The 247,968-nt window shown below is 43.0% G+C and overlaps 5 protein-coding genes, 1 long non-coding RNA gene and 1 other non-coding gene across 10 annotated transcripts; 5 read left to right on the top strand and 2 right to left on the bottom strand.

Moving 5' to 3' along the window:
* Positions 1 to 12,127: 12,127 nt before the first annotated feature.
* LOC138803289 (uncharacterized) lies at positions 12,128 to 25,851 on the bottom strand. Its single transcript, XR_011364926.1, has 3 exons — positions 25,642 to 25,851; positions 12,450 to 12,573; positions 12,128 to 12,353 (listed from the first exon to the last, which is right to left on the bottom strand). It is a non-coding gene; the product is annotated as an uncharacterized lncRNA (long non-coding RNA).
* Positions 25,852 to 26,027: 176 nt separating this feature from the next.
* On the top strand, positions 26,028 to 93,070 carry LOC138803476 (zinc finger protein Rlf-like). 2 transcript variants are annotated; one of them, XM_069987556.1, is made up of 8 exons: positions 26,028 to 26,288; positions 45,396 to 45,550; positions 48,108 to 48,189; positions 55,127 to 55,259; positions 62,412 to 62,614; positions 75,091 to 75,227; positions 85,376 to 85,517; positions 87,997 to 93,070. In XM_069987556.1, exons 1-8 carry the CDS (start codon positions 26,028 to 26,030, stop codon positions 92,605 to 92,607), a joined length of 5,724 nt encoding a protein of 1,907 aa, XP_069843657.1. In that variant the 3' UTR covers positions 92,608 to 93,070. The 2 variants fall into 2 exon arrangements, with proteins under 2 accessions (XP_069843657.1, XP_069843658.1); XM_069987557.1 differs by lacking the exons at positions 26,028 to 26,288; positions 45,396 to 45,550; positions 48,108 to 48,189; positions 55,127 to 55,259 and adding an exon at positions 61,453 to 61,564.
* Positions 93,071 to 99,448: 6,378 nt separating this feature from the next.
* Positions 99,449 to 105,936, top strand: LOC138803288 (transmembrane and coiled-coil domain-containing protein 2-like). Its single transcript, XM_069987109.1, has 2 exons — positions 99,449 to 99,746; positions 105,616 to 105,936. The coding sequence occupies exons 1-2, from the start codon at positions 99,501 to 99,503 to the stop codon at positions 105,931 to 105,933; spliced, it is 564 nt and encodes a 187-aa protein (XP_069843210.1). The 5' UTR covers positions 99,449 to 99,500; the 3' UTR covers positions 105,934 to 105,936.
* Positions 105,937 to 117,748: 11,812 nt separating this feature from the next.
* On the top strand, positions 117,749 to 144,022 carry LOC138803475 (CAAX prenyl protease 1 homolog). Its single transcript, XM_069987554.1, has 10 exons — positions 117,749 to 117,950; positions 120,462 to 120,608; positions 125,717 to 125,803; positions 126,577 to 126,693; positions 128,339 to 128,491; positions 129,630 to 129,771; positions 135,039 to 135,223; positions 137,072 to 137,182; positions 140,540 to 140,683; positions 142,247 to 144,022. The coding sequence occupies exons 1-10, from the start codon at positions 117,828 to 117,830 to the stop codon at positions 142,469 to 142,471; spliced, it is 1,434 nt and encodes a 477-aa protein (XP_069843655.1). The 5' UTR covers positions 117,749 to 117,827; the 3' UTR covers positions 142,472 to 144,022.
* Positions 132,076 to 132,207, top strand: LOC138803550 (small nucleolar RNA SNORA18). Its single transcript, XR_011364963.1, has one exon. It is a non-coding gene; the product is annotated as a small nucleolar RNA SNORA18 (small nucleolar RNA).
* Positions 144,023 to 146,894: 2,872 nt separating the features above from the next.
* LOC138803474 (collagen alpha-2(IX) chain) lies at positions 146,895 to 163,716 on the bottom strand. 3 transcript variants are annotated; one of them, XM_069987551.1, is made up of 32 exons: positions 163,560 to 163,716; positions 162,386 to 162,460; positions 160,615 to 160,650; positions 160,468 to 160,530; positions 159,481 to 159,534; positions 159,320 to 159,355; positions 159,214 to 159,237; positions 158,901 to 158,954; positions 158,504 to 158,557; positions 158,345 to 158,392; positions 158,095 to 158,151; positions 157,954 to 158,007; positions 157,114 to 157,167; positions 156,679 to 156,732; positions 156,528 to 156,581; positions 156,367 to 156,420; positions 154,478 to 154,531; positions 154,026 to 154,079; positions 153,762 to 153,815; positions 152,516 to 152,560; positions 152,115 to 152,168; positions 151,762 to 151,815; positions 151,478 to 151,531; positions 151,321 to 151,392; positions 151,088 to 151,123; positions 150,934 to 150,978; positions 150,820 to 150,852; positions 150,514 to 150,660; positions 150,076 to 150,130; positions 149,644 to 149,832; positions 148,136 to 148,213; positions 146,895 to 147,717 (listed from the first exon to the last, which is right to left on the bottom strand). In XM_069987551.1, exons 1-32 carry the CDS (start codon positions 163,629 to 163,631, stop codon positions 147,518 to 147,520), a joined length of 2,067 nt encoding a protein of 688 aa, XP_069843652.1. In that variant the 5' UTR covers positions 163,632 to 163,716; the 3' UTR covers positions 146,895 to 147,517. The 3 variants fall into 3 exon arrangements, with proteins under 3 accessions (XP_069843652.1, XP_069843653.1, XP_069843654.1); XM_069987553.1 differs by lacking the exons at positions 146,895 to 147,717; positions 148,136 to 148,213 and adding an exon at positions 149,085 to 149,154; XM_069987552.1 differs by lacking the exons at positions 160,468 to 160,530; positions 160,615 to 160,650; positions 162,386 to 162,460; positions 163,560 to 163,716 and adding an exon at positions 159,642 to 159,836.
* Positions 163,717 to 186,514: 22,798 nt separating this feature from the next.
* On the top strand, positions 186,515 to 242,742 carry LOC138803473 (stromal membrane-associated protein 2). Its single transcript, XM_069987550.1, has 10 exons — positions 186,515 to 187,028; positions 224,944 to 225,077; positions 227,688 to 227,773; positions 229,750 to 229,828; positions 234,629 to 234,715; positions 237,220 to 237,301; positions 238,702 to 238,808; positions 239,572 to 239,737; positions 240,155 to 240,471; positions 241,420 to 242,742. Exons 1-10 carry the CDS (start codon positions 186,926 to 186,928, stop codon positions 241,543 to 241,545), a joined length of 1,287 nt encoding a protein of 428 aa, XP_069843651.1. The 5' UTR covers positions 186,515 to 186,925; the 3' UTR covers positions 241,546 to 242,742.
* The last annotated feature ends 5,226 nt before the right edge of the window (positions 242,743 to 247,968 follow it).

The following is a 247,968-nucleotide window of genomic DNA, read 5'->3' as shown; positions in this document are numbered from 1 at the left end:
ACCCTGGCGTTGACCCTTAGCTCCCCACCCCCCACCCCCAGGTCTGAGCCTCAGCAGCACTAACAGCTTTTTCTGTGAGTTTACTGAAGAATCTTACAGAATGCAAACCAAAACAACTCTGAGATTCCATCTCACCCCAGTTAGTGTGACCAATTGTGAACTGGAACAACAACACATGTTGGTGATGTGGGGAAGAAGGAACCCTACTGCAATGTAAGTGGGAATGTAAACTAGTATGACCACTCTGGACAGCAATCTGGAGGTTCCTCAAAAAACTAAACATAAACCTTCCTTATGATCCAGCTACACCACTCTTGGGTATCTACCCTGAACCTTATGAGCCAGGATATGATAAGGACACCTGTACATCCATAGCTATTGCTGCACTATTCACAATAGCCAAGATAGGGAAACAGAGCAGATGCCCCACAATAGATGAGTGGATCCTAAAAATGTGGTACCTATACACAATGGAATTTTACACAGCCATTAGAAAGAATAAAATAATGTCATTTGCAGGGAAATGGATGAAACTAGAACAAATCATGTTAAGTGAAGTAAGTTAGCTCAGAGAGACAAACAGCACATATTCTCTCTGATATGTGGAAATTAGATCTAAAACACACTGGGAAATGATAAATTATACAGGATTCTAGAGACTCACACACAGTGAGACCAAAAAAAAGTGCTGGTAAGAGAGAAACTCAAAGGCACAATGCTTAAGTACTCATATAAAATAATATACATACTGAAATGAACTCCAAGATATAGAAACAAGAGACCTCTGTTCTCTCTCTTTTTTTTTTTAGCTTTCAGTTTTCAATGATTCAGTCTTCTTTGCCCTATATATGGTGTACCTAGTGTACAACTTTAGAAGGGTTGTGGGAGGGTACAGAACTCAAGGGAGAAAAGGTGAAAAGTGCATCAGTGGAGCTCACTAGACATTGATGAAAGTGAACTATCCAACTCGTGGGTGGAGAGGGGAGGGAGGGACTGGAAAAGAGTGAGGAACAGAGAACACACTGTATGAAAGGAAATGTACTCATTACCTGACTCATGAAATTATAATCCCTCTGTACATCACCTCTATAACAACAATAATGTAAACTAATAATAAAAATAATCTCATGGAGTTTCCTGCCCAGGCTGACTTCAAACTACTCAATCTCGGCCTCCCCAGTAGCTAGGAATACAGCTGTGAGTCTCTGGCACTCAGCTAGAAAAGAAAAATACTGTTTTTGGTCAGTCGTGGGGCTTTAACTCTGGGCCTGGGTTGCTGTCCCTCAGCTCTTCAGCTCAAGACACTCTACCACTTGAACCACAGCACCACTTAAGTTTTCTGGTGGTTAATTGGAGATGAGTCTCATGGACTTTCCTACCCCTGGTATGTTTTGAACTGCAATCCTCAGATCTCAGCCTCCTGAGTAGATAGGATTACAGGTGTGAGACACCAGCTCCCAGCAAGAAAAATTTTTGAAAAGCACTTTGGAAGGAAGAGAGGAAGAAGACTCAAACCTGTGTTAGAAAAAGAAGGGAGGGGCTGGGAAGGTGGCTCAGTGGTAGAGTGCTTGCCTTGCATGCCTGAGGCCCTGGGTTCAATTCCTCAGCACCACATAAGCAAAAAGAAAAAAGCTGGAAGTGGCACTGTGGCTCAAGTGGTAGAGCGCTAGCCTTGAGCTGAAGAGCTGAGGGACAGTGCCCAGGCCCAGAGTTCAAGCCCCACGCCGGGACCCAAAAAAAAACAAACAAGGGAATGTCAGCCAGTACTAATCATGGCAAGGACTAATACTCCTTGTCTTGAAGCAAACAGGATTTCTAAAAGCAAAGACAAGTTCACACCTCTGAATGGTCAGTGATAATAATAAAAAATAAAACTGAAAAATAGCCTGGTGCTGATAGTTCATTCCTGTAGTCTAATCCTAGCTCAGGAGGCTTAAGATCTGTGGATCATGGTTTGAAGCTAGCCCTCGCAGAAAAGTATACCCTAAGCCAGGCACCAGTGGCTCATGCCTGTAATTCTAGCTACTCAGGAGGCTGAGATCTGAGGATCACAATTCAAAGCCAGCCTGGGCAGGTAAGGCCATGAGACTCTTATCTCCAATTAACCATCAGAAAACCAGAAGTGGTACTGTGGCTCAAGTAGTAGACACCTAGCATTGAGCTGAACTGCTGAGGGACAGCGCTCAGGCCCAGAGTTCAAGCTCCACGACCAAAAAAAAAAAAAAAAAAAAAGAATACACCCTAGAATCATTTCCAATTAACCAGAAAAAGCAGAGTTGGCACAACAGATAGAGCACTCATTGAGCAAGCAAGCCCAGCAAAAATATATAGGAAGTCCTGGGGGGGTGGGCAGGTAAGGATGGAAAATGAGTGTTGGCCAGGACATGTGGAAATAGGAGTATGTCTGTCTTCTCCAGTGACCCTTGGATATAGAGACCTTTGTACACTACTGGTGGAAATATAATCATGTGCCCAATTCTGAAAAACATCCTAAAAAATAACGTAGTTCCTCAAAAAGAATTATACAATTGCCCCAAGTCCCAGAAATTGAAATCCTAAATATATAGCCAAGAGAAATAAAAACATACATCCCCAAAGAAACTTGTATAATGTTTATACTAGCATTCTTGATAATAGCCAGAACGTGGGTAGATACCGTGGTATATTTATATCCTAAGATTTTTGTTGTTGTTGTTGGTCATGAGCCTTGAACTCTGGGCCAGAGTGCTGTCCCTCAGCTCTTCAGCTCAAGGCGAGTGCTCTACCACTTGAGCTACAGCACCACTTCCAGTTTTCTGGTGGTTTATTGGAGATAAGAGTTTCACGGACTTTCCTGCCCGGGCTGGCTTTGAACCATGATCCTCAGAGTAGCTAGGATTACAGGCATGAGCCACTAGCACTCGGCTATCTTGGAATATTATTGAGCCATAAAAAGGAATGGAATATTAATCCACACTGCAACTTGGATGAACCTCAAAAACATGCTGAGTGAAAAAGCCAGGCACCTATGGCTCATACTTGTAATGCTAGCTACTCAGTAGGCTGAGATCTGAGGATTGTGGTTCAAAGCCATCCCAGAAAAAGCCAGAAGTGGTGCTGTGGCTCAGAGTGGTAGAGCACTAGCCTTGAGCACAAAGAAGCTGAGGTACAGTACCCAGACCCTGAGTTCAAGCCCCAGGACCAGAAAAAAAAAAAGTTGAGTGAAATAAGCCCAACACAAAAGATCATACATTTAAAAAAGATTACCCTTGGGCTGGGAAGGTGGCTCAGTGGTAGAGCACTTGCCTTGCATGCATGAGGCCCTGGGTTTGATTCCTCAGCACCACATAAGAAAAAAGAAAAAAGCCAGAAATGGTGCTGTGGCTCAAGTGGTAGAGCACTAGCCTTGAGCTGAAGAGCTGAGGGACAGTGCCCAGACCCAGAGTTCAGGCCCCACGACCGGACCCAAAATATAAATACATAAATAAATAAGATTACCCTTTTAATATATATCCAGAATAAGTAACTCCCTAAAGTCAAAATATAGACTAAAGGTTATTAGGGGTGGTAGGAAAGAACAAATGATTACTTAAGGAGTATGGGTATTTTTTCAGGGTGCTGTAAAGTTTTGAAACTAGAGAGGAATGGTGGTTACACATCATTCTAGATGGTTATAGTGTTTCTATTCACAGATTTCTCACATCTAGTTTCACAATTTTTTTAGGAATTTGCCTTTAATAAGCCTTTGAAAAGCCTTCAATTTAGTTTTCATTGGCTTGTTTTTTGTTTTTGGTCTTTTGTAGCTTTTTTTCCCCCCCCAGGGCTGAGGATCAAACCCAGGGCCTTGTGTGCGCCGGGCGGGCGCCCTTCCGCTGGGCTAAACCCCCAGCCTCTCAATTTAGTTTTCATAGAAAAATATCTATAATTTTTTTTGTCAGTCGTGGGGCCTGAACTCTGGGCGTGGGCACTGTCCCTCAGCTCTTCAGCTCAAGGCGAGCACTCTACCACTTGAGCCACAGCGCCACTTCCAGCTTTTTCTGGTTATGTGGTGCTGAGCAATTGAACCCAGGGCCTCATGCATGCAAGGCAAGCACTCTACCACTGAGCCACCTTCCCAGCACCTATAATCTTTTTACTCATGTATATTTTCAAATTTTGATTAAGTTGCAAAAGAAAATGTTGCTTATAAAATAGTGAAGTAAGGCTGGAAATGTGGCTTGGTGGTAGAGTGCTTGCCTCGCATGCATGAAGCCCTGGATTCGATTCCTCAGCACCACACAAGCAGAAAAAGCTGGAAGTGGTGCTGTGACTCAAGTGGTACAGTGCTAGAATTTGAGGACACATTGAAGTATATAGATCAAAAAAGTTTACTCATGAAGCAAAGGAAAGATCGTGTGTGAAAAAGCAATCTTTTCTGTCAAACTAAAATGCTTCCATCCTGTAACCAGTCACCATTCTGCACTGATATTTCCTGGTACTGCTATTACCTGGAGTTATTTACTCTTGACTTCAGTTGTAACTCTCATCTGTGTTGTTTGTAACCAGCCAGCGGTGTCAAGGGTATGAGTCCTTACCAGTAGAGTTAAAAGAACAAACCCCTGCTTGAATGGGAACTTTCTTCTGACTTTGCCAACTTTTTCCAACTGTAACCATCCCCAGCCCTATTCCTGGTCTTGTTCCCACAGATCCATTATGAGAAGAAAGCACATCTTTGCCTCCAAATGGACAGCCTTACCACAGTAGGGACCTTTCACTGACAGAGTACTTTGTAACTTCTTCCTTGGATTATCCCATCACCCTGGTAGCCAATTATGGGGAAAAAAACTGAGCCTAATTCCTTAGCAACAAGGAGAAGGGACATCACCACCCCTTAGGTTAGGATAGAAATAGAGCAGACCACTCCACCCGGTGTGCCACCCTAGCTCTGGGGAGAGTGGCAGACCACCCTTATATACAGAAGTAAAATGCATTAAATATCTCTTGTGTGTCTATTCATTTCTGACACCAGAGCATTGTACATTTCCAACAATAGAAAGACAGTACACCACCCAGATGTGGGTGTGCACATCTGAGAATAAGTTGCAATGAGTGTTTTATCAAGAATATTTATGTTGAAAACTCAAATTCACCTTAAAATAAATGCGTTCCTTTAATGCCAACAGAATTTCATTGTTCTTGTTGTTATACTCTTATCAACTGGTTTATCAAGGTTAGCTTGCTAAACTGGGTTCCTTGATAAAGTTGTGATTATCTCCAAGCTTGAGTCACTGATGTCTAGACTGTTCTCCAAAGGATGGAAGCTGTCACACACTGCTTTCAAGAGAACAGACCATCCTTGATATGATTGTTTTTCTCTAACCCCTATATTGTGCCCAAGGGAGACATGTTTCCATACTAAGTGGTATCTTTTTACTTTGAGCACACACTTTCTTTTTTCTTTTTCTTTTTCTTTTTTTTTTTTTGCCGGTCATGGGGTCTGAACTCTGGGCCTGGGTGCTGTCCCTGAGCTCTTCAGCTCAAGGCTAGCACTCTGCCGCTTAAGCCACAGTACCACTTACAGATTTTTTTCTGCTTATGTGGTGCTGAGGAATCGAACACAGGACCTCAGGCATGCAAGGCATGCACTTACCACTGAGCCACCTTCCCAGCCCCTGAACACACTCTTTCTTAGAGCATACTACTCAGCTGGGCATTGAGGCAAGGTTAGTTGAGAGAGAGCTGTTCTATTTTTTTTCCTTTAAATGTTGCAGATTGTCAGAAAATGTAAGGCTTAAAAATGTAAAGGATTCTGTGCTTTAAATCAAGCCATTAATTACACAGTGTTTATCTCTGAATTACTGTTTGCTGTTTCCAATGCCTTATTTTCCCTGATCTATCCTGTTTCAGTCCTACCTACTTTGTAGGCAGAAATTGGGGATCAGCCCAGGCATAAAACTTTTGACTCTGTCTCAACCAATACCAGGGCAGTATATTCTATCCTGGTTTTCCCTAGTGACAAAGCAAAGCACAATAGCAGGATCACAGCTCAGGCTGGTCCAGGCATAAAGTGAGAACCTAACTAAAAAAAAGTAACTAACATAGAAAAGGGCTGGAGATGTGGTTCAAATGGTAGAGTGCCTGCTTAGCAAGAGAAAGCCTTGAGTTCAACCCGCAGTATGATATATATACATATTACAGGGGGAGGGGAAAGAAGGGGGGAAGGGAGGGCCAGGCGCTGGTGGCTCATGCCTGTAATCCTAGCTACTCAAGAGGCTGAGATCTGAGTATCTTGGTTCCAGCCCGGGCAGGAAAGTCTCTGAGACTTTTTATCTCCAGTAAACCACCAGAAGACCAAAGTGGTGCTGTGGCTCAAGTGGTAGAGACCTAGCCTTGAGCTGAAGAGCTAAGGGACAGTGCCCAGGCCCAGAGTTCAAGCCCCAGGACCACCAACACACACACACACACACACATACACACACACACACACACACACACACACACACACACACACACAAAACCAACAACAACAAAAAGGAGTCTGGACAGAGTTTATCCTCTGAATTTAATTTTAAAGGAACATTTTGTGGTACTCAAGCAGATTTCTCTCAATTGAATGAGGAGATTCTGAAGCTTCAGGAAATGGAACTTGCAAAGCCTGGTTTCAATATAACTTCAGAGAGTACTGAAACTTCATAAGGCCAATATCTGTTCCTTCAATAAAGTATAATGCAAGGAGCAAGGGCAATCTAGAACAGTAACTTGAGTGCTTCCAGTTTCACATTTCTTTTTGTACATGTAAGAAATGAAATCAGATGGGCACTGGTGGCCTGTAATCCTAGCTACTCAGGAGGTTGAGATCTGAGGAACACAGTTCAAAGCCAGCCAGGGCAGGAAAGTCCATGAGACTCTTCAATTAACCACCAGAAAACCAGAAGTAGTAGAGCACTAGCCTTGAGCTGAAATGCTGAGGGACAGTGCCCAGGCCCAGAGTTCAAGCCCCATGGCAGACAAAAAAAAAAAAAAAAGTCTAACAAAACTCAAGAGATATTCAAAGCCAGACAAATTGAATGAAATTCCTAGACAAATTCTAATTAACTGCAAAAAAAATCCAAATGAAAATTAAATTCTAGGGCTGGGAAGGTGGCTCAGTGGTAGAGCGCTTGCCTTGCATGCCTGAGGCCCTGGGTTCGATTCCTCAGCACCACATAAGCAAAAAGAAAAAAGCTGGAAGTGGCGCTGTGGCTCAAGTGGTAGAGAGCTAGCCTTGAGCTGAAGAGCTAAGGGACAGCACCCAGGCCCAGAGTTCAGGCCCCACGACCGGACCCAAAAATAAAAGAAAAAAAGTAAATTAAATTCTAGAGAAAATGTGGTCATGAGGCAGGACAGACTAGGGAAAATAATGAGAATAGCAACCAGAAATTTAGAAACTCTATTTAGAGGGCTGGGGAGGTGGCTCAGTGGTAGAGTGCTTGCCTTGCAATGCATGAGGCCCTGGGTTCGATTCCTCAGCACCACATAAGCAAAAAAAAAAAAAAAAGAAAAAAAACCAGAAGTAGCACTGTGGCTCAAGTGGTAGAGCACTAGCCTTGAGCTGAAGAGCTGAGGGACAGTGCCCAGGCCCAGAGTTCAGACCCCACAACCGGACCCCCCCCCAAAAAAAAGTTCCCACTCAACGAGTATTCTATTCTTTAACTCCATTGATAAGGACTCATGCAGGATTGGCTGGTTACAAAAAAAAAAAAAAATTGAAGCCGGGCACCAGTTGCTCATGCCTGTAATCCTAGCTACTCAGGAGGCTGAGATCTGAGGATCATGATTCAAAGCCAACCTGGGGAGGAAAGTCCGTGAGATTGTCATCTCCAATAAACCACCAGTCTACCAGAAAAATGGAAGTGGCACTGTGGCTTAAGTGGTAGAGTATTAGTCTCTAGTGAATATCACTTCTACACTTGTTTACCTTTTATCCCTCCATTTCTGTGCCTCCCCATACCATCTAAAAGACATATAAATGAGCAAATAAAACAAAAAGGACGGATGCCAGTGGCTCACATCTGTAATCCTAGCTACTCAGGAGGCTGCAGTCTGAAGATCATGGTTCAAAGCCATCTGGGGCAGGAAAGTCCATGAGACTCTTATCTCCAATTCACCACCAGAAAACCATAAGTGTCGCTGTGGCTCAAGTGGTAGAGCACTCACCTTGAGGTGAAGAGCTGAGAGACAATGCCCAGGCCCCAAGTTCAAGCCTCATGACTGACAAAAAAAAATATTTTGTATGATAAGAGGTACATAAACATTATGTCTTTGTGTTCTGCTCCTAAGAATATCCTGCTTTGGTTTCACTCTGTGTGAATGCCTAGAGTCCTAGGTAGTTTATCATGACCCAGTGTATTTTAGATCTAGTTTCCACATATGAGAGAAAATGTGTCATCTGTCTCTGAGCTCAGCTTACATAACTTAAAATGGTTATATAAATCCATTCATTTGCCTGAAAATGACATAATACTATTCTTCCTAATAGCCGTGTAAAATTTTATTGTGTATGGGTACATTGTTTGGCATCTGGTCTGTTTCCACAACTTGGCTATTGTGAATAGTGCAGCAATGAACATAGATGTGCAAGTGTCTATATGGTATCCTGGCTTGTAATGTTCTGGGTAGATGTCCAAGAACGGTATGGATGGGTCATAGGGAAGATCTATCTTTACCGTTTTTGGAACTTCCAGACTGCTGTCCAGCAGCAATAGGGTTCCTTTCACCCCATATCCCCACCAACAAAGATGGAGACATTTTAATTTGACAGAAAAGAGTGTTTTTCCCCCACAGTGGAGCTGTGGCTCAAGTGGTAGCGTGCTAACCTTGAGCAAAAAAGCTCGACATTGACCAGCCCCAGAGTCCAAGCCCCAGGACCAGCACACACACACACACACACACACACACACATACACACACACACACACACACACACACACACACACACACACACACACACACAATTTTTAAAAAATAAGAACAATACAAAGGAGTCAAAACTAAGGACAATGGTCTTCTTAATGTTTTTATTAGCTTAGGTTAGTTCTGCAGGAGTGGTTTCATTGTTAATCTCCACACGCTTATATTTCAAACAATCTCACTCCTCTATCACTCTCCCTTTCTTCCCTTCCTCCTTTCCTAAACAATTTCAATATGTTTAATGCTTGAAGGCATGACTGTGTATTTGCCCAGCTCAGAAATTATAAAAGCTACAGACATGGGGAGCAGGAAATATTTTTCCTTTTTTTTTTTCTGGTTGTGGGGCCTTAACACTGGGCCTGAGCACTGTCCCTCAGCTCTTCAGCTCAAGACTAGCGCTCTACCACTTGAGCCACAGCACCACTTCCAGCTTTTTCTGTTAATATGGTATTGAGGAATCGAACCCAGGGCTTCCAGCATGCAAGACAAACACTCTACCACTGAGCCATCTTCCCAGCCCCTGTTTTTCTTTTTTTATTTCCTCTAATTTTAACCTTTTTATACTAAAGTTAAACTTTTTTTGGGGGGAGGGTTCCAGTCGTGGGGCCTGAACTCTGGGCCTGGGCCCTGTCCCTCAGCTCTTCAGCTTAAGGCTAGCGCTCTACCACTTGAGCCACAGCACCACTTCCAGCTTTTTTCTTTTTGCTTATGTGGTGCTGAGGAATCGAACCCAGGGCCTCATGCATGCAAGGCAAGCGCTCTACCACTGAGCCACCTTCCCAGCCCCAGTAAAATTAAACTTTTGCTGAAACTTTTTTTAAAATAGGGTCATGTCAGGCATCAGTGGCTCATCCCTGTAATCTTAGATACTCAGGAGGCTGAGATCTGAAGATCACAATTCAAAGCCAGCCCAGGCAGGGAAATTCATGAGTTTGAGATTCTTATCTCCAATTAACTACCAAAATAAAGAAAAGAGAAAAAAAGAAGGAAGGAAGGAAGGAAGGAAAGAAGGAAGGAAAGAAAGAAGACCAGAAGTGGAGCTATGATAAAGTAGTAGAGTGCTTAAGCAAAAAAAAACCAAAAAAACAAAAAAACAGGGACAGCACACAGGTCCTGAGTTCAAACCACAGAATGGCACCTCACCACACATGCATGCGTGTGCAGGTGCACGTGCACACACACAAATAAAGTTAGTTATGACATGATTTCCTCATAGGATTGTTTTGCAAATTGAAATAAATTGCATGTAAAGTACCTGGGCCTGAAAGGAGGAGGCTACAATGCTTGATAAGAAATATACTCATTATCTTGCCCATGTAATTGTAACCCCTCTGTACAGTATTTTCACAATAAAAAAAAAAGTACCTGGGCCTGATTGATTTAAGGGATAACTACTGTTAGTTCAATTATCATCCTTTCCCATAGCTTAGCATGCTCTTCTCTCAGGCAACACTAGGCCCATTTGGTACAGGTAGTAAATGATCAGCCTCCTCCCCACTTTACCTTGAGATGGCACTCGCTTGGGGGAGGCAATAAGATCCTCTTAAAGTTACCTTCAAGTCTGGGCAACTGCAAGACCCCTTATATCTGTCGCTTAGGCAGCAGCCATAAATCCTTACCTGCCATGATGAAGTCCCTGGCTCCTGAGTCCACACCTAGGTCCCTTATAGCCCCTCCTAGCTTGTTTTGTTTTTTTAAACTAATTTATTTTTTATTTTATTTTTTCTGTCGGTCATGGGCTTGAACTCTGGGCCTGGACACTGTCCCTCAGCTCTTCAGCTCAAGGCTAGAGCTCTACCACTTGAGCCTCAGCGCCAATTCTGGCCTTTTCTGTGTATTTGGTGTTGAGGAATCAAACCCAGGGCCTCATGCATACAAGGCAAGCAATCTACCACTGAGCCACCTTCCCAGGCCCCCTCCTAGCCTTGTAGGTTATGTAAGTCACCTCAGACAATAGCCGGCACTTCTTCTCTTATGAAAAGGGGTCTTGCCAGTCCCTTTGCTGGCAATAAACCTTTCTTTGTTCTTTGTGCTTGGATGTCTGCATAGTTTCCTGGCAGGGCCTGACAACTACTAATATTTATTATGACCTAACAATAACCTCAAGAATGTAATGTTTAAGGTTGTTTCTAGATTGTGATGATGATTGTATAGCTCTGTAAAATACACTAAACATTATTGTGTTGTACAGCAAATAAAATACTAGTGCTAATTATGGCTATTTTAGTTTCAAAACTGTATTTCTTTTTTATTCCTATTCTTGCCCCATAATCTCATCAGAAATTAGATTATTTTAAATATAGTTTGAGTCAGTTGAGAAGGATCAAATAGAATGCTAAATGTACAGGCTGGGAAGGTGGCTCAGTGGTAGAGTGCTTGCCTTGCATGGATGAGGCCCTGGGTTCGATTCCTCAGCACCACATAAGCAGAAAAAAAAAGCCAGAAGTGGTGCTGTGGCTCAAGTGGTAGAGCACTTGCCTTGAGCTGAAGAGCTGAGGGACAGGGCCCAGGTCCAGAGTTCAGGCCCCACGACTGGACCTCCCCCCCCCAAAAAAAAAAAAAAAAAGCTGAATGTACTTTCTTTTGCACTTCCCAAAGTCCTTGTTATTAGCAAGGAGGATGTATTTGTTACTATTTATTTCCTTTTGTTTTTGTTTTTTTTTTTTTGGTTGGTCGTGGGGCTTGAACTCTGGACCTGGGCCCTGTCCCTCAGCTCTTCAGCTCAAGGCAAGTGCTCTACCACTTGAGCTACAGTGCCACTTCCGGCTTTCTGGTGATTTATTGGAGATAGGAGTCTCACAGTCTTTCCTGCCCGGGGTGGCTTTGAACCGTGTTCCTCAGATCTCAGCCTCCTGAGTAGCTAGGATTACAGGCGTGAGCCACCAGCGCCTGGCTCCTTTTGTTTTTTCAACCCGTTTGTCCATTTAACTACTGGGACTGAAACTTATCTTGAACAGATTATCCCTTCATCTCTTTAGTTCAGTCCTATGGTAAGTTGGTTCTGATAAGGATAGATTAAAAAATGTTAACTGTTTGCTCCATAACGGTCTCCCCATTTTCCTCATTATCCAGTGTCTTCTCATTATTTAGAGCTTTTCTCAATATTGTCTTTCTATTCTAATGTATCCGCAGCATTTTGTTTGGTGCCTTTACTTTAAAGACAGACTAAGAAAAAGCTATTTGAACACTGAAAAAAGAGTCATCACTACCTTTTCTTAGGAGGATAATATCTATTGAAATACACAGAACACTAACTCTTGAAGTTTTATGTAGATGAGCTGGGAGTGATATACAAATTAAACCCTCAGGGACTTCCAAATCCAGGGCTTAAGCTGGTTGTATGTCCAAGTAGATCAGGCTCAGAAAGTAGACTCACAAAAACCAAATTCCCAGGATTCTAACATTGATAAAGGATGCCTGGAAGTTCTGCTTGTGATTGCCAGGCCCTGAGAGACGAAAGGAATCAAGATGTTAGTCTGTGTATATTGGAAAAATTGGGAACCCCCCCTCCGCAAAACTGTTGATGATGAGTCTGTGCTCACCTGAGAACACAGATGACTACTGGCTTTTCCTTCTGAATACACAACTGAAGATGTCAGAAACAGTCTGTGGTTATGATGGGGCCACTGACAGCAATTCCAGTCATCTTTATTGGAAGGGAAAAGACTATTGGGAAAAGAATGGGCAATTGGGAAGAATGCAACATTGGTACCATTGCTTACTCTTTTGTCTATTGGTACTTAACAAACAAGCACCATTCCCCCTCTTATTAATAGTTCATGTTTGAAGGGCTTCAGTTATCTTTTGTGGATGGATTAGGAAGAATTAGAATTTCTTCTATCTTTAATTCTCCTATCTCATTTGGGAACCATTCAGAAGAAAACATTCCAATCCATGAATAAATACTCTGATGAGAAACCTCTTATCTACTGACAAGCAAAAATCAAATATTAGCAGTCTAGTCCTGGAAAGCACTTCGAATCTTGAAGTTCAGCTTTATTGGATGTCAGCCAGAAACATTAAACCATTAGAGTAAAGAGAATTCTATTCAAGTGGACACAGTCAGTTATTTACTTAGAACAAATAAAATTCTTCTAAATAAAATAGAAAATGAGCACAAGATTATTTCATCACATGAGCAGCTATCAAAATGTGAAAACTTCACAAGTAAATTGAATTATATGGAGTTGGGCAATCCCTGATTGCTTGCTGGTTGCCTCCAGAGAGTTTTTATGCCAGCTAACAGAATTTCATTACTCAACTGTTAGTAATAGTTGAATGACACTTTATAATAAACAGACAAACTGAACTACAAGCATCAATAGCATTTATTAAATAGTACTAATAGCCATTGGAAAATATCTACAAGAAGGAATTGGGTAAATACATTTCTAATAACTTTACATAGAAATACCATGATAAGATACTTTTTGGAGAAAATATGTCTTCCACCCAGGATCTATTAGTTCTAAGGTCATATCTGCCAGCAAAAGGTCAATGTATCAGAGAATACAAACTCCAGTTCTCTGCTGCCAATATTTATTAAAAGTCTAGTGTAAGAAGTGCAACATTGGCTCAAGTAATAGAACATCAACCTTGAGTGAAAGTCCATTTTAAGCTTGTCTTACACCTGTAACCCTAGCTACTCAGGAAGCTACTATTTGAGAATCGCTGGCAAAAGCCAGTCCAGGCAAAAAAGGTCATGAGACTCTTAGCTACAATCAACTAGTAAAAGCCAGAAGTGGAGGTATGACTCAAGTGGTAGAGTGCTAGCCTTGAGTGAAAAAAGCCAATCAAGAATCTAAAGCCTGCCAGGCACTGGTGGCTTACACCTATAATCCTAGCTACTCAGGAGGCTGAGATCTGAGGATCAAGGTTCAAAGCCAGCCCAAGCAGGAAAGTCCATGAGACTCTTATCTCCAATAAATCACCAGAAAACCAGAAGTGGTGCTGTGGCTCAAGTAGTAGAGTGCTAGCCTTGAGCTGAAGAGCTGAGGGACAATGCCCAGGCCCAGAGTTCAAGCCCCATGACACAAAAAAAATCTAAAGCCCTGAGTTCAAGCCCCAGTACCAACACCCACACCCCCCACCCATACACCTATTATAGCTGGGTGCTGGTGACTTATGCCTATAATCCTAGCTACTGAGGAGGCTAAGATCTGATAATCGAGGTTCCAAATCAGCTTGGCAGGAAAATTATCAACTCATATCTCCAATTAACCACCAAAGAGCTTGGAATGTGGCTTAGTGGAAGATTCCTCAGTACCACCTAAACAGGAAAAGGTGGAAGTGGCACTGTGACTCAAGTGGTAGAGTGCTAGCCTTGAGTAAAAGAAGCTCAGGGACAGTGCTCAGGCCCTGAGTTCAAGCCCCAAGACTGGCAAAAAAGAAAAAAGAAAAAAAAGAAAAAAATCTGCTTCTTTTTTTGGTCGGTTCTGGGGCTTGAAATCTGGGCCTGGGCGTTGTCCCTCAGCTCTTCAGCTCAAGGTGAGCACTCTACCACTTGAGCCACAGCACCACTTCCTGCTTTCTGGTGGTTAATTGGAGATAAGAGTCTCATGACTTTCCCTGCGTGGGCTGGCTTTGAACTATGATCCTCAGATCTCAGCTTCCTGAGTAGCTAGGATTACAGGCCTGAACCATCAGTGCCTGGCTTAAGAATCTGCTCATTATATGGGCTGGGAAGGTGGCTCAGTGGTAGAATGCTTGCCTTGCATGCATGAGGCCCAGGGTTCAATTCCTCAGCACCACATAAACAGAAAAAGCCAGAAGTGGTACTGTGGCTGAAGTGGTAGAGCTCTATGCTTGAGCTGAAGAGTGGAAGGACAGCACCCAGGCTCAGTTCAGGTTCCAAGACGGACAAAAGAATCTGCTCATTATATTGATACTTTTAATACCTATCACAGGTCAGATCAGGACCACGTAAAAAGCTACATATTTGTTAGTCCTTGTCTCCAGTGAGAATAAAATCAATTATTATAATGAATATTTATTGAGCACTTACCAGGAATCATGAACTCAGAGGTTTATGGAAATTCCTTAAACTCATTATAACCCCATGAAGTGACTTCAGTCATCCTCATACCAAGGTGAGTCATCTTGTAAGAAACAATTTTTTTTCAGTGCTAAGAATTGAATGAGGGCCTTGAGCATGCTAGACAAGTGTTGTACAACTGAGCTATCCTCTCAGACCCAGAAACAAAATGTAAGTGAGTCCATCTTCTTTGCTAGCTAGAGTGGGGCAGAGCCAACTGAAGAGTGAAAAATGGTGATAGCTTGGTTCAAAGGACTAGGGTCTAATGTCTATTCCTTTTGAGGAACTGATTGGACTCTGTCACAAATGATTAACTTAAAGTGGACCCCTTTAACCTGGAAGATATGAAATAAAGTTAAGGTCTATACTTTATAGGGGCAATGGTGGGCCAACACTAAGAATAATTTGAGTGAGCATTTGGCGACATTTAGTCTTTCCAGTATGGGTTACAAAAGCTTGGACATATTCTGAAAAGGTGTCAATGGAGACCAAAAGGTATTTCTATCTTTGACAAGGAAAGAGGGACATGAATAAATTCTAGCTGCCCATTTTCTTCTGGAAGGGTTCTTTTCTGTGGACAAGCTACAGCAGAAGGTGGGTGGTTACTTGGTTGGCTTTGTTTGTTGATTTGACACAGGGGACAGGTGCAGGTCACCTGTTTAATTGTGTCCTGTGTGCCTCATCAGAAAAGTCTTTTAGTTAGGGGAGAGGGTGCCTCTCAGCCTATCCTTAAAGAAGGCTGGGTTTTCATTTGGCCCCTCCCTTTTACCTTGTCAAAATTAACCTGTTGATATATCTCCCCATTTCTCCCTGGAGGCATTAGGTCATAGCTAGAGCATCCGGATTCTGGTTTATTATCATCTCAGTTGTCCTGATTTGACTGATAGTGCAAGGGTAGTTCAGAATTAGATGCTGCAACTGCCCCTAAGAAAAGATACCATTTACTGATTGCTGTTCATCAGCATCCTAAATGCTGTTCAAAGATTATCCCAAATGTGGTTCTTTTTTTCTTTCTGTCCTGGGATTAAACTCAGGATTTGGGCACTGTCCCCGAGCTCTTTTGCTCAAGGCTAGTGTTCTACCACTTTGAGCCATAGCTCCACTTCTGTTTTTTTTTTTTTTTGAATATTTAATCGGAGATAAGAATCTAATGGGGACTTTGCTGCCCAGGTTGGTTTTGAACTGTCATCCTCTAATCTCAGCCTCCTGAGTAGCTAGGATTATAGGCGTGAGCCACCAGTGCCTGGTCCAAACATGGTTCATCAGAAGAGCAATAGTGAGAGAAGCACAGGTAAGTTCTACCAGGTGCAATCTAATTAAACAACCATGTTTTTGGCAGTACTAGAGTTTAAACTCAGGGCCTTGTGCTTGCTAGGCAGGTACTCTATCACTTCAGTCACATCTCCAGCTCCAAAGGCAACAATTATGTCTCTGAATTTCCTGTACAAAGTAACCTAAATCCTCAGACTTGTCTAGTTTCTTCTGACATTGTCTATCATACCCTCACTGCTCACCCCCCAATCTCTCCCAGTGAAAGGAACACCAACTGCCACTTCCTGGAGAGGGGGCATCAAGGAGGAGACATGATATCCTCAGGCAGAATTGGAGAATAAGAGCATATGATGGGAGTACAATTGGGATACTCTTTGAACAGCATTTGGGATGCTAGTGAACAACAATCAGTAAATGGTAACTTTTCTTAGGGGCAGATGCAGCATCTAATTCTGAGCTACCCTGCACTATCAGTCAAATCAGGACAACTGAGATGATAATAAACCAGAATCTGGATGCTCTAGCAATGGCCTAATGCCTCCAGGGAGAAATGAGGAGATATATCAATTTTCTTTCACATTTGACCTTTGAACTAACCAATAAAGTAATTTTTATTTTTCCATTGTTCATGATCTGAGAATAAGGAGTTTGAAAGCCTTATTGAGTAAGTAGAGTCAGAATTTATATGTATTTCAAAAAATGCACTATTTTATTTTGTCTTAAGGTTAAATGATTTTTTCAAATGTATTACGTGAGCAAATGAATAAAAAATAATTCCATAATGCTAAGTGATACTTGGCCATAAAAGGTGTTGTGACTGTGTAATACTCATTAATTTTTTTCTCCATTAATAGAGCACTCAGCTCTCCTGGTGCCGGTGTCTCATTCCTACAATCCTAGCTACTTAGGAGGCAGAGATCAGGAGAATCATGGTTTGAGTCTAGCCTGAGCAAAAAGTTCAAAAGACACCAATTCAACATAAAAAGCTGGGTATGATGGTACTTGACTGTTGTCTCAGCTACATGAAGAAGTGTAAATAGGAAGATCTCAAAAAGTAAGATCCTGGGGCTGGGAAGGTGGTTCAGTGGTAGAGCGCTTGCCTTGCATGCATGGGGCCCTGGGTTTGGTTCCTCAGCACCATATAAGCAAAAAAAAAAAAAAAAAGGAAGATCCTTTTACAAAAATAACCTGAATAGGCCAGGCTCTGGTGGCTCACACTTGTAATCCTAGCTACTCAGGAGGCTGAGATCTGAGGATCATGGTTAAAAGCCAGTCCAGGCAAGGAAAGTCCATTAGACTCTTATCTCCAATTAACCACCAGAAAACTGGAAGTGGCGCTGTGGTTCAAGTGGTAGAGTGCTCCCCTTGAGCTGAAGAGCTCAAGAACAGCGCCCAGGCCCAGAGTTGAATCCCCACCACCACCACCACCACCAACACCAACAAACAGAGTAGCCGGGCACTGGTGGCTCACTCTTGTAATACTAGCTACTCAGGAGGCTGAGTTCAAAACCAACCTGGGCAGGAAAGTTAGTAAGACTTTTATCTCCAATAAACCACTAGAAAACCAGAAGTGATCCTGTGGCTTATGTGGTAGAGTGCTCGCCTTGAGCTGAAGAGCTCAAGCCCAGAGTTCAAGCCCCACGACCAAAAAAAATAAAAAATAAAAAAAATAAAAAAAAAAAAGGGCTAGGCTTAAGTGATAAAGCATCTGCCTAGCAAGCATGACACCCTGACACAGACACAGACACAGAGACAGGAGGAGGAAGAGGAGGAAAGGGAAAGGGAAAGAGGAAGAGGAAGAAAAGAGGGAAGGTAGGAAAGGAAGGAAGGTAGGGAAGGAAGGAAGGAAAGGAAGGAAGGTAGGAAGGAAGGAAGGAAGGGGAAAAGAAAGAAAGAAAGAAGAAAGAAAGAAAGAAAGAAAGAAAGAAAGAAAGAAAGAAAGAAAGAAAGAAAGAAAGAAAGAAAAGATTGTACTCTTCATGACTCCAAAAAGGTCTAGTAATGAACAAAGGTGAGCTAAGTGCTCTTCTGATGTAATGGCTTTGGGGGAGATGGACCAGAGGACTGTTGAGTGTGCTCCACTCAATGTACAAAAGCAGGGAAAATTTCATAAAATGTTGAGAAACACAAAAGGGCTGTCTAGTGAATAGTTTGACCATATTCTTCATATTCTTGTTTAACTCATATTTCTATTATTACAGAATAAATGTAACATATGACATAAGAAAGTGAGGCTGTCTTCTTTTCTTTTCTTTCTTTCTTTCCTTCTTTTTTTTTTGGGTCCGGTCGTGGGGCCTGAACTCTGGGCCTGGGCACTGTCCCTCAGCTCTTCAGCTCAAGGCTAGCACTCTACCACTTGAGCCACAGCGCCACTTCCGGCTTTTTTCTTTTTGCTTATGTGGTGCCGAGGAATCGAACCCAGGGCCTCAGGCATGCAAGGCAAGTGCTCTACCACTGAACCACCTTCCCAGCCCCTTCTTTTTTTTTCTTTTTTTGGTCAGTCATGAGGCCTGAACTCTGGGCCTGAACACTATCCCTCAGCTCTTCAGCTCAAGGCTGGCGCTCTACCACTTGAGCCACAGCACCACTTCCGGCTTTTTCTGCTTACTTGGTGCTGAAGAATTGAACCCAGGGCCTCATGCAGGCAAGGCAAGCACTCTACCACTGAGCTACCTTTCTAGCCCCTTATTTTCAATAGCAGCAATTGCATTAGGCATGGTAGCACACATTTATAAACACAGCACTTGGAAGATAGTGTGTTCAAGGCCAGCCTGGATTACAAAACAAGACTGTCACAAAACAGGAATGGCAGTTGCCACTTACTGTGCAATTATTTTGCAATATCACATTAGTACTTTATGTGAGTCTATTTTCTCCCTTGTTCCTTATAACCCTGAAAGGTAAGTATTATGTCCATTTTACATGTGGCTCAGAAATATACCCGACCTTACAAATATACACATTTAGCAACATCCTAAAACTTCAAACTCTGAAGAAGCCCCTACATATTTAAGTGGCAGTAGAGCAAATTTTCAATCACATGACTTCTCCAACTCACAGAAATAACTGTGACTCCCAAGGTCACCCTGCTGCTTGGTGATTGTTGATTCGGTTGAGTCTCTGCTGCCCTCTCCTGGACACTGAACCTTTTCTTGGTAGCCCACTGCTACACTGGGAGCTCACCTACAGGGAGCTTCTGTTTCCAGTATGTTTGGGTAGCTCACTAAGATAATCAAACATTCCTGGAGTTCAGCATCTATTTTGTCAGAAATAATGCTCCTCTAGGGGGCAGTGTGGACAAACTATCTTGACCAAACTGTCAAGGTACTTGTCCTCAAGTTAAGATTCTCTTGCCTGTGCAATGAGACCAAGGCTCAGAGAACTTAAAACAACAATAACAACAACAAACTTAATTTAACCAGGTATAGTGGCCTGTCTCACATCTGCAATCCAAGCACTTGGGAGGTTGAGGCAGGAGGATTGTAAATTCAAGGCTGGCTTGGGTTACATACCTTGTTGCTAAAAACAAAATGAAACAAAAACTTGGTCAAGATAATAAACTAGTCAATGATGGGGCTAGGATTCAGTCTCTGACTTCAAAACAAATTCTCTTCATTCTGTGGGGCTATCTTCCCAACCATATATTTGACTGAATAGGATACAGTAAATAGTAATTAAATAAACATATGTAATCATCTACTCTGCCTAATCTATGAAATGGAGAAAAGAGACAAGATACCATTTGGAAGAAACTATTGCTCCAAGCAGGCTGGAGATTTTGATTCTATTTCAAGCAAGGAAGGCTGGATAATTTTAATTCTATTTATTTTTGGATAGCTTATGTAAGTTATGCAAAGAAGGATTTCATTGTTATATTTCCATAAATTTACAATATACTCTAGTCAACCTCACCTTTTCCCTCACTCTCATGTTAAATAATGGAGTTAAATTTAGAAAGATGAATGTCAGGAAGTAAGGGGATGAACTAGAAGCCGGTGATACTTGCTGGGAAGCCTGTGAACTAGGCCTAACAAAAGTTGTTAGGTTTGTCTAAGGGTGGTGGCACAATGAAAGAATCATCCATTAAGTCCACCGAATATAAAATCCCCCAAAGAGCAGAGGAATTTTAGAAGTATTCTTGGGAAAGAGGCGATCTTTGGTAGGAAGAAAAAGGTTGAAAGAGTATGAGGTGTTGGTGTTTCCATCTCCTTTGGGGTTTCTCTGACTCTAAGCTGTTGGACCTTCATTAAAACAAAGCAACAAGCTGGGTGCTGGTGGCTTACGCCTGTAATCCTAGCTATTCAGGAGGCTGAGATCTGAGGATCGCGGTTCAAAGCCAGCCAGGGCAAGAAAGACTGAGAGACTCCTATCTCCAATAAAACCACTAGAAAAACCGGAAGTGGTGCTGTAGCTCAAGTGGTAGAGTGCTCGCCTTGAGCTGAAGAGCTGAGGGATAGTGCACAGGTCCAGAGTTCAAGCCCCACAACCGACCAAAAAAAAAAAAAAAAGCAACATTCCCCTCCCCTAGAAAGGAATTGTAACCTTAGGGAAGAAACAGAATCCTAGAGTTCTAGTTAGGTGATAATAGCAATTCTGAGGGAAAGAGCCTTGGAAGTATGGGTAATGTCACCAGGGAAATGTATAATAGGGTGGTGAGGAGTTATCTCTGATAGGAGAGGTCTATCCCCAATAGAAAAGGGGTAATCCCAACTCAACTTCCCAATTATCCTCCCCATCAAAGCTCTTCCATTCCCTGATGAAAAGAATTTCAAAACGATTATTGACAAGATTCACAAGTAAAGGACCAGCAAAGATTTATTAATAAAGCAGAGTAAAGCATGGAGAAGGGGAAATCACATCCTGATGTCCAGAGAGTAGGAGCCAAAAGGCTCATATGAGCAGTCTTCATTCCAGTAGTTTATGCCATCTAAGCTAGATAAGTGGTCATCTTGAAAAGTTCAATCATTTTCTTAAGTTCCTATTTTCATGTACCAACCAATATCAAGTTGTGGCTTTACAATGAAAAAACCTTGTAATGTGACTGACTGCTTCTTGGAACATTCCTTTTTTTGGTTGGAAATAGTAACTCACTTAACATCTAAAATAAAAAGGCAAACAGGAGGTGGAGGCAGGAGAAAAAAGATCTCATTTCAAAAACAAGCTGAGTATGGTGGTTCATATCTGTGGTCTCAGCTATTTAGGAAGTAGGATGATTTTGTTTCAAGACAAACTGGAAATAAAGTTAGCACAAAACTCTACCTGAAAAATAATCTAAAAGCACAAGAACTGGGAAGATGGCTCAAGTGGTAAAGCACTTTCTAGGCAAGGCTGAGTTCAGTTACCAGTACAGCAAACAAACACATAAATAAATTAAGAGATGTAGTGGAATGTATAAATTAAGAGCTGTAGTGGAATGTATGAATGTACTTTCTGCAAAGATGTTTTCTGACTCTGTTACCTAATTCTACTTATTTTGCCTCAATGACGGTCATGGATAACTTACAATAAAGTTCTGGAGCCTATACATTAGTCCCTCATCTAGTAGCTATTCTTGCCCTTCAAATTCTCTTCAGACTTTTAGAGGACATTATGCTGTATTATTGTCTTTTGTGTGTGTGTATATGCTGGTTGTAGGGCGAGAACTCAGAGCCTGGGCACTGACTCTTAGATTTTTCACTCAAGGCTATAGCTTGAGCTATAGCTCCACTTTCAGCTTTTTGGTAGTTAATTGGAGATGACTGTCTTCAGCATTTTCCTGCTAGGGATGACTTTGAACCAATAATCCTCAGATCTTAACCTCCTGAATAGCTGGGATAACAGGTGTGAGTCACTGGCACCGAGGTCTGTAATATTTTTATGTTTTCATTCTTCATGTACAAGTGGGTAAAGGAAAAGATGGAAGAAAATTTCTTGAGGACAAATTGATAGGCCTGGAACTCCAACTTCATTAGATTTTGAGGAAGAGAAAAAGAATAGGAAATAAATGAGACAGAAGCTTGAGTATGGTGATGATGATTTGAGTCCTTGTTCCCTCTATACCGATTCTATACTCCCTAAGGAAACTTCTTGTGCTAATTTTGTTTCCCAAGCTCACTTTTCTTCAGGGATGGCATTATATTTCTTAGGATAAATTAGTAAATTGTACTCTGGTGATTTAATTACTACCTAGGTGAAATAATAAAATCAAATTCCTCAATTTGCAAATCAGAAATTTTAATCAGCTCTTTTAACAATCCCCAATATGGATCTGTTCCATGATCATTCTGTTACAGAGCAATCCTGAAAATAGATGTTTTCTACAAATCAATATTCTGTATGGAAGTCCAGTTAGGGAAAATAAGATTTTCCTCAGAAAGATTATCCTCAGATTATCCTTGTAGAAGTAACAGTAATAACATATATAAATTGCTTACTAAGGCAGGCTCTGTTCTAGGCACTTTAAGAGTGCTAACTTGAGACAATCATTGTTGTGGAATATTTGCCATAGTGAGAACCCCCCACCCCTAACACACCAAAGGGGGAAAAAGGAAAGGAGGAAGAAAAAGAACAATCAAAAGAGAAAAAGCAAGCAAGCTGGGCGTGGTCATGTATACAAGTAATCCTAGCATTTAAGAGGCAGAGGCATGAGAATCACACATTCATAGACTAGCCTGGACTACACAGTAGTGAGATTCTGTTTCAAAACACAAACAAGCTTGGTGTGATGGTGCCTACCTGTGATCCCAGGTACTAGGGAAGCAGAGGCAGGAGACAAACCCATGAAAAAATAAAAAAATAAAAATAGACTGTTCCTAAACCAAATAACAAGAGAGCTAGTGGCTCAATGGTAGAGCACTTGCCTATATGCCTAAGACCCTAGGTTCAGACCTCAGAGTGCACAAAGTAGAGGGACTAAGGGAAAAGAAGGAGGGTAGGACAAGAAAAAAAGAACTTGAAGCTTAAAGAGATTGAAAGGAACATATATAAAGCTGAAGCTGGGAAATAAACCCTAAAAATTTGGCCCCAGAATCTTTTGGTATATTTCTGTATGGAAAAAAACTTCCATACCTAATACAGTTGTGGGGCTTGAACTCAGGGCCTGGGCACTGTTGCTGAGCTTTGGTACTCAAGGCGCATCCAATACTTTGAGCCACTGAGATACATCTGGTTTTCTGGCTGGCTTTGAACTGCAGTCCTCAGATCCCAGCCTCCTGAATAGCTAGGATTACAGGTGTGAGTCACTGGCACCTGACTTCAGGACTTATTCCCCGCCCCCTATATTTTCAGCCTTAGGACAGGACCTGAAACATATTGTGCTATCACTAATGTCTTTTAACACTTCTCTACTTACCTAATGGATAGTCTAGTGTGTGTGTGTGTGTGTGTGTGTGTGTGTGTGTGTGTGTGTGTGTGTGTGTGTGTGTGTATAAAATCTAATATGTATTCTTTTTTTTGGGGGGGGGGTCTGGTCCTGGGGCCTGAACTCTGGGCCAGGGTGCTATCCCTCAGCTCTTCAGCTCAAGGCTAGCGCTCTACCACTTGAGCCACAGCACCACTTCCGGCTTTTTTCTTTTTGCTTATGTGGTGCTGAGGCATCTAACCTAGGGCCTCATGCATGCAAGGCAAGCGCTCTACCACTGAGCCACCTTCCCAGCCCTCTCTAGTATATATTCTTTCCTATCTCATTTTGAAAGAACTGTAACAAAATTTTTTTTTGTTCTCTTTCTTCACCAAAAAACCCCACCATTGAGCTGGGCACCAGTGGCTCACGCCTGTAATCTTAGCTACTCAGGAGGCTGAGATCTGAGGATCACGGTTCAAAGACAAGCTGGGCAGGAAAGTCCGTGAAACTCTTATCTCCAATAAACCACTCACAAAACTGGAAGTGGTGCTGTGGCTCAAGTGGTAGAGCGCTAGCCTTGAGCTGAAGAGCTGAGGGACAGCACTCAGGCCCAGAGTTCAAGTCCCACAACCAACCAAAAAACCCCCACTAAAAACCAAAACCAAAAAATCAAAAACCAAAACCAAAAACCCACCATTGACATTTCCCCCAATTCAGCTGATGACTTTATCTTATCCTAACCTCCACCACCTAAGGAGTCACTCCACTTTCTTAGGCCCTGATATAAAGCATGGTCTTTCCCTGAAATCTGGTGACTCAGGTCATTCCCCAAAATTAGTTGACTCAGGCCTTATCAGGCGACACAGGCAGCTGCAACCATAAACCATAGCCCTACCACAACAAAATACCTTGCTCTCATGCACCTCACAAACTCCACATCTCACACAAACCAGACTGCAGAGTACTCCCAGCCCCTAGTGAAATTCTGTCCACCCCCATCCCCTAGCCATATAAACCACCTTGCTCAAGGACTAGTACTAATCCCTGCCCAGAAGGGTCAGCCTGTGAACTTGCTGACAATAAACTTTGCTGTATGTGACTTGATGTCAGTGTGGTCTTCTGGGCTGAGGTTTTCAACTACCAGATCTATCCATCTACTTACACCTGGACCATTCGCCGCAGGTCTCTCCATTTGAAATAAAAATGTCAACTGGGCACTGGTGGCTCACACCTGTAATCCTAGTTACTCAGGGAGATCTGATGATTACTGTTTGAAGTCAACCCAGCCAACCCAAGAGTCTGTGAGACTCTTCTAATTAACCATCAAAAAGCTGGAAATGGGGCTGTGGCTTGAGTGGGAGTGTGCCAGCCTTAGGCAAAAGGAGGTCAGTGACAGCACCCATCCACTGCCCCAAGATTGACCCCCTTCCCTAAAAAAAGTGTACTTAATTTATACCCCAGGCCCACTTTTTTTTTTTTTTTGGTGAGTGTTCTCTCAAGTCCAGTTTTCCCGTATCAAATCCAATTATGCTCTTAAGCCAATTTTGAGTCTGTTCCTCATTCCATTCACTGATAAGTCTTGCCATTCTTAAATCAATCCCATGACTTTTGCCTTTTACATTTACTATTGTGACTTCCTGTGTGGGAGAAACTTTTTTTTTTCTTTTTGTTGGTTTAAGACAGCCTCTAGAGGACCTCCTGCCTTTTAACCTGAGTACAAGGGATTAGGGGTGTGAATCACCACGCCCAGCGCTTTTTTTGCTGTGTTTAAATCATATGAGCTTTAATTATGGATATGGTTTGAGGTAGAAATGGATCTTAATTTACTTTCTCTCAAAAAACTTTACTTTCTCTCTCGGCGCCGCTTCATTTCCCCACTGACTTGTAACACCATCCCTATCATAAACTCAGTTTGCTTGGAACTAATTTTCATTTGGATCTAACAACCATAGCTGCTTCTTTTCCTCCTCCCACTAGGGATGCTTTGTTTTGGTGGAGGTGGAGTTTGAACTCAGGCTTCCCGCTTCCCCTCCCACTTGAGCCACGCCTCCAACCTGCTGTTTTTTTCAGGAGGGGACTGGCTTCAGATTAGAATCTTCCTACTTACACCCCGCCCCTAGAGCTGGGAACACAGGCCACTGCTCTAGGCTCTTAGGACCACTTTCCACCTTCCTCTCATCTTCAATTTGCAGCTCAGTCATCGCCATCATATCTAGAATGTCTACAGAAGTTCCAGCCAGACGACCCATAACTCCAAACGGCCTAAAGAGACGAGGTGGACTAGAACTCCTGACAAGCTGTTGCTAGGCGGCTGTTAGAGCGTTTGTTGCGCAGGCCTCAGAGAGAGCATCCAAACCCTCGGCGCCCTAGTGACGGAATCAGGCGAGCGCCGGCGTCGCCAGGGAGTGCGTCAGTGCGCGCGGGCGACAGGGGGGCGGGCCCAGCGGCGGGTCACGTGGCTTGGTTGCCTACGCGCTGCTGGGCCGTGGGAAGATGGCGGACGGAAAGGGAGACGCCGCCACCGCCGTCGCCGCCGCAGCCGCCGTCGCCACCGAGGCTGAGGCTAAGGCACCGGCGGGAGCGGGAACCGGAGATGGTGCCGAGACTGAGTCCATGGCTCGGGGTCATCGCCCTACATCGCCGGCACCCGGAGCCCCCGGTCTGAGACCGTGTCTGTGGCAGCTGGAGACAGAGCTGAGGGAACAGGAGGTGTCGGAGGTCTCATCTTTGAACTACTGCCGGAGCTTCTGCCAGGTAAGGGGTTGACTGGCTGACTGTGGGCAGCGGGGCGGGGGCCGAGGGGAAGAGGCCCCGGATCCGTTGCAGCCTCCGAGCTGCTCTGAGAGCAACACCATCCCCGGGTCCCGCCGCGCCCCCAGGCCGGTAAGGCCCAGCCAGAAGCTCAGTGCTGGCCCTGCTTCGCCACAGTCGACTTTAGCCACTGCCCTGGTGGGTTGGGCTGGGCTCATTGAGCCCGGAGACCGCCACCGGCTCCAGGGAGAGGCCGTGCCCTGTCTCCTGTGTCTTGGCTGGGTGGTTGGAGCGTCACTGCCTCCTGAGGGATTAATTGCCCGTGCCTGCAAGAAGATGCCTTTTTTGTTGTTTTTGTTTTTAAAGTGGAGTGCTGATTTCCTAACTGGAAAGCCAATGTTTTGAGTTTTTTTGTTTTTTGTCTGTGGAGTCTTCTGGCCTCTAAAAGATAATGACAGTTGGTTTTGAAAAGCTTAGTTTAAGGGCTGTTATGGGTTGTGGGACTGGTTGATTGGTTTTTGCTTCTCACCCTTTTTGAGGGTTTCACCTTTTCTTGTATTCATTTGAGGATTCTGCTAACCAGGAGCAAGGCCGATGAGCCTTGTGGTGGCGAATAGTCTCGAGTAAAAGAAGAGACAGAGACAGTATGGCCTCTTTTGGTAGTTATGTGATGGATCATTTTGTGCTATAGGAGTCCCAACCTATAACTACGTGTTTATGCATGTGTTTGGTTTGTTCTAGATTGTGCCGAGGTTTTTCTTCAAATGTTTTCAAAATGTAAACATTTGCCATTGTTATTTCTACTTCTGATATTTGTACTATCAGGTTTCAGTCATCCCTTTTGCTTCTTGCCCGGTGTACCTTAGAGAATTCAAAATAATCCTAATGTATTGGTACTTGAACTCCTAGTGAGCAATGGAGTGTGCCGAATGAATTGTGGCATTGGAATGGGAAGAGGGGGAACAATTTGTTTTGTTATTCTAGAGCACAATCAAGAGTTGATTTGCATGAGTGCCCCCCTCCCCCTTTCTGCTGATTCCAGAGCACCTTCTCTTTGAGTGGAATTTTGTCCTTGTTAATTTCTCCCATACACTGTATCCAGTTTTTGTGTATACAGCCTGTAATTATTTTCTGCTTACTAGTAACAATCACTCTTATTTAGAATACTGGTTTATGCTACAAGATTTTTACTGACTCTTTAGACTGATGCCAGGCCCAAGTGCTGAGGGAGGAAACATGAGTAAGTAACCAGTACTTACCCTTGATGAGCATACTGTTGGTAGGATATTGTAGAAATGACATTATTTTCAGAGTAGTTTTGTTAATAATGGAAAAGAAGATGTTGTAGAGACAGTGGTGAGGAGAGAGCCCTCATGGGACATCCTAGAGTGAAGACAGTAAAAATAAATTTAGAAAGGTTAATTATAGATTGTAATATATGCTTAGTAGTGGGAGAAGCCACTTTGATAGGATAAAGCCCTATCCTAAAAGGATGAAAGTGAATCATGTAAAGGTGTGGTGATGGGGAGGAGACAGAATTCCAGTGTCAGTGGTAGAGTTGAGAAGGAACTCAGTATGCTACCAGAGAAGAGGAGGCTACCTGCAAGGGGAAGTATGGGAGCAGGAAAACAATTGTGGGTTATGAAGTAGGACTTCTCAGCTTAATTTGTCTTCCTGCAATGATAACAAAAATATAGATTAATTCTTAATGTAGATATTTCCAGTCAGATTGAAGCTTGTTAAAAGATACATATATATATACATATATATATATATTTTGATTTGTATAGTGCTTACAGCTCCAACTTTATTATTTATTTATTGTCAGTCGTGGGACTTGAACTCTGGGCCTGGGTGTTGACCCTCAGCTCTTCAGCTCAAGGCAAGCACTCTACCAGTTGAGCCACAGCACCACTTGCGGTTTTCTGGTAGTTAATTGAAGATGAGTCTCATGGACTTTCCTGCCCAGGCTGGCTTTTAACTGCGATCATCAGATCTCAGCTTCCTGAGTAGCTAGGATTACAGGCATGAGCCACCACTGGTGCCTGGCTCTAACTTTATTTTGTCCTTTCTAATGGCTGCGTAATATTCCACTGTATATAGGTAGCACAATTTTTGGATCCATTCATCTTTAGTGGGTGTTATGGTATTTTTGTTACATTTCTTTTTCCTGTAGCCAAGATAAAGTCAACAGAAGCAGGAAAAACTTTTTTTTTTTTTTTTTGGTCCGGTCGTGGGACCTGAACTCTGGACCTGGGCACTGTCCCTCAGCTCTTCAGCTCAAGGCTAGCACTCTACCACTTGAGCCACAGCGCCACTTCTGGCTTTTTTCTTTTTGCTTATGTGGTGCTGAGGAATCGAACCCAGGGCCTCAGGCATGCAAGGCAAGCACTCTACCACTGAGCCACCTTCCCAGCCCCAGGAAAAACTTTTAACTGAGTTAGTTGAATAGCTCTTACTTTTCCATTTGAAAAGCAGAATAAAGAAACATGATTGTATGAGTATTGAAGAGAAGTTAGGATATAGAGATAGGTGTAATAGTATTGTGTTATAAAGACTTTACCTGTGCTCGTAGGATGTTTTCTCATCAAAGGTTTACTCAGAAATTCTGTCCTAGCCGGGCGCTGGTGGCTCACGCCTATAATCCTAGCTACTCAGGAGGCTGAGATCTGAGGATCGCGGTTCAAAGCCAGCCCGGGCAGGAGAGACAGTGAGACTCCTATCTCCAATAAACCACCAGAAAACCGGAAGTGGCGCTGTAGCTCAAGTGGTAGAGCGCTAGCCTTGAGCTGAAGAGCTGAGGGACAGCGCCCAGGCTCAGAGTTCAAGCCCCACGACCGACAAAAAAAAAACAAACAAACAAATTCTGTCCTGAAGATTTAAATTGGACCAAATTTAGTACCCTTGTGCAACATGTTGGCATTATATTCTCTTCATCTGTTGGAACCCTTAATAAAAATGGACCAATCTTTGAAATTGCACTAACTCAAATAAAATGACAGATGAATGAAATTGAGAAGCTTGTCTCCTTGTAGGTATATTTTCAATTTTTTCAAATTTGTGAAGACAAATAATACTCCAGAAGTAATAGTTATTAGGAAAATGATACTCAGATAAAGTATGTTCAACTAATGTATGTATTCAGTGGCTGGGATATAATGCTTTTTATTTTTCATTTTTCCGAAAAGATTTTCCCTTTCTGATTGTTTTAACATCAGAAAACAGTCTTTCTTTGTTTTGCTAAAAAAATTGATGTCTTTAGCAGGGTACCGGTGGCTCAGCCCTGTAATCCTAGCTACTCAGGAGGTTGAGATCTGAGGATCTCTGTTTGAAGCCAGCCTTGGCATGAAGGTTCCGGAGACTCATCTCTAATTAGCCACTGGAAAACTAGAAGTGGCACAGGGCTCAAAGTGGTAGAGCAATAGCTTTGAGTACAAAAGCTTATAGGGACAGAGCCCAGGCCCCGAGTTCAAGCCCCATGACCAAAAAATAAATAAGTTGATGTCTTCTTAAATTTTTGCCATACTTTTGGAATCAAGACTTTGAAAAGTTTATAACTTGTGGCTTTATTTGTAACATAAAATTTGAAGACTTTTACTGGGCACAGGTGGCTCACACCTTTAATCTTAGCTCTTCAGGAGGCTGAGATTTGAGGATTGCTATTGGAAATCAGCCCAGGCAGAAAAGTTTCCACAAGACTCATATCTCGGGCTGGGAAGGTGGCTCACTGGTAGAGCACTTGCCTTGCATGCCTGAGACCCTGGGTTCGATTCCTCAGCACCACATAAGCAAAAAGAAAAAAGCCGGAAGTGGCACTGTGGCTCAAGTGGTAGAGCGCTAGCCTTGAGCTGAAGAGCTGAGGGACAGCGCCCAGGCCCAGAGTTCAGGCCTCATGACCAGACCCCCCCCCCCAAAAAAAAAAAAAAAAAGACTCATATCTCTCATTAACCACTCAAAACCTGGAGTGGCAGACAGTGCCCAGGCCCTGAGTTCACGACAAAATTAAAAAAAAAAAAGTTTTTCAAGACTTTTGTTGTTGTTTGTCTGTCATGGAGCCACAGCCCTACCTGGCTTTTTCTGAGTAGTCTGTTGGAGATAAGTGCCTCACAGACTCTTCTGCCTAGGCTGGCTTGGAGCCACAGTCCTTAGCTCTCAGCCTCCCAAGAAGCTAGGATTACAGGTGTGAGCCATTGGTGCCTTGCTTAATTTAATTTTTTTATTATTATTGTTATTGTTATTGTTGTCAGTTGTGGGGCTTGAACTCTCAGGCCGCTGTTTCTGAGCTCTTTTTGCTCAAGGCTAGAGTTCTACCACTTTGAGCCACAGCCACCATTTCTGATTTTCTGGTGGTTAACTGGAGATAAGAGTCTCACAGAGGGCTGGGAAGGTGGCTCAGTGGTAGAGCGCTTGCCTTGCATGCATGAGTCCCTGGGTTCGATTCCTCAGCACCACATAAGCAAAAAGAAAAAAGCCGGAAGTGGCGCTGTGGCTCAGGTGGTAGAGCGCTAGCCTTGAGCTGAAGAGCTGAGGGACAGCGCCCAGGCCCAGAGTTCAGGCCCCACAACTGGACCCCCCAAAAAAAAAAAAGAGTCTCACAGATTTTCCTGCTTGGGCTGGCTATGAAGCATGTTCCTCAGATTTCAGTCTCCTGAGTAGTTAGGATTACAGTGTGTGAGCCACCAGCACCTGGTATTTTTTTTTTTTGGGGGGGGGGTCTAGTCGTGGGGCCTGAACTCTGGCCTGGGCACTGTCCCTCAGCTCTTCAGCTCAAGGATAGCACTCTACCACTTGTGAGCCACAGTGTCCCTTCCGGCTTTTTTTCCCCCCCTGCTTATGTGGTGCTGAGGAATCGAACTCAGGGCCTCATGCATGCAAGGCAAGCGCTCTACCACTGAGCCACCTTCCCAGCCCACACCTGGCATTTTTATTTATTTATTTTGTCTGTCTTGGAGCTTGAACTCAGGACTTAGGCATTGTCCCTGAGCTTTTGTGCTCAAGGCTAGTACTCTACTATGGGGCACAGCTCCACTTTTGGTTTTCAGGTGGTTAGTTGGAGATATGAGTCTCACTGACTTTCTTGGCCAGGCTGGCTTGGAACTTCCATCCTCAGATCTCAGCCTCCTGAATAGCTAGAAATACAGGGGTGGGCCACCAGTGCCCTACTTGGGATAGTTTTAGGTTCTAAAAGTGACTTTGTAGGTTTTTGTTTTCTGTTTTGGAGTCAGGGTCTCACTATGTAACCCGGGCTGGACTTGAACTTGTAATATTTTTTTTGGGGGGGGGGTCAGTCGTGGGGCCTGAACTCTGGGCATGGATGCTGTCCCTCAGCTCTTCGGCACAAGGCTAACACTCTACCACTTGAGCCACAGCACCACTTCCAACTTTTTCTGCTTATGTGGTACTGAGGAATTGAACCCAGGGCTTCATACATGCAAGGCAAGCACTCTACCACTGAGCCACCTTTCCAGTCCTGAATTCGTAATCTTTTTGCCTCAGTCTCCTGAATACTGGGATTATCTTTGTTACACCATGCCTGGATTGTAGATTTTTAATGATCATGGGGCATGCATGAAGCCCTGGGTTTGATCACTCAGCACCACATAAGCAGGAAGAGCCGGAAGTGGTGCTGTGGCTCCAATGATAGAGTGCTAGCCTTGAGCTGAAGAGCTGAGGGACAGCGTCCCGGCCCAGAGTTCAGGCCCCACGACTGACAAAAAATAAAATAAAATAAAATAAGAAATAAGATTAAATTAAAACATCATTTCCTAGATTAGTGATTTGGGTACAAGGGCTCTGAGTATGATAATATCATACAGTAGTATCCCTTCAGAATCTCTCAGGATACATTACAAGACACTCATGCCCATCCCATGCCTAAAACTGCTAGTAACACCAAATGTTAGTCCTTCCCTACCCCATACATACCTATACTAGGTTAATTTATAAAATTAGGCATAGTAAGAGATTAATAATAACTAGAAAATAGAAGTTATAACTATTACTATTTTTTATTTTTTTGTGGATTGAGGGCTGAGCTCTGTCCCTCAGCTCTTCAGTTTAAGACTAGCACTCTAGGGCTGGGAAGGTGGCTCAGTGGTAGAGTGCTTGCCTTGCATGCCTGAGGCCCTGGGTTCGATTCCTCAGCACCATATAAGCAAAAAGGAAAAAGCCGGAAGTGGCACTGTGGCTCAAGTGGTAGAGTGCTAGCCTTGAGCTGAAGAGCTGAGGGACAGCGCCCAGGCCCAGAGTTCAGGCCCCACGACCGGACCCCCCCCCCAAAAAAAAAAAAAAAAAGACTAGGGCTCTACCACTTGTGCCACAGTGTCATTTCTGGCTTTTTCTGCTTATGTGGTGCTGAGGAATCCGAACCCAGGGCCTCATGCATGGCAGGCAAGCATTCTACCACTGAGCCACCTTCTCAGCCCATATATAACTATTACAGTATACTTCAATAAGGAATTGAATGAATTACATTTCTTTATCAAAATAGCTTATTGTGGACCCTTCCTTAGATGAAGGGAACTGGAAAATGTAGGCATTGTGACTTACTTATCCATTGGATACTATGTAAGAATTACTTGAATACCTCATTAGCTGGCTAACAATATGGAAGTAGTATATACATCTTGGATAAGATGGACAGAGGAATGGTTTATTTCTGGTTTGGGACTAAAGTGGATGGCACAAGGTTTCATCAGAATTCTTAGAACAGTTTGCAATTAAAAACTTAATGTATTATTTATTTCTGGAATTTTTCATTTATTATTTTCAGACTAAAATTAACTGGTGGTCATTGAAACCCACTGGTAAAGGGGTGGGGCCTACTATTCAGTCTTCACCTTTAAACTAGCTCTATGAACCTCAGCATGCTATTTTCTATAAGTCTTAATTTAATCTTTTGTCAAATGAAATGATAATACTATTTATTGTTCTCTGTTACTATGTTGTTGTGAAGACAGAACTAAAGAAAACAGTGTTGGGGCTGGGAAGGTGGCTCAGTGGTAGAGCGCTTGCCTTGCATGCCTGAGGCCCTGGGTTCGATTCCTCAGCACCACATAAGCAAAAAGAAAAAAAAAGCCGGAAGTGGCGCTGTGGCTCAAGTGGTAGAGCGCTAGCCTTGAGCTGAAGAGCTGAGGGACAGCGCCCAGGCCTAGAGTTCAGGCCCCACGACCGGACCCAAAAAAAAAAAAAAAAAAAGAAAACAGTGTCTTTGTAGTTATTTGGATAATCCATATTTCATATTTCTTAGTTTTGGAATAAAATGAAATGTCTTCGAAACTTTAGTTCAGCTTGCTTTTCTATTCTCATCTAGTCTTTTGTACTTTTTTAAAATTTTTTTTGAGAGAGGGTCTTTTTTTTTTTTTTTTTTTTTAAATACCAGTCGTAGGGCTTGAACCCTGAGCCTGGGCCCTGTCCCTCAGCTCTTCAGCTCAAAGCTAGTCCTCTACCACTTGAGCCACACCTCTATTTCCATCTTTTTGCTCATGAATTGGATATGCATGTCTCAGATTTGCCCGCTAGGGAAGGCATCAAACTGGGAGCTTCAGATCTCAGCCTCCTGAGTAGTTAGAATTTATAGGTGGGATCCACTAACTCCTCCCTGTCCCTGCCCTTCCCCCCTATTCTCGCTATGTAGCCTATGTAGCTGTCCTATTCTCCTCGTCCTTCTGTCTCCCAAGTGCTGGGGTTACAGATGAGCACCACCACCACTGCCCTATTTTACCAGAACAGCATTTTCTGATCACTTTCCACCCCCATATCCCTTCTTTACTTGTCTTCTAATCACTGTTAACTGATCTGTTTCTTCCACTGGAGTAGAAGTGTCGTGAAGGTATTAACTGTTGAGTAGTTCCTTGTACTTTATTGGAACCCATGATCTTAATTTCTTCCTTTCTCTAATCCATCAGACTTTTTGAGGATAACAAACAAATCTTAACCTTTTTTTTGGTCGGTCATGTGGCTTGAACTCTGGGATTGAACGCCGTCCCTCAGCTCTTCAGCTTAAGGCTAGCGCTCTACCACTTGAGCCACTGTGCCACTTCCAGTTTTCTATTGGAGACGAGAGTCTCACAGACATTTCTGCCCGGGCTGGCTTTGAACCCCAATTCTCAGATCTCAGCCTCCCGAGTAGCTAGGATTACAGGTGTGAGCCACCGGTGCCCATCCAGATACAATATATATCATACACACACACACACACGCATGCACGCACACGCGCGCATGTGTACATGTATGTGTGTGTACACGCTGATACTGGGGCTTGAACCCTGGGTATGTCCCTGAGCCTTTTTCCCCTCAACACTAGTACTCTACCACTTGAACAAGTGGTAGAATAAATTGTAGATAAGAGTGTCACAGACTTTCCTGCCCAGGCTGGCCTTGAATCATGATACTTAGAATTCAGCCTCCTGAACCTCTAGGATTATAGGCATAAGCCATTGGCACCCAAATAAAATAAACTTAATAACATTTATAAAATTTTCATTGCTGCCAGGTGCCGGTGGCTCACACCTGTAATCTAGCTACTCAGGAGGCTGAGATAGGAGGATTGAGGTTCAAAGCCAGCCAAGGCAGGAAAGTCCCTGAGACTCTTATCTCTAGTAGACTACCAGAAAACTGGAAGTGGTGCTGTGGCTCAAGTGGTAGAGCACTAGCCTTGAGTTGAAGAGCTGAGGAATAGTGCCCAAGCTGAGTTCAAGCCCCATGACCGACAAAAATCCCCAAAACAACAACAAACTTTCATTGCTGACCAAAAGCCAACATGTAAACCACTACATGAAAAGTTGTAATTCAGGGGTAAGAGAACTTGTATAGCAAGCACAAAGCCTTGGATTTAGTTCCCAGCACTGCTTTGAGTGGTGGCACATTGTTAAATGCCTGTAATCCTAGCATTTCGGAGTCCGAGGTAGGAGAGGATATTGAGTTCTAAGCCAGCCTGGAGTACAGAGCCAGTTTAGGAACCAGCCTGGCCTATATTGGAGGGAAAAAAAAAAAATCTCTCCTGTGCTAAACACTCATGTGAGAGTATTTTCATTTTACAGATAGAAAACAAATATAGGGAATCATGTATTTCACAAGTAGTGGTGAGGTATATAGATATCAGAGCCCATGCCCTTTTTTCCATTTTTCAGCATTTCCTAAACTTTTTGTGCCTGAAGATTATGAATTGGCCAGATAATGGTGACTCATATTTGTCATTCCAGTTACTCAGAAGTGGGGTGTAGGGGGAAGTGGGCCTACTCCCTCTCAACAAATAGGATGGACATGGTGGAGAGTTCTATAATTATAGGTACATGTGGGAGGATATCCATCCAAAGATTGTTCCCAGGCAAGAAAGGCAAAAAAAATTATGACCCTATTTGAAAAATAACCTAAAAGAAAAAATGATTCAGGTGTAGCTCAAGTGGTAGTAGCAAGCTCCAGGCTTTGAGTTCAGTCTAAAAAAATAAAGGTTTATACATTAGGACTAGGCATAGTTGTTATGTGCCTATAATCTCAGCTACAATGTGGAAGTAGAAGGGCTATGGCATGAAGCTTTTCCAGGGCAGAGAACACAAGATCCTGTCTTAAAAATAAGCTGAAAGCAAAAAGAGTTGGAGACATTGCTCAGTTGGTGGAACAAATAAGTAACAAGGCCCTGGATTCAAGCCCCAGTACTGTACAGCTCCCTCCCCATAAATTAGTAACCCTTATTTTTCAGTTAGGTTTCTGTATTAATATGTTGGATAATTCTGGGATTAATTTTTTTTTTCTGGTCCTGTGGCTTGAATTCAGGGCATGGGCACTATCCCTGAGCCTCTTTGTGCTCAAAGCTAGCACTTTACCACTTCCAGCCTTTTCTGAGTAGTTTACTAGAAATAAGAGTCTCATAGACTTTCTACTCAGGTGGGCTTTGAACTGTACTCTTCAGATCTTAGCCTCCTGAGTAGCTAGGATTACAAGTGTGAGCTGTAATTACAGACACCCAGCTTGGATGAATGTTTCTTAATATGTCCTTAATGTCAAGATGCAATGTAAATTTTCTATAGAGACATTAGGTATCCTGAAGTATTTAAAACATTATCTAAAAACAAGATCTAAAACATATTGCCATGTTTAAAGCCTACTTCATCCCAAAAGTCACATGTCTTTTTCCCCCCACTATAATAAAGCAAGACAAAGAGTATTAGTTGTTTTGTCTCTCTACATACCACACTGAAGTTTGGTTCTCTCATTTCTAAACTATGACCATGAGCTTTTCACAAAAAAACAAAATACTTCTCTCTATTTTTTCCATATGAATTATATTTCAGTGTATTATAATTCAGGTACTTGGAGAACCTCATGCTTACAAGGCCAGAACTCTACTACTTCTGTGTGTGTGTGTGTGTGTGTGTGTGTGTGTGTGTGTGTGTGTGTGTGTGTGTGTGTGTGTGTGTGTGTGTGTGTGTGTGTGTGTGTGTGTGTGTGTGTGTGTGTGTGTCAGACAGACAGATATAACTGGAGCTTGAATTTAAGTCATTGTACTGTCAGCTTTTTTCACACACAGTTGGTGCTCTGCTACTTGAGAGATACCTCCAGTTCAGACTTTTTGATTGTTCTTGTTGTTGCTGTTATTATTATTATTGTCAGTCCTTGGATTTGAGCTCAAGAGTCGGGCACTGTCCCTGAGTTGCTTCTTTTGCTCAAGGCTAGTACTCTGCCACTTGGACCACAGCTCCACTTCTGGCTTTTTGGTGGTTAATTGAGGTATGAGTCTAATGGACTTTACTGTAATCCTCAGAACTCAGACTCCTGAATAGCTGAGCCACAGTGCTCAACAAGGGTTGGTTATTCTCAATATGGGGTTTCACTTTAGGCCCAGGCTAGCCTGAATTTTGATCCTCCTATTTGTCCTTCCCTTTGTTGTTGGGATGACTGGCACACACCACTGTGCCCAGCCAGTAGTTGAAATGGAGTCTTGCAAACTTGTTGGTCTAACTTTCAACCATTGATCCCTTGATCTCTGCCACTCAAGAAGTTAGGATTACAGGCTTGAGCCACCTTGCTGTCTGCTTTAGGCTTGTTTTCCTCTCAGAATATAGTCTTATATCCCTCCAGTCTCCCCCACAAGCCTGAACAGCAGTCTTCCTTTATGCCTCTTGAATATCTGGTGTGATAGGCACACACCGCTGCTCCCTGGCTTGTTTGATGAGAATGAGGTCTCACTAACTGGGCTGGCATGAACTACGGTCTTCCTGATCTCCATCTCCCAAGTACCTGGGATTACAGGTATGAGCTATCATGTCTGGCTTGCATTCTTTTTTTAATGTAATATGTTGAAGACATTTTTCTGTACATTAGAGCATGTACCATAATCAATCACTTGTATCCTTTTTTGGTTATTACCACAAATAATGTTTTGGAACACATCTTAAATATCAAGCTGGGACTGGGAAGGGGCTCTGTGGTAGAGTGCTTGCCTTGCATGCATGAGGCTCTGGGTTTGATTCCTCAGCACCATATAAACAGAAAAAGCCGGAAATGGAGCTGTGGCTCAAGTGGTAAAGTCCTAGCAAAAGACAGTGCCCAGGCCCTGAATCCAAGCCCTAGGACTGGCCAAAAAAGAAAAAGAAAGAAAGAAAAAAAAAAAAAGAGCTGGGGGCTGGGAAGGTGGCTCAGTGGTAGAGCGCTTGCCTTGCATGCATGAGGCCCTGGGTTCGATTCCTCAGCACCACATAAGCAAAAAGGAAAAAGCCGGAAGTGGCGCTGTGGCTCAAGTGGTAGAGTGCTAGCCTTGAGCTGAAGAGCTGAGGGACAGTGCCCAGGCCCAGAGTTCAGGCCCCACAACCGGACCCAAAAAAAAAAAAAAAAAAAAGAGCTGGGAAGGTGGCTCAGTGGTAGAGTGTTTGCCTTGCATTCATGAGGCCCTAGGTTCAATTTCTCAGTACCACATAAGTGCAAAAAGCCTGCAGTGGCACTATGGCTCAAGTGGTAGAGTGTTAGCCTTGAGCTGAAGAGCTGATCGGGCCCAGAATCAGGCCTCACTACCGACCCTCCCCCCCAAATATGTGTATAAATATAAATATATATTTATTAAGCATTGTATTGAATTATAAATATTAAGCCTTTGTAGCATAAATTCCTGGAATAGAAATTACTCTGCTAGGGCTGGGAAGGTGGCTCAGTGGTAGAGTGCTTGCCTTGCATGCATGGGGCCCGGGTTCGATTCCTCAGTACCACATAAGCAGAAAAAGCCAGAAGTGGCGCTGTGGCTCAAGTGGTAAAGCACTAGCCTTCAGGTGAAAAGAAATTACTCTGCTAGACATTGAAGGCATGCTTAGGTGGAAGAGTACCTGCCAATGAGCATCAAGTATCTGTTACTGAGTGTAAGTCCTGGTCTTGGGCAGAAAAAAAAATTATGTTAAAAGACTGTTTACTTTGGTGGGTGACGGTGGCTTACACCTGTAATCATAACTAATCAGGAGGCTGAGATCTGAAGATCGAAGTTCAAAGCCAGCCCGGACAGAAAATCCGTAGGACTCTTATCTCCAATAAACCCCCAGAAAACTGGAAGTGGTGCTGTGGCTCAAGTGGTAGAGTACTAGCCTTGATTTGAAGAGCTCAGGGACAGTACCGTGGCCCAGAGTTCAAGCCCCACTACTGACAAAAAAAAAGAAAAAGAATGAATGTTTACTTTAAATTATGATGGATACTGGTGTACAATAAAATTGAATTTATACTTATAACAACAATGTTTGGAATTTCTGTTTCACTATATTCTTTCCAATTTGGTGGTGTTAAGCTTTTTTTGTATGTGTATATATATTGGGCTTGAACTGTCATGCTTTTGACAGGCTGTCGACGCTCTTGAATGTTTTTTTCAGTCATGGTTGATACTCTACCTTTTATACCATGTCTCCAGTTCAAAGTTATTAAAATTTAATATTTACCTGTCTGATAGGCAACAAAAATGCTATCACATTTGTGTTGAAATAGCATTTGAATATTTTTCAAGCATTTGAATGTTTTTCATGTGTATTATAGATTAATTTTGTGAGGTTTTTGTATAACTTTTTTTTTTAGTTGGTCCTGGGGCCTGAACTCTGGGCCTGGGTGCTGTCTCTCAGCTCTTCAGCTCAAGGCTAGCACTCTACTACTTGAGCCACAGTGCCACTTCAAGCTTTGTCTATTTATGTGGTGCTGAGGAATCAAACCCAGGGCCTCATGAATGCAAGGCAAGCACTCTACCAGTGAGCTACCTTCCTAGCCCCCCATATAACTTCATTGTATTAATAGTTAAGCCACTAATACTAGATTTTGTCTGATCATTCAGTCTTGACTATGTGATCTGGAAATTCTATGTTCCTTTGTGGTTCTCAAGAATTCTAAAGAATTCTACAGTCATAAGCAAATTTGAAGCTATTTGAGTATGTGGTATAATGTAGTGATTGTGGCTTGAGAGACTTACCAGTGTAGTCACTTATGATTTATAAATTAATCTTTTTGTTGTTGTTGTTGGTTGTGGGGCCTGAACTCTGGGCCTGGGAGCTGTCCCTGAGCTCTTCAGCTCAAGGTTAGTGCTCTACCACCTGAGCCACAGAGCCCATTTCTGGCCTTTTCTGATTACATAGTGCTGAGGAATCAAACCTAGGGCCTCATGCATGCGAGGCAAGCATTCTACCACTGATTCACCTTCCCAGCCCCTCAAATTTCTTATTAAGTTACATGACCATTGAAATTGGCTTTTGCTCTAAAATTACACAGCCCTAGCCTGGTGCTTATGGCTCATGCCTATAATCTTAGTTACTCAGGAGACTGAGATCTGAGGATTATGGTTTGAAGGCAGCCCAGGCAGGAACATCTGTGACTTTTATCTGTAATAAACTACCAAAAAGCCAGAAGTGGAACCCCAGTGGTTCAAGTGGTAGAGCACTAGCCTTGAGCAAAAACAAAAACAAAAACCCTCTAAGTCAGCAATTAGGCCCTGAGTTCAAGCTCCAAGACCAGCAGAAAAAAAAAAAAACAACCCAATAAACATAGAAAGCTTGTCCCAATAGAAGCTACACTAATTCCAACTAAAATTTGTTTACATTAGTTTGCTGAGTTCACAGTATTTGTTCTTTTCCTTTGTAGTGATCATTTAGTTTCATCTTTAAAGGACTTGATAAGTGAAAATGTTAAACCTAGAACAAATTATTCTATGAAGTTCTAACAGTAAATGTGGATAAAATACCACAATTTGATCAGTCTTATATTTTGTCATATGAAATAGAAAGCATATGTGCACCTTTGAAATCAGATTTAACTTTAAAACCTCATTCCAATACTCTGTTACTTTAAGTCTTCCTATAGATTTGTATTCTTATCTATTGAATTGAGAGTAATAGAATCCGTAAGTGAATAGGTGGATCTAATGGGATTGCTTTTGATGGAAGATTGATCTTTTCTTATAGAATCATTTCTAAGCTTTATATTGTTCCAAAGAAGTTTTCTGTTTTTGTTTTGTTTTAAACAAGGTCTTGCTGTAGGTCAGACTAGTTTTGAAACTTGCTATTCTCTTTCCTCTACTTCAAAGTGCTGGAATTAGATGCTCGACCCAAAGACCTTTATTTTTTTTTGGTTGGTCACGGAGCTTAAGCTTGGGGCCTGGGCGCTGTACCTCAATTCTTCAGCCCCAGGTTTGTTTGTTTTTTGGGGGCGGGGGACAGTCATGGGGCTTGAACTCTGGGTTTGGGCACTGTCCCTCAGCTCTTCAGCTCAAGGCTAGCACTCTACCACTTGAGCCACAGCGCCACTTCCAGCTTTTTCTGTTTATGTGGTGCTGAGGAATCGAACCCAGGGCCCCATACATGTGAGGCAAGCACTCTACCACTAGCCATCTTCCCAACCTCAGGACCTCATTCTTACTTGGCAAATGCTCTATAATTTGAGCTGTGTTCCTAATCAGGCAGCTTCATCATTGTATGAACATCTTAAGAATATACTTATGTACATCTAAGCTATATGATATAGCCTATTGCCCCTGTAAAATCTGTACACCAAGTTTCTATACTAAGTTCTATAGGTATTTGTAGTGAACACATAAATATTTGTGAATCTAAATATTTCTTTTTTTGGTGGGGGAGAGGGGTCCGGTCGTGGGGCCTGAACTCTGGGCCTGGGCGCTGTCCTTCAGCTTTTCATCTCAAGGCTAGTGCTCTACCACTTGAGCCACAGCACCACTTCCGGCTTTTTTTTTCTGCTTATGTAGTGCTGAGGGGTCAAACTCAGGGCCTCATGCATGCAAGGCAAGCGCTCTACCACTGAGCCACCTTCCCAGCCCATGAATCTAAATATTTCTAAACACATAAAGTCAGTAAAAATAAGCAATAGGAATTTTTTAGTTCCATCATAATCTTTTTTTTTTTTTTTTTGGTGGGTCATGAGGCTTGAACTCTGGGCTTGGGCGCTGTCCCTGCACTCTTCAGCTCAAGGCGAGCTCTCTACCGCTTGAGCCACAGCACCACTTCCGGTTTTCTAGTGGTTTATTGGAGAGAAGAGTCTCACGGACTTTCCTGCCCTGGCTTTTGAAGGGAGATCCACAGATCTCAGCCTCCTGAGTAGCTAGGATTACAGGAGTGAGCCACCCGAGCCTGACAGTTCCATCATAATCTTATGGGACCATTATCCTCCTTAACATTTTGTTATGCCATTCATCTGTAGTAGCATGAAAGCTCTTAGGAAAGTACCTGACCCCATACTATATGCTTAATAAATATAATTATTCTGTTGAAATATTTCATAATATGTAAGTTTTTTGTTTGTTTGTTTGTTTTTGCCAGTCGTGGGGCTTGAACTCTGGGTCTGGGTGCTTTCCCTCAGCTCTTCAGCTCAAGGCTAGCACTCTACCACTTGAGCCACAGTGCTACTTCTGACTTTTTTCTGCTTATGTGGTGCTGAGAAATAGAACCCAGGGCCTCATGCATGCAAGGCAAGCACTCTACCACTGAGCCACCTTCCCAGCCCCACTTTGTAAGTTTTAATTGGCATTTATCCATTGCAAAAACATGATTGTTTTCTACTTGATTGTGGAAAAGTTTAGAGGGAAGGCAGATAATTTTTCTTTTGTAAATGTAATGATGTATACAATAAAGAAAAATTGGAGCCAGGCGCCGGTGGCTCAAGCCTGTAATCCCAGCTCTGCAGGAGGCTGAGATCTGAGGATCTTTGGTCAAAGCTGGCCTGGGCAGGAAAGTCTGAGACTCTGATCTCCAATAAACCACTCACAAAACCAGAAGTGGTGCTGTGGCTCAAGTGTTAGAGTGCTTGCCTTGAGCTGAAGAGCTGAGAGACAGTGCCCAGGCCCAGAGTTCAAGCCCCATGACCAATTAAAAAAAGAAAAGAAAAGAAAAATTGGAGCTGCCTGTTATTTTCCTGCCCAGTCTGGCTTCAAACCAGGATTTTCAGATCTCAGCCTCCTAAATAGCTAGGATTACAAACATGTGCCACTGGCATCTGTTCCCCTCCCCCCTTTTTTGTGATACTGGGCTTAAATTCAGGTTCTTGAGCCATACCTCAAACTCTTTTTGCTTTAGTTATTATTATTATTTGGGTCCAGTCGTGGGGCCTGAACTCTGGCCTGGGCGCTGTCCCTCAGCTCTTCAGCTCAAGGCTAGCGCTCTACCACTTGAGCCACAGCGCCACTTCCGGCCTTTTTCTTTTTGCTTATGTGGTGCTGAGGAATCGAACCCAGGGCCTCATGCATGCAAGGCAAGCGCTCTACCACTGAGCCAACTTCCCAGCCCTGCTTTAGTTATTTGAATAGAGTATCATGCTCGCCTTTCCTCTCTGCTGTCTCTCTCCTATTTATTTTTCCCCCATAGCCGGTATATCAGGTATGTACCACTGCTCCCAGCCTTTTTGGTTACATTTTTGCCTAGGCTGGCCTTGAACCAAGATACTTTCATCTCTGCCTCTTAGGTGTTTGAATAACAGATTTGTTCATTAGTGTGCCTGGTCTTTGTAGACATCTTAATAAAATTTTTGCGCCAGAAGATAATAGCTTTGGTGGCAGGGACATTCTCACTAGATTTGGATATTTGGGGCGGGGGCGGGAGGATTTGACTACCTGTATATGTTCTGTACTTCTCTTGTATACTTTTGTTAGTAGTTGATTAGTTTTTATGTGTGGTTTCAACTGTCACATTATCTTTTTCCCTAGTACTTTATTATAATAATAGGCTATCAATAAACACTTGTCAAATGAATACATTGTTGAGTATTAGATTCAGCAAACATCAGACTGGAGGCTGTCTAATAGGAGTGGGTGAGGGATTGTAGGTCTATAAAGTTTAATAAGACAAAGTATCTGACTTCAAGTTGGGAATGTGGCTAGGTAGTAGAGTTCCTGCCTAACATGCATGAAGCCCTGGGTTCAATTCTTCAGTACCACATAAACAGAAAAGGCTAGAAGTGGCACTGTGGCTCAAGTAGTAGAGTGCTAGCCTGAGCAAAAGAAGCTCAAAAGTGCCCAGGCCCTGAGTTTAAGCCTCAGGAGGAGAAGACAGTGACCTGAAGGATCAAGTACTCATATTTTCCTAATTGTTGGATTAGCTGTTACAAACAATAAGTAATTTGCTGATCTAAACCAGAATTTCTTTTTTTTTTTTTTGTCTGTCATGGGGCTTGAACTCTGGGTGTTGGCGTTGTCCATGAGCTGTTCAGCTCAAGGCTAGAATTCTACCGCTTGAGCTGCAGCGTGCCACTTCTGCTTTTCTGTCCGTTTATTGGAGAGTCTCATGGGCTTTCCTGCCAGGACTGGCTTTGAACTGTGATCCTCAGATCTCAGCCTCCTGAGTAGTTACGATTATAGGTGTGAGTCACTGGTGCCTGGCTAAACCAGAATTTGTAAGATTGATTCATTGATTTTAATAAATTACTTAAAGGCAATTAGAAGTCTGGTTACATAACAGGTATGCATGTATTCTACACTCCTTCTCTCTACTCATTTTAGCTGAAACAGGATTGTTTTGTGATCCTTCTGACCCATTTTTTTTAAATTAAGATTTGGGATTTGATTAAATGATGACATGATGCTTTTCTGAAAGTAATGAAGGCTACTTATATAAAGTGATTTTAAGTAGCAAGATGCTTATATATGGGTATAATAACCTAATGGACAGATTTTCAAATACCATAATATGAGGTTCAAGTTCGAAGCCAGCCCAGGCAAGAAAGTCCATGAGAATCTTACCTGCAATTAATCACTAAAAAGCAGCTTTTGGCTATAGTGTAGCCTTGAGCACAACAGCTTAGTGACAGGCAGGCCCCGAGTTCTAGGCCCAGGGCCAGCACAAAACCAAATAAATCAATGAATAAAATTAAGCTGGTTATATAAATTCTTAGAAGCTTAATCAGTTGTTTTATATGCAGAAAAAAAGTAGCTGGTTTTTGTTGTTGTTGGTGGTGGTGTGTGTTGTAGCCAAGAGCTAATAGCTATTCTCAGAGAATATACCTTTCCTACTTCTTTCTCTCTTTCTCTCCTACTTTCCCTCCAGGAGGTTTACTTCCTCCTTTATATTCCTCCTTCTATCTTAATTGCATGTTGTATTAATGAAGCTTGTTGAATTTCAGACTTCGTTACTCCAGATCTATAAGGAGTTTTTTAGTTTGCTCTTAAGATTTATTCTGATGTCAGAAGAACAGCTCTTTAGCTCAAAAGAGATAACTTATTAAGTGATGAAAATAGAGTCTTGTAAATGGACCTAAAAAGAAGCTGGGAGCCAGTGGCTTACACCTGTAATCCTAGCTACTCAGGAGGTTGAGATCTAAGGATCTTGGTTTGAAGCCAGCCCCATCAGGAAAAGTCTGAGAGACCAAAAAGCCAGAAATGGAGTTATGGCTCAAGTGGCATAGTGCTAGCCTTGAGCACAAAAGCTCAGGGATATCATCCAGGCCCTTAATTCAAGCCCTGGGACCAGCACAAAAAGCCCAAACAAATGGAGATGAATAAAAAGTGTATCTGTTAGGAGAAAAGGGAAATAGTGGTACATTTTTTAACAGAATAGTTGTTTATTTTTTTTTTTTCAGAAAAAAACCCCCATGTTTCCATTTCCTGGACTGTTTTATTTTCACTTGTAAAATAATCAAATGTTTCATTTTATTTTTTAGACCTTATTGCAATATGCAAGCAACAAGAATGCATCAGAACATATTGTGTATCTTCTGGAGGTATACCGACTTGCCATCCAAAGCTTTGCCAGTGCACGTCCATTTTTAACTACTGAATGTGAAGATGTTCTCTTAGTGCTTGGCAGATTAGTACTGTAAGTTTAAGAATTTAAATCAATCTAAAAACTTTAATGGCTCTGATTTCTTAACCATATCCTTCTTGACCGAACTTTAAACATGCTTTTTCTAGCCCACTTACATGTTTTTAATCTTTTTACTCTGCTTTTTAGTCCCAACTTTCATTTTACTTCTAGCTGGCAATAATCATGCCACAGCCTGAGGGCTGGCTGCCTTGAAATTTCCTCTGTGTCTGTTACAGTTAAATTCAGCCTCTCACTGTCTTAGGGCATGAACAAAATGTAAGCAAATTATTTGCCATAATGTAACTGTCATAACATCTGGTCATTTCTGAATAGAGTCCTTGTTCCTATCTGAAACTTCATGAGCACAGTTTTTAATTGTCTGTGTTCCCATTGGCCTTTCTGATTGAGTTCTAGAGCTTCTCTAGCCTTAAACTCCACATACTCCCAAATTCCTTCAGTAAATCAGTTCCACATTTGAAGAGCCACATAGTAGGTTTAGTCATAGCAATAACCCACTCTTGGGTACCAATCTTCTGTGTTAATTTAATCATTGCCACGACCAAATATCTGAGAAAACTAAGTAAAAGGGAAGAAAGATTGTTCTTGGCTCACAGTTTTAGACCACCATGGTGGGGAGGACTTAGAGCAGAGCAGAACAGCTATTATCATGAAAGACATGAGGCTGTGAAAAAGCCTGTACTCATTACTTTTTTCCTTTCCCCTCATTTGGGTTGTGGTCTGTAGAAGGAAGAATGCTGCCAAACTTTGAGAGCAGATCTTCCCTCCTTAGTTGCCTGGAAACACACTCAGGTGTGCTTCACTCGTCCTCTGGGTATCTCCTAATCTAACCAAGCCAACAGAATCAACTACCACACAGTGCTAACCTGGGGCAAAAAATAGCTCAAGGACAGCATCCAGGCCCTGAGTTCAAGCCTCATGACCTACCAGAAAAAAAGAATAACCATCACAGATTGATTCAGATGACTGAGTATCTAGAAATTATGGTTGCCTCTGAAGAACACTATGGTAGGGAAAGTTCTGCAGTTTGAGTATATTATTTGAACTAAGAATAATGTTACCAGAAGAAAACTATAAAAGTACATTATAAGTGTCTTTGGTCGGGCTGGGAAGGTGGTTCAATGGTAGAGCACTTGCCTTGCATGCCTGAGGCCCTGGGTTCGATTCCTCAGCACCACATAAGCAAAAAAAAAAAAAAAAGCCGGAAGTGGCACTGTGGCTTAAGTGGTAGAGCGCTAGCCTTGAGCTGAAGAGCTGAGGGACAGCACCCAGTCCAGAGTTCAGGCCCCATGACCGGACCCCTCCCCTCCCCCCAAAATGAGTTTTTGATCATTTAGCTGTTGCTTTCATACAGACAGAATTACACCTTTAGTGAACTATACACCCGCAGATTGAAAAACAACAGTGACTTTGAGGTTTAGGATTGCATTAAATTGTTTAGTGGGTGATTTCTAGTCTCTGTGGTTCATTCCCCCCCCCCCCCCCCCCCCGGCCTAACCTGTTTTCCATCCTATTCTCTAAAGCCAAGTCCTATAATATACCTATATGGAATGTAAGCATTCTTGGTTTTGTAATCCCATTGTTTCTCCCACCAAACCTCATTTTCTCTGTTACCTATCCTAATCTCTAAGGGGTAAAGTAGGATTTTAGAGAAGTATTGCTTGATTGGTACTTTGAGTTCTTTATTCAAGTAGTTATGTTTTCTTTTTAAAAATCCTTCCTGCCACTTCTTCCTTATGCATAGGTAATGTTTACAGTAGAAAGGAGGAAAAAAAAATTGTGTGTGCCAGTCCTGGGACTTGAACTCATGTCCTGAGATTTTGTGCTCAAGTCTAGTGCTCTATCACTTTGAGCCAAGTGCCATTTATGGTTTTGTAGTGGCTAATTGGAGGTAAGAGTCTCATGGACTTTCCTGCCTGGGTTATCTCTGTACTGTGATCCTTAGAGTTCAGCCTCTTGAGTAGCTAGGATTATGGGTATGAACCTTGCGATGCCCAGCAAAGAAACTATTTTTGTCTTGCATGGTTTATTAGAAATAAAAAAGTAACTTTCCCAACTATTCTTCTTCTACAAGGGACAGAAACCTACATTGGCAACAGTTACATATATTTATCACTCTTGTCACCTAAAGTCATACTAACATGTGCTCCTATTTTTCACTTGTAGAGTCAGAATTGTTCCTATGGGTGCCTTGCCCTCCTCTACCCAAGCAAGCTAAATAAACCAACTTAGAATATAAGGGTATATGTTCTAACTAAATGTATTAAAGCAACAATGTGAATGTAAAAAGTTGTGTTTTTTTTCACTTTAAAAGTATTTTCTTTTTTAAAAATTATCTTTAAGCACTTGTACAAGGGAGGTATCATTTAACAAAGCAGTATATGAATACAATGCATCTTGATCTGTGTCACCCCCCTCCAACAATTTCAAAGAAAAATTGAAAAAGTAAAACAGTTCAGAATAATCTAAACAAATGTGAAATGCGTGTTCAGTGTTGCTTTGTATTATAATTACTGCTATAACCACCTTTATATACTTATCTGTATTGTAGGAGTTGTTTTGAATTACTACTTTCAGTGTCTGAAAGTGAACTGCCATGCGAAGTCTGGGTACCATTCCTTCAATCTCTACAGGTGAGTCAAAATTTTGGGCTGGGGATATTACCAGGGCTTGAACTCAGGATCTTAAATTCTCACTTAGATTTCTTGCTCATGATGAGTGCTACTATTTGAGCCACATCTCTAGTCTGGCATTTTGCTGGTTATTTGGAAATGGAGTCTTGCAGACTTTTTTGCCCAGACTGGCATTGAACCACTTTCCTACAGGTCTCAGACTCTCCATAGTTAGGACTACAGGTGTGAGCTACTGGTACCCAGCTCCACGTTAGTCAATTTTTATTTTATTTTATTTTTTAAAAGGTCTCTGTTAGGAATTCAGGATACTTAGTTACTCCCAGCAAACTAAAATAGGTAACCTAGAACAAAAGTTAATTCCTTATATATTGGCATTAAGTTCATGAGGTGAGAAAAATTATTTCTACCAGCCAAAACAGTATGTTGAAACTTAAAAAAAATACTAGCTTTTCTTTCATATATATATATATATATATATATATAGTTAGTATTTAAAATTTTTTTGTTTATATGATACCAAGAAAGTTGAACCCAGTGCTTCATGCATGCTAAGCAAACACTCCACCACTAAGCCACATTCCCAGTTTTTTGTTTTTAGTGTGGGCTTACTGATATATCTGTAATCTCAGCACTTAGAAGGCTGACACTAGTGGTTCATGAGTTCAGACAGTTTAGGAAACTGTCTCCGTAAAACAGGAAATAATGTTGTTTCATTTAATTTTGTCTTTACATACTTTAGAAATCAAGCAAAAGTTTAAAAATAGAATAGGGGGGCTGGGAAGGTGGCTCAGTGGTAGAGCACTTGCCTTGCATGCCTGAGGCCCTGGGTTCGATTCCTCAGCACCACATAAGCAAAAAGAAGAAAGCCGGAAGTGGCGCTGTGGCTCAAGTGGTAGAGCGCTAGCCTTGAGCTGAAGAGCTAAGGGACAGTGCCCAGGCCCAGAGTTCAGGCCCCACATCTGGACCCCAAAAAAAAAAAAAAAATAGAATAGGGGCTGGGAAGGTGGCTCAGTGGTAGAGCACTTGCCTTGCATGCATGAGACCCTGGGTTCAATTCCTCAGCACCACATAAGCAAAAAAGAAAAAAGCTGGAAGTGGCGCTGTGGCTCAAGTGGTAGAGCGCTAGCCTTAAGCTGAAGAGCTGAGGGACAGAGCCCAGGCCCAGAGTTCAGGCCCCACAACCAGACCCCTCCCACCCCCCCAAAAATAAAAATGGAATAAAATAGAATAGAAATAAATGTGAATAACATACAACAGGGGGATCCATCAGCTGCACTGGACATTGATCAAAATGAACTAAGCAACTCAATGTCAGCGATGGGAGGGAGGGAACGAGTGGGAAAGAGAGAACAGCTAACGCTATGGAAAATGAAAGAAATGTATATATCATCTGACGTGGAAAAAATAACTGTATTGTCAAAGCTCATAGAACTCATAAAAGTCATAGACCACGATAGACAGTTTGCCCCCTGAAAGTTAGAATGTGTTTGTGACTTTAACTAAGCATCACTATTCCACAATACTGTGAAATTTGGGAAATTATGTAACCACTTAATCACAATAAAGAATTTGAAAAAAAAAGAAATGTGACTATATATAAACATACAATATCTATAAATACAATATATAAATTTATAAACATATATACATTTAAAATAGAATAAATATAAAATAAGTAGAAAAATAGAATTTATGGTTGTAAGGTAGCATATTTGTACTTTCATAGTAACTTTCAGTATATAGAATGCCATATTTATCACATTTGAGGTTTATTTTTCCCCCCAATACTTTGAAGATTTTCCCAAGCTTTGTAAGTTTCACAAGGAACCACAATTGCCATTCTGTTCATGCATTTTACTTACAGAAGAACTATTGGGGTTTTCATATTGACTTGATTATCACCTTTCTGTGTAGATGAGAAAGTGGCAAGTTAGAGAGAATGGAATGGGGAAAAATATCAAGATATTACAACAACAGGAGACAAATATGCCTGTCAGTGATGGGGACAGAAGAAAGTATTTAAAAAATAGACATAATAAGTAATAGCAATTATTTGTTTATTGATCACTAATTTTATTCACTGCTCTGGTACTACATATACTTTATATTCTTTCATCAAACTTTATAATACAATAGTTATCCGGCTCTTTGTGTATATATGGGGAGACAGAGAGGTTAACTAACTTGTCCACAATAACACCCCCATTGAAAACCCATAGATTACTTTGTAAAGTATTTACTCCAGGACACAAACTCCATAGTAGCTTTCCAGTATGCACAAGTAAAGACAAACATTCTTCATTATATATTAGAAACATATTCTTTTAATGTTTTTCTTTGGGGAGAAGAGGATTCTTTGTTCTGTTCTTGGTCTATGTTTAAATATTCATTCCTAATTTCTCACATGTTTGTATAGCTGCTAAAATTGTCTTTCATGCATAACATGTTGATTTTGTTGTTGTTGTGGGCCTGAACACTGAGCCTGGGCACTGTCTTCAGCTCAAGGCTAGCGCTCTCCCACTTAAGCCACAGCACCACTTTGGCTTTTTCTGCTTATATGGTGCTGAGGAATTGCACCCAGGGCCTCATGCACGCAAGGCAAGCACTCTACCACTGAGCCACCTTCCCAGCCCTGATTTTTTTTTTTTTTTTGCTTGTTTTTGGAGATAGGATCTTGCTGTGTAGCATAGCTGGACTGGAATTGGTAATCCTCTTGGCCTCAGAAACCTGAGTGCTGGGATTATAGATGTGTCCCACCATACCTGATGAGCACATTTTTTAAAAATAGATCAGGCCTATAAGGCCTATAGGTAATTTGTTTTGTTGTATGGTATTCTAGAAGGGCAGATATATTTATTTTATTAGTACTCTTAGTCTTTTTTGTTAATATTTTCTTTAGAGATAGTACTTTCATATTTATTGTCTTCTTAAATTGTTTGCCTGAGCAAAATCAATGCCTTTCAGTAATTATCAGACATGTAATATATATATTTTGAATGTGTATTAGTAAAATTTATGATGTGGGAGTACAGACAAATGTGAGACATGGTCCCTGTTGAAATCTAGAAATGAAAACTCTACTCTTTTTTTATGTGATAAATGGAGAAGACAGCAATTGGTGTTGAGCATACTTTTAGGAAGAGTAGTTTTTATCAAATCAAGCTGCAAATAGAATAGTTTTGCTTAGTGTTTATGGTGATTTCCATACCTTTTTCCTATATAGAAATAAGGTACACACTCTGGAATGAATATTTATTTATTTATTTATTTGTTTATGCATGCATGCATGCATGCATGCTAAGGGTATAGAACCCAGGACTTTGTGTCTAGTACAAGTACACTACTGAGCTATTTCTCTAATCTGATGTTAGAAAAGCAATCCTTTCTGTCAAACTAAAATGTCTCCATCTCGTAACCAGTCATACCATTCTGTACTGATATTTCCTGGTACTGATAATTTCCTGGAAGCATTTGATTACAAACAACACAGATGATAGTTATGTAGACCCCACCCCCACCCCCTTGAGTGGGAACTTCCCAATGACTTTATCAACCTCCTCCAGCTGTAATCGGCAGTCCCATCCATAGCCCTGTCCCCAGCCCCATTTCCAGCCAGTTGTGATGAGATGAATGTGTGCTTTTGCCTCCCAAAAGGACAGCCCCTACCCCAATAGGGACCTTTCACTGATGGTTGGAGTGCTTTTTTTCTTTTTTTGCTCCTGGGACTTGAACTCAGAGCCTGGCACTGTCCCTAAGCATCTCTTGATTGAGCCATAGCACAACTTCTGGCTTTTTCTGTGTATGTGGTACTGGGGAATAAAACCCAGGGCTTCAAGCATACTGGGCAAGCCCCTACCACTTAGCCACATTCCCAGCCCAGTGAGAGTACTTTCTGACTTCCTTGTATTATACCATTACCCTGGTAACCAGTTATCAAAATAAATAAATAAATTATGAGCCTGACTCCTTAGCAACAAGGAAAAGAAGAGACAGTGTCACCCTGTAGGTTAGGATAAAAACTGAGCAGACCATCTAACCCAGTGTTCCTCCCCTTTACTCTAGGGAATGTTGCAGACCACTGTTCTGTATAGAAGTAAAATGCCTTGATGAAATCTCCTATATCTCTTGTGTGTGTGTATTCATTTTCTTTTCTTTTTCTTTTGGTCGGTCGTGGGACTTGAACTCTGGGCCTGGGCATTGTCCCTCAGCTCTTCAGTTCAAGGATAGTGCTCCACCATTTGAGCCATAGCGCCACTTCCGGTTTTCCGAATGGTTTATTGGAGATAAGAGTCTCAAAGACTTTTCCTTCCCTGGTTGGCTTTGAACCGTGATCCCCAGATCTCAGCCTCTTGAGTAGTTAGGATTACAGGCGTGAGCCACTGGTGCCTGGCTTGTATATTCATTTTCTGATACTGGAGGGTCATTTGTGTTTCCAGCAACACGGACTTGTTTTGTTTTTTAAGATTTTTTAACATAGAATTTTTATATTTTTTAAATTTTTTATTTTTTTGCCAGTCCTGGGACTTGAGCTCAGAGCCTGAGCATTGTCCATGAGATTCATTTGCTCAAGGCTAGCACTGTACCACTTGAGCCACAGCATTATTTCTGGCTTTTTCTGTTTATGTGTTACTGAGGAATTGAACCCAGACTTCATGCATGCTAGGCAAGCACTCTACCACTAAGCCACATTCCCAGCCCGTATACTATTCTTACTCTGAGTGTACTGAATTTCTAGCTTTAACAAATGGGAAAAAAAAAACAAACCTTAAAATTAAGTGTGGTGATACATGCCTTTACTTCCAGCTTTTTTGGGAAGCTGGTTCAAGATTAGCCTGGGGAATATAGTGATTCCTTGTCACAAAAAAACTAAATAAAATTTAGAGTGAGGAGTGAGAAAACATTTAAAAGAAAATAAACTTTTGTTGTTGTTGTGGGACTTGAACTCTGGGCCTGGGTGCTGTGCCTCAGCTCTTCAGCTCAAGGCTAGCACGCTACCACTTGAGCCACAGCACCACTTCCAGCTTTGTTCTTTTTTTTTTTTTTTTTTTTCCTGCTTATGTGGTACTGAGGAATCAAATTCAGGGCCTCATGCATGCAAGGCAAGCACTCTACCACTGAGCCACCTTCCCAGCCCATAGATATGGAAATATTTCTATCTTGTATTACTGTAAAAAGAAGTTTATGTTCCTAGAGAATTTAAGCATTTTAAAATAAGTGTAACAAGGCTGGGTGCTGATGTTTCACACCTGTAAACTCAGGAGGTTAAGATTGAAGGATCGTGGTTTGAAGCCAGACCTAGCAGGAAAGTTCGTGAGACTTTTTATCTCCAATTAGCTACCAGAAAAGCCAGAAATCGAGAATGGTGACTTAAGTGGAATAATGCTAGCCTTAAGGAGGGGGAAAAAAAAAAAGCTCAGGGACAGTACACTCTCTCTCTCTCTCTCTCTCTCACGGAAACAAGCTAAAAATCTGGAAAATAGAAACAAGATCACTATAATCCATAATCCCTTCTAGTAGCAAAGGGCATGGAGACCTATACTTGACCATTTCTATGGTATTCAATTTCTGGCCCCTTTTCCTTCGCCCTTTGTATGTAAGTACTTTGAAGAGTACCTATTGGCAATTACATTGTTTTTCCTATGCTGAGGAGGTAAAATAACTGCTAATGAACTAGACTTTTTATAGCATTTTATATAGAGCCACCTCTTACTTGAATAATAATAGAACTTAAATAATTGTACACCAGTGTATTTAATGAATATTTAAGTAATATTTTTGGCTGAAGGAAGTAGGCTAAGAATACTTACTTTCATTTACATGAAAGCTGTACCAATGACTTTAAAATAGTTAAATGAGCTCCTGCAATGAGAATCTGGCCATTTTGATTGTGGCACAGTAAATATTCAATATTAATTTTAGGATCTAATTTATTGTAGTGATCATTTTACCTGAATAAAATCAAGGTAAATTTTATTTTTATTTTTTATTTTTTGGTGCCAGTCCTGGGGGCTTCAACTTGAGGCCTGGGCGCTGTCCCTGAGCTTCTTTGCTCAAGGCTAGCACTCAACCACTTGAGCCACAGCATCACTTCTGGCTTTTTCTGTTTTTGTGGTACTGAGAAATTGAACCCAGGGCTTCATGCATGCTAGGCAAGCACTCTACCACTAAGCCACATTCCAAGCCCTCAAGTTAAACATTTTTAATAGTATTCTCTTTCTTTGATGCTGGCCTGGGAGCTATCCCTGAGTTTTTTTTGTTTTTCTTTTTTCTTTTTTTTGCTCAGGGATAGTGGTCTACCTTGAATTACAGCACTTCCAGCTTTTTGGTGTTTAATTGGAGATAAGAGTCTTAAGGACTTGTGAGCTGGCTTCGAAACTCAGATCTCAGCCTCCTCAGTATCTAGGATTACAGGTGTGAGCCATTGGCATCTGGCTCTTAAAAGTATTCTTTAGCTAAGTACTGGTGGTTCATGTCTGAAATCCTAGCTACTATTAAGACTGAGATCTGAGATTTGCAATTCCCAAGCAGGAAATTCTTTAAGACTCTTATTTCTAATTAGCCACCAGACAACTGGTGCTGTGAATCAAAGTGGTGTAGAGTGCTAGTTTTGAGCAAAAGAGCTTCAAGTACAGTGCCCTAGCCCTGAGTTTAAGCCCCACAACTGACCAAAGGAAAAAAAGTACCTGTTTAGTAAGTTCAAGGCTCTGAGGTCAAGCCCTAATACTGCCAAAAAATCTTTAGTTGAAAGGGTCTTGGTTTTTGTAAAATATGGCATGACTTAAAGCTTTAATAACAGTTTTGTGGTTTTGTGTGTGCATTTTAGGAAAACCAAATCTAGATCTTTCTATTGATAGCTCAGATATATTGAAAAGGTGAAACTACTTTTTATGTTCATTTTTAGCTTATTTTCTGAATTTGTTCATTTGCTCCTTTTTAGGAGTCACATGATGCATTATTGGAATTTGGGAATAATAATCTACAAATACTGGTTCATGTAACTAAGGAAGGGGTGTGGAAAAATCCAATTCTTCTTAAAATTCTTTCTCAGCAGCCAGTAGAAACGGAGGAAGGTAAGTCTTTTTATTTAAATTATTGTTTTATAAAGGAAATGTACAAAGGAGTTATATAAATCAGGTAAAGATTACATTTCTTTTTGGATAACATCCCCCCAGGAAGGTAAGTTTTAAACATATCGGAGAAGTTAATTATGTTTTGAAATTTTGCAAATTTTACCAGTATATACTTAATTTTTCAATTTTCTTTCTTTTTTTCCTTGTTGGTCATCGGGCTTGAACTCTGGGCCTTGGCACTTTCCCTCAGCTCTTAGCTCAAGGCTAGTGCTCTACTACTTGAGCCACAATGCCACTTCCTTCAATTAGAAAACAACTTTTAGCACTTAATATTTGGCTCATTTGTATTTTTAGGTAGCATTTAAGTTTTCCTTTGCATTGAGTAGCAGTATTTACAGTTTCTGAAGTAGAAATAGTCTGCTGTTAGTATTGGAGGATAGTAGAGCTATGCTCATATATTCTTCATTGTTTACTATAGCTAGGATCATGGAATAAAGTGCTTTTTAGCTTACACTTTTGAAATAATTATAATACAGTGTTTTACAGAACAATATGAAGAATGACATTTTTTTTATTTGCAACACTGTAAATATAAGACTAAAAAAATTGGGGCTGGAAGGTGGCTCAGTGGTAGAGTCCTTGCCTTGCATGCATGAGGCCCTGGATTCGATTCCTCAGCACCATATAACCAGAAAAAGCTGGAAGTGGTGCTGTGGCTTAAGTGGTAGAGTGCTAGCCTTGAGTTGAAGAGCTGAGGGACAGTGCCCAGTGCCCAGAGTTCAGGCCCCACAACCAACAAAAAAAAAAGAAAAAAATTATTTGAGTTGACCTTTGTATTTTAGACAAGCTAATATAGTTAACAGTTTTAACCTTATTTGCTTCAAGTTTGTTGAAAGTTCAAAGGATCACATATATTTCTGAGGTTAAACAAGTTGCACAACAATTTAAATTTTTTTGGCAGTGTGGAAATTTGAACTCAGGGCTTGACACTTGGTTAGCTCAAGACTGGTGTTCTCCCACTTAAGCCATACTTCTAGTTCTGTATCTTTGCTGGTCAGTTGGAGATAAGAGTCTCAAATCTCTGCCTGGGCTGCACCTTGATCCTCAGATCTCAGCCTTCTGAGTAACTAGTATCCAACCACTGGCACCTAGCTTAGGTTAATTTTCAGATAGGGGCTCACATTTTTGCCTGGGGCTGGCCTTAAACATATCCTACAACGTATGCCTCCCACATAGCTGGGATTGCATGCATTTACCATCTCCATAACTGTTGCTTGAGCAAAAGTAGCTAGGATGAGAGGAGTAAGCATCCACACTTACTTACATAATTTATTTGTCTGTGTATGTATTTTGGTGTTAGTTCTGGGACTTGAACTTAAGGCCTGGGCACTGTCCCTTTTTCCTACCACTTGAGCCACAGCTTCATTTCCAGCTTTTTGGTAGCTATTTAGCCATAAGAGTCTTATGGACTTTCCTGCTTGGGCTGGCTTTGAAATTCCATCCTCAGATCTCAGCATGAGCCACTGGTGTCCAGCCTTTTCCTCCCCGCCTTCCTTCCTCCATGACAAGTTCTCACTTCTCACAGACTAGCTTGAAACTGGACATCCTCCTACCTCTGCCTTTTGACTTCTGAGATTATCCATACTTGAACAAGTTAGAACAAAAAAATTGATGCCTTGAAATATCCCAGTGAGCTGATTGGTTCTGTGCTTTGATGATTCTGTTTATTATTTGCACTGACAAAGAATGAGGAAAAGAGCTGTTAAATAAAAAAAGAAATTGATGTTCATTGTTTTGTGTTAAAGTCCTCAAATGGCATTCCTTTTTTCTTTTTTCTTTTCTTTTTTTCCGGTCATGGGGCTTGAACCCTGGGCCTGAGTGCTATCCCTCAGCTCTTCAGCTCAAGGCCAGCGCTCTACCACTTGAGCCAAAGCACCACTTCCGGTTTTCTGGTGTTTTATTGGAGATAAGAGTTTCACAGACTTTCCTGCCCTGGCCGACTTTGAACCATGATCCTCAGATCTTAGCTTCCTGAGTAGCTAGGATTATAGGCTTGAGCCACCGGTGCCCGGCAATGGCATTCCTTCTAAATACAGGCAGATGAAGACTCAAATGCCACCTTACTATTGATGAAAGCTATTAAGAGGCAGTGCCAAGTACAGTCATGCACTGCTGCTTAATGATGGGGATATGTTCTGAGAACTGAGTCATTAGTTTCTTTGTGTGAACATTGTAGAATATACTTACACAAAGTCACTCATTCAAAGCTGTCTCTTGGCAATCAAGAGGTGTGGTAATATAAAATACTTGAGACTGCCACTGGCACAACATTCAATACTGTTCATACAGTCAAGTGGGGTTTTTTTGGTTTTGTGCCAGTCCTGGGTGCTGCCCCTGAGCTATTTTGCTCAAGGCACTCTACCACTTGAACCACAACTCTCCTTCCAGCTTTTTAGTAGTTAATTGGAAGTAAGAGTTTCACAAACCTTCCTGCCTGGGCAAACTTTGAACCATGATCCTCAAATCTTATCCTTCTGAATAGCTAGGATTACAGCTACCAGCACCCAGTTTAAACTATTTCTTTACTAAGTAGTAGGAGTACACTCTTAACCAATAAGAAAAGTAAATACATAGACCAGAAATAGTTGTATTGATCATCATTATTATGTTCCATATATAACTTTATAAGACTGACTTTGCCAATAGGTTATTTACATCAGTAGCAACATCACAAATGTATAAGTAACTCATGTGACTTTAATGTTATAATGGCTAAATTGTCAGTACGAATTTTTTAACTGCATTATAATCTGACAGGACTACCATGGTAATTATGTGTAGGTCATCATTGACTGAAATATTATGCAGCCCAGGACTTTGGTTTCAAAAGCATCCAAAATTAGGTGCATCCTAATCCAGATAAATCTTGGCTGGGACAGAGAATACAGGCTCTGTGTAAGCATGCCCCAAGCCCAAGAGAACAATGGGTAGAGTTGAGATTAAAATCTTCATTGAACTTTCCCCTGGGGTACAAGTCAAAATATGTCATCAAGAAGTGAGTAGAAAATTGCTTGCCTAGAATCCTGTGTTAACTTTACCCTAATAAAGAATAATTAAGCAGTCACCATTTATGACTCTGAATGGGCACATGATTCTACACCATAGTACCACAGTGTAAGTGGTAGACTTAAATTTTCAGATCAAAGACTAGAATTTTTTTTTTCCCAGACAGGCAGGGATCTTACTATGTAATCCAGACCATCCATGAACTAAGGATCCTCCTGCCTTAACCTCCTTAGTGCTATGATTACAAATATGGATCACCACACACAAACTAGAAAATGTTTCGTATATACTGTTTCTTTAACCCAAATATTAATATATTTGATGTCATAAAGAAGTGATTATTTTAGGGCTGGGAAGGTGGCTCAGTGGTAGAGTGCTTGCCTTGCATGTGTGAGGCCCTTGGTTTGATTCCTCAGCATCTCATAAACAGAAAAGGCCAGAAGTAGCACTGTAGTTCAAATGGTAGAGTGCTAGCCATGAGCTGAAGAGCTGAGGGACAGCGCCCAGACCCAGAGTTCAGGCCCCATGACTGACAAAAAAAAAAAAAAAAAAGAAGAAAGAAGGAAAAAAGAAATGATTATTTTATTATCTTCTATTCAATAAAGTAGTAACAGAAGCATAAAAGTTAACTTTTTTTTACTTTGGAGGAGCTCAGTAAATACAAGTTTAATTTTTTGAATTTAAAAAGTCCATGAAATTTTTTTTTCTGTCTTGAATTTTGTGTCTCCCTTTCTTCCACACACCCAAAATAAAACATTTATAACTGAAGTACCATTTGACACTTCTAGCTGGCTTGATTAACAAAGATCCGGAAGTGTTCTTTTGTGCTAGTTTTGGGGCTTGAACTTAGGGCCTGAGCTACTTTTGCTTAAGGCTAGCACTCTACCACTTGAACCACAAATCCACTACTAGCTTTTTGGTAGGTTATTATTTTGGTAGGTTATTTCCTGCCCAGTCTGGTATCAAACTGTGATTCTTAGATCTCAGCCTCCAGAGTAGCTAGGATTATAGGCCGTGAACCATTGGCACCCAGTGGTAGGGTTCTTTTTAAAGTGACTTAAATGTGGGTTATATGAGCCAGGCACAGGTGGTTCATGCCTGTAATCCTAGCTACTGATGAAGCTGAGACCTGAAGAGCCTAATTCAAAGCCAGCCTGGGCAGAAAAGTCCATAAGACTCTAACCTCCAACTAACCATCAAAAGTTAGAATTAGCTGGGGCTCACTCCTGTAATCCTAGCTACTCAGGAGGCTGAGATCTGAGGATCACAGTTCAAAGCCAGCAGGCAGGGCCATAGATTCTTCCGTCCAATTAACTACCAGAAAACTGGAAGTGGCACTGTGGCCCAAGTGCCTTGAGCCGAAGAGGACAGGGACAGTGCCATGGCCCAGAATTCAAGCCCCATGACCGACAGGGAAAAAAAAAAAAGCTACAAGTGGAGCTGTGACTCAAGTGGTAGAATGCTGTCCTTGAGCACAACAGCTCAGAGACATTGTCCAGGGCCTGAACTCAAGCCCCAGGACTGGCACACATACAAAAAAGAATCTGGTTATATGATTATACATAAGATAAAGTGATGTCTGTCGCATACCTTGTTTTTCTTTGAGATGAGGTCTTACCACATATCCCAGGTTGGCCTCAAAATCATGATTTTTTTGCCTTTGCCTCTCAATTGCCTCCCATGCACCATGCATGACTTTGTAACGGAAACGATTCAGTAAAAGGAAAGGCAAAGGAGTCTTAAGTGATGAGGACCCTATAGGAATTTTTAAATTTTTATATTAAATTCTTGAACAAAATTAATAAAAAGTTCATGATTAAGACTCAGACTTGTCAATAAATACTTATTGAAACACATGATGTGTCCTGTGCCTCTCCCCCAACCTTGTTTTGTTTTTTGTTTTTGTTTTTGTTTTTGAAGTGCTGGAGATCAAACCAAACATTGGGCATTAGGCAGTTGATACACTTTTGAGATACATCCACATCCACTTTCACACACACTTACATATTATATCTAAATGATTTTTTTAAAATCAAAATTTAGTTGTGCTATTTCATGTAATGGGACTGGAGATACGGCACAATAGTAGAGCTACTTGGCTAGCATGCATAAAACTCTAGAATTGATTCCCAGCACTGCAAAAATGAAAAAAAATACAGCAATGCAGTTGCAATTTATTAAGTAAAAGTAGTTTTATCTCTTAGAGATAATAACTATAATTTGAAAAGTTCCTACTATGTGTTGGGCACTGTAGCTGTGATTTCCTATCTCATTCAATATATGAAACAAGTAAGAGGTCACACATACCCAAGACCATATAATTAAAATTGTCCAAATAGAATTTGGACACAGATGAGGTATAAAAGCTTTGATTAGATATTGATAACCCTTCAGTTGCTAAGTACATAGTTTTCTTAAGTATGTTTAATATACAAAACATTGTGCTTAGTTCTGTAGAGAACAATAAGTTAACAAGACATGGTAAGAGAGATGGTAAGACATGGTAAGATTATAAGAGAAACCGACAGAGATTGACAAGACCTTAAAAATAACTTTTAAAAATTTGTTCAATCACTGGGTTTCTTGTTAGAAAAATAAAATTTAAAGCCGTATTCTAGATCTAAACAATCAATATGCATATTAATAAACTCTCCAGGTGATTCAGTAGGTACACTCTCAAGTCTGAGAAACTGGATTACCTTAACCACCTAAAAGGTATTTATTTACTTATTGCCTGGCTTGACATGCCAAATTCCAGCCTCTTCTTCTATAATATGTACTGTCGCACACTTGTTGAATATTTCCTATTCAGAAATTAAGTGCTTGTTCAGAGCATTGTACACTCATTGCTTAGTTGCTTATTACTCAGCCTACTCAGAACAGCATTTTCCAAAGTGTGTACTAAACCAGGAACATGTGTTTTACTGGGTACTGATAATATGTATAAAAGGGTTCTCTGGTCAAATCAGTTTGGGAATTATTGGGTTAAACAAAAAGCGAACAGTTTTCTTTATTGCAGGACTGTTCAGAGATTTGACCAAGGAATCCTTTTTTTTTTCTAGGAGTATCTCTCAGGTCTTTTGGTCGGTGGAACACACTTTAAGAAATGCCTGGTTTAGAGGAAACAGCACCACTGGCTTTGGAATCCTTGGCAAGTCACCTAACCTGAATATTAATTTTCCTAACCTTAAAGTGGAGATAATACTTGCCTTGGTGGTGGTGTGAAGAATAAATGAGAGGTATATAAAAGCATCTGGCATAAAACTTGGTATTGCCTAAGTACTCAGTTGATAGGCATTAATATTCAATAGGTTACTTTTTGTATCTTCTTGCATTTAAGTTATAGCTTATTTCACCATTCCTAGTTTCATTAGAAAGTGAAAGAGATGGTCAAATAATTTTTGTTCAGAGTGAAATTAATGATCATGTGGAAATCATTAGCAAATTTATTTTTCACTCATCTTTATTAGAGAAACATTAAGACCAGAATTATCTTCCCCCTTACAGCAACTGAATTTTCATTAAGCAAAAGCAAACCAATAAGCCAGGTGCTATTGGCTTACACCTGTATCCTAGTTACTCAGGAGGCTGAGATCTTAGGATCATGGTTTAAAGCAAGCTCAGGCAGGAAAGTCCATGAGGCTCTTTATCTCCAGTTAACCACCAAAAGCCAGAAGTGGAGCTGTGGCTCAAGTGGTACAGCAGCAGTCTTGAACAAAAAAGCTTGGGGACAGTGCCCAGGCCCTGAGTTCAAGCCCCAGGACCATGACACAACCAATAATAAGAAATTTTCACTTTAAGACTGACATGTAGCCGGGCATGGTGGCTCAAGCCATATAAATCCTATCTGCTAAAGAGACTGAGATCTGAGGTTCATGGTTTCAAGCCAGCCTGGGCAGTCCATTAAATTTTTATGTCCAATTAACCAGCAAAAAGCTGGAAATGGAGCTTGGCTCAAATGGTAGAGCCACAAGCTTTGAGCAAAAAAGCTAAAGGACAGTACTGACTTCCCATACTGACATTAAAAAAAAAAAGGCTTGACATGTTATGTGGTATGTTATCATAGTACTTTTTCTCTTTTTCTAGTCAATAAGTTGATTGCACAAGAAGGACCTTCTTTCCTGCAAATGCGAATAAAACATTTGTTGAAATCTAACTGCATACACCAGGCTACTTCTTTATCAAAATTGTGTGCAGAATCTAAAGAAATTGCACATGTCTCGTCTTTTCAGCAAGCTTATATCACATGTTTATGTTCAATGCTCCCTAGTGAAGATGCTATTAAGGAGGTAAGTAAATTTTAAGCTAACATAGTAGTCATACTTGCAATGAATTTAATAATTTGTAGAGATATTGCATTTTTTTCCATCAGAATGAAAAACAAGATTATGTTTAAGCTAGTAAAAATTACTTAATTGTACTTCTAACAGTTTTAATAAATGTAACATTGTCTTCTAAGTGGACTTGAAAAGTAAATAATTAAGAAATATAAATGATGTTTAAATGTCTGGGTGATAGTCTACTGTTAAATCTTCAAAGGTGAAAGTTTTTTCTTCTTACAGTAATTTTATTCTAATTAGGAAAACTGTTAATAGTGGCATCAAAGTATATAAACTAAGGAGAATAATGGGACTTAATTTAGTTTAATTAACATTTAGCTTTATACATTGAACTCTGAGCAGACAGTTGTTGGACTTAAGACTCCCTGAATATATTTTGAGTAACAATTAAATGGCCAAATTGGGTGCCATGGAAAATAATATTGTTGATATTTTAAGCATTGTATTATTGATCATATTAAATGCTTCCTTAAACAGTCTAAATTATGCTAGGTGCCAGTGGCTCATTCTCTGTAACCCTAGCTACCTAGGAGGCTGAGATCTGAGGATTGTGGTTTGAAACCAGCCCTAACAGCAAATTTTGTGAGATTCCTACTTCCAATTAACCACCAAGCCACAGGATTGGTGCAAATAACAAAAATCTAAATAATTATTTTTCTTAGAAAATTTGAAATAATTTTTTCATATATATATATATATATATATATATATATTTAGTTGGACATAAGAATCCTACAGACTTTTCTGCCTGGCTGGCTTTGAACCATGATCCTCAGATCTCAGCCTCCTAAGTAGCTAGGATCACAGGTGAAAACCACTGGCTCCCAGCATATTGAAAAGATTTTTTTTGGGGGGGTGTATGGTGGGGTGGCATCAGTTTTCTAGTAATTTTTTATTAATTAGGAATACTTGTTTTTATCATTTACTTTATTTTTTCACCTGCTATTTAGATTTAACTCAGATATTCTCACTTTATTTCTGTATTTAATTTTTTTCCTAAATGTAAGAATCCCAAGAATCTAGTCCTGTGCTTAAATTTTTATGATAATTTTACCTGTACATATTCTACTGTATACTTCGTTCCCTTTACTATACAAACCACACTAGATTGACTAGGATCTACTGATCTTATCACCCTTTCATTTTACATCATACCTGTCAGGTACTAATTTCTTCTTTTTTGGGGGGGGGGGTTTCCGTTCGTGGTGCCGCTGAACTCTGGGCCTGGGCACTGTCTCTCAGCTCTTCAGCTCAAGGCTAGCACTCTACCACTTGAGCCATAGCGCCACTTCCGGCTTTTTTTTCTTTTTGCTTATGTGGTGCTGGGGAATTGAACCCAGGGCCTCAGGCATGCAAGGCAAGCGCTCTACCACTGAGCCACCTTCCCAGCCCTAATTTCTCTTTTTTATTCTGCTTTTCTGTAAGTAGTTAGGATTGCTTCATGGTCTATACTTTTGTCCTTTGTTAGTTTCTCCTTTATTCATACCTGCTTGATTACTATAAATCACAACTTTTTTTTTTCTGGCTACAGGTTTATTTTTATTTATTTATTTATTGGGGAGGTCTGGTCATGGGGCCTGAACTCTGGGCCTGGGCACTGTCCCTCACCTCTTCAGCTCAAGGCTAGCGCTCTACCACTTGAGCCACAGCGCCACTTCCAGCTTTTTTTTTTTTCCTTTTTGCTTATGTGGTGCTGAGGAATCGAACCCAGGGCCTTATGCATGCAAGGCAAGCACTCTACCACTGAGCCACCTTCCCAGCCCCTGGCTACAAGTTTATTCAACACAAAACAATCCTCTCCATCTTTACTGGGGTGGCTGACCACGTCCCCGACCAAATCCACCTCTAAACGGGAATTCACTTGCTGATCCAGCCCCAGCCTTGGCTTTCTTGTCAGCACCAGGGGGCACAGCACTCTGTGTCTCTGTCAGGTTCACCTCTTGTGAGTCTTGCAGGCCGCTCGCCCTCTAGGCCTTTTGGCTGAGGCCTTCCAGTCTCAGGTTGGCTGCGGTGCAAGGTAGCAGGCACAATCTGAGGAGGCAGGTGGAGGTAATCACAGAGATACTGGATACCCTCGTTGGATAGGTACCAATAAAAATGCCTCCAGGCAGGCTGGGCGCTGGTGGCTCACGCCTGTAATCCTAGCTACTCAGGAGGCTGAGATCTGAGGATCGAGGTTCAAAGCCAGCCTGGGCAGGAGAGACCGTGAGACTCCTATCTCCAATAAACCACCAGAAAACCGGAAGTGGCGCTGTAGCTCAAGTGGTAGAGCCCTCGCCTTGAGCTGAAGAGCTGAGGGACAGTGCCCAGGCCCAGAGTTCAAGCCCCACGGCCGACAAAAAAAAAAAAATGCCTCCAGGCAAACTGTTCCTTCATGTAGCCCTAAGACTTGAGAGACTTCATGGCTTTCATGAGGTGAAGGTTGGGCACACTCTTGTCTGCCAGTTCTGGGTGCCTCCTCCTTAAAAAGGAGTAATAAGTGGCAATCCGGTTTTTCTTGGGCATCAACATCACAGCAGCTTCAGGGTCTGAGGCCGAGACTGGAAAGGAAAGGCTAAATCACAACTTTTTTTTTTTTTTTTTTGGTCTGGTCGTGGGGCCTGAACTCTGGGCCTGGGCGCTGTCCCTCAGCTCAAGGCTAGCATGCTACCACTTGAGCCATAGCACCACTTTCGGCTTTTTTTTCCTGCTTAGGTGGTGCTGAGGAATCGAACCCAGGACTTCATGCATGCAAGGCAAGAGCTCTATCACTGAGCCAACTTCTCAGCCCAATCACAACTTTTTATATTGATTTGTGTGCACAGGGCCAATTAAATGGAGAAAACTTCCAACTAATTTCACTTTAAGTAAATCAGTTATATTTCTTTATTCCATCCACTTTCCCATCCTTTCAGATTACTGTTTCTTGGCTTTGTCCCTTATCTTCAAGCTTATATTTTACTGTTTTCTGCCCCATCTAGCAATTCTCTATTGATGAACTTGTCTTTTATTTTTCTGTGGAAAGTGAAGGATTTGCAAGAGAAAAAGTTTCTTCTGTAACATCTGTTTACTTCTGTATCCACGTATACATAATTCCTCATTTGTTAAGGAAGAAATTCCTTATCCGATTTTACTGGCTATTGCATTGATTACCAGTAATGCTGCAACAGTTAAAAAATGATACTGAGGTTTGAACTCAGGACCTCCCATATACTAAGCATGTGTTCTGTGACTTGAGCCACACCTTCATTCCATTAGTTTTCAGATAGGGTCTTGAAATAATGCCTGGCTTTACCATAGATGGTGATCCTCTCAAGTAGCTGGAATCAGAGGTATGTGACTCCATCACCTGGCTTATTGGTTGAGATTGGGTCTCAATAATTACCTTCTACCCTAGCTATCCCTTGAACTGTTATATTCATGATCTTTACCCTCTCTAGTAGTGGGATTGCAAGTGTGAGCCACTATACTACCTGCAGTTATCCTTTTCTCTATCATATTATCAGTTTTTCTTTCATCAGCATTTTTTCCCCCCTGTTTATGTGGTACTGAGGAATCAAACCCAGGCTTCATGCTTGTTAGGCAAGCACTCTACCACTAAGCCACCTTCCTAGCCCTCTTTCATCAGCATTTTATTTTATTTTTTTTGGCCTGGTCATGGGCCTGAACTCAGCCTGGGCGCTGTCCCTCAGCTCTTCAGCTCAAGGCTAGCGCTCTACCACTTGAGCCACAGCACCACTTCTGGCTTTTTTTCTTTTTGCTTATGTGGTGCTGTGGAATCGAACCCAGGGCCTCATGCATGCAAGGCAAGCACTCTACCACTGAGCTACCTTCCCAGCCCCTTCATCAGCATTTTTATTAACTTATTTTGTTGTTGTTGTCAGTTGTGGGGCCTGAACTCTGGGCCTGGGCACTTGTCCCAGCTCTTCAGCTGTAGACCAGCACTCTGCCACGTGAGCCTCAGCCTTCTGGCTTTTTCTGCTTATGTGGTGCTGAGAACCCAGGGCCTCATGCATGCAAGGCAAGCACTCTACCTCTGAGCCACCTTCCCAACTCCTTTTATTAACTTCTTAAATTTTGAAAAAATAAATCTTGAGAGCCTACTTCCCCTCCTAGCCACTGCCCAATTTCTCCCTTGGCCTTCTAAGCATTATTTCTTGAACTGCTGTTGAACATTTTTCTGTCTTTAAGGCATTCTAAAAGAAAATTTTCCTCTGCCAGTTCATCATATCATTAAATCTGATGTTGACTTTTTAGATTATGTCTTAACATAACTTTTCAACTTTGTCTCTTTAACAGTTTTTTACTTGGGTAGCACAGTATCCTGACTTTCTAACTACTTTGACTACTTGCTCTAGTACCCAGTGAGTCTGTCATTGATCAACCTTTCTCTTTACCTACACTTCCTTGATTATCTAGTATCCAGGCTGAATACAAAGTGTTTCTCTCCAGCAACGGTCTTAAATTTGTTGATCTGAAGATTTTTCACAAGTTATATTTGTTTCTGGTCATTCAGAAATGATGAGCTTGGCTGTAGAGTTCTGAAACTCCCTTTTGGCTGGCTGATTACTTAATTGGATTAATTGGGGACTGAAGGTTATGTTTTAGTCACAATATGTAAGCTTAAATCCTTTCATTGACAGCTACTAGCCATCCAACCTTGCACAAGTAGCTGCTTTTTCTTCATCTGTAAAGTTGCCAAAACAATAGTAACTATATTACCAAATGGCTAGATAGTTCAAAAGAGATACAAGACCAAAAGCCCTAACACAGTTCCTAGCATATATCATGGACACTATATAGATTCTGTAACTAAAGAGACACACTCAAGAAGACTGATCAGAGGTAAAATACAGATTTAGATAGAGAAGCTTTGCATGGTGTACACAGAGATAATTAGCCTTTTATAACGTCATTTTCATAAAAAAAAAACATAAGGCATTAATGATAAACCTGTGTCTATTTGCCGTGTCAGGTAGAGTAAGCAGATAGACTACTGATCCCTAGTAGCGGCTGTAATATTTTGTGTTTGGGAAACTTAGATTAAGATGTGTAATAGTCTCAGTATCTGAGACATAACAAAAGAAGTAGCTACACCCTGGATTTTATTCCTCCCCATTAATCTCTCAATTTTTGTTTATTTAAAACCTGTTTTGTTTCCAACATTGTAGTAGGCATTGGCAACTACAGAAGTGTATGTGGCTAGTTTTGGGGGAAGGGGTTTGGTCAGAAACAGTTATAGGAAGAATTCAGTTCCTGGCTACCACATAAACACAAAATAAAAATTAAAGAAGAAAGAAAGGCTTAAGGTTAATTGTTGGTTAGCAAAAGTATAGATATCAATGTATTCTTTGCAGGAGCTCACTAGAGAATCTTCCTTGGGTCAGAATGTGTATTTTGATCCTGTAAGAAGTAAGATGTGTTGGGTGGGGAGAAAGAGGACCTCAAATTTTATTTATTTTGGTCAGTTATGGGGCTTGAACTCAGAGCTGTGGTGCTCTCCCTGAGCTTTTTTGTGCTTAAGACTGGTGCTCTACCACTTGAGCCACGGCACCATTTCCGATTTTCCGATGGTTAATTGCACACATTTTTAAAGAGTGTGTATATATGGTAATTAATTTCTTATCCAGTGATGCTTTCTCTTGCAATTGACAACTTTGGGATAATATTAGTCACTAGATGTTCATCAGTTGGAGCTTTAAAGCAGCTATTTTAAGGTATCCTAGTTACATATTTGGCATTTGCTTCTGCTCTCTTCTCAAGAAGAGTTAAATTATCTTTAGGAGCAGCTGGGAATAAAAGTTCTTTGTATGTTGGCTCCTGTGGGTATCCCAGTAATGGGTGTTTGTAATGAGAAACCTCTGCTGGGGACAGTTTTGCCAAACACATACAATCGAGATTAATTGACTGAGTCATGTGAAAGCCAGGATTCAGAATCATAAAAAGGCCTGTCAAGCTGGGCACCAGTGGCTCACAACTGTAATCCTAGCTACTCCAGAGGCTGAGATCTGAGGATCTTGGTTCAAAGCCAGCTCTGGCAGCAAAGTCAGTGACACTTTTATCGCCAATAAACCACTCAGAAAACCTGAAGTGGTGCTGTGGTTCAAGTGATAGAATGCTAGCCTTGAGCTGAAGAGCTGAGGGACAGCTCCCAGGCCCAGAGTTCAAATCCCATTTCCGACAAAAAAAAAAAAAGGCCTGTCAGAAATCAGGTACATCTAGAAAGCAGAAGAATATCTTATAGTCCTGGGGTTCTAGATTGTAGTATTTTATTTATATGGAATTTTGAGAAATGATATTGCTATTAATTTTACATGTGATTTTATTAAAAGTTACAATGGTCAAGTGAATGATTCTGGTTTTCTTCACTAAAGCAAGAAATCTTTGCAAAGATTAAATTTTCAACATATAAAACAAAGAATAAGAGCCAAGCTCCCAGGGGCTCACGCCTATAATCCTACTCAGGAAACTCAGATCTGAGGATCACGGTTTGAAGCCAGCCTGGGCAGGAAAGTCTGTGAGATCCTTATCTCCACTAAATTACCAGAAATGTCAGAAGTAGAGCTGTGGCTCTAGTGGTAGAGCACTAGCCCTGAGCAAAAGGAGCTCCAGGACAGCACCCAAGCCCAGAGGTGAAGCCATAGATAGATAGATAGATAGATAGATAGATAGATAGATAGATAGATAGATAGATAGATAGATAGATAGATAGATAGATAGATAGATAGATAGAGATAGATAGATAGATAGATAGATAGATAGATAGATAGAGATAGATAGATAGAGATAGATAGATAGATAGATAGATAGAGATAGATAGATAGATAGATAGAGATAGATAGATAGAGATAGATAGATAGATAGATAGATAGATAGATAGATGGATAGATGGATAGATGGATAGATAGAATAAAAAAATTACCAAGATTGAAACCTAAACCAGAAATGGTTACAATATCAGTGAATTTAAAATTACAGTCTTTAATACTTGCATTTCACTTCATCCTACAATTATTGGGGGGAGGGATGAGATTGTAAAGAAATTGAGGATTAACCTTTTTAAGTATTTTAACATCTAGAGCGTTTATTTATTTTTTTTTGCAGTTGTTTAATACAGGGTTTCAGCTCTATAGTCCCAGTTGTAGTTGAATTCACCATCCATCCTATGTGTGTGCATTCTCTCTTGTGTGCGAAGATTATAGGCAATGGGCTAGGCTTACCACACTCAGCTCAGAGGTGTTTTTTGTTGTTGTTGTTTTGTTTTGTTTTGTCTTGGTTAGTAGTGGGGAATTTGAACTCAGGACCTGGATACTGCCCCTGCAAGGATAGCAACTATATCATTTTTTTTTTTTTTTTTGGGTCCGGTCATGGGGCCTGAACTCTGGGCCTGGGCACTGTCCCTTAACTCTTCAGCTCAAGGCTAGCGCTCTACCACTTGAGCCACAGCGCCACTTCCGGCTTTTTTTTTTTCTTTTTGCTTATGTGGTGCTGAGGAATCGAACCCATGGCCTCATGCATGCAAGGCAAGCTGCTCTACCACTGAGCCACCTTCCCAGCCCGCAACTATATCATTTTGAGCCACAACACCACTTCCAGTTTTCTGGTGGTTAATTGGAGATCAGAGTCACAGACTTTCCTGCCTGGGCTGGCGTTGAACTACAGTCCTCAGATCTCAGCCTTCTGAGTAGCTTGGATTATAGGTGTGAGCCTTTGGTACCCAGCTCAGAGTTCTTTAAACAGCGTGGTAGGACTTCTTTCTAGGGTTTAGTATGCATCTGAATTTCACTTCTAAGTCTCACTTTCATGGGTTATGTCTGTATTTTGGTGGATATGTGGTTTCACTGGGGTGGGGCAGAGGGATCATTATGAAATAACACATTATTTTGAAAAATCTAGTAGGACATTTTAGTTTCTCTCAGATAACAGTTTAAAGAAAAACATCAGTGACTTCCTTTTATTTTTTCAGTTGGTTAATTTTGGTTTTTGAGATGATGGTTCCTGACTATTGCCTTGACATTATTTAATATTAAAAAAAAAAGAGCACCTGGGAATTTTTATTCCAAATCATCCTAATTTTTTTCAAATATTTTAATGTAAAAAAAATAATCCTCACCCTTGCTTATACCTATGTTCAACATTTGAAAACTATCTTTGCCATTTGCTTTACTTAGCTTTTTTTCCTGAACTATTTAAAAATTGAAGACATCATGGCACTTTATCTTGTATATACTCTCAGTTTCAAAACTAAAAAAGGAAGCCTTTTATATTTTTACCAGTCTTACCTGGGCCAAGTATATACAAAAGTTGCAAACTTTTTCTTTTTTTTTTTTGGAATGGAATTTAATTCAAGACAAAAAAATAAATATGAGGGCTGGGAAGATGGCTCAGTGGTAGAGCGCTTGCCTTGCATGCATGAGGCCCTGGGTTCGATTCCTCAGCACCACATAAGCAGAAAAAATTTTTAAAAAGCCGGAAGTGGCGCTGTGGCTCAAGTGGTAGAGTGCTAGCCTTGAGCTGAAGAGCTGAGGGACAGCGCCCAGGCCCAGAGTTCAGGCCCCATGACCAGACCAAATAAATAAATAAATAAATAAATATGAGCCAGGCACTGGTAGCTTACACTTGTAATCCTAGCTACTCAGGAGGCTGAGATCTGAGGATCACAGTTCAAAGCCAGCCCAGGCAGGAAAGACTATGAGACTCTTATCTTCAATTAATCACAGAAAAAGGAAGAAGTAGTGGTGTGGCTCAAGTGTTAGAGAGCTAGTATTGACCCAAAGGCGCTCCGGGACAGCACCTAGGCCCAGAGTTCCAGGCCCAGGACTGGCCAAAAAAAAAAAAAATTAAAAATACACACACTTAAAAGATCCTCCCAGGGTCTGGGAATGTGGCTTAGTGGTAGAGTGCTTGCCTAGCATGTATCAAGCCCTGGGTTCAATTCCTCAGTACCACATACCAGAAAAAGCCAGAAGTAGCGCTGTGGCCAAGTGGTAGAGCGTTAGCCTTGAGCCAAAAGAAGCTCAGGGAAAGTACCCAGACCCTGAGTTCAAGTCCCAGGACTGGCCAAAAAAAAAAAAAAGATCCTTACAGATCTGTACTGCAATACTAGTTCATATAGGTATACACACACACACACACACACACACACACACACACTGATCTGTACTGCAATACTAGTTCATATAGGTACACACACACACACACACACACACACACACACACACACACACACACACACACACACACACACACACACACACACACACACACACACACACACACACACACACACACACACACACACACACACACACACACACACACACACACACACATTTTGACTCCATATGTAGTCCAGAGTAGCCTCAAACTTGAATGCTGGGATTGGGATCATGGGCATTCACCATCAACACACACACACACATGCGCACACACACACACACACATTTTGACTCCATATGTAGTCCAGAGTAGCCTCAAACTTGAATGCTGGGATTGGGATCATGGGCATTCATCATCATGCGTGGCTGGGAGTAAGTTGGGGGGGGGGACTTATGCCCTAAAGATTATAAAATGCTGCTAAAAGAAATTAGAGATCTAAATAAATGAAGCTGGAAGCTAGAAGTGAAGCTCACTCAGCTCACTTGCCTGCCCTATTTTGTCATCAGCAGTAGAAAAAATAAATATAAACAATAAAAACTAGGAAAGGGTTAGAGTATTCCATTTTCATGAACCAGAAGACTTAATTTGTTTAGATGGTAATACTGTATAGATTGATCTGTAATCCTATCCCTAGCAAATGTCTACCTTCCTTTTTTGCAGAAATTGATATATTAATCTTGTAGAATATATGTACTTTCTTAACAGCTATAAAACGGAAGCACTAGTGCTAGGAGTCATATTTAGGAACAGAAGATTTTTCAGGGTTTTTGGTATTTGGGTTTTTGTTTTTGTTTTTGTTTTGGTGCTGTTCCTAGGGCTTAGACTCAGGGCCTGGGCACTTTCCCTAAGTTTTTTTGCTCAAAGGTAGTACTCCACCACTTGAGCTACAGCTCCACTTCTGGCGTTTTGGAAGTTAATTAGGGATGAAAGTCTCATGGACTTTCTTGCCCAGACTGGCTTCAAACCACAATCTTTAGATCTCAGCCTCCTGAATAGCTAGGATTACAGGCATAAACCACTAGAACCCACGTTATTTCAGTATATTAAGTGTAAGTTCTTTTCCTAGATTCTCAGTGAAAAATTCAAAAGCTTGTCAGCAGCCTTCGTTTTATTATTTTAAAAAGTGTTTTGTAGCATTTGTTTGATTTTTTTTTTTTTTCAGTGCAAGATTTAGTGCACTCGGAGGGGGTGGAAATGGGAGGGCAGGGATAGTAAGGGGAAACAAAGGAAGAGGCAACAATGCTTGATAAGAAATGTGCTCATTACCTTGCTTGTGTAATTGTAACCCCTCTGTACAGTATTTTTTTGCGGGGGAGTCCGGTCGTGGGGCCTGAACTCTGGGCCCTGTCCCTCAGCTCTTCAGCTCAAGGCTAGCACTCTACCACTTGAGCCACAGTGCTACTTCTGGCTTTTTCTTTTTGCTTATGTGGTGCTGAGGAATCGAACCCAGGGCCTCATGAGCCACCTTCCCAGCCCCTGTACGGTATTTTCACAATAAAAAAAATTTATTTAAAAAAATTTAGTGCACCAATTAGTGTAATCATTTTATACTACTAGTGAGGTCTTAAAAGTTTTAATTTACCTGTATTTTTCCAGTTATTTATTTACTTTTTGTGTTTTTATGTAATCATGGAGCTTGAACTCAGGGCCTACCTAGCCTTTTATGCTCAAGGCCGGTACTCTATGACTTGAGTCACAACTCACCTTCTAGTCTTATGCTTGTTAATTGGAAGTAAGAGTCTTAGGGAATTTTTTCCCTGGGCTGGCTTGAACTGAAATCCTCTGATCTCCTGAGTAGTTAGGATTACAAGTATGATCCATTAGCACATAGCCCCCCCTTTTTTGGGGGGGGAGGGCATAGCCATCCTGGGGCTTGAACTCTAGGCCTAGGCACTGTCCCTGAGCTTTTGCACAAGTATAGCTACCACTTGAGCCACAGCACCATTTACGGTTTTTTCTGAGTAGTTTACTGGAGATAAGAGTCTTGTGGCCTTTCCTGCCTGGACTGGCTTTGAACCATGATCCTCAGATCTCAGTCTCCTGAGTAGCTAGGATTACAGGCATGAGCCACCAATGCCTGGCAGCCTAGCCTTTTTATAGACGTATTTATTGTTAACATGTTTTCCTTGCATCAGTTTCTATTCAGTGGGACTAGTTCATGGTAGGGTTTTTTGTGTAACCTTCCATCACAAGAACTCACTTACTTTGCATATATTTATAGCCAGTAGCATAGGCCATTCCACTAGATTTACATTCATTCTATCATGCCCCAAATACTTGGTTTTTCTTTTTCCATTTTTCCCCCCCAGAGCTGAGGACTAAACTCAGGGCCTTGCATTTACCAAGCAAGTGCTCTTCCATTGAGCTAAATCCCCAGCCCCTTCCATTTTTTTTTCTTTTGTTGATAACAGGGCTTGAATTTAAAGCTTTACTCTACTACTTGAGTCTACCTCCGGTCTGTTTGCTGGTTAATTAGAGATAAAAATTCTCAAGGATTTCCTGCCCAAGACTGGCTTCAAACCAGTATCCTCGGATCTCACACTCCTGAATAGTTAGGATTACAGGCTTGAGCCACTTGTGCCTGGCTTGCTACAAGATTACCATGTTTTTTTAGCCATGCTCAGACAGTGGTTCTTTGAACTGGTTTCCTTTGGGTCTTTACTGGGAGTTTGGGTAAACCAGGTATTTTACTATCTGTAACCAGAATAAAATTGAGAAGGAAAAGAAAGGGGGGTGGGGGAAGACAACCCTGAATCTCAGTTGCCCAGGAGGCTTAGGCAAGAGATTGCAAATTCAAAGCCTATCAGGCACTTTAGAGGAACCCTGTCTCAAACTATAATTAGAAAGGCAGTAAGGGTTTGAGATGTAGGCTCAGTTGTAGAGTACTTTTCAAGCATGTGTGAGACTCTAGGTTTAATTCTTAGTGGACTGGGGAAGTAAGGGGGGATGATACTTCATATGAAACTAACTAGGTTATTATGTTTGATTTGACTGTATTATATGGTAGCAATGTTCCTGTATAATTTTTTTAATGCATAGTGTTTATGTCTGTATTGCAAATGTAAAGGAACTTCCTTATAAATTCTTTGTTCCTTTCTTGTCTTAATAATTTTGGATATTAAATACTCATGTCATGCTATTCAGCCATTAGTCAGTACAAGAAAATTATAATTCTTGCCTTATCAGTTATGAAAGATAGAAAATGTTGTAAAGAAGTTTCACATTACATAAAGTTTACAGGAAAAGTTACCATTTTCTTTTTAACTTAGTCATCTCATTTTTGATAGATTGCAAAGGTGGACTGCAAGGAAATACTAGACATCATATGTAATCTGGAATCTGAGGGTCAGGATAACACAGCATTTGTTCTTTGTACGACTTATCTTACCCAGCAGCTCCAAACAGCAAGTGTATATTGTTCTTGGTAAGTATATTTAGTTTGTATGTACATTGTTTGTTAGTTTATAGCATAGCATTTAGGGTTTATTTGAATAAAACCTTGCTTCCAAACAAAATCATTTAAATAAAAATATTTCTTCCTAGTCAAGAAAGGGTAAATAGTTCTCCTTGATCATCCTTAAATTATTGTTGACTCCAAGGTCTCCTACCTTAAAGATAAAAATATGAGTCATTTGCCGGGCGCTGGTGGCTCACGCCTGTACTCCTAGCTACTCAGGAGGCTGAGATCTGAGGATCACGGTTCAAAGCCAGCCCGGGCAGGAGAGACCGTGAGACTCCTATCTCCAATAAACCACCAGAAAACCGGAAGTGGCGCTGTAGCTCAAGTGGTAGAGCGCTCGCCTTGAGCTGAAGAACTGAGGGACAGTGCCCAGGCCCAGAGTTCAAGCCCCACTGCCGACAAAAAAAAAAAAAAAAAAAAAAAAAGTCATTTAGGTGTTAGACTATTTTCCCTTACATTTTTTAGTATTTTCTCTTAATGACTTGTTATTAGGAAGCTCACTAATGAAAAGGATTGATTTATGTAGGTTTCTGGTTCATATTTGCAAACAAAGGAAAGCATAGCTATACAAGAAACTGAGATCTGAGGATCCAGGTCCAGACCAAAGTGGGCAGACAGATCCTTGAAACTCTTTATCTCAATTAACTATCAAAAAGCTGGAACTTGGCTAAAGTAGTAGAGTGATAGCCTAAAGTGGAAAAGGCTAATAAGCAAAAGCTTGAGGCCTTGAGTTGAAGCCCTAATACTGGCACCTAAATAATAAATAAAATTACATTATTTTGGTTTCAATTTATTCCTAAAAAATAGGAAATCTCTAAAATATAACTTATCATCAGTATTGTGATGTGGTTAAGGCTATATATTAAAGAAAGGTGCTTCCTATATGCAAGAGTATGTAAGAGGGGACTGGGAAGGTGGCTCAGTGGTAAAGTGCTTCCTTTGCATACATGAGGCCCTGAGTTCAATTCCTCAGCACCACATAAGCAGAAAAAAGCTGGAAGTGACACTGTGGCTCAAGTGGTAGAGTGCTATCCTTGAGCTGAAGAACAGGGACAGCACCCAGGCCCAGAGTTCAGACCCTATGACTGACAAAAAAAAGAATATGTAAGAGACGTACCCAGGGAGGAAGTAGTTTGAATGGGTTGGATTTGCGTAATTGTGATAAGAGAGTTCTGAGTTTTTCTAAACCTGTTTATCTCCCACTGTTTTCCTATGACTACCTAGCTTTTCATTACTGTTTTATATGTTACTGTATTTTTTTTTTTTTGTGCATGCATTTGTGGCAGTCCTGGGACTTGAAGTCAGGGCTTAGGAGCTGTCTGTGAACTTTTTTTGCTCAAGGCTAGCCTTCTGTCACTTGAGCCACAGCTCTACTACTTCTGGCTTTTTGTGGTTAATTGGAGATAAAAGTCTTAGGACTTTCCTGCCTGGGCTGGCTGAGATCCTGCCTGAGATCCTTAGATCTCAGCCTCCTGAGTAGCTAGCATTTCAGGCATGAGCCACAGGTGCCCAGATACTGTATTTCTTTTTGTTTACTATCTTATACTGAAATATTATTTGTGTGCTATAAATTATCTTGCCCAATCTTTATAATAATCATTGCACATCAGATAGGCAGTAGGGGATTATAGAGAATCATAATGATCAGAAAAATCTCTTGATTGCCCAGAGTCTCAGCTAAAGTAATAAAGCCAAGATTCAGGCCTAAGTTCTTTGCTTCCTGATTCAATGTTTCCCTTCAGTCCATTATACCATATACCTCTTAAGATGAGGAGGATAGTAGGTTAGGACTTAATATATCTTATCAATATCTTTACCAAATAAAGAGATGATATAAGTAAAATGATTTGTTAAGTATCATCAAGATCTTTGGTAACTAAATCAAGAAATCTGGAGATGAGAGATTTTACCTTTAAAACAAATATACTTAGTTCAGGATCAGACTTCAATTTTTCTTGTATTTAAATTGATTTCATTGTTACTGAAAAATAATATCTGTTATATTGAAAATTTTAATACAGATAAGTCATATATGGAATGTACTGTAGATTAGATTATAAATAATTTACAAAATACATTCATACAATTCCTTTTACATTCATACAATTCCTTTAATACAAGTTCCCTTTTATAGTGCTATAATTGTTTTTCATCACTCTGACAATTGTTAGTAAGCTTCAGGATGATGTTGTTTCCTTGTAATAGGAAATGATTAATAGAGATTTCCCTCTTGCCTTCTGAGGATCCATGAGTAAAGGAAAGAAAATTATAGTTACCTATTATTCCCAAAGGCTTTTTTTGGAGGGTGGGGGGTAGAGGGATATTAGAGGTAGAGTAGTCATTACATAAAATAATGCATTTTACCAGAGAGAGTTAATTCTAGAAATTCTGTTCAAATAAGGTGATTCTTTTGTTGTGCTGAAGGTTTTCTTACTTAGGAAAAGGACATAAGGAATATTTGTTAAAGGAAGTCTTATTTATTTTAAAACATATCCTAGAATTTATTTCTTACAGGAGAGGGAAACCTTTTTTCTGCTAAGCCATCTGGATGTTTGTAACATAATTTGATTAACATGAAAAATTATCATCATAGGCAGACGGCTATAGGCAGCTGATGAGAAGTGGGAAGACTGTGTCTGTCCTGCCCTGATTTTTCGGGCTTCATAGGCCTGAGGGCCAGACATTCTCCACCTCCGCCTGTAAGAATTATCAGTCTTAAATTTAATCACCATTGAAGATAATATTTGGAATCTAGACTATGTACTCATTACTCAGAACAATTTTTGCTTTCAGAAACTTCCATCTGAGATATCTATAAACCATAATAGGTTTTTAAAAAACTTGCTATATTCCCCCACCCCCACCCCACCATCCTATTCTGGGGCTTGCATTCAGTGCCTAGGTACTGTCTCTGAGCTTCTTTTGCTCAGGGCTAGTGCTCTGCCACTTGAGTCACAGTGCTACTTCCAGCCTTTTTTTTCTGAATAGTCTATTGGAGATAAGAATTTCTCATAGACTTTCCTGCCCAGGTTGGCTTCAAACCATGCTCCCCAGATCTCAACCTCCTGAGAAGCTAGGATTAACAGGTGTGAGCCACTAGCTCCCAGCTGCTGTATCATTCTTAAAACAAGCTAGCCCTAGTAGCTCACACCTATAATTCTGTTCTATCTGAGAGGTAGAAATCAGGACATGTATAGTTCTAGCCTAGGCATAAAGTTATAATGAGGCCTCATCTCAACTAATAAAAACTGGATGTAGAGTACACGCTTGTTATTCCAGCTAGGTGGGAAACATAAATACTGTTTGTAGTCCAGACTGGCCAGGGCATAATGAGACCCTGTTTGGAAAACTGAAAGCAAAGTTAGCTGAGGGTGTGGCTTACGTAGTAGAGTACCTACCTTTGTTCAAAGCCCAGTACCACCAAAAAAAAAAAAATATATATATATATATATATATATATATATGTGCAAATATATATATATATGTATATATATATATATATATCACTTAGCTTATTCATTAACTTCATTAGATTTTTGCTATCTGAAAAAAATCAAGTATTACAAGCATGCATACCGTGTAGCATTTAGGTATCTGGCAATAGTAATGTAATAGCCATGCAAGTAATAAAGTAACCATTTTGAATGTTGATGTATTAATTCATGTGTAATTATTGTTGCTACTGTACAAACAATTATAATTATACATTGAATTATCAATTTATTGATTTGGAAGTCTAGAAGTTTTCAGGCCTCTACAGTAAGCTTTCAGTAAGCATTTGGCTGGCCCTTGCTTTCTGTAATATCTCTAAACTTAAATTTTCGTATGTTGAACATTTGGTTTCTTTGTTGTTTAGTTTTGGTAGTACTAGGGTTTGAACTCAAGGCCTTACACCTATGCTTTTTGTTTTGTTTTGTGCCGGTACTGGGGCTTGAACTGGGGCTTTAGCTTTTTTGCTCAAGACATGAATCACAGCTTCACAGCTCTACTTCTAGCTTTTTAGTAGTTAATTTGGCAGTACAAATCTCATGAATTTTCAGCCCAGATGGCTTTGAACTGTGATCCTCAGATCTCAGATTCCAAAGTAGCTAGGATTACAGGCCTGAGCCTGCATGGACTGTGATCTTATTTATGCTTCCCACTATAGTTGGGATGACATCAGATAGGCCCAGCATCTTTTTTAACTGAGAATGGGACTTGTAAACTTTTACACAGCCTGGCCTTGGACAGCAGTCCTCTTGATCTTAGCCTCACAAGTGATTAAAACTTGGATTTCAGTGGTGAGCCACTGCACCGGCTTACATTTTATTTCTTAAGATGTATTTGCATGTCATATTCTGTCCCAACTGGAGTATGATATACCAAGATCATGTATGTTTAATTCATAGTCCTGTCACTAGCGTATGGTAAAGACCAGCATATGTATTTTATTTAATCTTCTTCTTCTTTTTTTTTTTTTTTTTGCAAGTCCTGGGGCTTGAACTCAGGGCCTAGGTACTGTCCCCAAGCTTCTTTCTGCTCAAGGCTAGTGCTCTATCACTTGAGCCACAGAGCCACTTCCAGCTTTTTCTGTTTATGTGATACCGAGGAATCAAACCTGGGGTTTCATGCATGCTAGGCAAGCATTCTACCACTGAGCCACCATCCCAGCCCTTTAATCAAATTTTATAGGAAAAAATTTGGTAAGAAAATTGTGAGAATCAATTATATTGTAGCCTTCTTTCAAGTATGCTTATTCCATTATCTTTGTTTTACTAAAATACTTAAATTCTGGATTTCACTGTGACATATTTAATTTTTATAAATTTGTTTATAATTTATTCAAGATAGCTAATGGGTTAATTTGAAGGTGTAGATTTTCTGAATTACAAATCTAATTTATAGGTCATCTGAACATTGGAAGCATGCGTACAATAGAAACGTTTTTGTTATTTTTCTTTTCTTTTCTTTTGTCGGTTATAGGCCTTGAACTCCAGGTCTGGGTGCTGTCCCTAAACTCCTTTGCTCAAGGCTAGTGCTGTACCACTTTGATCCACAGCTCTACTTCCAGTTTTTGAGTGGTTATTGGAGTCTCACAGGGGACTTTATTGCCTAGTCTAGCTTTGAACAGTGGTTCTCAGATCTCAGCCTCCTGAGTGGTTAGGATTATAGGCAAGAGCTCTACCAGTGCCTGGCGCGCACGCACGCGCGCGCGCGCGCGCGCGTGTGTGTGTGTGTGTGTGTGTGTGTGTGTGTGTGTGTGTGTGTGTGTGTGTGTGTGTGTGCGCGCGCGTGTGCGCGTGTGTGTGTGTCCAAATGTGCTAGTGCAGGTGCTTGAACTCAGGGTCTGGCTGCTGTCCCTGAGTTTTTTTATTCAAGGCTCTACTACTTGAGCCACAGCTCCATTTCTGGCTTTTTGATGGTTAATTGGAAATAAGAGTTTGATGACCTTTCATTGCCAGGGCTAGCTTCAGTGATCCTCAGAGTAGTTAGGATTATGGGCATGAGCCATTGCAGTCCAGCCACTTTCACTGTCTTTTAATAATACTTGCATCACTGAAGCATATGAAAAAGGATTTGTCCTAGTGTGTGTGTGATCCAACAGATTGTTATCACTGTTGACTGGTGATTTCATTGTTCCATTATACAGATTTGAATTGAAATAACTTGAATATAATCAATCCTAGCATACTGTTACATTTATATTGGATGGATAATAATAGTTTTAATTCATTGCTCTGGAACTATAAAGTAGTTACAGAAATACGTAATACATAGTAAAATGCTCCTTTGGGGGGGGTTAGGACTGAAGGTTTTTGGGGGGTTTGGGGTTTTTTTTTTTCCCCAGTCCTGGGCTTGAACTCTGGGCCTGGGTTCTGTCCCTTAGCTCTTCAGCTCCAGGCCTACCACTTGAGCCACAGTGCCACTTCCGACATTTTCTGCTTTATGTGGTGCCCAGGAGACGAACCCAGGGCCTCATGCATGCAAGGCAAGCACTTGACCACTGAGCCAACTTCCCAGCCTCTAGAGCTTTGAGTTTTCTAGGCAGGCACTCCACTTCAGCTACCTAGAACTTTTTGCTTATTTATATGGAATAGGCTTTTTGATTTACACCAGAGCCGGTCTGGACTGTGTTCCTCCTGGTCATACTTCCCATGGTAGATAGGATAACTGGCCTGTGCCACCATATATGTAGATTTTTATTTGGTGAGAATGGGGTCTTGTGAACTTTTTTCCCAGGCTGGCTCTGAACTGGGATCTTCTTAATCTCTACTGTTCAAGTAGTTAGTATCACAGGTATGAGGCACCATACTGAGCCAAAATGCTCTTTTTCAGTCATGCTTTTTTGGAGTTAAGATAATGGAGCCTTGATAGGAACTATAGGTCAGTGTAGAGCTCTTGCCTAATGTGGGAGGCCCTGTGTTCCATCCCTAGCATGGAAGGCAGAAAGAGGAAGGAAAATACATGAAGCCTGAAGTACTTTTTTTTTTTTTTTTTTTTTGGTTCCGGTCATGGGGCTTGAACTCTGGGCCTGGGCGCTGTCCCTCAGCTCTTCAACTCAAGGCTAGCGCCCTACCACTTGAGCCATAGCGCCACTTCTGGCTTTTTTTTCTTTTTGCTTATGTGGTGCTGAGGAATCGAACCCAGGGCCTCATGCATGCAAGGCAAGCACTCTACCACTGAGCCACCTTCCCAGCCCAAGCCTGAAGTACTTAATACTTGATTTGTTCCAAATCAGGCCCTACACATTCTGACTTAGTATTTCAAAATTGATTTGAGAAACCTAAATTTTCAACCTGCCCTTTTACCTCTAGAGATGTGGGATAACTTTAAACCTTCAGCTAGTTAGCGATGTTTTGTGTTTTTAGAAAAAAGGTCTATGTAGCCTAGGCTTGCCTAAAACCTATGATGATCCTGTCTCAACCTCCAGAACCCTGGAATGCTACCAGGTATGCTACCATACCCAGCTCTAGGTAGAGAATTTTGGATAGTTGACATTGTTTATCAAGTTTAACTAGTTTTGATGAATTTGTTCTATTCAAATAAGATACATACATACATACACTTGTGTGCAGTATGAATGTGTGTAATATACTTTTTTTTTTCTTTTTAGTTCTAGGGGTAGAACCCAGGGCCATGCTCATTTTTAGAATTTTGTGCTTTTTTTTTTTTTAAGTTTCTCTTATTTTAGTTGCTTAAATTTGAAGCTGGGCTGGTGAGCTCACACCAATAATTCCAGCTATAGGAGAAGCTATAGATAGGAAGATAGAGGTCCAACACCAGGCTTAAATAAAAACCGTTCCTATTGGAATTAATACAAAAAAAGGAGCTTGGGAACACAGCTTAAGTGTAGAGAGCCTGCTAAGCGATACAGAGACTCTAAGTTCAAATCCCAGTACCCTGAAAAAAGAAAGAAAAGGATGTTTACATCTGAATAAAATAATCTTGTGGGTATAAAAATGAAGTCATTGGAGCTGGGCACTGGTAGCTCATGCCTGAGGCTGAGATCTGAGAATCATGGTTCAAAGCCAGCCCGGGTAGGAAAGTCCATGAGACTTTTTTTTGGTCATGGGCTTGAGCATTGTCCCTCATCTCTTCATCTCAAGGCAAGAGCTCTACCACTTGAGCCACAGCGCCAATTCCAGTTTTCTGGTGGTTTATTGGAAATAAGAGTCTCACGGACTTTGCTGTCCAGGCTGGCTTTGAACCGTGATCCTCAGATCTCAGCCTCCTGCGTAGCTAGGATTACAGGCATGAGCCACTGGCATCTGGCCCATGAGATTCTTATCTCCAATAAACCACCAGAAAACCAGAAGTGGTGCTGTTGCTCAAGTGATAGAGCATTAACCTTGAGCTAAAGAGTTGAGGGACAGCACCCAGGCCCAGAGTTCAAGCCCCATAACTGATTTAAAAAAAAAAAAAAGAAGTCATCGGGCTGGGAATATGGCTTAGTGGTAGAAAGAATGCTTGCCTAGCATGCATGAAACCCTGGGTTCAATCCCTCAGTACCACATAAACAGAAAAAGCTGGAAGTGGCACTGTGGAGCATGAAAAGGCTCAGAGACAGCACCCGGGCCCTGAATCCAAGGACCAGGACCGGCAATAAATAAATAAAATAATAATAATAATAATAATAATAAAGTGTGAAGTCATCCAACTTGTATGGCTGATGGTTGTTTCCAAAATGGCCTCTCTTGCTTTTCACTTCTGACTAGTGAAACAGCAGCAAGTAAATTAATACAAGTATTTAAAGGCATTTTAAACTAAATTTATTCCTTGTTGCTCAAATTTACAATTATTAGCTATTGTAATTATATATATATATATAGGGGTGTGTGTGTGTTGCTAGCCTTGAGCAAAAGAAGCTCAGGGACAATGCCCAGGCCCTGAATTCAAAATCCAGGACTGACCAAAAAAAAAATCTTACTTTATGATAGCTACAGTTACTTCTTACTAAATATAAGAAAGTAAATTTTATTTTCACTGTGTTGTAAAAATAGATGCTTTTTGGCTGGGAGTTGTGGTCCATTAGTACAGCAGTTGTCAAACATGCAGTGAGGTTCTGGGTTCCATTCTGTAGCATAAACATGCAAACATAGACATGCAGATGCTGTAAACATGTGTGTTTTTTTAAGACTTGAATTTGTTTTCTGCTTCTTAGTTTGTTAATAGTAGTATATTACTGTTTTAAAACTTAAAAACTTATTTTTTTAAAATGTGAAGTTTAGCCAGGTGCTGGTGGGTCACACCTATAATCCTAGCTACTCAGGCTAAGAAATCTGAGAATTGTAGTTTGAAGCCAGTCTGGGCAGGAAAGTCCATGAGACTCTTATCTCTAACCATCAAAAAACCAGAAGTGGAGATGTGGCTCAAGTTAGAATGCTAGCATTGAGCAAAAAAGTCAGGGTCAGTGCCTAGGACTTTAGTTCAAGCTCCAAGACTGGCACCAATAATGAAAAGTACTTAAATGAAAAGTACTTCAGAGATATAGTATCCAGGGCTGGGAAGGTGGCTCAGTGGTAGAGTGCTTGCCTTGCATGCATGAGGCCCTGGGTGCAATTCCTCAGCACCACATAAAGAAAAAAGCCAGAAGTGGCGCTGTGGCTCAAGTGGTAGAGCACTAGCCTAAAGCTGAAGAGCTGAGGGACAGCACCCAGGCCCCACAACTGACAAAGGAAGGAAGGAAGGAAGGAAGGAAGGAAGGAAGGAAGGAAGGAAGGGAGGGAGGGAGGGAGGGAGGGAGGGAGGGAGGGAGGGAAGGAAGGAAGGAAGGAAGGAACCCACCCAAAAGTTGTACTTAAAAGAAACACTTTTTTTTCATATTTGTGGGATTTCTGTTCTCCCCCCTCCCCCTCAGGAGTGCCATTTTGCTTATTTTAATGGTATTTAAACATTCTAAAATGTATTCCTATATAGCATCAGACCAAGAAGGGTTCCATGAGATCAGCATATAGAAGTGTGCTACTAAAATTTTATTAGCTTGCCGGGCGCTGGTGGCTCACGCCTGTAATCCTAGCTACTCAGGAGGCTGAGATCTGAGAATCGCGGTTCAAAGGCAGCCCGGGCAGGAGAGACTGTGAGACTCCTATCTCCAATAAACCACCAGAAAACCGGAAGTGGCGCTGTAGCTCAAGTGGTAGAGCGCTCGCCTTGAGCTGAAGAGCTGAGGGACAACGCCCAGGCCCAGAGTTCAAGCCCCACGACTGACCAAAAAATAAAAATAAATAAAAAATAAATTAAAAAATAAAATTTTATTAGCTGAATAGATGTTCTTGGAACATCTATTGCCCAGTAGGTCAGTATAATTTAGTCGTTATAATTAATTGCTACTGTAAAGTATAACACCTTTTAGAATAAGGTAGATCCTACATACCATAAAGGAAATACAATTGTCTTGCTTTTATTTACCTCTAAACACAAAGAAGAAAAACATTAGAATTTTCTGGGAGGTTTTGTAACAAAGTTACTAGTTTGAGAAGGAAGCCTTACTGATTATACATAGCTTTTCATCTAGTTCTTGTTGTCACTAGTGTTGGGTTGCTTTCATTAACCAAAATATGAGATTGCTAGGAATGGAGCAGCAAATATCACTTGATTTAAATATTTTGACATAATCTTATTTTTCTTTATAGGGAACTGACTCTCTTTTGGAGTAAACTGCAAAGAAGAATTGATGCTTCTTTAGATACGTTTTTGGAACGCTGTCGTCAGTTTGGTGTCATAGCTAAAACACAGCAGCATTTGTTTTGCTTGATTAGAGTTATACAAACTGAAGTGAGTAATTTATGCTTTCTGTGTTGATTGTGCAAGACAGAAGACAAGTGAGGTGCTAAATTGTTAGGCAGTTCCTCTTAGATGAGGAAAAATTTGGAGTTTAATAAAATATGGAAGTGGCCTTATCTAGCTGTTTCTTGCAGAAAGTTTTATTTTTGTTTTACTTTCATCTTTGGTACTGTACTCTCCCTTCCCAATGTAACTTTCCATATTCTTGATAATTTATTTGAAATATATTTAGTCTTATCCATTGAAGATAGGAAGGAGAGAAGTGGGAGAAAAATCACCAAAAACATATTTTTGTTCAAATAAGTTAGATGGTAATTTGTTCCGTGTGTGTGTGTGTGTGTGTGTGTGTGCGCGCGCGCGCGCGCGTGTGTGTGTGTGTATGTGTGCGTGTGTATGCTGGGTCTTGAACTCAAAGCCTGGGCACTGTCATTTAGCTTTTTCACTTAAGACTAGCACTCCACCACTTAAGCTAAAAGCTCCATTTCTGGTTATTTGGAGAAAAGAGTTGCCTGCCCAGGCTGTCTTTAAACCATACTTCTCAGCTTTCACCTGCTGAGTAGCTCCAGTGCCTGGCTCCTTTTTTCTTATTCCTTTTTTTTAATAATGTGTATGTGTTATTATTGGGACTTGAACCTGTGGCTTAGGTGTGGTCCCTTCGCTTTTTCACTTAAGGCTAGTACCCTAACACTTGAACTGCATTTCCATTTCTTTTTCTTTTTTTGATGGTGCTAGTGTTTGAATTCAGGGCTTGCTGGGCTGGTGCTCTACGGCTGAGACATGCCTTCAGCATATTTTTCACTCAATACTTATAGAATAAGGTTTTGCTTCTTACTCAGACATATACCTGTACTATGATTTGCCTAATTTATGTATTTTGTAGTCTTGGGATAACATATACCACCATATCTAGTGTTTGTCTTCCCTCCATGGAGATGGAATCTTGAGGATTTTTTTGCCTTTGCTTGCCTGGAATCTTGACCCTCCCAGTCTCAACTTCCCATGTAGTTTAGAATAACATGTGCATACCACAAGCCCAGCTATGGGTTGAAAATTTTTCTGTTTCAGCTGTGAACTGCAGTTCTCGCAGTCTCATCCTCCCAAGTAGCTGGATGTGGCTCACTGGTGCCAGTCTGATCATTTGTTTTTGTTTGTTTTTTTGTACTAGTACTGGGATTTGAATTCAGGGTTTTGTATTCTCACTTGGCTTAGCTTTTCATTCATAGTTGGTGCTCTACTACTTGAGTCATACCTCCAGTTCCAACTTTTTTATTTTATCAATCATGGGGCTTGAACTCTGCGCTGTCCCTCAGCTCTTCAGCTCAAGGCAAGCACTCTACCACAGCACCACTTCAGTTTTCTGATGGTTAATTGGAGATGAGAGTCTCATTTTCCTTGCCCCTGCTAGCTTTGAACCATTATCCTCAGATCTGTCTCCTTAGTAGCTAGAATTATAGGCATGAGCCATTGGCACCTGGCTAAGTTCCAACTTTTTGTTAGAGATAAGAGCCCCTCAGATTTGTCTTCCTTGGCTAACTCAGAACCTTCATCCTCAGACTGGAGCTTCCTAAATAGCTTCCAGCACTTGGCTTGATTAGTGTGTGAGTGTGGGTATATGCATGTGTGCGCCTGTGTATGCATGTGCAAGTACTGGGGCTTGAACTAAGGAAATAGGCCCAGTTGCTTTATTGGCTCCCTATGTCAGAAACCTAAGTTCCTTTTATCAGCGCTTCTCTTCTATTCCATATTCTACCACCTAACTATTCCAATCTTAGATAAATATTTCTATTCCATATAGCAAGAAGGAACCTGTGTGGGTAAAACTACACTATGATACCCTTTTTTACTCTCTGCACACATACATGTGGCCACAAAGCTCTAAGAGAAGCTAGGAGATATGTTCTTTATTATAGATGACTATAATTAATGAGGAAACAGGTGTTCTGACTGGGCACACTCCTGTAATCTCATCATTTGGGAGGCAGTGGTAAGAGTGTAAATTCAGTTCAACTAGAGCTAAATAGTGAGACCCTCTCTCTAAAACACTAATTCTAAGAAGATACAGTTTAGTGGTAGAACAGCTGCCTAGCATGCATAAATCCCTAAGTTTGATCTTTAGGATGGATGGATGGATGGATGGATGGATGGATGGATGGATGGATGGATGGATGGATGGATGGATGGATGGATGGAAGGATAGACAGACAGATAGATAGATAGATGCAGTGTTGTTGTTTAAATTATATTTAATCCAGTCTTTCATGATTAGAGAAGTAGGATCTAAATGTAACTTACAAGAAGAAAAGTTTAATAATTCTATTTGCTTATGCTTTTTTTTTTTTTTTTTTTTTTTGGTCTTGGTTGAAGTTGAGACAGAATCTTAACTATGTGAGTTTGAGGCTAAAATACCTTATTGATGGGCATTAATATAATCTCTGTATATACAAAAATTGCTTTTTTTTCCCCCTCACAGGCACAAGATGCTGGCCTTGGCGTATCAATTTTACTATGTGTCAGAGCTCTTCAGCTCAGATCAAATGAAGATGAGGAAATGAAAGCATCAGTTTGTAAAACAATTTCCTGTCTTTTACCGGAAGATTTAGAAGTTAGAAGAGCCTGTCAACTTACAGAATTCTTAATTGAACCCAGTTTGGATGGCTTTAATATGTTGGAAGAACTGTATTTGCAACCAGATCAAAAATTTGATGAAGAAAATGCACCAGTTCCAAATTCTCTCCGGTGTGAACTCTTACTAGCTTTAAAAGCCCACTGGCCTTTTGACCCTGAATTTTGGGACTGGAAAACTTTAAAACGACATTGCCATCAACTTCTAGGTCAAGAAGCCTCAGATTCTGATGATGATTTAAGTGGATTTGAAATGTCTATTAATGACACAGATGTTTTGGAGTCATTTTTCAGTGACTATGATGAAGGTAAAGAAGACAAACAATATAGAAGAAGAGATCTGACAGATCAACATAAGGAGAAAAGAGACAAAAAACCCATTGGTTCTTCAGAAAGATACCAGAGGTGGCTTCAATATAAGTTTTTCTGTTTATTGTGTAAACGGGAATGTATAGAAGCCAGAATTCTTCATCATTCTAAAATGCATATGGAAGATGGAATTTACACCTGTCCAGTTTGCATTAGAAAGTTTAAGAGAAAAGAAATATTTGTTCCTCATGTGATGGAACATGTTAAAATGCCACCAAGCAGAAGGGACCGCTCTAGAAAGAAATTACTGTTGAAAGGTTCTCAAAAGAGTATTTGTCCCAAGAGCCCCTCTTCAACCTTGGAACAAAACCAGTCACTGAGTGAAGAAGCCAAAGGAGAGTCTCATGAATATGTCACATTCAGCAAATTAGAAGATTGCCACCTGCAAGACCGAGATTTGTACCCCTGTCCTGGTACAGACTGTTCCCGTGTGTTTAAACAATTTAAGTACTTAAGTGTGCATCTCAAAGCTGAACACCAAAATAATGATGAAAATGCCAAGCATTACTTGGATATGAAAAATAGAAGAGAGAAGTGTACTTACTGTCGGCGACATTTCATGTCTGCTTTTCATCTGCGAGAACATGAACAAGTGCATTGTGGTCCCCAACCTTATATGTGTGTGTCTATAGATTGCTATGCTAGGTTTGGATCAGTGAATGAACTACTTAATCATAAACAAAAACATGATGATCTTCGTTATAAATGTGAGTTAAACGGCTGTAATATTGTTTTCAGTGATTTGGGACAGCTCTACCACCATGAAGCACAACATTTTAGGGATGCTTCCTACACATGTAACTTTCTTGGCTGTAAAAAGTTCTATTATTCCAAAATTGAATACCAGAAGCACCTCTCGATGCATAATGTTGAAAATTCAGGTGGAGACATGAAGAAATCAGTGAAACTTGAGCCTGCAATAGATGAAAAGCAAGATTGTGTTGATCAGCCCCACCTACTTGACCAAATCAATAAATCACATTTACCTGAAGATCTTTTCTGTGCAGGACCAGCTGGTTCACAAGTAGATGCTACAGAAAACCTGAAAGAAAACAGTGACAGTAATTCTAGTGACCAGTTAAGTCATAGCTCTTCGGCTTCTATGAATGAAGAGTTGATTGACTCATTGGATCACTCTGAAACCATGCAAGATATATTACTATCTCATGAGAAAGTTTTTGTGTCTTCTAGTTTAAAAGAAAAATGTTCAAATATGGCAGTTTGTTTTGATGGAACAAAATTTACCTGTGGTTTTGATGGCTGTGGCTCCACATACAAAAATGCAAGAGGAATGCAGAAACATCTACGGAAGGTGCATCCATATCATTTCAAACCCAAAAAGATAAAGACAAAAGACTTCTTTCCCTGTTTGAGTAATCAAACAACTGACAAGTTTGATACAGAACCTAAGCCCTGCTCAGATACAAACAGTGACTCCCCAGATGAAGGTCTTGATCAGAATGTTCATACTAAATGTAAACGAGAACATCAGGGTTATTCTTCAGAGGCCTCTATTTGTGCTTCTAAAAGGCCATGTACTGAGGATACCATGTTGGAACTTCTGTTACGCTTGAAACATTTAAGCTTGAAAAATTCAATAGCACATGGATCTTTCTCAGGGTCATTGCAGGGGTACGCATCCAGTGGTGCTAAGTCTCTTCAATCGGTTTCGTCTACTATCTCAGACCTTAATTTTCAAAATCAAGAAGAAAATATGCCAAGTCAGTACCTTGCACAGTTGGCAGCTAAGCCTTTTTTCTGTGAGCTTCAAGGATGCAAATACGAATTTGTAACTAGAGAAGCTTTGTTAATGCATTACCTTAAGAAGCATAATTATTCAAAAGAAAAAGTCCTCCAATTAACCATGTTTCAGCATCGGTATTCCCCATTCCGATGTCATATTTGCCAAAGGTCATTTACACGAAAAACGCACCTTAGGATCCATTATAAAAATAAACATCAAATTGGCAGTGACAGGGCAACTCACAAACTGTTAGACAGTGAAAAATGTGATCATGAAGGGCCGTGCTCAGTAGACATATTGAAAGATGATTGTTCTGCAGAACTTGGAGGTGATCCCAGCAGTAATTCTGAGAAGGCACAGTGTCATTCTAAAAATGAATGCAGTTCAGAAACAGATTTGGAGTCATCTTGTGAAGAAACAGAAAGCAAAACATCTGATATTTCATCACCAATAGGCAGTCATAGAGAAGGAGAAGGAAGAGAGGGACGAGGTAGCAGGCGAACTGTTGCTAAAGGAAATCTGTGCTATATTTTAAATAAATACCATAAACCATTCCATTGCATCCATAAAACTTGCAACTCCTCATTCACCAATCTAAAAGGCTTGATTCGCCATTATAGAACTGTACATCAATATAACAAAGAACAGTTATGTTTAGAGAAGGACAAAGCAAGAACCAAAAGGGAACTTGTAAAATGTAAAAAGATATTTGCTTGCAAATATAAAGAATGTAATAAACGCTTCCTGTGTTCCAAAGCTCTTGCTAAACACTGTACTGACTCTCATAACCTAGATCATATTGAAGAGCCTAAAATACTTTCTGAAGCTGAGTCTACAGCAAGGTTTTCATGTAACCAGCCTCAGTGCCCTGCTGTTTTTTATACCTTCAGCAAGTTGAAACACCACCTGATGGAGCAGCATAATATTGAAGGAGAAATACATTCAGATTATGAAATCCATTGTGATCTTAATGGCTGTGGCCAGATCTTTACCCATCGCAGTAATTACTCACAACATGTTTATTACCGGCATAAGGACTATTACGATGATCTATTCAGAAGCCAGAAAGTAGCAAATGAAAGGCTACTAAGGAGTGAAAAGGTATATCAAACAGCTCACACTCAGATGCATGAACATCAGACTACAAGGAGGTCACTTAATGCTAAAACTAAAAAATGTGGCTTAATCAAGGAAAAGAAAGCTCCAATTACTTTCAAAACAAGAGCAGAAGCCCTCCATATGTGTGTAGAGCACTCTCAGCACACGCAGTACCCTTGCATGGTTCAGGGATGCTTATCTGTGGTGAAATTGGAGAGCAGCATAGTGAGGCATTACAAACGTACCCATCAGATGAGTAGTAACTATTTAGAGCAACAGATGGAAAACCTTGTTGTTTGTGTTAAGTATGGTACAAAAATTAAGGAGGAGCCTCTTTCTGAAGCAGAGCCCTGTATAAAGAAAGAAGAAAATACAAACTGTGAATTGGAGCACACAAAGCATGGCCATTCCCCTGGTAGCAGTAATGCAGCTCTCCAGAACACTGATTCTTGCCATCCAAGTGAAAGGGATGGAGGTCAGAAAGAGTGTACAGAAAATAATCCAGTATTTGATGCAGACAAACTGCTCTACAGAGGAACTTTAAAATGTAATCATAGTTCAGAAACCACTTCTTTGGAACAATGTAATATAGTTCAGCCTCTTCCCTGTAAAATAGAAAATTCCATACCTAATCCCAGTGGGACTGAAAGTGGGACTTACTTCACAAGTTTCCAGCTACCTTTGCCAAGGATCAAAGAAGAACCTGGGCAGCACAGTTCGATTCAAGAAAACACTGTAAAAAATTTGGCCCATGTCCCAAAAGAGAATTTTAGGAAGCCTTCACAATCTAGGTCATTTGATTTGAAGACTTACAAACCTATGGGATTTGAATCTTCATTTCTGAAATTTATTCAGGAAAGTGAAGAAAAAGAAGATGATTCTGATGATTGGGAGACTTCAGAGCACTTAACATTGAGTGATTCTTCACAGCCCAGTAATGACTTAGTAGCGAGTATTGTGGCAAATGACCCTGAAGTTGACATACCTCATTCTTCCAGTGACTCTGCAATTCATGAGAACCTGACTGCAATCCCACCTTTAATAGTAGCTGAAACAGCAACAGTTCCTTCCTTAGAAAACCTGAGGGTTGTATTGGACAAAGCATTAACAGACTGTGGAGAGCTTGCCTTAAAACAGCTTCATTATCTTCGGCCAGTGGTTGTCCTTGAAAGATCTAAGTTTTCTGCACCAATTTTAGACTTGTTTCCAACAAAAAAGACAGATGAGCTTTGTGTAGGGAGTTCCTAAATAACAGTTTTGCTTTAGAAACAGACTTGCTCCAACACTGGGGACAATTGCCAACATGAACAAAGGCTGAGAACCAGCCACACTTGTTTAGGTAGAATAGGCTGTGTATTTACATGAATGTATAATATCTATGTCAGCAGTATTGGCTGAGTCCATTAGCTCTCCAGTTGGTTTATTGATTGGGGTTTTTTTTTGTTTGTTTATTAAAAAGAAAATGGAACTGTATTCTTGTTTGGTGCTAATTAATACATCAAAATATACTGGGGCTTCCTTTTTCAAATAAGTGTGCATGATTGTATATGAAACAGATACTAAGGTCCCAGGGTGGGAGGGTTAGGGAAAGGGATAAAGAGTTCTTACTTGACTTGAATGTGCACCTGGGGGTGCTTTGTGTAATATACTGTACACTACAGCATCTTATATTTTTTGAGTTGAGTTTCAATAAATGACAATTTTTCACCCATTTTATGTTTAATCAAAAGGAGTTTTCATACTACATGTAAACTGGAATTGCATGTGTATTTTCTGGAGTGTGTTCATGCTTTACTCCAGTAATTTTTATGTTAACAAACCATTCAGATCAAAGGTCTTGAAATTTTGTGTGTGGGGGGGGTGGATTCTAAAACTGAATTTTTAGCCCTAGTGTTCAAGAGAGCTCCTAGAGAGAAGGTAGTACAGAAGTTGGCCTGTTAGACAGGAAGAGGATATGCCAAACAACATGAAGGGCAGAGCAGACTCAGGCATGTTTTCAGGAAACTACAAATGATTTGATAGGCTGGCAGTAACAGGGATGAGCCTATTACACAGAGAAACAGGAGCCCATGAGCATATGAAAACTAATGAATTTGGGCTTAAGTCTATAAGCAATTGAGAACCTTTGGTTGTTAAGTATACTAACACACTCAACTTAGATGACTCGAAATGTCTAGTATGAATTGTCTAGAATAAATCTAAAAATGAAATAGGGAATAAGACTGTTGAAGTAATTGAGGCATTCTTGGTAAGGAGGTGCTGAGTTTTGGCAGAAGGGAGTGAGATGAAACCCAGATATCTAAGGAGATGAGCTGGGCGTTGGTAGCTTATGCCTGTAATCCTAGCTAGTCAAGAGGCTGAGTTCTGAGGATCACTGTTCAAAGCCCAGGCAGGAAAGGCCATGAAACTCTTTATCTCCAATAAACCAGAAATAGCACTGTAGCTCAAGTGGTAGAGTGCTCACATTGAGCTTGGGGAGCTGAGGGACAAAGCTCAGACCCAGAGTTAAAATCCCATGCCCCCCCCCATGTACCCTCCAGCCCCGCCCCCCCCCAAAAAAAAGACAGGAAAGAGGAGTAGGTATTTGGGAAGTTCGAAAGCTAAGGTGAGGTTGGTCTTTGTGTTATGTTTCAGGGATATCTATGATACCTATAGTGGCAGGAGTAAGAATATGCAGTAAGCCCACCTTGCTGGTTTATTACACATGGTTTTGACCAAGTGTGGTCAAATAATTTTTTTTTTTTTTTTTGTCGGTCGTGGGGCTTGAACTCTGGGCCTGAGCGCTGTCCCTCAGCTCTTCAGCTCAAGGTGAGCGCTCTACCACTTGAGCTACAGCACCACTTCCGGTTTTCTGGTGGTTTATTGGAGATAGGAGTCTCACGGTCTCTCCTGCCCGGGCTGGCTTTGAACTGCGATCCTCAGATCTCAGCCTCCTGAGTAGCTAGGATTACAGGCGTGAGCCACCAGCGCCCGGCTTCAAATAATTTTTTTAATCAAAAGAAATTTTGTACTTGCTTGCCAATGACATGTCCTTTTTCACAGAAGTTTGCCTTGCTGAGACTTTTTTTTTTTTTTTTTTTTTTTTTTTTTTTTGCCAGTCCTGGGGCTTGGGTTCAGGGCCTGGTCACTGTCCCTGAGCTTTTGCTCAAGGCTAGTACTCTACCACCAGCTTTTTCTGTTTATGTGGTCCTGAGGAATTGAACCCAGGACTTCATGCATACTAGGCAAACATACCACTAAGCCACATACCCAACCCAGATTACACAAAAAGTTTAATTCCCACTTGGGCAATATGCAGTATGCAGTTGATGTAGAGAGATTATGTGCGATCTGATCTTCCCCTACTTCATAAGTTTGTGAGAATATTCTTCCCACAAAGTTGATGGTGCCTAAACAAAAGTTAATATGCATATTTTTTTCTTTTTGCTTTACTGAGATTTGAACTCAGGGCTTGTACTTGGAGTGCTCTCTTGGTCTGCTTAGCTTGCTCCCACTGGTACTTCATCACTTAAGTCATGCCTCCAGTCTAGCTTTTTACTGGTTATTTTGAAGATTAAACCTTACGAACTTTTCTTTTTCTTTCTTTCTTTTTTTTTTTTTTTTTTTGGATCCGGTCGTGGGCCTGAGCTCTGGGCCTGGGCGCTGTCCCTCAGCTCTTTAGCTCAAGGCTAGTGCTCTACCACTTGAGTCACAGCACCACTTCTGGCTTTTTTTTTTCTGCTTATGTGGTGCTGAGGAATCGAACCCAGGGCCTCAGGCATGTAAGGCAAGCGCTCTACCACTGAGCCACCTTCCCAGCCCCCTCATGAACTTTTCTATCCAGCTGGCTTCAAAATTTGGTCCTCTGGATCTCAGCCTTCTGAGTAGCTAGGATTATAGGCATGAGCCACTGGTGTCCAGCTGTGTGCTTATTAAATGATAAATTTTTAGAAATTACTAAATTTTGAAAAATTTGTATTTGTTCAAAGGTGGTATGACGCTACTGGAGGTGAGGCAGCTTTATGGGAAAAATTAAACTTCCGAAGTGCCATACTAAACTCAATATCCTGAACTCTATCCAGGTTTTGGTTTTTGTGCTGGTACTGGGACTTAACTCAGGGCCTCATACTCTGATTTAAGACATCCCTCCACTTCCAGTTCTGTTGGAGATCAGAATCTTTTAGATATATATGCTTGGGTTGATTTCAAACCAGGATTAGATACCAGCCTTTTATATAGGCTTGATCTCCATGCACCTGACATTCATGGTTTTTCCTCAACAGTAGTCTCCTCACAACCATGTACCTGCAGATGTGAAGGCTCTACTGTCTTTGTGGGGAAGGGTCTTATTTTTGAGATAGGGTTTCACTACTTTACCTAGACTGGCTTACCTAGACTGGCCTCCAACGCTTGATTCTCTTACCCCAACTTGTTTATTCTTACTGGGAAAGTCAAACTTGCTTACTTAGTATAACTCGAAAAATTGTTACTCTGTTTCCCATCACAAAGTAAACTAATGTATCCTGACATATAGCCTGTAGTGTTGATCAAGATCTAGAAAGCCTACTCTGTTCTGACATGCTTGTTGTGTACCTGCAGGAAGGTAACCAGGCGAGGCAAGAAACAAACTTGCTAAGGGGGCTGATGGTATAGCTCAGTGTGGGAGCATTTGCTTAACATGCATGAGGCCCTTTGTTCAATCCTCAGCACCAGCAAAACAAACTTACAAATATTTGGCAGATGTAGTTCAGGGGAAAAAGTCCCAAGAAAGTTATCTAAAGCCAAATATTTACTAAGCACATACCATCTGCTAGCCTGTGGATGATGAGTATTGAAAGCCTTGTTAAGTTTCCCCAAGAATCTAGTAGCAAAGACACATTAAACAGAACAGTACAGATAAGTAAAAGTTATGCCCCAAATGCTCTGATGGTTAAAGACAAGGATCAACAAAAGCAGAATGAATGCTTCTGTGAGAAAATGTTTAAACTGAAATCTGGAGTATCATAAGGAGCCGGGTTAAAAAAAAAAGGGGGGGGGGGGGAATTGTATCGTGCAAAGGCTTTGTGGTACAACATCATGCATTGATAACTTTGACCATACTGGTATAGCTGGAGTTGGAGGAATCAATAGAGGGAAAGGAGAAAAGAATGAGAAGGTAAAGAGGGACCATGTACTTAGTATCCTGTAACTGTGTTCTAAATTAAGATTTTGAGCTGGGCACTGGTGGCCCAAGCCTATAATCCTAGCTACTCAGGAAATATCTGAGGATCGTAGTGCAGAGCCAGCCTAGGCAGGAAAGTCCATGAGACTTGGATTAATCACCAGAAACCAGAAGTGGAGCTGTGGCTCAATGTGGTAGAGCCACTAGACTTCAGCACAAAATCTTAGGGGCAGTACCCAGGCCCTGAAGCCCAAAACCAATCAGAAAAATATTTTGTTTAAAAGACAATGAAGAACCTGTAGTAGACTTCAAAGTTGGGGTTAAGTCAGTAAATCCTCATGATAGGGGGATTTCTTGGTGGAAGTGACTTGGGTGGGTGATACCACTAAAGGTGGGCTCAAATTCCTGTATAGACAGTAGTGATAGATTCCTTATTGAAAATGTTTGGGTAGACAAAAAAAAACTTTTTTTACTGGATTATTTTTGAAGCACCTTGTGCTTTTAGATTTATAATATGTATTTGGTGGGAACTGCCACTAAAAAAAAAATGGTGGTGTTCATGTGTCTTTGTGGCACATGTTTTGAAATAGGTTTCATTGTATAGCCCAAGTTGGACTAAAAAATCATAAACCTCCTTACCTGGGTTAACAGGTATGCTAGCATAGTTCTTTTACACAAAATACAAATTTTATTATAGCTATAGAGGAAGAGCCATCTAAAGAATGAACAGTTTTACCTCAGTACAATGGCTCACACATCTATAATCCCATCTACTTAGAAGGCAGAAATAGGAGGACCAGGGTAGAAACCAGCCTAAGCAGAAATTAAGCAGGGCCCTATCTGAAAGAACAACGGAGGCATGATGTTACGCATCTTTAATCCTGGCTATCCAGCAGGTTTAGATAGGATGGTGCATGTGCAAGCTGTGTGTAAAAATCTGGTATCTTAATCTGAAGAATAAGGATTGGGGATATGTCTGAAGTACAGCGTGAGGCTCTCGGTTCAAACTCCAGTATTGGAGGAAAAAAGAGAACATTTTTGCTTTGCAGAAGTAGATGTCAAGCCCAAGTAGTCGCACACCAGCCTTGAGTGAAAAAGCCAAGCAAGAACGTAGGCCCTGAGCTCAAATCCCAGTGCAGTATAACATACATCATACATACACATATTTGGATTCACCTGTAATATTTAAGTGCCTAGTATATGCCAAACACTAGGAGTACATAGGATGATAGATGGCCTTGGTTCTTGTCTTCCTTGAGTTTACAATAGAAAAGACAATGTTAACCCCAAAACTACATAAATAAGGTCAGGTGCCAGTGGCTCACACCTGTAATCTTAGCTACTCAGGAGGCAGAGATCTGAAGATTGCATTTCAAAGCCAGCCTGGGCACGAAAGTCTGTGACACTTTTTTTTTTTTTTTTGGTGGTGGTGTTAGTCATGGGGCTTGAACTCAGGACCTAGGTGCTTTCACTGAGCTTTTCCCACTCAAGGCTGTGCTCTTCCACTTTGAGCCACAGCACCACTTTTGCTTTTCTGGTGATTATTTGGAGATAAGAGTTTCACAGGCTTTCCTGCCTGGGCCCTGAGTTTAAGCCCCAGGACTCCCCCCCCCCCAAAAAAAAAATTGCAGAAATAAGTATAATTATGTTAAATTCTTTGAAAGTAAAAATGTAAGGTGCTATATAACCCTTCAGTTTATCCAATCTAGAGTAGACTGTCTTGGGAAATAATTCTATTTTCGTTTTTTTTGGACTGTCATGGGGCCTGAACTCTGGGCCTGGGCACTGTCCCTCAGCTCTTCAGCTCAAGGCTAGTGCTCTACCTCTCGGGCTACAGTGCCACTTCCAGCTTTTTCTGCTTATGCGGCGCTAAGGAATCGAACCCAGGGCTTCATGCATGCAAGGCAAACACTACCACTGAGCCACCTTCCAAGCCCAATAATTCTCTTCATAAACCTTTCTCCAAAAGGTTTTGGCTACAATTTGTTCATGATTTCTGATCTATATTTGACAATATAAGCAGATCAAACTCTAAAATGATTCAGATCTAAGTCATTTTTATTCCTTTCTAGAAAGAATTCTGACAGTGGCCAACCCTTAGGGGACTGAAGATTTAACATATTAATAGCAATTGCTTGTAAACAATTTTCCACAGCATTCTGGATGTGTCTGGCAACTCATTTCTCCTCTAATTGCCAAGAAATAGTTATTAGTACTCTACCGACCTTTTCTATGTCTATCCTTAGCCACAGTCACCTGTAGTGAACAAATTACAACCTAATAATACATCTATAGGACTATATCTCCACCTTAGGTGTCAGACATTTTTTGTCATGACTAACTCTCCCTCCCACTTTTTTTCCTTCCTGTTCCCCTTCTGCTTTTGTTGAAAACGTTTTAAGTTTTTGAATCATCTCACAAAAAGCTTTTGGGGAACAACCAAAATAGTTTCATGCCTCCTTGCAAGTAGGTAGTAGATAACTGTTTTTGCTAACATATCATATAGGTTACAGTGTAGCATGTTTCTTTTTACAAAGTGGTTTAGAAAAATATACCATGTGTTCCTAAGTCAAATCTTGAGAAGAAAGTTAAAATCCCCATCTATTCAATGATAACCCAAATGAGACTCAGATGTAATACTTAGTCCCTCTGCAACACAATCCACATTTCAAGTTTGTGAGGGGCCACCATATTAGATAAGGCAGGTATAGAATGGGTTCCTCATTACAGAAAGTGCTATTGGACAGTATACTGTAGAGCTAGGACTAGTCAATGATTAGAGAAAGCAGGATGAATGAACTGGAAACAGGCAGTGGCTGACTGATTTTGAGTGAGAAGGGTCACTGGGTGAGTAGAAAGCAAGCTGACCCTGGAATAGTGACATCACAAAGTCCAGCTCACAGTGGCTCCAGAACACTTGAGCTCCTGGACCACTCTCTCTAACTCATGTCTAGATTCCTGAAGCCTCTGCACATGTAGTTCCTGGAGCTGCTGCTTTAAAATGCCACCATCTCCACCTTCATCGTATACCTGGGAAAACCTCTTAGATTCTCTCTCTCTTGGCACAATATGGAATTGGCTACAAGCAAGTTTTCTAGGAGACACTAATGCTCAAACTCAGCAAACAAATTTGGGGCTGCTAGATAATCTTGGTGCAGCTGTGCAAGCCATCCTGGGGATTTCCTTTTTGATTTTGTTGGCAATAGGATTGTTTACCTTATGGAAACGAAGCGTTCGGTCACTTCAGGTTGTACTCTTTTGTTACAGAGAAATTTAGTTATAAATTGAAATTTTCCTTTTGTGTGTGTGTGTTTTGAGATAGGGTCTTATTTATAGATCCGTCAAATCTTGAACTCAATATGTTGCCCAGGCTAGTCTCGAAACTTGAAATCCTCTTGCCTTGAAGTTGAGATCTGAGAATCACAGTCCAAAGCGAGCCCAGGCAGGAAAGTCTGTGAGACTCTTATCTCCAATTAACCACCAATAAGCTGGAAGTGGAGCTGTGGTTCAAGTGTTGAGTGCTAGCCTTGAGCACAAAAGCTTAGGAACAAAAGTCCAGGCCCCGAGTGCCCAGCACTAGCACACACATATGCACACACACACACATGCACTCATGCAGGCATGCACCCTGCCTCAGTTTTCCAATGCTGGGCTATAAAGTACATTGTGATCAGTTATCTCCCACGTCACTGCCACCTGCTAAGACCACACATACAAGGGTGTCCAGTTCTCAGTGTTTTTTAAAATTAGAATATCCTTGAAAATCTACATCAATTAGACTTTGAGTATAAAAATTCTCTTACAATGGTCTTGAATTTGTCTACTATCACAAAATAGATGAAACAAACTTTAAAAGTCTTAAACTTACTTGATCACTTTAAGTGCTGATTGTATTATAGAACAAGTACTGTTTTATAACCAGGATCTTGGGTGTGGCCTTTCAGTTCTTCCTATGCCACTATCCTTTAATGAAGAAATATACATATTCATAAAGTCACATTTTCCCTTTTTTTGTGCTAGTATGGGGGCTTGAACTCATGTTCTGGTCACTGTCCCTTAACTTTTGTTTTTTTTGTTGTTATTGTTTCTGTTTTTTCCTCAAGGCTAGCACTCTACCATTTCAGCCAGAGCTCTATTTCTGGCTTTTTGGTGGTTAAATGGAGATGAGCCTCATGTACTTTTCCTGCCCAGCTGAAGTCATATTTTCATTGTTTTAAAAAGATAAGTCTCTATTAAACATACAGGGTATTGGGGGAAGAGAAATTTAACTGGCTGTGATTGTGAGAAATATTTGGTATTTTATATAGTTCTATTTAATCTCCAATAAGAATAAATTATTAATAGCCTAAGTAAAGTGTTTTTTTGAGAATCCCAGTAATTTTATGAAATTGATTTTTACATGAGGAACCTGAGGTATATTGAAACTCAGTAGAAATTTAAGAAGAAAGAACTTAAAGAGGGCTTTTTGGTGGGGAGGGGGTGGGGGGGCTTGAACTGGGCCTGGGTACTGTCCCTGAGCTCTTCAGCTCAAGGCTAGCGCTCTACCCCTTGATCCACCGCACCACTTTCTTTTCTCATGGTTAATTGGAGATAGAGTTTATTCATAGACTTTCCTGTCTGAGCCAGCTTTGAACTGTGATCCTCAGATCTCAGCCTCCTGAGTAGGTACAATTACAGGTGCAAGCCACTGGCAGCTAGCTAAAGAGGGTTTTCTTATAGAACCGTTTGATAGGTGCAAAGAGAAATTATTACTGGATCATTTTGTGGCATTCACTTATTTTCCTATCTTGCTATTGTTTAGGAATCATAGCCACATACACTTTCTAGTTTTTCTCCAAACCTTTCATAAGGTGGGGACTGGTGACTCAGGAGGCTGAGATCTGAGGATCAGTGTTTGGACAGAACTAACTTGGGCATCCTAAACTGCGAGTCTCTTACCTCCAATTAAGCAGCAAAAATCTGGAACTGGAGATGTGGTTGAAATGGTAGAGAACCAGCTGTGAAGGAAAAAGTGGGGCAAGAGCTAAGCCCCAAATTCAAGTCCCAATATTCACACACACACACACACACACACACACAACAACAACAACAACAACAACAACAACAACAAATCTTGCATCTCAGGCAGAACTGGAATTGTCATCTCTATACCTTTGGGGTGCAGTAATTTGGTTATCTGCCCGGGTTTACAGTTTTTGCAAAGCTATGGTTTGAACCCAATTTTTAGGATTCCAAGTTTAGTTCTTCTCTACAACCTCATTTATTGTAATCCAGTTTATCTAAATCTCCAGCAGAAGTGTTTGTGTGTGTGCATGTGTGTGTGCATTTGTGTATATACACACAGTGTTTGTATACCTCAACTGAGAAAGAAGGGCACTACTAATGCTGCTAACAGAGTCTGGGCTCACAAGTCTGACTATTTCTGTTTAATTGTTGTTGAGCCATCTATTCTGTGACCTAATAACAATCACTTCACCTCCATACCCTAGTTTCCTGATCTGTAAGATGGACATGCTACTCTCAGATTCTTGTGAGGTTTACAGGAGATGCTGTATATATCAAGCTTGGCCTATATAGATTCAATAAGCAATGATAGTATAAGAATAAGATGCTGGTTATATTCTTATCCCAGCAGGAAACTGTTAACATTTTAAAACATTTTTGGAGGGTCTGGTCCTAGGGCTTGAAATCAGGGCCTTGTACTCTTGCTCGTTTTTTTGCTACCACTTGAGCCACACCTGCACTTTTGTCTTTTCGCTTGTTAATTGGATATAAAAGTCTTGGGGATTTTTCTGCCCTTACTGGCTTCAAACTGTGATTCTCAGATCTCATCATTAAAAGTATTTTTTTGTTGTTTTTGGTCGTGGGGCTTGAACTCTGGACCTAGGTGCTGTCCCTGAGCTCTTCAGCTCAAGGCAAACACTTTACCACTTGAGTCATAGTGCCACTTCTGGTTTTCTGGTGGTTAATTGGAGATAAGAGACTCACAGACTTTGCTACCAGGGCTGGCTTTGAACTGTGATCCTCAGATCTCAGCCTCCTGGGTGGCTGGGATTACAGGCGTGAGCCACCAGCGCCTGGCCAACCTTTTTATTTTTTATGGCCAGGAAGTCTAGTTTTTCAGAGTACCACACATGGAAGAGAGAATTCTTGGATTCTAATCCTGGTTCTCTCATTTCCAATAGTGGTAGGGTCCAAAATGGAAGCAACAATATCAAAATAGTTACCCAGTTCTGTTTTTTCTACATAAATAAGTCATACATAGGCAAGGTAACTTTTTTTTTTCAAATTCTTTATTGTGATTAAGTGATTACATAATTTCCCAAATTTCACAGTATTGTGGGATAGTGATGTTTAGTTAAAGTCACAAACACATTCTAACTTTCATGGGGCAAATTGTCTATCATGGTCTATTAACATTTATGAGTTCTATGAGCTTTGCAATACAGTTGCTTCTTCCACATTGGGAGATATGTACATTTCTTTTGTTTTGCATAGTATCAGCCGTTCCCTCTTTCCCACATGTTCCCTCCCTCCCATTGCTGCCATTGAGTTGCTTAGTTCATTTTGGTCAATGTCCAGTGCAGCTGATGGTTCCCACTGTTGTATGTTTTTCCCTGATTCGCTCTAGTTCTGTGTTGTCGTCCTGGTTTCCCTCCAGTGTGCACATATATACCATATATGTGATCAGCAGCATGAGTGGAAGTCCTTTGTTTCTTAAGTCTTGTTAATTTTGTTGTATCACCTTACATTTTGGATTTAACATCCACTTATCAGGGAGACAATGTGCCATTTGTCTGTTTGCTCTTGGCTTACCTCACTCAACATGATTTCTTCTAGATCCATCCATTTCCCTGCAAATACCATTATTTTGTCCTTTCTAATGGCTGCATAATATTCCACTGTGTATAGTTACTACAATTTTTTGATCCATTCATCTGTGGTGTGATATCTGGGTTGTTTCCATATCCTGGCTATTGTGAACAGTGCTGCAATAAACATGGAGGGGCATGTGTCCTTGTATACTGGTTCCCGTTGTTCAGGATAGATGCCTAGAAGTGGTATGACTGGGTCATAAGGGAGGTCAATATTTAGCTTTCTGAGGACCCTCCAGATTTCTTTCCAAAGTGGTTGTATAAGTGTACATTTCTACCAGCAGTGTAATAGAGTTCCTCTTTCTCCGCATCCCCTCCAGTATTGTTGTTGGCTGATTTTAGGATGTGGGCCATTCTGACAGGGGGTAAGGTGGTATCTCAGGGTTGTCTTTATTTGCATTTGCATTTCCTTCACAACCAGGGCTGGTGAACATTTCCTCATATGTTTCTTTGCCATTTTTATCTCTTCTTCTGAGAAGTCTCTTTTTAGTTCCCTTGCCAATTTAGTAATTGGTTTGTTAGGTTTGGGAGGGATTAGTTTCTCGAGTTCCCTGTATATAATGGATATTAACCCCTTGTCTGATATATTGCTGGTAAATATATTTTCCCAGTTAGTTGGTTGTCTTTCTAGTTTGGTTGCTATAGCTTTAGCTGTGCAGAAACTTTTTATTTTAAGGTAGTCCCATTTGTCCAGTCTCTCTCCAATTTGTTGTGACCCTGGGACTCTGTTCAGGAAGTTCCTGCCTGTGCCTATAAGTTCAAGTGTCTCCCCTACTTTGTCCTGCAGTAGTTTCTGAGATTCAGGTTTGATGTTAAGGTCTTTAATCCATTTTGAGTTGATGTTAGTGCATGGTGATAGGCTGGGGTTTACTTTTAGTTTTCTGCATGTGGCTGCCCAGTTTTCCCAGCACCAGTAGTTGAAGAGGCTGTGTTTCTTCCACTATATGTCTTTGACTCCTTTGTCAAATATCAGCTGACTGTAGGCATGTGGTTTTATTTCTGGATCTTCTATTCCATTGGTCTTCTGGTCTGTTTTTGTGCCAGGACCATGCTATCTTTGTTATTATGGCTCTATAGTAGAGTTTGAAGTCCGCTATCAAGATCCCTCCCATGTTGGCTTTTTTTTTCTTTTTCTTTTTTTTGGGAGGGTCTGGTCGTGGGCCTGAACTCTGGGCCTGGGCGCTGTCACTCAGCTCTTCATCTCAAGGCTAGCGCTCTACCACTTGAGCCACAGCCCCCCTTCCGGCTTTTTTGTTTTTGCTTATGTGGTGCTGAGGAATTGAACCCAGGACCTCATGCATGCAAGGCAAGCGCTCTACCACTGAGCCACCTTCCCAGCCCCTCATGTTGGCTTTTTTGCAAGGTAATTTCTAAAACAGATCTATCAGCATGCAGTAGACCTTCAACAAATGGTATTTATTATTTGATTATTAAAAGCAATAAGGGGCTGGGAATGTGGCTTAGTGGTAAAGGGCTTGCCTAGTATGCATGAAGCCCTGAGTTCAATCCAGAAGTGGCTCTGTGGCTCAAGTGGTAGAGTGCTAGCCTTGAGCAATAGAAGCTCAGGGACAGTGCCCCTCATGATTGATCAAAAAAAAAAAAAAAAAAAAAGCACAATAAGGCCTGAAGTGTGTCTCTCAAGTGGTAGAACACTCATCTAGCAAGTGTGAGGCCCTGAGCTCACCCCTGGCACCACACACACACACACACACACACACACACACACACACACACACACACACACACACACACACACACACACACACACACACACACACACACACACACACACAGAGAGAGAAATCCCTACCACTTCAGTTCTTGTTGATCATCAAAAGATTAGGTCGGTGTGAAAATGTTTCAGGCCGGGCGCTGGTGGCTCACGCCTGTAATCCTAGCTACTCAGGAGGCTGAGATCTAAGGATCGCGGTTCAAAGCCAGCCCGGGCAGGAAAGACTGTGAGACTCCTATCTCCAATAAACCACCAGAAAACCGGAAGTGGCACTGTAGCTCAAGTGGTAGAGCACTCACCTTGAGCTGAAGAGCTGAGGGACAGCGCCCAGGCCCAGAGTTCAAGCCCCATGACTGACAAAAAAAAAAAAAAAAAGAAAATGTTTCATTAAGTCTCAGCATAGGAATGAGGGATTACTGTTACTATTGGGTCTTATTTTGTTTTGCATCTAGAGGTTAACTGACATTTTCATGAATGAACAAGTAATGCTCAACTTTTCTTTGTTTTAGAAAATAATGATCTTTGTGATCACACTCTATCAACTTTACAAGAAAGGCTCAGATTTTTTCCAAGCTTTGCTAGCCAACCCAGATGGAAGTGGTCGTCCAATTGCAGAAGGTGGTAATCTTTTACTATCTTTGGGTCTGCAAGAGAAAATTTTGAAAAAACTTCAGATGGTGGAAAACAAAGTGAAGGATCTGGAGGGCATGATTGTTGCCCAGAAGCCTGCCACCAGGAGAGATTGCTCCTCTGAGCCCTACTGCAGTTGCTCTGACTGCCAAAGTCCCATGCCGACATCAGGGTTTACTTCCACATCTGAAATGTGATGGACTTCCAATCTCTTTTCCAGAAATAATGTACTGTTTCCCTCATGCATGCAGTGGTGTATCAATAAAGATAGAGAACTATATTGAAAGTACTCTACAAGGACTGGCTCTGTGTTCAGTGTCCCAGCTTCTAGTTGTGTGTGTGGTGAGTAATGTGGGGGTATTGTGGCAGTTTAAAATGCTTAGGAGGCTGAAGGTGTAGCTCAGTGTTAGAGTACTTGGCTAGTATGCAGTTGGCCATGGGTTCAGTCTCTAGCATCACACACACACACATACACACACACACACACACACACACACACACACACACACACACACACACACACACACACACACACACACACACACACACACACACACACACACACACACACACACACCCCTCTGGGATTTGGGTGCTTACTCAGCAGGCTGGAGACTTGAAGGTAATACAGCCTTAAAGGACAGAATAGCCAGAATAGAATGAAAGAAGGTGGAGAAAGGGAGGTAGGTTAGAATTACATATATTTTTTTTTTGGGGGGGGGGGTCCAGTCGTGGAGCCTGAACTCTGGGCCTGGGCTTTGTCCCTCAGCTCTTCAGCTCAAGTCTAGCGCTCTACCACTTGAGCCACAGCGCCACTTCTGGCTTTTTGCTTTTTGCTTATGTGGTGCTGAGGAATCGAACCCAGGGCCTTGAGCATGCAAGGCAAGCGCTCTACCACTGAGCCACCTTCCCAGCCTACATATATATTTTTAAAGTGCTGTTTGAGGCCAGGCTGTGGACCATCCTGTACTTGTAAGCTATTCTGTGTTTCTGTGCTGTTTATTAGGTTAAGAAAAAAATGTACTCAATGACATTCTTTACTGAAATAGAGAAAACAATTCAAATATTCATACAGAACAAGAAAAGACCTAGAATAGCGAAAGCAACTCTAGGCAAAAGAAACAATGCAGGAAGGATCATGATACCAGATTTCAAGCTCTACTATAAAGCCATAATAACAAAGAGAGCTTGGTATTGGCACAAAACAGACCCATAGACCAATGGAACAGATTAGAAGATCTAGAAATTAAATCACATACCTAGATTCAGCTGATATTTGACAAAGGAGCCAAAGACATTCAGCAGAAGAAACAGCCTCTTCAACTATTGGTGCCGGGAAAACTTGGCAGCCACATATAGAAAACTAAAAGTGGATACCAGCCTGTCACCATGCACTAACATCATTAAAGACCTTAACATCAAACCTGAATCTCAGAAACTACTGCAGGACAACGTTGCAGAGACACCTGAACTTACAGGCACAGGCAGAAACTTCCTGAACAGAGTCTCAGAGTCACAAGTTGAAAAGAGTCAACGAATGGGGCTACTTTAAAATAAAAGTTTCTGCACAGCTGAAGACATAGCTACCAAACTAGTAAGACAGCCAACTAATTGTGAAAAAAATATTTACCACCAATGTATCAGATACCTAATATCCATTATATACAGGGAACTCGAGAAACTAATCCCTCCCAGATCAAACAAACCAAGCATTAAATGGCAAGGGAGCTAAAGAGAGACTTCTCAGAAGAGATAAAAATGGCAAGGAAAGCCGGGCACTGGGGCTCACACCTGTAATCCTAGCTACTCAGGAAGCTGAGATCTGAGCATCATGGTTCAAAGCCAGCCCGGGCAGGAAAGTCTGTGAGATCCTCAGCTCCAATAAACCACTAGAAAACCAGAAGTGCCACTGTGGCTCAAGCAGTAGAGCTCTCACCTTGAGCTGAAGAGTGCAAGGAATGCTCCCAAGACCAGAGTTCAAGCCCCACGACTGACAAAAAAAAATAAAAGGCAAAGAAATACGTGAAGAAATGTTTATCATCCCTGGCTGTAAAGCAAATGCAAATAAAAACAACACGGAGATACCACCTTATCCCAGTCAGAAGGGCCCACACCCTAAATTCAGCCAATGACAAATGCTGGTGGGGATGTGGAGAAAGAGGAACTTTATTGCATTGCTGGTGGGAATGTACACTAATACAACTACTTTGGAAAGCAGTCTGGAAATACCTCAGAAAGCTAAATATAGACCTCCCCTATGACCCAGCCATACCACTCCTAGGCATCTACCCTGAGCAACAGGAACCAGGATACAAGGACACATGCACCTTCATTGCATGTTATTGCAGCACTGTTCACAATAGCCAAAATATGGAAACAACCCAGACGCCCCACTACAGATCCAAAAATTGTGCTTCCTATATACAATGGAATATTATGCAGCCATTAGAAAGGACAAAATAATGGCATTCACAGGGAAATGTATGGAACTAGAACAAATCATTTTGAGTGAGGTAAGTCAAGAGCAGAGAGATAAACAGCACATAGTCTCCCTGATATGTGGACGTTAAATTAAAAATTCAAGGAGATATGACAAAGTAAACAGGACTCAAGAAACAAAAGACCTCTGCTTAATTTGTCGTATCATTTCTAAATGACTTCATGTTCTTTTTTTTTGGGGGGGGGGTCCGGTCGTGGGGCCTGAGCTCTGGGTCTGGGTGCTGTCCCTCAGCACTTCAGCTCAAGGCTAGCGCTCTACCACTTGAGCCACAGCGCCACTTCTGGCTTTTTTCTTATGTGGTGCTGAGGAATCGAACCCAGGGCCTCAGACATGCAAGGCAAGCGCTCTACCACTGAGCCACCTTCCCAGCCCTGACTTCATGTTCTTGACCACATATATGGTATATATTCTGAGGGAAGCTAGGAGGAGGGCACAGAATCAGAGGGAAATGGGGAAATATACAACAGAGGGGCCATCAGCTGCACTGGACATTGATGAAAAGGAACTAAGCAATTCAAGGACAGCAATGGAAGGGAACAGCTTACACTAAGCAAAAGGAAAGAAATGTACATATCACCCAATGTGGAAGAAATTGTTCTATTGTCAAAGCTCATAGAAGTCACAAACTTTATAGACCATAATAATGACAATTTGCCTTGTGAAGGTTGAAATGTTTTTGTGACTTTAAGCATCACTATCCCATAATACTGTGAAATTTATGTAATTACTTAATATCAATAAAAATTATTTTTTAAAAAAAAGAACATGGACAAATTGGCATGGTGGTGACAGCCTTCTGGCCAGATAATTCTCTTCTGAATAGTTATTTACACTCATCAAAAAAAATGCAGAGTGGGGCTGGGAAGGTGGTTCAGTGGTAGAGCGCTTGCCTTGCATGTCTGAGGCCCTGGGTTCAATTCCTCAGCACCACATAAGAAAAAAGCCAGAAGTGGTGCTGTGGCTCAAGTGGTAGAGCGCTAGCCTTGAGCTGAAGAGCTGAGGGACAGTGCTCAGGCCCAGAGTTCAGGCCCCACAACCGGACCCAAAAAAAAAAAAAATGCAGAGGCTGGGAAGGTGGCTCAGTGGTAGAGTGCTTGCCTTGCATGCATGAGGCCCTGGATTCAATTCCTCAGCACCACATAAATAGAAAAAGCCAGAAGGGGCCCTGTGGCTCAAGTGGTAGAGCACTAGCCTTGAGCTGAAGAGCTGAGGGACAGTGCCCAGGCCCAGAGTTCAGGCCCCACAACTGACCAAAAAAAATTTTTTTCTCATTTTGCTGCTGCCTGCTCTGTGCTGCCTTGTGAGAAGCCCTGAGTGTTTGTCCTGAGGGCTTCGGAGCATTCAAGCCTGGGTAAGTAGACAAGTAATGTTACAACAGGAAATTGTGGTACAAAGGGGTCATATCAGCTTTTTGTTGTTGTTGGTAGTGGTGGTTGTGGGGCTTGAACTCAGGGACTGGCCACTTTTCTGAGCTTTTTGGCCAAAAACTAGCACTCTGCCACTTTGAGCCCAGCTCCATTCCTGGCTTATTTTTTTGTGTGTGTGATTAGAGATAAGAGTCTCATGAATGTTTCTGCCTGGACTGGCTTCGAACTACCATCCTCAGATCTCAGCCTCCTGAGTAGCTAGGATTAGTGAGCCACCAGAGCTTGGCTGTGTATTGTCTTAAAGTGAGGTGAGTTCTTATCTGAGTCCCAGCTTAGTAAGAAGGGAAAATGGTGGGAGGCTATTGTGGGCAACAGGGAAAGCCTTAAGGGGGAAATGGTAGTGAATGGTTTTAACAGGTCTGAGATTCCTTATAATATATACATTCCTTATAATATATACATTCCTTATAATATATACATTTGTGCCACAATAAATGTGAGCAGCCATTTCAATCTGACATCTAAATGAAATATTCCACTTGGTGTGCAAATAAACAGTAACTTGTTGCCATGTGGGAGAGAAACTAGCTCTACAGGTCAATAAGAGACAATATGGCAATCTCTTGGTTGGCACCTTCCTAAGGAATTTCTAATAGTAAGTCTGATAATTTATAGTTTCTGATGTTAAAATGCAATCCTTATGTAAGATGAGACTTCATTTTACAAAGTAAAGTATAAGTGCAAAAAAAAGTGAATGGAGGAGGAGTAAGAAAGGCTTTGCCTAGAGGAAATGACTGAATTTCCCAGACAGATTACATAGACAACCAAAGAGATAGAAGGTATTCATTCCAGGGATCATCCTGAGATACTTAAAAGAAGAAGATGGCTTGCTTAGGGAACACAGAGAATTTCAGTGGCTAATGCATGGGTTGGTCCTAGCACTGTAATGAAGGATTTTAGCTTTAAAAAGCAAGGACAGTAATCTTATCTTCAAATTTGTTTTAATTCATGATATGGTGACAAGTACAGATGGGAGTTGACAATGGACTGCGTCTGACAGTTCAGGCAGGAGGTTTGGTAGTGAGGCAGATAGAGTGCAGCTGTCAGTTTTTTAAGGTCAGTGTGTATGTTGTACTGTCCAAGTCATCTTGTCTTTATTGCTCCTCTGGGGCTCATCAAAGGAAAGCATTAGAAGGGCCTTGAAGAGTAGACTAATGTCAATAACAACACATCTTTAAGCCTATACTGTACAGTTAGGCATTGGAAATTGACCATTAGAGGTGTTTTAATTGGAGAGTAATATAGATTTAGCAGCCTGTGTGGAAGACAGAAAATAGAATGAGGAATTTGTAGAAGATGAAACAGACTGGCTACTCCTGTTAGGCTGCACAGTATAAAAAGAAATTGATGGGGATTGGGTGGGGGGGAGGGGGGAGGCTGGGAAGGGAGGTGAAGAGTAAACAAAGGAGGAGGCTGCAATGCTTGGTAAGAAATGTATGCATTATCCTGCCCATGTAATTGTAACCCCTCTGTACAGTATGTTCTCAAATAAAATAAAATAAAATATATATATATAAAAAAGAAATTGATGGGATCAGCTTGATCTTGGCTATCAGTTCTTCTGGATGTGTGTGTGTGTGAGACACATCATAGTCATAATAAATTGATACCAATTTATTCCTAATGAGAATCTGAACATTATAGTCAGAGCACCAATTAAGGGACCTTGGGATGTTGGATGAGCAGAGAATCAGGGCAAGATAGGGAGCTATCTTATCATTCAGGTCAGCAAACTATTTCTGTATCAGTGTCTGCCCCCCTAGGGAGGAAAACGCTGATTCTCCAAAATTCAGTCTTTCTTCACTGGCAACTTCCTGCCAACAGCCTTTTCTGAGGTTCCTACTTTTGGCTTCCATGCAGATCAGCTTCTCTGTTAGCACTCTCTTTCTGCAAAGGAAAACATTTGTTGTTATTGTTATTGTTATATTGTTATTATGTAATTCACTTGATTTTCTACTGATAACCCCAAGTCTTGATAGCCCAACTCATCACCTCATTACTAGAATTTGCATATATATATATATATATATATATATATGGGGGGAGGCATATGTGGAACCTAGGTACTTTTTCATGCTGATCACATGCTCTACCACTAGGAACAATGCCTCTAGCCCTTACCTGGATTCTTGAAATGGCTTCCTAAGTGCACACTCTGCTGCCATTCCTACATGGTAGCTAGAGAGATAATGAGCCCTCTACCCAAATCCCACCAATAGATTTGTTTTTTGGCTAGTCCTGAGGCTTGAACTCAGGCCTGGGCACTATCCCTGAACTTCTTTTCCTCAGGATAGCACTCTACTACTTGAACCACAGCACCTCCAGCTTTTTCTGTTTGTGTGGTACTGAGGAATCAAACCCAGACTTCATGAATGCTGGATGGGCACTCTACCACTAAGCCACATTTCCAGCAGTTTCGCCAATAGATTCTTTCTTTCTTGGTTTCTTTCTTTTTTTTTTTTTTTGGTTGTGGGGCCTGAAATCTGGGCCTGGGTGCTGTCCCCCAGCTCTTCAGCTGTAGACCAACACTCTATCACTTGAGCCTCAGCCCCAATTCTGGCTTTTTCTGCTTATGTGGTGCTGAGGAATCAAACCCAGGGCCTCATGCATGCAAGGCAAGCACTCTACCACTGAGCCACCTTCCCAGCGCCGCCAATAGATTCTTTAATTCCCAGAAAATACCTGGTTCTTAACTAGGAGGCAATGCATGATGGCATGACCTGCACTCTCCTCAATCTCTCTCTTCATTCCACACCCTCTTCCTTTTTCTTAGATATATTAAACATTGGCTAATCAGGGTCTTTGCACTTGTTAGCCATACTGATTAACATCTCACCCCACCCCTCAGAAACCCACCTGACTGCTTTTGCTTTGGGGAAGTCTGTGCTCAAATGTCAATGTGAAAGTCCATCCTGGACCACAATGTACACCACTGCCTCTCAGACCAGCATATACTGTTCTCCCTTTCCTGCTTCTTCACAGCACTTGTGACCACCTCCAGTTTTTTTTTTTTTTTTTTTTTTTGCCGGTCATGGGGCCTGAACTCTGGGTCTGGGCGCTGTCCCTCACTCTACCACTGGAGCCACAGCGCCACTTCCGGCTTTTTCTGTTTATGTGGTGCTGAGGAATCGAACCCAGGGCCTCATGCTTGCAAGGCATGCACTCTACCGCTGAGCTACCTTCCCAGCCCACCACCTCCAGTTTTACTGTGACTTATTTGACATATTTGTGACATATCATTCCCTGTAGCACAGCCCACTAAGAATGTAAGCTGGAAGGAATGGTTTTGTTTGCTTTGCTGCTACATTGATGTCTGGTACTATACAGATAGTATTTCTTTTTTATTATTATTATTTTTTATTTTCTTATTTTTGTTGGTTGTGGGGGCTGCACTCTGGGCCTGGGCACTGTCTCTCAGCTCTTCAGCTCAAGGCTAGTGCCCTACCACTTGAGCCACAGCTCCACTTCCGTTTTTTTCTGCTTATGTGGTGCTGAGGAATTGAACCCAGGACCTCATGCATGCGAAGCAAGCACTCTACCACTGAGCCAACTTCCCAGCCCATAGACAGTATTTCTTGAATGAGGAAACTTCACGTAGTCCTGTTTTTTTTGAGATTTCATGGCAGAGTCTTGTTTTCTCCATGTCAAACAAATGTGAAGACACAATTCTAAGCATGAGCTAGGAGCATTGGTGGTTCACCCTTGTAATTCTAGCTACTCAAGAGTCTGAGAATCAACCCAGGCAGGAAAGTCTGTGAGACTCTTACATTCAAGGTACCACCAAAAAGCTGGAAATGGAGCTGTGGATCCATTGCTAGCCTTAAGCAGAAAGGCTAAGGGACTCTGCCGAGACCCAGTTCAAGCTCCTCCACCAGCATGTAGAAAGAGAGCGAGGTGGGAGGGGCAGAGAGAGAGGAAGAGAGAGGTAGCTAACTTTTCTTGGGAGCTATATATATTGCTAAGCTTTACATGGTTATCCTTTTTTGTTGTTGGTGGGGTGGTGGTAGTTGTGGGGCTTGAACTCTGGGCTTGGGTGCTGTCCCTCAGCTCTTCAGCTCAAGGTGAATGCTCTACCACTTGAGCCACAGCGCCACTTCCAGTTTTCTGGTGATTTATTGGAGATAAGAGTCACAAGGACTTTCCTGCCTGGGCTGGCTTTTAACTATGATCCTCAGATCTCAGCCTCCTGAGTAGCTAGGATTACAGGTGTGAGCCATCAGGGGCTATCTGCTTTTGATCCTAATACTAAAAGGAGATAAGCACTATTATGCTGGTTTTACAGACAAGGAACTGATAACACACAGTGTTCAAGGCTTTGCTCAGACTTTTATTACCGTAACCAAATACCAGAGAAAAACACTTAAAGGGATGAAGAATTTATCTTGCTTCACGGTTTCAGAGGTTTCAGTCTTTCACAGTAGGGAAAGCATGACCAAAGCAGGATAGCTATATCCTAACGGCCAGGAAGAATTAAGAGGGGCAGAGAAGGGAGAAGAGAAGAGAAAAGAGGAGAGAGGGGGGGAGGGGAGAGAGCCCCTAAGGCCCTTCAGTGACCTACTTCCAACTAGACCCTACCTCCTCAAGTTTCCAGAGCCTCCCAAAATTAGCATAGCCAGCTGGGTGGGGACCAAGGTGTTTTTTGGTTTTGGTTTTGGTTTTTTTTTTGGGTCCAGTTGTGGGGCCTGAACTCTGGGCCTGGACACTGTCCCTCAGCACTTCAGCTCAAGGCTAGCACTCTACCACTTGAGCCACAGCGCCACTTCTGGCTTTTTTCTTTTTGCTTATGTGGTGCTGAGGAATCAAACCCAGGGCCTCATGCATGCAAGGCAAGCGCTCTACCACTGAGCCACCTTCCCAGCCCGGGACCAAGGTTTTGAACAGTAAGTCTATGGATATGTAACAAGTACCTTGCTTATGGAAGGTGTAGCTGTGATAGCCACTCAAACAGCTTGACTCTATACTTGAGCTCTTGGCCACAAAGACAGAGGGCAGCAGGATCTTCTGTGAGGCCTTGGGTTCTCAGATGAAGATAAGGGTAAGGAGGGCATAGCAGCAATGGCCCAAGAAAGTTGGTGTGTATCTCCTCAGATATTTAAATTGGTATCTAAGCATTTTTATCACAAATTTCAATCATTATCATGGATGTACATTCATGTAAATCATAAACACTGCCATTTTAAGATAAAATGGTTAAATCACTTTATACAATGTAACCATTAGAATCTACAGAACAATAACCAACTTCATTCATTAGTGAGCTTTATCATCTCTAAGTTATATTCAGGTTCTTTTTGTGTGTGTGAGCTCATCATACTGAGGCTTGAACTCAGGGGTTCTCACTCTTATTTGGCTTTTTCTGCTCAAAGTTGGTGCTCAATCACCTGAGTCACAACTCCACGTCTGGCATTTGCTAATTAATTGGAGATAAGCATCTCATGGACTTTTTTGTCTAGACTGACTTTGAACCACAATCCTCAGATCTCAATTTCATAAACTAGGATGAATGATTATTCTTACTGCTAAATCAACAGGGTTCATTCTTCCTTCCTTCCTTCCTTCCTTTCTTTCTCTCTCTCTCTCTCTTTTTCTTTCTTTTTTTTGGGGGGGGGGGTGCTTGAACTCTGAGCCTGGTCACTGTCCCTGAGCTTCTTTTGAAGCTCAAGGATAGCACACTGCCACTTGAGCCACTGTCCAGTTCTAGCCTTTTCTGTGTTTGTGGTACTGAGGAATTGAACCCAAGGCTTCATGCATATGAAGCAAGCACTCTATCACTAAGCCACATCCCCAGCCCTGAAAGTCAATTAAAAGTCGTCTTTTTTTTTTTTTTTTTTTTTTTTTGGTCTGTCATGGGGCTTGTCATTTTCATTTTAATTCCTGTTTGTTTTCTTAGATTAAGTGCTAAGAAATACTATTCAAAAACTAAGTAGATGAGGGCTGGGAAGGTGGCTCAGTGGTAGAGCGCTCGCCTTGCGTGCCTGAGGCCCTGGGTTCGATTCCTCAGCACCACATAAGCAAAAAGAAAAAAGCTGGAAGTGGCGCTGTGGCTCAAGTGGTAGAGCGCTAGCCTTGAGCTGAAGAGCTGAGGGACAGTGCCCAGGCCCAGAGTTCAGGCCCCACAACTGGACCCCCCCCAAAAAAAAAAACTAAGTAGATGAGAATGCTAGTAATTTTGTTTTTGTAATGTCAAATTCTTTGGTTTCTAAGTACTATTCCAAAAATCAAATCATGTCCTTTATAACCTGACAAATAGTTCAGGTCCACCACTGATTTTTCTGAAAGCAAAAGAACTGTTAAACATCTGTCTTGTGAAGGAATGCATGCTGTAACTAGTTAACATTAACTTCTCGGAAGTGGCGCTGTAGCTCAAGTGGTAGAGCGCTCGCCTTGAGCTGAAGAGCTGAGGGACAGAGCCCAGGCCCAGAGTTCAAGCCCCATGACCGACAAAAAAAAAAAAAAAAAAAAGCCAACAAACATTAACTTCTCAAGTTATCTAATTATACAGATTACTTTCTCTTAGAGAGTGAAAGTCCTATAGATTGAAAATTTTGAGATGCTCACTTAAAATGTTTTAAAATTAAAAATCTAGCAATACAATCAACACCATAACTTAAAAATATCTAATTATAGCTATTTATAATAAATATGCAAAGCAGCACCACCAGTCTAGAACCAATTACCTAAATCAGACTTACTTTGGGTTATAAAAATTCTGACAGGAATGGAAATGTGGTTTAGCAGTAGAGTGCTTGCCTAGCATGCATGAAGCCCTGGGTTCAATTCCTTAATAGCACATAAACAGAAAAAGCCAGAAATGGCACTGTGGCTGAAGTGGTAGAGTATGAGCCGTGAGCAAAAGAAGCTCAGGAAGCCTGGTTTCGGATCCTAGCTACTCAGGAGGCTAAGATCTGAGGATTGGGGTTCAAAGCTAGCCCCGGCAGGAAAGTAGTCCATGAGACTCTTATCTACAATAAACCACTAGAAAACCAGAAGTGGCGTTGTAGCTCAAGTGGTAGAAGGCTCCGCCTTGAGCTGAAGAGCTGAGGGACTGCGCCCAAGCCCAGAGTTCAAGCCCCACGACCGACCCCCAAAAATGTCTGATTTGGGGTTTCAAGTAAAATAAATATGTTAATACTTATTAAATATTAATATCTATGATTAACTATTAACATAGTTATTAACCTTTATCCTAGTGACCACATTTCACTTGTTAATTTCAAGTAAAAAATTATAAGGAGCCTTTATATGTTTGTCCCCCAGATAAAACAGATTTTTGTTTCAGTATTTAAAAACAAAACAAACAAAACGAAGGTTCCATTATGCAGCCCAGGTTATGCTTTCAACTTTTCTGCCTCAGCCCCTGGAGGGCAGAAATGACTGGTGTGAACCAGCACACCTGGTTGGTTTAAGACATTCCTGACTTTCTTGTTCTTGTCTTGCTCCATATCATACACAGGCAAAATGTAACCTTTGACTTCATCTTGGGGTGGATCAGATGAGAGCTAATGAAAGTTCTTGTCACTACTGCCATTCTCTTCATTAATATGCCTTAAGTCAAAACATCCTAATACACACCCCATCGGAAAGACCTCTTTTTGCAATTATCAATCTGATGCACCTACCGCCGTTTGAACAGCCGAGTTGATAGATAGATAGATAGATAGATAGATAGATAGAGATCTTTAGAGTAGGGGCTGTGACGTCCCCTTCCTTCCCTGCTACTTCAGGCAGTACTTGTGCCTACCAGTGCAGCCTAGGCGGCGAGGGATGGAAGAGAACTGTGACCCTGGAAGTTAGAAAGCCAAAACTCGGATCCGAAACCCAGCTCTGGGAGTGGGAAGGGAGGGGGAACAATGATGGAGCGACACCGCTCACAAACAGGAGGGGCCGGAAGTCTGCGTCTGGGCTTGGGCTCTCTTGGGACCGGAAGTGAGGACGGAGGGGCTGGCCCTGGTCTAGCAGTATCTGCGGAGCTGTACGGAGCGTCTGCGCGGGGAAGAGTGTGTTTGTGACACTGCTGGCGGCGCTGTGAGGGCGCGATGGGGGCGGGCGATGGAGGAGGCACTCGGAAGGGACCCATATCGCTGCGACACCGCGGGGACTCCGTGAAGGGACGGCCGTGCGTCAGGCGCCGGCGCACGCTGAGGGAGCCGGGGCTGGGGTGGCCATGGGATCGTGGGCGTCGCTGGACGCGCTGTGGGAGACGCCGCCCGAGAAGCGGATCTTCGGGGCCGTGCTGCTCTTTTCCTGGACGGTGTATCTTTGGGAGACCTTCCTAGCGCAGCGGCAGGTGAGCCTGGACTGGGCCCACCGGGCCCGGGACCCGGGACCTGGGATTCGGGATTCGGGACGGTCCGGGGCCAGCCTCGCCCTCGACCCCACAAGTCCCTACTGAGCGCCCCGACTTGTCCAGATGGTGGCTGTGGCTTGTGTGTGTGTCTGGAGGGGGGATCCTTGGTATCTCAGGGAAGCTATCCACCATGTTATCGGGGGGGGGGGGGAGGACCCCTCGACTGTTAGGACCCGCAGAAAGGGAAGGGCTGCCCTGTCTGTTCCACAGCCTCGCGGGACGGATCCCGGGGCCCAGGCCAAGCTGCTTCTGTGTTTGATATTAAGTCTTCTAAAGGAAGGGGCTAAAATTCCCGAGTCACAACTTCCCCCAGAACATTCGTGGGGTCATTAGTTCAACCGCAGGGTTAGGAATCTATTTTTTGATAATAAAGATTGAGCGATTCTTCTAAGCATTTGCATTTATATAATATATATATATATAAATATTTATGTAATATATATAGCAGCCGGGCGCCGGTGGCTCACGCCTGTAATCCTAGCTACTCAGGAGGCTGAGATCTGAGGATCCCGGTTCAGAGCCAGCCTGGTCAAGAAAGTCCAGGAGACTCTTAGCGCCAATAAAAGCACTAGAAAACCGGAAGTGGCGCTGTGCTCCAGTGGTAGAGCGCTAGCCTTGAGCTGAAGAGCTTAGTGACAGTGCCCAGGCCCAGAGTTCAAGTCCCACGACTGAGCCCACCTCCCCCCCCAAATTTTTATATATATATATATGTTTTACCTCTCTCCTCCATTTCATAGAAATAGCTTCATTATTTTTTTTAAAAATTAAGTAGAAAATGAACGTTAATAAAAATTCCCTGGATAGGGCTGGGAAGGTGGCTCAGTGGTAGAGCGCTTGCCTTGCAATGCATGAGGCCCTGGGTTCGATTCCTCAGCACCACATAAGCAAAAAGAAAAAAGCCGGAAGTGGCGCTGTGGCTCAAGTGGTAGAGCGCTAGCCTTGAGCTGAAGAGCTGAGGGACAGCACCCAGGCCCAGAGTTCAGGCCCCACGACCAGACCCCCCCCCCCAAAAAAAAAAAAATTCCCTGGATAGTCAAGTTAATAGCTGGAAAGATTAGGGATCTGGATTTTAAAGTGAAATCAACTTCAGTTGACAGTTTTATTTCAATCTCTGACTACTGGTTTGCTTTACATATGTTCTGTGTAGTCATTGTAATGTCCTTGCTGATGGTAGGGAAAACCCTTTCCTCATTTTGTCTTTTGTGGTACCAGGATTTGAACTTGTGCTTGCTAGGTGCCTTTTTCATGAGCCATGGAAGTATTTTTCTGCAAGTTTCTCATTTTGGTCTACATTCTGCATGAAACTTTGTAATAGTTTCATTTTCTGGAATGCACCGACTGGATGAAATGCTGGAGTTCTGTCAGTAGCTGGGTTATGTCTCAATCTCTTCCTTTAGCCCTGTATTCAAAGATAAACTATATAGCTAATTACACTAATATACATGTTGGATAGCTTTGTTAGTATAGAATTTTGCTGGCCTGGAGAAGATCCTGTGTATAAACACAGTATGTGGTGTCAAAAGGAAGGTGAGATACTGAGATTTGTCTCACTTTAATAATAAGCCTAATTACAATAACTACCTTTGATTAGGGTCCCTGATGAATTATGCTTTAATGCCCTTAGCTTTTATTGATATACCATTATAGAGAAAACATTTGTTTTAGGACCACTGAAAAAGATGAGGTCTATTCTATTTTTGATATGTTTTCTGTGATATATCCCATGGGCTGAAATTACATTTTAGTTGGCATAGTGTAAAACATGTATTTGAAGACGTTATTTGTTTATTTAATGTTGGTCCTGGGGCATGAACTAAGGGCTGGGGCAACTAGCATTCTACCACTTCGACTACAACTCTACATCCAGCTCTTTGGTGGTTAATTAGAGATAAGAGGCTCATGAACTTTCCTGACTGGGCCAGGTTGGAATCAGGATTCTCAGATCTCAGCCTTCTGCATAGGATTACAGGCATGAACTACAGTAGTCGTTCTTGATGGGTTTCTATCTCTCCTCAAAAACGCTTTCCTAACTTGTCTTCTAGGCCATTAGACTGTTCACAGTATCTGTTTATACTTGTTAGTGTGTTTACTTCTCTTTTTTTACGAATCTAGTCTCTGTGTTGTCAGATTTACGTGACACCCAGAATGAGTGTAATCTTGATGATGTTGCAACTTTGGTTTGTGCAGGAAACTGAAATGTGAAGACATCTCTGATTGTTGTTCCTGGACTGCTAGCTTCAGTTTCTCTGGTTCTGCTCTTGCTTTTCTGCATCAGTCATTTCAGTGATCAGTTTTTCTGACTAAATGTCAAGTATGTGTGCATGTTTGAAACAGATTCTTTAGGCTTATGTGGTAAATGAATGTTGTAAAACCCTCAATGTTTGATCACAAATTATGATTGTAATGAACAGTTGACTATTTTGTTAAAGTGTCTTCTTGAAAATGTTTCAGAGAAGGATATATAAGACAACAACTCATGTACCACCGGAATTAGGACAGATCATGGATTCTGAAACATTTGAGAAATCTCGACTGTATCAACTGGATAAAAGTACTTTCAGCTTCTGGTCAGGACTCTATTCAGAAGTCGAAGGCACTGTGAGTAGTTTACTTCTTGGACAGATAATCTCTCAAATTGTTTAATACTTTTCAATGCTTGTTTTTATTTTTGTTATTTTTCTTGTGACACAGAGTACAGTCCCAATGAATCTTAGGTTGTATTCTTTTTCTCTTTCCTTTTTTTAAAATTTTAATTAGTGCTGGAGATCACATCAGGGCCTTGAGTATACTAGCCAAAGGCGTTACCACTGAGGTATCTCTAGCCATAACCTTTGTTATTGTTAATAATATGTGTGGCATAAAATAGGCAGAAACATAACTACTTTCGGTTGAAAATTGTAGACTGTGGCGATTATCACCTGAAGGCCAGGTATTAAAAAGAACCTTAGGGCTGGGAAGGTGGCTCAGTGGTAGAGTGCTTGCCTTGTAATGCATGAGGCCTTGGGTTCGATTCCTCAGCACCACATAGGAAAAAAGCCGGAAGTGGCGCTGTGGCTCAAGTGGTAGAGTGCTAGCCTTGAGCTGAAGAGCTGAGGGACAGTGCCCAGGCCCAGAGTTCAGGCCCCACAACCGGACCCAAAAAAATAAATAAATAAAAATAAAAAGAACCTTACATTGTGGGGAGTTTTTTTTGTTTTTTGTTTTGGGCCAGTCCTGGGACTTGAACTCAGGGCCTGGGCACTGTCCCTGAGCTTTTTTTGCTCAAGGAAAGCACTATACCACTTGAACCATAGTGTCACTTCCAGCTTTTTCTGTTTATGTGGTACTGAGGAATTGAACCCAGGGCTTCATGCATGCTAGACAAGCACTCAACCAGTAGGCCACATTCCTAGCCTGTATTGTTCCTTTAACAGGCCCTGACAGTTCTTCCTGCAATTACTTTGAATATCTAAACTACCCTCCACTTTGCAGCCCCAAGAATATTTCTAAATCACATTTCTGATCACGTTACTGCCCTGCATAAAGCCTTGCTGTACTACTGTTTCTCTCGGAAACAGAAATTTCTTGATACAGTTTGATTAGTTTTTTTGACCTGCCACAGCTTACATCTGCTTATCATTTTATTTCTTCCTCCAATTTTTGTTCTTCTTTTTATTTATTTATTTATTTATTTATGTCCATTGTGGGACTTGAACTCAGGGCCTGAGTGCTGTCCCTGAGTTGTTCAGCTCAAGGCTAGTGCTCTATCACTTTGAGCCACAGCAGCACTTCAGGTTTCCTGATGGAGATAAGAGTTTCATGGACTTTCCTGCCTGGGCTGGCTTTGAACCATCATCCTTGGATCTCAATTTAGGATTACAGGCATGAGCCACCAGCGCCTGGCTCTGTTTTGACCATGCCATATCTAGCTTGGTTTTGTATGACAGAGTTTTTCCTCATGCAGTATCCCTGCCTTAGGTGTCATGCTACCTCTTGATCATCATCATCTGATTGGAGTCTGGTTAATCCCTGTTCTTCCCTTAGAATCCAGCTGAGGAAGTAGAGCTGTTGTTTATTCCTGAATCCTTGCTACTCATTAGGCTGAGACCCAAGGATCAAAGTTTTTTTGTTAATATAATTTTATTATTATTAAAGTTTTGTATAGAAGGGTTACCATTTCATAAATCAGGTAATAAGTACATTTCTTCTTCTTCTTCTTCTTCTTCTTCTTCTCCTTCTTCTTCTTCTTCTTCTTCTTCTTCTTCTTCTTCTTCTTCTTCTTCTTCTTCTTCTTCTGCTTCTGCTTCTTCTTCTGCTTCTGCTTCTTCTTCTGCTGCTTCTTCTGCTGCTTCTTCTGCTGCTTCTTCTGCTTCTTCTGCTTCTTCTTTTGCTTCTGCTTCTGCTTCTGCTTCTGCTTCTGCTTCTGCTTCTTCTGCTTCTTCTGCTTCTTCTGCTCCTTCTGCTTCTTCTTCTTCTTTTTGGACAACATCCTCACTTCCCTTTACTTTCTCCCAGTTTTCCCCTCCCATCCCTGCCCACAGTATTTTCCACATACTGTATACTCAATAATATGATCACATTTGTTCACCCTCACTTTCTGCCCCCCAAAAGAAAGTAAAGCAAAAACACCACAACTACCACCAATAACAACAACAAAAAAGATGTTTCCATTTCTTGGAGCTCATTTTGATAAATAGTATTTTAAATGTTCAGAGGAGTTCCACCTTTGGGTTCCTCCCCTGAGAGTATGAGGATCAAAGTTTGAAGCCAGCTGGGACAGGCAAAAGGCCTGGCTAAGTTTTGCCTTTAAAAAATTTTTTTTTATTGTCTTTAAGTACTTCCTCAAAGGAGTTTTGTTCAACAAAGCAGTTCATGAGTACACTATCTTGAACAGTGTCACCTCTTTCAACATTCTTACCTGTCCCTCCCAACCCTCTGCTTTCCTCAAGTTTTGCTTTTTGAGCCTCTTGATTTTCTTTTAAAATAAGAAGTAGATAGATACTAGATCTTGACCTTACATGGTTTGTGGAAAGGACTCAGTGAGTAAGATAATGTAAATGAAGCACTTGATACAGATTCAACACAGCCAGCACTTCATCATTGGTTTCTTTGAGGGAGGTTACTTCACCCTCACCCCTTCTCTTTTTAACTTCTCTTGTATACATTGCCTCATCGATAAAAATAATTATATTCCCTACCATGCCTGATTTTCAAGCACTGGAATTGCTTTTGTTAGGCTCACTAGTTCTTGTCTGAGAATATCCCCAGGAGTGTGCTCAGGGAGATTATTAACATAGAGAAAGTTTATAGTTCCCTAGGCTTTTGTGTTTCAGTCCCCAAAGTAAACTTAACAAGGTTTGGAACATCAGTTATCTAAAAGTTGGACTTTTAATTGTGGGTGTTTTAGGCTTTCACCTAAAGCATTTTAAATCCTTAATTCTACATTATTTATTAGTATTGGGAATAGGATGAAAGAAATGCCGTCACAAGTCAATTAGTTCAACAAATGCCAGTGGTGCCAAAGCATATCTTTTGGGAATAAGGTTTACTTAACATCTGAGATTATCGAGTTAATTATAGTAAAGTGGAAATGCCTGGACATTGACTTAGGGTAGTGTTTAAAAAGGTAATTTATTTAACAATTTTTTTTTCCAGTATTGGATTTTGAACTTGGGGCTTCATGCTTGCTAGATAGGTGCTACACCATTAAGCCATACCTTCAGTCCTCTTTTTTTTCCCACTGGTTATTATTAGTTTTTTCCTTTTGCCTGTCCTGAGGCTTGAATTCAGGGCCTGGGTACTATCTCTGAGCTTCTTTTGCTCAAGGCTAGCAAAGGCTAGCACTCTACTACTTGAGTCACAGCACAACTTCTAGCTTTTTCTGTGTACAGGGCTTCATGCATGCTAGGCATGCACTCTACCACTAAGCTACATTCCCAGCCCCACTGGTTATTTTTTTGAGATAGCCTCTCAACTTTGTGCTTGGGCCTGAGCCTGAGCCTAGACATCAATCCTCCTAAACTGTGCTTTCTAATCTAGCTGGAATGATAAACACTGACCACCAAACCTGTAGAATCTTTCCATTGAGATGAAGTCTCTTAGACTTTTCTGCCTGGTCTGGCCCAGAAACATGATCCTCCCAATCTCAAGTCTCTAATGTAGCTAGGATTACAGATTGGGGCCATGGTTGCCCATTTCTAATGTTAAGTGTTTACCAGAATCACCTGGAGACTCCTGGGCCCACTTCCAGTGTTAGTGTCTGATTTAGTAGAGTTGAGAATTTCCTTTTTGTGTGTGTGTATCAGTCCTAGGGCTTGAACTCAGAGACTGGTTACTGTCTCTAAGCCCTTTTTTGCTCAAGGCTACCACTACCACTTGAGTCACAACTCCACTTCCAGTTGTTTTGGTGATTAATTGGAGATACGAGTCTCATGAACTTTTCTTCCCCTGGCTGGCTTAAAACCGAGATCCTAAGATCTTAGCCTCGTGAATAGGTAGGTGCATTTTTGATAAATACTCAGATGCTGCTGCTGCTTCTATCCAAAAACCATATTTGAGGAAGTGGCGCTGTAGCTCAAGTGGTAGAGCGCTCGCCTTCAGCTGAAGAGCTGAGGGACAGCGCCCAGGCCCAGAGTTCAAGCCCCACGACCGACAAAAAAAAAAAAAAAAAAAAAGTCACCAAAAACCATATTTGAGACCAGTAGTGTTAACCTGGTCTGAGGTGTGGCTCAAGTGATAGAGCACCAGCTATAAGTACAAAAGCCAGTTAGACCGCAAAGCCCTGGTACAGACACCAAGAAAACAAAATGAAACTAGTCCAACATATTGGTAGTTACTTTAAAATATCCTGTAAGTTGTTGTGTGCTGAAGTACACTGAGCTGCTCTCTGACTACATTTCATTGTTTCACCAGTCTGTTTCCTCTCCCCTCCCTCCCATTCCTGTCCCTTCTTGTCTCTAGTGACCTCTGTTTGGCTTTTTTTTTTTTTTTTGGTAAGGTTAGTTGATGTCACTTCCTCAAATAACTGAGAACCTTGAGTATGTTTTTAAACAGCTTAAGATATAAACCACTCACTATACCATACAATTCACCCATATATAGTGTATAGCAAAAAGGATTTAGTAGTCTAAACTTAATGCCTAAGTGGTTTATTCATCTAAGTGCATGCCTTTTCCTAAATAAAATAGATATTTTCTTTTCCTACAGAATTGATTATTTTTTTCCTTTCCTTTTTTTTCCTTTAATGCCAGTCCCTCAAGACCAGTACTCTACCACATGAGCCATATCTCCACTTCCAACTTCTATTTGTTTGGTTTTGTTTTTTGTTTTTGGACAGTCCTAGGGCTTAGACTTAGGGCCTGGGCATTGTCCCTGAGTTTCTTTTGCTTAAGGCTAGCATTTGAGCCACAGTGCCACTTCTGGCTTTTTCTGTTTGTGTGGTCTTGAGGAATCGAACCAAGGGGTTCATGCATGCTAGGCAAGTATTCTACCACTAAGCCACATCCCCAGCTCCCAGCTTCTTTTTTTAAGTGATTAATTGAAGAATCTCATGGACTTCTGTACAGGCTGGCTTCAAAATACAGTCCTCAGATCTCAGCCTCCTGAGTTAGCCACTCAGGCAAGAGCCACTGGCACCCAGTTGTCCTTTTCTTTTCTATAACATGTTCTTTTCAAGGGATAATTTCTAGTACTATTCATATGTGACCACTGTGTGCTTTGTTTTATAGTTTATTCTTCTCTTTGGAGGAATCCCTTACCTCTGGAGAGTTTCTGGACAGTTCTGTGGTTATGCTGGCTTTGGACCAGAATATGAGGTATGTGATTTATTAGAATATACTAATCAGAGTCCCTTTCAAGAAATATTTTGTTGGCAGGTTTTATACTAAAGTTAGTTTTGTGTATGTATTGGTCCTGGGGATTAGACTCAGGCCTAGACACTGTCCCTGAGCTTTTCTGCACAAGGCTAGCACTGTTATCATTTGAACCACAGCTCTACTTCCAGCTTTTTGGTGATTAATTGGAGGTAAGAGTCTCATGGGCTTTCCTACCTTGGTTGATTTCAAACCACAGTCCTTAGATCTCGGCCTCCTGAGTAACTAGGATTATAGGTGTGAGCCTTCAGTGCTGGCTAAAGTTAGTTGCTGGTTTACTCATACCATCATTCAACTTCCTTCTCTGTCTGCACCATCCTTGTGTGCTGATGTACTGGAATAATGTTAATTATTTTAATAAAAGTATGTGTATGACTATTCACACAGATTTAGAAAATATAATTAATGCCCTAATGATGAACGTTTAGATTGATTTAATTTTTTTTCTCCTCCCCTCCCTTTCTCTCCCTTTCCCTTTTCTTCCCTGGGTTCAGTTCCCAGTACTGAAAAAAGAAAAAGAAACTTAAAGATCTTATCCTTTGACTGCAAACATTTCATTTCTCTGAATGGAGAAGACCTTGTATTGCCCACAGGATCAAGCACATGGCTTGGGATAAAATAAGTACTAGCAATACTCAATTTGTTTCCCAGTAGTTTATTTGAAACATGAATTACATTATACCATAAAAACTGTCTTTTTACCTTCTCATGCTTAGATCACTCAGTCCCTCGTGTTTCTGCTATTGGCTACTCTTTTCAGCGCATTGACTGGATTGCCATGGAGTCTCTATAATACTTTTGTGATAGAAGAGAAGCATGGCTTCAATCATCAGGTAGAGTAAGGAATAACTTTTTTTTTTTTTAACCTAATCCTTAGGCTTGAATAAGGGCCTTAGTGCTGTCCCTGAACTTCTGTGCTCAAGACTAGAACGCTACCAATTTACCAATTACCAATTTACAGCTCTACTTGTAGCTTTTTTAGGAGGTGGGGGGGGTGGCTAATTAGAAATAAGGGTTTCATACTTTCCTTCAAACCTCAGTCTCAAACTCTGATGTAGCTAGTGCTATAGGCGTGAGCCACTGACATCTAACTTGAAATAACTTTATTTATCATTCTGTTTATACACATTGTATTAAATATTTTTCTTAGATTAGAAATAACTTATTATTTACATATGTATTTATGTATTTATTTATTGCTGGTTCTGGGACTTGAACTCACAGTTGGGTGCTGTTCTAACTTCCTTTTTCTTTTTTCTTTTTTTTTTTCTTTTGGTTAGTCATGGGGCTTGAACTAAGCCTGGGTGCTGTCCCTGAGCTCTTTTTGCTCAAAGCTAGCAGTACTCTACCACTTTAAACCACAGTGCCACTTCTGGTTTTCTGGTGATTATTTGGAACTAATTGTCTCACCGACTTTGCTGCCTAGGCTGGCTTTGAATCATAACCCTCAGTTCTCAGCCTCCTGTATCACTAGGATTACAGAAGTGAGCCAATGGCACCACTCCTGAACTTCTTTTGATCAAGGCTAGTGCTTGAGGTGCAGCTCTACTTCTGGCTTTTTTGATAATTTATTGTAAATAAGAGTCTACAACTTTTCTGCCTGGACTGTTTTTGAACCATGCTCTTTAAATCTCAGCTTCCTGAGTAGCTAAGATTACAGGAGTGAGCCACCGGCACCAGGCTAGAAATAACTTTTTTTGTTTTTGTTGGTCATGGGGCTTGAACTCAGGGCCTAGGTGCTGTCCCTGAGCTCTTCTGCTTAAGGCTAATGATATACCACTTTGAACCACAGTTCCACTTCTGGTTTTCTGGTGGTTAAGTGGAGTTAAGAGTCTCACAGACTTGGGGGCTGGGAAGGTGGCCCAGTGGTAGAGTGCTTGCCTTGCATGCATGAGGCCCTGGGTTCGATTCCTCAGCACCACATAAGCAAAAAGCCAGAAGTGGCGCTGTGGCTCAAGTGGTAGAGCGCTAACCCTGAGCTGAAGAGCTGAGGGACAGCACCCAGGCCCAGAGTTCAGACCCCACAACCGGACCCAAAAAAAACGTTCCTCAGATCTCAGTCTCCTGAATAGCTAGGATTACAGCTGTGAGCCACTGACGCCTGGCCAGAAATAACTTTTTAATTTGATGGGGTTTTTTTTTGTGGTTTTATTATTTGCTGGTAATAATTTAAATATAATTTACTATTTTAGAGCATGGATTAACTGAGAAAAGGAACTTCAGATGTGATAAATATCATAGTTTAAAATCTTGCTATTCACTCTTGAGCACTTACTTGAGTGCTTTTGGCTAATAATATTTAAATTAATTTGTTTTTTTGAACTATCAATGTTTTAGGCTGCCTGGTATTATAGTACAGTCTTACTGGATGTAATTTTTTAAATGGCTTCAATAGTACAATCTTTGGATTCACATACTAGTCATTTTAAAAAGGAAATCAGTTCCTCAATTTACAATGGTAATATTTTCTCTTTCCAGACTTTCGAGTTTTTTATGAAAGATGCAATCAAAAAATTTATTGTGACTCAGTGTATTTTATTGCCTGTGTCTTCACTTCTGCTTTACATAATTAAAATTGGGGGTGACTATTTTTTTATTTATGCCTGGCTGTTCACATTAGTTGTTTCTCTGGTGAGTAAAATCATGATTTCATTTTCTTTTACAAAGTTGGTTGGTGAGACTGAGAGGGTGGATGGAATACAGAGGGTGGATGGAATGCTCATACTCATTTACCTCTTGATTTCTGCATTTGGACCTGACCATCATCTTTCTCTTTATGCTGACTTATAGATGTTAAAAGCTGCTTTTTGGATCACTTTCAGGGATCTAGTTGCCAGGAAATTTGGCTTATGTATGTGTGAGTTTGCACCAGAATGACTGACTATATGTAACAATTAATGTTTTGACTGACCCTCCAGGGCCTGAAAAGTATGAATATTTTGAAGAGAAAATAGATTTAAGAGGATCAAAAGAAAAAAAGCCTATAATTTCCTGGCTTCCTTCTGCCTTCTTTCTCTCTGCCTTCTTATCTCCTCTCCCTTCTTTCATGTTATCACTGGGGTTTGAATTCAATGCCATCTCCTTGCTAGGTAGGTGCAGCATCACTTGAGCCATACCTCCAGCCCTTTTTTGCTTTTATTTACTTTTTTTTGCCTGGTGGTTTTTGCCCATGACCAACTTCAGACCTTAATCCTTTTCCTTGCCTCTTGGGAAGTAGAGATCAGGAGTATTACAATTCCAGTACAGCCTGGACAAAAAACAAACCCAGAGCTGGATGCTATTTCAATCAGGGTGTACAGTTATAAACTGCAGGCAGTTAATTTTAGCAGAAAAATAAACCATACATCAGATAATTCTCATAAAAAGATAGTCAAGCTCTTATAATACTTGTTTAGCAAAGATTTGGTCCATCAAGATTACTTTGTAAGGCAGAATTGCATGTTATGCTTGGTTTATAAGCTGCCCAGAATCCTCAAGATAGTTTTGAAATGGTTATTAATTACCACCCAGAGATCTTACTGTTAGTAGCTTTATCTTCTAAAGTAAGATTGACACGTTTACTGTCTTAGTAGGCTGATACTTTGATTTTCATTAAACAGATACCAGGCTCTTACTTTCTGAACAATTTTGGTTTGGGAATACCAGAGCAAATAAGTCTTCTGGTGGCAAGTTTTGGTGGACATAATTGTTGGAATATAATTGAATGTGTACAATAATGAGTAGCTTCTCTTTAAGAACATATTCATAGGTTCTGTCATTTACTTTTCAGGTCCTTGTTACAATCTATGCTGATTATATTGCCCCTTTATTTGACAAGTTCACACCTTTGCCTGAGGGAAAGCTTAAACAAGAAATTGAAGTAATGGCAAAGAATATTGACTTTCCTTTGACTAAGGTATATGTTGTTGAAGGTAAGGCTACCTGGGGGTAAGGAGATTTCATTGAAGTGCTTTGTTTTGAATACTTTAGGTTTTAGAATTTAAATGAAAGAATGAATTGATATTTATTGTTTGTTTAATTTGTTGTTTAAAAATTAGGACAGGCTCACACCTATAATCCTAGCTACTCTAGAGGCTGAGATCTGGAGGATCAAGATTTCAAGCCAGCCTGGGAAGGAAAGTCTGTGAGACTCTTACCTTCAATTAAACACCAAGAAAGCCAGAAGTGGAGCTGTGGCTCAAGTGGTAGAGCACTAGCCTTGAGTAAAAAAGCTTAGAGACAGTGCCCAGGCCCTGGTGCCAGCCTCTCCCAACAAAATAACCACTGTTCTGGAGGACTGTTTATATTGTAAATTTCCAAAAGCTTAATATACTACCATCAGGTACTTCAATAGAATCTGTAAATGAAAATCCACATAAAATGAATATACCAAATTCTGCCTTCTGAACTTCGCAGCTGTAAGGGCTTGGACAAATCACTTCCTTCCTTTAGGTTTTGGGTGTGCTGTGCAGTTTTCTGTAAAAAGCTGCATGATCTCTCGTAACTATTCAATTCTGCTGTTGCAGGGCAATATCAGTATGAATTTGTTTCAATAAACTTTATATATATAAGCAGCAGTTGACAGTGAGCCATAGTTTGCTAATACTTGCTTTAAAATAATATGTCACCATTGAGAAGCAGCTTTGTTAGATAAAGATGTAGAAATATAGGAGCCATTGCAGAGTGAGAGAACAAAGATGGGCACAAGTGAAAAGAATGAGCTGTCAACAACTAGAAGAGTACAGACATCTCAGACAACGAGTGGCTTTTCAGGTTGCATAGCCACCTTTCGTCACAGTTGAAACAGTGTAGGATTTTGTGAGACATTGATAAAAGAATTGACATTTTACATTGTTGTTGGGATTTTTTGTTGTTACTGTTACTGAGCTCTTTTGCTTAAGGGTAGCACTCTACCATTTTAAGCCACAGCTCCACTTCCAGTTTTTGAGTAGTTAGTTGAGGATTAAGAGTCTACTGGAGACTTTCTGACCAAGCTGACTTCAAAGTGTAATCTTTTTTTTTGTTTTTTTGGGGGGTCTGGTCCTGGGACCTGAACTCTGGGCCTGGGCGCTGTCCCTCAGCTTTTCAGCTCAAGGCTAGTGCTCTACCACTTGAGCCACAGCACCACTTCCGGCTTTTTCTGCTTATGTGGTGCTGAGGAATTGAACCCAGGGCCTCATGCATGCGAGGCAAGCACTCTACCACTGAGCCACCTTCCCAGCCCCAAAATAGGAATTCTTTTTTTTTTTTTTCAGATAAGGGGTAGGTTTATTCAGTAGACCTGGGACCAGGCAAGGTTGGCACCCCACGAGGCTGGGAAAGGCCTGGGAAAGAGAGAGAGAAAAGAGCTTGAGAAGAGCTAGACAAGAGCAGAGAGAGGGCCTCTGGGCCTGGGCTAGGCCTTATCTAGGGTATGGGCGGAGAAAGGTGTGGCCACATCAAATTCAGATGTGACCCAAAATAGGAATTCTAAAGGTCGTGTTAATACTGAGATACCTTTAAAAAACATTGTGTTAGTTAAGTTCTGAAGCACTACCAACCAATTTTGGCCAATTTAAGCAGAATAAATTCCTTATTGAAATACAAAAATCTCCAGAAGGCTAAGTTTACAACCTTAGAACTCAGACCATAATGTAAGGAAACTATGAACTTAAAAGTCATAAGAAGCCAGTGTAGGAAGGATACTGCTGTTGCCACTGCAGAATACTGGGTTAATTACTAACATCCTGCCCCTGGCACCTGCTGAATTAATTCTTGACTGCCTTGCTTCCTTGTGTAATTAGCTGACTATTCAAGAGTTCCTAATGGATGCATCTTGACTAAGCCTGGGATTTTGGCTTCCTGCTACAGATTTGGAGAAATGAGTACTTATTTTCTTAGGTTTCCCATATGAGAAGCCCTCTCTCACATTTGCATGATGTGAGATTTCCTGAGCTCTTCAAGTAGAGTCTAGAAGTGAACAGGGAGAAACACACATGTAAGAATATACTCAAGTTGCCAGGCTCATGCCTGCAATCCTACCTACTCAGGAGACAGATCTGAGGATCGCAATTCAAAGCCAGCTCAGGCAGGAAAGTCTATGAGACTCTCCTCTCTAATTAACTACCAGAAAACCAAAGTTGCACTGTGGCTCAACTGGTAGAGCTCTAGCATTGAGCTGAAAAGCTCAGGGACAGTGCCCAGGCCCAGATTTCAAGCCCCAAAATTGACAAAAAAAAAAAAAGAATATACAGAAGTTTGAGGTCTATCCCGATGGGGCTTTTCCTGTAGCCATACATTGTTGGAAATGCCTCATACAGAAACATGGTGGTTTTCCTTTACTCACAGGTTTATTTCTTAGGTCTGTGAGTTGGAACTACAAGACAGCTAACAAAATGTATGAAAGCCCTAATAAATTTTTAACCTTAGGTATTAGCATAGCTCTTAGATCTATACTATTCCTGAATGATAGCTCATGGATGAGTATCTAAACTCATTCTTGTTTCAAGAAGGTGTCAGCAGTTGAAAACCAGGGAGCTCCAGCTACTCCAAAAGTGATCTAAAAATAAATTGCTTGAAGATACTAGATCCTAGATCTAGATCTTAGATGGGGACTTTTGAAGTTACTGTCCATCTTTCTTACTCAAGAGGCATTAAAAAGAACCCAGATAAAAGAAGTGTGGGGCTGGGAAGGTGGCTCAGTGGTAGAGTGCTTGACTTGCATGCATGAGGCCCTGGGTTCAATTCCTCAGCACCACATAAGCAAAAAGAAAAAAGCCGGAAGTGGCGCTGTGGCTCAAGTGGTAGAGTGCTAGCCTTGAGCTGAAGAGCTGAGGGACAGTGCCCAGGCCCAGAGTTCAGGCCCCACAACTGGACCTCCCCCCCCCCCAAAAAAAAAAGTGTGGGTTGACAACTGGTAGAGCACCTGCCTAGCAAGTGTGAGGCCTTGAGTTCAAACCCTAATATCACAAGGAAAAATGCAGCGATTCTAGGAGGAATGGTCACTAATGTTAAATACCACCAGAGGATGACTGAGACATTAAAAAAAAAAAAAGCTGGGTGCTGGTGGCTCATGCCACTCAGGAGACATCTAAGGGTTGTTGTTCAAGCCAGCTGGGGTAGTAAAGTCTCTATGAGACTCTTGTTGCAAATTAACCACCAGAAGCCAAAAACAGAGATGTGACTCAAGTGATATAACACTAGCCTTGAACAGAAAAGCTCAGAGACAGCACTCAGGCCCTGGTTTCAAACCTTGCATGCACACACATGCATACACTGACATGTACACACACATACACAGCATGAAGACTTAAGTGGCATGCCTTATATTTGCATAGAATGTTTTAATTTTCACTGTTTTTAATTATATTTCTTCATGCTCATGAAGTATCATTAATCCACCCAATAAACAAGTATTATCCAATATATACTACATGTGAGGCACAGCAATAGAAAAATCTTAGTCTAGTACAGGGACCTTTTTTGTTGTTGTTGTTGCTAATCCTGGGGCTGGCTTGAACTCAGGGCCCAAGCACTGTTCCTGAGCTTTTTTTGCTCAAGGATAGTACTCTACCACTTGAAGCGTCTTCTGGTTTTTTGGTAGTAAATTGGAGATAAGGGTCTCACAGATTTTCCTGCCTGGATGGGATCTTCACATCCTAGTTTGAAGTAGCTAGGATTATAGGCCTACTGTAGGCCTCCTGAGTAACTAGGATTATAAGCATGAACTACCAGTGCCCATCTAAGTGTGCTTATTTTATTATTTTTATTTTTATTTTTTGCTTGTCCTGGGGATTGAACTCATGGCCTGGGCACTTCCCTGAGCCTCTCTGTGCTCCAGGCTAGTGCTCTACCACTTGAGCTACAGCACTAATTAGGCTTTTTCTGTTTACGTGGTACTGAGGAATCTAACCCAGGGCTTCATGCATATTAGGCAAGCACTCTACCACTAAGCCACATTCCTAGCCAAGTGTGCTTATTTTAAAAACTCTAGAAAGAGAGAAAAGCAAAAGGGAAGAAATAAATATTCATACTTGTAGAACTCAGTAATACGTACGTTAGGATTATAATACATTTTTTCATAGGTTTATATTTATAGTTTTTACTTGTATTTTTTCTGGACAATACTGGAACCTTATGTATGTGTGAAGTTTTGTTTCTTTTGCAGAATATGATCTTTTGTTAAAATTCTCTAAAAACACTGCTTAAAATTTCATTTCAGCTGGGCTCCGGTGGCTCATGCCTTTATTTTTTTATTTTTATTTTTGGTCCGGTTGTGGGGCCTGAACTCAGGGACTGGGCGCTGTCCCTCAGCTTTTCAGCTCAAGGCTAGCGCTCTACCACTTGAGCCACAGCGCCACTTCCGGCTTTTTTTCTTTTTGCTTATGTGGTGCTGAGGAATCGAACCCAGGGCCTCAGGCATGCAAGGCAAGTGCTCTACCACTAAGCCATCTTCCCAGCCCCTCATGCCATTAATCCTAGCTACTCAGGAAGCTAAGATTTGAGGATCACAGTTCAAAGCCAGCCCAGGCAGGAAAGTCCATAAGACTCTTATCTCTATTAGCCACCTGAAAACTGGAAGTGATGCTGTGGCTCAAGTGGTAGAGCGCTAGCTTTGAGTACATCGAGGCTCAGGGACAGCTCCTAGGCCCTGAGTTCAATCCCTGCAATGGACAAAACAAAATTTTTTTCATTTTGTAGCTAGGTGCCGGTTGCCCATGTCTGTAATTCTACTCAGGAGGCTGAGATATGAGGATCAAGGTTCAAAGCCACCGGGCAAGAAAGTCTGTAAGACTTTTATCTCCAGTACACTACTCAGAAAAAGCCAGAAGTGGCTCTGTGGCTCAAGTGGTAGAGTACTATCCTTGAGCACAAAGAGGCTCAGGGACAGTGCCCAGGCCCTGAATTCAAGCCCTACAACTGGTAAAAAAAAAAAAAAAAAAAAAAAAAATCTTAGCGGTATTGGAATTACTGATTCCATACTGTCTAATATTTAGGCTCATTTTGGTTATTGTTATAAACTGCAAGTATTAGTTGCCAAGGATGAAGGAAAGTAGACAATTCATTGCTTGGTGGGGCTCTCCGTTGATCGAGTTTTGTTCCAGATATTTAAAAAAATGAAAATATCAGTGTCCTTTTCAGAAATTCAACTTCTAAGAATTTCTCCAAGGGACCCAGTCTTTTAAATTATGTCCCATGCTTTGAATTGTCTTTTCCTTAGGATCTAAGCGCTCTTCCCACAGCAATGCTTATTTTTATGGCTTCTTCAAGAATAAGCGAATAGTTTTGTTTGACACTCTACTAGAAGAGTACTCAGCACTAAACAAGGATATCCAAGAGAAGTCTGGTATGGAAGCTCACAATGATGGAGAAGGGGACAATGAAGAAGTGAAAGCTAAAGTTAAAGTGAGTTCTTTTCCCAAGAGGCTCTGGCCTTAGTTTTTTTTTTTTTTTTTTTTTCTTGCCGGTCATGGGGCCTGAACTCTGGGTCTAGGCGCTGTCCCTCAGCTCTTCAGCTCAAGGCTAGCACTCTACCACTGGAGCCACAGCACCACTCCCGGCTTTTTCTGTTTATGTGGTGCTGAGGAATCGAACCCAGGGCCTCATGCTTGCAAGGCATGCACTCTACCGCTGAGCTACCTTCCCAGCCCCTGGCCTTAGTTTCTGTAGAAGTGTCTTGGATAACTCAAAGTAACACCAGTTTCTATGCAGTGAGGAGCAAATTCAGGGAGATTACCAAATAAAAATCTCATGGCCCCTTATAAAGTTCTAGTATTTGGGAGAGGTTACTAATTAATACATACTGTTACATTTTAATTACCTTGGGTTTCATGCTCATGGCTGGCATTGTACCACTTAAATCATGCTTGTATGGCGTTTTGCTAGATAATTGGAAATAGGGTTTCATAGACCTTTTTTTATCGGCCTGCTTGGAACCTCCATCCTCCAGGTTGCAGCCTTCTGCATAGCAAGGATAACAGGTTTGAGCCACCAGTCCTCAGCTTCTGGCTATTAATTGTAAGAAGTATTTAGGATAGTTCCTCTCTGGAATTTTGCTCTTCTGAAGATAAATAGAATAACTGGAACCATCTGTCTGAAAAACAACTTTTTTTTTTTTTTTGGGGGGGGGTCCAGTTGTGGGGCCTGAACTCTGGGCCTGGGCTCTGTCCCTCAGCTCTTCAGCTCAAGGCTAGCACTCTACCACTTGAGCCACAGCACCACTTCCGGCTTTTTTCTTTTTGCTTATGTGGTGTTGAGGAATGGAACCCAGGGCCTCGTGCATGCAAGTCAAGCACTCTACCACTGAGCCACCTTCCCAGCTCTAAAAAACAACTTAAGTAAAGGAATAATTCAAATATATATAAGCAAGCTGTATATGAAAACCTTATTGTATAAGAAAACAAGTCCTGGCTGCTAAGTGTTATAAAATTGTGCACACTCCAGAGAGATGGGCTTTATGCACTTACCTACTAACAAGACATTTTGCCTCAGCTTCTTTTTCTTTATCTCTAAAAAATGTAAGACTTCCCTTCTTGCCAGCCTGCTTTGTGAGCATCTAATGAGTCCGTGTATGGATTTTATGAAAAGGAAGTGCTATGTAAATGTGAAAGAGAGGTGGTACTTATTTCTGTCTTTAGGTAAAATTAGTGTGGAAAGAAAAGAAAATCCAGTTCTGCTTGAGTCTACTGTGAATTAGCAAGCTTAGATTTTTTAACTGTTGTCTTACTGATAAAGATGTATATATTTTTTTCCCAATCTAAGTTAGTGTAGCCAAAAGCTTAGCAGAATTGGGGAATATTTGTGATTCTGTCTTCAGTGTTTAACCCAGTGTCTCACATGGAGTGATGGTTCAGAGAATGTTTTAGTAAGCAAAGTTTTACACAAAAGTCTGATTGTCTATTTAAGTTATAATCTGTGAAAGAGCTGGTCGCTGGTGGCTCACACCTATAATCCTAGCGACCCTGGAGGCTGAGGTCTGAGGATCACAGTTCCAAGCCAGCCTGGGCAGGAAAGTCCGTGAAACCCTTATCTCCAATAAACCACCAAAAAACTGGAAGTGGTGCTGTAGCTTAAGTGGTAAGAGTGCTAGTCTTGAGCTGAAGAGCAGGACAGAGCCCAGGCCCAGAGTTCAAGCCCCATGACTGACCAAAAAAAAACAAAACAAAAAAAAACCTGTGAAAGAGTATTATTATTAAAGTCAAAGGTTCAAACTTTTTACAAGTCGTTGATAATTTATGTTCCTTTTATTCTTAGATTCAGAATAAGAAACAAGGATGTAAAAATGAAGAGGTACTTGCTGTACTAGGCCATGAACTGGGGCACTGGAAGTTGGGACACACAGTCAAAAATATCATTATTAGCCAGGTAAGTTTAGAATGACAGTTATATTTTTTAAAGCATAGTAGGCACAAGAGGTCATGTAGTAGAGAGGTTAATACAGACTTCAAAGTAGATGAAGCAGTCTATTAATCTCTGATCTTTTTTTGGGGGGGTTGTGGGACTTGAATTCTGGGCTTGGGCACTGTCCCCCAGCTCTTCAGTTCAAGGCGAGCACTCTACCACTTGAGCCACAATGCTGTTTATTGTTTTTTTTAGTGGTTAGTTGGAGATAAGAGTCTCATGGAGTTTCCTGCCCAGGCTGGCTTTGAACTGTGATCCTCAGATCTCAGTCTCCTAAGTAGCTAGAATTACAGGTGTGAGCCATTGGCGCCTGGCGAAGTTGGATATTTACATGTTTGTTTGTTTAGCCAGTCCTGGAGCTTGAACTCAGGGCCTGGGCACTGTCCCTGAGCTTCTGTTTCCTCCAAGGCTAGCACTCTACCACTTGAGCCACAGTGCCATTTCCAACTTTTTCTGCTTATGTGGTACTGAGGAATTGAACCCAGGGCTTCTTGCGTGTTAGGCAAGCACTCTACCACTAAGCTACAGTCTAAGCCCTTTAAATGCTTTTTTTTTCCACCCCTGCCTCCCCTTAAATGCTTTTTTAAAAACATTTTTCCTCACTTAAAAATAATTACATGTTCACCAAAAATGGTAGAGCACAAAAAGAAGAAAGCAGTTCCTAAGACATAGGTCTGAAGACATAGCAACAGGTTTTCAAGCCATGGATGAAATAGCACTACCTTGTTGGCTGGTTATATATATATGTAGACTTAACTGATCAGGGATCAGTTTTTTGTTTTTGTTGTTGTTGAGACAGTGTCTCACTATGTAACTGTGGCTGGCCTGAAACTGGAGATCCTCCTGCTTCATTCAGTCTCCAGATTGCTAGGATTACAGGTATGTGAGTTAGAGTCTTCAGTAAAGCTCTGTACCTTTCTGATGATCACCTGATTGTGGGGGATGGGTAACATGTGAGGACTTTTGAACCCCCAGGGGCACATTTTTGTTGCTATACATCTTTAGGTATGAAAATGACTTCCCTAGCTTCAAGTTATTCTGTATGGGTACAAGGGAGGAAGACATTACATAAATCCAAATCCGGGCTCAAATTCAGTGGTCTTTTTTTTTTTTTTTTGGTCATGGGGCTTGAACTCTGGGCTTGGGCACTGTCCCTCAACTCTTCAGCTCAAGGCGAACACTCTACTGCTTGAGCACAGCGTCACTTCTGGTTTTCTAGTGGTTTATTGGAGATAAGAGTCTCACGGATTTTTCTTGCCCGGGCTGGCTTTGAACCGTGATCCTCAGATCTCAGCCTCCTGAGTAGCTAGGATTACAGGCGTGAGCCACCGGCACCCGGCTTTCAGTGGTCATTCTATAAGGAAAATCACTGTCCTTTCCATGAAAGAAAGGGTCCAGTGGAATTTGCCTACCACAAGGTGGTAGGGCTGGTCCCTGAGAACTGGGGTTGATTGTGCCTGCTGATAGATTGGGTAACTGGCTCTTGCCAGGTGGAAGGTGTTGTCTAATGCATTGACTCCTATCTCAACCACCTTGGCCACTGAGCATGAGTCCCTTGACCAAGTCCTTGAGTGCAGTAAAAACAGTGTGGCTGACCTCCACAGAACAGGTATTTGTTCCTGATCGTCATGTACCTCCTATATCATGAGGCTCTTTGTGAACTTTCATATTAGACCATGGTATAATCATACTCTGAGATGTTGAAGTCTTCCATGCACCTTTTCTCCAGCCCTCCTGTTTTAGCCATCCTCTAGTTTGTCCCACAGCCCTGATCATCCAGTCAAACCATTACTTGCCTACTGGCAAGTATCTCCTCTGCTGGACAGATGTCTCCTCCACTGATTGGTCAGTGAGACATAGTACTTGCAGCTTTCTTCATGGAGAATATTCCTTGCACCACTGCCTGCCTTCCAAGACCATCCCTGAAGGGTGTTGTAATGCCACAGTGGACTACTTTGAGCCAGTACCAGCATATCGCTATTCATATAATACACTTTTTTTCCTTCTCAATTAAATGACTATAGGAATTTCCTATGAGTAAGGACTGATTAAGGGGTAGCAGAGTGGCAGGAATGGGCATACTGGATAGAGTAGGAACACATACTGGTTAACTTCTTCCTACCTTCCTAATCTGTTTCATTTGCCTGTGCAACCACTGTCACCTGATGATAGATGGCTCCAGACTATATAATGACAGGTGGCTTTACATAACTCAGAAGGAAAGGCTCAGGTGTCTCATGACCAGGAATTCAGACTCCAGTAGGGAGGAGTAGCAAACCAAAAGTTAATTTTCAAGAGGTCTCTGGTCACTTGATAAGAATGTATGCATAGACTATAAGTGTGGACATCTTCACTGGGTGTTTTCTGGGGCTTGCTATGGTGGATGCATTGGGTTATCAAGGCTGAGCACCAGAGATGCTTTACTTCATTCCGGGTGGCAGGCAAACCTCATAGTCCAAGATCCATTCTGTGCAGTAGCTTCTTGGATAGCAGGTAAATGGTTTGGATGGCACACTTAAATTTGGTATGTGTGGCCTCTGAGTTCCTGATCTGCTTAGGGAAAATAATGGCATGTGTTCTCCAACTTTACTCCAAGTGTAGATTCCTCCCCCCTTCACTTATTGATAAAGATAGACCTGGTTCCCCCACACACACACACAACACATACACCCTTCCATCCCTTTCCCCTTGGCTTTTGTAATGATTCAGTACAGCTCCAGCAGTCCTAAAGAAACTTTAAGGAGCTTACACATTAAGGTTAAAGCAGAATCTGTTCTGGCCTTTCAATACTCCATTGCTGTTGGCTGTGTCAGACTCAATAATAAGAGGCTCACCTCAATCCTACCACTGTAGAAAACTGTATGGTTTAAATACTCGGGGAATTTTTTTCTTTTGAGAATATAAGGAGGAAAACTATAAAACTAAATAACTTTTGATTTGATCACAATATCATTCTCCTTAAAAATCACACCATGAAGCCGGGCGCTGGTGGCTCATGCCTGTAATCCTAGCTACTCAGGAGGCTGAGATCTGAGGATCACGGTTCAAAGCCAGCCCGGGCAGGAGAGACCGTGAGACTCCTATCTCCAATAAAACCACCAGAAAACCGGAAGTGGCGCTGTAGCTCAAGTGGTAGAGCGCTCGCCTTGAGCTGAAGAGCTAAGGGACAACGCCCAGGCCCAGAGTTCAAGCCCCACGACCGACAAAAAAAAAAAAAAAAAATCACACCATGATTTTTTTGGTTGTATTTTTGTGATACTGTTTATCCCACAAATGAAGTCAGTTTAGTAATAACCTAAAATTTTATGTCCTATTTTCTAGATGAATTCTTTCCTGTGTTTTTTCTTGTTTGCTGTCTTAATTGGTCGAAAGGAACTTTTTGCTGCATTTGGTTTTTATGACAGCCAACCCACTCTAATTGGACTGCTGATCATCTTTCAGTTTATTTTTTCACCTTACAATGAGGTAATGTGTAATCTTCAAAACTACATTATGAGGGCTGGGAAGGTAGCTCAGTGGTAGAGTGCTTGCCTTGCATGCCTGAGGCCCTGGGTTGGATTCCTCATAAGTAGGGAAAAAAAGCCAGAAATGACCGGAGGGTGCCCCCCCCCAAAAAAAAAACTACTTTGGGGACTAGAGGCATGGCTCAAGTAGTAGAGCACCTACCTTGCAAGCATGAGGCTTTGGTACTGCCTCCAAAAAAAACCCTCAACAAAGATGGTAGGTACTGGGAATGTGACTTAGTGGTAGAGTGCTTGCATGAAGCTCTGGGCTCAATTCCTCAGAACCACATAAACAGAAAAGGCTGGAAGTAGCACTGTGACTCAAGTGGTAGAGCACTAGCCTTGAGCAAAAGAAGCTCAGGGACAGTGCCCAAGCCCTGAGTTCAAGCCCCAGGGCTGGCAAAAAAAAAAAAAAAAGATGGTAGGTACTAGTTAGAATCTTCTATGTTTGTATTTACGTGTTACAGAGAGAATGAAAGAACAGTTTGGAAAGTAAAATAGAGATGGAGGTAGGGTATGTGAGAATAATTGAGATTAAAATTCAGTGAAGTCAGTTAATTAGTTCTTATGAGAATGTGGGATCTCACTATGTTGTCCACATTAGTCTCAAACTCTTGGATTCAAGCCAACTTCCTACCTTAGTCTTCAAGTGCACTACTACAGCTTCCTCAGTTAATGCTTCTATCCTCAAAAGTACATTCAAGATTTGAAAACTTGAGACAGAATTAGATGGTATTAGAATCAGTTTTGGAGATTGTTGTTGGAGGCTGTGGGCATGTTTTGAAAAGGTGGTTAAGTGATGAGGAATATTAAGAAAGAAAAAGTAAGGCAGGCCAGGCTCCTGTAATCCTAGCTACTCAGGAAGCTGAGATCTGAGAATCATGGTTCAAAGCTAGCCCGGGCAAGAAAGTCCATGAGACTCTTATCTCCAGTTAAACACCAGAAAACTGGAAGTGGTGCTGTGGCTCAAGTGGTTGAGTGCTTGCCTTGAGCTGAAGAGCTAAGGGATAGCACCCAGGCCCAGAGTTCAAGCCCCACAACTCACCAAAAGAGAGGGAGAGAGAAAGAGAGGAAGGAGGGAGGGAGGGAGGGAGGGAGGGAGGAAAAATAAAAAGGCCTGAGTACATGACTCAGGTGTGACTCTGGAAAGATAGATAGTTTATATCACCAAGAAATGGTATACTATGTCTCCAGCTAGAAGTCCTGCACAAGCTGTCTCAGCTCCCCCCACCCCTCCCTGTGAGTCCTTCCCACAGCTACATATATACGTACGTGTGTGTGTGTGTGTGTGTGTGTGTGTGTGTGTGTGTGTGTGTACTTCTTTTTATGATCTGTTTTATGGGGAGAAAGACTAAATTTGTAACAGTTCCCTCACCCTCAGTTCCCTAATTGCAGTGCTCCCAATTAACTGCTGTTTCTTACATTGTAGGCCAAGCTTTCCACACCCCAGCCTTTGACACTTGGGGTGACAACAAGGCTTCAGTAGCTGATACAGGGGCTGAAACACTGTTCTTTCCTGTTTCAGGTTCTTTCTTTCTGCCTAACAGTCCTAAGCCGAAGGTTTGAGTTTCAAGCTGATGCATTTGCCAAGAAACTGGGGAAGGCCAAAGACTTATATTCTGCTTTGATCAAACTAAACAAAGACAACTTGGGATTCCCAGTTTCTGACTGGTTATTTTCAATGTGGCATTATTCTCATCCTCCACTACTAGAGAGACTTCAAGCTTTGAAAAATACAAAGCAAGACTGAGGTGCTCAGGTTCTGTGACTGGAGGCATTTCTGATTATTTCTGTCCTGGTTCCAGCTCTTGATGTTTTTAAATTTTTTTTTTTAAATAAGAATGATTGAATACAGAAAAGTCCAGATTTAAATATATTTAATATCTCATTTCAAAAATAATTTTATTCTTAAAACACTGTAAAAATTTGAGGCTTAATGTTTTTAAAAGCATAGTTTCATCTTTGACATTTGATTTATCATCTCTGTAAATTCTTTAACAAAATGCACAGCTGTTTTATGTGTACACCTCTGCAGCATCTGAGGGGGAGGGGGAGGGTTTGCACAGCTGTTTTATGTGTACACTTCTGCAGGATCTGAGGGGGAGGGGGGGTTTGCACAGCTGTTTTATGTGTATACCTCTGCAGGATCTGATGGTGAGGGAGAGGGTTTGCACAGCTGTTTTATGTGTACACCTCTGCAGGATCTGAGGGGGAGGGGGAGGGTTTGCACCACCTGAAGCCTTCTGCAAAGCAGACACTTCAGTCTCCCATCGTCCTCCTCAGGCCTGAATTGAAGTCTCTTTTTACCTGTATGCTGTTATGACTTAAGCTAGCCAATCAGTGATTTAAATTAGAAAGAAAAAATAAGGCTGTTACTTAAATGAAAGTCATTAAGACATATGCGCTACTGTTTACCAAATTTAAGGTCTCTAGCTGCACACTGATCAGGAATTTCTAACAGTGCTTTCACAGTAGAAATTATGTACAGGATGTTTTAAATCGACTTTTGGGTTTGCTTTTAAGAAAATCTTTAAGTTTTATCTTTCCTCCCACCTGGTAGTATAGTTTCATTAGAAGCTTTTTCTCATTCCCCCCACCCCCAATAAATAGTATATCCTTTCACTAAGCAGAAATTGCCATTTTGTACAAGCCTTGCAGTGTTCAAAGTGGCAGAACATGGAAGGAAGATGAGATGACATTTGAGAAGACATGAAGATGAAATATTGCAGATTGTCTTATTATAGGCAAAAATATAGTTTTCTATCTCTTTTAAGAACAGAAGTTTGTTTTTATTTTTGTAATTTTTATCAGTAAATACTAAGCACTGTTTAATTAGGCCTGATTCCATTTTTGAAAATTGTAGTTCTTGATATTATTTTCAGAAAACGAAGTCATGAAATCTTTCCAGTTGTACAGGCTGTATGTATGTATATATATATATGACTGCTTTGTACCTTTGTCCACTTCTGAATGAGGACTCACTTGGTAGCTGATGCTCTTTTCACAAGAACATTAACCTTCTACGCGTTTTCTCCCAAGTGGGATCCACATGCCTTTGGTATCTGGCTGTAAAGTCTTATGTTCAGCTGACATTTGAATGATATCTTCATGTGGAAATATAAAAATCTAGCACTGCATTATTTATTTTCCACAGCTAAAGCAGAGCAGTCTTACGTTTTTATCCAGCATCCTTTTTCCTTTACTTCATGCCCAGATAACTGCCTTTCCTTCCTTCTGTGCCTTTTAATACAACTTTCAGTTCTGCACAAGTAAAACATTAAAAATTGCCAATGCAGATTTATATTCCTTGTCCATAGTTTGATGTAACTTGTGTGTCATGTGTTAGTAACCTAGAAGAATAGGCTGGTAGCACACGGAGAACCATGTGAAAGATTAGCTCTAACACTGAGTGTTGGCAACACTATCACCATGCCTCACCGAGTCCTCCTGCCTGTCCTCCTGCTCCACTCCACAGAGCATTACTGGTTCTCATGATGCTTCCTCTGAAACTTCATTTGGAGTTAATTTTTCATTTAACATTAACTATTTTTAATTGTTATTATAAAAAAATGATGTACAGAGGGGATACCATTTCACGAGTCAGGTAATTCTCCATTTTTATAACTACATTTTATAACTACATTTTTAAATTGTTTTGGGTCTGCCTGGTATGCTCCATCTGCCTCCTGGGTCTTCCTCATGTATGGCATCAGGAATCAGCTTTTTAATATGTGACTGACTGGATGGCTGAGGTATAGGATGGGTCAGAAGGAGATACTGGAGTAAATAGGGAGCTAACCAAGGAAGGAAAGTGGTGGACTGCATTGCCATACTTGACAGACACAAGAGGAGGATGGGATCAAGTAGGTCAAAGCCTTGAGTAAAATGGCCTGAGCCTGTAAGTGCTGATGTCTGTGTTCAAGGTAGAATCTGATGGATGTGGTTGTGACTTAGATCTTTGCTGAGGTCTAAGTAAATTCTGCCTGTCTTTGGGATAGGAGCAGAATTCCTGGGATGAAGTCAGTGGCTTTAGTACAGTGATGGTTTCCATTGGTTTCTTAAACATGCTCAGTCACGCCTTACCTTATATGTAGTATTGCCCTCTTGAGACCATGTGTGTTATGTTGGGTACAGTTTGAGAGCAGGCAACATGGCTAGGAGAAAATGAGTTCTTCTGTTATCCAATTAATAGTTTACTAAACTGGCTTCAGAAGAATAGGCACATCCTATGTGGTCACATCCCAAGTGGTCTAAATCCCATGGTTTAAGAAACCAGGACTGCCTCTACCTGTGAGCAGATCACTCTCCTGTCTTTGGGCCAGAGATCTCTGATGCTAGATGATAGTTAAGAATAAGTAAGTTGGGCTGAGAAGGTGGCTCAGTGGCAGAGCGCTTGCCTTGCATGCTTGAGGCCCTGGGTTCCATTCCTCAGCACTACATAAGCAAAAAGAAAAAAGCCGGAAGTAGCACTGTGGCTCAAGTGATAGAGTGCTAGCCTTGAGCTGAAGAGCTGAGGGATAGCGCCCAGGCCCAGAGTTCAGGCCCACGACCGGACCAAAAAAAAAAATCTCGGGCTGGGAAGATGGCTCAGTGGTAGAGCGCTTGTCTTGCATGCATGAGGCCCTGGGTTCCATTCCTCAGCACCACATAAGCAAAAAGAAAAAAGCTGGAAGTGATGCTGTGGCTCAAGTGGTAGAGCTGAGGGACAGCGCCCAGGCCCAGAGTTTAGGCCCCATTACCGGACCCCCAAAAAATAAATAAAAATATTTAAAAAAAAAAAAAAGAATAAGTAAGTTACAATAGTGTCTCCTTACCCATGGTTTTACTTTCTGACCACGATGTAAAAATACTGTCTTTTGTCTTTGGAGTGAGACCATTTCCATAACTTTATTACAGCCTATTAAGATTATATTTTGCTATTACTGCTGATCTCTTACTTTGCCTGATTTGTAAGCTACATGTGATATACCTTAGTGGTGGGGCTGTCTACAAAGGTGTTTGAGAGTATCTTAGAAAAGGAACTGCAAATGTAAAAGGCCTTATCATGGGAGTCAGCCTGGTGTGCCTAAGAAACACAGCGTGTGCTATACATAGGAGAGGTGTGGAAGATGAGTTAGTAGGAAGACAGGGTTTTCAGGGCCTAGAATGTCAATCCTGGCCTTTACTGGGTGTGGTAGGAAGTTTGAAACTGTGATCTGATTGAACTGAACAGAATTTCTCTGGTTTCTGTGTTAGGAGCAGAGGTAGAAGCGATTGCTGGGTTTCCCCATCTTAATGCTAGACAGAGTTGGAGAGTGGGGCACAAGCTATGACCCGGGGAAGCAGTTGCTGTGGTGCCCTTCCTGTTACAATTCCTAAATCCCCTTTTCCTAAAAGCAAACTGTGGGGTCCAGTTCTAACCTTTTGTTTTGGTGGTGATGAAGAGGCTGGGGATCTAACCTAGGGCCTCGTTCATGCTAAGTAAGTTCCTTAGCACTGAGCTAAGCCCTCAGTCCTTCAGGTTTGCCGGACTTTTGCCTCCCAAGATTCATCTGTGCCTAGTGTAAGGGGGAAGAACTATGGGAACAGGTTGAACCATCAGGAACACATCTAGTTCTATACAAGCTGAGCCCAAGTCCCTGCCTTTCTAGCAGGGTGAGTCTTATTAGTTGAGTCTTATTTCTTTGAGTATACTGAACATATTACTTATTTCATAAATACTGGACAACTGCTATGTCCCCTCCCAGACACTACTTGAGGTTAGAATAGCAAATGAAGCCAGGTGAGGTAGCTCACACCTACAATCCTAGCTACTCAGGAAACTGAGATCCAAGGATCATGTTTTGAAGCCAACCCAGGAAGTAAAGCCTATGAGCCTTACCTCCAGTAAATTGCCAAAAAGGCCAGAAGGAGCTGTGGCTCAAGTTGTAGAGTGCTAGCCTTGAAACAAAAGCTTCAGGGAGCCGGGCACTGGTGGCTCACGCCTGTAATCCTAGCTACTCAGGAGGCTGAGATCTGAGGATCGCAGTTCAAAGCCAGCCCGGGCAGGAGAGACAGTGAGACTCCTATCTCCAATAAACCACCAGAAAACCGGAAGTGGCGCTGTAGCTCAAGTGGTAGAGCGCTCCCCTTGAGCTGAAGAGCTGAGGGACAGCGCTCAGGCCCAGAGTTCAAGCCCCATGACCGACAAAAAAAAAGCTTCAGGGACATTACCCAGACCCAGAGTTCAAGCCCCAATTAACAGCACAGGAAAAAAGAAAAATTGAACTAAACAACTCATACCGTGGTTTGTACCCAAGTTGAGGTTTTATATTTACAGAAGACTAGTGGGGGGGGGGGGCGAAAGAGGAGGGGTGGGAGAGAGCAATGCGGAAAGAGAAGGGAGACAGGTGTTTACATGCTCGACATGAAGGCAAGAAGGCCCGAAGGATGGCAACCCCAACGTAGTCACCCATCAGCGGACACCCAGAAAGTCCAGAGAGAATGGGACAGCACTGGCAGAGAGCTCAGTCTACCTGCCCTGAGAACAGGATGGCCAGGAGAGACTGATGCAAATTAAGGAGACATTGGGGACCATCCAGTTGTTCTTTGGGAGGGAAAGCTGCCCTATTCCCTTTGAATTTGGCTCTCCAGCAACCTTTGCCCTGTTGGCCTCATCTCTTCGCTCTGAGGCTCTCTCCCCTGTGTTGTAAAACTCCTGGTCCTCAGGATCTCTGCATCCTGGACAGAAAGTCCTGGAAAGGTCAGTTTCCTAGGCTGGGGCTGAAATTCATGTCACACCACCAGGTTGCTGGTGAGCTTTGTCCTGGCCTGTTGCTCATGGCCCCTTGATGGATCCAGGCTCTGTGAGACGGGCAGAGGCATATGCTGAAGCTCCAAGGCAGGCTGCAGGCTCACAGAAGCCAGGCAGCCCCACAGGGCCTGGCAGGCCGGGTCGGCCTGCCTCTCCTGGAGCCCCTGGGGACCCTCGGTCTCCATCTTTGCCATTGATTGCCTGGCCAGGCCGGCCAGGGAGTCCTGTAAAGGAGAGAATCAAGACATCAGGGCCTGGGAAAAAATGGGGAAACGAGAAGGAAGGGATGACATTGTCCAAGAAGCATTGTGCTCATTACCTGACTTACGGAATTGTAACCGCTTTGTACAAATCCTTAATAATATAACAACAGCAAAAGACATCAGGGCCTGGTTGGCCTTGGCAAAAGGTGAAGCAGAAAGAAGAGGTTCTGTCCCAGACAGTCTATAATTGCCCCCAATTCCTGATCTCTCCTTTCCTAAGTGATTGTGGCATGTTCCGCCTTCCAGCCAGACCCCACACAGGGACTCCTGGGTACTCCACGGTGACTAATGGTAAGGCCTCTGTAGAGTACCAGGTATCCCTGGGACATTAATCTCCAAGCTTAGGGACAAAACAAACTAGGCAGGGCTAAAGTCTTACCTGGGATCCCTGGGGGCCCTGGCATCCCGGGGTGCCCACGTCCTACTTCTCCTTGATCACCCTTCTCGCCACGCTTTCCTGAGGACAAAAAAAAAAATGGTTTCTAAAATGAAAAATGATTTTCCTGCTTTGGTGCTACTTAATATGTTTCACAGTCAGCAATCCTTCCAGTATTGTGCTAGTTTTAAAAAGGAGAAAGGTGTCTGGGCTGGTGGCTCATGCCTATAATCCTAGTTACTCAAGAGACTGAGATCTGAGGATCATGGTTCAAAGCCAGCCTGGGCAGGAAAGTAGTCCATGAGACTCTTATCTTCAGTTAACCACCAGAAGACTGGAAGTGGTGCTGTGGCTCAAGTGGTAAATTGCTTACCTTGAGCCGAAGAGGTCAGGGACAGCACCTAGGCCTAAAGGTCAAGCTCCACAATCAAAAAAAAAAAAAAGATGGGGGGGAGGGGGGAGGCTGGGAAGGGATGTGAAGGGTAAACAAAAGGAGGAGGCTGCAATGCTTGGTAAGAAATGTACGCATTATCCTGCCCATGTAATTGTAACCCCTCTGTACAGTATGTTCACAAATAAAATAAAATATAAAAGCTAAAAAAAAAAAAAAAGAGTTGGAAATGTCTATAGAGGCCTGATTAAATAAAGGGAGATCTAGAAAAGCGGTAGAATATTATGTGTCTAATCAAGTTTATTTTAAGAAAGCATCCAAAAACAATATCTAATATTCCTGTTCTGTCAAGCAGAGAACGGAGAAGAACTCTGTATATTGACTAGAAATGTAATTCCCACAAAGCATTAAGAGGTTAGTGCCATTAATGTCTCAAGTTTGCAGATGAGAAATCTAAGGCAATTAGATGGAAGGAAATTCGTAAGTATAGGTAGTTTGTCCAAGGACCACATCAAGAAAGTGGCACAGTCTGAATTTATACCCAAGTCTTGTGGGTCCAGGGCCTACCTGTCTTATTCCTGGTCTTCCCACCCCATCTCTAAAGACACCTTAAGATGTTCATGGAGGTACCCTATGCAAACGAAAAAAACAAATCTCCCAAAGCTATAACATAGCACATTCATTCCTATCAATTTGCTACAGCAGTATCTCCTGGTTAGGTTGTTGAGGCCTGCAGGGAAATGTCTGTGTCTTATCCTGGCAAAGTGAACATGAGCTGAGAGAACAGGAAGCTGAGCAGTCAGCTGCTTAATAGAAGCCCCTGGGGGTGGGGGGGGGGGAGGGCCTGGGAAGGTGGCTCAGTGGTAGAGCGCTTGCCTTGCATGCCTGAGGCCCTGGGTTCGATGCCTCAGCACCACATAAGCAAAAAAAAAGCTGGAAGTGGTTCTGTGGCTCAAGTGGTAGAGCGCTAGCCTTGAGCTGAAGAGCTGAGGGACAGCGCCCAGGCCCAGAGTTCAGGCCCCACGACCGGACCAAAAAAAAAAAAAAAAAAGAAGAAGCCCCTGGGGCCACCTTTGGGCAAAATTGCCCAGTCTCCATTCCTTCACAGAATGGCACTCACCTTTGGGCCCTGTGTTGCCAATCTGACCCACAGCTCCCACGATGCCAGGAATGCCCCGAGGGCCAGGGTGCCCTTGAGGTCCTTGCTTGCCTGGGTATCCAGGAGGCCCAGGAGGTCCCGGGGGACCCATCATGCCAGCTGCACCCAGGACTTCCCGCTTGGCACTCACAGCCACCTCTGCCAGTTGCTCTGGAGGGAGGTGCAGGGAGAGAGGTGGGTACAATGTGTGTTACCAGTGAACCACACCAGGGAAAGACAAGCGTCCTGTGACACCTGGTGCCTTTGTTTGTAAGGGGAAAGGCCCATGGTTGAAGCTATTTTACAGAAGTCAAAGGTCCAGAGTGGTTTCCTGAGGTTCCCTCACGCGCTGGGGGAAGAGCTAGATAGGAAGGCCACATGCAGTGTGGTGAAGGGCTGGGACTCCTTCTTCACCTTGCATCATCTTCAGCGCCACGTCTATGATGTGCTGGTCACTGGCATCTCGGCCCTGAAGGCAGAGAAGGACTCTGAGGAGGAAGCCCCTGGCTGCGAGGGCTGGCCACTTGTACACTCCTATCCCTCCTACTCCCTTCTTCTGGCATGGTCCTGCACGTGTCACACCCTTCCTCTCAGACAGGTGTGTAACCAGCCTCAGGGGAGCCAGTGGGCCTCCGGGAATATCCAGCCTTGGAGCAGCAGAACACACACACACACACACACACACACACACACACACACACACACACACACACACACACACACACACACACACACACACAGAGCGTCCAGCTTTGGAGCAGCAGAAAACACACACACACACACACACACACACACACACACACACAAACACACACAGAGCGTCTCTAGATTCCTTGCCCTGAGCCAACTCACCGGCACACCCTGTCTTCCCGGATGGCCTGGCAAGCCTCGGTTTCCAGCCTGTCCTCGAGGGCCAGGCAGCCCTGGGTACCCCTGCACACCTGGGGCACCTGCATCCCCGCTGGGGCCAGGGTAGCCTGGCTCTCCTCGGATTCCTTGCTGCCGGAATGGTGAACATAAGGTGGATGAGAAGGTGTGGGTGGGTGTAGAGGGCGGATGGGGAATAGAGGGGACAGATCTGGGAGGGGGTTCCCGAGCTTCCGGGGGAAGTGGGGAGACCCAAGGAGAGAAGGACAGGAACATAGGTGCCTCACTCACCTGCCCTTTGGGCCCTGGCTCTCCAGACTCGCCCTGGAGGCACGGGAAATGGGGTCACTAAACAGTGGGCCCAGTCCACATCCCCGCCTATTCCCATGTTTCCCTTAAGCTCACCTTATCCCCTTTCTCTCCAGGGAGGCCTGCTACGCCTGGGTCACCCTGCAGATAGAGAACGGTAAGTTAGGCACCACCCAGGTGGGGACTCGGGGTGTGAACGTGGAACCCAGAATGGATGCCTGGAGATGGCAAGTGGGGGAGGGGGACCTACCACTCCACCACGGGGCCCAGTCTTCCCTGGCGAGCCCTGAAAAAAAGCAAGATAAGAAGCTTAGAGGGCTTGACTAGGGCCTCACACCCTTCATCAGCCCCTCCTGGCTCACTAGACCAGAGCATGGACCCCCAAGACCTATGGTGCTCAGGAAAATCTCACTGAGCACCATCCAACCAACCCAGCCCAGCCACAGGCTGCTTTCCCTGGTATTTTCAGATTCTAAGTGGCACCTTGTCCCCTTTGATGCCTGGTAAGCCTTGAGGTCCTGGAATTCCTGGGGGGCCCTGCTCCCCTTTTGGGCCCTGAGAAGAAAAGAAACCAGAGCTATAAATCAAATGAGGGGCCTAGGTTAGTCTCCGCTGCCCACCTCAACCAGATCTAGCTTACCTGTTGTCCTTGAGGACCTGGCTGTCCCACTGGGCCCCTCTCACCCTGGTCACCCTGAAATGGAAGAAGAAAGTTGCACCCAGGCTGGGAGGGCAGCCTCCCTGGCCAACCCCATACCCTGATACAGTTAGGTGTCCTCCAATTTCTGCTGAGGTCTTTTGCTCCATTTTACAGATCAGTGAATTGAGGCCTTTCCACAGAGAGGGAGGAGATCCCATATCCAGGAGCACCAACTGCTCCAAGGATCTCCTTCACACAAGGGACCATTGCACAGGGGCACTTACCTTCTGTCCCATAATGCCCTGGGGACCAATTTCTCCTCGAGGCCCTGGCTCTCCCTGGGGGAAGGAGAAATGGGAGATAAGGGTTAAGCAGTACGCTTCTGGGACCCTCTTTTCCACACCTGGCTCACTGCCCCATTGTTCACTCTTAGATGATTAGCCTTAGTTGGAAAAAACATCCCAGAAAGGAGAAAGCGCTTCCCTGGCTCAATGGGGCAAGGCAGAGACAGTACTAAGCCAGATACTCCTCAGGCTGGGGCTCCACCAAGTGGCCTCACCTGGGCCCTACACTGAGTACAAGGGCCCTTTGGTCCTGGAGGGCCCAAAGCTCTTGGGTAAGTTGAAGAAGTACTCACCTCCTTTCCAGGGGGACCAGAGAATCCAGGGAGGCCCTGCTGGCCCGGCTCACCCTGCAGGAAGAGAGTCCTCAAGTCAGTCTTGTGGTCTCACCAGGCTTTTGCTTCATTTAAGAGGCCCTGGGAACCCTGAACAAGTCTATAATCAAATGAGTGGGGTAAGGGAAAGGATGCTCTCTGTAAGTCCTCTGGGCTTCACCAATTTTCCCATGTTTGTTTCTCTGGATTTCACGCTATGCTCTTCTTGCCTCATTAAACCAGGTTGAAGAGGGTGGAGGGAAGGGGTCAGGCCCCCTCATTTTGTGCAGGGCTTTCCGGGCCTTAAGCCATGCCCCATTCCCACTCGCTGGGTCTCTCCCACAGATGAGGCCATTTCTGCCCCCAGCTTGGGATTCTCTCACCTTGTCTCCAGGGCCTCCTTTTGTCCCAGGCTGGCCCGGCACACCCTGCAGAAAGAATGTGACATCAGCTTCTGCCCTGGCACAGGAGCGCCCCACACACCTGCTGCCTTGCCTCCCTCCCCAATCCCAACGTATTTCACCTTGTGTGAGTTGAACAATGCAAAACCCAGGCATAGGAACTTGAACTTGTACTTCCCATCCCTGCCTGGTCCCTGGTGGGAGAGGGGTGGGGTACAGGGCCTGCATCCATGGGGGAGACACCCTCAGGTGCACCTAAGCACATAGAATTCCCAAAGAAGCACGGGTCAGCTGATACACAGATAAGCAGCCATGTCCAGTCTGTACCCCCAGCAAGAGGCAGGTGGAATCCTGGGGCCTGGATTTCAGATTGTCTTGGACAGAGTTGGGCCTGGGAGGTGAGAAACACCAGGCGAATGGAGAGGGCAGCAAGGGTCTTCCCTAGGTCTCTTCCCAGCAAAGGGACCAGAAAAGGCCTTCAGGTGTGGAGATTAAAAAGCCACAGCATGAGCTGGGAAGGTGGCTCAGGGGTAGAGCGTTTGCCTTGCATGCATGAGGCCCTGGGTTCCATTCCTCAGCACCACATAAGCAGGAAAAAAAAGCCGGAAGTGGCACTGTGGCTCAGGTGGTAGAGTGCTAGCCTTGAGCTGAAGAGCTGAGGGACAGTGCCCAGGCCCAGAGTTCAGGCCCCGCAAATGGACCCCCCCCAAAAAAAAGCCACAGCAGGTCTGGCACTGGTGGCTCCCACCTGTAATCCTATTCAGGAGGCTGAGATATGAGGATCACAGTTCAAAGTCAGCCTGGGCAGGAAAGTCCATGAGACTCTCATCACCTAAAAAAGTCAGAAGTGGTGCTGGTGGCCCAAGTGGTAGAGCACTAACTTTGAGCACTGAGAGGCTCAGGGACAGACCCTAGGCCCTAAGTTCAAGCTCTGGGACCAGAAAAAGCCACAGCAGTATTGAGAAGGCAGAGGACAGAGGGACCAGGGCTGATTATGGTGGTCACTGAACCAACTGTGAGATGAACTTTGAACTCAAGGGTTGGGTCTGTCCCATTTGGAAGATTGAAACTGCCAATGATGAGGCAAGAGGAGTCATGAGACAAAAGGAGTGCCCCACCAGACACCCGAGCCCGCACAGGGAGGCAGGCCACAGAGCGCCTGGCCCCTCTGAACCTGACGAGAAGCAACCTGTCCACAGGAGCTCCTGTGGTCCCACCTGATACTCACCGCCAGGCCCTGGTGGCCCTGGCTTCCTGGCCGCCCTGCCTGGCCTGCACTGCCCTGGAGAGACAGAGAACCAGAGGCACAAGTTAGAGTTCTGGCTCGATGGTCAATGGCTTCCAGGTGCAGATAGGGAAACTACAGTCCAGAAGAAAGAAAGGGATGGAGCCCCCTGGGTCCCAGAACTTTAGTATCAGTGGAACAGAACTCAAAGCCCTGGGTAGGCTGGGCCCTGACTCTCCCCAGACCCACCTGCAGCCCTATACCTACCTTGGTGCCAGGTATGCCTGGAGTCCCATCCTTGCCATCGATTCCTGGAGGACCCTGCTCAGGAGGGAAATTAAGGGAGTCTCACAATTGGGGAGATTCATGGGGTCCCACCTTCCCTTGACCCTCTGTGACTGCTGCAGTGTACAGGAAAGGAGCCTGCCTGTAGGGTCATCTCAGGAAACCCCACCAGCTAAATGGGGGAGGAGAACTGAACAGAGGAGTTTGGGGGTCCTCGGCCATACAGACAGTGCCCAGAGTGCCACATGTATCCGATGACCTCTCCTACATTGTCACCTCTGTTCTCAGGCAAAGAAGCCAACACACTTCCCAGCTAGCAAGGCAGCCTGCCTGCTGCACAGTTCAGTCTAGAACCTTGAGCTCATATTTCTCTGGGGTTATGGACAGCCTGGCCTCTGTCTAGGTGGGGCCGGACCCAGGCCTCTGGCACTTACAGTCGCCCCCTTTGGGCCCGTTATCCCTTGCGGTCCTCGAACACCTTGGCTACCCTGCAAAATAGACAGAGATCAGGATACCAAGCCCATCTGACTTTGCAGAGATGGGAACACATGAGATGGGGGCCTCTGGGTCCCCGAGTCCCCATAGCATGGGCCATACCGGGCAGTAACTGGAGGACAGGATTAGAAGTATACTTCTGCCATGGAGGCAGGACAAAGAGATCAGCACGATGCAGTGGCTGGGCTGGGCAAGAGTATTCTGGGAGCCTCAGGCCTTCACTGAGACCAGAGCTCACTTAGGTGAAAACAAAAACAAACAACAAGGGCTGGGAAGGTGCCTTGCATTCATGAGGCCCTGGGTTCGATTCCTCAGCACCACATAAGCAAAAAGAAAAAAGCCGGAAGTGGCGCTGTGGCCCAAGTGGTAGAGCGCTAGCCTTGAGCTGAAGAGCTGAGGGACAGTGCCCAGGCCCAGAGTTCAGGCCCCACGACCGGATCCAAAAAAAAAAAAAAAAAAAATCACGACAACCAAGGAGAAATGTGTAAGCTTTTTAAAATTATTATTTAAATAAGATTTTATTCAAATAAGTGCTACAAAGACAGTTCGGAGGTAATTGAAAAAAAAAACTGAAGACAGACTGGTTATTAGGTGATATTAAGGAATATTTGTTTCTTAGTTTGTTAGTTGTAATAATGATGTGATCAGGGCTGGGAATGTGGCTTAGTGGTAGAGTGCTTTTCTAGCATGCATGAAGCCCTGAGTTCAATTCCTCAATACCACATAAACAAAAAAGGCCAGAAGTGGTAATATGACTCAAGTGGTAGAGTGGTAGAATGCTAACCTTGAACAAAAGAAGCTGAGGGACAAGGAGGCTGAGATCTGAGGATTGCCATTCAAAGACAGCCTGGGCAGGGAAGTCCAGGAGACTGTTATCTCCAATTAACTACCAGAAAACCGGAAGAACCGGAAGTGGCACTGTGGCTCAACTGGTAGAGCGCTTGCCTTAAGTTGAAGAGCTCAGGGACAGCACCTAGGCCAGGAGTTCAAGCCCCACAGCCGACCAAAAAAAAGAAAAGAAAAGAAAAGAAACTGAGAGTCAGTGCCGGGATCCCCAGTTCAAGCCCCAGGACTGGCCAAAAAAAAAAAGTGATCCTGTGAGAAAAATGCCTGGTTTCTTTTAAAGCAGTATATTCTTAAGTATTTAGGGATAAGGCAACACAAAATTAAGGGCTTTCTTGAAAACATCAGAGCAGGCCTGGGGATGTTGGGGATGTATGTAGCTCAGTGATAGAGTACGTGACTAGTGAGGCCCTGGGTTTAACCTCAGTTTCACAAGCAAAACAAAGCAGTCACAGTGAAGGAAGGAGCAAGTTTCCATGGCAAAGTGTTAAAAGAAAAAAAAAAATCTGTGGATCTGCAAGATAGGAATCCATTGCATCATTCTCTCTACTTTCTATATGTTTTAAACCTTGCCTTTAAAAAATAGTTCACTGTACTTTGCTGCTCAATGTTTGTGCAAACCGAAAACTACTCTGAAAAATCTATTAATTAAAAAGAAAAATAAATAAAGACAACTGGATCCAGACCAAATCCCATTAGCCTCATGGCTGATCTGCTGGAATTTCATTCTCTGATCCCAGGGACCTCAGGTCTGAATCTCATGGCTTCTCTCCAAGCCTGAGTCTGGATCTACTGGACTCAGCACAGATGCTCAGACTCTCCCCCAGCAGTCAGCCATAGACATAGACAGACATGAACATATGTACACTCGCATGCATATGCACACATATGTACACACACACATACACCAGCCTTTGGCAGGGCTGAATTCTGCTCAGTTACTTCTCAAGGCCCCTTAGCAGACAAGGAGCGCCCCAGGACTTACCACGTCACCCTTCTCCCCAGTTCGGCCTGGTGGTCCCCTTGGACCTTCCTCACCCTGACAAAATGGAGACAGGAATATAAGTGACATGAGTTGGAGGAAGCAGAAGCCACCCCGAAGCTGCAGAAGCTCCAGCCTGGAGCTGGGAGACGGGTCAGGCTTACCGGTAACCCGGCGGCACCGATAGAGCCCACCATGCCTTTGTACCCACGAGGACCCTGGAGAGAGGAAATGGTTGAGGGTTGGTCCTGGTTGGACCACAGAGGCCCAACAGCTGGTAACAACAGCTCGCAGGACACTCATAGATTCACTTACAGTCTCTCCTTTGGGTCCTGCTACTCCTGGGTAGCCCCTGATGCCTTGGGGTCCCTGTCAAGACAGAAAAATGATAGCAAGGGCGATTGCAAGGCCCAGTTCATGATGTCATTTCTGACCCTGGCCTCTTTCACAATGCCCTGTTAAACGTAGTCACATGGGCACATGGGACCTGCAGCTCCAAGGTGATGGGGGCGAGGCAGGGGTGGTTACTCAGGGGCACACAAAGAACAGTGGCAGATCTGGACCTCAGCCAGGCTTCCAGCTTTGGTTGCTGTCCCTTCATTCTGGATAGTCAGCCTCAGCTTCCCTCTCCCCACCCAGAGATACCTTTCTCTTTTATGAACTACAGTCCTGAGCTGGGAAAATGAGGGCATCTAGGATGAGGGAAGGAGGCTGCCGGTGGAGGCAGGGAGGTTGGCAAGCATTCCTTACCGGCGGTCCAGGGATGCCTTGTTCTCCAGAGGCACCTACATCTCCCTTGGGGCCCTAAGAGCAGGATAATCTATCAGACTGACAGGCAGATGGCGAGAGTAATACAGAGACAAGAAAACATACCAGTCACCTTCCCCAGCAAAGGTAGCCAGAAGGCTGATTGGAAAGAATATTACCCCATACCATAGATGGGACAATGGAGGCCAAGCAAGAAGGGACTTGCCCAGAGACACTGGTCTAGAACACAGCCTCTTGTTGAGATCTGAGAGCGGAGGATCAAGGTTTGAAGCCAGCTAAGGCAGACAAATCTAAGAGACTCTTACCTCAAGTTAACCAGCAAAAAAGCCAGAACTAGAGCTGTGGCTCAAGTGGTAGAGCCTTGAGAAAAAATACCAAGTGAGAGTACAAGACCCAGAGTTCAAACCCCAGTTCACAATACAACAACAATGAAGAACATAGGGCCAGGTGCTAGTGGCTTATGTCTGTAATCCTAGCTATGCAGGAAGCTGAGATCTGAGGATTGGGGCAGGCAAGCCTGTGAAACTCCAATTAATTGCCCTCCAGAAAAGCCAGAAGTAGAGCTCTGGCTCAAGCGGTAGAACACTAGCCTTGAGAAGAAAAAAAAAAAAAAAAAAACTCAGAGACAGTGCCCAGGGCCTGAGTTCAAGCTCTAGTATTGGCATAAAACAACAAAGAACACTGTTAGCCTCTTGTCTCTCATATCAAAGTCTATCTCCTCAGCCCATAGGGCCAGGGGAAGGATGAAAAAGAGGACAAGCCTAGCTGCCTCCATACAGCCCCGACCCCCCCCCCCCCATGGTCTCTAGCCCTCACACTCACCGGCTTCCCCTGACGGCCAGTATCACCCAGAATCCCACGTTTGCCTGGATGCCCCTGAAGGGAAGGAGCAAACTTAGTAAGAGTCTCCTCCAATCACCTGCTTTACTCTCCGAAGGCCTGCGCCAGGCCAAGGGCTCTCACCTTGACTCCCTGTAGCCCTGGAGGACCTTTCACACCTGCTGGACAGTTGGTTGGACACTGGAAAGAAAATCCCAAAGGGCCTTGAGGCCTCTCACCTGGCCTGGGCCACCTGGGCATTGTCTCCCATCTTGCCCTTTCCCTAGCATCCTTCCCACCCCACCGGGTTGGGAGTGGCCCACCCCACTGTCCATGGACCCTTTTCCTATGACTATAACACCCATTAGGCCTGGCTCTGGACACTGCTTCTTACCAGGAAATCTGCACTGCCTTCCAAGCCTTGGATGGTTCCTGAGCGCCCCTGAGAAGAGATGTGGGACTATAAAGAGGGAGCCTAAGCTGGCACTTCCCTACTCCAAACACATTTCCCAGGAAGGAGCACATGGCCTGTGGGAGGTCGAAAGACCCTTACCGGTTTCCCAGGAGGACCTGGGGGTCCTGCTGGTCCCTCTGGTCCTGGATCCCCCTGGAAGCAAGAAGAGCCAGAGTCATACCACCAACCAACCCTGGCCTAGGTCACCCCCCCCCACACCCCTTTCTGCTACAGCCATATGCTCCTAGTCCTCCAGGACATCTCCTGAGAGCTGCCACCTTACAGAGATCAAGGAACTTGGCAGGAGATGGCACTCACCCTTAATCTCTCTGAAAGACATACTACAGGATGGGTTCAGGACAGGCTTCTGCCCCAAACCTGGAGGAGCTTCCTGCAGGCCAGAAGAGGGCCTTATATTCCTGGGGAGGCCACCCTAACTTTACAGGTTGGAGACAAAAGGTAAGATGAGACAGAGCTGAAGCTGTCTGGGGCTCACCTTGGGGCCTGGGACTCCAATTTCACCAGGAAGACCAATAGGTCCAGGTGGTCCCTAGGGAGCAGAGATGTGGATACCAATGGTTAGCCCAACCTGGACTGACAAGGGAGGACAAGCACCCCAAACCTCTTCTCCAACCCTGGAGAGACTGATGGAGTGGGGCTTTGAGGACCAGATTCTTCCAGAGTCAGTGGATAGACCGGATGGAGCTGGTCCAGGGTCCCCAACCAGCCTGCCCATTCCTAGAAGCCCTCCTGTTGTTCCCTCCCTCCTTGGGAGGGCTGAGGAGCTCGCCCTATCCCTGAAGACTTACGGGAGGTCCAGCAAAACCAGGACCCTAGAACAAAAGGAAAAGAAATTGGTTCATGGCTCCTTCTGTGGGTTCTCTCTCCCCACAGGCCCTTGCAGGTCATACTCACCGGCAGACCAGGGGGCCCTGGAAGCCCGGGCTGACCCTGAAGAAGCAACAAGAGAGGCTCAGAGACTGTGGTCTCCTGTGTCCCTGCTCCTCCCTACTGAAGCCTCTCCCACACGCTGACCCTTGCTTGTCCTCACTGTGTACACAGGACAGTACACTTACCTTGACTCCAGGAGTTCCCGTGGGCCCAGGCTCCCCCTTGGCTCCCATTAATCCCTGGGGGAAGAAAGAGAAGAGGGTCCGTAAGAGACAATTTGCCTTCCACCCATGGGCAGGGCAGTTCCAGTCTTCTAGAATTCATGAAGGCCTAGGGACTTCAGCACCTCCTTCTCCCTTTCCTTAGTTCCCATAGTAACCCCCACAAAGCAGCCAGAACCATTCTCCTCTTTTAAAAGAGAAGAAATCAAGATGCAGACTTGTCAGCCTAGGCCTCATGCCTCTCAGTTTGAGTCTAGAAGTCTGGCTATATGCTTGATGTCTGGAAACTTCTTCTGAGCCTTGGTTTTCTTGTTTGCTTAGCTCTCTGGATGGATGAGAGAACTATTGTGCTAGTAGAAGACAATGTGCTTCAGTCTTCATAGGATGAGGGTGAGAGGGCTCAGTGGCCAGGCCCAGGCTTCATTATACCTCTAGAGCCAGCAGGCAGAGGTAATTCATGAGGCTCTCTCTTTTCTCCTATTTTCAGCGACTAAGTGTGTCCCCCATCAAGCTGTCACAGGCCCTTGGAACTAGCTGTGTTCCAGATGCCCATGGCTTTGGGTGCCCCTAGGAGCCCTCTGGAACAAAATGTGTTTATCTTACGATTTACCCTTGAGGTTAATACAAAGGAAGAGGAAGGGAAGAGGAGATAAAAGGACTAGGGGGACACAGGACAGCCCACCAAGTATACTCAGTAAGATCCCTGGAGACCAGAAATAGGACACCAAGTTCCATACCCCACAGGAAGCAGAGCCTCTCTCTAGAATTCTGGCTGCCAGGGATTCAAAGCTCCCGAGACAGAGGCTCAGTGCCGGTCATCTGAAGGTGAACGGGTTCACAGCTAGAGGTGCTTCATCTACCTCCCATCTCTGAACAGAAGCTGAGCAAAGGCTCTGGAAGTTAATAGGTGGGAAGCCCCAACCTATCCTACTAAGCACCCCAGGTACTCACGTCAATGCCTGGCTTCCCATCCGGCCCATCAGGCCCCGGTTTGCCAGGCTCTCCTTTGGATCCCTTGAAAACGGAGGGGAACCAAATATTAGCCAAAGGACAATAAGAACTGGAAGGGTCAAAAGTCAAAGGAGAAACAGCACTCACCGGAGGGCCAGCTTTCCCAGGGGGCCCCTTGTCACCCTGCAAGACACAAATAGGTGAGCCAGCACCCCATGCACAGGCTTGAACAGTGAGCCCTGGCCCCAGCTGAACTGTCCTTATGTTCCTCTCTTTTGTCCTGGGTCCCCTCAGACTTGAATGTTTTAGGAAAACAATCCCCTTTCGCCACCAACAATAATAATTAAAATAAAGACTGGTAGCCAGCAGCTCTTGACGATAATCCTAGCTAGTCAGGAGTCTGAGATCTGAGAATGGAAGTTTAAAGCCAGCCTGGGCAAACAGATTTATGAGACCCTTATCTCCAATTAACCAATGAAAAGACAGAAGTAGAGGCATGACTCAAATGGTAGAGAGCCAGCCATGAGTGGAAAAAACTAAGGGAGAGCAGGAGGCCTTGAGTTCAAGCCCCAGTACCAACACTTTATATATACATATATAAATCATAGATGCATTGAGCCCAACCAACCTCAGCCAGCTGGAGAGGTGGATATCCTCATGCAAGTGGGGCTTCGGCTTGCTGATGTTGGTAAGGTGCCAAGGTTTTCTGTTTTGTTTTGTTTTGTTTGTGTGTTGGTCCTGGGGCTTGAACTCAGGGCCTCGTCACTGTCCCTCAGCTTTTGTGTTCAAGGCTAGAGCCTTCGTGCTTCAAGCCACAGCTCCACTTCTGGGTTTTTGGTGGTTAATTGGAGATTAGAGCCTCATGGACTTTCCTGCAGAGGCTAGCTTTAAGCTGTGATCCTCAGATCTTAGCTTCCTGAATAGCTAGGATTACAGGTGTGAGCCACCAGCACCCACCAAGGTGCCAGTTTTGAGACCTGCATATGGGGTTGTGGTTCCACATAGGCTGGGAACGCTGATTGGGACAGGATTGGGGGGGAAAGATAGGGCTTTTAGAGAAGCTAGAAAGGAAGAGAGAGGGGTGAGGTGCACAGCAGCTCTATTCTGGGCTCTGGATCTGGAAAACCAGAGGCTGGGACAGAGGTAAGGACCAAGGGGGACAATAATGGGGTTAAATTCAAAACGTTTCTAAGAAAGGACCTCTTTCCTAAACTATGAAGGACCCCTGCTGAGAGCCAGGCTGGGCATATGAAGTCAGACTCATCTCCCAGAAAAGACTCCAGGCATGCTGGCTGGGGTCCAGGCTCCTGTGTTTGGGGGTAGAGGGGGCACCAGGCTGAATAGAAGTCTGTCCAGACTGGTAAACATTCAGTGGGCCTCCTGGGAAGTCTCCAGAATGAGGCATTTAACCCTCACTCTGCTAAGGGGAAGAGGAGACAAACAGCTGATTGTAAATCTAAAAAAAGCAAGGGAGGAGACAGGAGCGTGGCCACTGTCGGTGGCCAAATTATAGGTGCATTGGTCATAGACGCAGCAGAAAAGGCACCCAGAAACCTGACCAAGGCTCCCTAGCTAACCTGAAGAAACAAATGCAAGCATGCCAGGGGCAACGTGAAGGGTTAAGGTGTCTCTTAACCCCAAAGAAGAGGAAAGGAGGGAGGGATAAGGAGGCTTTGTGGGCTGTGGCTGCCAGACAGAACAGCAGTCCCTTGTCGGTGGGTGGGTTTAACGCCGGTTAGAGCTGTATTTCAAGGCCAACTTGAGGTTTTTCACTCAACAAACAGGCTCCCTGTGAGCCAGGCTGGCGCCACCTACTGGCAACGGGGGGCACGGCGCCTCCATGCTCTCCCTCCCGCATCCGGAGCGCACAAAGTTCTCCTTTGTCCGCCCCCGCTCCTGCCCCAAATTAAACACTCACGTCTATGCCATCCGAACCAGGCACTCCCGGCGGTCCTGGGGGTCCCGGGGGCCCCCGTTCTCCCGGAGGACCTCTCTGCAAACACACACAAGAGAGGCCGCGCTCAGAGTGCTACGAGCCGTGCGTCCCGGGAGCGGCAGGCGGCACCGGGAAGCGGGGTCTGGGTGCTAAGAGCTGGGTTGCCAACTCCCCATGAAAACCTATCTGTACCAGGGGCACCGTGTGGCACTGCCTTATTAAACAGAATCACGCACCGAACGGCTCAGGGTTGGGACTACTCGGAGGGGCTTGATCGCTCAGTTAAATCCTAAAAGTGACGCACGGATGGGGCCCAGCCCCACCTTGGTCTTCAATGAATGGTAGCTATTATTATTGTTGTTGTTATTATTATTATTAACATTGTATTATTAGTAGCATCATCACTATTATTATTATTATTATTATTATTATTGGAACAGCCGGTATAGGAAGTGAATGGGCGCCTTTCCTTTTTCCTCCTGGTGCGGGAGAAAAGCCCAGTGGGAAATGGACGGGGATGGAGATGAGGAAGGAGGCCTAGGAAAGGGGACCGGGTACTCCCCTCCCCAGCGCCTCGTCGCCCGGTCCTCGCTGAGGTGGCCTCATGGCCAGTCAGGTCCGGCCCAGGCTGGGGTCCCGCGCGATGCCAGGTGTCCAGGCCCCAGAAGTGCCAGGCTGGCCCTCTGCAGGCGAGCGTACCGTGCAGCCCCCACGCCGGGGTCGCACTCAGCCCCCCGCACCCCTAACCCGTCCATTGGGAGGGGGGGACCGAAGGCTCCGCGGGGCTGCAGCGGCGTCTGGCTGGAGCCGGAGCCCCCGGGAGGCGGCGCGGCCCGGTGAATGGGCATCATTGTCTCTCTCCCCCGCCACCTGGACTCTCCCGGCTGCCAGGACCTGGCGCCAGCGCCTGCCCCACGCTGCCCGTCCTGTCCCGGGCAGGGCCGAGCATCTCCGGATGGGGTCCCTCTGGCTCCCCCGGCTCCTCCGCGCCCGCGGCGATGCGCACGGCGTGCGCGCCCACGGAAGGGAGCTGCACCCCTGCCCTGTCCTCAGCTGCCCCCTCGGGCCAAGAGAGGGGGGTCAGCAGAGCCTTTCCCCCAAAGCCTGCTGGATCCTGAACCCCCGACCCCGCCACTGGCGTGGCGGCGGGACTTACGATCTGCGCCAAGACGAGCCCAAGCACTTGGAGGAGCAGCAGCAGGCTGCGGGGGGCGGCCGGCGTGGCCATGGCGGGCGGCGGGCTCGGGAGGACAGATCAGGATCCTCGCACGCACCGGCCCGGGAGGCTGTTCTAGACCCTGCAAGCCTGGGCCTCCTCGATATGCGACGGGGCGGGGCGGGATGTGGAGGGGGCGCTGTCACCTGAGAGCAGAGCGGGGGAGGGAGGGAGGCCAGAGCCCGGGACGGCACCGCCCCGTTCCACAGCCGTCCCGAGCGCCCTGTCCTGCCCCTGGCGCCCACCTTCTTCCTAACTCTGCGCACGGAGATGTCAGGAAATGCTTCTTTGCGCGCAGGCTGAGGCCCACCCGAAGCCCCCCTTCCACCCCCCTCCTCTCCAGGACCCAGCCACAGCTCCATCCTTTTTCCTCAGGCCTTCAGCAGCCTCTGCCTGGAGCTGTGAACTCCTGCCTGTCTGGGTTTTCTCTCCTCCAAGGTCCTGCAGCGGCCTCCACTTCTGCAGACGCCACAGCGCCCAGCCACCTTGCTCCTTCTGCGCTGGCTCCTTCCCCTCCATATACAAACCATGGGGCCCCTTCCATAGTAACATACACCTAGATCTGCTCCCGTATACCTCTCCCCGCTGCCAACTCTTTAGAAGAGTTGTGAACATCCACCTCTGAACTTCGCCTGCCTCCTTCCATCCCACCGAGGAGGTCAATCTCAGAGATCACCACTGGGGCTCAACCCTTTTTCTTGTCAAGCAGGAGGCTGGTGGCACCTCAATCTGCCCTTGGCCAGAAGGACAAAGTCCTTCAACTTTTCCTGGCCCAAGCATCCGCTATCCACCCTCTTCTCCTATAATCCACACCGTAAAGAGTGATGTACGTTCTAAGAAAAGTGCTCATTCGATGATGTTGTCCTTATTCAAACTTCACAAAATGTAGTTACACAGGGGCTGAGAATGTGGCTTAGTGGTAGAGTGTTTGCCTAGCATGCATGAAGCCCTGGGTTCAATTCCTCAGTACCACATAAACAGGAAAAAAAAAAGCCAGAAGTGGCACTGTGGCTCAAGTGGTAGAGTGTTAGCTTTGAGCAAAAGAAGCTCAGAGATAGTACCTGAGTTCAAGCCCCAGGATTGGCAAAAAAAAAAAAAAATGTAGTTACACAAACTAAGACGGCTATGATATCACTGGATAATAAGATAACATGAGACCATGTGTTCCTACCAGGTTCATCATTACCAAGAATGAGAGGTGAGACTTTGTGCCCTCTCTACTCTGAGCCTCCCTTATTCACTGGTGTTTCTAGGGCTGAGACTCATCGCTTACACCTCTTTTCTAAGTACTCTTTCCCTTTCATGAAAACAACCTCATTCAGCTGTTTACAGAATCTGCCTGTCTACCAGCCTCTGTCCAGAGTTCCTTTCCTTCCCTTCCAGCCACTTGAGCAACATTGGTAAAGTACCAATGGAGTCTGGCAGTGTCACTAGTTTGACCATTGTGCCTTCAAACTGAAGTCTCAGTTTCCTCATCTATAAAATGGGGGAGTGATAGTAGCTCATATTTTTTTTGGGGGGGTAGGTCATGGGGTTTGAACTCTGGGCCTGAGGGCTGTCCCTCAGCTCTTCAGCCCAAGGCTAGTGCTTTACCACTTGAGCCACAGCACCACTTCCTGTTTTCTGGTGGTTTATTGGAGATAAGAGTTTCCTGGCCTTTCCTGCCTGGGCTGGCTTTGAACTGTGATTCTCAGATCTCAGGGTCCTGAGTAGCTAGGATTATAGGTAAGAACCACTGGAGTCCAGCTAGTGGCTCATTTTTGAAGAATGAATGAGATGATGCATGCAAGGCATTTAAATGTAGTACCAGCACAGTAGGTGCTTAATGCATCTTTGTTCCTGTCTCTGTCTCTTTGTGTGTATGTGTGTCTCTTCCTCTTTCTCTCTTTTGGTAATACTGGAGTTTGAACCCAGAGCCTCATTATTGTTAGGCAGCTCCACTACCATTGAGACATGGCTCCAGCCCTTTTAATTTTGTATGGGTATTATTCAATTGTATTTTATTTTTTGTGCTAATACTGGGGCTTGAACTTGGGCCTGGGTGCTGTTCCTTAGTTTTTGTTTTACTGAAGGCCTGCACTCTACTATTTGACCCACAGTTCTACCTCTGACTTTTTCGTGATTACTTGGAGATAAGACTCTCACAAGCCAGGCACTGGTGGCTCATGCCTGTAATTCTAGCTAACTAAAAGTCTGAGATCTGAAGATCATGGTTCAAGGTGAGCTGGGGCAGAAAAATCTTGTTGTTGTTGTTGGTTGTGGGTCTTGAACTCAGGGTCTGGGCACTGTCCCTGAGCTCTTTTTGCTCAAGGCTAGTACTCTATCATTTTGAGCCACTTGGGTTTTCTGGTGGTTTATTGGAGATAAGAGTCTTACAGATTTTCCTGCCTGGGCTGGCTTTGAACCATGATCCTCAGATCTCAGGGTCCTGAGAAGCAAAGATTACAGGCATATTACCAGTATCTGGTTTGTGAGACTCTTATCTCCAATTAACCACCAAAAAGCTGGAGTGGAACTCTCAATTCGTAGAGTTCTAGCCTTGTACACAAAAGTTCAAGGACAATGCACAGACCCTGAATTCAAGCTCCAAGATGGGGTGTGCGTGCGCACACACACATGCACGCGCGCACACACACACACACACACACACACACACACACACACACACACACACACACACACACACACACACACACACGAGTCTCACAGATTTTCCTGCCCAGGCTGACTTTGAACTGCCATCCTCAAATCTCAGCCTCCTGAGTAGTTAGGGTTACAGGCGTGAGCAACAAACTGTTTTTGTGTGCTGGTCCTGGAGCTTGAACTCAGGGCCTGGGCACTATTCCTCAACTTTTGTACTCAAGGCTAGCACTCTACTACATGATCCACAAATCCACTTCTTGCTTTTTGATGGTTAATTGGAATCTCAAGGACTTTCTTACCCAGGCTGGCTTCAAACAGTGACCCTCAGTCTCATTCTCCTGAGTAGTTAGGATTAAAGGAGTCAACTACCAGTGACTGGTTTCATGGACTTTTATTTTAACTAATTTGGAGTTTGCTTGCAATATTTCTTTGCCTCCTCTCCTCCCCCCCCCCTTAAAAAATATTGCTTTGCAGAGCACCAGTGACTCACAACCTATGATACTAGCTACTCAGGAGGCTGAGATCAAGGATCATGGCTAAAAGCCATCCCTGGCAGAAAAGTCCCCTGAGACTCTTATCTCTAATTAACCATTCAAAAACTGGAAGTGACACTGGTTGAAGTAGTAGAACACTAGCCTAGTTCACAAAGAGGCTCAGGGACAGTGCCCAGGCCCTGAGTTCAAGACCCACAACCGACAAAAGAAAAATAAAAAGGAAGTTTGGATACTGAGACCCATAGACAAAGGCATAGGAGGCCTACTGCCACAAGCCAAGGAATACCAAGCAGCAAGGACTGCTAGCTACCACCAGAAACCAGCATAATACAGTGAAGGTTTTGCCCTTAGAGACTTCAGAGGGGGCATGGTCCTGCTGGTGCTTCAACTAGAAACTTCTAGCTAGCAAGACAATGGGAGAATAAATTTCCTTGTTGTTGTTGTTGCTGGTAATGGGTCTTGAACTCAGGACCTAGTTGCTATCTTGAGTTTGTTTGTTTTTTTTGTCCATCATGGGCTTGAACTCAGGGCCTGGGTACTGTCCTTCAGCTCTTCAGCTCAAGGCTAGAGCTCTACCCCTTGAGCCACAGTGCCACTTCTGGTTTTCTGAGTGGTTTATTGGAGATAAGAGTCTCACGGCCTTTCCTGCCTGGGCTGGCTTTGAACCTTGATCCCCAGATCTTAGCCTCTTGAGTAGCTAGGATTACAGGCATGAGCCACCAATGTCCAGCTTGTCTTGAGGTTTTATTTGCTCAAGGCTAGTGCTCTACCACTTGAGCCACAACTCCACTTCCAGCTTTTTGCTGGTTAATTGGAGATAATAGTCTCATGGACTTCTCTGTCCAGTCTGGCTTCAAACTGTATCCGCAGATCTCAAGCCTCCTGAGTAGCTGGGATTACTGGCATGAGTCCACCAGTGCCCACTTTTCACTTTATTCCAGGACCAGATTGGCTCTTTTTGTCTTGGTCTGTCAGGATGGACTATTAAGAACTTAAATGATTCTAACCTAATCAAACTCTGGGAATTGTTATGCTTATGGATCCCCAGTGATTTCTTCTCTACAAGTTGTTCTTGCTTAGTCTTGTGGCATTTCACCCTAATATGCGCTCAGATTGTTGTTCAGCATTGCAGGATAAGGGAAGCCAGCCAAGCCTGGAGTTCCTCATGAGTTGGAGAGGAAATTCTAAGTTTGAAGCTTCAGAAAAGCTTGACTTTGTGAAGACAGAAGCTTCAAGAGGAGTTGAGGTTATAGATCTTGTGGTGTGTGAGAAACTTTTCTTTCCCTCTTTAGAGACATCAGTGAGTGAGGTCCTCATGCCCCCTGGAGCACTCAGCTTAGTAGAGGCTGACAGCATCTCAGTCATGCATTCAATCATCTTCAATCATTTAATAAATAGGTCCTGATTACCTGTAACGTGTCAAGTTCAGAATTGGATGTGTGTGTAGGGGGCAATTGAAGGAATAAAATTGGGCCCAATTTCCTCCATTCTTACAGTTTAGAGAGGGATTTAAAAAAAAAAGTGAATAGCTGGGTGCTGATGGCTCAGGCCTTTAATCCTAGCTACTTAGGAGGCTGAGATCTGAGGATCACAGTTCAAAGCCAACCTGGACAGAAAAATCTGTGAGACTTTCACCTCAAATGAACCACCAGAAAACTGGACATGACATTGTGGCTCAAAGTGGTAGAGTGCTAACCTGAAGCAAAAGAGCTCAGGGACAGTACCCAGGCACTGAATGTTCATGCCCTACGACCAACAACTCCCTCCCCGCCCCCCCCCAAAAAAGTGAATAGACACTTAGAATGCAATTCAACAACAGAAGGGGGAAGTGTAGATGGTTGTCAGAACGCATAGAGGAGGCCCCTTACCCAGCCAGCATTGACTAAGGAATTCTTTGTGGCCTAAGTAAATTTGACCTGACAGTTTAGGACTAAATAAGACTTGGCCAAGTGAATGTAGGTGAGATGATAATTAGTGACCAGAGAAACCATTCGTGTAAAAAGAGAGTAACTTCTCTCCTTCATTGGCTTCCTATGATTGGAGATTTCCTACAGGCATGTCCTTTATAAACTTCCTGTCTTTCTCTTCAAACCAGAATTTATCAAAAAGTACCATCAGATAGAGGAGATGATGTTCGTGTAAATGAGCTCATCTTCTTCATAATAGGATTCTCTAAAGAAGTTATCAGACTCCAGGGCTGGGAAGGTGGCTCAGTGGTAGAGCGCTTGCCTTGCATGCATGATTCCTCAGCACCACATAAGCAAAAAGAAAAAAGCCGGAAGTGGCTCTGTGGCTCAAGTGGTAGAGTGCTACGTGAGCTGAAGAGCTGAGGGACAGCGCCCAGGCCCAGAGTTCAGGCCCCACGACCAGACCCCCCCCCCAAAAAAAAAAAAATAAAGAAAGAAAGAAGTTATCTGACTCCACTTTTTTTCCTTCCTACTCAACTCCCATTTCACAGAAGATACTTAGTGTAAGTAGGACAGAGGCACACAGCCTTGTAGGCTCCAGGGAAAATACTAGTTGGTTCTAGTGTCTTCTGTGGTACTCACTCTTTTATGCAGACATCAGGGGAGAATTTTGCAAGGATGGAACATTGAGCTGTGTATTGGGTGAGAATGTGCTGGAGTGTGCTGTAGTAATTGGCTTAGAATGAACATTCACAGGAGAGATAAAGGCAGGACCTCGGAGGGAACATTTGCTTTTAGTACTGCATACTAAAGTACTGTTGTACTTGTCAGCCAGAGTCTCTGGCCCACATGCTAAACTCTGATTTTCTTCTATTTTGAGTTTGGCGGTATTTGATTTGTTAAGTTTTTTGTTGCTGTTGTTGTATTTGTATTCATGAGGAATAATTGCTAAGTACATCATCTGTCAAATAGTGATAAGAGCGTGAGAGTAATCAGTAATCTCCTAAAGTAACTTTGAAGTTATTTAGGAGAAGTAACATTTAAGGAGACATTCACTTTGGAGTTTTTGTTTTTGTTTTGTTTTGTTTTGTTTTGGTTGGTCAGGGGGCCTGAACTCTGGGCCTGGACACTGTCACTCAGCTCTTCAGCTCAAGGTGATTGCTCTACCACTTGAGCCACAGCACCACTTCTGGCTTTCTGGTGGTTAATTGGAGATAAGAGTCTTGTGGACTTTCCTGCCCTGCCTGGCTTTGAACTGCAATCCTCAGATCTCAGCCTCCTGAGTAACTAAGATTATAGGCACCACCAGCGCCCAGCTCTCTGTACTTGTTAATTAATCTATCAATAATTAATAGTTTATAAAGGTGCCATGGAGCTCTGGTTTATTTTTCATTATCTACTGGTGATGACTAAAGCACACTTTCTAGAATCTTTTATTTTTTCAACATGGGGTTTGAAAGCACGGCTTGTGCTTGGATTATACCATTTGGACAATGCCCCCAGCCCTTTCTGCTATAGTTAGGTATTACACTTTTGCCTAGTCTTGGACTACTATCCTGTTTATACTCCTTGCATAGCTAAGATGACAGGAATATACCATCATCACCATGCCTAGTATATATTGGTAGAGATGGGCCTGAAGGGCTGATCCCTACCTTATTTCCCCAGTCAAGCAAAACACCAGGTGTGCTCTCACATGCTTGACCACAGGCGGTTATTCCAACCTAGGCCTAGTCAAAAGTTCCTGTCACCCCAGGTAGAATATTCCATTCTGAGCATAACCAAAAGTACTCACCCTTAGCCCCTCAGTCCCTTGTTTTGCCTGGATAACAGACTGTTTATGAAAAAAATTTATTCCTCATCAAGATCCATAAAAGCCTGACCCCCAACCCCACCTCTTTTTACAACCTTCATTCGTTGGAAAGGTTGCTTGCCCCTCCCTGTTGTGTCTTTTTTTTTTTTTTTTTTGTAAGCCATGGGGCTTGAACTCTGGGCCTGGGTGCTGTCCCTCAGGCACTCAAGGCTAGTGCTCTACCATTTGAGCCATAGCACCACTTTCAGCTTTTTTTCTGCTTATGTGGTGCTGAGGAATCGAACCCAGGGCCTCATGCATGCAAGGCAAGCACTCTACCACTGAGCCACCTTCCCAGCTCCTTGCTGTGTCTTAATAAACCATCCTCACCCTGTTGAAATAGAGTACAGCTTGTTCTTTCTCTTCTATTTTCCTAGTGAACTTTTTTTCCCAGGCTGGCCTAGAACCATGATCTTCCCAGTCTCTACATCCTGCTTAGTTAGAAGTACAAGTGTGAAACACTACACCTAGCTTTGGAATTCTGTGTACACACAGAGAATGTGTGTGTGTGTGTGTGTGTGTGTGTGTGTGTGTGTGTGTGTGTGTGTGTGTGTATTCAGGGCCTTGTACTCTTGCTTAGTTTTTCCAATCAAGACTGGCACCACACTGCCTCCATTTCTTGGAATTCTTTATTTGGTTAACTGTGACAAATCCAGTCTGTACAACTATAAGACCCATACCTTTTGTTACAGTCTGTCTTGCCCTGTAGGAATCTGTGAACTACTAAGCACAAAACCCTTGCCATTTGTGGTAGTGAGTGATCTCTTTAGAGGCAGTGGACACGAGATATCCAGCCTGAACTTCATTATCTGTATGGTGTTAGTTCTTCCTAACCTCTCCAGGTTGGTGTGTGTGTGTGGTGGCGGGGCAGGGAAAGGGGAGGCTGATCATACTTGTTTTATATATAAGAGGAGTGAGGCTAGAGGGATGAAATATGTCACACAAGGGCTGGGAAAGTGGCTCAGAGTAGAACGCTTGCCTTGCATGCCTGAGGCCCTGGGTTCAATTCCTCAGCACCACATAAGAAAAAAGAAAAAAGCCGGAAGTGGCGCTGTGGCTCAAGTGGTAGAGCGCTAGCCTTGAGCTGAAGAGCTCAGGGACAGCGCCCAGGCCCAGAGTTCAGGCCCCACAACTGGACCCTCCCCCCCCAAAAAAGAAAGAAATATGTCACACAACTGTGTGTCCTCAGGGTTTCCAGTGAGGCCACAGCCCAATACCACGAAGGGGTGTGTACTGGGCACTGTACAAAAATGTAAGATAGAGGAGGAGTGGGAATTGGGGAGTAGGGCTGGTGCTCAGCTCCCACTACAACCTTGCTAGTTGTTATTTTGCTGGGCTCAGCCTAGCTCTGAGAAGGATTCTTACAATCTCCCATTGGACTCGTGTCCTGAGCAATTCTATTTTAGACATTCTTCAGACCTCCCTCATTTTTTTTTAACCTTTTCATCTAACATTTCTAACTTTATTTTCATGACAAGGAGTTCTACCATAACATAGAAGACTCTGGACATCATACTGAGGCTTGGCTCTCTTGAACCACTGCTGTTTCCTCCAAGATGTAAACCGGCACCATAAAATCATTCAGGCAAAACCCAACAGAGTATCATAAGAATTGTTTTGTTTAGTTTTCCACTACTTGGTCACACAAACTTAAATGTGAACTTTTTAGGGACATGTAGAAGAGTAAGACCTCTCATCTTTAAGTGTCCAATCTCCTGGGCCTGTCTTTCCAACTCTGACAGGAAGGAGGACTGAGTATGGAGGACAAGGAGGCCAGGCTCTGCCCTGTCTCCCCCCGCCCCCCTCCCAGGCTTCTCTGGTGGGGAGTCCAACACCCAAGATGCAGTATTCTTGCTGCTGGTGTTCTGGCCCCACCTGGTGGTCTTCTTTTGCAGTACACCATGTTAACAACTACAAGTAGAGTAAAAGGCCTATTTCTCAGGGAAATGGAATGAGGAGAGAAGCGGATTAAGTGCCCAGAGAACTCATGATTTGGGGGAATTAGAATTTAGAATTAGAATTCAGCTACAAATAGATCTCACTTCAACTACATAGTGATTGTGTGACCTTGCATAAATTATTTCATCCTCGGTTGTGAGGCTTGAACTCAGGGCCTGGGCGCTGTCCCTCAGCTCTTCAGCTCAGGGTGAGCACTCTACTATTTGAGCCACAGTGCCACTTCCAGTTTTCTGAGTGCATTATTGGAAGTAAGAGTCTCATGGAGGTTCCTGAACTTTGATCCTCAGAACTTAGCTTTCCGAGTAGCTAGGATTACAGGTGTGAGCCACCAGTGCCCAGCTAAGTCATTTCATCTTTGAGCCTCAGTTTCCTTATTTGCAAAATAGAACATCAATGCCTCTTGATGTCAATGAAGTGCTTAGCTCTGTACCTGGAAAGCTTTGGATGTTTGGAATTCCTGATTTTGTGATTGTAGGCAGGAAGCTGTAAACTGAAAGCAAAGGCAGAGAGCTAGATGAGTGTTCAGAAAACAGTCAGTGAGGGATACAGTCTGCTAGGATACAGCAATGGTGGCTGCTCAGGTTCATCAGCAAGGTGGGCAGGGGATGAATCTCTTCAGTGAGAGCACACAGGAGTTGCTGGAACTCTTCCCAGGGAACAGCTGCCCATTTTGGGCTAAGCCCGGTCTTAAGCCGATTTGCTCACCTGGACTCTGGCTGTGCTCATTGCCTAGGCAGGAAATGCCAACCACCTACTTCCCAGATGCGCTGCTGCTAGAGCAGAGCTCCAACTCTTCCGGACTGCAGATCTGACCCTGTGTCTCCCTGCCATCCCACGGGTTCCATCTCATTCTTTCCTGGCTCTGGCCCAGCAGTGAAAAACTACTGAGCTAGTATACATGAGCTGCATTCTCTTGGTTCCTTCCTACTTCTCAGGCTCCTTGTGCAGCAAGAGCCTGGTTTGGCCTTCCATCTTCCTCTCCCTCCCTCCTTCCTTCCCTCTCTCTCTCTCTCTCTTTCTCCCTCCCCCCTTTCTCCCTTTCTTCCTCCCTCCTTTCTCTTTTTACTGCTACTGTGATTGGAGTTTAGGCTCTCATGCATGTCAAGCAGGTGCTCTACCACTCTAACCAAGCCCCAGCAATGTTTGTTTTGTCCATCATGGGGCCTGAACTCTGGGCCTGGGAGCTGCCCCTCAGCTCTTTAGCTCAAGGCGAGTACTCTACCACTTGAGCCACAGCGGCACTTCCAGTTTTCTGAGTGGCTTATTGGAGATAAGAGTCTCACGGACTTTCCTGTCCAGGCTGGCTTTGAACCATGATCCTCAGATCTCAGCCTCCTGAGTAGCTAGGATTACAGGCAAGAGCCACCAGGGCCTGGCTCTCATGAACTTTTGCCCAAACTAACCTTGAAACTTGATTCTCCCAATCTCAGCCTTCTAAATTGCTACACTTATAGGCATCAACCACGGTGCCTGTCTTCTCTTCCTTTTTTACTCTGCATTCTCTTCCTGAGCTATCTTATCCCCCCCCCGCCCCCCCCCCCCCGCCTCCCGCCTTGGACTTGCTCATTCAAGTGCCTCTTGGATGCTCCACAGACACCACCATCCTGACATGTCCACCTTCTCATCCACAAACTCATTCTTCTTTTCATGGAGACTACACAGCCAGGGGATGCACCTTCTGTCCTATTGTGTAAGCCAGAAATGTGGGTGTCAGCCTTAATTCTTCCTCTTCCCTTGCCCAGAAATATTATCGAGCATTGTCAAGTTCCAGGGACAATGCTTGTGCATATTTAACCCTGTTACTTCCTCTTTCCCTTTCTCAGCTGCCTCACTCAGCATTTTTTGTTTAGATTATTGAAACTGCCTCCTAATTTGCCTCCTTGCTTCTTATTGTGCTCTCTTTTTGGCCTCTGTCTTCCTTTCTGGAGGTCCTGAAAGAGTCCATTTTTCTAGCCATTTACTCCATTTAAGAGCTTTCTGTACTCTTTGGTTCATATCCTCCCTTCTCTATCTTCAAAGCCAGCAAGGCTCCATCCCTCTGACTATTCTGTGTGTGTGTGTGTGTGTGTGTGTGTGTGTGTGTGTGTGTGTGTCTGTGTCTGTGTGTGTGTCTGTGTGTCTGAATGTGTGTTCCAGTAGAGGGTCTTGAACTCAGGGCCTCACACTCTTGTTTAGTTTCTATCTGTTCATGGCTGGTGCTCTACCACTTGAGCCACACCTCCACTTCTGGCTTTTTTGCTAGTTGCTTGGAGATAAAAGTCTTTATGATTTGTCTGCTTAGGTTGGCTTTGAACTGTAATCTTCAGATCTCAGCCTCCGGTGTAGCTAGGATCGCAAACCTGAGTTGGCACCTGGCTCTGAAACCATTCTTCTATAAAATATCCCCTCTTTTCTCTTCCATCTTCTTTGTCTACCTTTGAGGACCCTTTTGGCAAAATTCCGTCCATCCGGCTCATTGAGTTGAATCTTCTCTGTCTCATGCTCTTTAACTTAAAATCTCACATGGTAAAAATCACTCAGTAAATTTCCTCTTTTTTCTGTGGAATATACAATTTACAGTTTCTGGGGACTGAGGACATGACCTGTTTAGAGGGCCATTATTCTTCCTACCATAGTATGCTCTTTGCCCCCAAATATTCCTGTCTGTCTTCATTCACCTCATTCCAAGTCCCCCAAGGTCTTGGGTCATTAAAGGCTCATCTAAATCACATCATTAAAATAACCTCAAACAGGAGCCTGTGAACACAGATCTGCCAGGTCTCCTCAAAGCCAAGGCTCTGTAGAATGACATCCTAGAAGGTACAAGAAAGGGGAAAGGGATAAGTACCAGGCTTCTTCTTGTCTGAGATTCTAGGTAAGATGTGAGGTTAATTAGACTTACTCTCAACTTTATATCTGGTCGACCTGGTCTAACAGCGTGGGAGGTCTGGAAGTCAGACCAGATTCATAGCTCAGCAGAGGGTGCAGAGGGCAGTGTGTAAAATTTAAGTGCCATAACAGTGTGACCAGAAGAGACCCAGGTAGCAGTGAGAACTTCAAAGACAGGAGAAAGTGATGGCATTCATGGGAGACACATCTGTTTCCTGGGAAGGGACAAAACCAAGAGCAAGACTGAGGACTGGAGTAGAAATAAAGTCATGTGACAACTTGTAAATCTGGGCCATTTCCTGTTCAGGAGCTGTGGCAGAAGGTATTTGGGTAAACGGGACAGCAGCTAGTGAGTTAAGGGGAAAATTCCCACCCCATCTATGGGCCTAACAAAGTTGCTAGCAGGTCTGTGGAGTCTCCTTGGATGACAATTGCAGAGATGCGATACCTAAAGATCTTCTTATACTCAGGAATAATGGGAATGAAGCAAACAGCACCACAGGTAAACAGGGTTAGTCACATGAGGAACATATCTGTGCCTTGTTCTAAAACAAACATTTTTTTTTGTTTTTCAGTGTGGTGTGTGTGTGTGTGTGTGTGTGTGTGTGTGTGTGTGTGTGTGTGTGTGTGTGTGTGTGTGTGTGTTGGTACTGGGCACTTCTATTTTTGGGGAAAAAAAAGCAAAAAGACATTTGCTTTTTTTGCTCAAGGCTGGTGTTCTACCAAGTGATCCACACCTGCTTCCAGCTATTTTGCTAGCTAATTGTATAGAAGAGCCTCATGGACTTTGCTGCCTGGACTGGCTTCAGATCATGATCCTCAGATCTCAGCCTCCTGAGTAGCTAGAATTATAGGTGTGGGCCACTGCTCTGGGTCCTTGCCTCGCATGTTGATAAGGGTAGAGCCCTATAAATTCCAGCCATTAGTCTTAGGGGAAACTCTGCGGGGAGTACCTGGGGAAATTTCTGTTTTCCTGATTGAATGAACAGCAGGGGTTGCATGTGATGATTCAAACCTGTAATCACAGTGATTCAGGAAGCCGAGGAAGATCAGAGTCCAAAGTGGACAGAGGCAAAAGCACATGAATTCATCTGAAAAAATAACTAAAAGCAAAAAGACCTAGGGGAGAGGGGCCACATGGTGCACTCTTCTGATTTTGTCTAGAGCTCCAGCCTATGGGGTGGATGGAAGCAGGGCTAATATTCTTTTCTTTTCTTTTCTTTTCTTTTTTTTTGGGTCCGGTCGTGGGGCCTGAACTCTGGGCTGGGCGCTGTCCCTTAGTTCTTCAGCTCAAGGCTAGCGCTCTACCACTTGAGCCACAGCGCCACTTCTGGCTTTTTTCTTTTTGCTTATGTGGTGCTGAGGAATCGAACCCAGGGCCTTAGGCATGCAAGGCAAGTGCTCTACCACTGAGCCACCTTCTCAGCCCTTAATTTTCTTTTTCTTTTCTTTCTTTTTTTTAATTTTTAATTTTTGGGTCCGGTTGGCCTGAACTCTGGGCCTGAGCACTGTCCCTCAGCTCTTCAGCTCAAGGCTAGCGCTCTACCACTTGAGCCACAGCGCCACTTCCGGCTTTTTTCTTTTTGCTTATGTGGTGCTGAGGAATCGAACCCAGGGCCTCATGCATGCAAGGCACGCGCTCTACCACTGAGCCACCTTCCCAGCCCCAGCCCAGCCCTTAATTTTCTAAGAATCTAGGATTCATTAATTTCCTAATTCTTTGACAGAAACAAGATCCTCTTAATGAGCTTGACAAATCAGCTAGTCTATGAACTCCCTTTCTTGATATTTGCTATTCTAAAGCTTTTGTCTTGCTGGCCCACTTTGGTGCAGAACTATCATCTTGGATTGTCCTTTAACATTATACCAGGTTAACCTTTATCTTTCTGTCCTGAACACTCTGTTTTCTGTGTCCACTATGTTCTTTCTCAAGTACATTGTCATTTTCTTCTTTACAAAGTATGCATGGGAGATGCATTGGTTATGCAAAAGAGGTAACTGAGGAAAGTTCAAAGGTTGTAGAAAAATAACCAAGAGACTCAGCTGTAATTCCAGCTCTTCACAAGGTGGAGTTTTTTGAGACTGACCTGAGGAAAGGTGAGATGCTACTTGAAAACAAAACAAGATAGGGCTGGGAAGGTGGCTCAGTGGTAGAGCGCTTGCCTTGCATGCCTGGGGCCCTGGGTTCGATTCCTCAGCAACACATAAGCAAAAAGAAAAAAGCCGGAAGTGGCGCTGTGGCTCAAGTGTAGAGCACTAGCCTTGAGCTGCAGAGCTGAGGGACAGCGCCCAGGCCCAGAGTTCAGACTCCACGACTGCACCCCCCCCTCCAAAACAAAAAACAAAAAACAAAAAAACAAGATATACAACAGAAAGCAAAAGGTTCTGAGATGTGGCTTAAGTGTTAGAGAACTTGCATGGCAAGGGCAAAGCCCTGAGTTCAATCCTCAATACTGTCAGGAAGAGAAAGAGGAAGGAGAAAGGAAGGAAGGAAGGAAAAAAGAAGGAAACCAACCAAAAACATACTGTGCTTTTCCCCCTATTATGTTTTTTCTCATTGGCTTGTATCAGTTTCATGGAGTGGGGGATTTTATTGTCTTCATAGGTTTCCACTGTATTCCAATCATTTTCACCCCTGTATCGCACTCCCTACACTTTTCCCTTCAAGAAATAGCATCCTTGGGCTGGGAAGGTGGCTCAGTGGTAGAGCGCTTACCTTGTATGCATGAGGCCCTGGGTTCGATTCCTCAAGCAGAAAAAAAAGCCAGAAATGGCGCTGTGGCTCAAGTGTTAGAGTGCTAGCCTTGAGCTGAAGAGCTGAAGGACAGCGCCCAGGCCCAGAGTTCAGGCCCACCACCGGACCCAAAACCAAAAAATAAATAACTAAAAAGAAAGAAATAGCATCCTGGGCTGGAAATGTGGCTTAGAGGTAGAGTGCATGCCTGGCATGCATGAAGCTCTGGGTTCAATTCCTCAGTACCTCATAAACAGAAAAAGCCAGAAGTGGTGATGTGGCTCAAATGGTAGAGTGCTAGTCTTGAGCAAAAGAAAGTCAGGGAGGGGGCTGGGAAGGTGGCTCAGTGGTAGTGCGCTTGCCTTGCATGCCTGAGGCCCTGGGTTTGATTCCTCAGCACCACATAAGCATAAAGAAAAAAGCTGGAAGTGGCACTGTGGCTCAAGTGGTAGAGCGCTAGCCTTGAGCTGAAGAGCTGAGGGATAGCACCCAGGTCCAGAGTGCAGGCCCCATGACAGGACCAAAAAAAAAAGTCAGGGAGAGTGCTCAGGCCCTAAGTTCAAGCCCCAGGACAGTTGCAAAAAAAGAAAGGAAAAGAAAGAAATAGCATACCCAGCTGAGGGCACAGCTACTCAGGAGGCTAAGATCCGAGGATTACTGTTCAAAGCCAGCCTGGGCAGGAAAATCCTTGCTACTCTGATCTTCATTTAAAGACTAAAAAAAAGCTGGAAGTGTCTCAAATGGTAGAGTGCCCACCTCCTCCCCCGCGACGCCCCCCCCTCCCGGGCTCTGAGTTCAGGTCTCAGGAACACACACACACACACACACACACACACACACACATACACACACAAAGCAAGAAATAGCATCATCCTCCCCTGCCTCTGCCCAATTGGTTTCTTTGTTTTGTTTTCATAGTTATAAAGTTTACTTTGACAGTATTCAATCTTCTTTATCCTCCTCCCAGGAACCCAACCTGTTGCTAGTACACATGCATGCACCCACAATGTTTTACAGTTATTCATCCTTTTTCTTTTCCCATTCTCCCCTCTCTTCCTGAATACTCTCTTAACTTGATTCATGTCCTATGCTTAACCTTTCTACGTAATTATGTATACATGTATTGCTTTAGTTATTTTTCAGATAGAGTCTTGTGCTTTCTTTTTGCTTGTGCCAGCCTTAGGCTATGATCCTTCCAATTAAGCCTCCAGTATAGCTAGGATTACAGTAATAAACCACCATCTTGGCTTGTTGATTGAATGAGGTCTGGCTAACTTTTTCACTTGGGCTGGTCATGAGCTACAATCCTCTCAATTTTCAACTACCAAGTAACTGGGATTAAAGGTGTTAGCCACCAGGCCCTGCCAGATATGTTTTGAGACTTGCACCAGTAGAAAGCTGCTACCTTTGAGAGGCAACAGGAAAGGATGTTGCCAGAATGTGGTGAGAGCCATAGCTGCCAAAAGCCCACCTTCACAGACACTGCTACAGGAGGGAAGAAATGGCTGCCAGCAGGGAGAAAGCAGAGAAGATAAACAACACTAACTCTCTCTGTTCCAGCCTGCTAACTTCCTGTCGGTGCTTCCCAGTGGCTGAACACAAGCAGATGCCAGGATGTTAAGGAACTAGCTGATGCTGTCCATCCATCAAAGTCACCTCTGGGGGCCTCGGAACAGGGTGAAGACAGAAAGTGAATATGGAGAGCAGTGAGAGCTTAAACTGGCACAGAGGCAGACTTTTGAAATTGAGTATATGGGAAGGTGTCCTTATTCAACCTCATCTCTAGGATGGCAATTTGGCTGGTATAGATTCTGGGTTGGCAACGCACTTTTCTCTTGGAATTTTGGAGGCACTGTTCCAGTGTCTCCTGGCTTCTAGGGCTGCTGGTTGAGAACTCCATGCCATTCTGATTCTGTATCCTTCCCCCTGTAGTGTGCTTTTCCTCTGTGCATGCTGCAGATCTTGCCTTTCCCCCGCCCCCCAGGTGGTGACATATTCTGGAGTTGGGCAGTTTTCTACCAGTTTTCTATTATTGGGCTCTGGTAGGGGTTATAGAAGCCTGCTCTCCTGAGTCATTGCAGAGTTGCAATCAAGTGCTCACGAAGCTGTCTATGATGATTACAATCCTGTGTGTAATGCAGTGAGCACACCATAGCAGTGAGCTGAGCTAGGGCCCCACAACTGGCCAGGCAACCCACCTTCTTCCTAGGATCTACACAGGGGAATAGATATGGAAACTGTCACTGGGAAGTCAGAGCAGGGTAGACATTTGGTCAAAGACCAATAGAGTTACATTTACATTTAGTAGAGTTCCTCTGTCTGTGTGTGTCTGTGTCTGTGTCTCTGTGTGTATGTGTCTCCCTCCCTCTCTCTCCTCTCTCTCTCTCTGTCTCTCTGTCTCTGTCTCTCTGTCTCTGACTCTGTCTCTGTCTCTGTATCTCTGTCTCTGTCTCTGTCTCTGTCTCTTTCTCTCTCAGTGCTGGCACTGAGGTCTGAACTCAGGGCCTGGGTGCTGTCCTTTAGCTTTTTGGGTGCTGTCCTTTAGCTTTTTCACTCAAGGCTGGCACTCTGCCACTTCAGCCACAGTTCTATTTCCATCTTTTGCTTGTAAACTAGAGATAAGACTCTCATGGGTTTTCTTTCCCAGGCTGGCTTCAAGCCATGATCCTTAGATCTTAGCCTCCTGAGTAGCTAGAATCACAGGCATGAGTCATTGTTACCTGGCAGACAGTTGTCTTGAGGAAAATGGCTTGCTCATTCAACTTCAAGTCTACTTGGTATTGAGCCTGAGACCCTTATAGTTGGAGGCGCAGGTTCAAAGGCCAGCCAAGATGTTTTCCTAGAGAAACTGTGAGACTGCGCACAATCAGGGATGGTTTGGGACCCAGGTGACAACATGTGACACAGCATGATGGATAGGCCATTCTCTTTGTCATTGCTGAGCTCGTGTCTGGCACTGGTGTCTGGCATCGTGCTACTGCAAAAGATATAGTGTCACTGTGGACACTCTTAGCAGTGGCCAACCAAAGTGCCTCCAACAGAGGCAGGCTGTGGAGATGGACAGATGGGAAGTGTGGTAAGAGAGCAGGGCCATGTAGTTAACACGCATGGAGTTGGCTTGTGTAGCAGCCATATGTTTTCAAGGCGTACAGTGCAATCTTCTGCCAGGCAGTGGAGGCTTTTAAAGAGTCACGAGTTCTGTACTTTGAAGAAAAGTTGGAGAGTTGGTTGGAGAGAGTTGGCTGAATGTGAGACAGCTTGGGGTGTGGGGGAAATCACTCCCTGGGGCACTGGGACAGGAGTTAAACATTGTTAAAGCACTGATGAATATTGCTTTATCTTTTTTTTTTTTTTTTTTTTGGTACTAGTGTCTGAACTCAGGGCGTGGTGCTTACAAGGCAAGCACTATACTACTTGAACTATGTCTCTCTCCAGTTCTAAATCATTGTGTTTTTTGTTTTTTTTTTGTTTTTGTTGGTGGTGGGGCCTGAACTCTGGGCCTGGGCACTGTCCTCAGCTCTTCAGCTGTAGACTAACACTCTACCACTTGAGCCTCAGCCCCACTTCCGGCTTTTTCTGCTTATGTGGTGCTAAGAAATCAAACCCAGGGCCTCATGCATGCAAGGCAAGTCCCTTGCAATAAAGTTCTATGACTAATTTTAACAATGAGGGGGCTGGGAAGGTGGCTCAGTGGTAGAGTGCTTGCCTTGCATGCCTGAGGCCTTGGGTTTGATTTCTTAGCACCACATAAGCAGAAAAAGCTGGAAGTGGCATTGTGGCTCAAGAGGTAGAGTGCTCGCCTTGAGCTGAAGTGCTGAGGGACAGTGCCCAGGCCCAGAGTTCAAGCCCCACAAATGACAAAAACAAACAAACAAACAAAAAAAAAGAACTTTATTGCAAGCAACATACCCTACCCTGCTCCACCTTTTTCTTTTCTTCTTTCTTTTTCTTTCTTTTTTCCTTCCTTTCTTTCTACCTTCCTTCCTTCTTTGCTTCCTTCCTTCTTTCCTTTCTCTTTCTCTCTTTTTCTTTCTCTATCTCTTATTTTCTTTTCTTTCTTTCTTTTTTTGTTGCAATGCTAGGGATTGAAAAAGGATATCACTTATGCTAGGCAACTACCTCAAAAACCCATAGTACAGTGGGGCAATTACCTCACCCCTGTAATCCCAGCTACTCAGGAGATTGAGATCTGAAAATCATGGTTTGAAGCCATCCCAAGCAGGAAAGTCTGTGAGAACTCTTATCTTCAATTAACTAGCATAAAGCCAGAAGTGGAGGTATGGCTCAAGTGGTAGACAGCCAGCCTTGAAGAAAAAAGACAAATGAGAGTGAGTGGCCTCGGGACCAGAAAAAAAAAAAAAAAGAGAAATCATTTAGGAATAAAGCCCCATGTGTTATCAGGATTCTTTGATGCCTTCCAATCTTCTGAATCTATAGATATAATGCAGCAAATTTTCCAGTGACCAGTGCAACAGATAACTCAGTGGACCCATTTTGTAAGAAAACACTGTAAAATGAACAGCCTGACCAGAATTGTCAAGGCAAAACTCAAGACATCAAAAAGTATTGGTAAATGGAGGACTACTCTACTTCAGGGAAGCTGGTCTTCTTGCATTTATTTCTTTATTTCTGTGATAGGATTGAGGTTTAACCTTAGGGACTTGGACTCTAGGCACCTTATCTAGTCTCCAGACCATAAAAAGAAAGTAAATTTCAATTGTTTCAAATATATATTTGAAGTTGGGATGGTGAGATATTTGTGTTGTCCATATCCTCAGGCCCTGGGGTATGCTTCATTCTTCTCTGCCAGTAATCATGATAATAGGACTAGGGGTATAGTATGCTTGTCTAGAATGTACAAGGATATAGGTTCAATCTAAAGCATTCACACACACGCACATACACACACACACACCACCACCACCACCACCACCAAGAAGTAAAACAAAAAGCACAAAAGAGCTGGGAAGGTGGCTCAGTGGTAGAGAGCTTGCCTTGCATGCATGAGGCCCTGGGTTCAATTCCTTAGCACCACATAAGCAGAAAAAGCTGGAAGTGGCACTGTGGCTCAAGTGGTAGAGCTCTAGCTTTGAGCTGAAGAGCTGAGGGACAGCACCCAGGCCCAGAGATCAGGCCCCATGACCAACCCCCCAAAAAAAAAAGCCAAAAAAGAAGAAGAAAATGAAAACAGCTAATACTTGATTATTGTTTAGGATAGGTTAGGTTAGGCTACGATAAATAAATACAAGTAAGTTAACATAAAGAAGGCTTATTTCTTGTTCTTGCTATGTTTCCTTTATAAGCTGGCAGAGACTTCTTGCTTATCAGTTCTTCAAGACTCCAGGCTAATAGATATCCAACATCTAGTTATCATGCCAGAGACAAAGGAAGTCAGAAGAGTCTCAGAGAAGCAAATAAATGTTTCAGGCATAAAATGAAACAACCTTTCTGCACAAATTGACCATTCCCAACAATAAGAGGACCAGGAAATAAAATCCTACCATGTACCCAGAAGGCAAAACGCCAGAAATATTTAGTAAAGTACATTTATTATCTATCATTTTCTATGTGGCAAATGCTATTCTAAAGATATTACAAGCATTATCTCAGCTAAGCCTTGCAATAATCCTGAAAATAGTACTGATAGTATTTATATCACTATCATCATCCTTGTTTTATGAGCCAAATAACTGACAGAGAGGTTTAAGAAACTTGCCAAAGATACAACTTCAATTTTTTTTTTTTGGTTGGTCATGGAGCCTGAACTCTAGGCTTGGGCACTGTCCCTCAGCTCTTCAGCTCAAGGCTAGCACTCTACCACTTGAGCCACAGCACCATTTTTCTGCTTTTGTGGTCCTGAGGAATCGAACCCAGGGCCTCATGCATGCTAGGCAAGCTCTCTACCACTGAGCCACCTTCCCATCCCACAACTTCAATGTTGAAGTTGAAGATTTCTTTTTTTTTTTTTTTTTTTTTGGTCCGGTTGTGGGGCCTGAACTCTGAGCCTGAGCACTGTCCCTCAGCTCTTCAGCTCAAGGCCAGTGCTCTACCACTTGAGCCACAGCGCCACTTCCGGCTTTTTTCTTTTTGCTTATGTGGTGCTGAGGAATCGAACCCAGGGCCTCAGGCATGCAAGGCAAGCGCTCTACCACTGAGCCAACTTCCCAGCCCCGAAGTTGAAGATTTCAATCCAGACATTCAGGCCCTAGGCGGTGTGTTTGATTAACCTCTAGAGCATGCAATCTCTCACTCCATGGAAAAAATTGGAGAAGCACTGTCAGATGATGGAGAGCTGACAAAGGATTTTCAAGCAAGCAAATGTAGTTCAAGGAGATTTTCAATGTAAAAGCTCTCTCTGAAGAGCATGAGGAGGGATCAGTTTAACTAGATTTAGATTGAGCAGGGAGGGTATTTGCAGAATGAGTGGAAGAAGATGAGGAAGGCTTGAAACTAGGTACATCTACCACAGCTGGGTAACACTGACCCTCTATTTTATTAACTGAGAAATGGCTAAGGTAATAGCTATTTTGATGGGCTTTTTAGGAACATTTTAGGAACTGTATATGGTATTAATTGATTGATTGATTGATTGATGGTACTTGAATTCAGGACCAGGGTACTTTCACTTGTCTTTTTCGGTTAGGCGTGGCACTCTACCACTTGAGCCACATCTCCACTTCCAGCTTTTTTCTGGTTAGTTGCAGGTAAGAATCTCATGGACTTCTCTGCCCCAGCTGGCCTTGAATTGAGATCTTCAGTTAGGATAGCTGGGGTAAACCACCAGGAACCCAGCCAGAATAGTGTGTTTATCAAGTCTCTTAGGCATGGCTATACTGGAAAGGCTTAGACAGAGAATTAAATTGTTCTGTCTATAGCCCAAGGCCAGTGGCTTATGCCTGTAATCCTAGCTACTCAAGAGGCTGAGATCTGAGAATCAGAGTTTGATGTCAGCCCAGGCAGGAAAGTCTGTGAGACTCTTATTGCCAGTTAACCACCAGAAAACTGGACGTGAAGCTGTGGCTTGAAGTGGTAGAGCACTAGCCTTGAGTGCAAAAGCTCAGGGACAGCACCCAGGCCTTGAGTTTAAGACTCATGACTGACAAAAATAAAAAAATAAAAAAGTTGTTCTGTCTAGTAAAGTAATAGAAAATTTTGTTTTCCTCTGATGAGATTTTTTTTTTTCTTTTCCTTATCCTGGGGATTGAATTAATGAGAGCCTGGGTGCTCAATGCTGGTGCTCTACCAGTTGACCCCACAGCTCCACTTCTGTCTTTTGGGTAGTTAATAGGAGATAAGAGTCTCATGGGCTTTCCTGAATGGTCTACCTTGGAACTATGATCCTCAGAGCTCAGCCTCCTGAGTAGTAAGTCATGAGTAACTGGTGCCCAGCAAGTTGAATGTTCGAAAAGAGCCTAGTCTTGAGAGAAATTAGAGTTGGAGAGGGTTTCATCAGAGACAAGATAACACTTGTGGTTCTGAGGTCAAACCTAGCTCCTCCTTCATGCTAGGCAAGTGCTCTGCCATTGAACCACATTCTCAGCCTCCATCATATTCCTTTAGAAATCACAAACCAGATCTTTCCAGAGCCTGATTCTTAGCAATTTCTCACTAACATCTGCTGAGTGAATAAATGAATGAAATAAGATGTCAGATGTACTTCTAAATAAAAGAACAGCCACTTATAAACTACCTGTAGCTAGGATGGCTTTGTGTGATGTGCTATGCTATAATCATGCTGTGCCCCACACCACCCCAAATAACCTTCAGAACACCAAACTGCATTATTTGTGAGGACTTAAAGACTGAAAGAAAAAAAAAAACCCAACAACATTATATGCAATAGAATCATGTCCAAAGATGAAAGAAGTCACAAGGGCAGAGCTGATACATATCAGAGGGAGCTGACCAGATTCTCTGAAAATTGAAGGAGAGTGTGGCATTCCTTTAACCTGGACTTGGATCCTTATTTTGAGGCTTTAGAGCGTGCATAACCTCAAGTTACATAGGGCTAAGAGCTTGGATCCTTGATTTTCCCCCCCTCCTCCAAGGAAAAAATAATCTGGAGGGTTTTGGTGTAATCCACAATACCCAGGTTACATAAGGATGATAAATACGTAACTTGTAGAGTTGTTGTGAGGATTGTATTGGGATTATTCATGTAAATTGCTCAGCACAATGCCTGGCACTTAGTAACAGCTGGTGCAATGTTAGCGCTTTTCCGTCACTTCTATTCCTTCCCCTCCCTGTCAGGCTCCATTCATTCTTTTCCAAGGACATGCAGGGGGCGTGTCCTCCTCCCTCACCCAAACCCCGCCCCCCGTCTCTCTCCGGATTGGTTCCTGAGAGGCGGAGCGGAGGGCAGAACCCAGTGCCGCGCGGTGGGCGGGGCGCATGCGCGGGCTGGACTGGGTGGAGGAGGAGAGGAAGAGCTGCCGGAAGTGGGCGGCGGAGGTGGTGGCCGAGCTGGCGGCAGCTGCCAGGGAAACCTAGGCGCGGGACGCCGGGTCCTCAGACAGGCAGGCTGGGGGGGCTCGTCTCCACGGCCGGCATCCGAGAGGAGGACGGCTCCGTCTGCCTGAGCTGAGTCCCGGCCCCAGCAGCCTCCACGGCACCCGGCCTCCCCCTCAGCCCTGCAGGGGGCGCCTCACTGAGGGGGCTGCGGCGCTGGGGGCGCGGGGCGCCGGCGGGGCAGGGGACGCCGGGCCGGGCCGGGCGGGAGTAGAGGCCTCACCCCCGCTCGGGAGGTGCCCTGGGCGGGGGGAACCGGGGGTCCGAATCCCCGCACGGAGGCAGGGGCTCCTGGGGGCGAGGAGGGCGCCTCGCCCTCTGCCCCCGCCGGCATCCTGGCCATGACGGGCAAGTCGGTGAAGGACGTGGATCGGTATCAGGCGGTCCTGGCCAACCTGCTGCTGGAGGAGGACAACAAGTTTTGTGCGGACTGCCAGTCTAAAGGTAGCGCCATCCCCCGCGGCGGCAAGGGGCGGGGGAGGGGCGGCCAGCAGCCCCCTCCGGCGGTGCGGGGGGGGTGGCCTGCTGGGGAGGGGGCTTCTGGAACTTAGGAGGCACTAAGTCGTCTTTAAATGGCATCGCGTGCTACTCTTGATCAGGAGTCTTGGGGTTTTCTCGTCTCGGGTGTGTGTGTGTGTGTGTGTGATGGTGGGGGTGGGACGGAAGTGGCCTGATGTGTTCAGGTGCGAACGTCTATTTCTGGGCTTAATGACTTGTAGGCCTACTGTCAGACCAGAGCTAGCAGCCTTTCATGTATAAAGCTCTGGATGGTACTGCACTCTGTGTGTGTGTGTGTGTGTGTGTGTGTGAGTGTGAGCGCGCGCATATGTGTGTGTGGGGTGACAGTGTGTGGAGGGAAAGGTGAGATGACAGAGAGGAAAACTGTTGAAAGGATTTTTAAAGGTGATTGTTGCTGCCTGCTATTTCCTTAGCCTCTCCTTTCATTTTTCAGCTCTTCTGAGATCTGCTTAGGTGGCTTTCTTCTCCCAGGATGTGTGCAGTGGGACACTGTCTTACGCAGTGACACAGTGCGGATTTCTAGACAGCCTTGGCCCTGGCTTGGGGAGTGCGTTGGAAGGCCTCATGCGTGTGTGGTGGCAAAATCTAGCAGAACTGGCCTTGTAGTGCAGGATCCATTTAATCAGGGGAGAAACAAAAGCAAGGAATTCATTGAATGCGTTGCCACCATGACGATTACACTTCTAAAGATGAAATAGGACCATTGTAAATTTACAAGATTATATAGTCTTTGTTTCTTGTGCCTTTAAAGATTCATTATTTAATACAATTAAAAATCAATATGGTAGGAAAACTTAGTTATTAGTGAAACATCACAGAGACAAGCGGCTGCATTTTTTGGGAAGCTATTGTTCATTTACTTTTGTTCATAATGTTGTAGATTTGCCAGGGTTGTTTGCTATGTGTAGCATTATTGAGCATGTAGTATAAAACAAAAAATTCAAATGCGTTTGCAATTATCTATTTTGTTATTTTCACCTGATGACTATTTTAGAAGGTCATATAAGGAGGGGGCAGAGGAATGATGCATTGATTTAGACACCTAATAGAATTTTTTTACTGACCTCAATTGGGAAATGGAATGGGTCATTAGAAAATGGAAATGGTCATTAGAAAAGCAGATACTCAGGTTTCTTTCCTGACATTTTACGTTAGCAGGAATTCATTTAAAGGTATTGTAGAATTATTATATGTTGAGTATTTTAATTTTTTTTTTTTTTTGGTTGGTCATAGGGCTTGAACTCTGGTCCTGGGAGCTGTCCCTGAGCTCTTCAGCTCAAGGCTAGTGCTCTACCACTTGAGCCACAGTGCCACTTCCTTTTTTTTTTTTTTTTGCTGGTTGTGGGGCTTGAACTCTGGGCTTGGGCACTGTCCCTGTGCTCTTGAGCTCAGGGTGAGCACTCTACCGCTTGAACCACAGTGGTAATTCCAGTTTTCTAGTTGTTTATTGGAGATAAGAGTCTCAAGGACTTTCCTGCCTGGTCTGGCTTTGAACGGTGATCCTCAGATCTCAGCCTCCTGAGTAACTAGGATTACAGGCGTGAACCATCAGTGCCTGGCATTAATTTTTTAATAGGTTGGTTCCTGGCAGATCTTGTGCCAGACCTATTGGGAGATTCAGTTTACAATCTACTAGTGTCTGTCTTGGCTTTACTCAAATTCCCTTAAGTCCTCAGTTGACAGATCTTGAGTCACTGTGAGGCAATCTCACTGAGTGAACATTGATGCATTTGGGGAATCAAATGCCATTTTGATTAGTTCCCCACACACATTCTCATATTGCTTTTGTACTTACTCACATTCCAATGAATGTAACATATGGAAGAGAAAGGGTTGATTCACTGTGTCTTCCTCCAAATTTTCCGTTACTCTTTACTTAAATTCTCTTAATGAGAATACATGAATTGCTGTTGATAATATAATCCTGAATTAGTGTCTTTTAAAGTAGGAAGTTCTTTTTAATATATTTTGCCACTGTATTAAAAATGAGATGCTGGGGCTGGGAAGGTGGCTCAGTGGTAGAGTGCTTGCCTTGCATACATGAAACCCTGGGTTCAATTCCTCAGCACCACATAAGCAGAAAAAAGCCGGAAGTGACGCTGTGTCTCAAGTGGTAGAGTGCTAGCCTTGAGCTGAAGAGTTGAGGGACAGTGCCCAGGCCCAGAGTTCAGGTCCCATGACCGACCAAAAGAAAAAAAAAAAAAAAAGAGATGCCCTTATGTCACGTATCTTTCAGTTCTGTTAAGTAGGCATTTCTTGACGCCTCTATTTATCTAGTATATGAGTTATCTAGTCCCTTCCACCTTTTCAACTCCTCTCACTCATTTCTCTCCTTCCCTCTAATTTCAGTGATTATAATGATGGTGTGGGAAACTGTCAGAAGATATAAAGAAGAAATGCATCAAAAATTACCTGTTAATTCTGATAAAAATATAGTTGGAAGAGGAATTTAGAATTGTTGGTTAAAATGAGATTTGGTTTTGAGTTTACTTCTACATTCCTTTCATTCTTCTTAGAAAATATAATGCTCACTGTATGGGCTCTGTTAATAGCCATTAACATTCAATTAGTTGATGTAGTCTGGACTACAGACCAATGAGCATATATGTTTATAATGTTCCTAAATAACTCCTAGGCACCCACTCTTTTATATTTCTTGATTAATTGGCACTTGAAATATGTAACTTAATCATCAGAATAAAGAGCAAGCAAGTGTTCTTGTATTTGGTAGAAGTTCAATTTCCTTGAGCACAAAGCTCCCCACTGTCTGAAACTGCTAAGGGAGCTGCTTTGCTACTTCCTTAAAAAAATGCAATGGTGGGGCTGGGAAGGTGGCTTGGTGGTAGAGTGCTTGCCTTGCATGCATGAGGCCCTGGTTCGATTCCTCAGCAAAAAGAAGAAAGCTGGAAGTGGCTCTGTGGCTCAAGTGGTAGAGCGCTAGCCTTGAGCTGAAGAGCTGAAGGACAGCACCTAGATCCAGAGTTCAGGCCCCATGACCGGACCCTCGCCCCCCTCCCCCCCAAAAAAAATGCAATGGTGAGCTGAGCACCAGTGGCTCAAGCCTGTAATCCTCGCTACTCAGGAGGCTGAGATCTGCCAGCCGGGGTAGGAAAGTCTGTGCAACTCTCATCTTCAGTAAACCACTAGAAAACCAGAAGTGGTGTTGTGGCTTAAGAGGTAGAACACTAGCCTTGAGCTGAAGAACTCAGGTACAGCACCCAGGCCTAGAGTTCAAGTCCCACAACCGACAAAAACAAAACAAAACAACAATGACATGTTTTAACCCCAAGATGTGGTTACCTCATCATCAAAGCCTTCAAGCTAATGTGTCCTTTAAAGGATAAATTTTGGGGCTGACAAGTTAGGATAAACAGAGGACAAAACTACCGAATATTCCAGCTATATCAATGGTAATGCTGGCTAGTTGTGGTCAGTTCTTTTTTTTTTTTTTTTTTTAGTAAAGTGGAGTAAATTATACATCTTCATTTTTGGGATTGTACTAGTTAGTTAGTCCAGGATTGGTTCTTTGGCTCTTCATTTATACATCTTATCAATGTACCTGGAATAACTCCTAAGCAACCTCCTTAGTTGGTGTGGTGTAAGCAAGATGTTCTTATATACCATGCCTTTCTGATGACCTGAATACTATTGGGGTACTTCTTTTACTTGAGTCAGCATTCGTAAAAAATTGAGAGCTATTTAGTGGGCAGAAAACCTAAATGGAGGACATTTGATATTCTTGAGAACTATTACTTAAGACTTTGAAACACTATTTAGAATTTTGGACTCTAAGAGAAACTTTTTAGTAAGTTTTTATTTTTCCTTCTTCTGCATCTTGTCACTGAAATGTTTCACCTCTGACCATCTAGCCATTGCCTCTGTAACTCAACATTATTTGTTTTTGTTGTTGTTGTTCGTGGGGCTTGAACTGTGGGCCTGGGCCCTGTCCCTGAGCTCTTTAGTTCAAGGTGAGCACTCTACCAAGTCGCCACAGCACCACTTCCAGTTTTCTGGTGGTTAATTGGAGATAAGAGTCTCATGGACTTTCCTGTTCCGGCTGGCTTTGGACTGTGATCCTCAGATCTCAGTCTCCTGAGTAGCTAGGATTACAGGTGTGAGCCACTGGCATCTGGCTTATTTATGTATTTTTAAATTTACATTTGGGCTGGGAATGTGTCTTAGTGGTAGTGCTTGCCTAGCATGCATGAAGCCTTGGATTTGATTCCTCAGTACTACATAAACAGAAAAAGCCAGAAGTGGCCCTGTGGCTTAAGTGGTAGAGTGCTAGCCTTGAGCAAAAGAAGCTCAGGGTCAGGGCTCAGGCCTTGAGTTCAAGTCCCAGGACTGGCAAAAAGAAAAAAAAAAGGAAAAAAAAAAGAAATTTACCTTTTGAAAAAAGGTAGCATTTTCATGTTATTCAAACTTTAAAAGGTCCAAAAGACTACCTGCACAGTGAAAAGTTATTACCCTGTTCCTCATCCTTTAGTCACCTTTTTTTCTTCCCTGGAGGCAACTACATTGGTCATTTCTCAGAGTAGCTAGGATTTCAAACGTGAGTCACCAGCGCCCAGCTTCTCAGCTTTATTTTCTTATTTAAAAAGTTAGCTGGGGCCGGGCGCTGGTGGCTCACGCCTGTAATCCTAGTTACTCAGGAGGCTGAGATCTGAGGATCTCGGTTCAAAGCCAGCCCAGGCAAGAGAGACCGTGATACTCCTATCTCCAATAAACCACCCGAAAACCGGAAGTGGCACTGTAGCTCAAGTGGTAGAGCGCTCGCCTTGAGCTGAAGAGCTGAGGGACAGCGTGCAAGCCCAGAGTTCAAGCCCCACGACCGACCAAAAAAAAAAAAAAAAAAGTTAGCTGGGTGCTGGTGGCTCATGCCTATAATCCTAGCTATTCTCTTCAGGAGGCTAAGATCTGAGGATGACCATTTAATCCCAACCAGGCAGGAAAGTCCTTGGGACTTACCTCCAATTAACCACCTGAAAACCAGAAGTGGAGTTGTGGCTCAAAGTGGTAGAGGGATAGCCTTGAGCAAAAAAGCTCAGGGACATAGCCTAGGCCATGAGTTCAAGCCCCAGGAATGACAAAAAAAAAAAAGTTGTAAGTCTCTTGTAAGATAAAGTGTTATTTAAATGTGAGCATCATTTGTTTTTTTTTCCCTCTGTTGTTGATCTTATTTGTTTTATCTTGATTTTATTAGTCTCATTTTTTAACTTTCCACTCTTAAAATACTCTGGTTAGTGGAAGCCACAGTTAGAATGACTCACAATATTTCCCTAGTTTTTAAGCCAAAACCATTTTCTATATATGGGAGTTCTGACCTTTTCACCAGTGTATTTTATGGTACTCTTGAGGATAGCCTCTGATGTTTCCTGACTTTTCAAATCTGGATGAAAGATTACAGCAAGGAATTTCTTTCTTTCTTTTTTCTTTTTTTGGTTGGTCATGGGGTTTGAACTCTGTGCTGGGCACTGTCCCTCAGCTCTTCAGCTCAAGCCTAGCACTCTACTACTTGAGCCACAGCCTTTTCTGTTTATATGGTGCTGAGGAATTGAATACAGGGCCTCATGTGTGCCAGGCAAGCACTATCACTGAGCCACCTTCCCAGCCTACCAAGGAATTTCTTTTTTTTTTTTTTTTTGTCAGTCGTGGGGCCTGAACTCTGGGCCTGGGCATTGTCCCTCAGCTCAAGTCTAGCACTCTACCACTTGAGCTGCAGCACCACTTCCAGCTTTTTCTGCTATGTGGTGCTGAGGAATCGAACCCAGAGCCTCATGCATGCAAGGCAAGCATTCTACCACTGAGCCACCTTCCCGGCCCCAAGGAATTTCTTTATGTGGACTTTTTCCGAGAGTAGTCTTGATTTTTAATTTTTGTATATTGGTTTCTAGCTTTCCCTTCATTTTTTTTTTCTTTTAATCGGTCTTTTAATCGGGCTTGAACTCTGGGCCTGGGCGCTGTCCCTCAGCTCTTCAGCTCAAGGCTAGCACTCTACCACTTGAGCCACAGCGCCACTTCTGGTTTTCTAGTGGTTTTATTGGCGATAAGAGTCTCACAGACTTTCCTGCCTGGGCTGGCTTTGAACCATGATGCTCAAATCTCAGCCTCCTGAGTAGCTAGGATTACAGGTGTGAGCCACCAGCACCCGGCTTTCCCATCTTTTTTTTTTTTTTTTTTGGTCTGGTTGTGGGGCCTGAACTCTGGGGGAGCTCTTCAGCTCAAGGCTAGTGCTCTACCACTTGAGCCACAGCGCCACTTCTGGCTTTTTTCTTTTTGCTTATATGGTGCTGAGGAATCGAACCCAGGGCCTCATGCATGCAAGGCAAGCACTCTACCACTGAGCCACCTTCCCAGCCCCTCCCTTCATTTTTAATTGACACAAACTTCCTACCAAATTTTAGTTATTTTACTTGGATCTTTTAAGAAGTAGAGACAACAGAAGAAATTTTGCTTCTATTTCTAATACCTCTAATCATCACTCTGACAATCATGATTAGATTAACACAGGTTTTTTTTTGGTGTGTGTGTGTGTGTGTGTGTGTGTGTGTGTGTGTGTGTGTGTGTGTGTGTGTGTGTGTGTGTGTGTGTGTGTGTGTGTGTGTGTGTGTGTGTGTGTGTGTGTGTGTGTGTGTGTTACAGTATTGGGGCTTGAACTCAGGGCCTCTCACTATTGCTGCTCACAGCTGACACTCTACCACTTAAGCCAGACTTCTACATCCTGATTTTTCCTGATTAATTGGTGATAAGAGTCTCATGGACATTTCTTTTTTTTTTTTTTTTTTTAATTTTTTTTTTTTTGGTCCGGTCGTGGTGCCTGAACTCTGGGCCTGGGTGCTGTCCTTCAGCTCTTCAGCTCAAGGCTAGCACTCTACCACTTGAGCCACAGCGCCACTTCCGGGTTTTTTTTTTTTTCTTTTTGCTTATGTGGTGCTGAGGAATCGAACCCAGGGCCTCAGGCATGCAAGGCAAGCGCTCTACCACTGAGCCACCTTCCCAGCCCATCTCATGGATATTTCTGACCATAAGACTCTTTGAAATGTGATCCACAGATCTCAGCCCTCTTAGTAGCTAAGATTACAGATGTGGTTTTAGTAAAATTAATTTGTCAAAGTCCTCTTGAATTTTCTTTTAATATCAACATGTTAAACCTGTTCCCTGGGAGATATTTTTTCCTCTGTTTGTTCTGCTTATCAGTTAAATATCATTCTATGGCAGTGAGAAAATGGGTCCAAGTGTCATATCTTTTTTTTTTTTTTTTTTTGTCGGTCGTGGGGCTTGAACTCTGGGCCTGGGCGCTGTCCCTCAGCTCTTCAGCTCAAGGCGAGCACTCTACCACTTTAGCTACAGCGCCACTTCCGGTTTTCTAGTGGTTTATTGGAGATAGGAGTCTCACGGTCTCTCCTGCCCCGGCTGGCTTTGAACCGCGACCCTCAGATCTCAGCCTCCTGAGTAGCTAGGATTACAGGCGTGAGCCACCAGCGCCCGGCAAAGTGTCATATCTTTTATGGGAACTTTTTGAAGATCTGAGCTCCCATACAACACACACACACACACACACACACACACACACACACACACACACACACACTTGTCAGTAATGGGGCTTGCACACACACACACACACACACACACACACACTTGTCAGTTATGGGGCTTGAACTTGGGGCCTGAGCTCTTTTGCTCAAGGTTAGTACTCTACCACTTTGAGCACACAGTGCCACTTCCAGTTTTCTGGTGGTAACTTGTGGAGATTAAACCCAGGGCCTGGGAGCTGTCCCTGAGCCTCCATGTACTCAAAGCTAGTACTCTACCACTTGAGCCACAGCGTCCCTTCCAGTTTTCAGGTGGCTAACTGGAGATAAGAGTCTCATGGCCTTTCCTGCTTGGGCTGGCTTTGAACTGTGATCCTCAGATCTCAGCTTCCTGAGTGGTTAGGATTATAGACATGAACCACCGGCTCCTGGCTTAGAAAACATTTCTTTTTCTTTTCTTTTTCTTTTTTGCCAATCCTTGGGCTTGAACTCAGGGCCTGGGCACTATCCCTGAGCTTCTTTTGCTCAGGGCTAGCACTCTACCACTTGAGCCACAGCACCACTTCTGGTTTTTTCTGTTTATGTGGTACTGAGGAATTGAACCCAGGGCTTCATGCATGCTAGGCAAGCACTCTACCACTAAGCCACATTCCCAGCCCTAGAAAATATTTTTTAAGTGCCTACTTATGTAAGACACTGAAGTAGGACACACTGATTCAATGATAAGGTCATTGATCTAAGGATTTTATAGTCTAATGGGAAAGCAGATGTGTTAAATAAATGATACAATGTAATAATTATCATTATAGCATTGTGCACAGGGAGAATGAAAGGGTTGAAGAAGGTAGACATCTTCCTTAGGATGCCATGGCTTCTAAGAGATAATTAGACTATGTCTTAAAGGGTAAGCAAGATTTTGCCAGGTGAATTAGCTTTTCATTCTAGAAAGAGGAAACAGAATGTGCCAGGCTCTGAGATAGTCTGTATAATTTATATGTATTAAGGCAATGGAGGAATTATTTAGTATATTTCCCCTACATGTTAGGGTAGAGTTTGAGGTGCTAGTAAAGTTAAAAATTAGATCTCTGCAGTGGATTTTCTCATGACATTGAAATTATAAATATACATATGCTTTTCACTCCCTGTATATAAGAAGCTCATAGTGTTTTAGGGATACTCAAATGAAATGATTAGAATTGCAATTCAGGCCTGATTTGCTAATTGCTCTATAGTAAGAAAGGTATTGTACCCACATATCTCCATGGAAATGTACCTTTATGGGTACATTAAATTATCTTAGAAAAGCCTAATGAAATGCCAGCAGCAGATAGTGTCATTTCTGGAGCCAGTGCTTTTTTTGAGGCTGAGCATGCTCAGACAGACCATATGTTGAATATTTGATGTGTAAAGTGCTTGGGTATACTTTGCAGGAAATCTGTCATTGCCAGATAAATTCGAAAACTATCTTTCTGCATTTTTCATCTAATGTCGTTGTGGTATGTAGGTGGCAGCTTTCTTGGGCACAGTTGTCTATATAACTGTTCACCACATGAGTCATTGTCTGTTTCTGTTTCTGTTCTTCTGCCTGAAAATTCTGCCTGGGAAATAATATCATGCAATTGGTGACTCTGACACACTGTCCATGATGTACAATGCTCTGGCTTTGTATGCTGCATTAATGGTATCTATCTACCTGCGCTATGAAGAAGGGATAAAGTAATTTATTAGATGGAGTCAGAATCTACTCCTCTAAATAATATTCCTTATTATGAAAAAGATGCCAAGCAAGAACTGCATTAAAACACACAATGTTTTCCATCCTAAGCATGTAGTGCTTAACTTTTGTCATTGTGTCAGCTTAAATCCTTATCACAATTGTACTTCTGTTTGAGCAAGTGGCCAGTTTAAGTAGATATTAACTTTGAAGAAGTTCTGTACTGGTCCCTGGAATGTGACAGTTCAACAGAGTACATGAAAATGTAGGAACTAATTCTTTGTAAAGTACCTTAATTTTAATTCACTTTTACCAGGTTCTGTTGTTAAAACAATATTTCTGTATTAATTCATTTCTGAAATCATGATTTGACACACTTGACACTTCCCTTAGAATGTCAGTGTGTGAGGGCAGGAGTTTGGGCCTGTTTTGCTTACTGTGGTCTTCCCAGTTGTGGATAGGGCTTGGTAAGGTCAGGTTCAGTAAACCTTTGAATGAATGAATGAATGAATGGATTTTTGTCATCTACAACTTCTCCTTTTTTTTTTCTTTTCTTTTTTTGTGCCAGTTTTGGGGCTTAAATTCAGAGCGTGGGCACTGTCCCTAAGCCCTCTTTGCTCAAGGCTAGCATTCTACCATTTGAGGCACATCACCACTTCTGGCTTTTCTGTTTATGTGGTATTGAGTGAGCTTTATGCAATGCATGCTAGGCAAGCACTCTACCACTAAGCCACATTCGCAGCTCTACGCATCTTTTTTTTTTTTTTGTCGGTCGTGGGGCTTGAACTCTGGGCCTGGGTGCTGTCCCTCAGCTCTTCAGCTCAAGTCGAGCGCTCTACCACTTGAGCTACAGCGCCACTTCCGGCTTTCTAGTGGTTTATTGGAGATAGGAGTCTCACGGTCTCTCCTGCCCGGGCTGGCTTTGAACCTCGATCCTCAGATCTCAGCCTCCTGAGTAGCTAGGATTACAGGCGTGAGCCACCAGCGCCCGGCTACGCATCTTTTCTTACAAGAAAAAAAAAATGTTTTTTTTCTTGTCCTGGGGTTTGAACTCTGGGCCTGGGCACTGTCCCTAGGCTCCTTTTGCTCAAGGCTGGCACTCTACCACTTGAGCCACAGCGCCACTTCCAGCCTTTTCTGTGATTAATTGGAGATAAGAATCTCATGGACTTTCCTGCCTGGGCTGGCTTTGAACCACAATCCTCAGATCTTAACCTCTGAGTAGCTAGAATTACAGGGTGAGCCACCAGTGCCTGGCATAAGAAATCTTTCATAGGTTATCTGAACAATTGTTTTAATTCTTAGTAAACTTGTTTTCTGAAAAGTAAGTTTTGAAATATGTTTCATAGCTCCTTATTGAAGGTCCTGTCAGGACAGTTAGGGAAACAGAAAGCACTTTGGTCACATAAGCAGAGAGAGTTTAAAGCAAGACATGGGTTGTTCAGGTGATATGAGGGCACAGAAACTAAACTGGCTGAGGAGGCACCCCTCCCATGGGATTAGCAGTATCTGGGAGCTCCTGTGCCACTGAGGAAATTAAAAGGTATTAGTGTGACTATGGGCCAGAAGCCTTTAGCTGCCTAGTGTGAGAAGCATGGTAAGAGGAACTGTCCAGTAGCAGCTAGAACAGGCCAGTAAGAGAGAACCTTGGCTTCTTTCCTCTTGCCACTCATCCCAAGTCCCTCCTTCTGAGAGAGCTCATCCAGAAACCAGTTGCCAAGGGAGGCTAGTAGATGTATTTCCCTCTTGAAGAGTGGAATGAAGGTAGATCTAAGCACAAACAGCTAAAGACACAGAGGCACTTAAAACATCTTTTCCCTTATATGAGTTACTCTGGAGAGATAGGAAGGGCCTTGAGGAAGGTAGAAGTTAGTGTGTTTCTGAAGGATCTTGACTTCTTGCTGAAACAATAGCCCCAGGAAGCAATGTAACAACTCAGCCATAGCCTGTGTAATTAGGGTAGGTGACTAGGCAAATTAGTTCTGTTGAAACTGTGTTTGACTCTTTTTTTTTTTTTTTGTCTGCCGTGGGGCTTGAACTCTGGGCCTGGGCACTGTCCCTCAGCTCTTTAGCTCAAGGCGAGCACTCTACCACTTGAGCTACAGCGCCACTTCCGGTTTTCTGGTGGTTTATTGGAGATAGGAGTCCCACGGTCTCTCCTGCCCGGGCTGGCTTTGAACCTCGATCCTCAGATCTCAGCCTCCTGAGTAGCTAGGATTACAGGCGTGAGCCACCAGCGCCCGGCTGTTTGACTCTTGCCAGCTGCCAGAAATGATTTATCCTGTGGTTACTCAGAAAAGTTCCTATCTGGTTGGTTTTGAGCTTGAGCATGGTATATCTACGTTGTCACACATCCCTTAATTGTTGGATAACTTGAGTGAACAGTGAAGGCATAGGATGCCCAGAGTTTGGGGCTGACAGCCTTACAGCATAGTACAGCTTAGTCTTTCCTTGATAGTTAAGGTATTGCACTGGGTTTACTTTTCTTTGCGCTGTAGTTGGTTGGTTGGTAGGTAAGCACTGGATGGGAAAAGTGGTGAGATCCTTGAATCTATTTTCTTCTACCCTAACCCTAGAAAGTATTTTGTCTTGTAAGGAATGTTGTTGCTGGCCTGTTTAAAGACAAACTTCCCAAAGTATTGCTGTAATTTTCTTCTTGATTATTATAAAGCATTTGGTATTTGTGATATGAGTCCAGCACCTTCTAAAAGCTTTTTTTTTTTTTTTTTTTTGTCAACCAGGTCACCTGCATTTGTGCCCTTGTTACATTAATGGAATTGGTGGAACTAGGCCAGCAAAGGGTTTCAGTGAAGTGTGTTTGCTTTGGGGCTGATGTTCCTCAGAGGGCACAGATAAGGGGTCTCATTCTTGGAGTAAAGTCACCAACTGTAAAAAGCACCTATGTGTCATCATTGTTCACTTTTCTCTAAAAAGTTCATCTCTTCCTGATGTTACTGTAATTCACAGATATGAAAATGTAACGAGCATATCTGCTTCCCAGAGTCTCAGGTCTTTTCAGCCAGGCCATTTCAGCTTAAAGGTTCATCTATGCCCTTGTTAAAGCTTTATGTTTAATAATTACAATATTTCAGTACTATGTTTGACTTTTTCCTTTCTCAAATTGTCTCCTTTCCTGCCCTACTCTTCTGGATCCTGTATTTCCCCACAGGCTTTGTGATTGCAGATCCATTGATGGCTGATCGGCAGGTCCCTCCCCACAGTGGAAAACCCCAGAGATGAGCCAAACCTACTTTCAGCTGTGGCCTTCCAGCAGCGTAAGGTTGCCCTGGTGGTTGTCTTCAGTTTGTGCAGTTCCTCCCCTGATCCTTCCTCCCTGTGACAGAAATTTGCCCTGGAATCTCACCTTTATAACATGTCCCAGTGTGGTGATACACTTTTATTATCATTGCATCTTTTCTTAATTCAATTAATGTGAAATGATTTTTAGACAGTTTCTAGACTTCCCGCCCTGTAATTTCCTGTAAGTATTCCAGTTTGCTTTAAAATGCATATAACATACACTTACCTAAATACTGGATTTTATAAGCCCTACTAACTACTGATTTCAAGTCAGAACCTTCCAAAAAAGTAATTTCTTGGGCCAGCACTGGATCCCTCTGGCTTTGTATAGTTTTCCTCACCCCCAAACCAAATTGTAACATTTCCATTTTATTAGGTATTGAGAATAGTGAAGCAAATGTAAAAGGGACATAGAGACCTGTGCTTGGCTGTAGCTAAACTGTCTTAGCACAGTGATCGCAACAGATACAGCAGCTTTAACTTTTTTCAGAGTCATATTGTCTTTTGTGGCAACAGCTGGTGATGGAAAGACCATAAATTTCCATGGCTGCACCCCACAGCTTAGGTGTGTACATGGGGTTTACATGTTAAGCCCACAGAGTGTTTTCACTTCATTTGCTTGAAGTGCACACGCAGCACACTGTGTTGTTCAACTTCTTCCTCTTTTCTTGTCTGACTGGAAGTCCCCAAATGTGTGGATTTAGAAATGAGTTCTCTAGTGTTTCTTGCTTTGAGTTTCAAATTTTTGCTTTAATATTGTTTAGATGGTTGTTTTGTTCTTTTGCCTTTGAAGAATAATTTCTTACAGACTTACCTATGTAAGTGGGTGACCTCTTGGGCTGTAGTACAAAGATCCTGGGGGAGGAAACATTGGCATCTTCTTGTTGATACTTTAGCTCATGTGATAGCTGATATAGTCTTTAGAGGAGAAAGAGGAAGGAAACTCCCTGTTCTTACCACGATGCTTTTGTTCAGAATAGTTGTAAACAGCAGAGCTAGTGGAGTGTGACCGCTGATTTGAAAAAGAAAAAATTAAAAGATTCAGACTCTTCTGCTGTGTTGAAACATTTTTACCCAGAATATCTGTTTTGAGCAGGAGCTGACTTTCTCTTTCTGAAAGTGGGCACGGGAACTCTTGTAGCTGAGGAGAATTTTGAGGGAAGGTTTTTCTTTCCTCAGTGCACCTGCTGTTAGAATGCCCACTGCTTGTAGGAGAGAGCACCAATGCTCCATTACATGCAGCCCTGGAACCAGGAAGACTCACACTTATCCCCTTGGCTCTGAGCCTTGTCTATGAACAGAAGCAGCTCGACACAAGTGACTCAAATCTAAGGTCCATATTATGGCATAGTAAAAATAGATCCTAGTTTCATTAGTCTTCTCATGCATTTAAGTAGGTGTGGGGGGGGAAATGGGGTAGGTTGTTGCCATAGCAACAGACTTCCAGACCATTAAAAAAAAATCTCAATGAGTGGGGAAGGACAGTTCTTGTGTTTATTATCTAAACGTTAAATACTGTTTCTTTAAAAAGCAGAGCCTTCATCTTATTTGACTATGAAAACTACCCACATTCATGATAAAAAATAATTGGAAAGTGTAAAAGAAAACAGCATTACAGGCTGGGAATGTGGCTTATGGTAGAGTGCTTGCCTAGCATGCATGAAGCCCTGGGTTCAATTCCTTAGTACCATATAAGCAGAAAAAGCCAGAAATGACTCTGTGGATCAAGTGGTAGAATGCTGGCCTTGAGTAAAAAGATGCTCAGGGACAGTACCCAGGCCCTTAGTTCAAGCCCAGGACTAGCACAAAAAACAAACAAAACAAAACAAAAAACCAGAATCATGTAGAAGATAGTTCCCATAATTCTTATCACCCATTATGTACTTGAGTTTATACCACAGTGATTTTATGTCATTATTATTTCTCTTAACATTTACTTTGAGGATTCATTTAAATATCTTCATTATACTTTTAACATGAAGATGTGGGAATATTTTCTTAACTAAGTGGTGAACGTTTGGGTTTTCACTTTTTCAGTATTACAAATAATGGTGTAATGCAAGATTTGGTTGCTGCTAGGTTGATGAATTATTTATGCATTTAGGATTGAGTAGGCCTGGGGTCTTCTGATTTTAAAAAGTGGGGGAAGAGGAGATAGCTCTGCTGTGGGGGCTGTCGTTGAGAAACACTTCATGGAAATAGACATCTGTTGCAACAAGAAATTGTGAGCTGGAGAGAATCCTGGCTTGATCACAGGACAGCTTTATGGGCACAACAGAGAGAGGTGGACTGCCTATTTACAGTATTCACCTGGTGGGGGAATATTGTGCGATTGACTAGTGTCTTACAGTGTTTACACCGTCCCCTTTCACTTAAATTCATCCTCATGTTGATAGAAAGGGTATAAAATGACTGCACTTATTATTTTTGAACAAGGGCTTTGTCTGTAAATGAGGACGTCTTCATGTCTATACATCTATGTACCCAGTGCCCACTGTCTGACAGTGTCTGTCTCCCCTGTGTGAATGGCATTATTCATTAACATGTGCTCAGATCATGTTATTGTTTTGCTTGTTTTTGACAGTCACCCTTCTTCATCCCATTAATTCAGATTTGAAGATCTGTGACATTCCAGGAGGCTGAGCAGGTGAATCTCTTAGTTGCTTTGTGCAGTTGCTTCTTTGCACAGTTTCGTTTGTGTGCTTCAAGCATCTGTGCTGCATTGAAAGCTCAAGCCAGTCACGAAGCTAACCTGCTGTCTGTCCTCTCTGTAGGAGGCTTCATTGTGACACATCATCTTTGGGAGAATGTAGCAAGCATGTGAAATGGGAGGGCGAAATAGCGGTCCTTTAGTCTTTTGTGGGATGAGAGTAAATAGTCATTGTTCTTAGGTTCCATAGAAATGAATAATAAAAAAAAAAAACTTTGCAGCAGTTTTAGAATCTCTCTTTGTATCAACTGGAACAGGTTTGTTTTATTTGAAAAACTTTACTTTGGCTCTTGTGAAGCTGTGATTATTTTCCTAGAGAAAATAATTCCTGGCCTGCGTTTTTCTGCATAATGTTTCCTCTGCATGATTTTTCTCTCTACGTGGCAGATATCTTTGTCCTACCTCCTGTGCACTGTTGGACCTGAATACCTTATTACACTCAGTTCTGAAACACATAGGATTTGAAGGGTAGTCTTTTCTTTGTGGCAAGGCAAACCTCTACCTTTTACCCTTCTCCCTTAAGGCAGGGCTGTTTGGATAACTAACATTTAGCATGCTGCTGGGCTAAGCATTTGTACTTTGATCCCAGAATTCATTTCTGTTCTGCTGTTTGTTTAGAAATGAAAGTTCTCTAGTTGTTTGGCTGTGGTTGTGATTCAGTAACTGTGTGCTTGTGTGTTTGCCATTGGTTGGGACACCTCTGCTACATTGGTAAAGCAGCTCTGTACTTCATTGCAGAGAGAAATTCAGGTGTCCATAGCCTTGTTCAGAGCTCATTTGTTGTTTGTCTAGGGCCTCTGCTCAGGTGAAAGGCATGTGCTTTGTTGGGAACAATTAAAAAACGTTTTCTGTATGGGCTGGTCTAGTGTGTTCCACTCTTCTTCCCTCTGGGCTTCCTATTGAGAAAGGACAAGTGAATGGGAAGTTGGAGAGGTAGATAAGTCTCTACACTCAATCTCAGATGTTGAACTGAGCATCAGAATGAATTTTTTGTTATTAAAAAACAAAAACAGGGATGGGAATGTGGCTTAGTGGTAGAGTGCTTGCCAAGCATGCATGAATGAAACCCTGGGCTCGATTCCTTAGTACCACATAAACAGAAAAATCTGGAAGTGGTGCTGAGGCTCAAGTGGTAGAATGCTCGTCTTGAGCACAGAGAGGCTCAGAGACAGTGCCCAGGCCCTGAGTTCAAGCCCCAAGATTCCCCCCCCCCAAAAAAACCACAATAAAAAAACAACTGAGCATGATGATACACATGTATAAACCCAGCTACACAGGAAGCAAAGGAAGGATGGTCACAGTCTGAGGCTGGTTCTGGGCAAAAAACAGATCCTATCTGAAAAATAAACTAAAGCATAAAGGGCTGGGGAAGTGCCTGAAATAGTAGAGTACCTCTCTAGTAAGTGCAAAGTTCTGGGTTCAAACTCCAACAACACCACCGCCCCCTTCCCCCATCCCCCCAAAAAAGAAAATGACTTAAAGAACAGGATATGTTTTTTGTTTTTTTTTTTGCTTTTTGCTTATGTGGTGCCAGGATATGTTTTTTGGAGATAGGGTCTCACTGTGAAACTAAGACTAGGGGCTGGGAAGGTGGCTCAGTGGTAGAGTGCTTGCCTTGGATGCATGAGGCCCTGGGTTCGATTCCTCAGTACCACATAAGCAAAAAAAGAAAAAAGCCAGAAGTGGCGCTGTGGCTCAAGTTGTAGAGTGCTAGCCTTGAGCTGAAGAGCTGAGGGACAGCGCCCAGGCCCAGAGTTCAGGCCCCATGACCGGACCCAAAAAAAAAAAAAAAAAAAAAAAGACTAGACTTGAACGAACGGCATGTTCCCGCAAAACCTCCTGACTGCTGGAGTAACAGGTATGCACACCATGCCTGGCTAAAATGTAAATTTTTAGTGACAATTATTAAGCATCTACCATGTCTACACATGTTCAAAGTTTGGTGTTTCTAATTCCAGTCCATTGAACCTTTCTTCTGTGAATTTGGGCAAATAATTTAACCTCTCTGGACCTTTGGCTCTCCAACTCTACTTGGTCTAAAAAAATCCCTAAAGTTCTTTCCACTTGTTTCAGGCAGCATTCTGTCACTATAATGAAATATCCATGGAAATTAACAGAAAAAGAAGAGGTTTGGAGGGTCTAGTCTAAAACTAACTGGTCCTTAGACTTTGTGGCACATCATGGCTAGAACACCACAGTGGAGAAAACTGCTTACATTTTGAGCCACAAAGCAAAGAGAAGATGGAAGAGGGTTCTAGAGTGCCCCTGGAGGGCATACCCTCCCATGACTTAAGGTCCTCCCTTTTAAAGGTGCCGCCACTACCCACGTAGTGGCTCTTTAGGGGACACTCATCTGCACCACATACAATTCCAAATATTTATCTGTTATAGAATAAGAGAAGTATTTTCTTCAGAATGGATATGACTTTATATCTCACCTGTCTCAAACTAATTGGCTTAAACCTGGCTCCTATAGAGTAGGATTTCTTGGTATCTGCCCTACTGATGTTTTGGATAATCCCTTGTTCCTAGGACTGTGTTTAGCAGTGTCCCCTGGCCTCTGCCCACTGCGTGCTTAGCATGTCCCCACCCCCTGGCAGTTGTGACAACCAAAGATTTTGCCAGACATTGACATTGTCCCTTAAGAAATTGTTTCAGCTGTGAATCATTGGTCCAGAGGGAGAAGAGTGGGAGTATTTGAATATGGGCTGTTTTTACTATTGCTACTTATTATCTATTTTATCAGCAAGTATGTATTTAGTGTTCACTATGTGCAGGTGAATGCCAAGACTTGATTATGATACTAATCCAATTTAATGATAATAATACCAAGTTTTGAAGTGTCAGGAACACCTGGCTTATTTTGAAGTGATTGTGTAGCTGTAAGCACAGACCTTCTCTACACATCTGCTTCTCCCTGCTTGCTGTTAGCCACTGGTCCAGGTGGTGATCAACATGTATGCAAGTGTTTACTTGCAAAGGCTCAGGTCACCCATGCCAGAGCCCTTAGTTTATGAGATATGGATCAAGATGGAGTCTTGTACATCCAGTGGTGGACCAGTTCTCCCTTAGCTACCCAGGAGGAGAAATTGATCTTTTGTCAGTGTGACAGAGTCAAGAATTTTTTTTTTTTTTTTTTTTTTGGTCAGTTGTGGGGCTTGAACTCTGGGCCTGGGCGCTGTCCCTCAGCTCTTCAACTCAAGGTAAGCGCTCTACCACTTGAGCAACAGTGCCACTTCCGGTTTTCTGGTGGTTTATTGGAGATAGGAGTCTCACAGTCTTTCCTGCCTGGGCTGGCTTTGAACCTTGATCCTCAGATCTCAGCCTCCTGAGTAGCTAGGATTACAGGCCTGAGCCACCAGCGCCCCGCTGAGTCAAGAATTTTTTTTAAAGTTTTTTTTTGCCAGTCCTGGGGCTTGAACTCAGGGCTTGGGCACTGACTATCCTTGAGCTGCTTTTACTCAAGACTAGTACCCTACCACTTGAGCCACAGCACCACTTCGGCTTTTTCTGTTTATGTGGTACTGAGAAATCAAACCCAGAGCTTCATGCATGCTAGGTAAACTCTCTACCACTAGGCCACATTCCCAGTCTCAGGGTCAAGAATTTGTTCTAGGGATGAAAGATGAAGGTCAGTCTCATGGGTCGGTTATATATCACCCATCTTTTTTTTTTAAGATAAAAATTTATTAATTAGTAGTTTATGGCCCCAAAGCATCAGAAGTGTCAAAAAAGCATCAAGTTCAACTGTAATGTCACAGATTCCTACAGAAGTATGGACTGTTGTAGGGTACTGGAGACTTGGCATATCACCCTTTTTCCATGCGCTCTTCTAAAGATCTGTGTCCCCTGGCACTTTCCATCTTCAGTAGTTTGTAGACCCTGTTTGTTGCAAAAAGGAAGTTAAATCTCTAACCTTAAGTGACCTAAAACCTATGGTAAGCCAAGTATCCTCAGAAGGTGAAGACAGTGACTGATGGAAAACCAGATTAGCATCTGTTACTTGCAGTGAGGCCATGGGTGCTAGGAAATTAGTATAATTATAATGTCAAGTTTTGAAATATCAGGCCAACTTTGCCTTGCTCACCTCGCTGTTAGCTCAACAAACCCTATGCGCAAACCCATTTTCTCCAGCTTGCCACTAGTCACTGAAGTAGTGATTAAAATACAGTAGATTTCTCAGGAGAGCCACCTTTTGTGTTCGTCCTTCTAAAATATGAGTTTGGGTTGAATAACTTTGAATTTGTCATCACTGACCCAGTTTTCTTCAATTCTTTAAGTCCACAGTCTTGCTGGGTCAGGCACAGAATGGTGACCGGTGGGGCAGATTATGGACATCCTCTCTGGAAGCTCAGAGATACCAGTACCATGATTCTGACACTTAAGCATGTGTCAACTCCTGTCCTCAGCTCCTGGCCGGTCAGCATTCCATTCCAGCTGGGCCTTTGCTGGACTAACTACCCACATGGAGATCTTCAAGCCAAACATTTGTTTGTATTAGATAGTCTCACTGTTTGGCTCCTGATGAAATAATCTCCTTCCTGCCCCCAATGAAAGCAGCTATTTTTTGTTCTTCCACCCTCCACTTCCCTGTAGAGGAGCCACATCTCAGCCACCACTCTTCTAGCTTATTCATTAATGCTTGAAGCAGGGTCTTTGTGTAGAGGAGATTGGGAATAGCCAAAATATCCTGGGCTAACCAGGAGACAAGGAACATTATGGATATCCCTGCCTTTGACTTTCTTTGTAGTATATTTAACTTGATGTGATTTTCTAGGTCATGTCAAATGTAGTTCACATAAGAAAAAACACTCCAACTGGGTTTTAAAAAGGTAAACTAGGCAGTTTTGTTACTGTTACCAAAAAGAGCTGACAGGAAATAAAGTGAAAGGAAAGCCCAACAACAGGACAACCATGAATAAGTAAATGCTAAGGAAAGGCTGCAAAGTACTGGGAGAATCAGAGTAGGAAGGAGAAAAGTCTTCCTAGGCAATGTAGCTGGGACAAGCTTTCTACAAAAGGATGCTTTATCAACAGATGGGCTGGCCTCTGTAAGGATATCTTGGATAGACCTTGGTAATCAGAAAGTATAGATGTTCTAGAAAGCTTTTTCCAGCCGGGCGTTGGTGGCTCACGCCTGTAATCCTAGCTACTCAGGAGGCTGAGATCTGAGGATCGTGGTTCAAAGCCAGCCCGGGCAGGAAAGACCGTGAGACTCCTATCTCCAATAAACCACCAGAAAACCAGAAGTGGCGCTGTAGCTCAAGTGGTAGAGTGCTCGCCTTGAGCTGAAGAGCTGAGGGACAATGCCCAGGCCCAGAGTTCAAGCCCCAGGACCGACAAAAAAAAAAAGCTTTTTCCAGAGAATATTTAAGTTCAAGAGAAAGCTAATAGCATCAATGAATATCTTCAGGTTGATTTCTGCTGATAGTTGAGGTCATTTCCATTTTTCTTATTCTGAGTTGCCATTATCCATCTAATTCACCCTAAAAGTAAATAGGCAAATTTAGCATCTCCAGCACAATTTCAGTGATAGACTTGGCTTTCTCTCCTTTTCATTGACAACTGCATTCACTCATTTGTTCAAGTTTTCCAGCATTGTTCTCAGTTCCTGTTCTTTGAATCCATGCTGGCGATCCCTAGGGATCACAGTTCTAGTCTCTATGAAGGTAAGTATTACAACCATAGCCCCCATTGTTCCTCTCAGAAAATATTCTCCATTTGCCTGAGATGCTTTTAGAGTGGTCTGGGTACCAGCTACAAGGGAATGAAGGGCATTTGATGCTGTATCTTTGAGTGACATATCTCCTTGAAGGGGACCTAACATCATTTCACTCCATAAAAATGAATGCTTAGGGGGCTCTCTATTTTTTTTGGGGGGGGGGTCCGGTCGTGGGGCCTGAACTCTGGGCCTGGGCACTGTCCCTCAGCTCTTCAGCTCAAGGCTAGCGCTCTACCACTTGAGCCACAGCGCCACTTCCGGCTTTTTTCTTTTTGCTTATGGGGTGCTGAGGAATCGAACCCAGGGCCTCAGGCATGCAAGGCAAGCGTTCTACCACTGAGCCACCTTCCCAGCCCCTCTATTCTTTATTGGGAAAGACTCCTATGTATTCAAATGAAGAGTTAGAACTGTTCACATTTTTTGAATCAATGTATTTATTTATTTATTTTGCCAGTCCTGGAGCTTGAACTCAGGGCCTAGGCTCTGTCCTGGAGCCTCTCTGAGCTCAAGGCTAGCACTCTATCACTTGAGCCACAGTGTCACGTAAAGCTTTTTCTCTTTATGTGAGATTGAAGAATTGAACTCAGGGCTTCATGCATGTTAGACAAGCACTCTACCATTAAGCCACATTCTCAAGCTCTTGTTTTATTTATTATTATTAATTTATTTATTTATTTTTTGTCGGTCGTGGGGCTAGAACTCTGGGCCTGGACACTGTCCCTCAGCTCTTCAGCTCAAGGCGAGCGCTCTACCACTTGAGCTACAGCGCCACTTCTGGTTTTCTGGTGATTTATTGGAGATAGGAGTCTCACAGTCTTTCCTGCCCGGGCTGGCTTTGAACCACGATCCTCAGTTCTCAGCCTCCTGAGTAGCTAGGATTATAGGCGTGAGCCAGCAGCTCCCGGCTTAGTATTATTATTAAGTTTTTAATAGTCTTGGGACTTCAACTCTGGGCTTGAATGCTGTCCCTAAGCTCCTTTTTGCTCAAGGCTAGTGCTCTACCACTTGAGCCATAGTGCCACTTCCGGCTTTTTCTGTGATTAGTTAGATAAGAGTTCATGGACTTACCTGCCTGGGCTGGCTTTGAACCACGATCCTCACATCTCAGCTTCCTGATTAACTTGGATTATAGGCATGAGCCATAGGTGCCTGGCAAGTTGTTTTATTTTTTTGAAACAAGTTCTCACTGTGTAGCCCAGACTGGCCTTGAACTTACAGTTTTCCTGTTTCAGTCTCTCCAGTGCTGGGATTACAGGCATGAATGACCACATCTGGCTCTTTCATTAAGTTTTACCATCTTCAGCATCCACTAGAGAAGCAACTTGAGGGCTTCATTAGCTTGTATAATCATTCTAATCTCATTAACTTCACAAGATTGTTCAACATAGGCAGGAAATCTTTTGTTAGGTCTTTTCCCTTCCTTGAAATATGTCTGTTTTCCACTACAAAAATGATCATTATAGTATATCCGAGAACTTCCCAGGATTACGTCAACAGACTTGCGATTTGTTATAGACTTTCAGACAGCAGCCACCCTGGAACCAGCTTGAAAGACTATATTATTATATTTTTAATGTTGGGCACTGAAACCCAGGCCCTTGTACTTAAAAAAAAAATTAAGGTATAATTGACAAATGAAATCTTTACATAGTTACGGTATACAATACGATAGGTGTGTGTGTGTGTGTGTGTGTGTGTGTGTGTGTGTGTGTGTGTGTGTGTGTGTGTGTGTGTGTGTGTGTGTGTGTGTGTGTGTGTGTGTGTGTGTGTGTGTGTGTGTGTGTGTGTGTGTGTGTGTGTGTGTGTGTGTGTGTGTGTGTTCTGGAACTTGAACTCAGGGCCTGGGCACTATCCCTGAGCTTTTGTGTGCTCAAGGCTAGTGTTCTACCACTTCTGCCACTGCTCTTCTTCTGGCGTTTTTTTTTGTTGTTGTTGTTGGTGGTGGTGGTGGTGGTGGTCATGGGACTTGAATTCTGGGCCTGGGCGCTGTCCCTAAGCTCTTCAGCTCAAGGCTAGCACTCTACCACTTGAGCCACAGCGCCACTTCTGGCTTTTTTTCTTTTTGCTTATGTGGTGCTGAGGAATCGAACCCAGGGACTCATGCATGCAAGGCAAGCGCTCTACCACTGATCCACCTTCCCAGCCCCAAGAGTGCTATCCTTGAACAAAAAATTTGGTCAAGGACAGTGCCTAGGCCCAGAGTTCAAGTTCCAGGACCGACATTAAAAGCAAACAAAAACTACCTTAGTAAAATACTATTTTCAGAGCCAACAAAAAATTCAAAGTAGGCAGGGAGCTGGTGGCTCGTGCCTATAATCCTAGCTACTCAGGAGGCTGAGATCTGAGGATCATGGTTCAAAGCCATCCCGGGCAGGAAAGCCTGCAACTCTTAACTCCAAATAACCCCCAGAGAACTGGTGCTGTGGCTCAAGTGGGAGAGCACTATTCTTAAGCTGAAGAGCTCAGGAACAACGCCCAGGCTGAGAGTTCAAGCCCCACAACTGACAAAAAAAAGAAAGAAAAAAAATTCAAAGTAACACCCAACATGGCCTTTTCCTCCTGAAATCTTCTGGGGACTGGAGTTTGCTTAATTAGATGGCTCTTTATTACCAGGAGCCTCTAGTATCAACTAGTTACCCTCTACTGCTGGATGGACAGAAAGGGTCTCAGGCCAGCCCACAATAAGTCCTCCCAAGCAATAATAAACTAGGGAAGGAAGATCAACTCAGCACTAACTTTACTCCAAGTAACTGAATGAATTTTAGACTTAATCATTACTGTTTTCTTAAACTGGCAGATTTTTAGAGATAATCTAATCTAGATAAGGAAATTAACTCAACATTGAATTGACTTGTTTCAAGTCACAAAGCTAATTAGTATTATCATTTAGATAATTCTTATCTTTAGCTCTGTGGATTGCTGGGGCAGCTGCATAACCTCAGATACATACAAATGTGGTACTGGACCAGTTCAGAGCAAGTACCAAGTTTCGTCAGGTTATAAGATATGAATAGCAATCGTGTAAGTAGAGACTGGCAAAGGAAAGCTGCACCCTGCTGTACACACGTGGCGTTTGGCTCTCTGGCCCTTTGTCTCTTTTACTGCTTTGTGTTTTTTATCCTTTCTGTGTTCCTTTTCGCTTTCTTTTCAGTCATATTTCATTTGGTCACACTTTCTTGCCTAGGGCTAAGCAAAGTCAAGGCAGCTGAGTTTTGGTAAGCATCACTGACAAGCTGTGAAAGATCAAGAATGTCTTTATTTCTTCCCCTAGACTTCAGTCTGCCTTACTGTTCCATGTTTTATGTCTTTTGAGAAAAGTACTTGGAGCTAACTGTGGTAACAGGTATGGATAGACCTTGACTGTCCTTTCATCAGTGACTACCTAGAGGGGTTCTACTTCAATAACATTTTTCCTTTCTCTGTTACCTAATAGGAAGGTCAGGTTACTTTGTTTTACCTCCACTGATGTCATAACAATCTAATTGCTACATCTGTTCTTTTATTGATACCCTTGAGTAAGCTAGCTCATCTTGTATATTGGTTAAATATATGAGTAGCTGCTTGCCTCTGTTAGATTTACCAAACACCCACCCTTATTTTGCATACTTTGACATTTCAAATAAATATGGGAGTTGTAAAAAGCAGTAGGAGACAGAAGTGATAGGAAGAAGCTGAATGTGGAGTCTCCTGCGTGTAATCCCAACTATAATGCCAGTTTTAGTGGAAATCAGAAGAATCATGGTTCAGGCAAGGCCCCTCTCAATAAGCAAACTGGGTATGGGTGGTATATGCCTGGAATGCCAGCTACATAGGAGGAATAGGTAGGAGGACTGTGTAGTCTGAGGCTACTACATGGGGAAAAAAGTGTGAGATCCTATCTGAGAAATAATTATCTATAGAATTATCCCAGTGACCCATTCCCCCTCCAAAAAAACAACCTGTGACATTAATGTATGCTAGTAATTTTTTAAATTGCTAAAATAATAAAGGGCAAGAGGTATAGCTTAAGTGGTAGAGTATGTGCCTAGTAAGTTCAAACAGTAGTATATTTAAAAAAAATAGGGCTAAAACAGATTAATGAGACTCAGCAAAAGAAAAGCCTAACAATGTGTGCTATGTAGGTGAAACCAGCTACATTTTGCAATGGGTCCTAGTTGACTTAACACCACATGAGCCAGGTGGACATCTCTAAAAGCATCTCCAGAATCCAGTGGGAAGATGGACCCCATGATTTCTTTTTTTGTCAGTCATGGGTCTTGAACTCTGGGCCTGAGCGCTGTTCCTCAGCTCTTCAGCTCAAGGCTAGCACTCTACCACTTGAGCCAGGGCGCCACTTCTGGTTTTCTGGCAGTTAATTGAAGATAGGAGTCTCACGTACTTTCTTGCCCGGACTAGCTTTGAACCGAGATCCTCAGATCTCAGCCTCCTGAATAGCTAGGATTACAGACATGAGCCACCAGCGCCCGGCTAGACCCCATGATTTCTAAAGTCCTAATTTTAAATTCCTTAGTGTAGCACTTAGTTTTTTTTTCTTACTCAGTCTTAGAAATGTTTCAATTTTCTTTGTCTCAAACTTTAAAAAAATTTCATTCCTGCTCTTTCTTTGTATGTATGAATGTAGTCAGTGTCTGGCAAACAGGAAGTACATTCTTACAAGATGGCCCAGATAGAGGGACTTCTCTTCCAGAGCCTTCTGAGAGCAGAGGTTGATTGAGCAAGCTCTTATTTTGGTTTCATGGTTCCTTAAAATGTTTGTACTTACAGAAGTTCAAAGTTACTGTTTACTGGTATTTTAGAAGAGGGAACTAGACAAATCTTTTGTTCAGGCTGGTAAACATCCCTCACCACAGCCATGCTTAATTTCTCTTAAAATGGTGCTGCTGTTTCTGTGCATGCTTTATAGTGGATCAGAGAATGGAGGCATGTAAGGATGGAACTTTAGGTTTATTCTTTTTTTTTTTTTTTTTTATTCAGGTAAGGGGTAGGTTTATTCAGTAGACCTGCTGGGACCAGGCAAGGTTGGCACTCCACATGGCTGGGAAAGCCCTGGGAATGAGAGAGAGCTGGGAAAGAGAGGAAAGAGCTAGAAAAGAGCAGAGAGAGGGGTAAGAACAGTAGCACTCACGTGGTATTCAGGTATGGGGTAGGTTTATTCAGACCTGCTGGGACCAGGCAAGGTTGGCACTCCACATGGCAGAGTAGAGAAGTGGTGTGGACATGGATGTGAAGGCAGCAATGGTATCGATGCGCTGATTCCACCGCAGACAGACTGGTTCGCAAAAGGCCATCAGAACTGTGGGTATTCCTCAGAGCAAAAAGGGAAAAAACAAACAAAAAAAGAAAAAAGAGGGAAAAAACAGAGAAATCCCAGCTATCCTGACTTAAAGCCTTTATCCAAATCACGGCACCATTTATGTTAGGTTTTTAAAAAGAGGTAGCCGAGTAAGAAGAACACCAGCACGCACGTGGTATTCAGGTAAGGGGTAGGTTTATTCAGTAGACCTGCTGGGACCAGGCAAGGTTGGCACTCCACGTGGCTGGGAAAGCCCTGGGAATGAGAGAGAGCTGGGAAAGAGAGGAAAGAGCTAGAAAAGAGCAGAGAGAGGGGGTAAGAACAGTAGCACTCACGTGGTATTCAGGTATGGGGTAGGTTTATTCAGACCTACTGGGACCAGGCAAGGTTGGCACTCCACGTGGCTGGGAAAGAGAGGAGAGAGAGAGGAAAGAGCTAGAGCAGAGAGAGAGCAGAGAGAGCTAGAAAAGAAGAGCAAGAGCTTTAGGTTTATTCTTAAACCAAATACCAAGCTATGGATATGGCTCAAGGGTAGAGTACTTCCAGGGTGCTGGGTTTGATCCTCAGTATGGTAAAATGAAAACAAGTCCTGCTTCTCATTTACTTTGGCTTCTGAATTTTGTTCCACTTAATGACAGGATAAGTCAAAGAGACCTGACCTGCTTCTATTTATTTTTTGCCAGTCTTGGGGCTTGAACTCAGGGCTCGCGCACTGTCTTTGAGCTTCTTTTGCTCAAGGATAGCACTGTACCACTTGAGCCATAGCACTACTTCTGGTCTTTTCTGTTTATGTGGTACTGAGGAATCAAACCCAGCACTTTGTGCATGCTAGGCACTAAGCCACTCTAAGGCACTCTACCACTAAGCCACATTCCCTGCCCCATCTATCTCTATTTAAAAGCACAATTTGATCTCTGTTCTTCCTCAAGTATATATCACATTTAAATTAGTTTTCAGTGCCAGTTCTAGACTCACCAACTGAATTTGATCCAGTATTTTTGGTTTATGAACAACTTGACAGCTTCAAAAATTGATTATTTTTCATTTTTCATTTTCAAGCTATTGAGTGTTAATAAGGAAGTATTATGGTTACTTTTGATTGTCAACCAGATTAGATTTTCTATGATTAGAAAAGCACACCTTTGTAATAAAAAACACACCTGGGTGTTCCCTTACAGACTGAGGTAGGAGACAGCGGTGACTATGAGTGGCACTATTACATAGGCTGGGGCCTAGGTAGAGTAAAAGGGGAAGGAGGAAAGCCAAGTGCAGGTGGTTTATGCCTATAATCCTAGCTACTCAGGAGGCTGAGATCTAAGGATCGTGTTCAAAGCTAGCCCGGGCAGGAAAGTCCCTGAGACTTTTATCTCCAACTAATTACCAAGTGGTAGAGTGCTTGCCTTGAGCTGAAGAGCTCAGGGACAGAGCCCAGGCCCCGAGTTCAAGCCCCACAACCACCACCATCACCAACAAAAAAAAAAAAAAAGGAGGAAGTAGGTCATTAGCACAAGGCATTCTGCTTCCTGGCTACCATGATGTAGCTGCCCACTTGGCAATGTTCTCCCTGCCGTGATAGACTAAAACTTCTGAAAATGTGAGCGAAGATAAATCTTTTCTTCCTTGTTTTGCACAGTATGTTGTTACAGTGACTAACTTGGGAAGGGACGTGCAAATTTTCACCTCTAGAACTGTAGTAGTAGAAAGGCCCTTAAGGCTTGTTATCCACTGGGTTAATATGTGATCATCATTTCTCTACCATCGCTGAAAGCGGATTACTCAGCCAGCCTCTGCCCCTACAGGGATTTTACTATTTCTGGATATGCTGCATTTGTTTTCACACACCTAATTGTTAGAAAATTCTTCCCCAGAGTGTGCTAAGATCAGCTTCTATTCATTAGTCCTAGTTCTGCTTCTGAGGCCTTGCCAGAGTAAGCTCATCCTATTTAGTAGCCTTCGGGGTGTTTGGAAACTACTACCTTCATTTTACAGAACAGGAAAAATGATAGGCCTTTATGTTGCTCATTGATGAGTTCCTTTAATGAGTATTTATAATGTGTCATCTTCATTGCTAGTTTGTGCTAAATGTTTGGGATAATGGAAGAAGGATGTGGTTCTTGCTTTATAGAGAAAGAGGTGTGTCTAGAGCAGGGATAGGGAACCTTGTTTCTGATGGTGTTGTTTGGATACTTACTATTCATTGGCCATATAGAATCATTATTTTTATTTATTTTTTATTTTTATTTCATTTTTTGCCAATCCTAGGGGCATATGCACTGTCTCGAAGCCTTTTTCCCCCCTCTCCAAGGCCAGCACCCTACCACTTAAGCCACAGCTCCACTTCAGTTTTTTGATTTATTGGGGATAAGTGTCTCATAGACTTGCCTGTCCAGGCGACTTTGAACCATGATTCTTAGATCTTAGCCTCCTGAATAGTTAGGATTACAAGGGTGAGTCACTGGCACCTGGCCATCTAGAATTTTTAATGTAGGCATACAGCCCAAGAGCAGCCAAGGAAAACTGATGAGAACCATAGGTGCAATGATGTGCACCAGAGTTTCCCACCCCTTGACTAAGGCAAGAGTCCTGTAAATTACTGACTTTAGTAAGTTATTAAGAATTAGAAGAGCAAAATATACAACTACTTTTAGCTGTAGAGAAGGTCAAGATTTATTCCATGGGAAAGCCTCATAAAAGAGGTAATGTGGGCTGAATTTTGAAGTTGTGCAGGAAATGGAGGAAAAAGACATTCTAGGGAGAAAGAATGGCATAGGCAAAGTGCTCCATGTGAATGTGTAGCCTATTACAGAATGAAGCTTGCTCAGCAAGTGAAGGTGCAGGCCACTGGTGGGCTTTATGTGTCTTGTGCAGGACCTACTGATTATCTGATAGCCAGTAAGGAGCCTTGGACAGTTGTTTTGTTTTTAGAATATCTTTCCTGTTGGGTGGGAGTATAGTTTAGTGGTAGAGAACTTCCCTAGAGTGTATGAGCTTCTGGGTTTGATCCCCAGCACTGTTGGAGAAAAACATAGACATAGGTTTGGTTTTTTTTTTTTTTTTTTGTCGGTCGTGGGGCTTAAACTCTGGGCCTGGGCGCTGTCCCTCAGCTCTTCAGCTCAAGGCGAGCGCTCTACCACTTGAGCTACAGCGCCACTTCCTAGACATAGGTTTATACCGTTATTTTTCATTTCAAAACTAATACAAGCTCATAGTATTAGGGCTTGAACTCATAGGCTTCATACTTGCTCAGCATTGCTTTGCTCCTGGATGCCACTCTACCACTTAAGCCACAACTCCAGCCCATTTTTATCTTTTATAGACAGACTTAAGTATATACAAGTGAAAGGGGCTATGTTTGGGGCTTGCATCTTTAAGGTTTGTTACTAACAGAAAATGAATAAATAGGAATATGATTGAAATGAGATAGATGAGGAGTTTTGGGGTTTTTGTTTGTTTGTTTTTGTTTTTTGTTTTTGTCGGTTGTAGGGCTTGAACCAATGCCTGGCCCTGGGGTTGGTTATTTCCAAAGCTGAAAATTAATTTTCTCTGCTCTTCTGTGTTTGAAATTCTCCATGTTAAAATGTAAAAAAGCAGGTCGGTTCCAGTGGCTCACACCTGTAATCCTAGCTACTCAGGAGGCTGAGATCTGAGGATCTCCGTTCAAAACTGGAAGTGGCACTGTGGCTCAAGTGGTAGAGCCTTGAGCTGAAGAGTGCAGGGACAGCGCCCAAGCCCAAAGTTCAAGCTCCATGACTGACAAAAAAAAAAAGCAAAAGAAAAAGTGGAAAATAGATTGTGGTAGATTGCAGACTGAGGACGAAAGAAAGGCTTTTTTGTTTTAAAGTGGTACGTAGGGTCTTATACATACTAGGCAAGCACTCTGCTACTGAGCTACATCCTCAGCCCTAGGAAAGGCTCATTTGAGGAACAAATATTTCAGCTGAGACCCTTGTGATGTATAGAAGTTGGCCTGGCTTCAAGTGGTGGTTGGTGACTGGGGAAATTGGGAGCAGTGTGTACAAAGGCCTGAACTAGAACTACTTGGTGTCCTTGAGGAAATGAAAGAACTCTGGCCTCTTAGGAGTTGAGAGGCTGGGAACCTGGGCATGTTACATATTTTGTTCTTTAATCCAGCAATCATAGAAGGAAATCTGCTATGGAAAAGTGACAAGGTGGGTTTTCTTTGCAAAGTGCTCAAGATGGCCATTTTGTGAAGAGAAAATTTGGTTTCAGTTTTGGGAAGAAGAGATTGCAAAAGTGCAAAGACATTAGGCAATTATGTCACCAAATTTAGAGAATAGTAGTATAGTATAGACCAAGAGAAGGGCTATTAGTTTGGCAGATAATTGTGGTCATGGTGATGTGGGGATTGAAGAAGAGAGATTTCAAAGATGAATACATTCCCTTGCCAGTTTTACAGATTTGTCATGTTGAGATCTGACAAAAAATGAGTAGTAAAAAAAAAAAAATGAGATAGTACAATAAGAGTGTTTTGAGCTGGGCATTAGTGGCTCATACCTATAATCCTAGCTACTCAGGAGGCTAAGATGTGAGAATTGTGCTCAACGCCACCCCAGACAGGAGTCCATGAGATTCTTATATCTTGTTAGCTACCAGAAAGCCTAAAGTAGAGGTGGTATGGCTCAAGTGGTAGAGCCTCAGCCTTGAGCAAAAAAGCTAAGGGACAGCACAGCATCCAGGCCTCAAGACCCAGTACCAGGCAAAAGTTTGATGCAGTTGAGTGGGTGGGGTGTAACTGATGATAGAGAAAAATGGAAAATTATGTAACCAAATTTGGAGAGATTGAGAGCCCCATTGAAATATGATGTTTAGGAAATTGGTACCAATTTACATTCTTTTTACCCCGTGTATGAGATTATACAGGTTTTTAGTACACTTTTTTTTTTTTTTTTGGGTCCAGTCGTGGGGCCTGAACTCTGGGCCTGGGCGCTGTCCCTCAGCTCTTCAGCTCAAGGCTAGCACTCTACCACTTGAGCCACAGCACCACTGGCGGCTTTTTTCTTTTTGCTTATGTGGTGCTGAGGAATCGAATCCAGGGCCTCGAGCATGCAAGGCAAGTGCTCTACCACTGAGCCACCTTCCCAGCCCCTTTAGTACACTTTTATTGAAATAAAAAATTCATCTTGATTGTCTCTGCCTTTATTTATTTTATATATTTATTTATTTATTATTTTTTATCAGTTGTGGGACTTGAACTCTGGGCCTGGGCACTATCCTTGAGCTCTTCAGCTCAAGGCTAGCACTCTGCCACCTAAGCCACAGTGCCACAATCAGTTTTCTGGTGGTTAATTGGAGATAATAGTCTCATGGACTTTCCTGCCCAGGCTGTCTCTGAATCCTCAGATCTTAGCCTCCTGAGTAGCTAGGATTACAGGTGTGAGCAACCGGTGCCCAGATTGTCTCTGCCTTTATACCCTCGGTACTTAGCAGATAAAGTACTTGAGACTTACATACTCAATAACTAGTACCAAGAGAATAAATACTTGCAAGTGAGAGGCTAGAAGATCTAGGTAGAAATGTTGATTCTAGAAGTTTCTGGGTATATTCAACGAACTTTGGAGGTAAGGTGAAGAGATTTGTCTCTCCCGTTTTTTTTTTTCTTTCTTTCTTTTTCTTTTTTTTTTTTTTTCCTGCTGGTCATGGGGCCTGAACTCTTGGCCTGGGCACTGTCCCTCAGCTCTTCAGCTCAAGGCTAGCACTCTACCACTTGAGCCATAGTGCCACTTCCAGCTTTTTCTGCTTATGTGGTGCTGAGGAATCGAACCCAGGGCCTCATGCATGCAAGGCAAGCACCCTACCACTGAGCCACCTTCCCAGCCCTTCTCCCCTGTCTTATCATGACTGTTGAAAAACTTTCCAACAGCTCCAAGTCAAGACCTGGGTAGCCATCAGTTTATTCATGGTTTTCTCCTAGACTTTTTATTTGTCTGGAATTCCACAGATTAGAGACTAGACAACCGTAATTATCGTATTAGCTTGAACTTTCTGGTAACTCTGTTCTTCAGAGCTCCACTAGTCCTGCCAGCTCTGGTGATGAGAATATAGTTTTAGCAGCAAGGGAAATTTACAGCAGAGAGGCAGTAGATAGATGTGTTCAGGAGTTGAGTATAAATTGAATATCACTTACATATTTTCCATTTTACAAATATACACAAGTCAAAATGCACACAATTCATCCATGTAAGCCAAGGTTTCACCATACTGGACTGGTACTTTCTACTGTGGTTTTTGACCGATTAGCCAGATCTAGGTACTTTCCTCATTTTCATGGGTTCTTTGTATAGAGTGGCTGTATGTAACTTCTGATACACACAATGCTCTTCAGCCTGTCCTCTGGATCCCATTGAATATGTTCACACCACTGTGACCTATTTATAGGGTTGTGCTATCAGTGTTTCACTATCAGTTTATGACATTTGTCTGTCCCCTTTGTTTTCAGAATTGTTCAGAATATTGCCTGCCAGCATTTCTTTCTGTTTTCAACTTCAAGACAATATTTTTCTTGTTTTCTCCTTGGCGTTAATGGCGAATGAGTGGTAAACCCCTGGTTGATTTTTGGCCTCTTCCTTTATGTGTGTTGGGAGTGTATGACACCAGGACAGGATACACAGCAGAAGAGGGTCTCAGGTGGGGGTTAGTATATTGTTAAAGAATATTTTAAGGGAAAAAAAGGCATTTACCTAAAATTAATTTCTTTCTTTTTTTTTTTTTTTTTTGGATCCAGTCATGGGGCCTGAACTCTGGGCCTGGGCGCTGTCCCTCAGCTCTTCAGCTCAAGGCTAGCGCTCTACCACTTGAGCCACAGTGCCACTTCCGGCTTTTTTCTTTTTGCTTATGTGGTACTGAGGAATGGAACCCAGGGCCTCGAGCATGCAAGGCAAGCGCTTTACTACTGAGCCACCTTCCCAGCCCCAAATTAATTCTTTCCTCTCTCTCTCTCTCTCTCTCTCTCTCCCTCTCCCTCTCCCTCTCCCTCTCCCTCTCCCTCTCCCTCTCCCTCTCCCTCTCCCTCTCCCTCTCTCTCTCTCTCTCCTTTTCTTTTTTTATCTTTGTTGTTGTTGTTGTTGTTGGTCATGGGGCTTGAACTCTAGGCCTGGGTGCTGTCCCTCAGCTCTTCAGCTTAAGGCTAGTGCTCTACCACTTGAGCCACAGTGCCACTTCCTGTTTTCTGATGGTTTATTAGAGATAAGAGTCTTACAGACGGGGCTGGGAAGGTGGCTCAGTGGTAGAGCACTTGCCTTGCATGCCTGAGGCCCTGGGTTCGATTCCTCAGCACCACCACATAAGCAAAAAGAAAAAAGCTGGAAGTGGCACTGTGGCTCAAGTGGTAGAGCGCTAGCCTTGAGCTGAAGAGCTGAGGGATAGCGCCCAGGCCCAGAGTTCAGGCCCCACGACTGGACCCAAAAAAAAAAGTCTTACAGACTTTCCTGCCCAGGCTGGCTTTGAACTGTGATCCTCAGATCTCAGTCTCCTGAGTAGCTAGGATTATAGGTGTGAGCCACCTGCACCTAGTTTTCTTTCTTTCTTTCTTTCTTTCTTTCTTTCTTTCTTTCTTTCTTTCTTTCTTTCTTTCTTTCTTTCTTTCCTTCCTTCCTTCCTTCCTTCCTTCCTTCCTTCCTTCCTTCTCTCTCTCTCTCTCTCTCTCTCTCTCTCTCTCTCTCTCTCTCTTCTTTCTTTCTTTCTTTCTTTCTTTCTTTCTTTCTTTCTTTCTTTCTTTCTTTCTTTCTTTCTTTGCCAGTCCTGGGGCTTGAACTCAGAGCCTAGGTGATATCCCTGAGCCTCTTTGTGCCCAAGGCTAATGCTCTACCACTTGAGCCACAGCACCCTTCTGGCTTTTTCTGAGTATTTTATTGCAGTTAAGGGTCTGTGTCACTCACATTTCTGCTCAGGCTGGCTTTGAACTACGATCCTCAGATCTCAGCCTTCTGAGTAGCTAGAATTATAAGCATGAGCCAATAGCACCTGGCTAAAATTTCATATTTTCTAGAAGACTGAAATGAGGTCCAGTTTACTATATTAACCATGTTACTATACATTTATAACATCATGTTACATACCTTAAAAATATAAAAAAAAAACTACATGAGCGGGGTGCCCATAGCTTATGCCTGTAATTCTAAACTATTCAAGAGGCTGAGACTGAGAATTATAGTTCGAAGCCAGCCTAGGCAGCAGTGTCCATGAGATTCTTATCTCCAGTTAACCACCCAAGAGGTGGAGCTGTAGGTCAAGTAGTAAAGCACTAACTGGACAGTGTCCTGGTTCTTAGTTTAAGCCCCAAGACCCCCCCATCCCCACTCCCTGGCACCAAAAATTAAAAACAGAGAAGAAGAAATGGATTCAAGGTAATTTTTTCTGATAGTCAGTTTTGGTTTTGACATTTGACTTCATATTCCTATCTAAAAAGCAGTATTCTTTAGTGTTTAATAAATAGTGTTGGGTTACACATGTGAATGAGTTATAGTGCCTTTTGTTGTTGTTGTTCAGGTTCTTTCTGTTGCATTTGTGTAGCACCCAACCACTAGAAGGAAGTGTGAATCTTTACATGCTTATTAGTTTTATGGAAAATTATGCAAATTCACCTAGGGGTCAGAAGGGATTAAAGATCTTTTTAGAAGATAAATCTGAGCCTACCAGGATAATAGCAATGGGTATTGGGAAAACATTTCAAGCAGAGAACACCACCTGGTGGTGATAAGAAAGATTTGACCCTTCTGTATTTGGCCATTGTAAAGTAGCATTAGTTTTGGTTAAAAAATTACAGCTTATAATGATTGCGGATTCAAATTTCTTTCTTTCTTTTTTTTTTTTTTTTTTTTTTGGTCCGTCGTGGGGCTTGAACTCTGGGCCTGGGCGCTGTGCCTCATCTCTTCAGCTCAAGGCAAGCGCTCTACCACTTGAGCTACAGCGCCACTTCCGGTTTTCTGGTGATGTATTGGAGATAGGAGTCTCCCAGTCTCTCCTGCCTGGGCTGGCTTTGAACCACGATCCTCAGATCTCAGCCTCCTGAGTAGCTAGGATTACAGGCGTGAGCCACCAGCTCCCGGCGTGGATTCAAATTTCTTACCGTAATTTTTCCACAGAATTTCTAGCATTACTTCACTAAAAATTCTGTTAAAATCCACAGTCTAGGAAATGTAACTCAAAGTGGTAAAGCACTAGCCTTAAGCACAAAAGCTCACAGATAAAGCCTAGGTCCTGAGTCCAGGCTCCAGGTCCAGCACAAGAAGACAAAAAGAATCCACAGGCTAACAAAGCATTAGTGGCTCATGCTTGTAATCCTAGCTATTTGGGAGGCTGAGATCAGGAAAATCACAGTTCAAGGCCAGTACACACAGGAAAGTTTAAACACCTCCTTCTCAACCACTAGCTAGACATAGTGGTTTATGCCTGTCATTCTAGCTACACGGGAAGCTGAGATTCAGATCATCAAGGTTCCAGACCAGCCCGGCAGAAAAAGTCCTTGAGATTCCATCTCAATGGAAGAAGCCGGGCATGGTGGCACATACCTCCCATTCCAGTTACAGGGGGAAGCATAAAATAGGATCACTTTCTACCCATAGGCCCTGGCAGGAAGCAAGAAATAACGCAAAAAATGGCTAGAGGCGGGCTGGGAAAGTAGCTCAGTGGTAGAGCACTTGCCTTGCATGCATGAGGCCCTAGGTTCAATTCCTTAGCACCACATAAGCAGAAAAAGCTGGAAGTGGCGCTGTGGCTCAAGTGGTAGAGCACTAGCCTTGAGCTGAAGAGCTGATGGACAGCACCCAGGCCCAGAGTTCAGGCCCCACGACCGACAAAAAGAAAATAGCTAGAGGCATGGCTTAGCAAACCCCAGTACCCAACAACAAAAAAAACAAATCCATAAGCTACTGATCAAGGTACGCTATATGTATGGAAATTTCATAATGTAACTCCCCTACAAAACTAATACATGCTAACAGAAAAATTTTCAAAATTCTACACACTAACCAAACAATTGTCTGTGTCCCATAGAGCTAAAGTGTTACGCCAAAAACAAGAAGTGTTATTTCTGTTTATCTTGATAGAAAATCAATTAATGTCCTTTCACCTCTGTATTTCAACCTCAACTTCTGATATTATGCTTATTTTATGTGGTTAATTTTTTTTTTTTTTTGTTGGTTGTGTGGCCTGAACTCTGGGCCTAGGTACTGTCCCTTAGCTCTTCAGCTCAAGGCTAGCGCTCTACCACTTGAGCCACAACCATTTCCAACTTTTTCTCCTTATGTGGTGCTGAGGACTCAAACCCAGGGCCTCGTGCATGTAAGGCAAGAACTCCACCACTGAGCCACCTTCCCAGCCCAATGTGGTTAATTTCTGTGGAATGATGGAGAAGGAAATATTTTAGAGTTTTCAGTCTTTGTCAGGTGTCATGTAAAAAATAGGTCACTTCTATATAAAAATTATACAGAGGAGTTTGAAATTTTTCCAGTATCATTATTACAGTGAGCAAAGTTGGCAGGGGATGGGGGGAATTCTGTAACAGTTTATTAAAATTCATGCCTGAGATTTCTCTCTGCTTAAAGATCCAAATAATTGGGTTACTTAGCAGTTTTCAATCCAGATAATCCCGTGGTTGGATAAAGTAGGGGGACTCGAGCCCTAGAAGAGAGAATCCCATTAAGTTAATGTGGATGCATATTTTATAGGTCTGAAGGGGAGGAGAGGATAAAGTTTTCTGTTTCAGGCTGAGCTTTGAGCTGGCCTGCCCTATCTGTATCTTTTTTCCTAACAGGAAAACTGAATCCAGGTCCACCTTGTAAAGTCTCTTGAAAGAGGGCTATTCATATAAGGTTCTAGGCTAAGTAGAATTCCACATGGCTTTGTACCACTCTTGTAGAATTTTTCTTTTTTCTTTCTTTTATTTTTTGGGGGGGTCCGGTCGTGAGGCCTGAACTCTGGGCCTGGGTGCTGTCCCTCAGCTCTTCAGCTCAAGGCTAGCACTCTACCACTTGAGCCACAGCACCACTTACGGCTTTTTTTCTTTTTGCTTATGTGGTGCTGAGTAGTCGAACCCAGGGCCTCATGGATGCAAGGCAAGCGCTCTACCACTGAGCCACCTTCCTAGCCCCTTGTAGAATTTTTCTACAAGTAGCATTGTATTATAGCATCTACATTTCAGCACTCATCAGAACTCTATAAAACTGTTCCATGCACAAATCTTGTGCCCACGTAATTGTACAATTTTACTTCTATTAAATGTCCAGAATTGGCAGATCCATAGAGAATGGAGATAAGTAGTTGCCAAGAGTTGGATAGTAAAGTTTGGGACTAATGAGGAGTATTTGCTAAAAGGTTTGGGATTTCTTTTGGGTGATAAAAATGTTCTGGAATTAGTACTGATTATTGTACAACTGTGAATAATCTAAAAGTTTCTGTGTGTGCACTTAAAAACAATAAAAGGTGATTGTAAATATTCTTTCACTTTTCTTCTAGCAGATTACTCTGCTTTATGGTCTAAATATTGCAGTTTGGGCCTTTGACTATTGTTGCAACTTGTACTTGATTATCCTGTTCCTGACCTTCACAGGGCCACGATGGGCCTCCTGGAACATCGGTGTGTTTATCTGCATTCGATGTGCTGGAATCCACAGGAATCTGGGGGTGCACATATCCAGGGTAAAATCAGTGAACCTCGACCAGTGGACTCAAGAACAGATTCAGGTACTTACACTGAGAGCCAACTGCTCCCATATAGCCATGTAAAAGTAATTTCCAAAGAACTACAGTCAATGTGGGGATGAAGGCAACGTTCTTACACCTTAATAGAGAAATTTTTATCTTTCTACTTGAAATACAAGTTGTTTCTACCTACATCTTATTTTTCCAGGTAGGAAAGTCCATGACACCCTTATCTCCAATTAACCACCAAAAAGCCAAAAATGGAGCTGTGGTTCAAGTGTTAGAGTGCTAGCCTTAGGCAAAAAAGCTCAGAGTCATCACCCAAGATCTGAGTTCAGGCTCCAGGACCAGCACTAAAAGCAACAACAATAAAAAACAAAAACTATAAACTAAGACTCCATGGGTTCATTAAGGCATTAAGAGGGAACTTCTCTTTTTTTTGTTTTTAAGACTCTTGCTATTTACAAACCTAATATTTGTAGTTTCAGTTATAGGTAGTCACTTAAAAACAAACAAAATCCTTGCAGGCTGGTAATACAGCTCAGTAATAGAGTGTTTGTCTAGCATACATCAGATCCTGAGTTTAATCTCCAGCACTGTCAAAGAACAAAGCAAAAAAAAAAAAACCCAAAAATTTCAAATCGAAGATATATTCCAATATTTTACTATAAAATTGCACATATGAATCTTGCTTGCTGTTTAGCTGGTAGACTGGGAGAAAGGCATTTAATAAATTAATGATCTAGCTGGCCTAAATCTGTGCCTTGATGTAGCTTCATTGTACTTTATTCCCTTCCTACACTGAAACTCTTTAATTAAAACTCCTGCCCCCTTTTTGGAAGGTGGAAAGGGAGGTTTCCCAAAAAAGTTGCTAAAGTTGGTGATGGAAATAATGTTTATTCTCCCCTCCCCCCAAGTTGTGGCTTGAATCTGGACCTGGGCACTATTCCTGAGCTTTTCAGCTCAAGGCTAGAGATCTACCACTTTGAGCTATAGTGCCACTTCTGGTTTTCTGGTGGTTAATTGGAGCTAAGAGTCTCACAGACTTTCCTTCCTGGGTTGGCTTTGAACTGCAATCCTTATATCTCAGCCTCCTGATCAGCTAGGATTACAGGCAGAGTAATTCTTTATCAGAAACTGGCTCAGAAATTTGTATTTATAGATCATTAAAGTTCTAAAAAGATGAGTTGCATTTTTCAGTTACACATTACTGTATTTAATGAAGGAGATTATATGACATGGAGGTATGTAATTTAAGGGTTTCGGAGATTCGAAGAGTTAAAAAGTTGTTGGTGGACTGGGAATGTGGCTTAGTGGTAGAGTGCTTGCCTAGCATACATGAAACCCTGGGTTCGATTTCTCAGCACCACATAAACAGAAAAAGCCAAATGTAGTGCTGTGACTCAAGTAGTAAAGTGCTATCCTTGAACAAAAGAAGCTCAGGGACAGTGCCCAGGCCCTGAGTTCAAGCCCCAGGATTGGCAAAAAAAGGAAGAAAAAGGGCTGGGAAGGTGGCTCAGTGGTAGAGTCCTTGCATTGCATGCATGAGGTCCTGGGTTCAATTCCTTAGCACCACATAAGCAGAAAAAGCTGGAAGTGGCACTGTGGCTCAAGTGGTAGAGCGCTAGCCTTGAGTTGAAGAGCTGAGGGACAGCGCCCAGGCCCAGAGTTCAGGTCCCACGACCCGCAAAAAAAAAAGGAAGAAAAAGTTCTTCGAGTTGGGTATGGTGGTGCATGTCTGTAATTCCAGCACTCAGGAGGCAGAGGCAGGAGGATGACACGTTTAAGACAAGACTGGATTAAGGGGTGTATCTCAAATGCCTAATGAGAAGCATATCTTCATTGGTAAGAGAATTGAATAGGGTAACTAATAGTAAAAATTTAGCTAGGGGCTGGTGGCTCATGCCTGTAATTCTAGCTACTGAGGAGGCTGAGATCTCAGGATCATGGTTCAAAGCCAGCCTGGGCAGGAAAGTCTGTGAGACTCTTACCTCTAATTAACCAACAGAAAAACTGGAAGTGGCTCTGTGGCTCAAGTGGTAGAGCTCTAGCCTTGAGCTGAAGAGTCAGGAACAGTGCCCAGGCCTAGTGTTCAAGCCCCACAATGCTCAATGGTAGAGCACTTGCCTTGCATGCCTGAAGCCCTGGGTTCGATTCCTCAGCACCACATAAGCAAAAAGAAAAAAGCCGGAAGTGGCGCTGTGGCTCAAGTGGTAGAGTGCTAGCCTTGAGCTGAAGAGCTGAGGGACAGTGCCCACGCCCAGAGTTCAGGCCCCACGACCGGACCCCCCCCCCCCAAAAGTAAATTTTACACTAATGCCCATTATTGCATGCCAGATACACATTTTCATTGGTAGCTCTGTATCTTGGATTTTAAATGAAATGTTAAATTATTACTGAATTAAATGTACCTTGGCTGACAAATCTTTTCTTAAAAAAAAAAACAACTCATGGAAAGGGGAAAGTTTGCTCTTGGGGCAAATGATGGGGAATTCCTACTAGGGTAGAGAGAATCGTGCATTAGAAACCAACATGCATAAGCTTACATCTTGGTTCTGTTGCTCTAGACTGATTCTTTTTACAATGGGAGAATTGGATGAGAAGTTTTTCTTCTTCAATCTGACAGTCCATTTGTCTACATTGTCTTTGCAGTGCATGCAAGAGATGGGAAATGGAAAGGCAAACCGACTTTATGAAGCCTATCTTCCTGAGACCTTTCGACGACCTCAGATAGACCCGTATCTTTTCTGGAGCAATTTAGAAGGCTGAGTGTTATTGGATGTTTAGTGAGGGCCAATAAGACTTAGACCTGTGGTCTGCCTGGACCACTTTATGTGGATTAGTGGAAGGCCTTTAATTTTCCTCTCTTCTTGCAACCAAGACAGAAGAAGCACCTGTATACTTGCTGATGCTGGAATTGTCTGAGATCTGGAAAACTCAGGAATTGGGACCACAGTGATTCTACTGTGAGTTTTTCCATGAAATGGGAAAATTTAGATCTCTGAAACTATGATTTAAAAATAGTTTGCTATTTTAAAAAATTTTGCTATTTTTAAATAGGTTCTGTTGAACCCTAGCAATTAGCAAAACTTTCATTCTCTTTTCTTTTCTTTTTTAGTCATTTGTCAGGCTTGAACTCAGGGCCTGGGCACTGTCCCTGAACTTTTTTTTTTTTTTGGTCTGGTTGAGAGGCCTGAACTCTGGGCCTGGCCGCTGTCCCTCAGCTCTTCAGCTCAAGGCTAGCGCTCTACCACTTGAGCTACAACACCACTTCCAGCTTTTTCTGCTTATGTGGTGCTGAGGAATTGAACCCAGGGCCTCATGCATGCAAGGCAAGCGCTCTACCACTGAGCCACCTTCCCAGCCCTGTCCCTGAACTTTTTTTGCTTGTCTAGTACTCTACCACTTTGAGCCACAATACATACCACTTCTGGTTTTCTGGTGGTTAATTGGAGATGAGAGTCCTACAGACTTTCCCATTCAGGCTGGCTTTGAACCATGATCCTCAGATCTCAGCCTCCTGAGTAGCTAGGATTACAGGTGTGAGTCCAGCTTGCTATTCACTTTTTTTTTTTTTTTGGGTCCGGTCGTGGGGCCTGAACTCTGGGCTTGGGCGCTGTCCCTCAGCTCTTCAGCTCAAGGCTAGCACTCTACCACTTGAGCCATAGTGCCACTTCCGGCTTTTTTCTATTTGCTTATATGGTGCTGAGGAATCGAACCCAGGGCCTCAAGCATGCAAGGCAAGCGCTCTACCACTGAGCCACCTTCCCAGTCCCCTTGCTATTCACTTTTATTGCCTTTTTTTATGTCTGATGTAAAAGAATTAACTGTTGTTGGGCTGAGGATGTGGCTCAAGTGGTAGAGCACTTACCCAAAGGGGGCAGGGGAGAATTAACTATTGATCAGTTTATCAATAAGGTTCTTCCTCTATGCCCTTAACAGGAGATAGAACCTAAACAGAAGCTAAACCTCATATTGTTTCTCTTTTAGTTTGTGAACCACCATGTTATTTACCTTTTGGTGGGTTCAGGTAGAACCTGGAAAATACAGGTGTAGGGTTCCACAGAAGAGCTACTGATTAGAATGTGGCAATGGGAGAGAAGTGTTTATGTTTTTAAAAATTACTTTTTATTATCTTTTAAGTAGTTGTACAATGTTTATGTTTTGGATGAGTACTTAGGTTGTCTTGGTTTGAGGACCATTGAGCTAAGGGCTTTAAAACAGATCATTGGGGCTGGGAAGGTAGCTCAGTGGTAGAGCGCTTGCCTTGCATGCCTGAGGCCCAGGGTTTTATTCCTCAGCACCACATAAGCAAAAAGAAAAAAGCCAGAAGTGGTGCTGTGGCTCAAGTGGTAGAGCACTAGCCTTGAGCTGAAGAGCTGAGGGACAGCGCCCAGGCCCAGAGTTCAGGCCCCATGACTGGACCGGAAAAAAAAAACCAACAAAAAAACAGATCATTGTTTGCTTTCCCTATATTCTAGAATGGCCACAAACACCTCTGATGTCAGTGTGAAGGTTGTCATCACTCAGGAAATAATGATTCCTTGTGGTAACCTTGAGGGAAACATTTCAAGATTTTCGCTAAATAAACTGCACATGAAGAGACAGGAGTCACGTAGGGAAGAAGAGAAGTGTTCCATGGGCTACAAGTTGACCTTGTATATTCTTACTGTTGAGAGTTATTTGGTTTATCCTTAATAAGCTTTTTTTGCAGAGCTGTTGAGGGGTTTATTCGAGATAAATATGAGAAGAAGAAATACATGGACCGAAGTCTGGACATCAATGCCTTTAGGGTTAGTTGTAAATCTTTCAAATCTTTTTTTTTTTTTCTTTTTGGTTGGATTTGAATTTAGGGCCTGGGTGCTGTCCCTGAGCTTTTTTGTTTTAGCTTAAGGCTAGCACTCTACCACTTGGAGCTACAGCTCTATTTCTGGTTTTCTGATAATTAATTGGAGATAAGAAGCTAAGATGACAGGCTTGAGCTACTACCTTCACCAAGCTAATCTTTCAAATGTTATTCATAATAAGTAATTTGCTTAGTAATCAGATTAGGGTAGAATTTGAAGAGCTTGTAATGCTAGCTACTCAGGAGGCTGAGATCTGAGAATTACTGTTCAAATCCAGCCTGGGCAGAAAAGTCCTCAAAGACTCTTATCTCCAATTAACCACTCAAAAACTGGAATGGTGCTGTGGTTCAAAGTGGTAGAGCACTAGCCTTGAGCAAAATTGCCCAGGCCCTGAATTCAAGCCCCATGGCTGACAAAAAAAAAAAAAAATAGAGTATCAGTGGAGTATTAAAATACTCTGAACCAGGGCTGGGAAGGTGGCTCACTGGTAGAGCGCTTGCCTTGCATGCATGAAGCCCTGGGTTTGATTCCTCAGTACCACATAAGCAGAAAAAACCGGAAGTGGCGCTGTGGCTCAAGTGGTAGAGTGCTAGCCTTGAGCTGAAGAGCTGAGGGACAGCGCCCAGGCCCAGAGCTCAGGCCCATGACCGGCAAAAACAACAACAACAACAAAAAAAAAACACACACACACACACACACACAAAATACTCTGAACCACAACTTAATACATGCAAAAGTAGAGTAAAGCCACTTACTGAGACAATACCATTCAATACCCAAGGACAAACTTTTACCTTAGGGATAGGCAAAGCAAACCACAAGTGAATTCTTTGCCTTGTTCTATATATAAGATATTAGTGATTCCCAGTTCCAAAGCATTCCCTCCCTCTCTGCCTCCCTCCCTCCCTCCCTTTATCCCTCCTTCCTTCCTTTCCTCCTTCCCTCCTTTCCTTCTTCCCTCCCTTTTCATCTTTCCTTTCTCCCCCTCTCCCCTCCTTCCCTCCCTCCTTCCTTCCTGAGCTTGTACCAGTACCAGAGCTTGTACTCAGGGCCTTGAGTTCTTCATTCAGCTTTTTTGTTGTTGGTGGTGGTCATAGGGCTTGAACTCTGGGCCTGAGCACTATCCCTCAGCTCTTCAGCTGTGGCTCTTGAGCCACAGTGCCACTTCCCATTTTCTAGTGGTTAATTTGAGATAAGAGTATCAAGGACTTGGGCTGGGAAGTTGGCTCAGTGGTAGAGCGCTTGCCTTGCATGCATGAGGCCCTGGGTTCGATTCCTCAGCATCACATAAGCAAAAAGAAAAAAGTTGGAAGTGGCGCTGTGGCTCAAGTGGTAGAGCGCTAGCCTTGAGCTGAAGAGCTGACGGACAGCGCCCAGGTCCAGAGTTCAGGCCCCACGACCGGACCCCCCAAAAAAAAACAAAAACAAAAAAAAACAGAGTATCAAGGACTTGCCTGCCGGGGCTGGCTTTCAATGGTGATCCTGAGATCTCAGCCTCTTGAGTAGCTAGGATTACAGGCCTGAGCTATTAGCACCTGGTGTTGCTCAGCTGTTTTTGTGTGTGTATGCTGGTCCTGGGGCTTGAACTCAGCCTGGGCACTGTTCCTGTGCTTTTATGCTCAAGGCTAGCACTCACTTGAGTTGCAGTTCCACTATCAGCTTTTTGGTGGTTAGTTGGAGAAAAGAGTCTCATAGACTTCCTAGACTCACAGACTTCCAGCCTAGGCTGGCTTTGGAAATGTGATCCTCAGATCTCAACCTCCTGAGTAGTTAAGATTATAAGTTTGAGCCACCAGTGCCTGGCATGCTCAGCTTTAAAAAAAAAAAAAATCATGGCTGGCACTTCCACAGCTCCACTTCCAGCTTTTTGATGATTAATTGGAGACAGTCTGGTGAACATTCCTGCTGAGACTGGCTTTGAATCTTGGTCCTCCACATCTCAGCCTCCTGAGTGTAAGATCCACCCTGGGAAGGCAGAGCATTCTTCCCTCCTCTTGGTTAAGTTTCTACGCAGTATCTAGGTCACCTAGGTAACTGGTATACTTGGAGGCAGTCATACCCCCCACTCCCCTGCCTGAGGTCACATCCACATCTGGTGTGGAGATACCTTCTTCCACCCCTGGCCTTGATAAGTCATGGTCTGGCTGTGGTTTAACCCTTTTTTTTTATTCCTGCTTTATGGGCTTCCAACTTGACTAGAAGAAGCCTACAAATAAACCTTTCCCTTGCCTGAATACCACATGCTGCTTTTTTCCTCAGCTGCCAATTTAATTTACCTAGCACTGAGTATCAAGGATTATAGATGCAAGTCAATGGTTCCCAGCCCATCTCCAAATTCTTGTAAGGAATATGTTGGGCATAGTAGGCCAAGTAGAGTAATGTGTGTGTGTGTGTATCAGTATATATGTGTATATACACCACACACACACACACACACACACACACACACACACACACACACAAAATGAAGTCAACAGAAGCAAGAGTAATTAAATTATCAGTTGCCTTCAGTTTCACCAATGTGTACTTCCCTATCAGTTTGTCAGTCTCCCTTTGAAGTGATTATTAGTCTTTCTTGCTCCTGAGAGGAATGTCAAAGGGAGGCTACCATTTTCCAAGTCTGAAATAGTATATCTTACCCAGGATAAGTACAAGATGCAGGCAAAAATGTAACATGGCTTCTGAAAGAAGAAAATAGGCCCCATTATTGATGACTAAGGAAGAAGCAATAAATGTAATTTGGAATGAGGTCCTTTTTTTCTGCCAAGGGCCATGTGGATATTATAACATCATTCTCAGGCTATACAGAGGTCTCAACAGAGGCAGCAGGTAGCAGATAGGTCATTGGAAACTGACATCTACCAAATGCCAAATGATTTCAAAGGTCTTATTCAGCCTATAGGCTGGATATTCCCTACCCTTGGTAGACCTTTAAACAGCCTTTGACAAGATCCTATTCTGTAGTCACAGAAGTATAGGGAGTAGGAAATTCTCCAGTCTTAGCACAGGTATCCATCCATCCATTCATCCATTCTCTATTCTAATTACTTACTTTAATAGATGATATTAAATCACCAAGTTCACATGGAGCTCTCTAAGCCTTCACAGGTAATTAAAAGTTAAGCTACTTGGAATCAGCTCCAGATTGATCTTTGGAATTTGTGTTAAAGTGGCATTAACTAGTAGTGTATTTCAACACACAGGCAAGTAAATATAACTATTGTATATATTTAGGGAAAAATAATGGCCTCTTAACTTAGTATGTAGGATTCTTACTTCACAGTCATCCAGAAAAAAAGACTTGTCAATTATAGTAACTGCCCCTATAAAGTATTAACCTATTTGTATAGCTATAGTATGGATGGCTTCATCAAAAAGGGTTTAGAACTGAAGAACACATTTCCTTTTATTTATAGAAAACAATGGTCTGTACTATACTCTGTTCTTTGTGACTGAAATATAAAATCTGATGAGGTCAGAAAAGGTAATCTAGAAGGTAGGAGTAGGGGAGGCTTGCTGTGTATTCATAGTTATGTTGCTGGAGTACTGAGCCCCAGTAAATAAGCTTTTTTAACTCATTAGAAGTATTATCTTGAGAAGGAACATCTTCTTTCCCAAAAAACAATTTTAAGGACTGGGAAGGTGGCTCAGTGGTAGAGCGCTTGCCTTGCATGCCTGAGGCCCTGAGTTCGATTCCTCAGCACCAAATAAGCAAAAAGAATAAAGCCGGAAGTGGCACTGTGGCTCAAGTGGTAGAGCGCTAGCTTTGAGCTGAAGAGCTGAGGGACAGCGTCTAGGCCCATGACTGGACCAAAAAAAAAAAAAAAACAATTTTAAATTTTTTGATTTGCTATGCTGAGATTTTCTTCTAAATTTCTATGAAAATTTTTTCTATGAAAAATTTTAAGCCAAGAATTAATATTTGCTAAAGAAAACATTCATTTTAAAGAAAAAGAAACTGACTTTTTATAAAAGAGTTGCTTATTTACTTCATTTTTAATTTATTTTAATTTATTTATTTTTGTCAGCTGTAGGTTTTGAATTCAGGGCCTGGGCACTGTCTGAGTTAGCATTCTACTACTTTGAGCCACAGAGTCACTCCAGTTCCGGTGGTTAATTGGAGGTAAAACTCTCATGGACTTTCTTGCCTGGACTGGCTTCAAACTGTGGTCCTCAGATCTCTGCCTCCTGAGTAGCTAGGGTCATAGGCCTGAGCCACTGACTCCTAGAATCCTTTTTTTAAAATTGTTGTTGTTAGAATTAATCTTTAAATTAAGGTTTGTTTTCTGACTTTCAAAAAAAAAGGTGATGAATATTGAGAGGGCTTGTGATTAAATTTCTACAGTGAATAAGCTGAGTATGCTGAATACGAGCTTACTTAATAATATACCAAGATAAGGGTGAAAATGTAAGCCAGTTAAACTGGGCTTATAAACAGACAGCACACCTTTAAGCCTTGTACACTGCCTATATTGGAAACTTCAAGAGTCATGAATGGGTTCCTAGGGGACAGTGCTAAGGATGGGGGGGATGTTCCTCATATACCATTTTCTGATGTAGAAGTGGTCAGCTCCCATCCCCCCCACCAAGACACGCTCCCGGTTTGTCATACTCCTGCACCTGTAGAGACGTTAGTGTCCTTTTTGGATGCCTGGAATTGTAACTCATTGAACTAGTAACATGAGGCCTCTGATATACTAATCATAGTAATGCTAAGACCTTCATTGTCTTATTAAATCATTTTAGAAAGAGAAAGATGACAAGTGGAAAAGAGGGAGTGAAGCAGCTCCAGAGAAAAAAATGGAACCTGTTGTTTTTGAGAAAGTGAAAATGGTAAGTGGGAATGTGCATGCCTTGTGGATAGATGGTTTGGGGAGTTTACATGTGAGAACAACAAGGGCCAAAGGCTTGATGGCTAATCGATGATACATATTGGATCGCTGTACCTGATAAAAGAGTCCTATGTGCAGATTAAGTTGCCTGCTGCCATTTCTGCTTCCCCATCGCCTGTTGCAGCTTGGTGTGTTTTCTACCACTTCTCTTTGGGGCTTGGGACTGCATCTGTTCTGTCTGTGCATCCATGTCAGAATACCCCAGCTATGTGACACTTTCTGAACAGATTCTACTTCTACATTAGTACTTCCCTTGCTAGACCTTTTTTTTTTTTGTCAGTCCTGAAATTAGGGCCTGGGGCACTGTCACTGAGCTACTTTTGCTCAAGGCTAGAGCTCTACCACTTGTCCACAGTGCCTCTTCCAGCTTTTTCTGTTTATGTGGTACAGAGGAATTAAGCCTGGGCTTCATGCATATTAGGCAAGTGCTCTGCCACTAAGCCACATTCCCAGTCCTTGCTAGACCTTCTGTGCCTCATTTTCCTTCTGCAGTTAAGAGCAGTCAGAAGTCAGGCCACACTGACTTCTTTTTCCCAGGACATCCTGTAAATCTATTATTAAAAACTTAGTAAGAGACACCTTTCCACGTGTGTCTCTGTGTTCCTGGCCTGTCTCGTCTCCAGTCATCACGGTGTCTCCATTGGAGCTGAATTGGCTTGTTGGTATTGTTTTAGTTATTTCTTTGCTCTTTAGCATGTTTCCTAGCTGTGTTATGTGTTATGTGTATTTGAGTGCTGCAGGCCTTTGTAACAACTGGCGACCTGAAGCCTGTTAACTGTATAATAAAGACTCCAATATTCTATATTTAAAAAAAAAAAAGAGCCGGGCGCTGGTGGCTCTCACCTGTAATCCTAGCTACTCAGGAGGCTGAGATCTGAGGATCGCGGTTCAAAGCCAGCCCGGGCAGGAGAGACCGTGAGACTCCTATCTCCAATAAACCACAGAAAACCGGAAGTGGCGCTGTAGCTCAAGTGGTAGAGCGCTCGCCTTGAGCTGAAGAGCTGAGGGACAGCGCTCACGCCCAGAGTTCAAGCCCCACGACCGACCAAAAAAAAAAAAAAAACTTAGTAAGAACTTAAGAGGGCTGGAGAGGTGGCTCAATGGTAGAGCGCTTGCCTTGCATGCATGAGGCCCTGGGTTTGATTCCTCAGCACCACATAAGCAAAAAGAAGTGGCGCTGTGGCTCAAGTGGTAGAGTGCTAGCCTTGAGCTGAATTGCTGAGGGACAGCGCCCAGGCCCAGAGTTCAGGCCCCACGACCGGACACCGCCCCCCCCCCCCCAAGAAAAGAACTTAGAATCTTGGGAGAGGACTTTTTTTAACTATTGCTTAAGAGTTTTGTTGTCGTTGTTTTTTTAATCATCACTGTGAAATGTTTTGTTTTTAGACAAAATTGTTAGGAATAGTGGAAAAATAAATTGGCAATCTTTAGTTTGTTTTTATGTGTCAGTACTGAACTCAGGCCTTGTACATTCACTTGGCTTTTTCTGCTCAAAGCTGGCACTCTACCATTTAAGCTTCACCTCCACTTTTTTCTTTTTTCTTTTGGCTGGTTAATTGGAGATAAGAACCTCAGATTTGGCTTCCCTGGCTGGCTTTCAAGTCCAGTCCTCAAATCTCAGCCTCCCAAGTAGCTACAATTACAGATGTTAGCCACCAAAAGGTCATGCTTGTAATCCTAGCTACTCAGGAGGCTGAGATCTGAGGATGGTGGTTCAAAGCCAGTCAGGAAAGTCCATGAGACTCTTATCTCCAATTAACCACCAGAAAACCTGAAGTGGCACTGTGGCTCAAGTGGTAGAGGGGCAGTGCCCAGGCCCAGAGTTCAAGCCCCATGACTGACCAAAAAAAAAAAAAAAAAGTTGGTGGAAATTTATTGGCTCTTGACTCTTATATAATTAGATACCTGTTTTTATCCTTGATTTTCCCGTGACCAAAAATTGCTGTTTCTGGGGCTGGGAAGGTGGCTCAGTGGTAGAGTGCTTGCCTCACATGCATGAGGCCCTGGGTTTGATTCTTCAGCACCACATAGCAGAAAAAGCTGGAAGTGGTGCTTTGGCTCAAGTGGTAGAGTGCTGGCCTTGAGCTGAAGAGCTAAGGAACAGCACCCAGGCCCAGAGTTCAGGCCCCATGACCACCCCCCCCCCCCAAAAAAAAATGCTGCTTCTGTTGGATCCCCTCTTAAGTGGTTGTTCTGGTTTCAGGAAGAGCAGATACCTCCAAAAGGCTAACCAAGTACAGACAATACTTTTGTTTCTCACTGCTGCTCTAGTTTAAGCACTCATAATTGCTGGCACTTCCTGAGTCTTGTTTTTTTGGTAACTGTCTTTGAATAACACCAGTCACAAGAATACCTGTGGCTTTACAATAAAAAGTAGGAGTTGGGGGGTAGGGAACAGCTAAAAACATCTGCTTGATTTTTTTATATAATGCATTTCTACCTTAGCCACAGAAAAAAGAAGATCCACAGCTACCTCGGAAAAGTTCCCCCAAATCTACAGCACCTGTCATGGATTTGTTGGGTCTTGGTAAGAATTAGGCTTTTCAACTTTCATTAACTTATACATTTGATGACTACTCAGTGACCTGGGAGGGTTGATAGAGATGGGATTCCAGTGTATGTCTTCCTACCGCCATTATTCTCACGTTCTTCCTATTATGCTTTAACATCTGAGCAGTTGTTTGAAGGAAATGTTACTGGGACATTTTTCAGAACACAGTACCGTGTAATAGTTAAGAGCATGGCCTTTGGAGCCAGAACCCCCATGTACTATCTCTGAGGCCTTGTGTGGTTTACTTAACATCTCTGTATTTTCCTAACTGTGCAGTGAGGATGATAAAAGTCTTCACTTTGAAGGTGTTGTTCAAAAGATTAAGTGATATAATGCCTCTAAAAATCCTAGGCCTGTTGGGAGCCAGTGGCTCATGCCGTAATCATAGCTTTTCAGAAGGCTGAGATCTGAGGCTCGCAGTTCAAAGCCAGCCTGGGCAGAAAAGTCCCTGTGAGATTCTTAGCTCCAATTAACCATTCAAAACCTGGAAGTGGCACTGTGGCTCCAAGTGGTAGACTGTTAACCTTGAACAAAAGAACTCAGGGACAGCTCCCAGGCCCTAAGTCCAAGCCCAATAACTGACAAAAACAAAAAAACAAAAAAACCACAAAAAAAAAAAACAAATAAAAAATCCTAATCCTGTGCCTGGCTTCACTGAGCACTCAATAAAAATTAGCATTTTCACTAGAAAGCACATTTGAGCCTTTTTCCACTTCCTTGTGCTCTACTTTTCTGCCCTTATCTCTTAATTTTCCATGTGTGATCAGTTCTGAAATGACCTTGTGTTCATTTTCCCTTTGAAGTCTTGATTTTGCTACTTGCAGGAAGCAAACCTGTTTTCTACCCCTGTCAGCTCTGGTGGCTGCACTTTAGTTCTCTGTTGCTGGTTTAGGTTATTGGCTGCTTAAATGTATTTTTTTTTTAATTGTGAAAATACTGTACAGAGGGGTTACAATTACATGGGCAAGATAATGAATACATTTCTTATCAAGCATTGTAGCCTCCTCCTTTGTTTCCCCTTCCCTTAAATGTATTTTTTTTTGTATCATTCATTATTCTCTGAAAATGAATTCTAAACACCTTAGCCATCAAATAGCAAGAAGGCCATCTTGGCCCCAGCTGTGGTGCTAACATAGCCTTCAGGTTTGGGTTTCTTCTGCCCTATGCCTGCCAGCAAGGCTATCAGCTACCCCAGAGCTCTTTTGGGAATGTGGGGTAAGGCCTCTTTTGAGAAGTTCCATTCAAGCTATGTGAGTCCAGAAGACTAGATTTCCAGGCCTCTGATGGACCTTGTCTGTCCACTCTGTTGTTTAGAATAGAAGAATAGTGTGGTCTTACTAAGCAGTGCTACATTTTAACTTGATCTCTCTTTCTAGATGCTCCTGTGGCCTGCTCCATTACAAATAGTAAGACCAGCAATAACCTAGAGAAGGATTTAGATCTTTTGGCCTCTGTTTCATCCCCTTCTTCAGTTTCCAGAAAGGTGAGTCTTTTGTGCTTTTTAGGATGAAAGAACATTCTGGAAAGGATGATCACTTAATCATAGAACTGAGTCATGCTTTTTGGTGGAAGTGGACTTGGATTTCCTTGATTCCTCCCTTAATGCTGTGCCATCTCTGTCACAGCTTACAGTTAATTACTTTATACCATTTTGTCTCCTGTCCCCAAAGTGTGGCTCCTTGAATGGGCTTGCATGGGAAGTTATCATATTATAAAGGCTTATAATTTGGGTCAGTTTTTCAGTGTGAGCTCCTGCCAAGGTACTGAGGACATGAAAAACTTGAACTATCATGGTTATCACGAGTGTGATACCTGCAGCGTGATAGAAGCAGCACGAGGTGTCTCTTGTGTAGCATTTTGTATATTTTGCTAATAATTTCAAATCTTCAGAACCCCACAAAGTAGATATATTTAGATGAGGAAACATTATTTCAGAAAAGTTATGGGACTACCCTGTGGTCATACAACTGGTAAATGGCCTTACTAGGATCTAAACTCAGTTCTCTGTACTTTATCACTTGTAAACAGTTTTTTTTTTCCTACCAAATCATATCATTTTGCAGAAGAAGGTAGAATTATACCAGAGCTTAGCTATCACATTTTTTAATATGTAATGATAACTTGTCAGATACTGTCTTTACGTGAGCTGCCAGTTCTTATTGGAAAGGTGAGGGTCATCACAGAGACCTCTCCCTCTCCCCCCAAATAAGGACCATTCTGATTCTCCCCTTGCCCTCTGCCCTAAGGTTGTAGGTTCCATGCCGACTGCAGGGAGCGCTGGCTCTGTTCCTGAGAACCTGAACCTGTTTCCAGAGCCAGGGAGCAAATCCGAAGAAATAGGCAAGAAACAACTGTCTAAGGACTCCATCCTTTCACTCTATGGACCCCAGACGCCTCAGATACCTGCCCAAGGTAGAGTCCGTAGTCATGAGGGTGTGCCAGGGACACACATGAAGACATGCGTGCAGGTATTACTTGCTGTGACAAGGTACAGGTCTCTAGGAGCTGGGACATTATACAGCAAACAAGCCTGCACATGACATTATTGGTGGAAGTTAAAGCACTAGAAGATAGATATTAATGTAACTCAGGGCCATATATCTCTGGTCTGGCATCACACCTCTATGAAGTGAGATTTGAAATCTGAATGTGGCCCCTGAAACAAATGGTGGTGGCTTCACAGGTAAACCATAGCAAGTTTTTTTAGAGAATCTGTCTAAATGCTTTGCTGTGTAAAACAGTATTCTGAGTTGAGTAGTCTTGAAAATGTCTAACTAGAAAGGGGAGTGGTCAGTGAGTCTAGGCTAACATTGTATCCTCTCCTGGCAGCAATGTTCATGGCTCCTGCTCAGATGGCATATCCCACCGCCTACCCCAGCTTCCCTGGGGTTACACCACCTAACAGCATCATGGGCAGCATGATGCCCCCACCAGTGGGCATGGTAGCTCAGCCAGGAGCTTCTGGAATGGTTGCCCCCATGGCCATGCCTGGGGGCTATATGGGCGGCATGCAGGCATCAATGATGGGTGTGCCCAATGGGATGATGACTACCCAGCAGGCTGGCTACATGGCAGGCATGGCAGCCATGCCCCAGACGATGTATGGGGTTCAGCCAGCTCAGCAGCTGCAATGGAACCTTACTCAGGTAAGTTACCCCATTTTACTTGCCACAAAACTTCTGAGCCTTCATTAGAAACCTATCTTGTGGGGGCTGGGAAGGTGGCTCAGTGGTAGAGCACTTGCCTTGCATGCTCGAGGCCCTGGGTTCAATTCTTCAGCACCACATAAGAAAAAAGCCGGAAGTGGCGCTGTGGCTCAGGTGGTAGAGTGCTAGCCTTGAGCTGAAGAGCTGAGGGACAGCGCCCAGGCCCAGAGTTCAGGCCCCATGACTGGACCCCAAAAAAAAAAAAAAAGAAACCTATCTTGTGCCACTGCTTTACTCCTTGAGCCCTTTCCATATAGATGAAAGAATGCCAGAGACATTTCTAGGTTTGCCTTTTTTCTAGAAGGCCTGTCTAAAAGCAGATACTGAAGAATTCTGAGTTCCAAAAGAAAAGAGTAACTGCCTAAATCTAAACCTTTCCCCCAAAGTCAGCTTTTAGAAAAAGTGTTTCCCTAGCTTGTCTGTTTCATTAAGATTATAAAATTTCTTTATTAAAAAACAGCCCATACACAAATCTCTTGTTTTCCTTCCTGCCTTTGTTCATTTGGAACAGCCCTGTTTCTTATTTTTTCCCACTGCAATCAGTCAAGCAAGCAAACATGCCCACATGCAGATGCTGTCTGCTGTAGCTAAGGCAGATGCTCAGGAGCTGCACTTGGCCTTGCACTCTAAGGACTGGCAAGGGTGAAGAGCTGCTGAATTTCTGCTCACTACAGCCAGGATTCCTTCTTTCTTTCCCTGACATTAGTCTCTGGCAACATTGGCCTCCTAAAGAGTACATGTCTCATGGCTTTGAATAGATGCCAGGGCATGTATGTGCCCTGTGTCTCCCTTTGTCTCATCCTCCCTTCTCTGTAGACTGAAAGACTGCTGCTCTGTTTTGGGCACTGATTGGCTGAATGCTCTGAAAGTCTCTTCATTCCCTTTCAGATGACCCAGCAGATGGCCGGGATGAACTTCTATGGAGCGAATGGCATGATGAACTATGGACAGTCAATGAATGGTGGAAACGGACAGGCAGCAAATCAGACTCTCAGTCCTCAGATGTGGAAATAAAAGCAAAACACCTGTACGGCTGGCATTCTCCTCAGCTCGCTCTGCTCCTTTCTCTTCCTCTCCTCTCCCATCCCCTTTCCTACCTCTCGCTGTTTGGTTTAGAAATCGCTCAATAAGTCATCTGGGGGTTTAGCATCCTGCCCAACCCAGCCACTTCCCAAACATGCTGACCTCTCTCTTGCTTTGTGTGTCCCCTGGCTGTCCCCATATCTTCCCTAGCTACAGCCCATGCCCTCTTCTGGCACCAGCACCTAAGAAATGGTCAGCAGAAGGCACTTAACTGCAGGGAAAATGTGTGCACCTTTCAGTTCCTTTCCTCAAGATTGTGCCCCCATGAGACCCTCAGAAAGGTTTGTGGGTGTTGTGTGTGAGGCAGAGGGAGGGTGTGAAGGTCCTTCTGCTGTTTCTTAGTGCTGGAAGTTTTGGTTGAAGAGGGAGGCATCATGTTGCCAAGCTTGAGAATGAAGACAGTACTGCAATCACATACTCCTTGGGCCTTGGATCAGGTTGACCCTAGCCCTGGGGTGAGGCAAGCCCCTTCCTGTGAGGATGAGCAAAAATCTGACTCCACTTCACCCTGAGTGCTTCCTGGATCTGGGGCTTCAGGACACTCTGCTTCCATCAGCCTTTATTAGCACCAAAGACTTCATGAAGGCCACCCCCAGACTCACAGCCCTTGCCCACCCCCACCTGCCTTCAGCAGGATCCAGCTCATGGCTGGAGGACCAACCCCTATGGGAATGCAGCACCTAACATATGCATTCTGTGTGTGTGTTTAAGTGTGTGTGTGTGTGTGTGTGTCCATACATACATCTACTACCTACTCTTTCCCCATCTTCTCTTCAATATTTTTGATTTTGTTTTAGGTTTACACCAGAGAGGAGTTAATTTATCAACAACTTGAAACTGTTGCCAGTTTTTCTTACAGTTTTCAAAAAAATGCCATCTCGTTGATCGTTCCCTTTCTCCTTTCCCTTCCCCTGTCCTCCAGTCAGTTTCATGCCTGCATATCCAGGTGCCCTGTGTATGAGGCAGAGAACCTGGACAGCTATCTTCTCAGCCATTGTTTACCCCACTTGAAAATTTAAACAAGACAACTTTGCTTAAAAGATTTCACATGTGGGAACCACAATGCCTGGTTGCCTTTCTCCTGTGTATGTGTAAATTCCTTAATAAACATTGCAGGGAAGGACTTTGCTTGGTTGTTACGGTGTGTCACTCTTGCAGGAGGGGAATGGGCATACGTGTTCCTGCCTTGTTTCTGTTTTTAAAATCCTGTTCTTAGTGCACCAAAGCCAGACTTAGGCTCCAGAAGTCAGAAAGGGTCCAGAGATATAAGTTGAGTGAAACAGAGATCTGTACCTATAAAGGTCTCAGAACATCAGAACCAAGAGCATCTTTTCCCTACAGATGGAGACCCAGACAAGAAAGCAGTTAGCTAGATGTTTACTTCCTTGGCAGGAGCTGCAGTAAATTCCCAGAGTCTAGACTTCCAGCCTCTTGTTCTCTCCCTATATCTGGGTGCTTAAAATGAGAGTTTAAACTTCTCCACAATAAGGGAGCAGTAGCTTTGTCTAGTAAAAATGATCCATCCCTTCTAAGGGTCAAAAGAAGTAGGAACTGAACTCTGGAACCAGTCACAGGAATTAGAGACAGAACATTCATCCAGGGGTGGGGGAGATTATAATATAAAGGAAAAATGGTCTGTAGTCATTTTCTTCCTCTGAGTCTCTGGTGTGAACCCTCCCTCCACTTCCCCCTTTCACTGTTTTCCTTCAAGTACCAACTTTTTTTTTTTGCCAGTCCTGGGGCTTTAACTTGGTCTGGGCACTGTCAAGGCTAGTTCTCTACCACTTGAGCCACAGCATCACTTCCAGCTCTTTTTGTTTATGTGGTACTAAGGAATCGAACCCGGGGTTTCATGCATGCTAGGCAAGCACTCTACCCACAAGTACCAACTTTTGACTGCTACAGAGGTAAGTAGGAGGACAGCACAGTGACCAAGAAAGTGGACTGTAGATCAGACTGCCAGGATTCATATCCCTTCTTTGAGCTCCCCAAAGTCTCTGTGTAAAATGGAGTGAATAGGACTGGGTGCTATGGTAATGGCGCTAAGGGACCAGGGAGTGATAGCAGCACACTTATGATATAAGGTACATGAGGAGCCGGGCGCTGGTGGCTCACGCCTGTAATCCTAGCTACTCAGGAGGCTGAGATCTGAGGATCAAGGTTCAAAGCCAGCCCGGGCAGGAGGGACCGTGAGACTCCTATCTCCAATAAACCACCAGAAAACCGGAAGTGGCGCTGTAGCTCAAGTGGTAGAGCGCTCGCCTTGAGCTGAAGAGCTGAGGGACAGCACCCAAGCCCAGAGTTCAAGCCCCACGACCGACAAAAAAAAAAAAAAAAAAAAATAAGGTACATGAGACCTGCAAGGTATTCCTTAGAAAGGCTAAAATAGCTTGAAAAATAGATTACATGACTTAATAATGTCCATATACTAATGGCGCTGAAAAATCCTGTGGGAAGATAACTCATGATTTTCTAGCATTTACTAACACTGTGGAATCCAACTTTTCTGGCATATCTAATATCCATGGAATACCATTTGGAAAAGCAACCAGAAAAATAGAAGATACAGTTGTGAGGTCTGAATAATGGAGGAGAAGAATGATGGAGGTAGAGAAAGGGATCAAAGAAATCTGAATTTCTAGGTAATGTGAAATGTTTTGTTGAACTCTGACCCTCATACTCTCACTCAGCATTTTTGCTCAAGGCTGGCACTCTTATCACTTGAGCCATGCCTCCACTTCTATCTGGCTAACTGGAGATAGAGTTTCAGATTTATTTGCCTATGTTGGCTTTGAAATTGATTCTCAGATCTCAGCCTCCTGAGTAGCTAAGATTGTAGGTGTGAGACCCTGATATCAGCTGTGAAAGCAGTGTTCTGGATGACCAGCTTGAAATTGGATTTAAGAGTTTAAGAGTTTGAGCCCAGCGCTGGTGGCTCACGCCTGTAATCCTAACTATTCAGGAGGCTGAGAGCTGAGGATCGCCCAGGCAGGAAAGTCTGTGAGACTCTTATCTCCAATAAACTACTAGAAAACCAGAAGTGGCGCTGTGGCTCAAGTGGTAGAGCGCTCACCTTGAGCTGAAGAGCGCAGGGACAGCGCCCAAGCCCAGAGTTCAAGCCCCACAACCCACCAAAAAAAATAAAAGTTTGAGGTTCAGGGAAGAGGTTATAAGCTGAGGCATGGCTCAAGCGGTAGAGCACTAGCCAGAACGAGGAGGAAATCAGACTGGAGAAATTACAGTTAGCCTCTTGGAGGTATAATTTGTTACCATGGTACCGGGGAGCAGGAGATTGTAAAGGGTGTATTTAGCTAGGCACTGGTGGCTCACATCTGTAACACTAGCTACTTACGAGGCTGAAATCTGAAAAATCATTGAAGCCAGCCTGGCCAGAAATGTCCATGAAATTTATCTCCAAAATAACCCATCAAAAGCTAGGCTGGAAGCATCGCTCAAATGGTATAGTGCCAGCTGTGAGCAAGGAAGCCATTCAAGGAAGAGCACAAGGGCCTGAATTCAAATCCTGGTACCTGCAAAAGGAAACTGCATGAATTCCAAATCTGGACTATGAAAATGTAAGAAAAATCATCAACTGTCTGTTTCCCCCTAAGAAAAAGATTTTAAAAAATTTGAAGTAACATTTTTGAAATACATACATACACACACATATATATGGTATAGAAAATATAAATGAAATAAATACTTAAAATAGTAAGACTGTCAAATTGGACCTTTTTTGTGGGGGAGGGGTCTGGTCGTGGGGCCTGAACTCTGGGCCTGGGTGCTGTCCCTCAGCTCTTCAGCTCAAGGCTAGCACTCTACCACTTGAACCACAGCGCCACTTCTGGCTTTTTTCTTTTTGCTTATGTGGTGCTGAGGAATCGAACCCAGGACCTCATGCATGCAAGGCAAGTGCTCTACCACTGAGCCACCTTCCCAGCCCCATCAAATTGGACTTTTAAAGTCTATTCCTCTGGTATCTGAAATCTTCCTTCTAAGATCACTTTCCTTCACCTGAAGTCCCATTTGTCCCCTGAAAATTCTTTTAACAAAGGTTTCTGTGTCTTGCCTGAACATAAGAGAAAATGTTCAGGGCTGGGAAGGTGGCTCCATGGTAGAGTGCTTGCCTCGCATCTATGTGGACCTGGGTTCAATTCCTCAGCACCACATAAACAGAAAAAGCCGGAAGTGGTGCTGTGGCTCAAGTGGTAGAGCGCTAGTCTTGAGCTGAAGAGCTAAGGGACAGTGCCCAGACCAACCAAAAAAAAAAAAAGGAAATGGGGGCTGGGAAGGTGGCTCAGTGGTAGAGCGCTAGCCTTGAGCTGAAGAGCTGAGGGACAGTGCCCAGGCCCAGAGTTCAGGCCCCACAACTGGGCCCCCCCCCAAAAAAAAAATGTTTAAAGGAATAGAATAAGCAAGATTAGGCAAATGTTAACTTTATGACTTGAAGACAGCATTATTAGAATCAATACGACTCAATAACTAAACACTCAATACACAAGGAAAATATAGCTGTTCTAAACTAGTATTTTTAAAAACTAAATAAAACAGGGTGGTTCACAATTGTAATCCTAGCTAATCAGAAGACTTCTTCAATTAGCTAACAAAAAACTGGAAGGAGAGCTGAAGTTGAAGTATAGTGTGCTAGTCTTGAATGACCAAGCCAAGGGACAGTGCCTAGGCCCTGAGTTCAAGACCTAGTACCAAGACACACACACACACACACACACACACACACACACACACACACACACACACACACACACACACACACACACACACACACACACACACACACACACACACACACACACACACACTATTAGAGACCAGTAGTTCATACAAGAAAAACAAGACCATAAATATGACAAATCTTAGAAGCATATACAATTTAGGCTGGATTAAGCATGTACCATATTGAATCCACACTAGTGAGCAACAAAAGAGTAAGGAAAAGTGGGGTGTCATTAGACACCTTTCCTTGCTTAGTCAACATGTTAGAATTCACACAGGGGTGAAGACTTGTGAGTGTAGAGGCTGTGAGAAAGCCTGTAGCCGGATCATTGGACTCTCCAGCCTCTTGAGAATTCATGCTAGAGGAAAACCTTTTTATGCAAAGACTGGGGGAAAATACTTTCCAGATTAGACAATTTAGGAAGCATGAGATTATTCCTACTTTTGTGAAACCTTGTATTTGTAATGCATTCAGTAAAACCTTCAGCCATACTATATGTCTAACTCAATACCAGAGAACTCATACTGGAAAAAGAACATAGAAATGTGAGGAATGTGGGAAAACCTTTAATCAGAGAATACACCTTTCTAACCATCAAAGAGTGAGTCTACACTGGAATGAAACCATATGAGTGCAGCCATGGTGGGAAACCTTTAAACACGATTCACCCTTTACTAAACTTCAGAGGATTCATACTAGATAGGAAAAAAAACCGTGATAATGATGAGTGTGGGAAAGCCTTCAGATGCAGTTCATCACTTACTAGACACTGCAAAACATATGGTCAGGGTTGGGGAGTTGGCTCAGTGGTAGAGTGCTTGCCTCACATGCATGAGGCCCTGGGTTTGATTCCTCAGCACCATATAAGCAGAAAAAAGCTAGAAGTGGTGCTGTGGCTCAAGTGGTAGGGCACTAGCCTTGAGCTGAAGGGCTGAGGGATAGCGCCCAAGCCCAGAGTTCAAGCCCCACAACTGGCAATATATATATATATATATATATATATTGGAGCAAAAGTAAGTAATTACTCCCTAAAATAGATTTCTAGAATCATTTTTGTTGTGATTTTAAGACAGGATCTTACTGTGTAGCCCTGAGAGATATTAGACTTGCTATGTAGCTTTGACTGCCCTTAAACTCCTGATATTCCAGCTTCAGTCTTACAAGTGCTGGGATTACAAGCACATATATGCTCAGTTTAAGAACCAATAATTCCCCTGATACCAGTTGCTCATGCCTATAATCCTAGCTACTCAGGCATCTGATATCTAAGGACTGCTGTTTAACCAAGGCTGGGAAGTCCATGAGACTCTAACTTCGAATTAGCAACCCAAAAGCCAGCAGTGGAGCAGTGGTTCAAGTGATAAGAGTGGGAACCTGGAGCCAAAAGCTCAAACATTGCCCAGGCCCTGAATTCAGTTCCCATGATCAGTACTCACACACAAAGAACCAATAATTATTTTTCTTCAGAGTTTCACTTCGTAGCCTAGGTTGGTCCAGAACTTAACAATCCTTCTGCCTCCGCCTCCTGATTGTTAGGATTTTAAGGTGTGAACTACATAGTTACCAATAATTTTTTAATAATGTGATGCAATGCTACCAGCTATTCATTTTGCCATATT

The sequence above is a fragment of the Dipodomys merriami genome, unplaced genomic scaffold (genome assembly GCF_024711535.1).
Source record: "Dipodomys merriami isolate MVZ:Mamm:240054 unplaced genomic scaffold, mDipMer1.0.p SCAF_34, whole genome shotgun sequence".
Taxonomy (NCBI): Eukaryota; Metazoa; Chordata; class Mammalia; order Rodentia; family Heteromyidae; genus Dipodomys; species Dipodomys merriami.
The sequence above is the reverse complement of the archived record's forward strand: the minus strand, read 5'-3'. Positions and strand labels throughout refer to the sequence as shown.

Coding starts and splice junctions, on each gene's coding strand:
- LOC138803476 (XM_069987556.1), top strand. CDS start 26,028: ATGGCGGACGGAAAGGGAGACGCCGCCACCGCCGTCGCCGCCGCAGCC. Junction 45,551..48,107: donor GTGCTTGGCAGATTAGTACT/GTAAGTTTAAGA, acceptor TCTGTATTGTAG/GAGTTGTTTTGAATTACTAC. Junction 48,190..55,126: donor CATTCCTTCAATCTCTACAG/GTGAGTCAAAAT, acceptor GCTCCTTTTTAG/GAGTCACATGATGCATTATT.
- LOC138803288 (XM_069987109.1), top strand. CDS start 99,501: ATGCCACCATCTCCACCTTCATCGTATACCTGGGAAAACCTCTTAGAT. Junction 99,747..105,615: donor GAAGCGTTCGGTCACTTCAG/GTTGTACTCTTT, acceptor TCTTTGTTTTAG/AAAATAATGATCTTTGTGAT.
- LOC138803475 (XM_069987554.1), top strand. CDS start 117,828: ATGGGATCGTGGGCGTCGCTGGACGCGCTGTGGGAGACGCCGCCCGAG. Junction 135,224..137,071: donor AAGTGAAAGCTAAAGTTAAA/GTGAGTTCTTTT, acceptor TTTTATTCTTAG/ATTCAGAATAAGAAACAAGG. Junction 137,183..140,539: donor AAAATATCATTATTAGCCAG/GTAAGTTTAGAA, acceptor CCTATTTTCTAG/ATGAATTCTTTCCTGTGTTT.
- LOC138803474 (XM_069987551.1), bottom strand. CDS start 163,631: ATGGCCACGCCGGCCGCCCCCCGCAGCCTGCTGCTGCTCCTCCAAGTG. Junction 159,535..160,467: donor ATGGGAAGCCAGGCATTGAC/GTGAGTACCTGG, acceptor TTCTTCCCCCAG/GGATTAATGGGAGCCAAGGG. Junction 149,833..150,075: donor GGCGCTGAAGATGATGCAAG/GTGAAGAAGGAG, acceptor ACCTCCCTCCAG/AGCAACTGGCAGAGGTGGCT.
- LOC138803473 (XM_069987550.1), top strand. CDS start 186,926: ATGACGGGCAAGTCGGTGAAGGACGTGGATCGGTATCAGGCGGTCCTG. Junction 237,302..238,701: donor CATGGATTTGTTGGGTCTTG/GTAAGAATTAGG, acceptor CTCTCTTTCTAG/ATGCTCCTGTGGCCTGCTCC. Junction 239,738..240,154: donor GCCTCAGATACCTGCCCAAG/GTAGAGTCCGTA, acceptor CTCTCCTGGCAG/CAATGTTCATGGCTCCTGCT.